This window comes from Microcebus murinus, chromosome 15, assembly GCF_040939455.1.
Source record: "Microcebus murinus isolate Inina chromosome 15, M.murinus_Inina_mat1.0, whole genome shotgun sequence".
NCBI classification, from domain to species: domain Eukaryota; kingdom Metazoa; phylum Chordata; class Mammalia; order Primates; family Cheirogaleidae; genus Microcebus; species Microcebus murinus.
This window is the reverse complement of record NC_134118.1, coordinates 22,757,940-23,046,297: the sequence shown is the minus strand read 5'-3', so window position 1 is coordinate 23,046,297 and position 288,358 is coordinate 22,757,940. Positions and strand designations below refer to the sequence as shown.

At 41.8% G+C, this 288,358-nt stretch overlaps 7 protein-coding genes, 1 non-coding gene and 1 pseudogene across 14 annotated transcripts in view; 5 read left to right on the top strand and 4 right to left on the bottom strand.

The window, feature by feature from the left end:
• C15H6orf62 (chromosome 15 C6orf62 homolog) overlaps positions 1 to 14,891 on the top strand; it is a 17,442-nt gene extending 2,551 nt beyond the window's left edge. For both annotated transcript variants that reach the window (XM_012741356.3, XM_012741355.3), the window contains exons 2-5: positions 2,065 to 2,241; positions 3,438 to 3,560; positions 7,188 to 7,322; positions 13,509 to 14,891. In XM_012741356.3, coding sequence (XP_012596810.1) covers positions 2,065 to 2,241; positions 3,438 to 3,560; positions 7,188 to 7,322; positions 13,509 to 13,634 — 561 coding nt within the window. In that variant the 3' untranslated portion in view covers positions 13,635 to 14,891. The remainder of the gene's footprint in view (positions 1 to 2,064; positions 2,242 to 3,437; positions 3,561 to 7,187; positions 7,323 to 13,508) is intronic.
• Positions 14,892 to 18,500: 3,609 nt separating this feature from the next.
• Positions 18,501 to 37,345, bottom strand: ACOT13 (acyl-CoA thioesterase 13). Of its 2 annotated transcripts, XM_012741353.3 has the most exons (4): positions 37,038 to 37,145; positions 36,727 to 36,795; positions 22,685 to 22,869; positions 18,501 to 18,753 (listed from the first exon to the last, which is right to left on the bottom strand). In XM_012741353.3, exons 1-4 carry the CDS (start codon positions 37,116 to 37,118, stop codon positions 18,597 to 18,599), a joined length of 492 nt encoding a protein of 163 aa, XP_012596807.1. In that variant the 5' UTR covers positions 37,119 to 37,145; the 3' UTR covers positions 18,501 to 18,596. The 2 variants fall into 2 exon arrangements, with proteins under 2 accessions (XP_012596807.1, XP_020135717.1); XM_020280128.2 differs by lacking the exon at positions 36,727 to 36,795 and having other exon boundaries at positions 37,038 to 37,345.
• Positions 37,346 to 58,048, top strand: TDP2 (tyrosyl-DNA phosphodiesterase 2). Of its 3 annotated transcripts, none has more exons than XM_012741351.2 (7): positions 37,346 to 37,599; positions 37,686 to 37,771; positions 45,855 to 46,028; positions 47,024 to 47,064; positions 51,443 to 51,561; positions 53,384 to 53,554; positions 57,016 to 58,048. In XM_012741351.2, the coding sequence occupies exons 1-7, from the start codon at positions 37,432 to 37,434 to the stop codon at positions 57,295 to 57,297; spliced, it is 1,041 nt and encodes a 346-aa protein (XP_012596805.1). In that variant the 5' UTR covers positions 37,346 to 37,431; the 3' UTR covers positions 57,298 to 58,048. The 3 variants fall into 3 exon arrangements, with proteins under 3 accessions (XP_012596805.1, XP_012596806.1, XP_012596804.1); XM_012741350.2 differs by having other exon boundaries at positions 37,355 to 37,599; positions 46,973 to 47,064; XM_012741352.2 differs by lacking the exon at positions 53,384 to 53,554 and having other exon boundaries at positions 46,973 to 47,064.
• A 3,033-nt stretch (positions 58,049 to 61,081) lies between these two features.
• Positions 61,082 to 145,944, top strand: KIAA0319 (KIAA0319 ortholog). Its single transcript, XM_076010498.1, has 21 exons — positions 61,082 to 61,235; positions 103,575 to 103,734; positions 107,624 to 108,363; positions 111,501 to 111,693; positions 114,810 to 114,908; positions 116,067 to 116,164; positions 117,928 to 118,015; positions 118,378 to 118,470; positions 119,911 to 120,043; positions 122,297 to 122,525; positions 122,963 to 123,086; positions 123,469 to 123,601; positions 124,585 to 124,733; positions 126,975 to 127,126; positions 128,911 to 129,049; positions 129,735 to 129,894; positions 133,731 to 133,873; positions 135,212 to 135,334; positions 136,781 to 136,871; positions 140,483 to 140,574; positions 143,637 to 145,944. The coding sequence occupies exons 2-21, from the start codon at positions 103,680 to 103,682 to the stop codon at positions 143,813 to 143,815; spliced, it is 3,213 nt and encodes a 1,070-aa protein (XP_075866613.1). The 5' UTR covers positions 61,082 to 61,235; positions 103,575 to 103,679; the 3' UTR covers positions 143,816 to 145,944.
• Positions 104,612 to 104,750, top strand: LOC142876816 (small nucleolar RNA SNORA76). The gene has a single exon (XR_012923633.1). It is a non-coding gene; the product is annotated as a small nucleolar RNA SNORA76 (small nucleolar RNA).
• Positions 145,945 to 151,975: 6,031 nt separating the features above from the next.
• ALDH5A1 (aldehyde dehydrogenase 5 family member A1) lies at positions 151,976 to 191,391 on the bottom strand. The gene is made up of 10 exons (XM_012753645.3): positions 191,050 to 191,391; positions 185,002 to 185,085; positions 184,157 to 184,327; positions 182,613 to 182,729; positions 175,407 to 175,550; positions 171,937 to 172,080; positions 169,097 to 169,255; positions 160,315 to 160,484; positions 156,683 to 156,741; positions 151,976 to 155,050 (listed from the first exon to the last, which is right to left on the bottom strand). Exons 1-10 carry the CDS (start codon positions 191,389 to 191,391, stop codon positions 154,845 to 154,847), a joined length of 1,596 nt encoding a protein of 531 aa, XP_012609099.2. The 3' UTR covers positions 151,976 to 154,844.
• Positions 188,136 to 188,247, bottom strand: LOC142876733 (uncharacterized; annotated as a pseudogene).
• On the top strand, positions 191,316 to 248,634 carry GPLD1 (glycosylphosphatidylinositol specific phospholipase D1). Of its 3 annotated transcripts, none has more exons than XM_020280126.2 (26): positions 191,316 to 191,423; positions 197,347 to 197,558; positions 201,554 to 201,609; positions 206,630 to 206,708; positions 209,628 to 209,725; positions 210,157 to 210,267; positions 211,033 to 211,081; positions 211,702 to 211,756; positions 216,953 to 217,060; positions 217,352 to 217,379; positions 217,477 to 217,616; positions 221,607 to 221,672; positions 227,089 to 227,212; positions 228,641 to 228,780; positions 231,005 to 231,191; positions 234,078 to 234,188; positions 235,545 to 235,619; positions 235,720 to 235,876; positions 236,765 to 236,906; positions 237,654 to 237,759; positions 237,847 to 237,940; positions 239,646 to 239,822; positions 240,567 to 240,727; positions 242,672 to 242,698; positions 242,821 to 242,871; positions 245,238 to 248,634. In XM_020280126.2, exons 2-26 carry the CDS (start codon positions 197,462 to 197,464, stop codon positions 245,322 to 245,324), a joined length of 2,526 nt encoding a protein of 841 aa, XP_020135715.1. In that variant the 5' UTR covers positions 191,316 to 191,423; positions 197,347 to 197,461; the 3' UTR covers positions 245,325 to 248,634. The 3 variants fall into 3 exon arrangements, with proteins under 3 accessions (XP_020135715.1, XP_075866614.1, XP_020135714.1); XM_076010499.1 differs by lacking the exon at positions 191,316 to 191,423 and adding an exon at positions 196,813 to 197,035 and having other exon boundaries at positions 227,092 to 227,212; XM_020280125.2 differs by lacking the exon at positions 191,316 to 191,423 and adding an exon at positions 196,814 to 197,035.
• Positions 246,896 to 269,267, bottom strand: MRS2 (magnesium transporter MRS2). Its single transcript, XM_012753674.3, has 11 exons — positions 268,609 to 269,267; positions 265,949 to 266,022; positions 263,245 to 263,281; positions 261,913 to 262,025; positions 260,094 to 260,267; positions 257,806 to 257,936; positions 256,696 to 256,812; positions 255,375 to 255,527; positions 255,011 to 255,128; positions 249,564 to 249,677; positions 246,896 to 249,024 (listed from the first exon to the last, which is right to left on the bottom strand). Exons 1-11 carry the CDS (start codon positions 268,796 to 268,798, stop codon positions 248,914 to 248,916), a joined length of 1,332 nt encoding a protein of 443 aa, XP_012609128.1. The 5' UTR covers positions 268,799 to 269,267; the 3' UTR covers positions 246,896 to 248,913.
• Positions 269,268 to 288,358: the final 19,091 nt, after the last annotated feature.

The following is a 288,358-nucleotide window of genomic DNA, read 5'->3' as shown; positions in this document are numbered from 1 at the left end:
CGGGCATGGTGGTGCATGCCTGTAGTCCCAGCTACTTGGGAGGCTGAGGCAGCAGGATTGCTTGAGCCCAGGAGTTTGAGGTTCCTGTGAGCTAGGCTGATGCCACGGCACTCACTCTAGCCTGGGCAACAAAGTGAGACTCTGTCTCCAAAAAAAAAGAGTAGTTGGGGGAAAAAGTCTGCCCTATACGCTTCGTTTTTCATCCTTTGGGTGGTTCTATGAATTGAGCATTTGCAGTGTAGTTATGAATGGAAGGCCCTTGAGTATTTTTTTGGTTTGGAAAGATTGTCAAAACCTTAGTAGATTCCAAATTTAGTTGACATGGGGTGAGCAACATTGTAGAACTTTATGCGGAATTACATAGGGAACTTTATAACTGAATGCAAAGATTAATGTAAACATAAATAGAATGTTTGAAAGTGTTAAATTAGAATCCAAGTGTTTGTATGGTAATATCAGCCTATTTTCTTCAACTCCATGATGTAGGTACCTTTTCTCATGGTACATTTAATTAAATAGAATATACGTTTATAGGAACAATTAAGTACTGACATGGTTAATTTGTGTTTAGAAGTGCAATGTTTAAAGATCCAAAATGACCTAAAGGATATTTTTTCTTACTCAGAATTAGTTCTGCAGTTAATTAGCAGCGAGTTTTGAGTAATCAAGGACATGATAAAAGCAGTATTTATTTACAACTTAAAATGGATAGTTTCTTAAATTATCAACAAGGCTATGTGACATGAGATTAAGTTATGAATATGAGGAAGTACTATTTGCACTTAGAATGTGGGTTAATTTCAAATCAGAAATATAATCTTAGTGTGGTATCAGTATTTGCAAGTTTTCCAGGTTGTTACCCCACTCTTAATGGTTATTTCTATTTAAGAACACTTTAGCTGCTTTGTAAAATAGTTTCAAAGTAATTTGTTTGAAATGATTGTCCCAAGATTGGGTTGTATCAAAGATTTATGTTCCCATTTTCTTTTTGTTTTTTTGAGACAGTCTTACTCCGGGCAAGAGTGACATGGCATCAGCATAGCTCACAGCAGTCTCAAACTCCTGGGCTCAAGCAATCCTTCTGCTTCAGCCTCCGAAGTAGTTGGGACTACAGGCATGCGCCACCATGCCTGGCTAATTATTTCTGTATATTTTTAGTTGTCAAATTAATTTCTTTCTATTTTTAGTAGAGACAGGGTCTCGCTCTTGCTCAGGCTGGTCTCCAACTCCTGAGCTCTGCCTCGACCTCCCAGAGTGCTAGTATTACAGGTGTGAGCCACTGTGCCCAGCGTCCATTTTCTTTTTCTTACTTTTTTTTGACAAGTTAACTCAAAATTGATTAGATTAGATTTAGTTGAAGGTATTATAATGTAGGCTTGCTAGATCCAAGATTGAAGTGTTGAGACTAGATCTTTGTATTTAATCTATAAATCACTCCTAATTGTACCATCTAGTTCTTTAAAACCTGTGAAAATCTGATTTTATTCTTTGAATGGACAGTGTTTGTGCAACTGTCCTGAGTAGTTCATGTTTTATACTTCATAATATTGGATTTTTAAAGCTAGGTTCATGGTGAGCATTTGCTCTTAACTAATTTTGAAACAATTTGGTGTACCTTTTAAAAAATACTTTCGAATGTTAACATTTGTGATTATATAATATCCAGGAAGAGTGATAGGAATTGATTCATTTAAGAAATAGTTAATTTTTCTGAATAGCTCTGTTGTTTTTAAAGTGGTGAAATTATTATTTAGCTGTATGTAGAACCAGTTAAATGAAGTTATATCAAGACTACATCACTGCTTTTTCCTTTCCCTTAAACTTTAGGGTATCTGGTGTTTGTTTCTTATAGTATTTAAGAAATACTATTATCTAAAATAAGTATGTTTAGGGGTAAGAACAGAAGGATCCACCTATCTGAAAATCTATGTTTTCAGTATAAAAATTACTTCAGTTAAGAATTTTGCAGAATTAGAATATAGGTACTTGACATTGTAATATGAATTGGGTGTTAAAAGACAGTGTGCTCCCAGTGAATTAATATACCATTTTGTTTTCTTTTAGAAGAAAAAGTCGGCACTTTTTGAAGTGTCTGAGGTTATACCAGTCATGACAAATAATTATGAAGACAATATCCTGAAAGGTGTGCGAGACTCCAGCTATTCCTTGGAAAGTTCCATAGAGCTTTTACAAAAGGATGTGGTACAGCTCCATGCTCCTAGATACCAGTCTATGAGAAGGGTAAGTTTGTTTTTTAAGTCTGAACTTGGCAAGTTGGCAAGTTTTTGTGGTTTAAGTTTGCATCCCCCCCCCCCCCCCCGTAGTTACTATGGTAATGAATCTCTGGAGATAAATTTGTCTTGTGCCATATTAATAACTGGGATCTTGCTTTAGAAACTTTAAACATGTACTATTAATAGGGTTGGGAAAATGTAGTTTTGCCCCATTCTTTATAGATAAAGTATATAGAGGGATTTCATCATTCAATGTTAGCTACTTGTGATAGCCAACTAGTTTTAATAACTTAAGTGCTGTGCATAGAATTGTTTTAAATTCCTAAAGTAGGTTTGTTTTTCAAAAATTGACTTCAAATAAAACTAGGATAGTTTTGCTTATGTGGAATTATGCTGATGGTGGTGTACATTATTATTGTGAATGCTTTATATTACTGTTCATTGAATTTTCCTTTTGGGGGAGAACTAAAATCATGCCCCTTTATAAATGAGAAACTTAAGAAGGTATTGCTGCCACCCTTCCAAACTGCAACACCCTTTCAAACTGCAAACAGTTAGTCTGGGCATACTTGAACAAGAGGAACCCCCCATCCCAATTATTTGGGGGTGGAGAGAGGCTGGAGATAACCTTGTACTGGTCTGGAAGAGCTTTTTTGGCCTTGGAAAATTAATATGCTGGCCACGATAATGAAGAAGAGGTCAAGAATGGAGAAAAGTAGTTTTCTGTCAACACATAAAAATAACATTTCATCTGTGATAAAAAGATACTGATTCAATTAGAAGTTCCAAGACACCTTTGTTCAATAGGTTCTGATTTTGAAGGGTGGAATAAGGTACAAGGTCAAACAACAGCAACAATCAGAGTTTTAGTTGGAGTTTTCACCATGCATCAATGAATCTAAGTCTTGGTGTAAGGAACATTGCACTGAGTGACTATATGTGACTCTGTATGATAAAAATTAAAATTAGGTCATGAGCTGTTCAGATTGTAGGCATTCCTATTACTGTTAGCTTTTAAAAATGATATTATAGTGGTCCTTTTATACTTGTAAAATGTTCCTATAGTCAAATCCTGTAATTTGTGACACTGCTTGTTATAGCTTTGTTTTACCTTTTTTTTTTTAATTTACATGCTTCCCAAATACAATGGTGATGTTTTTTTTTTTTAAGTATTTTTTTTTTCTTTTTGTCATCATTTTCTAGGATGTAATTGGCTGTACTCAGGAGATGGATTTCATTCTTTGGCCTCGGAATGATATTGAAAAAATTGTCTGTCTCCTGTTTTCTAGGTGGAAGGAATCTGATGAGCCCTTTAGGCCTGTTCAGGTATTCTAAAAATAAGTGTGATGACTACTTCAATAAGTAAAAACTCCTGGAATAGGGCCTAACTTGAACAATTCTTTGGCAATATGCTTTTTAATAGTTTTATTTCATGAGACCCACTTTTTCTTTTGAGTATTGTGATACAAGAGAATAAAATATTTGGATTATGGAATCACTTGACAGGAGATGGTTTTAACTGCCCAGTGTCTTTGAAATTACAACTAGATAAAATCTTTTAGGCTAGGCACGGTGGCTCACGCCTGTAATCCTAGCACTCTGGGAGGCTGAGGCGGGTGAATTGCTCGAGGTCAGGAGTTCGAAACCAGCCTCAGCAAGAGCGAGACCCCGTCTTTACCATAAATAGAAAGAAATTAATTGGCCAACTAATATATATAGAAAAAATTAGCCAGGCATGGTGGCGCATGCCTGTAGTCCCAGCTACTCGGGAGGCTGAGGCAGCAGGATCACTTGAGCCCAGGAGTTTGAGGTTGCTGTGAGCTAGGCTGACGCCAAGGCACTCACTCTAGCCTGGGCAACAAAGCAAGATTCTATCTCAAAAAAAAAAAAAATCTTCTAAAGCAGTCATTTTTTTTTGAGATAGGGTCTCACTCTGTTGCCTGGCTTGAGTGCAGTGGCATCATCATAGCTCACTGCAACTTCAAACTCCTGGGCTAAAGCAATCTTCCTGCCTCAGACTCCCATGAATAGTTGCTGGGCTACAGGCACATGCCACCACACCCGGCTAATTTTTTGTACTTTTTGTAGAGAGAAGGTCTTGCTCTTGCTCAGTCTTGTCTCAAACTCCTGGACTCAAGCAGTCCTCCCGCCTTGGCTTCCCAGAGTGCTAGGATTACAGGCGTGATCCACCACACCCGCCTACTTTTCCTTTTTTATCATATATATTTCCTTTTTCATTTATTGTAGATATCCTTAATTTTCTTACAGTGAATGTGCTGTTATTTACAATTAGAAAAAAATCACATTTAAGGATTCATTTTAAGTATACTAAACCAAATATTAGAAGGCTTATTTTAAGCTAGCTGTGCAGAACTATGAAAAGTATTTTTCATGTAAAAAATTTAGCATCTGTTCATTACTGTGGAATATCTTTGTGACATTTTGTATGTGATAAACTGTATAAGTTGGTATACTTCCCTGCCTCCATGGTCATGTGGCTATACATCAGCTCAAATAAATTGTCATTCCTTTTTCTAAGATCTGTTTGACAGTAATAAGTTCTAAAGATAATTCATAAGCTAAATGCAGGTAAAAGTAATAGACTTCCCTGATTTACAGTGGTTCAACTTAAGATTTTTTGACCTTACCATGATGTGAAAATGATAAGCATTCAATATTCTTGATTTATGATGAGACTACCTCTAGATAAACCCACTGTAATTGAAAATATCTTGAAGTTGAAAGTGCCTTTCAACTTACGGTGGGTTTATCTGGATATAACCACCAATATATCAATTGAATATAAAAGGAATGAAAACAGGAATAGAAAAGATGTGTTTGAAGTTCTCAGAGGAGGGCTTATGCTTTAACACTTACTGCTCTCCCAGAAGCATTGTTAGGATGTTTTTGGTGGTTTTTTACTTTAGAATTTCTCATTGTAATATGTAGGTCTACTTATCATGGTATGTTTTCAGATTTCTAATAACCTTTCTATCTGAGATCTTATTTGGAATAGTTGAGCTAAAATAGTCTTGTCTCAAGTACTATTCTTTGAAATCATGGCTAATGTTTATTGAGAGTTGATTGTGCTAGGCTTTCTCTGAAGTACTTTATATACGTTTAATATTAGTCCTTAAAATAACTAGGTAGATATGAGCCTCCTTTTATAGAGAAAGAAACTGAGCCAGTTAGAAAGTAGGTAAATAACAGGCCCAAGGTCATGGAGTTAAGTTCATGGCCAAGAAAAAAGCTTAAGGTTATGCTCTTAACTCTCTACCTTATACTATGAAAAGTTCTGTATATTAATTATAAAACCTTAAATTTTGGATGGAATATAAGTAGTAGGATATAGGTAATAACTTGTAATTTTATAATTTAATTGCAGTAAATAATATTTATTTCTCTGCAGTAATCTAAATTATATGAATATCCTGAAGGAGAGGCTTTAAATGTAAATGACTTAGTTTTTTCTTTCTCAAGGTAAATGAAAAAAGGAATGGTAAATTTTAACTTGCATACTTTTTTTAATGCTTGTATTTTATTTTTTATTTTTATTTCTTTTTTAGAGACAGAGTCTTGCTCTGTTGCCCAGATTGGAGTGGAGTGGCCTGATTATAGCTCACTGTAACCTTGAATTCATGGGCTCAAGTGATCTTCTGCCTTAGCCTCCCAAAGTGTGGGAATTACAGGCGTCAGCCACTATGCCCAGCCTTTTTTTTGTTTTGTTTTTTTGTTTTTTCCATCTTGCTATTTCCTACTATTTTTGACATAATAGTAATAAAAATTGTTTGAACCAAATGGAGTAACAATCATTTTTATAATTCACTATTATCTAAACATCAGATTAAGTCTAGGTTTCTTGGATCCACCATTAAGCCTTACCTTTTCACCTAGCATTTGGCCTCTCCCAATGCCCACAGACAATTTTGTGAGAGAATAGAGTTGATTTTCCTCATATTAAAAGATTGAAGGAATGTTCTGACTTGATAACAATTTTTGATAACTTTAAGAATTTTTTTAAAACAGCCTTGAGGCTAGCTGTGGAAAAATGCACATTAAAATACTTTTTAAAAAATTTCAGGCCGGGCTTGGTGGCTCACACCTGAAATCCTAGCACTCTGAGAGGCCGAGGCAGGTGGATTGTTGGAGGTCAGGAATTCAAAACCACTGAGCAAGAGCGAGACCCCGTCTCTACTATAAATACAAAGAAAATTAATTGGCCAACTAATACATATAGAAAAAATTAGCTGGGCATGGTGGCGCATGCCTGTAGTCCCAGCTACTTGGGAGGCTGAGGCAGGAGGATCGCTTGAGCCCAGGAGTTTGAGGTTACTGTGAGCTAGGCTGACGCCAGGGCACTCAATCTAGCCTGGGCAACAAAGTGAGACTTTGTCTCAAAAAAAAAAAAAAAATTTCAAAGAGGTTTATAGTTTATATGTCCTCAAAAGCTCATCTCTATGAGGAGTGGGACTCTATATTTCAATTGTGGAGCATTTACATTTCATGAAATTCTCTTAACTGTCCTATGAAATGGGTTAGAGCCTCATAGATGAAGAAGCTGAAGTTTAAAAAATTTGGATTATTTGCTTAAGGTTACATAACTAGTGAAATGTACAGTTAGGATTGGCATAAACAGATTTCTTTACAAGAGCCATAACAGTGTGCTTTAGAGTACTATCCAACTTTCTGCAATGAAGGAAATGTTCTATATCTCAAGAGATTGTTGAAAATGGTGGCCAGTAGGCCACATGTGACTACTGAGTATTTGAAATGTGGCTGGAGTTACTGAAGAACTGAATCTTAAATTGCATATAATTTTAATTAAATTTAAGTAGCTATTTGTGGCTGTTGACTACCATATTAGACAGCATACACGTATGCATATGTTTGCAGATGTTTCAGGTAGCGTAACATGTTTGTGGTTAAATATAAATGTTTATATTTTATGATTAGGCCAAATTTGAGTTTCATCACGGTGACTATGAAAAACAGTTTCTGCACGTACTGAGCCGCAAGGACAAGACTGGAATTGTTGTCAACAATCCTAACCAGTCAGTGTTTCTCTTCATTGACAGACAGCACTTGCAGGTAAGCATTATTTTGAAAACCATTTAAGGACTCATTTGAGATCTTATTGGTTAGTAAACTTTTTAAGAGACAGGACTGGGTCCTGTGGCTCATACCTGTAATCCCAGCACTTTGGGAGACCAAGGTGGGAGGATTGCTTGAGGCCAGGAGTTTCAGACAGCCTGGGCAACATAACAAAACCCTGTCTCTAAAAAAATAATAATAGAGGGGAGGTGGGAATGGGTATATACACACTTAATGGGTATGGTGCACACTGTCTCAGGGATGGACATGCTTGAAGCTCTGACTTGGGTGGGGCAAAGGCAATATATGTAACCTAAACATTTGTACCCCTGTAATATGCTGAAATAAAAGAAATTTAAAAATATAATAATGAGAAAAATTAGCTGGGTGTGGTGGCCTGAGCCTGTAGTACTAGCTACTTGGGAGGCTGAGACAGGAGGATTGCTTGTGTCCAGGAGTTCAAGTTCACAGCAGTGAGCTATGATCCCACCGCTGCACTCTGTCTAGGGTGACAGAGCAACACCCTGTTTCTACTAAAAAAACATAAATAAAAGTAAAAGAGATCGAGTCTCACTCTGTTGCCCAGGCTAGATGTGAACTCCTAGGTGTAAGCGATCCTCCTTCCTCAGCCTCCCAAGTAGATTGGACTACAGGCATGCCACCCCACACCTGGCAGGAAACTGTTTCTTATACAAGTTACTTAATTCTGTTATGCCCCCCACAACACTGTACAATTTTTGAAGTTGTTAAAGAAACAGATATGCTAGGCCTCACACTAGTACTGGGGTCCTCAGTCCATAGGCCACAAAAATTGTCTTCCTTGAAACTTAGGAAGGGGGTGGGGGCAGTGGTGGTGCACGGCAGGTGGAAGCTTCATCTGTATTTATAGCTGTTCCCCATTGCATCACTCCCATAGCCCCCACCCCTGGGAAAACTGTCTTCCAAGAGATCAGTCCCTGGTGCCAGAAAGGCTGAGGACTGCTGCTCTAGAACAATGGTTCCCAGCTTTCACATTGAAACTACCTGGTACCTGGGAGATTTTAAGTCATTCTGGTGAACAATGGTGAGAACTGCTCTAGAGAAACCTGTCTTGTAGTCAACAGATAAACAATGCCTGGGAACTTGTTAAAAATGTAGATGCTCAGGCCCTATTCCTGTCCTGTGTAATCAAAACCTGCATTTTAAACAAATTCCTCAGGTGATTTGTAATACATTAGAATTTGAGAAGCACTGGCCTAGACCTTTTAAATCAAAATCTAAAGGGATGAGGCACTTCTGTATTTAAAAGATCCAGATATACTTCAAGTAAGCATTTCTAAAGTAAGCAGCAGTCCAGGTATTCCAATTTAGTTTTCATTCTATAAGACATGCTTTATTTTCAGCACTGAATGTCATCACTTAGAATTTATAATAGCTTCTTAATTATAAGTTTATTAATCTCTAAAAATAACATCATCCTAATTTATTTACCATTTACTTAACAAATGAATGCCTGTATATTGCAAAGCACTTTACAGCAATGAACAAAATAGATAAAAATTTCTGCCTTCTTGAATTCACATTCCATCATGGGAGATCCAGCAGTAAAAATGTCTTTATAAATGATAAGTACTAGGCTGGGTGTGGTGGCTCACGCCTGTAATCCTAGCACTCTAGGAGGCCGAGGCAGGTGGATTGCTCGAGGTCTGGAGTTCAAAACCAGCCTGTGCAAGACCCCGTCTCTACTAACAAGAGAAAGAAATTAATTGACCAACAAAAAATATATATACAAAAAATTAGCCAGGGATGGTGGCACATGCCTGTAGTCCCAGCTACTCGGGAGGCTGAGGCAGTAGGATCACTTGAGCCCAGGAGATTGATTGAGGTTGCTGTGAGCTAGGCTGATGCCAGGGCATTCACTCTAGCTGGGGCAACAAAGTGAGACTCTGTTTCCAAAAAATGGTAAGTACTAAGAGAAAAAGAAACTTCGGTAGAGAGATAAAGACTATTAGATATTTAAATTCTTTTTTTTTTTTTTTTTTTTTTTTTTGAGACAGACTCTCACTCTGTTGCCCGGGCTAGAGTGCCGTGGCGTCAGCCTAGCTCACAGCAACCTCAAACTCCTGGGCTCACTCAAGCAATCCTTCTGCCTCAGCCTCCTGAGTAGCTGGGACTACAGGCATGTGCCACCATGCCTGGCTAATTTTATTTATTTATTTTTGAGACAGAGTCTCACTTTGTTGCCCACGCTACAGCGATGACGTGGCTGTCAGCCTAGCTCACAGCAACCTCAAAATTCCTGGGCTCAAGCAATCCTCCTGCCTCAGCCTTCGGAGTAGCTGGGACTACAGGCATGTGCCACCATGCCTCGCTAATTTTTTCTATATATATTAGTTGGCCAATTAATTTCTTTCTATTTATAGTAGAGACAGGGGTCTCGCTCTTGCTCAGGCTGGTTTCGAACTCCTGACCTTGAGCAATGTGCCCACCTCAGCCTCCTAGAGTGCTAGGATTATAGGCATGAGCCACTACGCCTGGCCAGGTGTTTGAATTCTTAAATGGTATCAACCGAACAGGCCTCATTGAGAAAGTGATTTAAGTAAAGACCTAAAGAATTTATTATGATAATAGTTACCATTCATTATAGACCATATGTTTAGTTAAGAAAGAAAATGCAAGATATTAAGAAAATGTAAAGACAAATCACACTAGAACTACTGCCTTATAGAAAGTTAAGTAATTATGGTATAGGCCAGGTGTGGATGGCTCACACCTGTAATCCTATCACTCTGGGAGGCCAGGCAGGCGGATCACTGAAGGTCAGGAGTTTGAAACCAGCCTGAGCAAGAGTGAGACCCAGTCTCTACTAAAAATAGAAAGAAATTAATTGGCCACCTAAACATATATAGAAAAAAATTAGCTGGGCATGGTGGTGCATGCCTGTAGTCCCAGCTGCTCGGGAGGCTGAGGCAGAAGGATTGCTTGAGCCCAAGGAGTTTGAGGTTGCTGTGAGCTAGGCTCATGCCACGGCACTCTAGCCGGGGCAACAGCGTGAGACTCTGTCTTAAAAAAAAAAAAAAAAGTAATTATGGTATAGGTACAAATAAAAGAACTGTGGGAATTACAGGAGAAAATTAATTTGGTGGAGGAATTTAATAAAACTAAATAGAAAACTATAACTTAGGTGGGATTTGGGGAGTGTGGGGTTTTTTGCAGTTTTTTCTTTAGCTCTTTTCTGGTAGATGTTTTTAAGTTAACTCTTATTTTTCTCTTATTTTTCTTTTTAATTCCCTGTAGTGTACTTCCATTTGAAGTATTTGTTGAGAAAATACTATATAGCAGGCACTTGTCCTTTTTTATCCAGTGTTAAAGGTTATTGACATATGGAATCCACAATACACATTTTTAGTCACAGAAGCTTTAATATGATGACTAGTATACTAGCATAGAGAAATTAGACTTCATTTTTTTGTGAATATACTATGAGATCATTAATACTATATGGAAATGACTAGTGACTGTGCTATATAAATAGTAAATCATGTCCTGTTTTGCATCAAGGACAGATCTTTTCTATGAGTTAAAAACAAACAGCTTGAATCCTTTTAATGAAAAGAAAATGTTAAGTTCATAAGCTAAATTAAGCTAAATTTGGGTTGTAGGTAGGGTGACCAGCACACACAGCTAATTTTTCTTTTTTTTTTTTTGCTGAGACAGGGTCTCACTCTTCTTGCTCAGGCAGGTCTGGAACTCCCGAGCTCAAGTGATCCTTCTGCTTTGGCCTCCCAGAGTGCTAGGATTACAGGCATGAGCCACTGTGCTTGGCCTCTCCAGTGCTTTTAGTCCTTCCTCCATTCAGGTTTTGCTGGAGATGCGTCACCATATTTGCATTGTAAAGAAGAATCAGGGCAGGCGAGGTGGGTCAATCCTGTATAGCACTCTGGAAGGCCGAGGGTAAGGATTGATTGAGGTCAGGAGTTCCAAACCAGCCTCAGCAACAGCGAGACCCTGTCTCTACTCAAAAAATAGAAAGAAATTAGCTGGACAACTAAAAATAGAAAAAAATTAGCCAGGTGTGTTGGCGCATGCCTGTAGTCCCAGCTACTCAAGAGGCTGAGGCAGGAGGATCGCTTGAGCCCAGGAGTTTGAAGTTGCTGTGAGCTAGGCTGACACCACGGCACTCTAGCCCAGGCAACAGAGTGAGACTCTTTTTCAAAAAAAAAAAAAAGACTCAACTGCCACTAGTTTATGGGGGAATTGATATGATAGTAGCTAACACATATAGTGTGTTATGTATCAGGCTCTATACTAAGAGCTTTACATGTATGAACTTGTTTAATTCTTGGGGGAATTGATACAATAGTGGCTAACGTGTAGTATGTTCGTGATTCAGGCTTTATACTAAGCTTTACATGTTATGAACTTGTTTATCTTCATAACAGTCCTATGAGGTGTAGGTATTTACTGTTCCCACTTTATAGCTAAGGAAATAAATTAACTAACTTGATCAAAATCACCTAATAGAGTTTTTGTGCTTTTGTCATAATATAAGATTTATATGATAATGATAATTTTAGATGGGCAGGTGTTTTAGAAAGACAAACTTGGAGTTGGTGGGTTCTAATATATATAGATGCAGCACTTGCTGGCTCTTATTTGGGCACATAACTTCTATGAGCATATTCTTTCTGTTAAATTGAGCAAATGAGAGTCATAAGGTGTTTGTGACATTTAATATGAAGTAATACATGTACATATGTGTGGGTACATATGTCGTGGCATTTTAAATAAACTAATGTGTGTGTATATATATATATAGACTACTTCAGACATCAACAAAGTCAAAGTCTTTTGCCTTTTAGAGGTGCTGTAGTGAAAAGGTCTGGTCTGGTTCAGATTCCATCTCACATTCACTAGCAGTAGTTTTAGTTTGTGAAAGCATCTAGCACATGCTATTCATAGGTTAGCTGTTCAAATGGTAACTACTAATAAATGATACTTAGTGTTTAATTTACCTGGTAATACTTTGGCTTTCTAATCTCTTACGCCAGGAAATGCTTAATCTTTACCTATTTTTAATCCTTCCCATAGCTTCTCTCACCAAATAAGCTTTCTGTCTTATGTATATAAATAGGTCTTCAAACCTCTACTCAAGTTTGTCCCATTAAATGCCTTTACCTCTAATTTCTTTTTTTTTTTTTTTTTTTTTTGAGACAGAGTCTCACTTTGTTGCCTAGGCTAGAGTGAGTGCCGTGGCGTCAGCCTAGCTCACAGCAACCTCAGACTCCTGGGCTCAAGCGATCCTTCTGTCTCAGCCTCCCAAGTAGCTGGGACTACAGGCATGCGCCACCATGCCCGGCTAATTTTTTTTTTTTTTCTATATATATTAGTTGGCCAATTAATTTCTTTCTATTTATAGTAGAGACGGGGTCTCGCTCTTGCTCAGGCTGGTTTTGAACTCCCGACCTCGAGCAATCCGCCCGCCTCGGCCTCCCAGAGAGCTAGGATTACAGGCGTGAGCCACCGCGCCCGGCCTACCTCTAATTTCTTTTAGCAAGTAAATCTCTGTTTAGCTCCCTTAATTTCTTATCTTTTTTTTTTTTTTTTTTTTTTGGAGACAGAGTCTCACTTTGTTGCTCAAGCTAGAGTGAGTGCTGTGGCGTCAGCCTGGCTCACAGCAACCTCAAACTCCTGGGCTCAAGCGATCCTGCTGCCTCAGCCTCCTGAGTAGCTGGGACTACAGGCATGTGCCACCATGCCCGGCTAATTTTTTGTGTATATATATTAGTTGGCCAATTAATTTCTTTCTATTTATAGTAGAGACGGGGTCTTACTTTTGCTTGCTCAGGCTGGTTTCAAACTCCTGACCTCAAGCAATCTGCCTGCCTCAGCCTCCCAGAGTGCTAGGATTACAGGCATGAGCCACTGCGCCCGGCCTTAATTTCTTATCTTTTAATTCTGTAGAAATTCTCTAAACATTTATTTAATTTACAGTCATTTTTTACTCTATTTTTTTTGTTTTTTGTATAGTAAGGTTCTGTCTTTCTAACTAGACTATGGGTAGGAACCATACTTTATCCTTTACTCTGTTTGTTTGTTACTGTGCCCATAGGTGCTTAATAAATTGTGGGAGAGATTGACTTTATGTGACAGTTATGTTATGTTGAAGTCTTATTAAGAATATTAAAATTTTTTCTCTTCTAGACTCCAAAAAACAAAGCTACAATCTTCAAGTTATGCAGCATCTGCCTCTACCTGCCACAGGAACAGCTCACCCACTGGGCAGTTGGCACCATAGAGGATCACCTCCGTCCTTATATGCCAGAATAGAGTGCTGACCAGCAAAATGGAGAAGATCAGAGAATGCAGCAGCGATTTTTTTCTTATTTTTTCTTACCACTTTATTCTTTCAGAGTTTAAAGAAAATGGACTCATGCACAGAACACTATGCATTTTGAAACTTGTTCATCCTGGATTTTTTTTTTAATCATTTGTATCTCAGAACTTAAAAAAAAAATTAGATGTCTTCTGCACGGACTGTGTGAAAGAAGATGCTTTGCATATTTGCTGCACTGCATCAGCATCTTACTAAAAATGTGAAATGAAAGGACTATTGTACACTGAAATGCTTAAATGTATTTGAAAGCACAAGGTGATACTCATTTTTGATGGTCTTCCCATTTGTGCTGGTTTTTTGCCTCTTTGACATCTGTCATCAGTATTTAGAGGGTGAGAAGTGAATGTAACAGGTATAAATAACATTTTCAAAAACTTAATAGCTTTGCTATAATCACCGTTGTTCCAGAGCACTGTCAGATTCATTCTGATAACCAGAAGTGGTTGTTTAAAAAAGAAATTACAACCATGGGAAAGAAATCTTAAATGAAAAAAGCATCTCATTGTAGGCATTCTTGCCTCATGTTTTACTGGGCCATGTTTGTTTCCTGGTACTCATAAATACATGTATTTTCTTTCCAGATCTCTTTCCCCAAGTTGCTGTTGTAAGAGTATTCTGCTGAGTGTGGATGCAGTTATACACATTAAAGCAGATCTGGAGTCTGAAGTAGCTAAAGCAGCTATAAAACTGAGAAATACATTCATAGCTGCAGAAACCATGATAGATAGAGGACTTTCCTTTTTGGTTTTTGTTTTGCTTTTGGGTTTTAAAAAGAGATTTTTATTACAAAGAAAAAAAATCCAGTGAATTGTGCAGAAATACTGGTTTCTACACTTCCTAAAGAAAAACTTAGAGGGTTTTTTGGAGTAGAAAAAAGTTATAAAAGTTGGAATATTAAATTGTAAAAATAACCATTGAGTGTCAAAGTTCTAAAAGCAGAACACATTTTGTGCAATGAACATAAGGAAAGACTACTGTATAGTTTTGGTTTTTTTTTCTTTTAAATGAAGAAAAGCTTTGCTTAAGGGTTGCATACTTTTATTGGAGTAAATCTGAATGATCCTACTCCTTTGGAGTAAAACTAGTGCTTACTGGTTTCCAATTGTATTTAGCTTCTGGTTGGAATTTGAAAAATGAAAACCTAAATAAAATAGGTGAAAGTTCCCTGACTTTTCAGGTGAATACACAAAGCTTGAAGTGGTAACTTTTTTCCCCAAGTCGTTGGTAGATATTACTGGTCACCTTAGGGGATTATTTTATAATCCATGGCTAAAGAGTACATTCAGAAGGAAAAAAGCTGGCAGTTGAGTTTGTAACTTCAGCAATATGAATCACAGACATTTTGTCAGCTTTCAACAACAGCGTAGCTTTATGCCCTGCTTCATGAAAAATAAGAAATACCATTCTTAATTTCAAAATGCTTTCACATGTTCTCTGATGTGCTAAAAATTAGAATCCATTTTAAATAACACTTTGAATGTTTATTATGGCCAGGTACTCTCCTAAGCTTCTAACTTGATCTAACAACCTTGAGTGGAAATAGATAACAGAGGTTAAAGTAACTTGCCCGAATCATAAGTAGTGGAGGATTTAAAACCAGGCTGTCTGGCTCTGGAGCCCAAGCTCTTAACTATTTTATTAATATTGAGTTATGTTCATTAAATTAGGTATTTCAGCAGCCAATGGTTTTAAGTTTTATTTTGGAATAATTTAGAAAAATTGCCAAAGTTTCTGTTATAAACTTTACCTCTACATTTAGTTTATCATTTTGCCACATTTTTCTTTTATGTATATTTATACATATTTTCTGAACCATTTGAGAGTTGCATATGTGATTCCTTACCCCTTACAACTTCTGTATATATGTTCCAAGCACAAGAATATTTTATGTAACTAAAGTTATCAAACACTGGGAATGTAACATTAATATACATATCTTCCTTATTCCAGTTTTGTCAACTGTCTCAATATTCTTGGTAGTGTTTTTTTAAATCCCCCTATAGTATAGGATCACTGTATTTAGTAGTCATGTCCCTAGTCTCATTGATTGATTGACAGAGTCTCAGTTGCCTAGGCTAGAGTATAGTGGCATCAGCAAAGCTCACTGCAACCTCAAACTCCTGGGCTCAAATGATCCTTCTCCTTTAGCCTCCCAAGTAGCTGTGACCACAGGTGTGTGCTAAGATGCCTGGCTATTTTTTTATTTTTAGTAGAGACGAGGTCCTGCTCCTGCTCAGGCTGTTCTGGAACTCCTGAGCTCAAGCAGTCTTCCCACCTTGGCCTCCCAGAGTGCTAGGATTACAGACATGAGCCACCTCACCTAGCCCCTAGTCTTCTTTAATCTGAAATAGTTCCTTAGCCTGTTTCATGGCCTCCACGTTTTGAGGTACAGGGTAGTTTTTCATGTAAACTCATTTTGCATTTGAATTGTATTTGTTCATAATTAGATTAACATTATGCCCTTAATATCCAGATGCATACTCCATCTGCTCTTTGTAGATGTTAATTTTTGATAGCCTGGTCAAAGTGTTATCCTGTTTTCTGCACTGTGTAAAGGACTTATTAGCAGTCTGTGGGGAATAGTATGCCAATATCCTTTATCAAGAGTTCCATTGCTGATTCTTTCCACACCCATCTTTTAACTATAAGGGTTGTATAATAGTGATTTTCCAAATCTGTGCCTCCCTCCACATCTTACAGTGTTCATTCTAAGGAAGAGTCTGTTTGTCTGCTATGTTACCTAAACACTATGGACTGAAAGATTTTTTTTTCTCTCCCTAGTGCATGTTGTATGTCTTCAACAATTTTGGGGGGCATTTTGTAACTTTTCTCTCCCAGCTTTCAGCCCTGGAATCAGCTATTTATCCAAGGAATTCATTTTAGTGGGAAATACTAGAAATCAAGGTCTTGTGTCTCCTGTATGCTCACTGCTACTAGAGTGTCTGCTTCTGTCCTTTCAGTTGATAGATCAGCATGCATTCTAATACAGGCGAAGGATAACCAACCTTTAACTGTTGTATTTATAAATTTATTTAGAGCTGCTTTGTTTCTTTTCAGTCTTTAGTAATGCAGTGTTCACTAAGACTCCCTGACGTAAAAGTCAAATGTTAAAGAGTGCCATGGTTGGCCAGTCAGTGTGGCTCACACCTGTAATCCTAGCACTCTGGGAGGCCAAGGTGGGAGAAGCGCTCAAGGTCAGGAGTTCGAAACCAGCCTGAGCAAGAGTGAGACCCCCGTCTCTACTAAAAATAGAAAGAAATTAATTGGCCAACTAAAAATATATAGAAAAAAATTAGCTGGGCATGGTGGCATATGCCGGTAGTTCCAGTTACTCCGGAGCCTGAGGCAGAAGGATTGCTTGAGCCCAGGAGTTTGAGGTTGCTGTGAGCTGGGCTGATGCCATGGCACTCTAGCCCAGGCAAGAGAGTGAGACTCTCTTGCCTTGGGGGGGGGGGGGAGGTGCTATAGTCAACAGAAGTTTGAGACCTTTGAGAAATGGGCTAAATCATTTGTGAACTTGGTCTTTTCAATACCATGGACAGAAATATTCAAGATCTGCATGGTTCTATTGTAGGTACTAGAAAAGGGGATAATAGTATGCTTTTTCCCCCTTTATTTTTTTATTTTATTTTTATTTTTTGGAGACAGAGTCTTACTCTTGTCCAGGCTAGAGTGGCGTCAGCCTAGCTCACAGCAACCTCAAACTCCTGGGCTCAAGCAATCCTACTGCCTCAGTGGGACTACAGGCATGCCCCACCATGCCCGGCTAATTTTTTCTATATATTTTTAGTTGGCCAATTAATTTCTTACTTTTTTTTTAGTAGAGACAGGGTCTTGCTCTTGCTCAGGCTGGTCTCCAACTCCTGAGTTCAAAGGATCCGCCCACTTCGGTCTCCCAGAGTGCTAGAATTACAGGCGTGAGCTACCACACCCAGTCCTTTTGCCCCCTTTAAAAGATACTAGTTCTATAAGTTATCAGAGAGAAGCATTTGGGCCATTTTGTGTATCATTATGTGATTTGCATCAAACTTTCTTGACTATTTTAGACTTATGTGGTTCAATATATTTTATTTCCCACTGTGGGCCATGGTTCATCTATTTTGAAGTTCCATAATCTTAAAAAAGGAAATGGAAGTGTGACATGGCATTTCCCATTAGATCTGAGAAGGACCTAAAATTCATCAAGCATTGGCCATTTTTATAGTCTGAATACTTGTGTGCCCCTCATTCATATGTTGAAATCCTAACCCCCCAGAGTGACTATATTAGTAGGGTGGGTGGGTCGGTCTTTGGGAGGTGATTAGATCATGATGGCAGTCATGAGTGGGATTTGAGCCCTTTTCAAAGAGAATATAAAGAACTGTCTTACCCCTTTCATCATGTGAGGACACAGCAAGAAGTCATCATCTATGAACCAGGAAGTGGGCCCTCACCAGACAGGATCTGCTGGAGCCTTGACCTAAGTCAGAGAAGTTCCAGCCTCCAGAATCATGAGAAGTTTCTGTTTATAAGCTACCCAGTCTTAGTATTTTGCTATAGGAACCCCAATGAAGACAACCATTAATTCATATTTCTCTTTTAGCTCAATATTGGATTGAGTTTTAAGGTAATCTTACCTCAGAATGGCTCTGCTAGCTTCTTTGCTTCACCTGAGTTTTCAAAACACTTTGAGCTAAGAATTTTACATCCAATTATATATATGATTAAAAAATAAAACTGAAGACACTTAAATAACATAGACATCCCCACCTTCCTCTACTTGGTCTCTGGGTCCTTTTCTCCAAAGAAAATATTTCTACTTCTGGTTTTACTAATTTATTTTGAAAGTTACATTTGTTCAAGTCAAATTTACACTTGATATTCATTGCTGGTTTCTTTAGGTCATCCTGCTGGTCTCAGTTTCCCAGGTGTTTTGTGTGTCTGCCTTGTGCTACTAGCTTTCCCGTGGCCTTGTTAGTCAGATCCACAGAGGCAAATGCAAGTGTTCTTCCTTGCTTCAGAATATGTGCTGTAATCACTACATCTTCTCCTATTTTTGCAGGTGACATGTACCTTGAAAGGAAACAAATGTAAATATGGTCAACAGCAAATAATTTTTAAAAAGGAAAGTAGTATGCATTTCACAACAGCCTTCCTGTGTAACTTTACTCCTAAAAATAGTTTAAAAATAATATTAGTAAGCTTTCTGTACTACCAAATGTGAATGGCTGTTCCTTACCAGGTTCTAGCTTACCTATTCTTTATCCACATGTTTCTTTTCCTATAAGTACGGGAAGGAGTTTTCTTGTCCCTCCATTTTTTCCCTTTAAGCTTCCCACTTCATATATATTTGGGGCTGGTGAAAGATTTCCTCTGGCTTTCATTTAATCTATTTCCTAGGTGACGTATCACTTGGTGTCTCTATCTTGTATCAATATTTAGAATTTGCTCAACTCTAAAATGACTTCATAGAAGAATAGAAGGAATTAATGAAGATTCTTAATCCTCAATCCTGGTAATGAATTGTATATACATATTTTTGAAGACATACTTCTTACCCATTTGTAATCATAAATTGTCTTTGATTCAGCTGACTCTAATTTTTTTTTTTTTTTGAGACAGAGTCTGGCTTTGTTGCCCAGGCTAGAGTGAGTGCCGTGGCGTCAGCCCAGCTCACAGCAACCTCAAACTCCTGGGCTCAAGCTATCCTCCTGCCTCAGCCTCCCAAGTAGCTGGGACTACAGGCATGTGCCACCATGCCTGGCTAATTTTTTGTATATATATATTAGTTGGCCAATTAATTTCTTTCTATTTATAGTAGAGACAGGGCTCTCACTCAGGCTGGTTTCGAACTCCTGACCTCGAGCAATCTGCCCTCCTCGGCCTCCCAGAGTGCTAGGATTAAAGGCGTAAGCCACCGCGCCCAGCCCAGCTAACTCTAAAGCAATTTGGGGCCAGGCGCATAACCACCTGACCTCTGCCCTTTGTCAGATCAGTGGTGGCATTAGATTTTCAAAGGAGTGCAAATCTTACTCTATACTGCCCATGCGAGGGATCTAGGTTGCTCACTCCCTGTAAGAATCTAATAATCTAATGCCTGATGATTTGAGGTGAAGCTGAGGTGGTGATGCTATAGTGCTGGGGAGCAGCTGCAAATGTAATTAATGTAATGTCCTTGAGTCATCCCGAAAACATCCACCCCGGCCCCCATCTGTGCAAAAATTGTCTTCCATGAAACCAGACCCTGGTGCCAAAAAGGTTGGGGAGTGCTGTTTTAAAGGGAAATAATTTCCTTACAGTTTATTTTTATGTTCCTGCTTTTTACAAAGCAAGCAGCCTTTAAGATTCCTTGAAAAAGGGCATGTATTTTTGACAAATTCAAAATAAGATTTCAGGCTGGGAGTGGTAGCTCACGCCTATAATCCCAGCACTTTGGGAGACTGAGGCAGGAGGATTACTTGAGTCCAGGAGTTCAAGACTGCAGTGAGCTATGACCATGCCACTGAACTCCAGCCTGGATGACAGTGAGATCCTGTCTCTCAAAAAAAAAAAAAAAAAAAATTTTAGTGTGTATGGCTGGGAGGTGTGAAAATTAGACTTTACTGCTGGAAAGAACAGAGGCTGGTCTTGAATTCATGTACCTCAATTTAAAAATATAAGACTGGCATGTTCAGTAGTAATTTGCCTAGTTTTCATTATTTCTCCAAACTTTCTCCTATAAATCAAGATATTATGGCTAACAGCCATTAACTTAAATGAAACTAGGGAAAGATAAGCAATCCCTTGTGCTATACATGAGCAAACATGAAGTGTGGAGAATTGGGAAGCGGGCATATTGTCAATAGTATTCTTACCCTAGAACTTCCCATTTTGTTGTTTTGGAACCCAGATTTTTTTTTTTTTTTTTTAACCTAAGTCATGGTCTAACAGGCATGCATGGTCTGCATATTATAGAATTAATGCACAGGGGGTAAATTTGGTACCATGTCAAGTGGTAGTACAAAGAGTGAATCATAAGGTGTTCATTGACTGAAACGTCATTCATTTACTTTTGAAATATAATCTTGGAGACTATGTCCTACTTTCTGTTCAAGTGAATCAATTTTTGAAGCTCAGGCAGCTCTGGATAGTGGCTAACACTTTTGGCAACACATACTTTGAAAGGCCAAAACTATATTTGACTTACTAAAAATTCCTTAGGATTGTGAAAGCAGCAGTATGTAGAAAATCATGAAATGCAGTGCTAGGTTTGAAGATGTCTCTGTGTTCTTAATAGAAGCTCTTAAGGAAAAGGCAAGTTGTCAACTGGTCTTACCTCTCATCACACAGAATAAGACAAGGACTGCTGAAAACGCTCAGCCATAATATAAGCACAGCTTTTCTTTTCTGAACATCTTATTTTCGAGAGCATTTGTCTAATTTTGTCCTATGATTTGCTTAGTGCACCCTCAATTTAAGTTATGCCCATAGTAGAGGGAGTGAATGTGTCTTAAGTCAACCTACTAAAAGATTTAGATTGCTTAAAAACCCAATTACCTATGTTCCACTACCCTCATGCCTGGAAACTATGGATCGCCTTCTCTAACCCCTGCCCATCCTCTCAACAAATTCATTTTTTTCTGTTTCTTAGGTAGAAAAAGCAATTGCCTTGAAACTAAATTCCTGGGCCCTGCTCTTTATTGAATGGGACTGACAACAATACTAGTTTATGTCGCAATTGATTTTTTTACATTTTGGAAAAGTTTGGCCCCTGTAGGCATTTTCACAGCAGTGAGTGACACCTGACATCTGTGGCACTTCTTCCTGATCATGTGTTTTAAACTCATAGAGCATGTCTGTGTAGTTGAAGGGAGAGATCCAGGACTGCTTCCTGTTCTTAAAACCTGACACTTGGCTCACGCCTGTAATCCTAGCACTCTGGGAGGCTGAGGTGGGAGGATTGCTCAAGGTCAGGAGTTTGAACCAGCCTGAGCAAGAGCGAGACCCCGTCTCTACTGTAAATAGAAACAAATTAATTGGACAACTAATATATAGAGAAAAACTTAGCTGCCTACATGCCTGTAGTCCCAGCTACTCAGGAGGCTGAGGCAGAAGGATTGCTTGAGCCCAGGAGTTTGAGGTTGCTGTGAGCTAGGCTGACGCCACGGCACTCACTCTAGCCTGGGCAACAAAGCCAGACTCTGTCTCAAACAAAACAAAACAAAACAAAACAAAACAAAACAAAACAAAACAAAACAAACCTGACACTTGTGTTCAGCTTTCAGTCAGAATAAAATTACAATGTATATATGAACTCCAACTGTGTTTTGAATTTTATTCACACTTTTCTTTATATGTGCTCTATATGACACTCATAAAACATTTGTGCAACTGATACTTTTTTTTGAGACAGAGTCTCACTTTGTTGCCCAGGCTAGAGTGAGTGCCGTGGTGTCAGCCCAGCTCACAGCAACCTCAAACTCTTGGGCGCAAGCGATCCTTCTGCCTCAGCCTCCTGAGTAGCTGGGACTATAGGCGTGCGCCACCATGCCCAGCTAAGTTTTTCTATATATATATTAGTTGGCCAATTAATTTGTTTCTATTTTTAGTAGATGGGGGTCTCGCTCTTGCTCAGGTTGGTTTCGAACTCCTGAACTCAAACAATCCGCCTGCCTGGGCCGTAACTGGTACTTTTAAGGACTATATGAAACAATTATGAGCAACAGTTTGTGATTTTCCCCTCCCCACAAGTGTGTGTGTGTGTGTGTATGTGCATGTGTGTGTATATAAAAAAGCAGCTGAATGCCTACTTTTTTGAATGTTTGAGAATATTCCCCCTTTACTATTTATACATACAATTCTTAGAAATTAACACTTTAGTTCTAGAAATCTATAGCTGCACCTAAGGAGATATGCAGCTAATCAAAATCCATGCTTCATTAATATCACAAATGTTTTTAGTCTCAGTTGTTTGATAAATTATTACATTAAAAAAAGTTATTTGGGGTATAGTCTGGATACATACGTTATGTTCATATCGACACTGACTCCAGGTAAGCCCCTTTCCGTGCATAGGAGAGCCACCGTTGATATGTCGTCTACTAACGTGGCTGTCAAACCGCCATGGAGAGTGCCCATTCTATTAGTATGCTCTTCTTCTACTTTCATTTCACAAACCACTTTCCCAGGGACAGCAGAGACAACAGTCACCTAAACATAAAACAAAGATTTTTGTAATTTAATTCTGTAGTAACAGAAAAGCCAATGAAAAATAATCACTGGATTAAAAACTGAATCTTCCCCCCAAAAATTGATTCAGAAATTCAAGTAAGTTGCCAATATCTCTATGATAGAAATTAAAAATTTCTTATGAAAATTATTTTGAAAGGAAAAGGAGTGTTTAGGGAAAAAAGTAACAGTTTTTGGTGATCTCCAGTCTTCCACAGCAATCAAACGTTCGGTCTGAGCCTTTCAGCCATGTGTACACAACACCTCTCAATGTTTCCTTAGAGGCCAGGCACAGTGGCTCATGCCTGTAATCCTAGCACTCTGGGAGGCTGAGGCTGGCAGATTGCTCGAGGTCAGGAGTTCGAGACTAGCCTGAGCAAGAGCAAGACCCCATCTCTACTATAAATAGAAAGAAATTAATTGGCCAACTAATATATATAGAAAAAATTAGCCGGGCATGGTGGCGCATGCCTGTAGTCCCAGCTACTCAGGAGGCTGAGGCAGCAGGATTGCTTGAGCCCAGGAGTTTGAGGTTGCTGTGAGCTAGGCTGACGCCACGGCACTCACTCTAGCCTGGGCAACAAAGCCAGACTCTGTCTCAAAAAAAAAAAAAAGTCTCCTTGGACATTTTGCACCAACAGAGCACCTGGTTCCTATGATCTGCTGACTCATTAAAGGTTTTAATTTGTATGTTCCTTAGTTTTCACACAAGCAGATTAATTTTTTAAATTACTTAGTAGTGAACAGTTCAAAACAACTTAAACAAGAGACAAGAAGAAATACAGTAATTAATGAGTTACTAGAATTAATGAACTTATACCATAAAGCCATTTTAATATAAAATATAAGCTTGACAATAAAATCCAGTAAAGTTAAATTGCTTTTAAGGTCTTACCCCATTTATAGTTAAGGATCATAATGAAAAACTATTACATGAAAGATAAATATGTAGAACAATGAATTTACAATTTGATGATTTTATATTAAACATTTTTTTTTTTTTTTTGAGACAGAGTCTCGCTTTGTTTCCCAGGCTAGAGTGAGTGCCGTGGCGTCAGCCTAGCTCACAGCAACCTCAAACTCCTGGGCTCAAGCAATCCTCCTGCCTCAGGCTCCTGAGTAGCTGGGACTACAGGCATGCGCCACCATGCCTGGCTAAGTTTTTCTATATATATTAGTTGGCCAATTAATTTCTTTCTGTTTATAGTAGAGATGGGGTCTCACTCTTGCTCAGGCTGGTTTCAAACTCCTGACCTCCAGCAATCCGCCCGCCTCAGCCTCCCAGAGTGCTAGGATTACAGGCGTGAGCCACCGCGACCGGCTTATATTAAACATTTTTAAAAAGGAAACCTATAGAAAAATAATAGAGATGTAAGTTTCTTATACTTTCAGGTATTAGGAAAAATCATCATAGAATATTTAGAAGTTAGAGCGAATGGAATGTGCCATAACTAGCAAGTTAATTAGCAAGTTCACTATCTTTAGAGGTATTCAGGTAGAATATGGATGAATATTTGGTGTGTCTTGTATTTTGGGGTGGGGGAATGTCTCAGGCATTAGATGGTTAGTTAGATTCTAGATAACTATCAGTAACCACCTAGAGTACTTTAATATGCCAGGCACTGTGTGCCATGCACTTTATATATACTGTACATTAAGGAAGGGATAATTTCCGTTTTGCAGAGAACTTTACTTCAGAGTGCCTTATTTTCAAGGTCACCCAAGATTTGATAGAAGTGAAATTTAGATCTAGGTCTGCCTTCATGTTTCCCTAATAACTAACTATAAAATCTAGATATATAATGGCCTTTATGACTCCCACCAGGAAGACGTTTCAGAGTTTCACAAACCATCACTTTAGTGGTTTTGTTGTTGTTTATCCATAAAAGGCCCTAAAGGAAAACAAACAGAATCACACAATATAAACCATTCCAAGCAATATTATGTCATGTTTTGCACAACAGGTAAATCAATGCAAAAAATAAATGTTAGAATAGTATCTTCCTTTGTCGCAATAAATGATCTAGCCACAAGATGTCCTCATATACACAGAGGACCTCCGGAATATTTAAAAAAAAAAAAAAGATGTCCTCATAAACTATTATAATAATAATACCACACTAAACAGAAACAAGGTGTAAACTCACTACATTTACTGGTTTTTGTATCAGGCATTGGCAATGTAAAAATGAATGAGATTTAATCTCTGCTCTTAGAGGGGTCAATCTAAAGGAAGAGCCAAGTACATAAACTACACTGGAAGAAATTATTGCAGAAAGAATAAAGATAGGTTTCTTGAAGTAAAGATATCTCATTTTTAAGTGTTATGTTTTCAGAAGAGGCTTTAGGAAAGGCTTCCTGGGGAATGACATCTGAGTCTTAAAGAACAGGCGGGAGTTGGCCAGGTGAAAATGGTGCAGTTCAAGAAATAGAATCAAATATGACAGCCTCATAGAAACCACAGGTAGTTCAGTGTGTTTTAAGGCACTGTGTGTTTAGTAGAGCTTAGTTCTTATAAAGTTCCATTTGAATTGTCTAGCTTTGGCTGTGCTGATGAAAGGTAAGACAAATGTCAGTGTTAGATTTTCTAGCACATTATACTGTTATTTGTATTTATCTATTAGACATTCTTGTAGTCTTGCTGTTGCCCAGAGTGCAGTGGTGTCTTCATAACTTACAGCAACTTCAAACTCTTGGGCTCAAGTGATCCTCCTGCCTCAGCCTCCTGAGTAGCTGGGACTACGAGGCAAGCGCCACTATGCCCGGCTAATTTTTCCAATTTTTGTGAAGATGGGGAAATCTTACTCTTGCTGAGGCTGGTCTCGAACTTCCGGCCTCAAGCAATCCTCCCACCTTGGCCTCCCAGAGTGCTAGGATTATATGAATGAGCCACTGACCCTGGCCCAGAATACTGTTTTTAAACAGTATCCTGTTTGTTATTTTTTCCCTTTTTCCCAACTTGACAGGCCAAAGAAACACTAATAAATAAAATTGTTTTAAAATTTACATTGGAATAAATATCATTTTATTTTAGTCAGCCTGCTCTGGCAAGAGAAATGCTTTTATATGCTACCAATTCATCTCCTTAAATAAAACAATTACACCAATGAAAGATAACGATGAAGGAATGTCCTATTCATCCTCTCAGAGGTATTATGGAGCCTTGTGGGGGAAGCGGCTGATGCAGGGCTAACTTCTCTCCCATGAAGAATGGAGGTGGGGAGAAAACACTGTAAAAAACAGATCTCAGCCTTAGTTAAGACTAAGCTATAAGGGCTATGAGGCTCACACAAACTTGTTTATTCAGTTATTAACATAGCTAACTGTGTTAGAGACCATGCAGAGCAATTTTTACATACATTGTTTAAATCCTGCAAATCTTTGAAGTGAATACTATTTATCATTTCCATTTTACAGATGAGAAAAGAGTTTGACTCAGAGGCTTCAGGTTTAACCATATGCAAAACAGCCTCCCCTTACCTCTCACCTGGACTACTGCAGACAACTGGGGCCTGACTCATTAGATGTCTTGTGAAAAGATGGGTATGGAGCCTTTTATGGTGTCATGGGGCTGGAAATTTACCCATCATGGCCTAACAAGATAGAGAATTGCCTAGATAGGTTTTATTCCCAGGAACAAGATAGAGAATTGCCTAGATAGGTTTTATTCCCAGGTTCAACAAGTGCAGCAGGTTGGCAAGAACTTTTATAGCTCAGCACCATCTGACACAACGGGCTCCTCAGTTTCTTACACATGCACACACATATACAATCTCCTGTCCCTTTCCTATATGGCCTTCAATGTGCTCTCTTTCCTGCACCTCATGCATTCACATGAGCTTATGACCCATGTCACCACATGACAGCTTGTTGCTCCCCACCCCCACCAACATCTGGGCTCAAATTCCATACAAATAGACATACTCCAGGTGACAGTCTCCCCTTTCCTCACTTTTTCAGTAAAGACAGTGAGAAGGGCTGCCCAATAACTGCAATGAAAATGTTATTTATCAATGAATTAGTTCCTTATGTGAAGTTCTGTCCTGAACCAAGAATTCTCCCTAGGCCTTGACATCTCAGATCATTCTGGTCTTTAAAAAGAGTCATCACCATCACCATGATAGCTGCAGCTCACCACTGCTCCTGCTAAAAAAAGAAATGTCTCTGGCTCAGTAAGGGTGTCTGTAATGGTCCTAAAAGGACAAGAATGTGGCATATGGCATGAGAAAATCTGTGTGTATATAAAAATGTGAGCCATCCAAAAAAGATGACTATATGAACAGAAGCACAAAGAACAGACAATATTAGTGGATGAGAATTTTGTATGCATTTATTGTGAAACAGGCTGTTTTCAAGCAATTTGCCTTGATGATGGACATTGCTGATTCTGTGTGTGACGCTGCAAATGCCAGGAGGTGTGTCTGAGGACAATGTATGAAAGCACCTTCATATAAGCAGAAAGAGAGGTAAAAAGAAGTCAGGATGTGGCTGCAATAAACATAAATGACAGTTAAAGGGGCTCTAAAAGGGTATATGCTATAAAAATATTATGCTTTAACCATGTTGCTATTATCAGTTCAGAATTTCTCCTTTATAATAAACATATGTCTTAGTAGTGTATAATTACAGAGGTGGCTACAGCTTAATGGTTAAGAGCACTGGCTTTTGAGTAAAGTGAAGATAATAGTATTGTCCTTATAGGCTTTGTAAAAATTAAGATAAAATTCAAATTAAGTAGTGAGGACAAGGCATAGTGTATCTTAATCAAATATTTTAATTTGCATCCTTATGAAAACTATTTCTACAGAGGGCCCAGACCCAAGAGGATTCTTGCCTTGGAAAGCCTCACTAGGTATTCGGCCTATGGCCACAGGGCGGGGCCTGAATCCCTTGAAATTTGGTAGCAGGTTAACCCAAAAATAAACATCTTATCCTGAGGAGGCCCTGGGATTTCCTCAGGTCTGCCTAAGTATTAGATACTCTAATCAATGCTAACATAATTTGTTTTTTTGAAAGAAATAGTTTTGTCATGTTACATCCTTTTAAAGAAAATGTGGGCCCCTTGCTAGCTTCCTATTCTCTATCATGCTAGTCTCCTTGGGACCACCCCCTCAAACACTGCAAAGCACCATGTTGTAAAATCGCAGGGCCTTTACATATGCTGTTCCCCTTTCTAGAACACTCTTCCCTCACTATCCATGACTTGCTCAGCCCTTTATTGAAAAGTCACCACTTCAGTGACATCTTTCCAGATGAAATTTAAAATTGAACTCAGAAAGAACTGGAGAACAGGAGTGGGAGTAGGAGGGACTCCATGACAGGCTGAACCTCCTGGAGTAGGCCTAAGTTTCCGTTTCCCCAACAAGGGTCCTCCCCCTTCCCTGAAATGACGCTGAGAGTCCCGGGCTTGGAGCCGACCAATCAGGAGCCAACACGACCTTGGAGCCAACCAATTAGGAGCCAACACGATCAGCCACTTTTAAAGGAGCGAATGAACTAAGGGGGGGAGAAGGGATGGTGTGTCCTGAGTATGTAACCCACAGAAAAGTATAAAACCTCAACCTTTACCCCAGGGTGGGGTCCTGGTCTGGAGGGAGGCCACTGCGTTGGTGCTCTGGGACTTGGACCCTAGCTCAAGCTAGCCATGCTATTTGCAGCCTTGGTGACTCTACCTCTCTGTTCCTGGGGCTGAGGGAAACTGGCTTTAACAGAACTCCTTAGAAATATACGTTTTAGGCCCCGCGCGGTGGCTCACACCTGTAATCCTAGCACTCTGGGAGACTGAGGCAGGCGGATTGCTCGAGGTCAGGAGTTCGAAACCAACCTGAGCAAGAGCGAGACCCTGTCTCTACTGCAAATAGAAAGAAATTAATTGGCCAACTAATATATATAGAAAAAATTAGCCGGGCATAGTGGTGCATGCCTGTAGTCCCAGCCACTTGGGAGGCTGAGGCAGCAGGACTGCTTGAGCCCAGGAGTTTGAGTTTCCTGTGAGCTACGCTGACGCATGGCACTCACTCTAGCCTGGGCAACAAAGCAGGACTGTCTCAAAAAAACCCAGAAATATACATTTTAGGGGGGAAAATATTTAAGTTCTCCACCAATATCCTCTATCTTCTATCTCTTTTTTTCTTTTATAGCAATTATCACTGTTTAACATATTATATATTTTATTTACTTATTTTATGTAGTGTTTAATTTGCTTCACTAAAATATAATATCCATGAGTGCAAGGATTTTTATCAGTTTTGTTCACTGGTATATCTTTAGTGCCTAGAATGGTGCCTAGCACATAGTAGGCATTCAAATATTTGTTGAATAGATTCACACATGAAGGTCTACCAGGAGCATTCTGTAACAATATGCCTGATATTTAGGGTCTTCAGTTGCAACTCACTGAACAAATCATAGGATAGTCTTCTATGGAAAAAGTGTTCTACTGGGCACCTTCCACTAGGCACTGCAGTTCCCTTTGACAGACGCTTATTAAGCATCTACTATGGAACTTGCTCCCAAAGAGTTCTCACTGTGGAGAGGGAAGACAGACAAATCAAGAGATATTTTCAGTAATACACAGTAAATCCCATAACAAAAGTTAGTCAAGGTGTAGAAGTGGACCAGAGGAAGACATTTGGGGCTGCCAGGGAAGACTTCTCAAGGATAGTAGATAGCACCTGAAAAGGACTTCAAAGGATAACAGAGAAGGCCTAAAATAATAGTTAGCAAATAAATGGCATGGAAGGCAAAACAAAGCCCTAGGGAAGAGCAAAGAGGGATTTAACTAAACATTCCCTGAAGATCCAAGGAGCTAAAGTAATACTCTACTCTTGTTAATTTGAATATGCATGGTGGTGGTGAGGAATGTGCTATGAAGAAATAAAAACAATCACTGTATTTTTTCCCAAAGGCTGATAAGGGGCAGATTTTTCTGAATCATTCTGGAATGCCTGTAAATGCGGGGCTCTGAATGTCTCTATCACATTAATTACATTGGTAAGATTTCTCTCATACGCAGGTTCTCTTCTGCCTTGAACCTGCAAAAGAGGAGCTGACAGGAAAGGCGCCTTCCTATGCTTTTTTTCTACAGACTGAAGATGTGGGCAATACCTATTCACACTTCCAGTTCTCTCAAAGGGTAAAGCACAACACTGTGTAGAATTTTTGCAACTGAGCTACAGTTTGGAATCTAGTACCTGAATGAAGAGTAGTTACCAGGAAGGGATGATGCCCTAAAGGAATGCAAATATGGTAAAGCAAGGCCAGAGGAATAGCCCAGTTATAATATAATAGAGCCATAAACCAAAGAACAACAATGGAAATAATATGTGTTCAATGAAGAATAATATTCCAGAAATTCCTGGAACTCCAAGGGTGGTTGAGCAAAACTTATACTATTTTTGTTTAGTGTTTTGATTCTAATTCAGCATTATTTCAGAGGATCTGCATAGAGAGAACTAAACCATGACTATCTTCTGTGGCAGAGGAAATGTAAATTCATCATTTCTCTTGAAATGGATCATCCATCTACCATGACTAAAACTGTAAATTAATTTGACAAAATATTTATATTTGCTATGAGTCGATTCTATACCTTTTCCCTACAATATTAATAACTCTTGACTAGAGTTCATTATTTCACTAATTATATTAATTCTTTAAATCCTATCTCTGAGCTATCTAAATCAGTTTCTTCTCCTTATTAGATTTTTAATTATAAAAACATTCATTTTATATAAATAAACAGTATAGAGATACAATCTCCTACCCAATACTCCTTCAGTGCTATATATCATTCCATACCATTTTCTAGGTTTACTCAAAGATAAACACATGAATGGGGTGTTTTTCTTGACTTTTATAGATAATACTTTGCAGCTTTCATTTTCTCTTCCCAATATATCACAGTCATTTCTTCAGTGCAGTTTATATAGATCTCTTTCAATAGCTAGTTCATCCCTAGCATCAACATATTAAAATTTATCAAACTTGATATACATGTTATTTCCATATATTTTATCATCACAAAGGTGCTTTTATTGGTATAGGATAGACTGACAAAATTAGATAGCTGGGTAAAAGTTTTTAATTTTAATAGATCTGTCAGATTATAGTGCTTTGCAACAGCAATTTCTTATTCCTTCATTGCTCACTGGTAATGCATTTTATTACCCTTAATTTTCATAACCCAACAGGAAAAGTATGGTATCTCATGGTTTTAATTTGCATTATCCAGACTAATGGCACTATTGAAGGAGCTCAGGAAATTTCACCCTAGAATATAATTCCTTGGTATAAAATGTACTTTGAATTAAAGGCCCATAGAGATCAATAGGCCTTGTAAGGGACTTTCTCTCTTTCTTAGTAAAAAACCAGAGCCATTAAAAGAATAATTGAGTTCCCTTGCCCTCTCTGCTATCTCAATATATTATAGGAAAGATTAAGAATGCAACCAGATCTGGCCCCAATCATTTAAAATATAATACTTATCTTCTTAGATTAATTTAATTTGCAAAGAAAATCATTTACAAGTCAATCTATATTCCCCCATCCACTTATTCTCTCTAGAAACCATTTATTGTCTGCCCTTAAACAGAATTACCTATATTCCTCATCTCCCTCACCCCTCTACAATGAGGGTATATAGACTCCTGGATCCCACTGAGATATCAGGTAATCACTCTGTGATTCTCCCTGTGTGCACCATAAATAAACCATTCTCTTATTAGTATGCCTCATTGTGAATTGATCCTTCAGTAAACCTTCTGAGGCAAAGGGGAAATTTTCCCTCACCCCCGTAATATGAAGCATTCTTTCACATTTATTTGTTGTCTGCATTTCTTTTTCTGTGAATAGCCTACTGCACTGTCTTTACAGCTGTTTTTAGCTATCGAATTTTTTTTTTTTTTTTTACTCCTCTCCTCCAGCTATCAAATTTTAACACCAACTACTGGGGTGAAATTCCCTTCCAGACTGTTAGTTTGACTTTTACTATATCTTTTGTCCTAAAAAGATGAGTTCATACTAGCAAAGTGGGCAAAATAGTGCCTGACACATGGTAAGTGCTATGTAAATGTTTTTAAAATAAATTATGATAAACAAAAATTTTTAATTATAAAGTTACACACATTTACAAATTATATTACAAATTTAGTGACATGCTTCTCTGTTAGTAAATCACTTTTTTTTTTTGAGACAGAGTCTCGCTTGTTGCCCAGGCTAGAGTGAGTGCCGTGGCGTCAGCCTAGCTCACAGCAACCTCAAACTCCTGGGCTCATGCAATTCTCCTGCCTCAGCCTCCCGAGTAGCTGGGACTACAGGCATGTGCCACCATGCCCGGCTAATTTTATATATATATTAGTTGGCCAATTAATTTCTTTCTATTTATAGTAGAGACGGGGTCTTGCTCTTGCTCAGGCTGGTTTCCAACTCCTGACCTCGAGCAATCCAGCCTCCCAGAGTGCTAGGATTACAGGCGTGAGCCACCGCGCCTGGCTGTAAATCACTTTTAAAAGATATAACTTTCAGTGACACTGGGCTCCTTCACATGGAACTACTATGATTTCTTTTACCGGTTTGCCTATGGTTTGTACATTTAGGTTATTTCCCATTTTTCATATCATAAAAATGCTGCAATGAATATTTTTGTACATAAATTTTTGAGAAAAATCTTGCCTTATTATTTTATTGTACATTTCTTATACTTAGACTATTTTTTTTTTTTTGAGACAGAGTGTCGCTTAATTGCCCAGGCTAGAGTGAGTGCCGTGGCGTCAGTCTCACTCACAGCAACCTCAAACTCCTGGGCTCAAGCAATCCTCCTGCCTCAGCCTCCCCAGTAGCTGGGACTACAGGCATGTGCCACCATGCCCGGCTAATTTTTTCTATATATATTAGTTGGCCAATTAATTTCTTTCTATTTATGGTAGAGACGGGGGTCTCACTCTTGCTCAGGGTGGTTTTGAACTCCTGACCTTGAGCAATCCGCCCGCCTCGGCCTCCCAGAGTGCTAGGATTACAGGCGTGAGCCACTGCGCCCGGCCTAACATAGACGATTTTAATGACCAATAATGAATTTAAAAATACTTGTCAGCATACCATATTGATAAATTTTAAATAATATCACAGCCCATTTTGTGGTCAATCCAAAGTCTCAAAGTCCTTCTAGTAAGTATAAGATCTATTCTTACCTTTCTGTGTTCTCCACAGGCTTTCTCTCAATCCTGTATGTCCTCAAGGTTTAGTCCTAAATCTATCTCTTCTCTCTCGAAACATCTTATTCACTTAGATCTTCATCTCTAATTTCCATAAGAATGAGACTACACAATTTTACTTTGCTTCTGAACTCTACTCCCTTATTTCTGTGTGTTGGATTTCACATGATATTTCCAGATCCTAGCACAGTGCCTGTCACTTGAGATTCCGAATGTATGTTCATCCACAAGTGTTATTGTGGGGGAAAAGTTCCACTGGCAAACAACTTAAATATGATAACAGTTAAACATGTTTATTTATTGCAGAACTACTCAAAAGTTTTAATATGTAAAATGAACACAACATCTCCACTCACAGGAGGTATCTAGAGTAGTCAGTTCACCGAGTAGTAGTAGAATGTTGGTTGTGAGCGCTGGGGGGAAAGGGGAACTTGAGAGTTACTGTTTAATGAGCAAAGAGTTCCAGTTTGGCAAGATGAAAAGAGTTCTGGAGATGGATAGTAGTGATGGTTGCGCTAAAATATGAATGTAATTAAGAACCGTACACTTAAAAATGGTTAAGATAGTAAATTTTATGTGTATTTTACAAAAAAAAAACAACCCTCTTTTTAAATTCTATTTCTTAATTTCAAGTAGAATCCCATCTCCAGACAAAATTTTTTTTTTTTTTTTTTTGAGACCGAGTCTCACTTTGTTGCCCAGGCTAGAGTGAGTGCTGTGGCGTCAGCCTAGCTCACAGCAACCTCAATTTCCTGGACTCAAGTAATCCTTCTGCCTCAGCCTCCCGAGTACCTAGGACTACAGGCATGCGCCACCATGCCCACCTAATTTTTTCTACATATAATAGTTGGCCAATTCATTTCTTTCTATTTATAGTAGAGACAGGGTCTCGCTCTTGCTCAGGCTGGTTTCGAACTCCTGACCTCTAGCAATCCGCCCGCCTCGGCCTCCCAGAGTGCTAGGATTACAGGCGTGAGCTACCACGCTTGGCCTAGACAAAAATTTTTTTAAAGGATACAAAATCAATGTTTCCTGAACTTATTTCTCATGGTGCATCCGATGGGACTCTTCCTTGGAATATACTTTTGTGTCACAGGTTATATTCCTAGAGGGCAAGAACTGTGGTTGGTATTTTTTTTTTATAATCCCACAGTACTTAGTTTGTTCTCTAGTTTCAAAGTGATCTTTACAGCAAAAGCAGGAATTTTATTTTGACTGTTAACCTTTGGTTTAAGTCAAGGTTTTTGCAACCTCAGTACCATGGACATTTGGACTCGATAATTCTTTGTCATGGGGGAATGGGGAATAGATCTGTGCACTGTAGTATATTTAGCAGTGTCCCTAGCCTCTACCCAGTAGATGCCAGTAGCACCCCTCCCACTCTTTCAAAGTTGTGATCATCAACAATGTCTCCAGGCTGGACATGGTGGCTCACGCCTGCAATCCTAGCACTTTCGGAGGCTGAGCCAGGAGGATCACTTGACACCAGGAGTTTGAGACCAGCCTGAGCAAAAGCAAGATCCCATCTCTACAAAAAAATAGAAAAAGTAGCTGGGTGTAGAGGCACTGTGCCTGCAGTCTCAGCTAGTCAGGAGGCTGAGGCAGGAGGATCACTTTAGCCCAGGAGTTTGAGGTTACAGTGAGCTATGAGGACACTGCTGCACTCTAGCTTGGGTGACAGTGTAAGACATTGCCTAAAGAAAAAAAAAAAGTCTCCAGACATTACCAATATCCTTCAGGGAATAAAATCACCCCCAATAGAGAGCCACTTGTCTAGGTCATGTTACTTTAAATTGGTACCCACATAAAACATAACCACAAAACCTCTTTTAGTTCAAATTAGTAAACACAGAGCATCAACCTGTGCAGTTCAACAGCCACAAGCCATATATCAGTAGTCTGAATTGATTCTTTTTTTTTTCTGAGACACAGTTTCACTCTGTTGCCTGGGCTAGAGTGCTGTGGCGTCAGCCTAGCTCACAGCAACCTCAATCTCCTGGGCTCAAGCAATCCTCCTGCCTCAGCCTCCCAAGTAGGTGGGACTACAGGCATGCGCCACCATGCCGGGCTAATTTTTTTCTATATATTTTTAGTTGTCCAGATAATTTCTTTCTATTTTTAGTAGAGATGGGGTCTCACTCTTGCTCAGGCTGGTCTCGAACTGCTGACCTCAAGCAATCCTCTCTCCTCGGCTTCCCAGAGTGCTAGGGTTACAGGCATGAGCCACCACGCACTGACCAGTAGTCTGAATTGAAAAGTGTTCTGAGTATAAAATTCAGGCTGGATTTCAATAACTAAGTATAAAAAAATATAATACTTCTTGATAATGATTACATGTTAAAATATCTTCAATATACTGACTTACTTATGTTACTAAAATTAATTTCACATTTCCTTTTATTTTTAAAATGTGGCTATTATAAATATACTTGTGGCTCACATTTCTAGCTTGCATTGTATTTCTACTGGACAGCGCTAGTCTAGACACAATGTATACCACTATTCAACCTGACGCAACTTCTGAGAAACTCTATACATTTGGTTCACCAGGTATATCAGTCTTCTTGGAAGGCAAGCTACCACCGCCAACTCAGGCAAGGATGTAGGTTATTACTGTTCCAGTGTGTGTCCGTTCAAAGTATGAGGATTTTAAGCAGATGCCCAAAGGCAATCCAACCCTGGCACGGGAAGACACACACTCATACCCTTGCCGAAAGCTTAACAAGGAAAATGGCTTCAGATTTTTTAAGGAATTCAAATTTCCCAATACATCCTTTTCTGGATAATTTATCTTTCAAAAAGTTACTGTCTAATAATAATGTCCTTAAGATTTTATAGCATTTGCTATTTGGAAACATTAAATATATTTGTCTATGTATATTTTCTCTGTTTTTCATAAAAATTCTGACACAGAGAGAGACAGTTATTATTTGCATTGCTAAAATACAGCCTCCTAAGAGTTGTGTTCCAGGAGGGAGGCCTACAAAAGACTGCAGTTGATCTGTGTTTAAACTCCACTTCCAAATTTCCCAGCATTCTATCTTAATCAGAAAGACAGACACGCATGCATTAAAACATTTAGAAAAAGCCCAGAAGTTCTTAGGTTAAGTGTCTGACAATAACAAGGGCTTTTGTCATGCTTATTTACAAACACTTCCTGTGGAACACGATGTTCTTTACAAAGACACTCAACACTAGGAGTCTGGGCTAGTTTGTTCAAGTGAAAGGGAATAGGGACTAGCTCTGCCTAACTCTGTGGTACTTCCCTTCTCCCCTAAATGAATCTCTTAAAACACCCCTGGGCCTTGCAAGTGGTCTCTGAAATGCATACCATCTTCCTCCACAGACTACACTGATTCAGGAGTTAAATGCCTTTGTGAAATCTCCCAAAACACTTACGGTGGAACAACTTCTCCCTTCGTTCACCGGGAACCTCCAGATTCCCAAGTGTGGGCCCCTCGACCGAAAACAAACGTCACAGAACAAACCCTTTATTAAAAGGATTTGTTGTGCAAAATTTGGATTCAGTCAAAAGGCCGCACTCTGGGATCCAGAAGGCCATATGTGGCCCCAAGGTCGCAGGTTCCCCACCCCTGCGTGTGCCTTAACTATAGAGGCCGCCTCTTACTTTTTGTTCCTCCAAAGCACTGCAGGCGCTTGTTTGCCGAAGGATCGAAGTCCGAAATCCTTTCCAGCTCTAGAACCGAAGAATTGTCCCCATAAGTCATAACCATATCTACCTATGATTAGATGAGAGAATTTATGCCTCCGATCTAGCACGTAATAGGCGCTCCATTAAAGCAGTAATCATTTTACTAAGGTGAATTTACAGGAGCACTCGAACAGAATCTAACAAGAGATATTTATTCAGCTCTCACCGTGCACCAAGCACGATGCTTTCTTTCCCTTCATTACCAGCCTCAGCTTTGCCTCCAATACCTTTTCCAAAATTCTATCAAAACCGCGAGTATTGGCGAGGACCTTCACCACTTCCTGCACAGTCTTTATCATGCAGCTCATCACGACTTGCCGGCTTTGGGGCTCTGCGCAAGAATGAACTTTGGAGGAGTCCGGGAGCCCAGACACTCGCAAAAGAACAAGGGCGCAGAGGTCGAAGAGCCTGAAGAGCGCCCTGTCCCACGTCGCGCGCGCCCGCCGCCACCGTCCCCGGCAGCTCGCGCACTGTAGTTCCGCGCCCTCTGATGACTGAGCGCGCACGCGCGTTTCACACCACCCGCGGCGCGCGTTTCCCAGTGGGGCAGTTAGCGCCTGCGCAGAGCCGGCCGTCGGCCGCCTGTCCCGCGTCTAGGGGCGGTGAGGAGGCAGCGAGCGGATGGAGGAGGGGAACGGGCTCGGGGGCGGGACGGAGGCGGCGGCGGGCGAGGAGGACGAACCGGAGGTGAAGAAGCGGCGGCTTCTGTGTGTGGAGTTTGCCTCGGTCGCGAGCTGCGACGCCGCCGTGGCCCAGTGCTACCTCGCCGAAAACGACTGGGAGATGGAAGTACGCTTTTGCTGTCCCTCATTTCCGGCTCCTTTACCTAGGTGGGTGGGGCGCACTGGCCTCATCCCTGTACCTTTGCTTTCCAGAGAGCGCTGAACTCCTACTTCGAGCCGCCGGTGGATGAGAGCGCCTTGGAAAGCCGCCCCGAGACCACCTTGGAGCCTGAGACCTAGTAAGCGAGGCGGGGGTTGGGGGTGGGGCGCCTTAATTCTGGGTGGCGTCGGGCGGTCGACCGGAGGCGAAAGCGAAAGGCTTGTGTTGGTGCTGCTGAGTGGAGATGCGCCCCAGCAACGGGGATAACGTCTCTTTGAAGGTGGAGTCCAGGGAGGAAAAATCTGAAATATAATTTTTGGCTCGAATAATCGGAAATACGTAAGCGAGAGGTTTGAAACAAATGAATGAGGCACACTCCCCTGTTGAATGACGGCGACTTGGAAATCTCCTTGCTTCCTGTATTGTTTGTTTACTTTAGGCTGGCCAACCGGAATAATAGTTGTTGTTTTTTTTTTTTTTTTGAGTTTTTTTTTGGTTTTTTTTTGGTTTTTTTTTTTTTTTTTGGAGACAGAGTCTCGTTTTGTTGCCCAGGCTAGAGTGAGTGCTGTGGCGTTAGCCTAGCTCACAGCAACCTCAAACTCCTGGGCTCAAGCAATCCTTCTGCCTCAGCCTCCCAAGTAGCTGGGACTACAGGCATGCACCACCATGCCCAGCTAATTTTTTCTATATATATTAGTTGGCCAATTAGTTTCTTTCTATTTATAGTAGAGACGGGGTCTCGCTCTTGCTCAGGCTGGTTTCAAACTCCTGACCTCGAGCAATCCGCCTGCCTCGGCCTCCCAGAGTGCTAGGATTACAGGCGTGAGCCACCGCGCCCGGCCAGTTGTTTTTTTTTTTTTTTTTTTTTTTTAAGTGCACTTCCGCCCCGGTTATTTAAATGTCCCTCCCCAATTCCTGCACTACTGCTCTTAAAGTCCATAATGTGTCATGGGATTAGTTTTAAAAGTAATAATAAGAAAAATAAAGTCCAGATGCCCTACAAGTCCATCTACAGTTTGACCACTGCCTATCTTTCCAGGTTGGTCTCCTGCCACCCTGCTCTTCCTAGCCCACCAAAAGTTCCAAGCATATCTAACTAACTTTATTTAGTGGGCCATTTTCTCTTGTTTTTCAACTTTTGTAACGATTTTTATTACCTCTACTTGAAACCTTTCCTTTGTCCTTTCTTGTAACTAATATTTATCTTAAAGGCCCTAATAAGTAGACTTTACTTATTTCCAGCAAGCTTTTCCTGATGTCCCAAGTCTGGGTAAGATTCTGCTTTTAGATACTTTCATACATCTTGCATTACCCCTGTTATAATAACTTAGTCCACAGTATAATTGCTGGTAAAGGCAGTATCTGTTTTATATATTGCTGATTTCCCAAAGTCTAACACAATATTTGGCACATAATAAGCTCTCAATAAATATGTACTGAATGTGTAAAGTGCCTTTAGCTATATGGGCAACCTGTACAGTTGACTGTTCATAGTGGAGACTCTTTTTCTTCCTTTAAATTCTTCAGCTGCACAGGTTTGCAGATATTATAAGATCATTTCATTAGGTTCCCTTCTCTACCTAGCCTCTTCTTGGGGAATTGTCCACCCACCCAGTGATTTGTCTGAGGCTCCCATGTTGTAATAGCCAGAGCCAGCTGGGCTAAGAGGTGCTCACCTAGCTGAAACTGACCAGTCAGATCCTCTCTCCTGGGTTTCAGGATTAAGACTAAGAGAGTCAAGTCTGAATCTTCCTGTGGAGCTAGAATTGTTAACATGTTAACCTAGCACCTGTGGGGATCCATACCCAGTTTTTGTGCACAGGGAAGCTGAAAACAGTGTTCTGCAGAGAGAGAATGAAGCAAAGGAAAGTTGATTTGTAGGATTGAGAGAAAGCCCCAGATTTCCTTTAAGCATGGCTGCATTCCTGCCCTTGGCTCTGTGACATGTTTGTTTCTATTTCCTTATAAATGCTCCTGTTTTGTTCACATCAACCTGAGTTAGTGTCTGTTAGTTGCAACAGACTAAATTATAATCAATAAATTGGAACAAAGTAAGTGGATTCCTTGAAACTGGTCTCAAAAAAAATGTGGCTCAAGTTGATTAATGGTGGCATGGGGTACTATTAGGAATCCCCTACTTTAGAATGGTAAATTGGCAAAAACAATCGAAGTGGTTGGTTAGCTGGTTGTCTCTTAGAACTCAGATCAAGTACCAACAAGAGTGAGGTTTTTAAAGTTTAGTTCACTGAGAGAAAAAAGGAGGAGGGACAAGGTGTTTCTAAGGCCTGTTTTCATGGAGCATGTCCCGATTAAGTTTTTTATGTTGGCATTAGCACTAGTGGAAGTAAAGGGAAAAAAGAAACTGATAGGAAGATTTTATGACCAGAAAAACTCAAGCATGCTGAGCAGGGGCTTTGGTTGTCTTAAAGCAGTTGGGTGGGATTCTCAGTTTTTCAGTAAATTCCCAGGATATTGGCAAACGCTGAATTTGAACACTAAAGTGAGTTAGCCCACTTCATTGGAATCTATCTTTAGTGTCTCTGAAGAAAGACAAGAGAAATCCTCTTAAAACAGTTGTGCTGGCTGGGCGGGGTGGCTCACACCTGTAATCCTAGCACTCTGGGAGGCTGAGGCAGGTGGATCACTCAGGAGTTCAAAACCAGCCAGAGCGAGACCCCGTCTCTACTAAAAATAGAAAGAAACTAATTGACCAACTAAAAATATACATACAAAAAATTAGCCAGGCATAGTGGCACATGCCTGTAGTCCCATCTACTCAGGAGGCAGAGGTAGTAGGATCGCTTGAGCCCAGGAGATTGAGGTTGCTGTGGGCTAGGCTGACGCCACAGCACTCACTCAAGCCTGAGCAACAAAGTGAGAGAGACTCTGTCTCTAAAAACAAAAAAACAGTTGTGCTGAACTTTAGCTGCATATTAGAATTACCTGGGGAATTTTTTTTTTTTTTTTTTTTTTTTTTGAGACAGAGTCTCGCTTTGTTGTCCAGGCTAGAGTGAGTGCCGTGGCGTCAGCCTAGCTCACAGCAACCTCAAACTCCTGGGCTCGAGCGATCCTTCTGCCTCAGCCTCCCGAGTAGCTGGGACTACAGGCATGAGCCACCATGCCCGGCTAATTTTTTTTTTTTTTTTTAATATATATCAGTTGGCCAATTAATTTCTTTCTATTTATAGTAGAGACGGGGTCTCGCTCTTGCTCAGGCTGGTTTTGAACTCCTGACCTTGAGCAATCCACCCGCCTCGGCCTCCCAAGAGCTAGGATTACAGGCGTGAGCCACCGCGCCCGGCTACCTGGGGAATTTTTAAAAAAAAAACTTTTCCTGGGTCTCCACTCCCCAGAGATTCTAATTTAATTAGTCTGGAGTGGGGCCCGTTTATCCCTCATAGGCTTTTTCTTTTTTTAAAAAGCTCCCCAGGTGATTGTAATGTGGAGCTGGCATTGAGAGCCTATGTCCCAGAGCTTGTTACTTAAGAGTGTGGACCCTGGACCAGCAGCATAACACTACTTGGGTGTTTGTTAGATGTGCAGAATCTTAGGCCCTATCCCAGATCTGCTGAATCAGAATCTACATTTTGGCAGGGTTCCCAGTTTGTTTAAAGTTGAGCACTGGCCTACAACGTAGGAGAACCTAAGGCTCCAGATACACTGACTAAAGCACTTACTCCTCTGCTTAGGACAGAAGTCAACAAATCATGCCCCTAAGATGAGGTAGGCCCTTTCAGTTCCTTAATAGTTCTGTACAGCACCATTTTGGAGTTTATTTCCCTTCCATTTTTCTGACTGGGAGTTTTTGTTACAGTTGTCCAGTTTTTCTTCCTGCATTAAATATTGTGGATGTTGCATAAATAGATAAGACATGAAATTGGGGGAGAAAAGGGCATAGAGCCTTTGGACTCTATGCAGACTCCATGGACTCTGGAACCAAATGCAGAAGTTCTAAGTCCATCTGTGCCACTTAGTAACTGTGTAACCTCTCTCTGCCTGTATTCTTTATCTGCACAGTGGGGATAGTACTAGTACCAACCTTATGGGGTTGTTTTTAAGGATTAAATGAGCTAAGAGATGTAAAACACTTGGAATAGTGCCTGACACATGGTAAGAGCTAAGTAAATGTTAGCTATGATTAGTGACACCATTATGCTCTCCCCACATCACCCTATAACAGTTGTCTTCTATTGAGGAGAGTAGGGAGGGGGTTTACAGTTTTGTGTGAGGTAGATTGAGTTATAGGTGGGCACTTTTAAACTTTGGAAAGGTGTGTGTGCTAGACAGGTAAGGGGCCTAATGTGGTAAACGCCTTTGTCTTTGATAATATATATGTGTTTCGCCCGGCGTGGTGGCTCACGCCTGTAATCCTAGCACTATGGGAGGCCGAGGCGGGTGGATCGCTCAAGGTCAGGAGTTCAAAACCAGCCTGACCAAGAGCGAGACCCCGTCTCTACTATAAAAATAGAAAGAAATTAATTGGCCAACTAATATATATATATAAAAAATTACCTGGGCATGGTGGTACATGCCTGTAGTCCCAGCTACTTGGGAGGCTGAGGCAGCAGGATTGCTTGAGCCCAGGAGTTTGAGGGTGCTGTGAGTTAGGCTAACGCCATGGCACTCTAGACTGGGCAACAAAGTGAGACTCTGTCTGAAAAAAAAATAATAATAATATATATGTGTTTAAAGTGCAATTTGTGAAAGAACAAATTTAACAGAATAAAGAGCTAATAATCCTTTCTGCTTTTAATGCTTTCAATAAAAAGGAAAGAAATAACATCTTTGATCAGGCTCTGTAATCATTTGGCTTTTTCTTTGTTTTTTTTTAAGACAGAGTCTCACTCTGTTGCTCGGGCTAGAGTGCCATGGCATCAGCCTAGCTCACAGCAACCTCAAACTCCTGGGCTTAAGCGATCCTTCTGCTTCAGCCTCCCGAGTAGCTGGGACCACAGGCATACACCACCATGCCTGGCTAATCTTTTCTGTATGTTTTTTTTAGTTGGCCAATTAATTTCTTTCTGTTTTTAGTAGAGATGGGTCTCGCTCTTTCTCAGGCTTGTTTCAAACTCCTGACCTTGAGCGATCCTCCCACCTTGGCCTCCCAGAATGTTAGGATTATAGGCATGAGCCACCACACCTCGCCGGCATGTTTTCTTTGATGGTAAGACCTTGAAAAAAAGATGTATGATATTAACTGATTGTTGAATGAGAAAGAATTTTGGGGGAGGATAAAATTCACAAAGGAAAGTCTTACACTTAAACATAAGTTTTTTGATGCTCTTGAAGTTTTTTTTTTTTAAATGGAAAAAGGTGACTCAAAAGATTTATTTTTTGCTTCAAAATTGGCATTAATTTCATCTACCACCTAGATCATGACTTCTAAATACCATTCTTTACTAAAAGGAACAAGGGCTTCCTTAGAAATGATTGACTCTAGAGCAGTGGCAAGTAACGTTTAAGATGAGCCTGGAATATCTGTGGTGCCAGAAAGTAAGGAGGTACCCAGAAAATGTTGGGGATATGCCAGAAGGACTCAAGAACCAGCTTAAAAGCTACCTACCCTCATCTCTCATCAAATCTCATATAATTCAAGCAACAGGATAATTGATAGGAGCAGGTTATAATCTATAGAATAAAATAAGAATCCATATTAATATAAATACTGTTCTTCAGGAGAGAAAGGAATGTTTTTCTTTACAGTAGAATTCCAGCTACTAAATGCAGAAGGTATGAGGAATTAGAAAATTAACATTTTGGAATTGCTATAGTAATAATTATTATCAGGCAATAATTATTTTAATGGATACTAAAACTATTGGCAGTTCAATGAGAAGCATCATATTTTACATAATCACAAAGCACCTACCCACAAAATATCCATGGGGAAAATCTTAACTTTGCAGTGGTGAAACCTGGTTGATAACACTTTAACCAAGTGATCAAAGTAAATATCACCAGTATTGGGACAGATCCATATCAATTGCCTCCTTATATGATGCGCTAAGAAGAACATACTTTTCTTCTGTGCTATTCCTGCCAAAAAATGCATAACTTGAATCATAAGAAAACATCAGACAAACCCAAACTGAAGGACATCCTATAAAGTAAATCTTCAAAAATGTCAAGGCCATGAGAGACAAAGACTGAAGAACTGTTCCAAATTAAAGGAGATTAAAAGAGACCTGCCTTCTAAATGCAACATGTGATCCTGGATTAGGGTACTAGTGGCATAATCGGCAAAATTTGACTAGGTCTTTAAATTAGGTAATATTATGATCTCTTTACTTTTCATAATCCTACTAGGGTATACAGTCATGTACTGCAGAATAGCATTTTGGTCAATGATGAACTGACTCTACAGTGGTGGCTCCATGATATGAATACCGTATTTTTACTACACCTTTTCTATGTTTAGATATGTTTAAATACACAAATAATTAACCATTGTGTTTCAGTTGCCTACAGCGTTCAGTACAGTAACATACCGTACAGCTTTGTAGCCTACGAGCAATAGGCTATACTATATATTTTTTATATATTTATTTTTTGAGACGGAGTCTCCCTTTGTTGCCCAGGCTAGAGTGCCGTGGCATCAGCCTAGCTCACAGCAACCTCAAATTCCTGGGCTCACACAATCCTACTGCCTCCGCCTCCTGAGTAGCTGGGACTACAGGCATGTGCCATCATGCCTGGCTAATTTTTTCTATATATATTAGTTGGCCAATTAATTTCTTTTCTATTTATAGTAGAGATGGGGTCTTGCTCTTGCTCAGGATGATTTCGAACTCCCGACCTCGAGCAATCCACCCGCCTCGGCCTCCCAGAGTACTAGGATTACAGGTGTGAGTCACCGCACCTGGCCTATACCATATATCTTAAGTGTGTAGTAGGCTGTACCATCTAGGTTTGTATAAATTCTGTAATGTTCACACAGTGACAAAATTGCCTAACAATGCCTTTCTGGGAACATAAGTGACACATGACTATGTGTAAGCATGTCCTCATTTTAAGCAAATGTTTCAGAATAAAAAGAACAAAGCAAGTAAATATTAAGTAAAATGTTAACATTTGGAGATTCTGGTGTATAGAAATTACTGTCTTTGTAGTTCTGAAAGTCTGAAAATATTTCAAAATAAAAAGTAAAATATTGGCATTTGAATTTATTAAAGTTATAAACACAAAAACTTATTTTTAAAATTTATAGTTTATAAATGTTTGGCTGTCAACTTTCAGTAATGTTTATTCCTCCACTCACATGCCTGGGGCCAGATCAGGTAGTTCTGTGGACTGGAGCACATACATGCCACTTCAGCATGGCAGTGTCGGGGTAGTTAGGCTTCTTTTTTATTTATTTATTTTATTTTATTTTATTTTTGAGACAGAGTCTCATTCTGTTGCCTAGGCTAGAGTGCCGTGGCGTCAACCTAGCTCACAGCAACCTCAGACTCCAGGGCTCAAACAATCCTTCTGCCTCAGCCTCCCGAGTATCTGGGACTACAGGCATGCGCCACCATGCCCAGATAATTTTTTCTATATATTTTTAGTTGTCCAATTAATTTCTTTCTATTTTTAGTAGAGATGGGGTCTCACTCTTGCTCAGGCTGGTCTCGAACTCCTGACCTTGAGCCATCCACTCACCTGGGCCTCCCAGAGAGCTAGGATTACAGGCATGAACCACCACACTCGGCTGGTAGTTGGGCTTCTTATATGGCAGTTCCTGGAGAGAATGTTCTAAAAAGCCTGAATGGAATCTGCAAGTTTTCTTATGACGAAGCCTCAGAAGTCCCAAAATATCCCTTCCACTATTTTAATCGAGTTACTAAGGCCCAGTTTCAGAGGTAGGGGTATTAGGCTTCACCACGCAAAGAGGGGAGTAGCAAAGAATTTGCAGCCATTGTTTGTCTGCCACAATGAGATCTTATGTCAAATATGATTTATACATTTGCAAATCTTATGTTTCTCAGTCTAATTTGGGGTCATAGTTGTAAAATTATTTTAGTGATACATGTTGTTGAAGGATATTGCATTGGCTATATCTGTGTAAGCAAACATTTAGATAGCACAGTAAAAATCTGTTTTTCCTCAGTCATATAACTTTTGCTCTTATAGGGAGATACTTAAAAAGATTATTGGTAAAATGAAGGCTGTAAGTACAAAATAATCATTCAGTATTAATTTATAGATATTTGCAAGGTTGTATTTTATTTTGATTTTGCCAGTGTTGACCTAACCAATGAAGAAACAACTGATTCCACTAGTTCTAAAGTCAACTCATCTGAAAATGCTGAGCAAGAAGATGGCAGCATGTTCTCTTTTATTACTTGGAATATTGATGGATTGGATCTAAACAATCTGCAAGAGAGGGCTCGAGGGGTGTGTTCCTACTTAACTTTGTAAGTATCATCACTTCTGGGTTTTTTTGAGACAGAGTCTCACTTTGTTGCCCAGGCTAGAGTGAGAGCCGTGGCTCTCCCGAGTAGCTGGGACTACAGGCATGCGCCACCATGCCCGGCTAATTTTTTCTATATATATTAGTTGGCCAATTAATTTTTCTATTTATAGTAGAGACGGGTCTCACTCTTGCTCAGGCTGGTTTTGAACTCCTGACCTTGAGCAATCCTCTTGCCTCAGCCTCCCAGAGTGCTAGGATTACAGGCGTGAGCCACTACGCTGGCCACTTCTGTTTAATAGTATCATAGAAATGTGTCTTATGTATCTACAAAGTATCAGTTCAAGGTTATGGGCTTTAGAATTAGACCTGAGTTGAAAGTCCAGCTCTGAGAAGAAGCATCTGAAAGAAGAAATGAGATAATTGCCTCTGAGAGCAGGATTTCTGGCTGGGGTGGAGACGGAATACTCAATTTTTGTTAGAAGGCTTCTACTACTGTTTTCTTATTAAACTTTGTATATAATTACTACTGTGAAATTTAAATTACTAAAAAAATTTGTTGGTCTCTGTGACCTTGGGCAAACCACTTAAGTTCTCTGGAGCTCAGTATTCTTTATTGTGAATAATAATTGCCTCAAGAGGAGGATCAAAAGAGATAACATTGAAAGCATCTGTTAAGAGTGTAGGACCTTTGTAGCCTCTCAATATAGTGGTTCCTTTTGTCAGTCATTCCAGTTTTTAAAAATATGATTGTTACAGTGCTATGTGTTAAATTGCACAGATCTTTGTCATTTTATAGTTATCAAAGATCAGTGTAAACATTGAATATTAGGTGCTTGAGAAGGTAATAGCTTTGTGTTTTTTTATGTCATGGGACTTCCTTCATCTAGGTAGCTGAAAATGAAATGGTATACATGGTGTTTATCATAAATTGATGTTTTTAATTAGGTACAGCCCCGATGTGATATTTCTACAGGAAGTTATTCCCCCATATTACAGGTACCTAAAGAAGAGAGCAAGTAATTATGAGATTATTACAGGTAACAATTTTACTGTTATTTAACTTGTCTTTTTCTTTGAAAAACAGATCAGTGAAAGAGATAAATCAAAGTTAGTCTGTTAGAACATAGTGGAAAAAAAGCACAAATAAATAAGTTTTGAGAAAAATAAGACATAGGATACTAAAAGAATTATAGGAGAATATTTTATATAGCTTAATGTTAATAAGTTTGAAAATGTTTGAAATGGATGATTTTTTTTAGAAATTTTACTAAAATTTGAGACACTAACTTTTTGGTGAAATTCAGTTGTTAAAAGTTTTAAGTGTGATAATCACATTGTGGTTATGTTTTTTTCAAAAAACATTCCTTTTTATTTTATATTCATTCCTTTTTAATTTATTTTGTTGTTCTTTTTCTAGGTTTTTGCCCTGGGTAAATTAATTTTTTGGTTTTCCATCTATTTTGTTTTTGCTAAGTACATTTAAAGTACTGCTTTGGCTATGTCTCATGATTTGCATATACAGTTGTTCCTCTATAGCTATGGGGGATTGGTTCCATAAGCACCTCCCGCCCCCCACCACCACACTGATACCCAAATCCACACTTACTCAAGTCCCTCAGTTAGCCCTGCAGAAACTGTGTATAGGAAAAGTAGGCCCTCCATGTCTTTGGGTTTCACATCCTGCAAAGGTAGTATTTTCCATCCCCATTTGGTGGCTACAGAGGGCCAACTACTTAAGGGGACCCATGCATTTCAAACTCCTATTATTCAAAGGCCAACTATATAGTGTTTTTATTTGTCTTTCACTTTCATATAATGTGTGATTTTAATTTTGATACACTCTTTTTTTTTTTTTTTTTTTGAGACAGAGTCTCACTTGTTGCCCAGGCTAGAGTGAGTGCCATGGCGTCAGCCTGGCTCACAGCAACCTCAATCTCCTGGGCTCAGCGATCCTACTGCCTCAGCCTCCCGAGTAGCTGGGACTACAGGCATGCGCCACCATGCCCGGCTAATTTTTTTTTTTTTTTTGTATATATTTTTTCAGTTGGTCAATTAGTTTCTTTCTACTTTTTTGGTAGAGACAGGGTCTCGCTCAGGCTGGTTTTGAACTCCTGACCTTGAGCGATCCGCCCGCCTCGGCCTCCCAAAGTGCTAGGATTACAGGCGTGAGCCACCGCGCCCGGCCAATTTTGATACACTCTTTAATCCAGAATTGCCAAAGAGAGGGTTCTCTCTCAGTCTCTTTGTAGGACTACTTTTCTGCATTCTCTTTGGGGAGTCTTTTTGGCTTTCTTATGTTCTGAATCCCATGCTTTCCTCCTCCTTTGTTTACTTCCTCACTTTCTTGGAGCACATTCTCTGATTACTTTCTGAGAAGAAATTTGTAGGTAGTGACGTTTTTGAATCCTGGCATACTTGAGAATACCTGTATTTTAGCCTCATAGATGATAGTTTGGGCATAGATTTATAGATAGGTATTACGTCATTTTTCCTCAGAATTTTGAAGGTATTGCTTCAGTGTCTTCTAGTTTCCATTATTGATGATAACAAGGCTGATGCCGTTCTAATTCCTGTTCTTTTTCCCTACTCTCTAGAAGCATTGCAGGTCTTTTTAACCCTTGTGTTCTTTGGGTCTTTTGAAAAATTTATTGTGCTGAATGCTTGGTCGAGGTCTTTTAATCTGAATATTTGGAAAACCTTGGTTCTGAAAAATCCTTTTCTCTCCCTCCCTCTCCTTCCTCACTGCTTTCCTCTCTCTACACCCTTCCATTCCCTTCTCACTCTTCCCCTCCCTTTTTTCATTCTTTTCTCTTCCTTTGCCCTTCTTCACTTCTCTTTCCCCCTCTCTCCTTCCTCTATCCCTCCCTTCATTATAATTTCTTTACTCTTCTCCTTTTTCTGAAATCCTTCTGTTAAATGGTGTACCTCCTGGGTTGATCCTTTAATTTTTCATATCTTGTTTAGGCGTGGTGGCGCATGCCTATAATCCTAGCACTCTGGGAGGCTGAGATGGGAGGATCGATTGAGCTCAGGAGTTGGAGACCAGCTTGAATAAGAGCGAGACCTCATCTTTACTGAAAATAGAAAAAATTAGCCAGGCATGGTATGCACCTGTTTTCCCAGGAGGGGACTACTTGGGAGGCTGAGGCAGGAGGATCAATTGAGCCCAGGGGTTTGAGGTTGCTAGGCTGGCGCCAGGCAACAGGGTGAGACTCTGTCTCAAGAAAAAAAATTTTTTTTCATATCTTTCTCTTATTTCCCCATCACTTTGAGTATCTGTTCCACTTTTTTGACAACTGTTTTGACTTGTAGATATTATTTTAATTTCCGGGGCTTCCTGTCCATCGAATGTCTTTTTTTTTTTTTTTTTTTTTTTGAGACAGAGTCTTGCTTTGTTGCCTAGGCTAGAGTGAGTGCCGTGGCGTAAGCCTAGCTCACAGCAACCTCAAACTCCTGGGCTCAAGCGATCCTTCTGTCTCAGCCTCCCAAGTAGCTGGGACTACAGGCATGTGCCACCATGCCCGGCTAATTTTTTCTATATATATTAGTTGGCCAATTAGTTTCTTTCTATTTATAGTAGAGACGGGGTCTCGCTCTTGCTCAGGCTGGTTTCGAACTCCTGACCTCGAGCAATCCGCCCGCCTCGGCCTCCCAGAGAGCTAGGATTACAGGCGTGAGCCACCGCGCCCGGCCCGAATGTCTTTTTTATGGCATACTTTTCATGGTTTTGGATATAGTATTTTTTTGTTTTTGTTTTAGGTTTTAATCTCTTTCTCTGCATTGTTTTCATTTTCTTCTTTTTGTTTCTTCTGGTTATGTTATGTCATATTAGTGACTGTCATGTCATTTTAGACCTGTTTTTTAAATGTGTAGGGATTCTTGGCTCTTGACATTTAAACACCAGGCTAAAAAGTTGCTTATAGCTTAGTATTTCTGAGCAAGGCTAGTAGTGTGCCTTATCAGAGCTGGATGAGGGAGGGATTGTGGAGCAAACTGCTTGTTCACCAGGGGAGACCTCCAATTATCAGTGTGTCAGAATATAGATGCCTTTAATCTGAGGCCATTGAGTTTCTCTCAAAATAATTCTTTAGCTTTCTGTCTTCTGGGTGTTGGGTTTGGAGATGGTGTGCTTGTTTTGACTACCTGCTGGAAGCTGGAAGGGAGCTGAGTTAGGTATGCTTTCACTTAATCCCTATTTTCGATCCTATACCTCAACCCATTCCCCTATCAGCCCTCCCCTAACACACACTCCTCCCAGAGGCTGATGACTATATAGAGCCTCCAAAATTCAGTTTCTGTATAAACTTCTAATCTCTATTAATAGTGGGGTGATCAGTTGGCTGTGAGGAGTGGGGAAGGCACCTGGGACATGTTTAACCGCATATCTAGACCTTGAAGTGACCCTCTTGTTCCTAGCTCAGCACCTTACCTTTGGTGGTACTTTTGTGTTCTAGTACTAAGAGTTTCCAGGCTTAGGTAGAACAAATCTGCATCCTGTCTGGTTCTCTGCTACAGTCACTCACATGGTTTCCCTCTGGTCTGATAAACCAGTTGCCACTTCTCCATCTGCTTTCTATTTTCTGAAAAACTGGGAAACTTTCATCTGCCCCTGTGTTCCCATCCTCTTCTTGCAGGTTTATATCTTTCAATTTTTATTCATTTACTATAATTTTTCTTGTACTTTATTTTTTGGGGTTTTTTGTTTGTATTTTTGTTTTGTTTTTGAGATAGGGTCTCACTTTGTTGCCCAGGCTACAGTGAGTGCTGTGCTGTCAGCCTAGCTCACAGCAACCTCATACTCCTGGGCACAAGCAATCCTACTGCCTCAGCCTCCCCAGTAGCTGGGACTACAGGCATGTGCCACCATGCCCGGCTAATTTTTTCTATATATATTAGTTGGTCAATTAATTTCTTTCTATTTATAGTAGAGACGGGGTCTCAATCTTGCTCAGGGTGGTTTCGAACTCCTGACCTCGAGCAATCCGCCTGCCTGGGCCTCCCAGAGTGCTAGGATTACAGGTGTGAGCCACCGCGCCCTGCCATTTTTCTTGCACTTTAGTATAAGAAGTAAATGGATAGCAGTTTGCTTCATTTTAAGTCTCATCTACTCTGTGTCTTTTAGAAGTTTCTCAGATTATCTCATTTGATATTGGCAGTGTTAATTATTTGGGGCATGTATGTGCATTTATTTTTATTTTTATATTTCTTCCATGCTTCCAGTTAAAATTTAGGAGGCAGCAGGTACATATGTGGACTTGGCCATCATGAGCTATTTAGAAATAATAATTTAAAGATTTAGATCCGTTAAATATCTGTTACCTGTTTGTTATAAAAATCTTCAGGACAGGAATTTGTGGTAAATTGAAAATACCCTTGAGCTTCTCAGCCTAAATTCTTTTCCACAAACATTTGAAGGTCATGAAGAAGGCTATTTCACAGCTATAATGTTGAAGAAATCCAGAGTGAAATTAAAAAACCAAGAGATTATTCCTTTTCCAAGTACCAAGATGATGAGAAACCTTTTATGTGTGAATGTAAGTAATTTTTGAAAGTTGACTTTTTTTAAAAAAAGAATAGACTATTTAAATAGTTCTTCGTGTTGTCCTGTTTTTAAATCATTGATTTCAGGGGGGAGGGGGGAAAGGGCATTTATTGAAACCTTGAAATCTGTACCCCCATAATATGCCGAAATAAAAAAAAAAATTTTTTTAAAGTCAATAAATACAATAGCAAATAAAAAAAATTGATTTCAGGGAAAACTTTGCTCCTTACTTATATAGTCTTTTAAATAGTCTTAAAGAACCTTATAAGTTAAGTTTTTACATACATTTTAAATAGGGACAGACTTGTAAAAATAGAATTCTTTTTTTTTTTTTTTTTTTTTTTTTTGAGACAGAGTCTCACTTTGTTGCCCAGGCTAGAGTGAGTGCCATGGCGTCAGCCTCGCTCACAGCAACCTCAATCTCCTGGGCTCAAGCAATCCTGCTGCCTCAGCCTCCCAAGTAGCTGGGACTACAGGCATGTGCCACCATGCCTGGCTAATTTTTTTTCTATATATTAGTTGGCCAATTAATTTCTTTCTATTTATAGTAGTGGCGGGGTCTCGCTCTTGCTCAGGCTGATTTCAAACTCCTGACCTCGAGCTATCCACCCGCCTAGGCCTCCCAGAGTGCTAGGATTACAGGCGTGAGCCACCGCGTCCGGCCAAAATAGAATTCTTAATCTATGAGATATTTTCCTAAGGATGTTTGAGAGTTTCCTAACATTCCACATTTACTTTCTGAAGTAATATTTTTGCTTTCTGCTCTACACATGGTGTACTGTGTTGTACTGTATGAGACTTACAAAAATGAATCAAATAGATCTTGCTCTCGTACAGTTTATAGATTAGTAAGGGAGAGTGTATACATAGTAACTAAAATGCGGGAAAGGCATAAGTACCAATGGAGAGGTGTAAGTGATGTTCCATGGAAGTTTAGAGAAAAGAGAGATAGATGCTTTTTAACAAGATTGTTTAGTGAGGGTTTCATGAAGGAAGTGGTATTTGAATTGGGCCCTGAAAAGTACCTAAGATGTAGACATTAAGAGGAGTCTAGGTGGAGAAATCACCATGAGAAAACTTTTTTGCAAATTGCAAGAGTTGTATATGTACTAGTATGAATGAACATTCTATTCAGTTGAGTGCAGAGGACATTAAGAAGGTAGTTCAACAGGAGGTTGAGAAGTAGGTAGGATCCAGATTATAGAAGAGCATGAATGCTGAGTATGAATGAATTGGATTTGATTCTGCAGGCACATATATAATGAATGACAGATAATATATTTTTGGTGTCTTAACTGCAGATGGTAAATGATTCTCATTCATTCTATTAACTGACATTTTTTTGAATACTTATGTGCCAGACCCTTAGTAATATAGCAGTAAGAATCATATTTACTTACAAATGACTTATAACTTTGTAGGAGGGAAATAACTGTGCTTTTAATTTAGTCTAGGGGGCTTTAAAGCAGTCTGTCCAGCATGCTATTGGAGTATAGAGGAGGGAGCCACTGATGGCCTGGGGGCATTGGGGAAGGGCTCACAGTGGAGGTGACATCTGGGGTACGTTTTGCTTGCTAAGCAGTTTTCTTTGGGGCAGGGTTTTCACTTTATACGTCTTTTGACCCAGAGGGATGGGAATAATGTTGACTATACAATTTCAGTTTAGTTAATAATATACCAGTTGATGGAACAGTCTGATTTTGTTAGCAAAGTTCAAGTCAGTAGTCAATTTTAATGACTCTTTTTTTTTCCTATTTTTTTTTTTTCTCTTACCATATACGACCTGAAGATTTAGTGACTTTATCTTGTTGCAGGTGAGTGTGTCAGGAAATGAACTTTGCCTTATGACTTCCCATTTGGAGAGCACCAGAGGGCATGCTAAGGAACGAATGAATCAGTTGAAAATTGTCTTAAAGAAAATACAAGAGGCTCCGGAGTCAGCTACAGTTATATTTGCTGGAGATACAAATTTAAGAGATCAAGAAGTGAGTGACAAAGTCAGTTCAATGTTTGTGGGCAGCTGGGCAGTGTAATCCGTTAACACTGGGAGGCTGAGGTGGGAAGGGTCGCTTAAATCCAAGGCTCTTGCTCAGGCTGGTCTTGCCTTAAGGGATCTTCCTGCCTTGGCCTCCCAGAGTGCTAGGATTATAGGATTATAGGCATGAGCCACTGCACTGGCCCCCTAACATTCTTCTTTCTGAGGTTTTCTTTTCTTTCTTTCCCTTTCTCTCTCTCCTTTCCTCCCTTCCCCTCCCCTACCCTTTGGTATGTGCCAAAACTATCAACACAGTTTTGCCATCTTAATTGTAGCTTGTTTATGCCAGCAGCAGAGAAACCTGGAGAGTGAGTGGCAATGAAATAGCAAAAGGCATTTTCCACAGCTTGTTGAGAATTGAATATTTTTCCTTGTAAGAAGTGGTGAAAAGGCCGGGCGCGGTGGCTCACGCCTGTAATCCTAGCACTATGGGAGGCCGAGGTGGGCAGATTGCCCGAGGTCAGGAGTTCAAAACCAGCCTGAGCAAGAGCGAGACCCCATCTCTACTATAAATAGAAAGAAAATTAATTGGCCAGCTAATATATATAGAAAAAATTAGCCGGGCATGGTGGCGCATGCCTGTAGTCCCAGCTACTCGGGAGGCTGAGGCAGAAGGATTGCTTGAGCCCAGGAGTTTGAGGTTGCTGTGAGCTAGGCTGACGCCACGGCACTCACTCTAGCCTGGACAACAAAGCGAGACTCTGTCTCAAAAAAAAAAAAAAGAAGTAGTGAAAAGCCTGGAAGAGACATGGTGGTCAGTTAGCACAAGGTCTGATGAATATAGTGGATGACAGATAGCTTCCAAGTCCAGCCTCTGTAGTTTGAGTAGCATTATTTGTGTGACATGTGGTCAAGCATTGTCTTGGAAGAGGATTGGCCTGTCTCCGTTGACCAAACTCGGCTGCTTAATTATAAGCATCCTCCTCATTTCATCCTGTTGGTTGAGTAGATAATCAGTTGACCAGGTTTCATGAAGTTGTAGTGTATAATACCTGTGCTGGACCACCAAACAGATACCATTAGCGTTTTTTCATGAATATTCAGTTTTGGACTGTGTTTCGGTGCTTCATCTTTTTTTTTTTTTTTTTTTTTTTTTTTTTTTGAGACAGTCTTGCTTTGTTGCTCAGGCTAGAGTGAGTGCCTTGGCATCAGCCTAGCTCACGGCAACCTCAAACTCCTGGGCTCAAGCAATCCTCCTGCCTCAGCCTCCCGAGTAGCTGGGACTACAGGCATGCGCCACCATGCCTGGCTAATTTTTTGTATATATTTTTAGTTGGCCAATTAATTTCTTTCTATTTATAGTAGAGACGGGGTCTCGCTCTTGCTCAGGCTGGTTTCGAACTCCTGACCTCGAGCAATCCACCTGCCTCTGCCTCCCAGAGTGCTAGGGTTACAGGCGTGAGCCACCTTGAACGGCCTCAGTGCTTCATCTCTATCCAACTATTGTGCTAAACACTTGCGATGGTCAAAGAATCCATTTTTCATTACACATAATAATATGGAGTAGAAATGGTTAGCCTTTATGTTGTGACAGGAAAGAAAGGGCAGCTTCAAGACAGTTTATCTTTTGGCACTCATTTAATTCATGCAGAACCCATCTATCCAGCTTCTTTACCTTTGTGATTTGTTTCAAGTGTTCCAATATTATTGGAATAGTAATGTCAAATCTTGCTGCTAATTCACGTGTAGGTTGAGATGGATTCACTTCTACGACAGCTTTCAATTCATCATCATCCACCTTGGTCTTAGGTTGCCCATGAGGCTCATTTTTAAGATTAAAACCACCAGAGGGGAACTTCTTAAACCATCAATGTACTACTATACATTCAAAAGCCACATCCTTCCCAAATACTTTGTTGATATATTAACATTGGTTCTGTGCTGCATTGGTTCCATGATGGAATTCATATTTGAAAATAACATGCATTTTTGACTTCTCCATGGTTTCACAAAAATTGCTGTAAAAAGAATTTGAGGCTGGGCGCAGTGGCTCACACCTATAATCCTAGCACTTTGGGAGGCCAAGGCAGGTGGATTGCTCAAGGTCAGGAGTTTGAAACCAGCCTGAGGGAGACCCCTTCTCTACCAAAAATAGAAAGAAATTAATTGACCAACTAAAAATATATGTACAAAAAATTAGCCGGGCATGGTGGCGCATGCCTGTAGTCCCAGCTACTCGGGAGGCTGAGGCAGTAGGATCGCTGAGCCCCAGAGATTGAGGTTGCTGTGAGCCAGGCTGACGCCATGGCACTCACTCTAGCCTGGGCAACAAAGTGAGACTCTGTCTCAAAAAAAAAAAATTGAAAGATAATCACAAGCCAAACTGAAAGAATGAAGATGTACCTTCACAATAAACATAAAACAAGAAGTATCAAAGTGAAATGTCAAGAGATTATCAACTGTCTAACTTAGCACTTAAGGGAATCAGGCATTTCATACTTAATTACCTAATACTTGTATACCCATGGGTGTTCACAGCAGTATTATTCACAGTAGCCAAAAGGTGGAAGCAACCCAAGTGTCATTGACAGCTGAATAGACAAAGTGTGGTATGTACATACAGTGGAATATTATTTAGTCTTAAAAAGGAAGGGACTTTTGACAAGTTACAACATGGATGATCTTATACATGTGCTAAGTGAATGAAGCCATTCAGAAAAGGAGAATATATGATTCCTCTTATGTGAATTTCCTAACTTAGTCTGATTCATAGAGGCAAAGTAGAATGGTGGTTGCCAGGGACTGGGGTATAAGGGGATGGTTAAATTAGTGCTTAGTGGACACAGTTTCAATTGGGGAAGATGAAAAGTCTCTGGAGGTGGATGGTGGTGATGGTTGCACAACAGTGTGAATGTACTTAATGCCACAGCACTATACACTTAAAAATTGGGTAAAATGATAAATTTTATGTTATATATATTTCATCACACACACAATTTCTTTTAATCCTGGAGTGTGAATGGAGAAGTATGAATTAATATTGTTAGTAAATTTCAAATAAAACCGTGAGGGTAATTGACATTACTGGATCTTATAAATGCTACACTTCTAAATTTGTAGACTAGTTTTGCCGCCTTTTTCACTTGAATTCATTTTTTTACAAACTAGTAAGAACAGTAACAGGCCATGGATATTGAGCTTTCTGAGTTTTATCTGACACCCAAAGGTAGGAAACCATGGCAGAAGAGAAGGGACAAATACTAAGCCTCCCTGGCTGTCTTATTATATTATCTACTTATTACCGTGCAGCATAATTCTTATAATGTATCTAGTTATTTTGAATTTGTACATTAATAACTTCTCATTCTGACTGGAAGTGTTGCACTTAGACATGGTAATAGCAAAGACACCTTTTCAAATTAGAGGGGAAAATGGGATGTAAATCTTATAGAGCATTCTTTTTCTTTTCAGGTTACTAAATGTGGTGGTTTACCCAACAACATTTTGGATGTCTGGGAGTTTTTGGGTAATCCCAAGCATTGCCAGTATACATGGGATACACAAATGAACTCTAATCTTGGAATAGCTGCTACTTGTAAGTTTCGTTTTGATCGGATATTTTTCAGAGCAGCAGCAGAAGAGGGACACATTATTCCCCGAAGTTTGGACCTTCTTGGGTTAGAAAAACTGGACTGTGGTAGATTTCCTAGTGATCACTGGGGTCTCCTATGCAACTTAGATGTAATATTGTGAAATGCTTTCAAACATGAGTGTTAAAAGTAGTTTTATTTTGGGTTTTTGCAAATACTTTCTGGAAAGGTAGGTTTAATATGGAGGAATTAATATACTGGATCATAGTAACAGAAAAAAAACAACTATGATTTTATTTTGTGATTGTGTCCTCAGAATTCAAGATTAAAGATTAATGTTTATTTAAACTAAAGCATACCTGTGTTCAGAATGTGAAGTCTTATAATGAAAAAGGCACAAAGTCTGTCAGTGCTCTTAACGGTATTTATACTTGCTGGCTGAATTATAAGCACGGGTCACTTTGTCTTTGGGCTAAATAAGTCTTCAGAAGAAAAAAGATTACTGAGTCTTTGGGACTGGATCTTTTAATTATATTTCATAAATTCAGATAATCTTAAATGAAAAAGGCATGATCATCTGTAGCTACATAGATGACAACTATCCCATGTCAGACTTTATTTTTGTCAGCTAACAGTATATAATTGGTAAGACAAAAATTATATGATTCATTTTTGCAGTTATGTCACCAACAGAGACAAAGTTAGGCCTGATAATGATTAAAATCAGTTTTATAGCACCATGGGATTTTTTTGCTAAGAGGAAAATGTGTAAAGAGAAATAGCCTTCTAGTTTTGTTACTTGTGAAATGGAAATATAGGAAGTGAATAAAGAATACTTTTAAATGTGCTTTAAAGAAAAAGAATTTTTCCCTCAAGAGAACTATACTTTAAATAAAGAATTTTACTTGTTCATAGTTTTAGTGTGTTTTTGTGTGCATGATGGGATTAAAGTTTTTACCTGTTTCCGGCTCCTATTTCTTCTTCATGTGTGAGGAAACAGCTTTCCATGTTCCTTCGTACTGCTCCAAGAATTACCAAGAATACTTTTGCTTCCTTAGTATATAAAAAAAGAAAGCCAGTGGGAATAATTAGAAGTAAAAGTAACAGAACCTTATTTTCATCAGGAGTGCCAAAATTAAAGCATCTAATAAAAGACAATTTGAATTTATATGTAATATTCCCTTTTTAGTGACCATGCAAAGTTTTATATATTAATCATAATTTTAATCATTAAAAAGTGAGAATTGGTGTTAATATTTTAGCATACATTATGGAGGTAATACAGTAGTTCATTTCTGTGGGAGAAGGATTATTCTAGCACAGATTGCTTATTTGGAAAAATTGTTAGAAGAACCTCACATTAAAGAAAAGTGAGAATCTATTAATGTAAAAAATAAAATATTCAGTGTGGTGAATTAGATTAAATAAAGGATTATCAAATTGTTTTCAAACCATGAAAGTATCATTTCCTTTATATAACTTATAACAGCCACATGAAAAGCCTTCCTGTATATTGCTTATAATGACAAAAATCTAAAAAACAAGTTATAAGTGAAGTGCATAAGAACAACCAAACCATTTTTAGTCTGTTTTCATGAGCAATAGTTCTCAAACAATGAAAGAATTAAGAGCCTACGAATCTGAGTATTTTTACTTTCAATCTTTTGAAGTTTTTCCATTGTAGTACCTTCACTTACCTCCCTTGAGTAAATTGCAACTTAGAATCTCATATTACAATGAGGCAAGAACACTTTCAAAATGCTAAGCACCATTTTAGCCACTGATGTGGAATGTACTTTAACCTTGCTAAACATTCCGTTTTTCCCACCTTCAAAATAAGATAGTTCTTTTGTCTTTTATTGTGTGAATGTCCCAACCAATAGCATAAGCAAAAGCAAAGTCAAAAATTGTACTAAAGGCCAGACGCGGTGTCTCACACCTGTAATCTTAGCACTCTGGGAGGCCGATGCAGGTGGATTGCTCGAGATCAGAAGTTCCTAATGAGCCTGAGCAAGGGCAAGACCCGTCTCTACTACAAATAGTTGTAGAGACGGGTTGGCCAACTGACATATATAGAAAAAATTAGCTGGGCATGGTGGCGCATGCCTGTAGTCCCAGCTACTCGGGAGGCTGAGGCAGTAGGATTGCTTGAGCCCAGGAGTTTGAGGTTGCTGTGAGCTAGGTTGACGCCATGGCACTCACTCTAGCCTGGGCAACAAAGCGAGACTCTGTCTCAAAAAATATATACATATTGTGCTAAGGATATATAATTTTGTCCTTAATACCTTTTGTAGTGTCTGGTATGTAGCAGGAGCTCAGTGAATGTCCATTGAATGCTGAAGAGAAGTGAAAGGTAGTGGCCTCACATCTGTGTGCTAAGGAGGCAAACTGACATTTTCAGATAGTACCAACATAGATTTACGTACATTATAAATGAAAATAGATACTCATTTTCATGCCTCTAAGTTAAAAGGATGTTAATAGTTTAACATTCCAGGCTAAGTATATCTATCTACATAGATGTATATAGATATGCTAGAAATATGTTTGTTTAAAGGCTAGTTAGCCGAAGACCACTGGGGACAAAATCGGATTTATCGACTTGATGCATTGAGAGCAGGCACTCCATAGGTACTAGAGTATAAGAAGAGAAGGGAAGTGTCTTGTAAGGTTTTGGTTCTTGTTAAAGGATTCTGAGGAGAGTCTTGGAGTCAGGGTTTGGCTCCAATGGATGCTGTTTCAAAGGCAGATTGGGAGAAGCTGTGATTAACTAGGGATTGGTTGTTATCATAAGGTAAAGGGAGTTTAGCAATTGGATATCCCCAGTTATGGAAGGAAATAACAAAGTGAAGGGGGCATCAGTGGTAAGAAAGCAGTAGTCATCCAAAGAGGGAGTTAAGTCATTTTGCAGCTGCTGCATGACTTTAGAAGAAATATTTCCTGTTAACTTTCCTTTTGGCTTTCTCTTTCTTTGTCCTCTCAGCCTGATCATTAGCGAGACTACCTTTTTCTTTTTAGTCCAAGCTGATTTTCAGTTTCAGTCCTGGACAGGTTTTTGCTCTTTCGATGTGCATTGTCTCATTTAATTCCCACATTCATCCTATGTCAGTGCTAATATCTCCATTTTATAATTGAAATTGAGGATTATCAGGATTATGTAATTTAAGTCTCCTCCATAGCTAGAGAGTCTCCTAGTAGAGACTTATTCATCAGGTCTGCGTGAGTCAGTCCTAAGCACTCTATTTTATTTGGGGTTGGGGAACCTGTGGCCTTGGGGCCACATGTGGCCTCTGGGATCCTTGAGTGCAGCCTTTTCACTGAATCCAAATTAATGAAGGGATTTGTTCTGTGAAGTTTGGATTTGGTGTGGAGGCCCCACTTGGGGATCTGGAGGGCCACATGTGGCCTTGAGTCTTCCACGCGAGTTTTCTGTGGTTGAGATTATCACCTTCCCCAAGACACCTGGCACGCTGTCATCCTGCGAAGCCCGGAGTTGATCTGCGCACCTCAATCAGAAGGCAGCACGTGCTGAAAATGAAAAGATAGTTACAGAGTGGGGCCCAAAGAGAGTCCCGCTGGAGGAATGGTACTTGTGTAGCTATGGTGACTTTGCTTCCAGGGACACATTCACGAAGAGTCGTTGACTCAGAGAGTGCGCTCAGGGCTCCCCGGAGCCACCCTGGCCGGGGCACTGAATCGGAAGGAGCGTTCATTACCCAGGCCGGTTAGGGCCACGGTGGCAGGGAAGCGGTAGGTAAAGGAAAGGAGGTGGGAGACGATGGCCGCTCTGCTTCCGGAAGCCCTCCTGCCTGGTCCTCTGCTGGGCGGGAGCCCGTCGCCCGGGTGCTGGTCTACAGAGCGCAAGCGGAGCCGTGCAGGGGCGCCAGCCGGCTCCCGCCCCTCCCTGGGGGCGCGTGTGCGCGTGCGCGCGCGTCGCCGTGGTAACCGCGGCGGCGGAAAGGCGCTGAATCACTGGCGCGCGCTTTCCCAGCGCCTGCAAAAGCTGCGGCGGGCGGCGGGCGGGGATCCCCGGGGTGCAGCCTTGCCGAACTGGTGCTTTCCCCCGAGGGCCTGCCTGGCCTGTCGCCGTCAGTGCTGGAGGTAAGGGCGCAGTAGGATCCTTGACCTGCCTTGGGTTTGGTCCAGACTCGCTCCTCCCGGGCTGTGTGCAGGGAAGGAGCTGCGAAGGGTTTGCTCTGGCGGGCGGTACCTCTGACAGCAGTTGCGCGCGCGAGGGTGTGAGGGTGTGAGTGTGTGTGTGTGTGTAAGGCTGGCGATGACGACGAAGCGGAGCAAGTGGGACGGCGAGTGATGCCCGGGGCCAGAAGCACCGACTGGGGCGAGCTTCAGTGTCACCAGCTGTGACCCCAGGTATCTACTTCCCAGCCCGACCGCAGAGATAGGAAGGGAGGGCTGCAGGTAGGCAGGTTATGCCAAAGGAAAATAGAATCAAGGCACCCTGAGTTCAGGAGGGGGATTTCTTAAGATTCTTCTAAACACCTAGGAAAGGGCATTTATTTCCCTATTCCTGCACTGATTGTTTCTCAGTAGGTTGGAGTCGGAAAAATTTGGGTGTGTTTTCCCAACGTCACGAATTGCATTTCATAGACCTGAACAATCGTTTGCTATAAACTTCATTTAGTACTATTTATGTGATCTTTGCTATCATTTGCCAAATGCATTTTGTCTCTGTTCCTTACGGTAATCTGGAGCTTAAAACCTTTAAAAGGCTTTCTCTTCTTCCCTTTGAATTCCCTCCAAGGAATGTCACAAATTAATCAGGAGCATAATAAACCTGAAATCATGGGAGTCATCATTCTTAAGATGATTTGTTCTCATAATTATATAAAGAGAGGAAAAATGTGATATACATACTCATGTACATTTTTATTGTTGTTTTGTTCATCAAAACATTTTTGTTTGTGGGTTAAATGTTGGTATTTTTTTTCCCAGTGCTTGAAAAGTTGAATGATGTTTTTGATAATAATAGAAAAAATAAATTGTAGACAACTCTCCCCCCAAAACACAAGAATTTCTGAAGTGAATTTAGTGTTTATTTCTTTATTCCTGAAATACATGTTCACTGTCCAAATGCTTCAGTTTGTTTATATTATAAGACCACAATCATAGAGACTGCTGAAGTTATGCTAAATGTAGAATTGTTTTTCATGCTTATTATTTTATGATTTTAATACAGATGAAGAAAACCGGAGACATCAATTCAGTTCTAGACTTAAGAGTCATAGAGAAAGCTGAATTACTTTGTGATTTGAGAAAGAGAAATGGAAACATATTATATGAGGACTTTTAGAACCACAGGTGATAGAAAGACTTACCACACCTTTGTCATGTAAAATACCAAGGCAGGAACTTAATTTCCTTTCAGATTAATAAAAATAATTCAGCCAAAATCTTCATAAATTAAAAATAGTACCTTCCTAGGAGTGATAAAGAAAGAAAGAAAAATAGTCATAAGAGAGCTTCCATAATTTATTAACATAAAAGAATAGATTTACTGTTAAAGTTTCTTGACTTATTTTTTTCCCCAAACAGACAACAAGCATTCTTTCAATAAATCTGGCAAATCCTCACTTAATATTGTCCATAGGTTGCTGGAAACTGTGACTTTAAGTAAAATGACACATAATGAAACCAATTTTATGCACTCACACACCCACACTCACTCACACCTTGACCATGTAAACAACAGCAGTGAACCTAAAGGGCCCAGCTTTGGAATGTGGGAGGAAACCGGAGTACCTGGAGAAAACCTATGCAGAACTTGCAAACTCCACACAGACAGTGGCTCTTGCTAGGAATCCAGTCTTTTCTCACCAACTGTAATGAAATGACATTATTTGAGGACCTGCTGCATGTAGAATGAGGCATGCCCGTTTCTGGGGCAGTGCTGTAAGTTGCCAGGTCAGATAGCCTGGGTTTGGTGGTGACTCTGCCACTTAGTAGCTGGGCCATATTTAGCAAATTCCCTAATCCTTTTAGCCTCAGTTTCCTCATCTGTGAAATAAAGATAATAATAGGACATACTCAATAGAATTCCTGTAAGAATTAAAATAATAAATATAAAAGCTCTTTGCTCATTGCCTGGCATGCAGTAACATCTCAATAAAAGTTATTATTTTTGAGATAAGTTTTCAGGAAATATTTTCCATACCTTCAAAATAATTTGGCATTCAAAATATTGAATTATTTCGCTGGGACCATAGCTTGTTCTGATTTGTGATGTCAAATCATTATAAAATGAATTATTCCTGGCTAGGTATGGTGGCTCACGCCTGTAATCCTACCACTTTGGGAGACCAAGGTGGGAGGATTGCTTAAGGCTGGGAGTTCAAGATCAGCCTGAACAAGAGCATGTCTCTACAAAAAATAGGAAAAATTATTAACAGCTGGGCATGGTGGCATGCACCTGCAGTCCCAGGTACTCAGGAGGCTGAGGCAGGAGGATTGCTTAAGCCCAGGGGTTTGAGATTGTATTGAACTACAATGATGCCACTGCACTCTAGCCCAGGCTACAGAGAGATACCCTGTCTCAAAATTAAATTGTACCCGCAAATATATGCAATCATTATATATTAATTAAAAAAGGGAATAGCCTTTCCCTCCCCCAGAAATCTAAAGTTAATAAACTTTTCCATTTTCTTCAAAACTATATGTGACCTTAGAATACTTTTAATTTCAATTTCCTCCTCTGTCAGCTTTCACTTTATTATTATTTAGCATTTTAGTTTGAATAATTTTTTTTATAGTTTGCCAATGTGTTAGCCAATTTCTAGCTTACGAATGCTTCTCCATCCTTCTCTGTTCAGCTTTCCTTCAGTAATGCTTTTAGTGAGAATCTATGAGTAGTAAACTCAGTGTTTATCTTAAAAACCCTTATTTCACTGTTACTATTTTTGTTTTGTTTTTTGTGTTTTTGAGACAAGGTCTCACTCTGTCACCCAGGTTGAGCGTGATCATAGCTCACTGCAGTCTCAAATTCCTGGGCTCAAGTGATCACCTCAGCCTCCCACATAGCTAGGACTATAGGCACACACAACCATGCCTACCTAATTTTTTTATTTTTTGTGAAGACGGGGTCTTGCTATGCTTCCCAGACTAGTCTCAAACTGCTGGTCTCAAGCAATCTTCCCACCTCAGCCTCCCACAATGCTGGGATTACAGGCATGAGCCACCATGCCCCGCCTTATTGTTACCCTTGCATGATAGTTTAGTGGAGTATAAAGTTCTAAGGTTGGCAGTTTTTGTCCTTTAGTACTTTGGAGATTTTATTTCATTTGATTTCAATTTAGATTCTACACTTGCACACCAAGCAGACCTAGGGTTCTGATTTCCCTTGGGTGATTTTTTTTTTTCCCCAAGGATTTGCAAGTATCCCTCCTTTCGCAGCTGACAGGCAGGATTCTTCTCTGGGACAGTTCCTCAGGGCTCATACCTTTATTAATAAAGCTTGACCCAACTCTGCCCCTGTGGCATAAGGCCATATATCCTGTTACGAAGTGGCCACTGAAGGCCTAGCCCTTTCTCCTAAGGCCTATATTCAGGTCCCAAACTCCTGTGGGCAACCCACAATGTCAGCTCCTGATTTCTGCTTTGGTCTTGTTTTTTCTTATATTTCTGACACATAGAGATTCCCTTTCTTTTGTAGCTATGTATTGGTAAAAATGTTTTTTGCTTACATATACATATATCCCACTTAGCCTGGAAATGGAAGCTTCTCCTGAAAAATAGTATTCTACTGGGTTGTTAAAGTAGAGTCCCCATAAAGAGGCATGTCTTGGCAATCCTTCTTCCCCTTGCTTTCAATCTTACATTGACATGCCTCTGGTTTCTTTTAGCCCCTATTCATGTGATTCATTAGTCTTTCTAGGCCACAGTAGTATTTGTGAGTCTCTTCATAGTATTTCATAATGTCAATAGATGTCTACCCACTTGATTATTGCATTAGTTTGCTATTACTGTGGAACAAATTCCATAAACTTAGTGGCTTAAAACAACACCTATTTAATAGTATTTATTAGGGTCTCATTAGGCCCAAATCAAGTAAGTTGTCATTTGAGGCTCTGGGGAAGAATCTGCATCTAAGCTTATTCTGGTTGTTGGCAGAATCCAGTTCCTTGAGGTTGTAGGACTGATGTCTGTATTTCTTCTTGGCTGGCAGCTGGGGGTCGCTCTCAGCAACTGTAAGCTACTCTCAGGTCCTTTCCACATGGCCCCCTCCATCTTCAAAGCTAGCAGTGGAGGATTTCTCTCATATTGAATATTTTCTCTCTGACTTCCCTTTCTCTTACCAGCTGGAGAAAATGCTCTGCTTTTATTTTTATTTTATTTTATTTTATTTTATTTTATTTTATTTTATTTTATTTTATTTTATTTGAGTCAGAGTCTCACTCTCTTGCCTGGGCTAGAGTGCCGGGGCATCAGCCTAGCTCACAGCAACCTCAAACTCCTGGGCTCAAGTGATCCTACTGTCTCAGCCTCCCGCGTAGCTGGGACTACAGGCATGCGCCACCATGCCCAGCTGATTTTTTCTATATATTTTTAGCTGTCCAATTAATTTCTTTCTATTTTCGTTAGAGACGGGGTCTCATTCTTGCTTAGATTGGTTTCAAACTCCTGACCCTGAGCAATCCGCCTGCCTCGGCCTCCCAGAGTGCTAGGATTGCAGGCGTGAGCCACCACGCCCGGCTGAAAATGCTCTGCTTTCAAAGGGTTTATATTATAGGTTAGGACTATTTGGACAATCTCCTAGTTATATCTGCAAAATCCCTTTTGCCATGTACTATAATATAATCATGGGAGTAACCACGGGGGTGAACATTATGGGGCCATCTTAGAATTCTACATATCACACCTGCTGATATTTACTGTTTCTTTCCTTGAGCAATTTCCCATGAGTGCACCTGGAGCTGCAGTAAAACTTACATTTTAATATTCATTGCAATGCTCTTTCTTTGGTTTTGAGAGGTTTGGCAATGTTACAGTACTTGTATATCTTTTGTCATCCTTTATGAGTCAAACCGTTTTCTGGTACATAGAATATACCACAGAAAAAGTGACAAGACACATTGTAGCACTCACATGACTCAGGGTAGTGTGTGTTACAAGGTATGTGTATATTTTATCCTGCATGGCCATGTGTTTTCTTGGAAAGGGGGACCACGTGTTAGTCTGCCAGGCTGGTAGAAGTCCCCATCAGACATGTTTTATTCATCTTTGTATTCCTAACATATAGCTCCGAACATATGGTTAATTCATAATAGGTGTTAGATAAATGCTTTTTAGAGAACACTGTGGAACTTGAATATTTTTGTGTTCCTCCACCTTGTCTTCGATAATACATAATTTCTTAAATGATCCAAATTAATTTTGTTGCTGCATTTGTTTTTTTTTTTTTTTTTTTTTGAGACAGAGTCTCGCTTTGTTGTCCAGGCTAGAGTGAGTGCCGTGGCGTCAGCCTAGCTCACAGCAACCTCAAACTCCTGGGCTCGAGTGATCCTTCTGCCTCAGCCTCCCAAGTAGCTGGGACTACAGGCATGTGCCACCATGCCCGGCTAATTTTTTATATATATATATCAGTTGGCCAATTGATTTCTTTCTATTTATAGTAGAGACAGGGTCTCGCTCTTGCTCAGGCTGGTTTTGAACTCCTGACCTTGAGCAATCCGCCCGCCTCGGCCTCCCAAGAGCTAGGATTACAGGCGTGAGCCACAGCGCCCGGCCTTGTTGCTGCATTTGAAACTAACAATGTATTTCCGTTCTTCTCTTTCTTCTTCTTTTTTTTTTAACTATTCGTATTAATCATTTTGCTTGTCTTTTGAACATTCAAGTAAATTGTCTTTCTATTTGGTAATAGACGGTTGTCATGACAGCATTTATTAAGCAGTAATTCTCATCCTATTGTTTTTGTTACTTCTAGTTTGTTACAGAGCAAGCCTTAATAAAAAGTCATTTTGGTTTTTACATTTTAGAAGATTTTTTTTTGTTTTATAATGAGTATTAGACTCTATTGTCGCCTTTTCTTCTCATTTCCCAAATATCCTTCCATATTTTTGCCCGTTTATATTTTAAAATTAATTTTATTAAGTATTTTAAAGCATTTTGAGTTTTAATTCACTCTTTTTCTGTTAACTCAACATATTATCTTTTTAATGTTTTTACTGTTATTTTCATTTATTTTATGTTGCATCTATTCCCGTGCCGTAAGTTTTTGTTTCTTCAGTTTCTTCTGGGATATCTTTTTCTTCTGTGCAGCCTCCTCTTCTGGTTTTGGAACAATCTGTTCCTTTTCAGTGAGGATCATTTCGATGTGGCAGGGGGACCTCATGTTTGGATTAATACCAACCATGAGTTCTGTAAGTTCGGCGACACATTTTGGGTGCCTTGTTCACCTGGATATGCTCAATGACCAGAGAATCTACATCCAAACCTTTAAGTTCAGCATTACTCCCTGCATTTTTAAGCATGTGCAGCAAAAATTCAGCACTCGTTTTGGGCCACCGACCCTGTGCCCAGCCCCACTGTTTGACCTGGGCACACCTAGCAACTTCAGCATTGTAATGTCAGAAGGGTACACATTGTTTCTTTCTTTCTTTCTTTTTTTTTTTTTTTGAGACACAGTCTCGCTTTGTTGCCCAGGCTAGAATGAGTGTCCTGGCGTCAGCCTAGCTCACAGCAACCTCAAACTCCTGGGCTCAAGCAATCCTACTGCCTCAGCCTCCTGAGTAGCTGGGACTACAGGCATGTGCCACCATGCCCGGCTAATTTTTTGTATATATATTTTTAGTTGGTCAATTAGTTTCTTTCTATTTTTAGTAGAGACAGGGTCTCGCTCTTGCTCAGGCTGGTTTCGAACTCCTGACCTCGAGCAATCCGCCCGCCTCTGCCTCCCAGAGTGCTAGGATTACAGGCATGAGCCACCAAGCCCGGCCCTTGATGGCTTTTTGTATATGCATACCCTTGATGGCCTGGGCAGTTTCACGAGGGTTCTTGAAGTGAACACGAAGATTTGAACCTCGTGACTTGCATGATTTTGTGGGGTTTTCTGGGTCAAGTGAATAGCAAACCATTTTCACAAATCACCTCAGGCCGCTTGAGGGGAAGAAGAAGAGCAGTCAACATATTATCTTTAATATTTATTGTCCCTCCATGCCAGGCGCGGTGGCTCTCGATTGTAATCCTAGCACTCTGGGAGGCCGAGGCAGGAGGATCACTTGAGCTCAGGAGTTCGAGACCAGCCTGAGCAAGAGCAAGACCCCGTCTCTACTAAAAACAGAAAAAATTAGCCAGATGCGGTGGCGCATGACTGTAGTCCCAGCTACTCAAGAGGGTGAGGCAGGAGGATCACTTGAGCCCAAGAATTTGAGGTTGCTGTGAACTAGGCTGATGCCACGGCACTCTAGCCCAGACAACAGAGTGAGACTCTGTCTCAAAAAAAAAAAATTTTTTTTTTGTCTCTCCAGGTTAAACAAGGTTTCATTCTCCAGTTATTCATATCTTCCATTATCTCTCCCAGTACAGTTTTATGATCGTATTTAAAAAGAAATTCTCTGTCATACTATAAGTTATCTTGCATATTGGGAATGCTTTTGGTCATGCCTAGGAATGGGATCTCTCTGATTAGCATAATTTCTACCTGTCTATTTGTCTCTGTATACAGAGATGCTGTTGCTTCTGAGAACGTTGCTAATTCCCACCAGCCTGGTTATATTAACCACAATGCTGATATTTCTTTTATCAGCGTGGTGGTTTTCAGGATAAGGAAATACCTTGTGTTACCACTCTTTCCACCATCTCTCCAATTATCTGATTCTTAGAAAGTTGAATAAGGAGGATTTGGAACTTTTTCTCTGCCTGTGTTTTCTCCTAATAGGTCTCTGGCCCTGCCTTTGGAGTCTCACAGAATCTGCTAACTCCCCCTTCCACACAAATGCCCTTCCTGTGTGTAAAACCAGTGCTGGATTATGTTTCCCTTAATTCTGCTTGATCTCCTAATAGGCAATCATTTTATACTGTAATTGTAAAGCATTATCACTGTTGCCAGTAAATTCCTCAGTAATCCTGTGTTCATTGGCTCAAGTTTGCTAGAACTTATTGTGCTTTATCAACTTTCAGTGGAGAAAGTTAGAGCATAGAATAACAGTACTGAAAATTGCCAAGTTCTTACAGCCTTGGCTTGGCATCCAGCTGTATGTGTTGTCTAGGTTCTTTCACCTTCTCTCCTTCATTTGTTGATGGGGATTCTGCAGCTTAGAGCCTTTGTTGGTGCGGGACAATCTGGTCTAAGTCTCCTCTACAGGTACCTTCTGAACTGCCTTCTTTCCAATATGACTCCCCAGGCTCAGGCAGGTAAGGAGTGAAGGAGCATGACTCATAAATAATTTATCAACCGCTTTCACAAGGGAAAGTGCTGAAGGTGAGAAAGACTAAGAAAAACCAACCCTGACCTATTTCATCTTTTGTATTCTGTACCCATTGAAATGTAGAAGATTATTTTGGAGAAACTGGAAACTTGTGATTGGTGAGCCACAGAGCTTCAACCGATTCAACCAGAATATTCTGCATTTGTGTTGAATATAACAATGTCTGTCTTACCTGTCTCAGAGTGTTACTGGGATGCTCAAATAATATGATGTATATGAAATTGCCTTGTGAATACAAAGCACTATTATAGATGGCTATTATATTGATACTGGTGATAATGAATATCACAAGCCATTTATTTCCTTGTTATTAATAGGATGGATTATTGACAATGTTCTATTTTTTTCCATTTTGCTCTTTCCTTCTGAAGGAAAAAGTGAACAGTTATTTACCTAATACCAGAAAGTTCAATCCTAAAGGAAAACTTTTTGACTAGCTGATCATAGGTCTGCTGATAAATAGAATTGAAAGATTGAACAGTCTAGGAATAGTTCGCCTGATTTCGAAGCTGCCTTCAGAATTTGGCACAAAGCAGATTCACCTTAATTAACACACAAAACATGTAGCCTCTACACCCAGTTAGGGCAGAACCTGGCTGGGCTGCACTTGTTGGCTCTGATGTCTGTACTCTTGCTGGCCTTCCCTTGGGCATGTTTTCTAAGGGCGATAATTCAGTTATTATAGCCCAGGGCAAAGCACCTACTTGATAGCAGTAGTGACCCCATTAGATAAGAATTGAATTTAGAAAGAAATGAAAGTGCTGAGCCAATGGAAAGCTAAGCTGTTCCCATAATTAGGAGAGACAATTTAAAGCCCCATGACGTGCACTCAAGCTTTCACCTTCTACAGTGTTCCCTCTGAATGCAGGAACAGTGTCTCTAGGAGCAGAAGACTGGTGTTATTTTGTGATAGAAAGGCTGTGAGACAGTGCCTTAATCTGAGACAGTTTGGAAAGATGGTAAAATATTTACTATGGCAACTGGTGCTTATTTGTCTGTTACTGTTTCTTCCTCCCAACGTACACCCCATGAATGCATGTTGTCTATTTGCTTTTGAATTGTTCTCCTATCCACTTTATCAGGTGGACCTCCCTCCCCACAATTGAGTGAGAAATTACCACCTTCCTTTCTATTAATAGCACTGTTTCTCTGACACCTGGAGTCTGAGCCGCTCAGGCGGTACACTCAACAGCTGCATTCACCGCTGAGGTGGAAGGCTGCCTTGGCAAAGATAGTTTTTGTCAAAGTAGTGGCTGATAAAGCAAGGCAAGAGGATAATGAAAAGAAGAGAAGATCCCTGGTTGTCCCAGGGGCTGAAATAGGAATACTGCTCTGTCTTATTTGAGTTTACAGAAAAGCAGGGGTTTGCCAACATTTTTCCTCACTCAGCAAACCACAAATGGGACAAACTATAAATACAGCCTGTTCTTCATTTTTTATTTTATTTTTAGTAGAGATGGGGTCTCACTCTTGCTCAGGCTGGTTTTGAACTCCTGACCTTGAGCCTCAGCCTCCCAGAGAGCTGGGATTACAAGCATGAGCCACTGTACCCCACCCTGTTCTCAATAGTCTATGGGACAATGCTATGGTGATGATCCATTTGGATCTCTGAAATAAGCCCCCTGTGGGCTGATCTCACTTCCACAGATAGGGAAGCTGCAACTTGCTCTTGTCTGAGCCTGCAGAAACACCCTCATTGTCTAGCAATAAGAAGTAGTGCAGTAAACTGTAGTAATCACCTTAATGGACTGTTGCAAAAATAACAAAAAAAATTATGAAGGATATAACAATGAAGGATAATATTTGTGATAAAAACATTAAATGAAAATAAGAATGTTACTCTAAGATGATAGCTTTGCTAAAGTATCTGTATACATATTGAATAAACCAAAGGAGAACCTAAAAGAAGAAAATAGTCATTTGTTAGTATGATTTGATTATAATTTTTTAGTGTAGGTTTTTGTCTTGCTAGTTAAAGATGGATTTATTTTATTCACTCAGCCTCTAGGCAGTGAGCTAGAGCCCAGGGAGACAGATGCATCCAATAAAAGATGTTTCTTCTGGGATGTACCTCTCCAGGGTTTTGTAATATATAATTTTAAAAATCATACTTATCCCCTTGATTAGCAATTTTTAGCTCAGATATAATGTAGTAGCCAAAGGGACAGCAATGTTTCAGTCAGGAGATTTGTTTCATAGCTCATTTTGTTTTTTATTTCAAAAACCAGTAGCAACCATGATAAAGCCTCACCATTCAACATCTGTAACTTCTGACTACAAAGCACCATATTCTGGAATGGATGTTTCACATGTTTTGAGTCCTTTGTCATTGGTTCCATCATTGGCCAGCTTCCTTTGGGCAGAGATGAAAGAAAAGCCCCAGGATCTAAAGGCCTGAGTTATTCTTTCTTCTCAATATAAGGTAGATAGCTTTTTTCATCCTAAACTTAGAAAATGCTCTCTGTTCTAGGTACTCCACAGAGTCAGTAATGGACAAATTTGGAAAGTCTTTTTTTTGTTGTTGAGACAGAGTCTTACTCTGTCCCTCTGGGTAGAGTGAGTGATGTCATTACAGCTCACTGCAACCTCAGACTCCTGGGTTCAAGCGATCCTCCTGCTCCAACCTCCCAAGTAGCTGTGCCTGCCTAATTTTTTCTATTTTTGGTAGAAGCTAATTTTTTGTGTGTGTTTGGTAGAGACGGGGTCTCACTCTTGCTCAGGCTGATCTCAAACTCCTGACCTCAAGCGATCCTCCCACCTCAGCCTCCCAGAGTGCTAGAATTACAGGCTGAGCCACCACACCTGGCCAGAAAGTCCTTCTTTTAAGAAGTACAAACAATGTTATTATGGGTTGCACATTATGTTCCCTAAAAGATATGTTCAAGTCCTCACCCCTGGTGCCTGTGAATGTGACCTTATTTGAAAATTGGGTCTTTGCATTGGTATCAGGCTAAGATAGGGTTGTTAGAGGGCCCTTTATCCAACATGACTGGTGTCCTTATAAGAAGAGGGAAATTTGGACCCCAAGGCACACAAGGAAAATGCCATGTGACAACAGGGGGAGAGATTGGAATGTTGCAGCTTCAAGTCAGGGAGTGCCAAGGACTGCTGGCCACCACCTGAAGCTAGAGAGGGGCATAGAGGGAGTCAACCCAGAGTCTCAAAGGGACACACCTACCGATGCCTTGATTTTCAACTTCCAGCCTCCAGAACTGTGAGAGAATAATTTTCTGTTGTTCTAAGTCACTCAGCTTGTTGTACTTTGTTATGGCAGCCCTAGGAAACTAATAAGGATGGTATAACATTGTCTGATATTTTCTTTCCCTTTGTACGTGTGTATGTGTGGGCGCGCGCATGCTAGGCAAATTCTCTCAACTCTGTATTTCAAGATCTTTAATTTTCCCTCAGCCACGTGGAACAGGTATTCTGGAGCCAGATTGCCTGGCTTTGAATTCTGACTCAGGTAATTTTTATCTGTTTGAGTAAGAGCCTTAATTACTTTGACTCGGTTTCTGTAAGGGTGGAAAACTCCCTAGGGGTTTATGGCACGGGTAGAGAAAAATTTCTCACACAGAGATTAGGATATAAAAGAATAAAGTTTAATTTATCTTCTTAGAAGGAGAGAGAGAAATGGGAACTAAAGAGAGAGTAGTTGTGTGGCAAGGTGCCCAAAAGAGAAGGGAGATGCCGGCACTGAGGCCAAGTGGCTTGCTGATTTTATGGAGACAAAGAGAAAGGAAACAAAAAATATTGATTGTTGTCAGTTGATAACAGAAGGGGCTGTGGAGTAATTAGTAAGAGGAGGCAGCTGCAATGTTACAGCAAGTGTTACAGCAGGTGGTGCTGAGGGCAAACGGAGCTGCACACAGAGAGTCAAGAGTTATTCGCTGGCAGGCTCAAAGGGGTCTCGCCACCAAATTCTGAGCATCATCTACCCAATTTTTCCCACTTTTATTTAGTTAGGGTGGTCTGAGTTAGGGTGAGTTACCAGGTGTAGGTTAGTTGATGTGTCACACAATAGGTTAATATTATGTTGATGCACCAGGCAATAGATTTAGTGTTATGCTGATGCCAGGCAATAGACTAGCTGCTGGGCCAGTAATCAGGTTAGTATTATGCTGATGTGGGTCTTCGGTGAGAAGTGGGGGTCTCCAGTGTTGCGGCTGGGAGTTTCCCTTATCAGCAGGACATCAGGTTGGTCTTTCTTGTTTTCTCTTCCCCTGGAGACTTGGTTATCTCTGAGATGCAGTCAGGCTTATTGCTGGGGATGCGATCTCGCTCCTGAGATATGGTTTTGGGCAGGAAACTGAGGCCTGGAGTCTGCATCCTTGCTCTATACTCAGGCATGCCTCAGGGCTGTAAAAAGCAGATTCTCAAAAGCAATTTTAAAAGAGAAAGATTTACATTTCCTTTCTATCTGCTTGGCTCTTTTTCAGATGTTGTGAAAAACAACTGAAAAACAGAACTCCCCAGGAAGTGCCTGTTATCGAGAGAGGGGAAAGTCGTAGGATTAGATATTTTCCTGTTACTTTTGCAAGTCTGCCCTTTTGCATATTTTTGCTTGTCTGAATATCTGAGTTCAAGAAACTTGGCTCCACTACTCCCTACTAACATTGGCAAAATATATTAAAAATAAATTGCCAACTTTTTTTTACAATGGCATATTATTGACCAAGGAAATATAGAACAGGATTTTAAGCCAATTAATCTGGCAGTGTTAAAATTAACAGCCATTAGTCGGTACTTTTTAGTCAGGCCAGAGCTATATTTGGTTTGCTCTGGCTGAAGCAGCCAGGGAATTGCTACCGTGTGATTTGCACCCCTGCTGCCAGCAAAATGTGGCACTCAAGATCAGAAGGCATAATTTTATTTTAAGTTTTTCTCCCTTGCACGTTAAGGCCTCTCTGCAGATCCATCTGACTAGGTGAGAAATGTTCATGGAATATTTTGAAGATAGGCCAGTCCCACCTCTCACGCACTTCCTGTCCATTCTACTCAAGTTCGTCCTTCAAGCAGCTCTCCCCTCTCTTCTTGTTCCTTTTCCATTTTCACTTACTCTCTTGGTGTTCACCAGTCTTGTGGCTTTGAATACCAATATACCACGATGCCTCCCGGTTTATATCTCAACACCTCTCTCCCCAAACTCTAGATGTGTTTATCCTGTGGCCTCCTCAGCAGCTTCACTTAGATGTCTCTTGCATTGTGCTCCATTTTGGATAATGGCAGCCCCATTCTTCAGTTGCTCAGGCTCATCTCTTGTCTCACAGCATACATCTTTATCCATCAGCACATCCTGTAGGCTCTACCTTAAAATAAATCAAGAATCTCCCTCAGTGCTACCGTGCGGTGCAAAATGCCATCCTCCATCCTCTCACCTGGATTATTGCATAAGCTGCTAACTTGTTTCTCTACTCTGCCCTTTACCCCCCCCCCCCACTCTGTTTTCAACACAAAAGCTCGAGGGAGCTAATCTTGCAATACTTCTGTCAACGGAAAAAAGCCAAACTGTGTAAAATAATTGTAAAGAGATTTATTCCGAGCCAAATTTGAGGACCATGACCCGGAGCCACTGCCAAGAGGCCTTGAGCAAGTGGGTTCGCTGTGGCTGGGTTACAGTTTAGTTTTATACATTTTCAGAGAGACAGGGGTTACAGGAAAATACATGAGAGGTATATACATTGGTTTGGCCCCAAAAGGTGGGACATCTCCAAGCGAGGAGCTTATAGGTTATAGGTGGGTTTAAAGATTCTTTGGCTGGCAATTGGCTGAGAGAGTTAGACTTTATCTAGAAGACCAGAAAGGATATGCTTATTTTAAGATAAGGGTGTGAGCACTCTGGGAGGTCCAGACAGGAGGACATTTTAAATTTACAATTGGCACCTGCTAGGATGCTTGAGTTACAATTGGGGCTTCTTATCTTTTAGGTGATGTTAATGCCATACCAGAATCAGGTTGGCAGCTTAGTGGGAATTTACCATTTGTCAGCCTGACCCAGCTGTCCTCCTTAGGAAGGAGTTTTTAGCAAAAGAAAAAGATCAGAGTTCAGTCCTCACTTCCCATCTCACAGTGAAAGCCAAAGATCCCTTAGACTACTATTCTATGGCCTGGTCTCCTATTGCCTGCCTAACCTTACCTTCTAGTGCTTTCCCTTTTCCAGCCATGCTGACCTTGCTGTTCCTGGCATACATGGGCATATTCCTTCCTCAAGCCCTTGCACTTCTTATTCCCTCTGCCTGGAACTTTTTTCTCAATTGTCCACATAATTCACTTCCTCATCTCTTCTAAGTCTTTTCTCAAATGTGACCTTCTAAGTTCACCAATTCTTTCTTCAGCAGTGTCCAATATACTGTTTAACCCATCCATTGTGCTATTAATATTAATAGCAAAAGTTTTATCTTTTTATTTTTAGAAGTTTTGCTTGGTTGGCCAGGATTTTTTATAAAAATCTTGTGCTTCACTAATTTTCTTATTGCTTTAACATTCAAGCATCTCATTTTATATTTGTATGCCAGAATTCCATCATCTGAAATCTTTTTTTTTTCTTTTTTCTTTAATCTTCTTTGCTTTGCATCCATCAGATCAAACATCATCTGAAATTGTTGGGACCTAATACTTCTGTCTTTCCTTTCTGTTGCCTTTCTTCATGGTGTCTATGTGTCTTGTAATTTTTTTTTTTGAGACAGAGTCTCGCTTTGTTGCCCAGGCTAGAGTGAGTGCCCTGGCGTCAGCCTAGCTCACAGCAACCTCAACCTCCTGGGCTCAAGCAATCCTGCTGCCTCAGGCTCCTGAGTAGCTGGGACTACAGGCATGTATCACCATGCCCGGCTAATTTTTTCTATATGTATTAGTTGGCCAATTAATTTCTATTTATAGTAGAGACAGGGGTCTTGCTCTTGCTCAGGCTGGTTTTGAACTCCTGACCTCAAGCAATCTGCCCGCCTCGGCCTCGCAGAGTGCTAGGATTACAGGTGTGAGCCACTGCGCCCGGCCTGTGTCTTGTAATTTTCAATTGTGAGTTCAGGTTTGTCTGGGTTTTCTCTGGAATTGGGGAGAATTCTTCCAGAAAGGATTTATATTTGTCTCTGCTAGGTCCTGTGGCACTAACAACTCAGGACAACTTTAGGTTAATTTCTTCCCCTGGGGATAATTGGAACAAAATAGTAGTGAAAAGTTGAGCCCAGACGTGTGTGAAGCAAACCTGTTTGCCAATTCTCAAGGGAGAAATTTTTCTTCAGACATAGCCCCGTGACTAGATATATTTTTTTCCTACTCCATCCTTTTATGTATGAGGTTCTATCTCTTAAAGGTTCCTGGCTTTATGAGGCACTGTAGTTCCAATGCCTCACCTTGAATGGACCCAAGGCTCTGACTTCTGTCTTCTATGTATCCATTAAATGCACATCTCTAGTTTGTACAAGTCAGCAGTATCTCTGGCTGCCGCAGTTTCACAGTCAGCTTTCCATCCTGTTTTTCAGTTCCCTCTTTGTGTTTGGCCATTGGGGATATGCCTTTTTCTCTTATGAGTACAGTTATATATTTGAAAGCACGTTTATTCTGTTTTCTCCAGCAGGCTCAAGATTTTGCCATGTTACCATTTTGCTAGATACAGAAATCCACACTTTTCCCACTCATGGATAATACTGTACTTTCTGTTTATAATCTGTACTTATCATGTAATACTGTATCATGGACATTGTCTCATATCTTTTAAATGCTCTGCTATTAGATTATTTAAATGACTTCATGGTAATACATTGTAGGAATATACATTAATATTTAATCATACCCTAATACTGGACATTTGGGGTTCCATTTTATTATTTATATATGTTTTAGCTGTAACCTTCTACATTATTAAAAATATAAATAAATTTATTATCCTTATTATGAGACTATATCCTTTCTATTTTTATGGTATTAAAATATCAAGTTTTTAGTTAAATGATGGTAACATCAGTTTTTAAATTTGCTTAAATATCTTTACTTAAACATTCCTTTAATGGTTCTCAATTTTAAGGTCCTTTTTTTTTTTTTTCTTTGAGACAGAGTCTCGCTTTGTTGCCCAGGCTAGAGTGAGTGCCGTGGCATCAGCCTAGCTCACAGCAACCTCAAACTCCTGGGCTCAAGCAATCCTGCTGCCTCAGCCTCCCGAGTAGCTGGGACTACAGGCATGTGCCACCATGCCTGGCTAATTTTTTCTATATATATTAGTTGGCCAATTAATTTCTTTCTATTTATAGTAGAGACAGGGGTCTCGCTCTTGCTCAGGCTGGTTTCGAACTCCTGACCTCGAGCAATCCGCCTGCCTCGGCCTCCCAGAGTGCTAGGATTATAGGCATGAGCCACCACGCCCGGCCTTTTGTTATTATTTATAATGCCAAAGTGTACATCTGTCATTTCACATACATGCAAATAAAAATAAGTAAAAAAAAAAAAAAAGTAAAAAAAGATGTATAATGTTAAACTAATTGTTAAAAAATTCAAAATATACATTCATTTAATCCCAATAGAAAAAAAAATTCAAAATATTTAACTCTAAATATTATATATCACAGTTCATTTTTAATTATTTAGGGGAACATTTATCATTCATTTATTCATTTATACATTTACTCAATAAATTTGTGTTCTTACTATGTACCAACTCCTCTTATAGTTCCTGGGGGTTTAGCTGCAACCAGACAAAGCCCCTGCCCTGTGGCTTATGATGTGATGCAGGAGAACCAGGCTTTGAGATGCTGAGGGACAATGACATTTGTGGGGTCACTTGGCAGAGAGTAAGAATGACAGGGAGGGGCTGGCTGGTAAAATAATATCATTCACTCTGTATACCTAATTGCTTTGATTTTGTATAATAAACATTTATTGCTTTTATGAATGAGAAGAAAACCCAATTAACTTTTTTTTTAATGGAGAGAGACACATACACATAAGGCAGCACAACATAGTGGAAAGAACATATTTTCTGGTGTCACCCATACCCGGATTGGGCCCAATTCTTGGACTCTTTAGCCTTTCTGAGCCTCAGTTTCATCATCTATAAAATGGGGATAATAATATGTAATTGTTTTTTTCTCTAAGAGGAATAAAACCGATGCTTGTAGGCCGGACATGGTGGCTCACGCCTGTAATCCTAGTACTCTGGGAGGCCGAGGCGGGTGGATTGCTCGAGGTCAGGAGTTGGAAACCATCCTGAGCAAGATCGAGACCCCGTCTCTACTATAAATAGAAATTAATTGGCCAACTAATACATATAGAAAAAATTAGCTGGGCACGGTGGCGCATTCCTGTAGTCCCAGCTACTCAGGAGGCTGAGGCAGAAGGATTGCTTGAGCCCAGGAGTTTGAGGTTGCTGTGAGCTAGGCTGATGCCAGGGCACTCACTCTAGCCTGGGTAACAAAGTGAGACTCTGTCTCAAAAAAAAAACCAAAAACCAAAAAACTAATGCATGTAAAGTGCCAGGGACATTATGAAATAAGTGATAGTTTTTACAAGTGTCATTATAATTTGAATACAAACTTATATATACTTGTGATAATCTAGCTTTGGGGCATGTCCCAAGGAGGGAGCAATGACTTCAGCTTGGAAGCTAGGTTTGGGAAGCTGAGGAAGGCTTTGTGAAAGAATTGGCTTTTGAGCTGGATATTTGCAGGATACAAGAGAGTGCACTGGGAAATTGGGGGGTGATAAAGAAGACTGGGAAGAGAGGGGCATGGAGAGATGGTTTGAAGCATTTACCTCCTCTCCTGAGGCATCTGTCCTAGCCATATGTCAGGACTGGCTAATGCTGGCTCCTTCCATCATTTGAATCAATATGTACAACAGGCACACAATCCATCATAGTCCTAGGAGACCTGCCATAGGGCACCTTGGGGTCATTCTTACTTAATTGATTTGCATTTATTGGTCACAGCCACAGTGACTTTTTCTAATACCAAAAGTGAACTCAACTGCAGTGAAATGGAAAGAGAAATCTGTGAGTAATACATATCCTCCTGTTCTCTGCAGGATAGTTCTGGGCAAACCTTACCAAAAAACAGGGCAGTAAAGAAGTAAATATCAGATTCTGGCTATGTTGGATCTGGCTGTCATATACAGGATTTTTTTTCTTCATACACTCAGCCCCAGCTGAGATGAAAGCTGTTAGCTGGCTCTGAAAAATAATTTGTTTCAGAGGAGCGTGGTAATTCCATCTCTTTGAAGTAAAGGTTAGTGAATTCAAAAAATTGAAAATTAAAATAAAAATACATTACTTTTGTTCGATGGCTTGTTTTCTAGTTCTTTCCCTCACTTTGGGTCTTTCTTTCACTGAAATAATGGTACCTCCTTGTGTTCTTTCTCTTGTTAGCCTGTTGTTCACATTAAATGATTTCATAAATCTGTAGGGATTCAGGATATTGACTGAAATCTGGGTTGAACTATTACTCCCATGAGTGAAGTATAAATGTCAGCTCTTTCTCTAGATAGTGTTGTATGTGTAGACTTTCTTTTGGGCAGAGACATACACAAGCTGTGGTTCTAAATGAGCTGCCCAAAGCACATAGGCATTTTCTCATAGCTTAGGTTGCCAGACAAAATAGTATAAGAATGGCCCAAATATTGCCAAAAAAAAAATGTTATTTGTCTGAAATTCATATTTAACTGGGAATCCTGTACCGTATTTTCATTTGCTAACTCTGGTCACCCTACTCATACTCCATGCCTCTCTGTTATGTGCAGAGGGATTCCCTTCCTGCACATACCCCTCACCCCTTCTTGCGGCTCTCTGGTGTTATTCACTGGAGTAGATCTAAGCCTCCAGAGACCAAAAGTAAAGGCAAGAATATTAAATTAATTTGTTTTTAAAAGATTAAAGATATTCTTATAATTCACTAAATACAAAAGACTATTTGTTTTAAAAAAAATTCTGTCTCTGAGCCCTCTCTCCTAGTCAGCACAAATATTAAGTTTCTTGTATATTCTTCAGAGATGATTTGATGCATTTCCAAGCAAATTCCTATTTATATTTTTTCCCACCTCATCCCATCTCCCACAAGTGGTGGGTGCCATATACAGGATTCTGCACTTTGCTCTCTTCATTTAACAAAAGGTCTTGGTATACACAAGCACATGAAGATATTCCTCTTTCTTCTTCACAAATGCAGGGAATTTTCATTATATGAGCAGACTATGATATATTTAACCAGTCCCCTGCTGATGAATGTTTGGTTTATTCTGTTTGGTAATACCAGTATTGCTCTGGGAATAACTTATTGTGTGCAGGATTTCATAAATGTTTAAGTGTATCTGGAGACTAAATTCCTAGCAGTGGAATTGCTGGGTTTTTGTGTAGTGTCACATTGCCCTCCACACAGATTATACCGATTCACGCTCCCACCAGGAAGGGTTGAGAATGTCTGTCTACCCTTACTCTCACCAAAGCAGGGAAGTATGAAACTTTTTACATAATGTGACAATCTCTTAGGTGAAAATGATATCTTATTATTTTAATTTGTGTTTCTCTTTTTTAAGTTTGAGCATCTTTTGATGCATTTAAGATGCCCTTTTTCTTGCCTATTTTCTTTTCTGTGTCCTGGCTGTTGATGGACTATTTCTATTGGATTGTTATTGACTTGAGGTACCTTTTATGTATTAGGGAAATTATCCTTTGTGATGCGATTTGCAAATATTTTCCTGCTTTGTTGTTGATATTTTTACTTCACTCACGGTGATGTTTTCATAAAGATTTTTTATTTTTCCATATACTTTATTAATGGATACAATTTATTCATATTTTTCTAGTATGATTTCTGAGTTCCTACCATACCCAGGCCTTCCCTGGGTAACCTCTCCTAGTTTCGTAATTTTGTTTCTTTTTTTTTTTTTTTTTTTTTTAGAGGTAGCGTCTTGCTCTGTTGGCCAGGCCGGAGTGCAGTGGCATAATCATAGCTCACTGCAACCCCAAACTCCTGGGCTCAAGCAATCCTTCTGCCTCAGCTTCCCAAGTAGCTGGAAGTACTACAGGTACTCACCACGCTGAGCTAATTTTTCTTATTTTTTTGTGGAAACAAGGTCTTGCTATGTTGTCCAGGCTGGCCTTCAACTCCTGTCCTCAAGCAATCCTCCTTCCTCGGCCACTCAAAATGCTGGGATTACAAGCGTGAGCCATCACACCCAGTTCCCTCTTCTCTTTCTTTCTTTTTTTCTTAAATAGCTTTACTGAGATATAATTCACATATCATGCAATTCACCCATTTAAATTATATAATTCAATAGCTAGTATATTCACACAGTTGTGTAACCATCACCACCATCTATTTTAGAATTTTTTCATTACTTCAAAATGAAACTCTGTACACCTTAGAATTTATTCCTTGTTTTATTCCAATCTCCCAACACCCAATAACCACTAATCTACTTTTTGCCTATCTGGATTTGTCTATTAAGCATACTTAATATAAATGGAATCATATAGTGTGTGGTTCTTTCTGACTGGCTTCTTTCACTTTGAATAATATTTTTCTTTTTAAACAGTATATGTAGTTATAAATGTGAGGTTTTATGCAAAAAAAAAAAAACAGTATAGTGTTTTCAAAGTTCATCCATGTTGTAGCATGTATCAGTACTTTGTTTCTTTTTATTCCCTAATAATACTCCCTTTTATGGCTATACCACATTATGTTTATCCATTTTTCAGTTGATGAACATTTATGTTGTTTTTGCTTTTTGGCTATAGCGAGTAATGCTGCTATGAACATTCATATGCACATTTTTTTGTGGACATGTTTTTTCTCTTGGGTATTTAAATAAGTGTAGAATTGCTGGGTTATATAGTTAGTTCTATGTTTAACCATTTGAAGGACTGCCAAATTGTTTTCTAAAGTGGCTGAACCATTTATATTCCCACCAGCAGTGTATGAGGATTCCAATTTCTCCACAAGCTTGACAATCTTTTTTATTATTTGTCTTTTTGATCATAGCCATGCTATTGGACATGAAGTGGTATTTCATCATCTTTTTGATTTGCATTTCCCTGATAGCAAATGATATTGAACATATTTTTATGTGTTTATTAGCCATTTGTGTATCTTGTTTGGAGAACTATCTATTCAGATCTTTGCTCATATTTAAAGTTATTTATCTTTTTATGATTGAGTTATAAGATTTATTTGTATTATCTAGACATAATTCCATTATAAGATATATGATTTGCAAAAAATTTATCCCATTCTATGGGTTGTCCTTGATGGTGTCCTTTGAAGCACAGAACTTTTTCATTTTGATGATGTCTATTTTATTTTTTCTTTTGCTGTTTGATCTTTTGGTGTCATATCTAAGAAACCATTGCTTAAGCCAAGGTTTTGAGGATCTACATCTGTTTTTTCCTAATAGTTTTATAGTTTTAACTCTTATGTTTGGGTCTTTGATCTATTTTAAGTTAATTTTTGTATATGGTATGTGGTAGGGGGTCAAATTTCATTTTATTTACATGTTGATAGCTGGTTGTTGCACCATCATTTGTTGAAAAGAATATTTTTCCCCATTGAATTGTTCTGGAACCCTTGTCAAAAATCAATTCCATAATTTCTTATAGTGCTTTTATGGCCTTATATTTTACATTAGGAATTTTCTTGGTGTAAGGTGTGAGGCAGGGATACAACTTAGCATTTTTTCAAATGGGTACCAATTTTTCCAATACCATTTATTTAATAATCTATCTATATTCCATGATTTGAGATGCCATTTTTAATCATGTCCCATAGTCTTGTATTTGGATTCATTTCTTGAATATCTGTATTATTCAGTTATCTATTTTTATACCTGTACCATCCTCTTTTAATGATTATTGTATTATAATATGTTTCACTATATGGTAGGACCAATTTTCCCTCTAATTATCTTCTTTTTAAAAAAATTTTGGCCTTTTTTTCTTGTTTATTTTCCCATGTGAACTTTAAAATAATTTTTGTCTAGTTTCCCATTCTCCCAAATATAAATTTGGCCAGCCTCATTTTTATTGGAAATGTAGGAATTTATATGTTAATTTAGGAAAAAATATAAATTATATTTATAATATTGAGCCTGTTTGTCCAAATACATTTATTCATATTTTTCTTCATTTATTGAAGTTTCTTTGTGCCCCTCTACTGAAATACTACTGCATTTTAAAGTTGCCTTAAAATACATATGTATATATCTTGTTAAATTCACTCAGGTCTTCTATTTTTTGCCTCTTGCTGTTGTTATAGTCTTCTATTATGTCATCTATATTCTTTATTTATTGCTGTCTTCTTTTATTGCATCTTCCAATTGATGTTGATGGTTTTATGAGAAACTGGATACAATACAATTTAATCTTCTATTTATTTTTTAATTTTCTCCTTGAGGTTTAAAAATAGACATTTAAGTCTGTCTTTCTTTTTTCCTTTTTTCTTTTCTCTCTTTCTCTTTCTTTCTTTTCTGTTACAAAATCTCTTTAACGGTTTAAGAATATGTCAACCAAAAAGAACCCAAATTCTGTGAAATAATTTAAAGAGGTTTATTCTGAGCCAAATATGGGAGACTGTGGCCTGGAGAGCCATGCCCAAGAAGAAGTGGTTGAGTTACAGTTTAGTTTTATACATTTTAGGGGGTTGGAATTATACATAAAGTCATAAATCAATACATGGAAAGGATATATTGATTCGATCCCAAAAGGCAGGGCACCTGAAAGCAGGGATTACAGGTTATAGGTGGGTTTAAAGATTTTTGAGGCTGGGCGCGGTGGCTCACGCCTGTAATCCTAGCACTCTGGGAGGCCGAGGCGGGCAGATTGCTCGAGGTCAGGAGTTTGAAACCAGCCTGAGCAAGAGCGAAACCCGTCTCTACTATAAATAGAAAGAAATTAATTGGCCAACTAATATATATAGAAAAAATCAGCCGGGCATGGTGGTGCATGCCTGTAGTCCCAGCTACTCGGGAGGCTGAGGCAGGAGGATTGCTTGAGCCCAGGAGTTTGAGGTTGCTGTGAGCTAGGCTGACGCCATGGCACTCACTGTAGCCTGACCAACAAAGCGAGACTCTGTCTCAAAAAAATAAATAAATAAATAAATAAATAAATAAATGGTACAAATCAGGACCAACCAAATAAAGAGAAAGAGTGTGTATCTCTACCTTAAAACAAAATCTCTAAAAAAAAATAAAATAAAATAAAAAAAAGATTTTTGATTTACAATTGGTTAAAGAAATGAAGGTTTGTCTAAAGTCTTGGAATGTTTTAAATTAAGGAAGTGGTTTTGTTTGGTTTTTTTTTTTGAGACAGAGTCTCACTCTGTTGCCTGGGCTAGAGTGCCATGGCATCAGCCTAGCTCACAGCAACCTCAAATTCCTGGGCTCAAGCAACCCTTCTGCTTCAGCCTCCTGAGTAGCTGAGGCTACAGGCATGCGCCACCATACCTGGCTAATTTTTCTATGTATATTTTTAGTTGGCCAATTAATTTCTTTCTATTTATAGTAGAGATGAGGTCTCACTCTTGCTCAGGCTGGTTTCAAACTCTTGACATTGAGCAATCCGCCTGCCTCGGCCTCCCAGAGTGCTAGGATTACAAGTATGAGCCACCACGCCGGGGCCAAGGAAGTGTGTTAATCAGAGACAAGCCACAGGATATATACTGGACATATACCAAGACTCAAGTGATCTGTTAACAAATTGTTGACCTGCAGGTATGGTGTTTTTGTTTGTTTGTTTGTTTTTTTTTTTTTTTTTTTTTTTTTTGAGACAGAGTCTCGCTTGTTGCCCAGGCTAGAGTGAGTGCCGTGGCGTCAGCCTAGCTCACAGCAACCTCAAACTCCTGGCTCAAGCAATCCTGCTGCCTCAGCCTCCCAAGTAGCTGGGACTACAGGCATGCGCCACCATGCCCGGCTAATTTTATATATATATTAGTTGGCCAATTAATTTCTTTCTATTTATAGTAGAGACGGGGTCTCGCTCTTGCTCAGGCTGGTTTCGAACTCCTGACCTCGAGCAATCCGCCCGCCTCAGCCTCCCAGAGTGCTAGGATTACAGGCGTGAGCCACCGCGCCCGGCTTATGTTTGTTTGTTTTTGAGACAGCCTCACTTTGTTGCCCAGGCTAGAGTGAGTGCCATGGCGTCAGCCTAGCTCACAACAACCTCAAACTCCTAGGCTCAAGCAATCCTTCTGCCTCAGCCTCCTGAGTAGCTGGGACTACAGGCATTCGCCACCATGCCTGGCTAATTTTTTCTCTATATATTAGTTGGCCAATTAATTTCTTTCTATTTATAGTAGAGACGAGGTCTTGCTCTTGCTCAGGCTGGTTTCGAACTCCTGACCTCGAGCAATCTGCCTGCGTCGGCCTCCCAGAGTGCTAGGATTACAGGCATGAGCCACCGCGCCTGGCCTGCAGGTATGGTTTAATCTTTGCTTTACATGGTCTTGGGCCTTTTAATGATTTTGTATCTTTTTGTTATAAAGAATAATTCCAGAAAAGACAGGGCATAACTAGGCATGTCTGACTTTCCTTCTCCTAATGGCTGGTGTTTGTTTTTTTTTTAGGAGGAGGGTCCCCTTGGCCAAGAGGGAGACTCTCAGTTGGGAGACTTAGGGTTTTATTTTTTGTTCTCACCTCTTTTAGGCAATAGGAAGAAGAAAAGAGGAGGAGGACAAAAGAGCTTTCCTGAGGAGTTTTATCCAATAGTTCTTTTTATATCTCATTGACTAGAACTTAATAACACGACCACACTAAGCTGCAAGACTTTTGGAATGATTGGGGAATGGAGTCTTTTAGCTGGATATCCTGGTGCCCCAAGTAATTGCTTGAGTTTAATTGCTGAGGAATAAGGGGAGAGTGTTCCCTGAACCAGCAGTCTTGGCCATAGTCATCCTCACCTCTTTCTGGAGCCTCATCCCTCCCTTGTCCACATCCTGGCACAAGAAGTGCTCCACCAGTACTTGTTGAATACATTTTGGTGCTTTGCCCTTTTCTCTGGGCTCTGGGCTCACCCCATTCCCACATCTCATTCATTTTCTGATTCTATCCCCAAGCCTTACCCCATCTCTGAATCAGTGGTGTCATCACCATCACCCAAAGAAAGGGAAAGAATTCAGTTGGGGTTAGACTTCTCTGATGGTCGAGGAGTCATGCATGACAGGAAACTCAGAGGAGTGAGGTTTAGGGACAGGTCAGGCCAGAAATGTCAGGGGTCAGAAATATACATCCTCTACAGCTCTTAGTAATTTGCTTTAAAAAGCTATGTTAGGCCAGGTGCGGTGGCTCACGCCTGTAATCCTAGCACTCTGAGAGGCCGAGGCGGGCAGATTGCTCGAGGTCAGGAGTTCAAAACCAGCCTGAGCAAGAGCGAGACCCCATCTCTACTATAAATAGAAAGAAATTAATTGGCCAACTAATATATATAGAAAAAATTAGCCAGGCATGATGGCACATGCCTGTAGTCCCAGCTACTCAGGAGGCTGAGGCAGCAGGATTGCTTGAGCCCAGCAGTTTGAGGTTGCTGTGAGCTAGGCTGATGCCAGGGCACTCACTCTAGCCTGAGCAACAAAGCGAGACTCTGTCTCAAAAAAAAAAAAAAAAAAAGCTATGTCAGAATGACCAGGTCAGAATATCTAAGCCTTCTTTAAAAATGAAAATTATAATTGTATTTTGTTAATACAAGGGAAAGGTGTATTCAGCTTAGGGGAAAAAAATGGAAAATACAGATAAGAAAGGAAGAAAAAGAAAGAAGAAAAGCATGCATTATTCTCACCAGTTTTCATCTTGGGGGGCATTTCCTTTCAGATCTTTACATGTACAAAGTTGATCCATGAGAGTTTATGTAAGGATATATAGATTTGTACTATTTATAACATTTTGAACTTGTTAAGCCTTATTGTAAAAGTCTTATTTTACCCCTCAGATTGAACTTTGGCTTTGGTATGAAGCTGGAAAGGCTTTCTATGTGAATTCTTTAAAACTTGTCTTCTTCTTTATCGAAGACAGAAAACAACAGGGGTGTGGGCAGAAGGCAACAGCAGGAGAGGGCGTGAGCCTGTCAAGAGAACTGGGCCATGCAGGACTGCATGATAAGGCAGGAAGGTCTGAAGTGACCCAGAGTGGAAGGTACTTACTTTGCAGAACCATCAAGGGGGTTGGGGGCGCTACAAGGATAGCTTGAGATTTACAGTCTAAAGACTGTCTCTGAAACTCAGTGTCCTTTCCTGCAAAAGGAAAAATAAGCACATCTACTTCAGAGACAGTTGTTATAAATAGACCAAATAAGATAATATATGTGGAAGCATTATTTAATCCATAATATGTATTTAAAAAGCAACACCTATAAACTAGTAGAGCTGAAGAGACGTTTGATGACATCCAGGCCATATACCTTCTAATGTTCAGGAAATGGAAACACATTGTTTGCTTATGTTAATGTACTAAATAAAAAACCCTTAAGTATAGTAGTAAGAACAGGAAATGCTTTTATGCCTGGGGGTGGTAGGTTTGCATGAAGGTAGTCACAATGAATGGCTTTCCAGGTACAATGTGGTTGTGAAGGTTGTATGTTGTACAAAGGCATTCCTCAAAGGGGTGTGGGATTGGGAATTTGGCCTACAGGCCCTTTGCCAAGCTGTGTGCCTTCAGAGCTGTGTCTGCAATGAGAAGTGCCTTTTCTTAATTTTCCAGAAGGGGCCATATGGTATGGTTGAGGCCCAGTCTTCATCATGGGATTCTTGACAACTACCCCTGGCCGATAACAGTATTGCTATTCTGGGCCCCAGCAGCTTGGGCAGCTGAATGAATGCCATTTCTGGGCGCCTACCTGCTCTTCTGTCACTTTTTGGTTAGGATGTGGTGAGTGGTCAATGGCTACAGATGGCAGATGGCCAGTATTCCCGTCTGTCTACTTCCCATCTTAAGCCACACTTTCCTCACTGGAAGGAAAGGAAGTTATTGGTGGCAAACTGTTTACACCACCATGAGTTCTTCCTCTAGGGCTTTAGGCATGAATCTTATAGAATTCTTAATGTTTTCATTCTCCGTTTTACCTTATTGAATTTAGTGTTTGTTTTTTTTTAATTTAACAATTAAAAAATAGATTTTACTTCAAACCACTGGTTCTTATATCCAGGAATATATATCAGAATTACCTATGGAGGTTTTTAAAAAACATTTAAGTCCTGGCTGGGCATGGTGGCTCACGCCTATAATCCTAACACTTTGGGAGGCTGAGACAGGAGGATCGCTTGAGGTCAGGAGTTCAAGACCAGCTTGAGCAAGAGTGAGACCCCATCTTTACTAAAAATAGAAAAATTATCTGGGCATGATGGTGTGCACCTGTAGTCCAGCTACTTGGGAGGCTGAGGCAGGAGGATCGCTTGAGGTTGCTGTGAACTAGGCTGATGCCACGGCACTGTAACCTGGGCAACAGAGTCAGACTAAAAATTCCAGGCCTCACTCTTCGAAAAGTTCTGCTATGGGCGTCAGGACCTAGGTATTTCTAAAAAGCTCTCAGGCAGCTTTGATGTTACCTTCTGGTTGAATCATTGACTTCAGGTCGACTGAGGGACTTTGGGGGTTTTTTGGCAATTGTTTGGGGTTGTGGGGAGACTATCTTACAGGTTTAGTAGAAGTAGCAAAGACCTTGGCCTCTTGCTTTTTTGGAATCTGTCTTGGGTCATCTTTTTCTAGGAAAGGGTTTCTTTCTTTCTCCACCTCTTCTCTGATTTTTGGCTGCTTCTTTTTTTTTTTTTTTTGAGACAGAGTCTCAATTTGTTTCCCAGGCTAGAGTGAGTGTCGTGGCGTCAGCCTAGCTCACAGCAACCTCGAACTGCTGGGCTCACGCAATCCTGCTGCCTCAGCCTCCCGAGTGGCTGGGACTACAGGCATATGCCACCATGCCCAGCTAATTTTTTTCTATATATATTAGTTGGCCAATTAATTTCTTTCTATTTATAGTAGAGACGGAGTCTTGCTCTTGCTCAGGCTGGTTTTGAACTCCTGACCTCGAGCAATCCGCCCGCCTCGGCCTCCCAGAGTGCTAGGATTATAGATAGGCATGAGCCACCACGACTGGCCTGATTTTTGGCTTCTTTCCCAGCCCTTTACTGGGGTCTCAGGATCTGCAGCTTTTGGGGTTTCTGAAGCTGGCAAGGCCTTTTCTTCTTCCCACACACTATGTTGGGACCAGGACTCTTTTTTAGAGATTTCTTTCCTGTGGTGTGTTTTTGAATCTCTACGTTTTCTTTAGCTGGAGCTGTTCCTGTTGGTACCAGCTGTGAAATTTCATCTTTGGATTTGTTTGTCACTTTAAGTTGGGGTTTTACTCTTGCATGTGTTTTCTTCCCACACTATGGGGTCTTTTCCTTCTGGGATCCAGGTTTCTTCACTGGCACACTGCTAATTTCAGGTGCCACATCATCTTTTGTTAGGACTGATGCAGCCTGTTGCCTTACCTTTCTTTTTCCCTTCTTCCACTTTTGTTTTTCAGGAAGTCTTTCTCTTCATTTTTTCTTTGTTGCTTTTTTCTTCTTGCTAAGAACACACTGTTTGGCGGTTTCATCCTAACTGGTGACAAATGAGGGGGAGGGCAACCGATTTCTCAGTTTTCGCAAACATGAGTTTCACACTCCTCTGCTTCTGGCAATTTTTCTGAAAGCCCTTTTGTGACTGTGGGGGCGCCTCGATGGCCCTTCGGCAGCGTCTCAGTGGCACAACAAGAAAAGAGTTTTCCGCCCCCCTTCGTGTGAAGCAGGGTGAGGCAATTAGCGAACAGCACACATCTGTTTATACTCATACCTCCGGTTATCTCTTGGCTTGTGAAGAAAGGCAAAAGGGAGGTGGGATGCACAGGGATAGCGCAGAATTCAAAGAAAATTAATCACTTCAAAGGTCAGCTCATGGCCAGCGCATAATTAGTTTGTGCCTTGCTAGGGCCCTTTGGGGGGGGGATAAAAGGCACCCCGCAATTCAGGTCGGGGTCCTTGCCTAAGGAGAGCGACCACTGCGTTGGGGCTCGAAGGCTCGGACCCTGGCTAGCCAGAAAATAAACCTCCTCTTTTGTGATTGCATCCTCAATGTCTCTGCTTCTCTGTCCGGTGGGGCTGTGGAAGGTCGGTCCCTAACATTTGGGGGCTCGTCCGGGATCTGCCTTCCCCACAGACTATCGGATAGAATTCAGGGCTGAGGGAGGAGTGTGAAAATCCACCCCGGACTAGCCGGGTGTGGTGTTGGGCAAGGGACGCGGAATCCCCTTGCAGGACCCCGGATCAGGACGCCGGCACAGGACCTAGGCGGACGCGCTGGTGGGTCGCCGGTCGGAGCCAGGCGGAGACGTCCTCTGGCCCCGTTGGGACTCCGGAGCTGACCTTGTAGCCTAGGGCTCGGTCAGGAGGAGCTGGAGCTGACCTTGTAGCCAAGGGCTCGGTCAGGAGGATACCGGGGAGCAGGTCCGGACCAGGTTAGGTTTATTGTTAATTCGTTTTCCGTATGTTATCTGTCGTCTGTCTCGTTTGTCGCCGGCTTTTGTGTTCTGTCTGAATGAATGGGTTTTGTGAGTGAGGTTGTTGATTCCACAGGCCCACGCTAAGACCCGTGAGGAGACATCGGAGTGCCGAGGACTGGAATTGACTAGATCAAAACCGGAGCCGGTACTTCCTTATAGTTGCTTGTCTTACGCCACCATGGGACAAGCCATGACAACGCCCCTTTCCCTTGTACTGGGCCACTTTAGAGATGTAAAGGACAGGGCCCATAATCTGTCCTTAGAGATTAAGAAGGGTAAATTGGTCACCTTATGCGAAGCCGAATGGCCCATGTTCAATGTCGGGTGGCCTAAGGAAGGGTCCTTTGACAGGACCGTGGTTGAGAAGGTAAAAGAGAAAATCTTTGGGCATCCTGGGCACCCCGATCAGATCCCATATATCGTAGTCTGGCAGGACCTGGTCAGAAACCCCCCGCCTTGGATGCGAGCTTTCGTGCCCCCCCTTAGGGGACGTACAGAGATCCTCACAGTACAAGAGGCTGGGAAGAAGGGGAAGCCAGGTTCGTCACCCGCCAAGGTTCTCCCAGACTCTAACCTCTACCCTGACCTGACCGGGCTTGAATGGAATGCCCCTCCCCCTTATAATCCCAGAGCAGCACTCGCGGCCCCAGCAGCCCCCGAGGTGCCTGCGCCCCAGCGGGATGCCACTGGAGGGGAGGGAGGACCGGCCTATGGCACTAGGCAACGCACAGGTCGGACTCCAGACCCGGAGCCCGTGAAGGCATTTCCCCTACGGGCAGTAGGGCCCCGGGGAGACGATGGGATGCAGACTTATCAATATTGGCCTTTCTCCACCAGTGACCTGTACAACTGGAAATCTCAAAACTCAAACTTTTCTGATAACCCCAGGGACCTTATTAACCTTTTAGACTCTGTTCTTTTTACACACCAGCCTACCTGGGATGACTGCCAGCAGCTGCTCCAGGTGCTTTTCACCACAGAGGAAAGGGAAAGAATTCAGGGGGAAGCAAGGAAACTGGTTCCGGGAGAAGACGGCAGGCCTACTACAAACCCGAGAGCCATTGATCGAACCTTCCCCCTCGAACGACCACTGTGGGACTACGATGAGGCTGAAGGTAGGGAGCGTCTCCGAGTCTACCGCCAGACTCTGATGGCCGGTCTCCGCATGGCGGCGCGAAAGCCGACCAATTTGGCTAAGGTAGGAGATGTGCGTCAGGGGCCCCAAGAGAGCCCGGCAGCATATTTAGAAAGGATTATGGAGGCTTTTCGACAGTACACCCCCATAGATCCCACATTAGAAGAGAATAAGGCTGCAGTTATGATGGCGTTCGTCAATCAGGCGGCCCCTGACATTAGACGTAAGGTACAGAAGATTGATAGATTAGGGGAAAAGACGTTGCAGGACCTTTTAGAGGTGGCAGAGAAGGTATACAATAATAGGGAGACACCAGAAGAAAGGGTAGAGAGGATGAGAAGGGAGGATAGAAAGTTCCAGGCCGAGGAGGCGAGGAAGGCAAATAAAGAAATGGCAAAAATTTTGCTAGCTGCAGCTGGCGGAGGGCGACAAGTGAGACCAGGAAACAGGGACAGACCTCGGCGAGAAAGGCTTGACAGGAACCAGTGTGCCAACTGCAAGGAGCATGGGCACTGGGCACGGGAATGTCCCCAGAGGAAAGGGGGACGAGAGTTGGGAGGGTCCGAAAGGATCCTGATGGCAGGCCAAGCAGATGAGTAGGGGGGACGGGGTTCGGCTCCCCTCCCCGAACCCAGGGTAACCTTGCGAGTGGAGGGGAATCCAGTTAATTTCCTCATAGACACAGGGGCAGAACATTCCGTGCTAACCCAGGACAGGGGAAAACTTTCTAATAAAACCAGCTGGGTACAGGGGGCAACTGGAGCTAAACCATATCGATGGACTACACGACGAAAACTAGACTTGGGCTCAGGTCAAGTGAGTCATGCCTTTATGGTTATTCCTGAGTGTCCCACTCCGCTGTTAGGCAGAGACATCCTTACCAAGCTCAAGGCCCGAATCCATTTTGAGGAAGAAGGGGTGACAATAACTGATAGTGAAGGTAACCTCCTCTCCTGCCCCCGGGTTACCCAGGTTCTGACACTAGCTCAGGCAGACGAATACAGACTATACCAGCTCACTGAACATGGAGGAGAAGCGATGGATCAATGGCTTCGCGAGTTTCCCATGGCCTGGGCCGAGACAGGGGGAACGGGGTGGGCCAAGCACAGGCCGCCTCTTTACATTGAATTAAAGCCGGGAGCCGAGCCGGCCAGAGTCAAGCAATATCCCATGTCCCAGGAGGCCAAAATGGGAATAACGCCCCACATTCGGAGACTTCTGGACAGTGGGGTTCTCCGAAAATGCCAGTCGGCATGGAATACACCCCTATTGCCGGTAAAGAAACCGGGGGGAAAGGACTATAGGCCCGTGCAGGATCTTAGGGAGGTCAATGTGAGGACCTTGGACATCCACCCTACTGTTCCAAACCCCTACACCCTGTTGAGCTCTCTCTCCCCTACTTTGTCGTGGTACACTGTCCTAGACTTGAAAGATGCCTTCTTCAGTCTGGCGATAGTGACACGCTGCCAGGAGATCTTCGCCTTTGAATGGCAGGATGAAGAGAGAGGGATCCACGGACAGTTGACATGGACGAGACTGCCCCAGGGATTCAAGAACTCGCCTACTCTGTTCAACGAGGCCCTCCAAGATGACCTGAGTGAGTACCGAGCCAACCATCCAAGGGTAACTCTGCTACAATATGTGGATGACTTGTTGTTAGCCGCCCCCGATCCCCGGACTTGCCTGGAAAGCACCAAGGACTTGCTTAGGGTACTAGGCAAACTGGGGTACCGGGCCAGTGCAAAGAAGGCCCAGATTTGTAAAGATGAAGTCACCTATTTGGGCTATAAGATCAAAGGGGGCCAAAGGTGGCTAACTGAGGCGATGAAGCAAACCGTGTTAAGAATACCTACCCCAACCTCTAGCCGGGAGCTAAGAGAATTCCTGGGGTCGGTAGGCTACTGCCGCCTCTGGATTCCGGGATTCGCAGAGAAGGCCCGACCTTTGTATGAAGGGAGTAAAGCGGGGCTGACATGGAAATGGACTGAGCAGATGGCGGATGCTTTTCAGGCCCTGAAGGCAGCCATGCTAGAGGCCCCTGCCTTAACGCTCCCAGATCCTACCAAAGAATTCCACCTTTATATAGATGAAAGATCGGGGATAGCTAAGGGGGTGCTTATGCAAACCCTAGGGCCTTGGAAAAGGCCTGTGGCATACTTATCAAAGAAACTGGATCCAGTGGCGGCAGGGTGGCCAGCATGCTTGCGAATGATCGCAGCCACAGCTCTGATAGTCAAAGACGCTGATAAGCTTACTTTAGGGCAACGGCTGCTTATCACTACCCCGCACGCTATAGAAGGGGTTTTAAAGCAGCCTCCGGGACGATGGATTACAAATGCGAGGCTGACTCACTACCAAGGACTCCTGCTGGATGCTCCCCGAATTGAGTTCCGAGCCCCCACCGCCTTGAATCCAGCCACGCTCCTGCCCATCCCCAACTCGGCTGCACCTGAGCACGACTGCCTTGAAATCCTGGCCGAAACCCAGATGGCCCGAAAAGACTTAAAAGACCGCCCCCTTCCAAGCAGCGACTTGATCTGGTTCACGGATGGGAGCAGTTTCGTCCGGGACGGACACAGGTACGCAGGGGCGGCCATAGTCGATGACCAGGGCAAACTAGTCTGGGCGGCATGCCTCCCACAGGGGACATCTGCTCAAAAGGCAGAGTTGATAGCGCTGGCAGAGGCTCTTTGCCGGGGCCAAGGAAAGAGACTGACAGTATACACTGACAGCCATTATGCTTTGGGGACTGTGCACATACACGGAGCTCTCTACAGGGAGAGGGGGTTCATCACAGCAGAAGGGAAGGAGATCAAGCATAAGCCCGAAATCCTCCGCTTGCTAGAGGCTGTCCTGCTGCCAAAGGCAGTAGCGGTAGTCCACACCCCAGGACACCAGGGTGGAGACTCAGTGGAGGCTAGGGGCAACCGACGGGCAGACGCAGAGGCTAAGAGAGCAGCGGCGAGTGCTACGCCACCAAATGTCCTACACATCGGCCTTCCGCCCCCGGGCATGGGACAGATACCTCCTCTGCCAGACTACTCCAGTGCAGATGAAGCCTGGGCTGCAAAACGACTAACTGCGCAAAAAGGTGAAGATGGCTGGCTGCGAGACGAAGAACGCCGCCTGATAGTGCCAGAGACTCTGGGACGTCACCTGTTGACGCACCTACACCAGACCACACATTTAGGAAAGAAAAAAATGTTACAACTGTTAAACACCGCCCAGCTCAGGTTCATGTCGCAGGGACGAGTGGCAGACGACATCGTCCGGGACTGCCGAGCCTGCCGAGTCATGCAGCCGGGGAGGGTCAAAGGGACCCATGCAGGTACGAGGGAAAGAGGGAGGCAGCCGGGACTGTTCTGGGAAATAGATTTTACGGAAGTCAAACCTGGAAAATATGGGTACCGATATTTGCTAGTTATGGTGGATACGTTCTCCGGGTGGGTAGAGGCTTTCCCCACTAAGAAAGAAACTGCTCTGACGGTAGCCAAGAAAATATTGGAGGAAATAGTCCCTAGATATGGATTGCCAGAGGGAATAGGATCAGACAATGGACCTGCTTTTGTCAGCCAAGTCAGTCAGGGACTGGCCCAGGCTCTGGGGACCAATTGGAAGCTACATTGTGCCTATAACCCCCAGAGTTCAGGGCAGGTAGAGAGAATGAACAGAACAATAAAGGAGACCCTGACTAAATTGGCCCTGGAGACTGGCGGGGACTGGGTGACCCTCCTTCCCTTCGCCCTGTTCCGAGCCCGGAACACCCCCTATCATTTAGGTTTAACCCCCTTTGAAATCATGTATGGCACTCCTCCACCCGTAGTCCCCAGGGTAAGCCCTGAGGCCCTCCCAAGACACCCCAAAGACGTGTTGCAAGCCGTACGAGCTCTGCAGCGCGTTCACAGCCAAGTATGGCCTGCCCTTCAGGCCCTATACCGCGCTGCAGGGCCCGAGGAGAAGAGTGCCGAACATTCACATCATCCTCACCAACCAGGAGACTGGGTGTGGGTGAAGAGGCATAACAGTAAAACCCTAGAGCCTAGGTGGAAGGGGCCCTTTCAAATTATTCTTGTGACCCCCACTGCCCTTAAGGTCGATGGAATAGCAACCTGGATACATCACTCTCATGCGAGGCCTGCTGTCGAGGACGCCCAGGAGCCGTGCCAAGATCAGTGGAAGGCGACAATAGACCCGGAAAACCCCTTAAAGACCAGACTGACTCGAGTAACCCCGACATAAATGAACTCGTGGACCCCAGTTCTCCTAGGGATACTCGCCGTGGTGCTCGGAGTTGGACTTGGGATTGTAGCACCTAGAGGCTGGACTCCATTGCAAAAATGTATACTGGGTTTGTTTTATGTCTCCTATGTGGGAATGTTGGGGGCCCTCTGTTTGTGGGCGGGGGTATGGCAGTCATAGTAAATAATGACAACCCACATCAGCCCCACAATCTCACCTGGGAAATCACCAACCTAGAGACCCATGAGATATATAACACGACCTCGGGGACGGCTCCGCTCAATACTTGGTGGCCAGACTTATACTTCAATCTGGAAAGGGTCAGTCCCTTAGAAGAAATGGAGGGAGGTAAATGGCGGCAAAACCAGAGGCGGGTATCCATGAGCCGAAACGGGTTCTATGCATGCCCAGGGTTTAGAACAGGAGCTATGAGGCGGCAATGTGGGGGAGTAGAAGCCCTCTACTGCGCCGCATGGACATGTGTAACTGCCAATGATGGGGAATGGAAATGGCCAGTAAAACCCCTGCTCGTTGAAATGTCCTATGCCCGGCCTTGTACACGAACCAGATATGCTGCTGATTGTAACCTTATACGTGTGAGGTTCACGGCCGAGGGAAAGACAGATAGACGATGGATCTCAGGACTCTCATGGGGAATTTATCTTCATCAAAAACCTTTGTATGATACCATAATAACTGTAAAGGTAAAGGCTTCCCCACTCCCAGTAGCAGTAGGACCTAACCAAGTGTTGTACCCACGAGTGGCCACCGCCCGTCCCACACCGGAATTATCAACACCAAGGGACTTTCCCTACATCGGGGGCGCAAAAAGCTCTCCAGTCCCTGGTGAGTCTGAGGGCAGAGAGTCCCAAGCAGACAGAGGAGACCCTCTGTGGAAAATGTTGACAGCTGCATATGAAGCCCTAAATCGTTCCAACCCAAATGCTACCGAAGCATGCTGGTTATGCTATGACATAAGACCACCCTTTTTCGAGGCTGTGGGAATGGCTGCTAACTTCAATCTGTCCGCTGAAGCCTCCCCTGAGACATGCCAGTGGGGCCGGAGAGGGCCTGGCCTCACTCTCCAGTCAATCCTTGGCAAAGGTACCTGCTTAGGAGCAGTACCGCCCAGCCACACACATCTTTGTGTGAGAGGTGACCGCACTATAAACCGGGCTGGGGCCAGGTGGGTCATTCCTGGTCCGAGTGGCTGGTGGATTTGCTCCAAGACGGGCTTAACTCCTTGCCTAAGTATGGCGCTCTTCAACGAGTCAGAAGAATATTGTATAATGGTTTTTGTGTTTCCTAAAATAATATACCACACCGAAGAAGCTATGTATACCAGCAAAGTAGGCCAAGGCGTCAGCAGTCTAATTTTCCGTAGAAAAAGAGAGCCCATTACTGCTATCACTCTAGCTACCCTATTTGGTCTAGGGGCAATAGGGGCGGGAACTGGCATCTCCTCCCTAGCCATGCAGCAAAGGGGATTTAACTCCCTCAGGGCGGCTATCGATGAGGATATCGCCAGGATTGAAGAGTCCATCTCCCACTTAGAAAAGTCTTTAACCTCCCTCTCGGAAGTAGTTTTGCAGAACCGGAGAGGGTTAGACTTGGTGTTCCTGCAACAGGGAGGGCTATGTGCGGCCCTCCGGGAGGAATGCTGTTTCTATGCCGACCACACAGGAGTGGTAAGAGAGTCCATGGCCAAAGTAAGAGAAGGACTTGCTCGTCGCAAACGAGAATACGAGGAACAAACAGGTTGGTTTGAGTCCTGGTTCAATAGTTCCCCCTGGCTGACTACCCTGATTTCCACGCTTGTAGGACCACTAGTGATCTTGCTCTTAGCCCTGACATTTGGGCCCTGCATATTAAACAAACTTATAAGATTTGTAAAAGACAGGGTCAGTGCCGTTCAGCTTCTGGTGCTACAACAGCAATATCAAAGAATCGGGACAAATAATGCAGACCCAGAACTTGTAAATTACCCAGAAGACGAGCAAGAGTGCTCGTAGGCGATGTAAAGGAAAGGGGGAAATGTGGGGGCGCCTCGATGGCCCTTCGGCAGCGTCTCAGTGGCACAACAAGAAAAGAGTTTTCCGCCCCCCTTCGTGTGAAGCAGGGTGAGGCAATTAGCGAACAGCACACATCTGTTTATACTCATACCTCCGGTTATCTCTTGGCTTGTGAAGAAAGGCAAAAGGGAGGTGGGATGCACAGGGATAGCGCAGAATTCAAAGAAAATTAATCACTTCAAAGGTCAGCTCATGGCCAGCGCATAATTAGTTTGTGCCTTGCTAGGGCCCTTTGGGGGGGGGATAAAAGGCACCCCGCAATTCAGGTCGGGGTCCTTGCCTAAGGAGAGCGACCACTGCGTTGGGGCTCGAAGGCTCGGACCCTGGCTAGCCAGAAAATAAACCTCCTCTTTTGTGATTGCATCCTCAATGTCTCTGCTTCTCTGTCCGGTGGGGCTGTGGAAGGTCGGTCCCTAACAGTGACAACAACAACGTTTTCAGTGATGTGCTCGGTCTGCACGGCAGTGCGACTGATGCGTACAGTGCTGCGAGAACCACTCTCAGAGATGTTTAAGACCGTTCCGTCTGTAAGAGTCACTGATCTCTGTTGATAAATTCCTGGTCAGAAGGTTTACAGATACTGGAACTTTCTTTGATGAAAACGTCTCCCAATGTGTGAGGGTAAAAGCCACCTATTTCTGGCATCAGTTAGGAAGAAGGCATCGCTTCACTTCATAGGCTTTATGTTCCTTCTTTAAAGTTTGGAGGAGGATAATCTGAGATATGGCTTTAATGCCATGATTGTTCAAAAGCTTTCTGTAGAAACATTCTGTCTGTTCAGGAGGTTTTTGGGGTTCATCCTTGGTAAATAAATATTTCTTCTAAATCTGATCGAATACCCTGAGGTAAGGACAATCCGACCCTCAGTTCCTTACTTAGAATTTTCCATAATACCACCATTAAAAATAAATTTTCATTCTTTTTTTTTTTTTTTTTTTTTTTTTTTTTTTTTTTTTTTGAGACAGAGTCTCGCTTTGTTGTCCAGGCTAGAGTGAGTGCCGTGGCGTCAGCCTAGCTCACAGCAACCTCAAACTCCTGGGCTCGAGCGATCCTTCTGCCTCAGCCTCCCGAGTAGCTGGGACTACAGGCATGCGCCACCATGCCCGGCTAATTTTTTATATATATATCAGTTGGCCAATTAATTTCTTTCTATTTATAGTAGAGACGGGGTCTCGCTCTTGCTCAGGCTGGTTTTGAACTCCTGACCTTGAGCAATCCGCCCGCCTCGGCCTCCCAAGAGCTAGGATTACAGGCGTGAGCCACAGCGCCCGGCCTAAATTTTCATTCTTATTCGAAAGAAATCTGTTATTGTTTTTTCTGGACTTGGAATATGCCAAGAGAGCATCCCCTGCCTTTCTAATTATGTGCCAGGCCCCTGGTCAAAGCGCTTTACATGCATCACCTCTTCTGAACCTGCCCTTTGACCAGCTGCTTCTCTGCGGTCAAGGCCTCTGGAATCGAGGTAGAGCCTGCAGTCGCTATTCACTTGGCCCAAGTAGAGGCTGAGTCCTCCATTTCTCTTTCACCTTGTGGGGATCCGTGTGTGGAACCCCCAAAGCTGGTGTTTTCATGGTCTCTGTGTCAGTCACCCTGACACCTCCTGATGTTACCTTAGTTCTCCTTTACTCTAGTCCCCTGGTCTAACTCAGATCAACAGCTCTGGAGCCTTGGAGCTCCCTTTCACCTCCCCCAGAGCATTGGCCCTGGGTGGTTGTAGGTTGGGCAGCAGCTTTGTTCCACGTGCAGGACAGAACCCTCAGTGCAGTCCAACAGAAGACACTCTCATGATTTGAGTTGTTTCTTGATGAAAACTCTAAAGCAAGGTCTAGAAGTTCCACTGTCTCTAGAGAATGCTGTGGGTTTGATTTTGTTTGCAGGTCCTGTTGCAGCAATGTGCTCAGCTAGCGATACAGCTCTTGTTACAGCTCTTATTCGTTTGACCGGGGAAAGAACCAACCGGCACACAAACAGTTGGAGAACAGCCTTTATTCTTCTACAGCAGGCTCAGCAAACCTAGCGTGACAGCTCCCTTTGCATCTTCCAATCTTCTGCCCCTTCTGCTCCTGCTTTTATACCCTTGGTAGGGCTCAAAAAACGTCCAATCAACTACAAGCTTTTACATCCAGTCAGTAGCAAGCTTTAACATCCAATCAACAACAAGCTTTAACATCCAATCAAAAACAGTGGGATTCAAAAATTACCCAATCAGGATCACGCAAGCAGCGTGGCCAGAAACAGGCAGCGGGCACATGGGCCTGGGGGCATTCCAGCATGCCGGGTTGGGGGCGGTGGGCGGCCCTCTGCCGCAGGGCCCAACCCCAACCCCAGCCCCAGCAGCGTGCCCTCCAACTGGCCAGGCACAGCGCTGGCCCTCGGAGATTCGGAACTACGGGGAGGCGGCAAGCTGCCGCGTCCCGCTGCCAGACATTTTCCGAATCAGTCCCTTGACCTTTCCAGTTTCCTCCCACCTTCCCTAGTTACCACATAATTCTTGAATGGCTAACTGGGAGACCTATGTCGGGGTGTTTCTCATTCTTTTTCGTGCCTAGTATGTTATAAATTTCTAAAGGTACGGCAGTGCTCCTGGACAGGGGTGAAGAAGGGTCTTATTCTCATAAAAGGCTGTATGTGTGCATGGATATGTAAGGGAGAATTTTTCAGCTCCCTTCCTAATAGTAGCATAACTGTAAACTAGCAACTAAAAGAGTGACTTTTGACTAGATTTCTGTCTTGTGCATAACTGCAAGCTAGCAACTAAAAGAGTGACCTTTGATTAGATTTCTGTCTTGTGCATAATTGCAAACTAGCAACTAAAAGAGTAACCATTGATTAGATTTCTGTCTTGTGCATAACTGCAAAATAGCACGACTGAGTAACAGTCTCGTGACTAGACCACAGTCTTGTGCAGACTTTGTAACCATTTGCTTCTGTAACATATAAAAGCCACCAGGCTTAGACCCCATTTTGCTCAGAATTTGGAGGCAAGACCCTTCTGAGCCTGTCGGCGTACTAAAAGCCTGCTTTGCAAGTGCTCTCATGTGGCTATCGGGTTTGCTTCCCGGTCCAGTTTGCTGTAACAGATAGAGAAGGAATGAAGGGGTTTGTGGGGAAAGACTGATATGAACTGGAGCTAAAATCTAGTTTACCACAACATACTAACTTGCAACTCACTGTGGGATTCTGACACACTCATTAGGAAACTCATTAGTCCAGTCTCCAAATCCAGACCTCCTAGCACTGGCTCTTCAGTCTTGGGCAAATCAGCTAAATTTTTTGAGCCTCAATTTTAACATCTTTAAGACAGAGATAATATTTTCTGGGTTGTTGTGAAGATCACACTGAGGAAGTATTAGGCAAAAATAAAGTGCTGATATTACTATATTTCATTGACTCTAAGATGCTAATGATTGTGAGATGCACCATTATTTTAAATACCACTAAGAAAGAAAAAATACTGCCAATTAAACAAAGACACATTGCTTTATTATCACTTAGAATGTATATATGTATATATATATATATATATATATTTTTTTTTTTTTTTTTTTGAGATAGAGTCTCGCTTTGTTTCCCAGGCTAGAGTGAATGCCATGGCGTCAGCCTAGCTCACAGCAACCTCAAACTCCTGGACTCAAGGGATCCTCCTGCCTCAGCCTCCTGAGTAGCTGGGACTACAGGCATGTACCACCATGCCCTGCTAATTTTTTCTATATATATTAGTTGGCCAATTAATTTCTTTCTATTTATAGTAGAGACTAAGTCTCGCTGTTGCTCAGGCTGGTTTCGAACTCCTGACCTAGAGCGATCCTCCCGCCTCAGCCTACCAGAGTGCTAGGATTACAGGCGTGAGCCACCGCGCCCTGCCCTAGAATATTTATATATATATTGAAAGAGATTTTTGGGTGGCTTGTTTAGATGTTGATGACTTTTACCATAAATCATTGTGTATACACAAAAAGGAAGACACAGAAATTAAGGTATTCTGAATTTTCTTACTGCTAAATAACTTGTCAATGCATTTTATTATTGTCTGTGGTTTTTCCACACTATGTTACCTATGTGTCATGGAGGATGCAGCATTTCTTAAAAGAGTTGTTCATCTTGTCTTTGGGATGTTCTTCCAATCCTCTAACACCAGTTCGGCATGGCTGATGTGTGTGAACAAACAATGACATCTATCTCCTGCCTGGCACTTGGCCAACTGCAACTGTAAGACATCTTGATATCAGAGAGGCAAAATGTGGAAATATCTATGTGTTTGAACTGATGAAATATAGTAGTATGATTTATTCCATCATTATTTCACAGGTTCGGACTTTGAGAGACGGAATATAAAAACAGACAATGGCCAGATCATATTAATATATAAAAAGAGAATTTTGACTGACCACAACATGCAACAATCTGCCCAGGAAACCAGCCCCTTCTCAACAATAAACAGCCTGCTATAAGTTAGACTTGCAGGAAGCCAGGTTGCATTCTCTAATAACAATCCTGGAAGCTAAACATTAACTTCCATAACAATTAGCTGCAAATGATCAGGACTTGATTAATAGCTGATAGCTTCCCTAATTTTTGTCCCCTTTCTCCAACTAGAGAAAGCCAAGCATGCTGCCCTGACCAATCACATAGGATGCCCCACTCCTAGTTAGCCCCTACAGCTTCCCCACACCAATAGCCTCCAATCAGGGCATACCTGAAGCCTTCACTTTTCCCCCACTATAAAGCTTTCCCATTCCTCTGCCTGCCTGTGAATCTCTGCAAAAACACAAGTGATGGTGACTATCTGCTATGACAAACTCTGAATAAATAGCCTTTGCTTTTCTCATCTGGTTGGTCTTCATTTATTTTCACAGCTTGTAAGAAAAACAGTAATGAAACCCTTTGCCTCTTCTTAGGAACTGTACTTGCTGTGTGAACAAACTCCTCTGGGTGGATGGTTGTCTGGGATGTGGCCCTGTGATGTGGACAGGGCAGGCTTCCCACTGACATGAATGAATGAGCGAAATAATTTTGGAAGTTTCCACATTTACCTATTCTTTTCTTCCTTCCTGTCTCTTTTCTGTTTTTCCTTTGAAGTTCTTGAGGCCAAATCTGGCTCCTAAAAAACATCAAAGGAAGCTTGCACCAAACACCCTTGAGGGCTGCCTCTGAAGCCTGCCATCACCTGCTGTGTGACGCAGAATGGCGCCCCCTGCTTGTGTGCTCTCCTCACTGCTGCTGCTGGTGACCATTGCAGGTAGGGAACCACTGCCCCGAGATGCCAGTGCCAGACTTGAGTGTCTCAAGCAGGTCTGATCAACCTGAGGTGAAAGGGCTGTGTGTTTGCTTTTCAATAGTTATTTTACATATAAAAGGTATGGAAGGCAGACCTCAAGCATGAGTGGTTTTTTTGGAAACAGGAATTTTGAATTTAAATTTAAATTTTTTGTTATCATGATCATTTGGTGGAAAAATAAAATCACATTTCATATATACTAAGAAAATTTTATATTTCTATATTTAAAGGAATTGCATAGTAGATATTTCTGGAAAGATCAGGCTCTCTTTAACCATAAATCTTTATTTTCATTATATTCAGTTTCCTTACAGTGTACACACCCATGGCATAAAATCATTGGTGAACATCACTGGTGATCCATGACAAGGCTGGGCTGGCCTGGCCCATGTGAGTGTGTCAGGTCAGGGATTGAGGGTAGAGAGATGACTGGAGAAACTGTCTTTTTTAGAGACAGAGTCTTGCTTTTTCTCCCAGGCTAGAGTGCAGTGGCATGATCATAGCTCACTGCAACTTCAAACTCCTGAGCTCAAGTGATCCTCCCACTTCAGCCTCTGAGTAGCTGGGACTACAGTGCCTACCATCATGCCCAGCTAATTTTCTATTTTTTTGTAGAGAGGGAGTCTTGCTTGCTGTTTTGTGCAGGCTGGTCTCTAATTCCTGGCCTCAAGTGGTCCTCCTGCTTCAGCCTCCCAGAGTGTTGGGATTTACAGGCCTGAGCCACTGCACATAGCCCCCTTTTTGCCCTTTTCTTATGAGGTGTTCTCCATAATTCATTAATGCCTGCTAGGTATGGACCCTGTCTCTCTAAAAAAGATTAAAAATTAACCAGGCGAATGCGCTGCCTTTGAGCCCATGTCTTGCCTCCATATGGCGCCTGGGGTCAGGCTGTAGGGCAGATGCCAGAGGACCAGCTTGCGCATAATTGGGGCCACCCCTTCCCCTCCCAGTGGCCCTTCTAACTGCCAGTGACACTGGTGAAGAAAAAAAAAATTAACCAGGTGTGGGGCTGGGCGCCTGTAGTCCCAGCTACTTGAGTAGCTGAGGCAGGAAGATCACTTGAGCCCAGGAGTTCTAACTTGCAGTAAACTATGATTGTGTCACTGTACTTGAGCCTGGGCAATAGAGTGAGACCCTGTCTTAAAAAAAAAATCAATTCCTGAGTTACTGAGTCCCAATAATGTTATTTGCAGTTTGCTTGTCTTCCTTCTCTATTTTCTTTACCTTTGTTAAATGTTAACCAATGATTTTATTGATTTGTGAACAATGATCAAGTGCCTACTATGTTCACAGGCTGGGCTATGTATTAATAGAACATGCAAATATGGGTGACAGGTTCCCTGGTCTCTAGGAGTTTAGTAGTTCTTCAAGAGCTTTCTAGAATGTGTCTAATAGATTCTGAAGTAATTATGGCAACTTGGCCCAAAGTAAGAATGATTTAGTTGTTGGGAGCCCTACCTTATCATGTTTCTTTATTCAGCATTAGGATCTTTACTTAAGGTATGTATATCTAAACAGCCCCTATTCAGGCAATTTTCTTACAGAACAAAGGGACGATGCCTCCCAGAAGTGTGCCAAGATCTCTACCTACGGCCAGACTGAAAACTGTGCTAAGCTTGGAGTCAAAGCCTTCTGCCATAGAAGGGTCTCATTACCTCCTCGTAACAATTTACTTGCTCTAGGATCACAGACTTTTCCCTGTATAATGGTTCCTATGACACAGTTTCAAAAGTTGGCTCTTGAACTTTCTGGTGACCAAAGCCAGATATGAAATATGATATTTTTCTGAATCACATTGTCCAAAAGGAGATGAGCCAAACGTTTCTCAAGGAAACTAAAGTGTATCCTAGAATTTAGGTTTGAAAGAAATTTCTAGCTTGGGTCCTCATGTAAACGTTACTCAGAGATGTAGTGCTATCTCTAAAAACGAGCACAGTGTTTTTGAGAGTAGTTAGGAGTTTGAGATTACCTTTCTCTCTATTCTACATTCTTCATCATGATAAAAGATATTATTTTGTTATGTTCAGCTGAAGTGTATTATTATTTTCTCTGTATTTGAGATTAAGCTTTTCCTTTGAAAAAGATAAGCTTTTCTCTAGAAGAAAAAGCTAAAACCATTCAGGTGGTTTTTTAAAAAATGGATTTGCATTGGAGAAAATGCCATTTCAGTTTAGTTAAAGTAGTTTGTTGCTAGCTTATTCACTGGGAAAGATGCATGTCTATTATATCTAATTCCTATTAAATTGGACTAACGAGATTTTCCTATAGAGGCATTATCTGGCATTGAGTGATCTATAGCAATGATAGTGTATATAGGTAAACATAAAGATGATTCCTATACTGTGTATAGCCATTTTCATTTATTTCTAGTTAAAAGAAATCTCTGACAATCCCTTATATTAAGAAATAGCAATTATTTTAAAAATTATCAGTAATGAGTTCTCACTAGGAAAGAAATCTCTTTACATTCTGAGTTCTGCAGCAGAACTTTTTTTTTTTTTTTTTTTGAGACAGAGTCTTGCTTTGTTACCCAGGCTAGAGTGAGTGCGTGGCGTCAGACTAGCTCACAGCAACCTCAATCTCCTGGGCTCAAGCAATCCTTCTGCCTCAGCCTCCTGAGTAGCTGGGACTACAGGCATGTGCCACCATGCCCGGCTAATTTTTTCTATATATATTAGTTGGCCAATTAATTTATTTCTATTTATAGTAGAGATGGGGGTCTCGCTCTTGCTCAGGCTGGTTTCAAACTCCTGACCTCGAGCAATCCGCCCGCCTCGGCCTCCCAGAGTGCTAGGATTATAGGCGTGAGCCACTGCGCCTGGCCTGTAGCAGAACTTTAATACAGTGCTTCTCAAACTACATGTGGTGAAGGACCAGCTTTTTTTGGTGTCCATTCCATCACAGACTGATTCTTTTGTAGAATACCAAAAAAAAAAAAAAAAAAAACCCCACAAAGAAAACCTAAGAATACAAAAAAAGTAATTTTGCACCTGGATTTTAAGTAATTAAAAATTGCTATAGAAGTTCTAAAAGCATCTGTTTCTGTGATTTCTCTATGGTAACAGAGTTCATGGACCTGCAGTATAGCCAACCACACTTTGCACTGCACCACCACCTCCTACAGTAACTGATTGGCAACCCTTATAGCTCATTCTTTAGAATCTGATTAAAATTACTTGGTTATAGGTATGTATTGAGGACAAGTTTTTCTCTCCTTTGATATTTCCCTTTCAATGGATCTATTATCAAAGAAAACTCTTGAAAATTTTTTTAAAGAATCAGCTAACAACAATAACAATAAAACAAATGCATGATGTTTTGTAAAGTAAACCTGTATAACTGAATTTTATGTGAGGAACAAAGTATTATAAATTATATAAAAACAGTACACACATAGAGAAGACTGTTTCTGTTAACTAAACAGAGTGAAATTATATAAAGAGAGAGAATGGATGGATGGAAGGGTATATGGATAGGTGGGAGAATCTATGGGTAGATTGTGGGTGGATGGATGGGTGGAAGGATAGAGGGATAGATGGATGTGTGGATGGATGGATACGTGGGTGAATGAAAGGATGGATGGATGGACCAGGGGAAAGGAGGATGGATGGATGGGTGGGTGAAATATGGATGAGTGGGTAGAAGGGTAGAAGGATAAATGTATAGATGGGTGGTTTGATGGATTGACTATAAGATAATATAGTCATCTTTCTATAGGAAGTGCTGATTGTTTATTTGCTTGCCAGACAGGCCAGAGATTGACAGGGCTCTGATTTTTCTGGTTTCTTTAGCTAGAGTTGCTTCCCTGTGGTATGCCTCTCTCCCTCATTAGAGACTGCCTTGTTTATAGGTTGTGCCTGTAAGCAGTGCAGCGAGGGGAGGACGCATTCCAACGCAGTCATTTTACCTAACTTGGAAACGACCAGAATCATGCGGGTGCCTCACACCTTCTCCATGGCCGACTGCACCGCCGCCTGCTGTGACCTGGCCAGCTGTGACCTGGCCTGGTGGTTTGAGGGCCGCTGCTACCTGGTGAGCTGCCCACACAAAGAGAACTGTGAGCCCAAGAAGATGGGCCCCATCAGGTCTTCCCTCACGTTTGTGCTCAGGCCTGTCCAGAGGCCTGCACAGCTGCTGGACTATGGGGAGATGATGCTGAACAGGGGCTCCCCCTCAGGGGCCTGGGGCGACCCACCCGAGGATATCAGAAAGGACCTGCCCTTTCTAGGCAGAGACCGGGGCCTAGAGGAGACATCTGAGTACTCGGATGACTACAGGGAGCCGGAGCAGGACCTCTTCCGTCCCAGGAGCAAGCAGGAGCCCAGAGGGAGCGCTGAGTACACCGACTGGGGCCTGCTGCCTGGCAGCGAGGGAGGCTTCAACTCCTCGGCTGCAGACGCGCCAGCGGATCCGCAGCAGGGCCCGGAACTCCGTAAAATGAACCAGTCGGCTTGGACGCCTGCCCCAGAACGCTCTCCTGAGAGAAGCTTGTTGCTTCCCTTGGTGACTACTCCATCTTCAGGAGAGGTACTGGGGAAAGAAGAGGCTTTTGAGCTCCAGGAACAATCCAGCAACACCTCTGGAAAAGAGGTGGGTGTGTTCAGGATGTGCGTGGGGGTGGAAGGGCGTAAGGAGCCAGCTCTCGCTCTGGCTGTGTGAGCATAAGGAGGTTCCTGTCTCGGGTGGCAGCAAGACAGGTGACTGTCTCTCAGATTTCCAGTAAGCAAAACATCTCACACCTCTGCTGTGCCTTCATGACCAGGCTGTTAGAAAGAACAAATAGGGCTGGGCACGGTGGCTCACACCAGTAATACTAGCACTCTGGGTGGCCGAGGACTTTAAGCCCAGGAGGTTGAGGTTGCAGTGAGCTATGATTACACTGTACTTTACCCAGGGCAACAGAGCGAGACTCTTGTCTCAGAACAAAACAAAAAACAGAAAAGAAAGAACAAAGTTCTGCCTTCACAAGTTGGCCAACTCATGATGATTTAGCAATTTTTCCTAAAGATGCCTCTACCAATATTTAAAGTGAATGAAGATTTTATAGAAGTCCCTGGAGCCAGCACATATACCCAGAGGCTTTGAAAATCTACCATAGTAGGTTTCTTCAGGGCCCAGCAGATACTTAAGTTGCTAGAAACTCAACTGTGACATGATGAATCAGTTAGATAGAAGGAGAGATATATCAAGGAGAGAACATAAGCTTTATTAAAAACTCAGGTGAAAAAAGAATGGGAATCATTGGGAGAGTAGAGATACCAAAAGCAGGGAGAAGGTCTAAGTATTAATAGCAGAAGATCAGGGAGATAAAGAGTGAGAAAACTGCAATGAGAAGAGAGTAGTTGGAGAGCTTAGAGCTACTTGTTTGGGAAATGGTTAGGGCTTGATGGGAATGTGTTGAACATGTTGATCAGAGAGGAAGCTGACTACAGTTGGAAATGAAGTGACAAAAAGACATGGGAGTCCTTTAAGAATTTTTTAAAGGAAAATAGTATTTAAGTATTTTGTGCTTAGGTTAGAATAAATGAAGAACACTGATTGAACTGACTATACATTATAATCTCAACCAGGAAAAACTGCAAAAAAAAAGTCTATAAGTCATTTTTATTTAAAAATTATTTCAATTAATTTTTTATTTTTAATTATTATACACAATAGTATATATTTATAGGGTACATGTAATTTTTTTTTTTTTTTGAGACAGAGTCTCACTTTGTTGCCTAGGCTAGAGTGAGTGCCGTGGCGTCAGCCTAGCTCACAGCAACCTCAAACTCCTGGGCTCAAGCGATCCTTCTGTCTCAGCCTCCCAAGTAGCTGGGACTACAGGCATGAGCCACCATGCCCAGCTAATTTTTCTATATATATTAGTTGGCCAATTAGTTTCTTTCTATTTATAGTAGAGACGGGTCTCACTCTTGCTCAGGCTGGTTTCGAACTCCTGACCTCGAGCAATCCGCCCGCCTCGGCCTCCCAGAGAGCTAGGATTACAGGCGTGAGCCACCGCGCCCGGCCACATGTAATGTTTTGATGTAGGCATATGATGTGTAATAATCAAATCAGGGTCATGGGGTATCCATCACCTCAAGCATTGATCATTTCTTTGTGTTAGGAACATTCCAATTCTACTCTTTTAGTTGTTTTAAAATATACCATAATTTATTATTGACTATAGTTACTTTGTTGTAATATCAAATATTATTTATTCTATCTCACTATATTTTTGCACCCATTAATTGTTCCCATTTTCTCCCCCTCACCCCCGCTACTCTTCCCAGAGACTTTAATAACCATCATTATACTCTCTGTCTCCATGAGATCAATTGTTTTAATATGTAGCTCCCACATATGAGTGAGAACATGGAAAGTTTGTCTTTCTGTGCTTGGCTTAACATAATTTTCTCTAGTTCCATCCATGTTGTTGCAAGTGACATTATTTTATTCTTTTTATGGCTGGATAATATTCCATTATGTATAGATACCACATTTACTCTATCCATCCATCCACTGATAGATACTTAGGTTAATTCCATAACTTGACTGTTACAAATAGTGCCGAAATAAACATGGGAGTGAAGATATCTTTTTGATATTCCAATTTCCCTTCTTTTGGATATATACCTAGCAGTGGGATTGCTGAGTCATATGGTAGTTCTATTTTTAGTTTTTTGAAAAACCTCTACACTATGATCCATAGTGGTTGTACTAATTTACATTCCCATCAACAGTGTATGATGGTTTCCCTTTCTCCATATCCTTGTCAGCATTTATTATTACCTGTCTTTTTTATATAAGCCACTTTCGGATGAGAGAATATCTCATTGCAGTTTTGATTTGCATTTCTCTGATGAGTAATGATGTTGAGCATTTTTCACATAACTGTTGGCCATCTGTATGTCTTCTCTTTTTTTTTTTTGAGACTGAGTCTCGCTTTGTCACTCAGGCTAGAGTGAGTTCTGTGGTGTCAGCCTAGCTCACAGCAACCTCAAACTCCTGGGCTCAAGCAATCCTGCTGCCTCAGCCTCCTGAGTAGCTGGGACTACAGGCATGCACCACCATGCCCGGCTAATTTTTTCTATATGTATTAGTTGGCCAATTAATTTCTTTCTATTTATAGTAGAGACGGGGTCTCGCTCTTGCTCAGGCTGGGTTCGAACTCCTGACCTCGAGCAATCCGTCTGCCTCGGCCTCCCAGAGTGCTAGGATTACAGGTGTGAGCCACTGAGCCCAGCCTGTATGTCTTCTTTTGAGAAATATCTTTTCAAATCCTTTGCCCATTTTTAATTGGATTATTTTTAGTTGGATTATTTGATTTTCTCTTATTGAGTTGTTTGAGCTCCTTATGTATTCTAGTTATTAATGCCTTGTTAGATGAGTAGTTTGCAAATATTTCCTCTCATTTTGTGGGTTGTCTCTTTACTTTGTTGGTTCTTTCCTTTGCTGTGCAGAGCTTTTTATCTTAACATAAGCTGTTGTGTGTGTGTGTGTGTGTGTGTGTGTGTTCGTTCATCTATACTAATTGTCCAACCCACAGTTGCCTTACATTTTTAATAGATAGCAGAGAGACTATTTGAAAGAGATGATCTACTAGAGTTCCAGAGTTTTACAATATTCATAGTTTTTCAAACATTACTGAATCTAACTTATAAAAAATGTCAGTGACATTGTATTGCTTGAAGAGTTCAACTGTTTTCTTTCTTAATAATTTATCCTTGTAATTGATCTCATAGGTTCTAATGCCTTCCCATAATCCTCCTCCAGCCAGCCTGGAGTTCAGCCCAGCCACCGTGGAGGAAAGCCAAGTGCTCACAGTCAGCCCGGGGAGCACAGAGCACAGCATCCCAACGCTTCCCGCTAGCACTGTCCCCTCTGGGTCCACCCTATCTGAGCGACCCATATCTCTTACTACTGCTTCCAGGACAGGTAACTTTTAAAAAATACAATTGGGAGAAATGTGCTGAAGACAGGCTGTGGATTTGGTAGTGACAACTTTTAAAGTTTACTCATTCCCTCCAGGCACATTTTTGAGCATCTATCATGTGCCAGAAACAGTGCTGCTTACTGGAAATAAAAAGATGATTAAGACATTGTCTTTCCCTCAGGGACTCGGTAGTCCAGGAGAGGAGACTGACAGGTAAAGAGATGGTTCTGATGCAATATGGTAAGTGCTGTGAGAGGCTGCTATGGGAGCGGAGAGGGGCACCCTGAGTCACGGGGAGAGGCCAGGGAAGCCTTTCCAGGGGAAATGGTGCTAGGGGAGAGTGAGCTGGCAAAACTGAGGTTGGCCTGTCATTCAGGTCGAGGGAGCAATATGTGTAGTGACAGTAGCGATAATCGTATTTACTGAGCACTTCTGGAGCGCCAGGCACCATGCTCGGTGCTTCCGTCTGTCATCTCATTCATTACTGTGCAAGAGAAGAGAAGTACAAGAGCTTATTGAAATTGTGGAAGAACTGTAAGAAGTTCATTGTGGCTGGAACTAGAGTGGGAAACAGGGCAAGAATTTGAAACGTCATGTATTTTTTGCTAAGGAATCTGTGCTTTATTGGATGGATATAGAGAATCAGTCACTGAATGGTTTTAAGTAGGAAAGCAAAACGAGCAGATTTGTATTAAGAAAATAGTTTGGACTTGATTGGAGGCAAGAAGACCCATTAGAAGGCTATAGCGAGTGGTTGCAGGGATGGAGAGAAGGAAGTAGATTCAAGATATAATAAAGGATCAGAATCATTGGGATTTGGTGAGTGATTGAATGTCAGGATGAAGGAAAAGGACTCTGAGATATATGAACATATAGAACTGAAATTAGACGAGTGGTTGGGTAGAAGATAAAGGATTGGGAGTCATAGGTATAGAGGTGATAATTGAAGACATGGGGGCAATATGAGATTATCCAGGCAGAGGAATACTTTGGGGATGTCATCATATAAGGAGCTGGAAGAGCAGAGGGAGCCTGCAGAGCTGACTGGGTGATTATGCCAAAGGGGTAGGAGATAAAGAGGAAAGCATGGAATGAGGGAAGAAAGGGAGGAGAGAATTCTGTAGAAGAGAAAAAAACAATTTTCCCTCTACCCTTCTAAGTTATCTGGAGCCCCTGTAACAAAAAACAAACGGGCGTTTATTAACATGTATGTTTCATATATACATGGGAGCTATCCAGGGAGATAGTTAAATCTCAAAGAGATAGGCTAGAGCACCAGTTTATATAGCATTTTCAACTGAAACAAAGAAAGGTGTGGGGAAGGCAAGTGTTGGAAGGTGCCCAGAACAAGCAAGGTAAGCAAGAGGAAGGCTTGTTATGCAGAGTTAAGTCCCTGCTTTCTCTGTTGATATGAGTCTCTTGGGATTTAGTCATTTTTCTGCTTCTGGTACAAAAGGGAGATACCCTTACAAATAGGAAATGACATTTCCTTTCTGGATGTAAATTCTCCTCACAAAAGGATAACTTCTACTCTGTATTCACAGCTTCTCCTTGTCTGCTGTTTCTCAAAAGAATCATCTTGGAATAATCCTTATACTAAAGAGGCATATTTGCAGTGGCATATTCTAGTCTCCTACAGTCATATTTTGGGTTGGCATATTCTGGTCTCCTGTAGTTCCAAAAAGGAAGAAATAATTGAAGTGCCATGTGTTGCAGAGGCCACAATGAGGATTGAAAAGCTTCCCTTAGATTTTTCTAATAAGGAAGTTATTAGAATATGCAAGACCTAAGGGTCACCTTTCCTGAGCTTCTCTATGGGTCATGTATTTTGGAGATTACCTTCTCTAACTCTTCTATTACTATGATCCTGAGCTTCAGTACCCAGAAGGGTAATGGTGGAAGAGAAGCTGTGTAGTACCTGGAAAGGGAAACTGGCCTGGGAAGGAGGATCTTTGGGTTCCAATAGAACCTACTATATAGGGTTATTATGAGGATTAAATGAATCGATCGTTTTAAAGCCCTTGGAATGGTGCCTGGAATGGTTTAATCTGTTATGTCAGCATTTGTTGAAATAATACATTTAAATTCATTAAGTATCAGTGAACCTATTGTTAGTTATCCATATAGACTTGGACAACTTGCTTTGCCTTTCTGGGGTTCAGTTTCCCCCTCCAATGTCTCTTCTAGGTCTACAATTGCTGACTTTCAGGGCAGAGAGTTAGAGAGAGTGTCAGGAGAGAGGAGCCAGAGAAGCCACTGAGAGCCTCTGCAGATGGTCTAAGGAGCAATTGAGGGACTGAGGACTGAGAGAAGAACAGAGTAAACAAGCACCCTGTCTCTCTGACATCTCCAAGCAATTGATCCCTCTGGAGTGCACTCAGCTTTTTTTTTAATCTTTACTTGTTTCTGTGTGATATTTGACATATTACAATGTATTTTACAAGTGAAACTAATGTTCAGTCGAGTCAAGCTGATAGAACCATAGTATGAGTATATTGATGTAATTCTGGTTATAGAGAAAGTAAATGAGTATTGTTCTGAATGCTTATTTAGTGGATAAGTGCTTTCGATGAGGGTTAACGTTCCTGCTGCTTGAGTTAAAACAGGTGTTTCATATTGAGGTCGACTGGATTTTTTTTCTTGGAAAATTTCCAAGAGCAAAGCTATTAGCAGTAATTCATGAGGTTACTATCAGAACTGAGTGTTGTGTGACTAATGACACAGAAACACTTGTGATTATACTCAATCTTTTTAAAACTAAAAATAGCTCACACTAGGGAGTCAAAAGCTGGCAGCAAGAGGGAAAATAGGCCCAATCCACAGTACCCCACCTATTTCACACAGCTCTTGTCACCCGACACATTGCTCAGTCCATTTAAAACATTATTTTCTTCACAGAGCCCATTCATATTGATGGTGCTAAGCCCAGCAGCATCATGTAGGGCACAGTTCAGTTCCTAGACAGAGGAAAAAATTGTCTCGGATAAAATCGTATGAAGAACTATTACAAAAACATATGCTGTTTTATTTTATGGATAAAAGAGAGATCTGTTGTAGGGTAGCAACATGCCATCATTATGTTATATAATGGCGTGTACTGTTTCTAATTAACTTGCAGTGAAAGAACTTACGGTGTCTGCTGGAGATAACCTAATAGTAACGTTACCCAACAATGACGTTGAACTGCAGGCCTTCGTTGTGCCACCGCCACCTGCAGGTGAGAGCTTGACTTCCCTCTGTGGCCACCAGAGTGGTGAAGGCCTGCCTTAACAGGCCTTTACAGGTTGTGTACGGCATGGAATCATTTTCACACATCGCACAACACAAACGAGGGTGGAGCACAAGGCTTTGATTATCCTAAGCATCAAAATGTATTGAAATAATTTAAAATGGGGGGGGAGTAAGAATGTAGGAAATTAAGTACAGAACATATCCTGTAATTAGCCAGGATGGAAAGTCATACATTTCTGACGATGCAAAGCAGAGTGGTGTATTAGAGCAGGAGAGGCTGCCGCATGCAAGATGTTGGCCTGTGATAACCCACAGAGGCTGGGAAGATGCCACTGGGAGGGGTGGGAGGTGGCACGCACCCAAAGGTTTGCTTGCAGATACTGCAGAGTTGGCAACATGGCTCTGAGGTTCTCAGGCTACTTTGCACCAGCTGCTCAAAACATGTTGCTGAAAAAGCTCTTTCTTCTACTTGTCCGTGCTCTACTGTTCAGTGAACATTTGGCTGGCCCCCTGGCCTGTCAAATGCATTCTTTATTAAAATAGACTCATTCTTAAGGTGTTCTATTCATTTTTTCCCCCCATCACATATGGGTCAAAATTTTATAAACAGAGATGATAATATTTGGCTTTTGCATTTGAATCCTTTGAGATGACCTACCTCACAGTTTACTAATATCTGAAGGTGGGAGACAGCTTCATCTTAACATAGAGATGTTTACTCTATTTTTGTGTCCCTAAATAAACCCCTATAGCAGATCAAATGAACGGAAATCTACTTGCCTTTTATTAAAAGGAGAAAAGTACCATGGATAATACTGTGTTAAAACTTACGTGTAGAGTCACATGTAGCACCCTGGAAAGAAATCATCAAATACTAGCAGTGAGATTAGGGAGTTGGCTTTCTTTTTAACTTTATTCATTTTCTAAATTTTCTGTAAGTTGTATGTGTTTACAATAAAAAATAAATTTTACATTAAAACGATATAAAAATGTTATTCCTTACTTGGATGATAGTTGAAAGTCAAGTTCAGTATATCTAAGGTAATCATTACTGGGTTTAAGGCTATTATCTCTTTCCCTCTGCACAGGTTATATAGTGACCTCTTAGAATTTATAATTACTCATATTTCTTTTTTGCTCTCAGAAACAACCTACAACTATGAATGGAGTTTAATAAGCCACCCTGTAGACTACCAAGGTGAAATAAAACAAGGACACATGCAAACTCTTAACCTCTCTCAAGTAAGTAACTGGAGATCAGATGCGTTTGACAGCACTCCATTGAATTCAGCTAATGCCTTTCAGCTAATGCCTTCTTAGCTGTTAAACCCAAAAGTCTTAGGATTAAGGTCAAAAGAAGGATATAAATGAATAAAAGATATAAATGAATAAGGCTAAGCATGGTGGCTCATGCCTGTAATCCCAACACTTTAGGAGGCTAAGGTGAGAGGATTGCTTGAGGCCAGGAGTTCGAGGCTGCAGTGAGCCGTGATCACTGCACTCCAGCCTGGGCAACAGAGCAAGACTATTAAATAGATAAATAAAATAATTAATTAATTATAAAAAACCATGTACACAGGCAGGCAGATGGTCAAATAGGCTTCAGATAGCTTTTCTTTATTTGAGTTATTGGGCATATCATCTTAGGGGAAAGGGTCTGGTTTCCCAGAAATCTGTTTTGAAATTAAAAACCTGTTCTAACTCTTGTTCTCCTTGCAGTGTTAGAGACATTTTAATTCTTTCTGGTTCTTTTTTTTTTTTAATTATTATTATATTTTTTTGAGACAGAGTCTCGCTTTGTTGCCCAGCCTAGCTCACAGCAACCTCAAACTCCTAGGCTCAAACAATCCTACTGCCTCAGACTCCCCAGTAGCTGGGACTACAGCCATATGCCACCATGCCTGGCTAATTTTTTTTCTATATATATATATTAGTTGGCCAATTGATTTCTTTCTATTTATAGTAGAGACAGGGATCTACGCTCTTGCTCAGGCTGGTTTTGAACTCATGACCTCGAGCAGTCCTCCCGCCTCGGCCTCAGAGTGCTGGGATTACCGGCGTGAGCTACCGCATCTAGCCTTCTTTCTGGTTCTTAATCGGGCACATTTCTAGAGTTACGAATAATTTCATTCCAGTTTACAAATTGCTTTTACTATCAAATATTACGCTAAGATATAAGCACCTCATAAGAAACGCGTTCTTTTCCTGGCCCCCAAGGATATATAAATGAACTTAGCTGCCAGAGGTCTGGTTTCCTACCAGATGATTATGTTAGCTTCATCTCCTGTGACTACCCAGCTAGTGGTGTAATGTGAACGGGCATCACCCACATGTTATTGAGTTCTGTTTCTCAAAGTGTGGTACCCAGACCACCAGCGGCCAACTCACCAGCTCTACAAGTTAAAAATGCACGCTTCCCAGACTAATACTTTTGTGATTGCAAAATATCTGTAACTAAGCTAAAGGCCTGTCTAGGTGACCTTTTTTTTTTGAGACAATCTCGCTTTGTTGCCCAGGTTAGGGTGAGTGCCGTGGCATCAGCCTAGCTCACAGCAACCTCAAACCCCTGGGCTCAAGCAATCCTGCTGCCTCAGCCTCCCGAGTAGCTGGGACTATAGGCATGTGCCACCATGCCTGGCTAATTTTTTCCATATATATTAGTTGGCCAATTAATTTCTTTCTATTTTATAGTAGAGATGGGGTCTCACTCTTGCTCAGGCTGGTTTTGAACTCCTGACCTCGAGCAATCCGCCTGCCTTGGCCTCCCAGAGTGCTAGGATTACAGGCGTGAGCCACCACGCCCGGCCTAGGTGACCTTTACTGCTCCAGAGTGCAGGCTTCAAACATGCAGCAGACTCTTGACAGATCCAAATGAGATTTTCTCCTGAGCCCGTTCTCTGTGTTGATTTAGGAGTATGACTTCTAGGATATTTTAGCCTTTTCTAGGTAGTAAACCCATTATGTCTTTTGCATGTATATTTGTATAACTATTCTTTATGTTGCAGTTGTCAGTAGGACTTTATACCTTCAAAGTAGCTGTTTCTAGTGAAAACGCCTTTGGAGAAGCATTCATCAATGTCACTGTTAAGCCAGGTAAGCCTGTGTAAGAGAATGGCCTTCTGTTGTACGAGTTTATCTCAATTTTGGGAGCTATAATCCATTGCTCCTGTTCTGCAACTTCTGCTCACGTTCTGTGACTAGCCCCTTGGTTATCAACACACATCTTCACTGAGCCTGAGCTTACATACAAAAATGTAAATGTACACACAGGCTCCTAAAATTTATAGGAAGACTCCAGATTTTAAAAAGTGCTCTCCGTAGTTGAGCCTGTAGGATAAACACTTTCTTGGCAGGATGTTTATAATCAATTTTTGGAAAGTAGATGATTTTATTTTGGGCAACAGCATATGCATACACAACGTGGATTCAGTCACTGTCCTTTTTTCCTGTCACAGCCAGAAGAGTCAACCTGCCACCCATAGCAGTCGTTTATCCTGAAACACAAGAGCTCACTTTGCCTTTGACATCAGCCCTCATCGATGGCAGCCGTGTGTATCTTGCGATACTTCTGGGATTTTTTTTCCCTCTACATATAAGATTTAAAGGGTGCTCTGCATCAAGTCTGGGTGGACCTATGGGCTAATACACTGATAAATGATTGCCTCCTTCTTTAATTTTGTATCTTCTTTAGTTCCTTCAGCACTTCTCTGTGTTGTGTTTACTTTTCCTCAGCATTTGTCTATCCTATGAGAAAGTTCTTTAGGGCCAAACTATTTGATTGGGAATTAAAGCAATTATTAAAGAATCTCCTTCCAGTGTGGTATATATGGTTAATAATTGGAAAATCACTTTTAACAACTCTTAGAAGGAGTGCCTGCAGTGAGAGTGGTTTGGGTTTTATTTGTTAATTTGGTTTAGGCTTTGTTCCTTCTAGTAGAGTATATGTGGAAGGGGGGGGGGTCCCAACATAACCACAGGTGTCCATGCAGATGAGAATAGATTGAAAACACATCCCATGTTTGACATGGTTCAATAATATCGGTGTACCTGGTAATTGCATTTTATGTGCATTTAATCACAAAGCTAATACCAAACCTTGTAGAGAGTGAAGAACAGTTGCCTTAGTCATTGGGAGAATACTTGCTAGACATTAAGGAAAGTCTAATGTCTGCTCCATTTTATAAGCCTGCAAATGTACAGAGGCATATTGGCATGACCATTTGCATCTATTCAAATATGGATGTCCACATTTCCTCCTGAGCAATGTGAAAATAAAGCATATTTTAAATGGAAATATTTACAGGAGAAAATGCATTCACTCTTTCGTTCCTCGAATTTGGTGAGGCTTAATTATAGGAAACTGTTCAGGATTATTAACCTGTCACATGAACTTGTTCTTTCATTAAATGAATTAGATAAAGCTGGCTTCCTTTCAGGATTAAATTTCTCTGATTCTACAGGGCACATTTAGTTTACTCCCTTTTAAAGTAGTAATGGAAAGTTTCTATGTAGGATATGACCTCTCTGGTTTATACCTTGAAAATTAAGGTAGTAAAAGGTGCTTTATAAATTATAGATAAGTATCTCTTAAGTCTTTATGAATCTGTCGGTTCGGATACCTATTTAAAATTATCAGTAGGATCTCATATGTTGTAGTTGAAGTGAACAGAGGTAGCATTTCAATGTGCTGCACTGTGTAGATGCCTGTTTTTAAAAAAGCAATAGTGCTTGTCACTGTGCTTCTTAAATATTCAACTGAGTGGGAATAGTTTCACTCAAATCTGGTGGAAATCTAGGAGAAAAATAGTGATGATGATTTAGGGAGTAGAAAAAAGCCTCCTTCTAATATATAATATATATCCACTGGGATCTCTGCAAGTATATACTTTTATATAAAAACAGATTTAAATATGCAATAATAGAAATTACAAAACTTATATTTTACTATTCTTGCATTTCATTCTAGTTTTTATTTTTTACTCTTTTAGAAAGTACAGATGATACTAAAATAGTGAGTTATCACTGGGAAGAAATTACCGGGCCCTTCATAGATGAGAAGACCTCAGCTGACTCCCCTGTCCTGCACTTGTCTAACCTTAGCTCTGGCAACTATACGTTCAGGCAAGTGGGTCCCTACCATTATTGTGCTTTCTGCTACTTATATTTTGACCGTTTCTTTAAATTAAGGCCTATAAAACACCGCTTCTCTTCATTTTGGTCAAGAGGCAAGGCAGATTTGGTTTTCTTGTGGGTTTTGATTGGCTGGCACTATAGACTCTGATATCCTCATCAAATAATATGACCTATAAGTGTTTGTTTATTGGAAACATTTGGTTTGGATTGTTAGGAATAGTATGGGGTGGTAACATTTTGCTCATTGGATTATGTGAAAGAAAGTTTGTAGCTTTAAAGTGAGGCAGAATTGTATAATTATCTGTTAATTGTATGATTATTTATCTTTTTTTTTGAGATGGGGTCTTGCTGTATTGCCCAGGCTGATCTCAAACTCCTGGGCTCAGGTGATCTTCTTCAGCCTCCCAAGTAACTGGGAGGTGTGCAGAACTGCACCAGGCCTGATTATTTATCTTAATTTTTTTCTTTTACAACTTTTTTTTTTTTTTGAGACTGAGTCTTGTTTTGTCACCCTGGGTAGAATGCAGTGGCATAATCATAGCTCACAGCAACTCAAATTTCTGGGCTCAAGTGATCCACTTGCCTCAGCCTCCTGAGTAGCTGGGGCCACAGGTGCCCCACGATGCCTGGCTAATTTTTCTATTTTTGTTAGCATGGATCTTGTCCTTACCAAGGCTGGTCTGAACTCCTGAACTCAAGCAATCTTCCCATCTTGGCCTCCCAGAGGGGTAGGATTACAGGCATGAGCCACTGTGCCTGGCCTTGTCAGTTTTCTAATTCATTAATTTTTTCTTTTTATTCTTTCTTCACTTCTATTTACTTTTTTTTTGAGACAGAGTCTCACTCTATTGCCCGGGCTAGAGTGCTGTGGTGTCAGCCTAGCTCACAGCAACCTCAAACTCGTGGGCTCAAGCAGTCCTCCTGCCTCAGCCTCCCAAGTAGCTGGGACTACAGGCAGATATATATATATATATATATATATATATATATATATATATATATATATATATATATATATATGTAGTTTTATATATTTTTAGTTGGCCAATTAATTTCTTTCTATTTTTTTAGTAGAGATGGGGTCTCACTCTTGCGCAGGCTGGTCTGGCTGGGCACGGTGGCTCATGCCTGTAATCCTAGCACTCTGGGAGGCTGAGGTGGGAGGATTGTTTGAGCTCAGAAGTTTAAGACCAGCCTGAGCAAGAACAAGACTTATATATATATATAAATAAATAATCCGGGCAAGGTGGCACATGCCTGTAGTCCCAGCTCTGGAGGCTGAAGCAGAAGGATCGATTGAGCCCTGGAGTTTGAGGTTGCTGTGAGCTAGGCTGACGCCACAGCACTCTAGCCTGGGCAACAAAGTGAGACTGTTTCAACAACAAAAAAACAAAAAACGATCCACCCACCTCGGCCTCCCGCAGTTCTAGGATTACAGGCGTGAGCCACCACGCCCGGCCACTTCTGTTTACTTTGGATTTAGTTTGTGTTTTTTTCTTCTTGGAGTAGAACTTTAGGTCATTATACACACACACACTCATCTTCCTTCTTTTATTAAAAGGCATTAAAAGCTGTAATTTTCCTTTAAGTGCTGCTGAGCTGCACTGTATCCCATACGTGATATATCCTTAATCTCAGTTACCAGAGAGTGGCTTCTGTGTTGGCTGAGGATGGTTCCTTCACCCAGCATCTCAAAGACTAATCAGAAACCCATAAAAGTTAAACTCTAACATGTGAATGAATTATAAGCTGAAAAAAATCATCAACAGCAACAAAGGTATCCTAAAGTCTACAGTCTACGTGTTTTTTTTTTTTTTTTAGACAGATTCTTGATCTGTCACCCTGGGTAGAGTGCAGTGGCATCAGCCTAGCTCACAGCAACCTCAAACTCCTGGGCTCAAGCAATCCTTCTGCCTCAGCCTCCCAAGTAGCTGGAACTGGTGTACCTCACGACACCTGGCTAATTTTCTATTTTGTTTGTTTTTTAGTAGAGATGGGTCTCGTTCTTGCTAAGTCTGGTCTCGAACTCCTGAGCTCAAGCAGTCTTCCTGTTTCGGCCTCCTAAAGTTGCTAGGGTTACAGGCGTGAGCCACCGTGCCTGGCCTGTGTGCTTTTTTTAGCTTCATCCTCAAATTTCTATTTATACCTGTTCTGAAACCTATGCCATGAGCCGACTAAATGGACCATTTACTTTAAAATTTAACAAATTCTTACAACTATGGCTTCTTCTCCTTTTTATAGGTTGACCATTACAGACTCAGATGGAGCCACTAACTCCACAACTGCAGCCATAGTGGTCAACAATGCTGTGGATGACCCCCCAGTTGCCAATGCAGGACCAAATCAGACCATAACTTTGCCCCAGAACTCCATCACGTTGAATGGAAATCAGAGCAGTGATGATCACCAGATTGTCCTCTATGAATGGTCCCTGGCCCCTGGGAGTGAGGGCAAAGAGGTGGCCATGCAGGCAAGTTCTTTATCCTGCCTTCAGACTTTCATCTGTCTGTCTAGTATTGGTTTGGGGGGTGAATCAACAGAGATATTTTGTTATTACAGACCATGCTTTAGTCAGCATCCACGTGTGAGTTTACTTGTACACTTCTCTAGTGTAGATACTAAGAAGTGGAATTGTTGGGTTGAATACTGTGCTCATTTAACATCTTAATAGATGTTGCCACATTGCCCTCCAGAAAAGCTGTATTAATTCATACTCCTTCAACAGTATATGAGGATACACAATGGACTTTAGGTTGCATTTTCCTGGGGACACATAAATTTCTTTTCCCAGCCAGATCTCTGTATTAAGTAGAATCATTAGTTTTTCATTATGTCATGCTATTTACTGGTGCTTCTTTAATATTAGTTTTTGTTTTTGTTTTGATTTTTGTGTTCACTATTACTTAGGGAGTACAGACACCCTATCTTCACTTATCTGCAATGCAGGAAGGAGAGTATACGTTTCAGCTGATGGTGACAGATTCTTCAAGGCAACAATCTACTGCTGTGGCCATGGTGACTGTCCAGCCTGGTAGGTGGATGGAAAAGAGATTTGGCCTAGAGATGAAAGCTGAACTGATAACTGGGCTTCCGGGCTTCAGATGTATCCAATTTGGTGGTAACATCTCTAAACTTTAAGCTGGTGGGAAATCAGGGCTGTGGGAGCTGAAGCTCCATATAAAACCAATTTTCTTTTGAGTTTCTGAATCTTGTCTTGACTGGGTCTCTGAACCATGGTACGAAGGACAAAATGAGAGCTGTCCTCAGCGCCATGTGCGGGCTCGGTTTGCCACATGCACACTGCCACACGGGCTCCGCGCTGCCGCTGAATATGAATAATTTGCTTAAATCAAGAAATCAGGGGATTTCAGACTTAAGGCAAAGAGATAATACTTTTCCATGCTTAATTCCAGAAAACAACAGGCCTCCTGTGGCAGTGGCTGGCCCTGATGAGGAGCTGGTCTTCCCAGTGGCGAGTGCTACCCTGGATGGGAGCAGGAGCAGCGACGACCACGGCATCGTCTTCTACCACTGGGAGCACGTCAGGTAGCGCATCTCGCCACCGAGCTGCCAGGTTCACACCGTGCTGCATGCTTGCAGTACCCCTTCTCTGGAGGATCTGTAGTAAACTAACAACTTAACTTGTTGAGGAGTCAGGATTTAAGCACGTTTCTAGAAGCAGCTGGGCATTATTGGCTGAAGACTGTCTCAAGTGTGCATGGATATTCATTGGCAGTGGAGGCAGGTGGAGCCCAGCGCAGGTGTGCAGGGCAGTCTGGGGGTGAGGTGAGCTTGATGCAGGAGAGGTGTAAGGAGACCTGTGTGTGGTCCTGTCTACTCTCAACCTGTCCTGCAGTGACTGTCGACAACAGGAGTGCAGAGTGTATGTAAGGGGAGACCTGTGTTATCTAACATTTTCTGACCTTTACATGTTTAATCTCATAGACTCTGATGTCAGTTCTTAAGAGGCAAATACTAACTTTAGTCCCACTTTGAAGTCGAAGAAACTGAGGCTTGCGGAGACTAATGATATCACACGGCCTAAGATTACCCAGATAGTAAGAGAAGAGCTGGACTCACACCTAGGGTGACCACCAACCCCACAGTCTTACCGACTGCACCATAATTTGTCTCTTAGGAGATTGATCATCTGGCTCATTCCCTCCTCCCCCACAGTCTCCTTAAACATAGATGAGGATTTAACCTCATTTTATTCAAAGAAGAAATGGGAGTAGTTTCTAAGGCTGCATTTTCCAAGGATAGATCATTTCACTGGCAGCTCAATTAAAAAAAAAAAAACAAGAAAATTTTTTGCAGTAATCTAGCAGTCTCTGTCTGAAATAGGCATTAGTTTATGACTCTTACACTGAACTAGAGAATGCAAATGATGAAGTTGTCTTAGAATTCTCTAAATGGCATATATTCTAGCTGGGAAAAAAAGCATTTATAGGGACACAAAGCACACGTCTGCCATATTCAGAATCCTGTGCCCCCCCTCCCCGCTTTGTTAACCACATTCCTGTTTATAGGGGCCCCAGTGCAGTGGAGATGGAAAATATTGACAAAGCAATAGCCACGGTCACTGGTCTTCAGGTGGGAACATATCACTTCCGTTTGACAGTGAAAGACCAGCAGGGACTGAGCAGCACGTCCACCCTCACCGTGGCCGTGAAGAAGGGTGAGTGGGTCTGAGGGTGGTAGGGCTGGGCCTGCTCTGCTTTCCAGTCCTACGGGACCCTAAGCCAGGCCACAGTTGTTCAGAGGCATTGGTATGTGCTTATGTATTCATAGCGGATGCCAAAGTCCACCTGGCCAAGGAAAGCCAACCTTCTTCTATCCACATTAGCTATTTTCCAATTGCCTTCTGCAAGGAGACAGCATTTCCTTTTGCTCGTGGAGTATATTTTCTAGTGGCTTCACTTTCCTTCTGTGACTACTGGCAATGAAAGACCCATGTCCAAGTGACACCATTATGCCTTGCTTTCTCTCTTCCTTAGAAATACAAGTTCTGTGTTATTTCTTAGTGTGAACTTTGTGGCCTAGACTAGTGCAGTGCTGCTTTAGGGACTTGCCTCCTTGTCTGTTTTCCTATTTGACTGTGAGATGCCTGAGTGCCTTTGCTTCAGATGTTCCTCTGTGCTCTGTATAGCAGAGTGATAGACTGTGGCAAACCATAAATGCTGAATGACTTAGTGGATGGGTGATTACTATGTGTTAAAGTGCAGAGGCATAAACAGCATGGCTGTATAAAAAGGTTTGAGTTTGTGCAACAGCAAGAGTGTGGGGTACATAAAAGTAGAGAGAATAGGCTTAACAGACCATTGTATACCCATCATTCAGCTTCAACAGCTGTCAACATTTTGCCAATCTTGTTTTGTTTATCAATTCATGTTTTCTTTTATTTTTTGGAACATTTTAAAGCAAATCGTACATCATGTCATCTTAGCTGGAAGGTATGGATTTTTTGAAAAGATACCAGACTGGTAAGAAGAGAGGCTGAAAGTAGAGAGAATAATTAGAAGGCAGGTGTAATTGCCTGGAGGAGAGATGACATGAGCCTCATTTGAGGCCAAACAAAGAGAGAATAAGAGGACAAAGGATAGATTGGGAAGATATTTCAGAGTCTTAAATTCTCAAGACTTGGGAAATGAAGAGATCTGGAGAGTAAGAAAGATTGTGCCTAAGATGCTAAGATGACACCAAGAGTTTTGTCTTCAGCATATGGGTGGGTGATGGCATGATTATCTGAAATAGGGCTCACAGAAGAGCAGCAGTGGGTATTTGAGGATGGAAAAATGCAATTCAGATTTCGATACATTGAATTTGTGGCAATGGAGTGCCTAGGTGAAGCGCTCAGGGGAGCATCATGACTGGAGTTCAAGAGTACATAATCATAAAAGGAGAATGGCTATCCTAAGTTCTGGTTGTGAACCTGGATGGAGTCTAGACATTGTGTTTGACAGAGTGACTTCTGGGTTAGCTTAATTTGTTGCCAATCTGTTTTTTCTAGCCTTCTCGTATATCTACAATGGAATTAAGTCTCCTTAACACCAGACTCTCCCCTATCTCCAAATCCCCCCTAAAATGGAGTGTGATGAATGAAACAGAAAAGCTAGTAACGGCACCAGTTGTCTCTGCTCCAATCGCTGGCATAGTTTCTCAGGGTGAAAATGGCTGGTGACCCGTGGATGTTAATCACTCCCTTGGATCAGCACTTGGTGGTCCTCACCCTCATTTTTTGTTGCTTGACTTATTTCTAAGGGGAAGTTGAGAGGAGTCAAATTGTGTTCCAGAACCCCATCTGAACAAGCAGCATTTGCCTCTGTTAGCCTCATCTCCAAATTGGGGTTCATTCAATCCTCCTAGGCCCCTCTTTCCTGAGGCTATTACATCAGAGGTGGCTCTTACATTGCCTCATTTATATGTAACACCTCATCAGAGAAGTGAGGGTCTAATTATTTTTCTCTCAAATTCTTTATCTTGTTTAGACATTCAAGATTCGGCAGTACCAAAAATCAAAATATTTCTGTGGCCATATAGTGTAGAGCAATACAAAATGATCCAGAATATATTGTAAACCAAATTATTTTCACTTTTAGCACCCTAAATGTAAGTAAGACCATTATTTTCCAAGGAAAGAAAAACCATAATGATATTAGAAAAATTCTCAGTGTATTGCCTGCCACATGTTTTACTTTTTTTATCCCAAAGTATAACTAGCTAAGCACAAACAGAGCTTTGAGGAAGTCTATAAATTATCTTACAGGCATTTGGGGCAGAAAATAATACTTTTTTGGATATTTTAAATCTACTTACTATATCTGCGAAGTGGAAGAGTTAAGGATGTTTTATGATATACTTCTATCACTGGTGTTTTAAATCAATCTCTCTGCTTTCATTTTTGCTATATTTGACTTAGAAAATAATAGTCCTCCCAGAGCCCAGGCTGGTGGCAGACATGTTCTTGTGCTTCCCAATAATTCCATTACTTTGGATGGTTCAAGGTCTACTGATGACCAAGGAATTGTGTCCTATCTGTGGATCCGGGACGGCCAGAGTCCAGCGGCTGGAGTGAGTACTTAAAGAGAATTACTCCTAAACCACTTATCATTACGTCTGTGTTAGTCAGCTTGGGAAGCCACAACAAAATACCACAGGCTGGGAAGCTAAAGCAATAGAAATTTATTTTCTCACTGTTCTGGAGGCTGGGAAGGCGAGATCAAGGTGCTGGTCAGTGCAGTTTCTGGTGAGGTCTCTCTTCCTGGTTTACAGACAGCTGCCTTCACGTTGTGTCCTCACATGGCAGGCGTGGGGAGAGAGAGAGCAAGAGTGCTTTGGTGTCTCTTCTTATAAGGACACTAATCCTGTTGGATTGGGGCCCTAACCTTATGACCTCATTTAACCTTAGTTACCTCCTTATAGGTCCTGTTTCTAGGTACAATCACATTGGGGTTAGGGCTTCAACATTCACATTTGGGAGGGACACAGTACAGACCATAGCGATGTCTTCATTATGGCCTCATCTCTCCTGAGGAACATTCCCATGCTCCCTGAAAGGTGCTTACGCTTCTACATTTGACTGACCTGAGGACTGGAGGCAGTAGGCTGCTGTTAGGTTTAAACAAATGCTGAAGTCCTTTCTGACTTTTCCCTGACCAGACTTTGGATGGGGTAGGAAACCATAGCCTGGAAGTACTTTGAAGCAAACTCTTCTGGTGGGAAGGAATCATTCTCCCAAGTGTGCCTGTCATTCCTGTTTTGGTCCAAGTGGATTCTTTCCTCTTCCTCATATTGTACAAGATATGTCAGTAGGTCAGGGATTGATATTCACATTTCATAGGTGCACAAAGTGACATGCAGAGATGAAGAGTGTCTTGGCCAAGGTCAATTAACTCATTCCTGATAAAACCAGACTAACTCAGGTTTTTAGCTCCTGGAAGGCATTTTTTTCCCATTAGATCACTCTGCCTCTTAAACTATAAATTCAGGTATATCATTAGCCCTGTTGCTAAGGACTGGAGAGATGTGCATATACTCTTGGAGATGTATCCAAGGAGTAGTCACAGGGAAGAAACTGAAATTGCTTTATACTTTCTAAAGCATTTCTAGGATTAATGTTATCAGCTAGGTAGTGGCTTAGCTTCTAAATGTAATTGTAATGGGTCTCTGTTCAGAGCACTTATTTTTTGGTACCATCTTCTGTTAGCAAGTTACCATCCCTTCTGTTAGAGGGGTCTGAGAGTTTCTTCTCTAATTCTTTGGAACCTTGAGGAATACAAAACAGATCTGTTTACCAAGGCTTTTGGGTCATTTGAGAAGATGAACATGATATACCATAAGGGAACCCAAGACGAGAGTATTGTAAAACTGTGTTTGAAAATAAGATCCAGAAAACCTGTCCTTGCCCTAATTCAAATGGTCTTTCCCTCTGTTAGATAAAATTAATCATTTGGTAATTCCTAAATAGTGCTTAGCAAACTCAGCACAGAAAATATCATCTGAGGAATTTGTGCCCCCTGGTGCTTTATGGAGAAGAGGTGCTGAGAATTACTCCTATCTTCAGCTGACCTGCCAGCTCTTCCAGCGGGAAGGAATCCTTCTCCTCCCTAGTGTGCCTGTCATTCCTGTTTTGGTCCAAATGGATTCTTTCCTCTTCCTCCTGTTGTACCAGATATGTCAGTAGGTCGGGGATTGACCAACAATCAAGAGGAACACTAAATAGGGTTCCTCTTCAGCCTCCCTTTTAAAATCATGCATATGTTAAAGCGAAGGGACACTGTGGTTCGGGGTCAACAGAAGCCCAGAAATTGGGAACTGCGATTGACAACTGCCCTGTGAACGGTGTTGTTTTGTAGGATGTCATCGATGGCTCTGACCGCGGTGCAGCCCTGCAGCTTACAAATCTGGTGGAGGGAGTGTACACTTTCCGCTTGCGAGTCACTGACAGTCAGGGGGCCTCGGACACAGACACCGCCACTGTGGAAGTGCAGCCAGGTGCGTTCCCTGGCCCTGACGCTGGACGTGCATGGTCTGGCTCATCAGTCTTTGGGGGCTTTGCAGTTAACAGGTGTGACCCACTGTGGCTGGCTCCTGTGGCTGCCTCCAGCTCGTGGCTGGACCTACTTTGAGGATGTCTGTATACTTGTTGTGTGTCCCCAAACAGATCCAGTTTCATAACTCATTAAGGAGAATTGTATTTGGCAATAAGATTTTCTTTTAATGTTTCATTTGTCTTCCTGCCAGAGGGCAAAGCCCTAATGAGAAGTGAACACAGGGCTTCCATACGGGAACACTGAGGGAAGGGAGCTTCCATGAGGTGGCCATAAGGGCCCACAGCATAAACTGGACTGGGCAGTGCCCATGTGCTTGGAGACATAGTTCTCTTTCTGGTCCTGGGCAAGAGTGTGAGGGGCTGAAATTTCAAGTTAGCCTAGAGTCTAATTAGGTACACCTGATTATCTTTTGAAAAAAAAATTAATACACAACAAATTGGGATAAAACAAGGGAATAATATGCTCAGATAGTGGCCTCTGAGGTGGTTAGATGAATTTTTCCGAGTCCTAAATCCCAAATGTGGAAATTGCCTATGATTAATTTTAAACTCTTATACAGGCCTCACTCCTTATATTGTCAAGCCTATGATCGCCAAGTGGAAATGCCAAAACTTCTCTTTTCCTAGACCCCAGGAAGAGTGGCCTGGTGGAGCTGATCCTGCAGGTTGGCGTGGGGCAGCTGACAGAGCAGCAGAAGGACACCCTGGTGAGGCAGCTGGCGGTGCTGCTCAATGTGCTGGACTCGGACATTAAGGTGCAGAAGATCCAGGCCCACTCGGACCTCAGGTACGCGCCGCACACCAGTTCCAGCTCTTCCCGCATCCCAGTCCAGCAGAAAGTGGTTCGTCCGTTGGCTTGTTCTATATTCTTGTGCACTGTCTTATCCCACTCATATATGTTTTCTCTCAAAGGGCAGGAGCAGAGACAACATCGTTCTAGGTCCTTCCCACAAGTCTCAGTTAACGTTTGTTGACTGAGAATGTTCTGAATGAAGAATGGGGAACATCAGAGGGAGTTGGTTGTTAGCTCTGGTGACTTGGAGGGCCTGTCTGTGGGGCGCGGTGGCAACGCCATTCCAAGATGGCGCCCGCTTCCTGGTCAAACCCTGCTGTTAGTCTGACAAACAAGTGCTCAGCGCATGTGCAGAGTTTGTCTCCTCCCTTCCAAGTGCCTTATCCAATCAGACAATGCCCAGTGTACTTACTGCCTTTATAAGCAGCCGCCGAGAACGCCTCGGCGTCTTCCGCATCATGTAAGTCTAAAGGGAACCCCATTAAAGCACGGTCAGAAGAACTCCAGTTGCCGCGTCTTCCTTGCTGGCGAGGCAGGCGCGACACCTGTCCATGGTCTGGGGCATGTGAAGAGGGTGTCTCACAGCCACACCTCACCCCTGCCCCACGCCCAAGGGGACTGAGGCTTCCCACAACATGATCACTGATTATCATTTGCTCTCTCTTGGGAGTCTATAAGGCTGAAACTCTGGCCTCTGTTTTTTATGAGATGTTTATATTTAATTGAGTTTTTATATTTAAACTCTTATCCAACCTAGGGTGAGAGGGAGGAGGGAGAGAGAAAGAATATGGAAATGAAAACCTGCCATTCACAGTAACTCAATTTGCCAGCTATTCTCAGCTCTTCCACTTAGGCTAGTTTTCCAGAGAACTAATGTTTACTTAGAAAAATGATGAATTAATACATATTCTAATTATTTTTATGGAACTCTTTCTAAAATGGGTTATATATTTCCCTTATGAACTATCAAAGACTGAATCAGACATGTCAGAAAATCAAAAGTTGTTCCTTAGATCAATAAAATTGATAAAACTTTAGCTAGATTGACCAGGAAAAAGTAGAGAAGACTCAAATTACTAAAATCAGGAAGGGAAGAAGGGACATTACTACTATCAACTTTATAGAAATAAAAAGAATTATAAATGAATAATGAATACTTGTATGTCAACACATTAGATAACTGAGAAGAAATGGACAAATTCCTAGAAAGACATAAATTAAAAAAACTCACTTGAGAAGAAATTAAAAATCTGAATAGACCTATAACAAATAAAGAAATTGAATTAGTAATCAAAAACTTCCCACAAAACCAAGGACCAGTTGGCTCTACTGAATTCTGCAAAACAGTAAAGAGTTAATATAGTCCTTCACAAACTTTTCCAGAAAACAGAAGAGGAGAGAATATTTCTCAACTCATTCTGTGAGGCCAGTTTTACCCTGACACCAAAACCAGACAAAGACATTGCAAGAAAACTATAGACGAATATCCTTTGTGAATATAGAGGCAAAAATCCACAGCGATATACTATGAAACTGAATCCAGCTTCATATTAAAAGGATTATGCACTGTGACCAAGGGGGATTTATCTTAGGAATGCAAGTGCGGTTCAACATATGAACAGCAATATATGTAATAAACCACATTAATAGAATAAAGGACAAAACCACATGATCATCTCAAATGGAACAGAAAAAAGATTTAACAAAATCCAACACTCTTTTATGATGAAAATACTTGTCATGGGTTGGATTGTGTTCCCCAAAAGACATATTAAAGTCCCAACCCCTGGGACCTGTGAATATGAACTTATTTGGAAATAGAGTCATAGCAGATATTATTAATTAAGATGAAGATATCTCTAATTAAGACTATAGTAGGGTGAGGCTCTTAATCCAGTATGGCTGGTGTCCTTATAAGAAGAGGGCAAGAGACACAGAAATACACTGGGATAACACCATGTAATGACAGAGGCAGAGACTGGAGTGATGCATCTACAAGCCAAGGAGTACCAAGGATTGCTGGCAGCACCAGGGACTAACAGAAAAGCATGAAACAGACTATTCCCTAGAGCCCTAGAGAAAGCACAGTCATGCTGACACTTTGACTTTGGACGTCTACCCTCCAGAAAGGAAAGAGGGTAGAAAGAGATTTCTATTGTTTTAAGCCACCAGTTTATGGTACTTTTTTTTACAGCAGCCTTAGGAAATTAATACAGATTTGAATAGATGTTTCTACAAAGAAGATATGCAAACAGCCAATAAGCACATGAAAAGATGCTCATTACCATTAGCCATTAGGGAAATACAAATCAAAGCCACATTGAGATACCGCTCCACACCCACTAGGCTGGTCATAATCTAAATACAGACCATAGCAAGTGTTGCAGAGTATGTGGACAAATCAGAACACCTGTACATTGCTGGTGGGAATGTAAAATGATACAGCCACTGTGGAAAACAGTTTGGTAGTTCCTCAAAATGCTAAATATAGTCACCATATGACCCATTAATTCTACTTCTGAGAAAATGAAGAATGAAAAATGAAGAATGAAACCCAAGAAAAATGAAAAACTTATGTCCACACAGAAACTTTTTTTTTAATTATTTTTTTTTCCTTTTTCTTTTTTCTTGGCCATTGAGCCAATTCCAGGGTATTGAACACACAAAAACTTATATATGAATGTTCATAGCACATATTCAAAATAGCCAAATTGTAGAAATGCGCCAAATGTTGATAAACTGCAAAATGGATTAAAAATGTGATATAGTCATACAATAGAATATTACTTGGCAATAAGAAGGAATGAAGTACTGTCACATGCCACGACATGGATGAACTTTGAAAACATGCTGAATGAAAGAAGCCAAATACAGAAAGTCACATATCATATGATTCCATTTCTATGAAGTGTCCAGACTAGACTAGTCAAATCCATAGAGTCAAAAAGCAGATTAGTGGTTTCAGGGACTGTAGGAGAAGTTGGGAGGAATGGCTCTTAATGGGTATGGGTTGTCCTTTTGGGGTGATGAAAATGTACTGGAATTAGAAAGTGGTGATGGTTGGGCAACTTTGTGAATATACTAAAAGTCATTGAATTTTATACTTGAGAAGGGTGAATTTTGGCCAGGCATGGTGGCTCATGTCTGTAATCTCAGCACTTTTTGAGGCCAAGGTGAGAGGATCACTTGAGCCTAGGAGTTCAAGGCTGCAGTGAGCTATGATTGCACCACTGCACTCCAGCCTGGGTGATAGAGCAGGACCCTGTCTCTAAAATAAATAAATAAATAAAATAAAAATAAATTTAAAAATTTTAAAAATAGAGGGGTAAATTTTATGGTATATAAGTTATATCTCAACAAGATGAAAGACAGCTAAAAGTTATTTTGTGTATAGTTGGGTCTGTCTGTACTAATATATACATTGCTCCTTTTTTTTTTTTTTTTTTTTTTTACAGAGCACAGGAGCTTCTGTCCTGTGGAGTTTGGGGTGTCCCACCCTCCCAGCTCATAGATGCGTTCTTGTTCACCAGGGTGACAGCTCTCCAGAGCCCTTTGGTTAGGGATTTTTTTTATAATTGAAACATAATTTACACATTGCTCCTTTTATCTGAAGGTCTTTGATCAGCTGTACTTTGAGACAGAAGAGCCTTTATTTTGTAAGTAGAAACAGATCAATTTCTTGGCCCACAGATATGCCCTCATGTCCTGGGCAGGCCACAGAGCTCTAACAGTCTACTCCCCGACTTCACAGGTTAGATGGCTACAGTGGACATGCCATGTCGGTCACCATCTGACTGTGTGGCTGTCCTCTCTCGTTGTCTCCTCTGCAGCACCGTGATTGTGTTTTATGTACAGAGTGGGCCGCCTTTCAAGGTTCTCAAAGCTGCTGAAGTGGCCCGAAATCTGCACACGCGGCTCTTAAAGGAGAAAGATGACTTCTTGCTTTTCAAGGTCTTGAGGATTGACACAGCAGGTATGTCTCTGACGGGAATAGTCTAAAAGAGTCAGACTGGGCCATCATAGTTAAGTTTTACAGGCAAGAAAGAGGAGTGACATGAACATTTTCACTTGAGCACCCAGGGACTTGCTTTGCATTTATTTCTCCGGTAGGTTTGCCAAATACTCTCTGTCTCGGAAAAAAACTGGAGATCGATACTAGTCATGGGTCAAAATTTAAGATTGTATTCACAGATAATGGCCATTTTCAGACACTTCATATTTAAACTGTCAGAACAGTGTTAAAGACAAGTGTTACTGGCTGGAAAAGCCATGTGTATATAATTTATTTTCCTTGGATGTCATGCCTTAGGTTGTGACGATGGTGTCATATACCTTCTTGGAAATGTGAGATAGCTTATAAATGCCTTCTCCACTTGTACCTTTTTTCTTAGCACCTTGCTTGCCACCCCTTCCAGGACACAAACTGATTCATGGTTCCACAGTCCCCATCTTTGCCTCATGAGTAACATGAATCTCTTACTATGTCAAAGTGGCCATTTTAGTAGACTCTGGGGAACATGAGGGTTACAAGGGACATGATAATGTTTGGGCAAGAAAATTTAATTTGTTTCAGATATATGACTTTCTTAATCATAATATATAGTAAATTAATTTTTTAACAACTCTTTTTTTCCTAGCTATGTAATTTTTATTTATTGTAGGAAATTTAGAATATCCAGAAAGGTACAAAGAAGAAAATAATAGTCTAGATTCTAGAGTCTAGAATTCCCGCCATCCAAAGACAACTTTTGTTAACTGATGTATTGCCTTCCAGTTCCCCTATCTCTAGGAACACTTAATATAGTCAGAATGATTTGATATATGTGTCTTCTTAATCTGACTTTTAACTTCAAGTCATATTTTGATCATGTTCTCAAATCCTTTAAAATTTCTGTACAGTGGGATGTTATGGCCACATAGTACTCTACCCTGAGTATGTTCCATAATTATGCAACCAGTCTTTTCTTCATGGACTTGAAGGTTGATTTTAAATAATACTACAATGTAGATAAATTTTTGTGCAAATCCTCAATTATTTCACTGGATAGATTCTTAGAATTATTTTCTTAGGCCAGAAGGTGCTACATTTTTAAGGCTTTTGCTATGTGGTAAGGATTGGCCTTTTTCTGCAGTTTGCTTCCTGAGGAGATTGTCAATGATGAGAGTTTCTCAGAGTCCCTGTCCATACTGCAAGGGGCTCTTAATTCAACAAGATGCATTTCTGAGGGGCCTACTCTGTTGAAGGTACAAAAGCAGAAGCAGAGATTTCCCTTTTCTCCATGGTGACTCAGCTCTGCACACCTCTTTGCAGGTTGCCTTCTGAAGTGTTCTGGCCACGGTCACTGCGACCCTATCACAAAGCGCTGCATTTGCTCTCAGTTGTGGATGGAGAACCTCATACAGCGCTATATGCAGGACGGGGAGAGCAACTGTGGTGAGTCCTGGTGGGGAGGTGACTTTGGGCCAGGAGCTTTCCGGCAACTCATTCTCGAGTATCAGAAAGACCTGCATAGCTTTGCGGCTGGCAACATTCAACCTTTTCTCACCTGAAGCCCAGAGAACCAGTTCACTTGGTAATGAGTTAAGATCCTCCCCGCCATTCACTTTGGGAGTGTGTTTACCAGGGGTCCTCAAACTTTTTAAACAGGGGGCCAGTTCACTGTCCCTCAGACCATTGGAGGGCCGTTGGAGAGTGCGGCGCACATTCCACACATGCGCACTGTGGGACCGGGACAAGTCAGCTGCTAAGCAGGACAGGCAGCGGCGGCAAAAACACCCGGTGGGCTGGATAAATGTCCTCGGTGGGCCACAGTTGGAGAACGCCTGGTTTAGGCTTTTGGCAGATCAGATTTGGCTAATTATCGCCAGCATTTCTAAGGAAGAGTTGCTTTGGGCCATGGGCTGCATTTCCAGATTACACCTGCCTTGGCTTAGGCAGGTGTGACTTTTTGGTGAAGTGGCCCCTGGTGTGGACCTGGTGGAATTGGATAAAGAAGAGAATTTGACCTACTCTTCGGGACTGTCCACCCAAAGAGGCACCAGAAATTGGAGCCACAGCCTTAGTAGGCAAACCTGCTTAGGTGCCGTTAGGTCTCCTCTAGGGAGAAAACAATAGTTTAATGCCAGTCTACTTCTAAGAGTAAATTTGTTTGGGAGAACCAGATGGACATAACTGGCAGAAAAAATTGTTAAGAGTTGACTGCCAAATTATGTTCCCACCTAATACTACATAAAAATTAGAAAACATCCAGCTCTTGAATCATTATTCCAAGGAGGTTATATAACATTTAATAGAGTTAAGCCTTGTGTTTTTCCTTTCTGGGCTTCTCAGTTCCTGAAATTGTGGTTGCAAAGCTTTTTACATTGGATTTCTGCAAGTTTGTGGGAGGAATGAAGATCAGGTAGTTTCCAAATTATTCTCTGGCTCTGAAAAATGGCTTCATGCTATGGACAGCCATACAGCTACTTGATTTGCTTTATTAAAAACAAGCCAGATTTTTTGGGGGGAAAGGGTTGTGATGCTTGGGATTCTAGAAGGAATATTTTGATGTGCCGTGCATGCGTGGGTGTTTGTATAAGAGGCATTACTATGTAATTGACTAGTTATAGTTATTTCAGATTATTCTCTTTTCGAGTCAGCATGAAATGTGTGCTCCATGAGGTCCCTGAACCAAATGGCAAAAACAGGGCAGTTTTAGGTTGCTCTTGACTTATTTTCGTTTTGTCTTGCTGTTCTCTGCTACCAGCCCGATGAGGTGTTAGCAACAGCACAGATGGACTCTGCTTGTAGGGACTCAGAAATGCTCATTATGAATTGTCAAAATAAAGTTTCTTTGCAAATAGGATACAACTGTGCCCACTTGGTTCTCTTGTTTTTCAGAGTGGAGTGTATTCTACGTGGCAGTGTTGGCTTTCACTCTCACTGTGCTGACAGGAGGTCTCACTTGGCTTTGCATCTGCTGCTGCAGGAGGTACCCGGTGCTTATTTATGTGAAAGAGAGACATCCCATTAAGTGTGATGTGATGGCTCAAGGATTGTTTGCTTGGGTTTTTTAAACTGCTAAACTGTTTAACAGTCACTTTTTTCATGAAGACGAACTCTAAAAGCATTTGTAATGCAGTCTTCATCGCAAGGCAGAAGTGCCTAAGTAAGTGGAAAAGTGGAGGCAGCTTTTTCTCATTGTAGCTCTCACGTTTTCTAAGAAGTTCAATGATTCTGTGCTCAATCTAATGTTACTCTGTATCAGTCTCCTATTATATTCACGAGGGCAGTACTGCGAGTGGTAAAACTCAAACCCAAATTGTTTATTCTGTCACTCAACAATCAACACAGGAGACTTCCGTGACCACACGTGTGGGGGTTTCTCCCCACTCACCAAGCAAACAATCAACTCTAAAGTGAACACCAGCTGAGCATCCTCTAACTCACTTCTGACACTATCTACCTGGAGATCCCTCAGATTGAGGGCTCAGTCCCCAAGAGTGCCCCTCAAATTCACACGCCAATTGCAAGGCCGGGGTGGTTTTACCCGTGCTTCTGATTGGATCCCACGACCTCCTTGTTGGGTTTCATTAATTTGTTATGGTGGCTCACAGACCTCAGGGAAACATGTTTACTGATTTACCAAGAAGCATATTACAGAGGAAACAGATGAAGAGCTGTGTGGGGCGAGGTATGGGGGAAGGGGCGTGGAGCCTTCCTGCCCTCCCGGGGCACATCACCCTCCAGGAACCTCCATGTGTTTGGCCATCCAGAAGCTTTCTGTGCCCCATCTTCTTGGGCCTTCCAGGGAGACTTCATTGGATAGGCACGACTGACAACTGTGTAGAAATGTGATTAGACCAAAAGGGTTGGATCTAACCCTAATAGACTGAGAAGGGAAACCCAGCAAGGCCTGTCTGTTCCGATTCATCTTGACCTCTCTGTGCAGCATCCTGCTTCCAGGCTGTGGGGCAGGACCCCTCCTGGATTGGGGGTCTTATGATCTATAATCAGATAAGGCAGGCCAGAGAATTTATGGCCAGCTCCAAGACAGAAAGGCCGGGGGGGCGGGGGAGGGGGGGATTCCTGCTTTGTGGAGAAAAAGGAGCAGGGCGGGAGAAAGAGTGAGAGTTTCTGTTTTCTGAGGCTTCTTCTGGGGCCTAAAGTACCCAACATTATCCCGAGGGATATGGGAGCTATAAGCCAGGAGCTGTGGAGGAAAACCAATATATGTATCATAAGATCAAAAAGACCTAACTGGCCTTACAGGTCTCTGTAGAGGAAGGAGTTCTAGAAATATACTGGTAAAATTGTAGATTTTGATTATTTTCATTATGTGAAGAAATAATCCAATCAATCTGAATTCATTTTAATAAATTTAAAACTTTGAGGCAATAACACAACCAAAGAGAACTTTTGCTTTAGGTTTTTCCATTTTCCTTTATCCATGGAGCTGATCTCTAAGAATCCCCTGAGCTGCCTCATTGTCTGAATCCTCCAGAATCCATGCTCAACTCTCTGCAAGGAGACTTGTAGGGAAAGAGATTACTCAAGTCCATAGGAGACAGCTTTGGGTCTCCTTTTTATATAAAACACTATGAATAGGCCGGGCGCGGTGGCTCACGCCTGTAATCCTAGCTCTCTGGGAGGCCGAGGCGGGCGGATTGCTCGAGGTCAGGAGTTCGAAACCAGCCTGAGCAAGAGCGAGACCCCGTCTCTACTATAAAATAGAAAGAAATTAATTGGCCAACTAATATATATACAAAAAATTAGCCGGGCATGGTGGCGAATGCCTGTAGTCCCAGCTACTCGGGAGGCTGAGGCAGGAGGATTGCTTGAGCCAGGAGTTTGAGGTTGCTATGAGCTAGGCTGACTCCATGGCACTCACTCTAGCCTGAGCAACAAAGCGAGACTCTGTCTCAAAAAAAAAAATTAAAAAAAAAAAAAAACAAAAAAAAACCACTATGAATGCTCTCCAAAGTAGATGTGATTTAAAAAATAGGTATATCGGGCCGGGCGTGGTGGCTCACGCCTGTACTCTGGGAGGCCGAGGCGGGCGGATTGCTCGAGGTCAGGAGTTTGAAACCAGCCTGAGCAAGAGTGAGACCCCATCTCTACTATAAATAGAAAGAAATTAATTGGCCAACTAATGTATATAGAAAAAAGCCAGGCATGGTGGTGCATGCCTGTAGTCCTAGCTACTCGGGAGGCTGAGGCAGGAGGATCGCTTGAGCACAGGAATTTGAAGTTGCTGTGAGCTAGGCTGACGCCATGGCACTCACTCTAGCCTGGGCAACAAAGTGAGACTCTGTCTCAAAAAAAAAAAAAAAAATAGGTATATCATAATCATCATTTTTCAGAAATCACTTACAGATTATTTTAGTTTTATGATTACATTCCCAAAGGTTAAGATCGGTGAAAGACAGCCAGGCACAGGCACTTAGAGGCCTAAATCCCATTAAATTTTTCTAGAGCCATATGGGATGGTAGTCACCCTACTGGGCATGGCTTTAAACATTCTGGATGCACATCTCTCACACTCCCTACCCTACTTCCCCTGCCCATCACTGCTTTTTTTTTTTTTTTTTTTTTGAGACAGAGTCTCACTTTGTTGCCCAGGCTAGAGTGAGTGCTGTGGTGTCAGCCTAGCTCACAGCAACTTCAAACTCCTGGGCTCAAGCAATCCTCCTGCCTCAGCCTCCCGAGTAGCTGGGACTACAGGCATGCGCCACCATGCCCGGCTAATTTTTTCTATATATATTAGTTGGCCAATTAATTTATTTCTATTTATAGTAGAGACGGGGTCTCGCTCTTGCTCAGGCTGGTTTCAAACTCCTGACCTCGAGCAATCCGCCTGCCTCGGCCTCCCAGAGTGCTAGGATTACAGGCGTGAGCCACTGCGCCTGGCCAGACCCACGCTCTTAATCATCACACTACCAGAAAATGGCCTTTGTGCTGTGAAATTACTGTTTTGTTCTCTACATATCTTAGCATGCTTTGGATATGTATTTTCAAATAATCCTCTGTAGCATAGGGTGGAGGCACATAGGAACAGCCCAGTTTTCATATTGTGGGGGGAAAAAATGAAAGATTGGGCTGTTGCTAATTAATTCTGGTAATTTGTTACAATCTCTGCTGTTTTTTCTTTTTCTGATTGCTAGTTCATGACATCTTTTCATTCCTGCAACATTGGGCATTCCAGGGTAGTACAGGCCCAGGGGGAAATGTCCTCATTTGGGTTTTTCTGAGTAAGGAATTACTCATGGAGAAAAAAAGCTCCTGGGTCAATACACAGGTGTTGAGGATTGCTCTCAGGGTCCCTCACACCAGAGCCCGAGGCTTAGCTGAGACCTGTAGCTGGGTGGGTGACAGCGGCTGACAGGTGGCTGTCAGGCCCCTAAATGTGTTTTTCAAGATGCGTAATGTACTTAAGCCCCACTGAAATCTGACCTGTCCTTACATATGTTTCTTTAATAAAAGATATCAACTATTACATACCAAAGGCAAGACATTTCTTTTACTGTCTTCCCTGTGTTTTAAAGCCTGGACCCCAGTTACCTTCCTGAGAATCTGAGTTGAGCTTTTCATTGTTCCTTTCAGACGAAAAAGGACTAAAATAAGGAAAAAAACAAAGTACACCATCCTGGATAACATGGATGAACAAGAAAGAATGGAACTGAGGCCCAAATATGGTAAGACGGTCTCCAGGATGATTTCCTGCTACCTCTATTTAATCCAGGCACTTGCCTGCGAGTTAACCTGGGGCACAGCGAGAACAAAGACCTGGAGCTGCACTTTCGCGGGAAGGAAGAGTGAGGCAGGGATGACTCCGTGATGAAAACAACCTGAGTCAGGCCTGAGACTATGCTAACTTGGGGGGGGGATTTATTAGAAATTTAATGACATTTTGGCAAAAATACTTTGAGGAATTAATGGATGAGGGATACGAAATGCTTATTATGAATTGAACACCTACCAAACGACCACAGGGCAAACACTGCTTTTGACACAGAAGGGTCCCCAGCACCTGACGTTTTCTGCCACTGGTTGGAGGGAGGGGGACGTGCGATGATGTTTCCCCATAGCTCGTCTCTGAACGCTGCTCCCTTTAGGTCTGCAAGACCCGAAATGCAGCGAGAGTACAACTGGACTTTAAATCATGCATTTTCCCGCAGCTGCATTAGCTGATTAGCCATGACTAGGGGGGGACACAAGGGCTCCTACAGAAATTGACTTTCTTCACAAAGTACAGTGATCCCTGTGCTCAGAAACACCTTTTGCCCCACCTCAGTTAACTTTTTTTCTGCTTTTGTTTTTTTATTTTAGCATCTTATGGGGGTACACATTTTAAGGTTTCAAATAATGCCCTTTCTCCCCCTGCCCCCACAAATCTGAGCTTCCAGCGTGACCATTCCCCAGACAGTGCACATCTCACTCACTATGTATGTATGTCCCCGCCCCCTCCCCCTCCCCCTCCCACCTGCCCAATACCCAATTACTGTGGTTCCTATGTGTCCACTGCTCAGTTAATACCAGTTTGCTGGTGGGTATATGTGGTGCCTCAGTTAACTTTTGATTCTTGTTTATTAACTGTTGCATACTTAATGAAACTCTTTTGACTCTCTAGGGCTGCTTAACATCGATTCTATGGATTTTCTCTAGTTCTGAGTATATAACTAAATTAATTTTTTCAGAGAGCCATAATCACTTTCAAAGTCGTGAGACGCCAAATGTGGTCCGCAGCAAGTGTTAGTGCCTAGCTGTGCGCAGACCCTGGGTTAGGGGAGGTGGGGAGAGGAATGAAGCATAGAGCCTGCCTCTGCAGGGCTCACGGCCTGGGGGAGGATGATTCTGAGGAGTGAAGCAGCACTACAGAAACATGGACGATGCCCGGTGGGAACACAGGGCTTTAAATAATGCATTGTGTGTGGAGAATGTAGCTAAAGGGCTTTGGCAGGAAGAGCTTTACAGGAAATACAAATGGTAGCATGCACTGATTGAGTGCTTGCCATTTGTATTACATAATTTAATATCAGCTCAAAGTGCATTAGGTTGCATTATCTCATCCACCTTTGTCTTAAAATTCACTCATCCTTCTGATATTGTTTCATTCATAGAACCCCCATTGTTGTTACCCCCACTCCCATCTTGCCTAGTCTCTTGCCCTCTTTCCTCATCATTATCCTCACCACCTAGTTCAGATCCTCACAATCTCACCTCTGAACTAATAGTAATAACAATACTAGTCAACAGATGTTTAATATGTACTAGGTACTTTCAAAGTACTTTATCCATTTAATTCTAATCCTACCAACGGCTCTTAGAGGTATGTACTGTGATTATCCTCATTTTACAGAAGAGGAAACTGAGGAAAAGGAAAGCAGCTTGCCCAATTAGCGGAGCTGGTGAGTGCCAGAGGTGGACTGGAGCCAGCCACCTGCTCCAGAGCCTGGGCTCGCCTGTACCCTGCACTGCCTTTGGCTTGGTTCATTTGGGCTGCTGTAACAAAACACCATGGACTGGGTGGCTTATAAACAACAGACATTTATTTCTCACAGTTCTGGAAGCCGGGATCTAAGTCTAAGATCAAGGGGCTGGCAGATTCAGTGTCTGGTGAGGGCCCATTCCTCACAGATGGCCCCTTCTCACTGCGTACTCACATGGTGGAAGGAGCAAGAACCTCTTTTATAAGGACACTCATTCCATTCGATCACCTCCCAAACGCCCTACCTCTTAGGCCCATCTCTTTCAGGGCTAGGTTTCAACACACGAATGTAGGGCACAAACATTGAGACCACAGCAGCCTCTGTGTATGCAGTCTTCTCTCTGGTGGGCTGTCTTTTGTCCTTTGATCCTGCACACTGTGGTTGTATTAATATCTTAAAACATTTTAATCTTGTCATTCCTGTGCTTATCAGATAAAATGCAAAACTTCATGGTTTACCTTGTATTCACGTGCTTTTCTGTGAGAGCTTCTCTCTCTCTGGCCTCTCATTTGTTATTTCCTACACGAAATCATTTGCTCCAATCATTTGCTCCAAGACTGGTTTTCTCTACATATTTCTGCGTGCATCATGTCCCTCCTCTGTCCTCCTGTCCAAATTCTCCTTTTTCTTCAAATTCCATCCTATGCGAAACAGCACTGAGACAGTCCCAGCCACAGGTTTGCACGCTTATCTTGATTCATATAAGATTTATTTTTTTAATTTCTTACCTGTTAGGAGCCGTCTTCTCAGGAGTTTGTCTTGAACCCTTGGCTAGACACTATGAATTCTTTGAGAACAGGGATCATATCTTATACTTGTTCTCTCTTATTTTGACCCCCAGCAATCAAATATTCTACCAAAAATATTTGAACCAAATGGTAAAATCACAAAAGCTTTCGTGTATTGGGTGTTCACTAAATGCTGGGCCAAGAGCTTTCTATGCACTATTTCACTTAATCCTCACCATAAACCCCTGGGATTAGATGCTTGTTATTCCCCAACTTAATAGAGGAGATTGAAAGCCCAGAGAGGTTAGGTATCTTGCCCAGGGTCACACAGCTGGTGAGTGTCAAGGCTGGGGCTCAAACCCAAGTGTGACACCAAAGCCCTGTCATTACTCATTAGGAAACCCAAAGCACCTGCCGTGTTGTGGGTGAAGGTGCAGCAAGCACAACTCTGTGCTCCTCGCGTGACCCACAGCCAGCAAGACAGGCAGCTGGCAGGGAGTGACGGCGTCGTGCCTCTGAGGCCTGTCTGCTTCTCCCTAGGTATCAAGCACCGAAGCACAGAGCACAACTCCAGCCTGATGGTGTCCGAGTCGGAGTTCGACAGTGACCAGGACACAATCTTCAGCCGAGAAAGGATGGAGAGGGGAAATCCAAAGGTTTCCATGAATGGGTCCGTCAGAAATGGAGATTCCTTCAGTTATTGCTCCAAGGACAGATAATGGAGCAGTCCGTTGTAAAACACAAGGATCCCACGAGAATCCTTAATCCAGGACCAGTCAGTGGGGTTAAAACACAAAACTGACTCTGTTAGAATAGCTCATTTATGTCCTTCCACAGTGGCTGGGTGTGTGTCCCTACATATCAAAAGACCTGTTTTCTTGGGATTTTCAAGGCACAAAACAAAAAAAAATACTGCTCTTTTAACTGGGATGCTTGTTAATAAGAATAAAGGCTGGGTAAAACGCTTAGGTATATACTTAAAGGGTTTTGTGTTTTTGTAGCTGTCACAATATTATATTGCCCCTGTTAAAGATGAACACCTGTTTCTACCTGTAGACCCTCAGGGAAGGTGAGTTAAGTAAAGATTTAAAGATGGCAGATCTCTCTCTTGGTAGCTGTGATTGCCTTTAAGGACAACTTTCTAAACATGATTTCTCAAGTAGGACCTGCAGAGTCGCGTGGCTGTGTGTATTAACATAGCTTCCCTAAGAGGCGTGGTTGCCTTCTGTGCGGCAAGCTTTCTGTACTGACACTGAAACTCAGAGCAGAGCCCTCCTGTTTTCACTCCTAGGCTATGGCCAACCACTACTCCTGTGCTCTCTCTAGAGAGCAGCTCTTGGCAGTTCAAGAGCTAAGAACTGTATTCTAAGAACTGAGGCAATGGAAAGGGAGGAGGCATTTCATGCCTTGTAGGTCAAAAGTCGAAGGTAGCATTTTTACCATTCTTTGTCTTTTCTTTTTCTAAGAAAAGCTACACTGAGGCCTTGCTTAACCCCTATTCACGTTAAACACAGAAGTGATGGTTCATTCATTAAACATTTATTCAGTAGCTACTGTAAGCCATGCACTTGGACTGCCTTTTATAGAGATAAGGACTCAGCAACCATGTATATGTTTCCAGACTCTGAAACACAGTCTTAACTAGGATAGTATGGTCGTGAGACTCTGGGCCCTTACATATAGTTTCCATAATAATAACTGGACATAGACATATTCACTTCATATGTTTTAAAAAATATATTTATTAAACAATTTTTCTACCAAGTAAATCTTATTTCAGACATATGAAATGAAACCATCCCCATCCATGAAACAGGACTCCAAAGCAATTAACTGGTCTCTCCTGCCAGATCACATCTGGGGCCCCCTCCCTCCAGGTGTGCAGTGTGCTGCCACTCGCCCTTTTCTGTCCTTGGCCATCTCAGCCTGGGCACTCTGATCCTTCCACCGCAGAAGGATCTCGAATCTATGGGGAATCAACCATCACTGTAGTGATCAGAAAGTAGGTCATCTCTTATCATCCCACTTTCCATCAGAGGACCAGAGCACGAGGTGGAGTGACCAGGCAGCATCCTTCATCGTGTGCTCCTTATCATTGAGGGTTTTGGGGAGATAAAGCACCCTAAGAGCTTTGGACAGATGGAGAAAAACAGGCCCAAGAATATGGGAGGGGTATTTATAGGGCTCACAGGTTAACAAGCATTCTTAGTTGCTGGTTTAGATTCAGTGAAGGAGTTGCCAAACCCACAGCATTAAGAGGCTAAGCATGTTTATAGCTAAGAATGTCTTTGGCTGGTTGCACTGACTCATGCCTGTAATCCAAGCACTTTGGGAGGCCAAGGTGGGAGGACTGCTCAAGGCCAAGAGTCGGAGACCAGCCTGGGCAACATAGTAAGACCCCTCATGTCCATAAAATTTTTTTTAAAAAAATTAACAGGGCATTGTGTCTGGAGCCTGTAGTCCCAGCTACTTGGGAAGCTGAGGCGGGAGGATTGCTTGAGCCCAGGAGTTCAGGGTTGCTGTGAGTTATGATCATGCCATTGCACTCTAGCCCAGGCGACAGAGAAAGACCCTGTCCCTTCCCCACCCCAAACATCCCTCAAGCAAAAAAGAACCTCCTGAAAAACATGCAATGAGGTAAGAAAATTTACCACTCAACCTGCCAATGATGCCACCCTTGTGGGTGGGGAGGAGGGGACTACTGTTCTTGTGTGTGACCAATTTATCATGGACTCTGTTTTAAGTTTTGGTTTTCTTTCTTAAAATATACTGTTTTTCCCTATATGTTGGCAAGGTATCATTTCTAATGTGACACTTAAATATATGTACTAATCTAAATAAAGGTGTCTGTATTTTGTGTAGTGCATAGTTATTCCGGGGAACGGGGGGTGGGGGTGGTAGTATGTTTTCTTTATGCTTCTGTGCAGAGAGATTTCCCTTGAGTATGGGCCAGCAAACTGTTGCCCTCAGCTTATTTATGTATTATTATCTGTGGCTGCTCTTGTGTTACAACAAAGTTGAGTACTTTTGAAAGGCACTTTCTGCAAAGCCTAAAATATTTACTAACTGGCCCTTTACACACGCAGAAAACGTGCAGAAGCCTAGACTAACTCCCCCGTTGCCTCATTCCCGTGGGAACGGCGGCGTGCGGGAGGAACTGAGCATGCTCAGTCTGGCCCGCAGCTCTCTGCTTAGGTCGCTCCTTGCCATGAACGGACAGTCTGCCCCCTGCTGGACAGGGCCTGCAGTGTGGTAGTGGTGGTGGTGGTGGTGATGGTGTGATTAGATTCAGGTGAGTGTTTTATACCACATTCCCTAATCTAGCTTTTATCGGTAAGAAGCCATTTGATTTCTATTTATTTTTCTTTCATTTAGCAATCCCTTTCTGACCAAATGAAAGCCATTTTTAAAAATAGCATATTGAAATCACAATAGAGTGCACATATTCAAATAATATAATTTGATAAGTTTTGATGTGTGCACACCTGTGAAGCCATGCCCACAGTCAAGCTAACAAACATATATATCACCCCAAAAAGTTTCCTCGTGATACTATGTAATCCCTCCCTCCTCTGGCAATTGTTATACATTAGCTTGAATTTTCTAGAGTTTCGTGTAAACTGAGTCCATAGGCCCGGTGCGGTGGCTCACGCCTGTAATCCTAGCACTCTGGGAGGCCAAGGCGAGCGGATTGCTTGAGGTCAGGAGTTTGATACCAGCCTGAGCAAGAGTGACCCTGACTCTATTATAAATAGAAATAAATTAATTGGCCAACTAATATATATGTAGAAAAAATTAGCCGGGCATGGTGGCGCATGCCTGTAGTCCCAGCTACTCGGGAGGCTGAGGCAGGAGGACTACTTGAGCCCATGAGTTTGAGGTTGCTGTGAGCTAGGCTGACGCCACAGCACTCACTCTAGCCTGGGCAACAAAGCGAGACTCTGTCTCAAAAAAAAAAAAGAAAAAGAAAAAACGATGATGAACCCAGAGTTGCAGGAATGGGACATTACAATAACAGGAAGACAGTACATAGGCCAAACAGGCAAGTGCCATATAATGACATTTCAGTCAACGATGGACTACATACATGACATATGGTCCCATGAGATTATAATGGAGCTGAAGAATTCCTGTCATCTAGTGACATCGTAGCCACTGTAATGTTGCAGTGCATTGCATGACTCACATGTTTGTGGTGATACTAGTGTAAACAGTCCTACAGAGCCGCCAGTCATATAGAAGTGCAGCACATACAATTATGTACAGTTCATACTTGATAATAAACAACTATATTACTAGTTTGTGTATATACTATACTATAATTTTGTTATTCTAGAGTGTACTGATTCTACTTACAAAAAAGTTCACTATAGAGCAGTTTGCCATTTACAGTGGCAGCAGCCTCATAAATCTCATTTACAGAGTCTCTTGATTGCATTATCTTCTCTTGTGCTTGATTTAATCTCATATTGTTCTGTTCGTCATGGCCCCTAAGCATACAAAATCCATGGTTAATGTTGCCAGTAAGAGACTCAATCACATTGAGTGATTGACCTGGAAACAAAATTAAAAGGGATTAAGGACTGACGGTGGGAAATCAGTGATGGTTATTGCTTATCAGTCAGGCATGTCCCATCCCACCATAGCTATGATCTTAAGAACAAATGATGGAAGCTGTTAAAGGATCTGCCTCATCAAAGGCAATGATACTAACAAACACTTGAGAAGATTTTGCTTCTTGTTGATAATGCTCCTGCACATCCCTCTTTTATTGGTGATCTTCATCCCAATATCACAGTGGTGTTTCTCCCTCCAAACACCTCCTCTTTGATCCAACCAATGGATCAAGGAGCTTTTAAGCAGCTTTTAAGGCCTACCTACTACCTGAGGATGACCTCTGCCCAGGCGACTGCTGCAAATGGGGAAGATCCTGAAAAGACATCGATGGGATTCTGGAAGGACCACAACATCGATGACTACATCAAGAACCTTGCTTGGGCTTGGGACGATGTCACCAAGGAGTACATGAATGACATCTGGAAGAATACCCTCAAAGAAAACTGCAGGAGAAGGAAAAGAATCCCCAAGAAAATTCACAGTGAAGGGTTTAGCAGCAGCTTTTGCAGACCTCAACAAGCTCCTTAAGAAGTGTGAAAACATGGACCCCAACACTGAAAGGTTTTCATTAATAGAGAGGAATGTTCATGGTGCATCATCTGCTTAGAAGCAAATCTAAGATGAAAAAAAAGAAACAAAACAAGAAAACCATCATAGACATATTGCTGATGAGTGATACCTCCTAAGAAGAGCCTCAGGCAGGTCCTACCTTCAGGTAGGTATTCAGGAAGGCATTGTTGTCATAGGAGATGGCAGCTCCGTGTGTGTTATCGCCCCTGAAAACCCTCCAGTGGGACAAGATGTGGAGGTGTCAGACAGTGATGTTGGTGATCCTGATGCTGTATAGGCTTAGGCCGATGTGCGTGTTTTGTCTTATGAAAAAGTTTAAAAAGTTAAAAATTTATAAAGTAAAAAAGCTACAGTAACCTAAGGTTGTTACTGAAGAAACTATTTTTTATAAATTTAGTGTAGCCTAAGTATGCAATATTTATAAAGTCTACGGTAGTGTAATGTCCTAGGCCTTCACATTCATTCACCACTTACTGATTCACTCAAAGCAACTTCCAGTCTTGCAAGCTTCATTCATGGTAAGTGCCCTACACAAGTGTACCATTTTTATCTTTTATACTATATTTTTACTGTACTTTTTCTATGTTTAGCTTGCCTACAGTATTCAGTACAGTCATGTGCTGTACAGGTTTGTAGACTAGGAGCAATATGCTCTAACATAGAGCCCAGGTGTGTAGTAGGCTCTACCATCTAGGTTTGTGGAAATATACTCTCTAATGTTTGCACAACGGTGAAATCACCTAACAAAGCATTTCTCAGAATATATTCCCATTGTAAGGTGATATGTGACAGTATCATGTGAGACAACATTTGCAAAAACAACTGTGTCCACTAAACACTGGGCATGGGTGTTGTCTGTCTTCTAGATTATGGCTAGTCCTTCCTAGTTAGTTGATAAAATGGATGGATTATGGGTAAATCTGCAGACCATAGATTTCCAAACCCATTTCCATTCATTTATAAATACTACATGCGGGCCGGGTGTGGTGGCTCATGCCTGTAATCCTAGCACTCTGGGAGGCCGAGGCGGGAGGATCGCTCAAGGTCAGGAGTTCGAAACCAGCCTGAGCAGCAAGACCCCATCTCTACTAAAAATAGAAAGAAATTAATTGGCCAACTAAAAATATATAGAAAATATTAGCCGGGCATGGTGGTGCATGCCTGTAGTTCCAGCTACTCGGGAGGCTGTGCCAGGAGGATCGCTTGAGCCCAGGAGTTTGAGGTTGCTGTGAGCTAGGCTGATGCCATGGCACTCTAGCCAAGGCAACAGAGTGAGACTCTGTCTCCAAAATAAAAAAAAAATAAAAAAAAAAATACTACATGTAAAGAGAATATACTTGTGGCCTTTCTACACTCTCAGACTTGAGCAAAGATAAACGGGATTTTTTTCTTTTTCCAGACAGGTTTCCCAGATTTGACTAACGAAAACCACACTAATTTATTTTTTAATTTGTTTTAAACTGAACCAGAGAGAAAGCAGCTGTAACAGGTGAAAATGTACCGATAAGACAGTGAAAAAAATTGTTGAAAGATGACAAATTTCCTTCTAAGAAGAGGCCTGGGACAAGCATGTAGATTGAGAGGTAAGTGGACAGTTTTTTCTGGTAACAAAGCAATTTTAAAAATCAAAAGCAGGTTAAAAGAAATGCATGAATAAGTGGAATGATGGGGGGGAGATATACATCTATATGTATCTGGTTACACTGTTCTTTCTTCCAGTGAAAGCCTGACCTTTGCTAAAGGCTTACTGATACATTACAGTTCCGGGTTCAATGAGCCCACATGAAATTTCTTAAAATAGAAATGAACACTTGATAAAAATATAAGATATACTGTTAAATAATGAACAGTGATTATATCTGGACAACAATGTTTCATACTTTTCTGTATTAAAAAAAAAGACTTTGAGGCCGGGCGCTGTGGCTCACGCCTGTAATCCTAGCTCTTGGGAGGCCGAGGCGGGCGGATTGCTCAAGGTCAGGAGTTCAAAACCAGCCTGAGCAAGAGCGAGACCCCGTCTCTACTATAAATACAAAGAAATTAATTGGCCAACTGATATATATATATAAAAAAAAAATTAGCCGGGCATGGTGGCGCATGCCTGTAGTCCCAGCTACCCGGGAGGCTGAGGCAGAAGGATCACTCGAGCCCAGGAGTTTGAGGTTGCTGTGAGCTAGGCTGACGCCACGGCACTCACTCTAGCCTGGACAACAAAGTGAGACTCTGTCTCAAAAAAAAAAAAAAAAAAAAAAAAGACTTTGAAAAAAGTGTTATGACGGATAATGGTGGAGCATGTAAGATGGGCCACTTTGCAAGAGCTGGGTGTACCCCCTTGTGTGGCAGCCACCCTGCAATCAGATAAATTCTCTGTTCAGCTCAGCAAACATGTAGTGAGCAAGAACTATGGACAGGCCATCTTCTGGGTCCTGGGGTACTTACTTTCACACGCTGGCTTCGGGACAGGGGCAGGCACTGACTGCTGCTCTCTAGGGAGGAAACACTATTTACACACATCCGAACTGGTCTAATACCATCCAATGAAAACTCAAATCATGACCTGGCAAGAAAAAAACCCACAACTAGACATCTGAACACAGGCAAAGGAAATTTTGTTAATACAACATTTATTAATCACACACACACACGGCTCTATCTGCTGACTAGAAACCGAAACACACAATTGTCAAAAACTAGAAAAATGAGTTATGTCCACGTTTAAAAAGCAAAATGTTTATACATTTCTCACTACGCTTATTCTCAAGTTTTATCCCACAAAGTACAGCATGAAACAATCACAGCATAAATATTATTCAAGTAAAAAGCTATTTAAAATAGCTGCACACGGGTAATTAAACACTGGGATCCAGTCTTCAGAGAAAAAAAAAATCATGTGGCACAATTTCAAGTTCATAATTGAAGTTAACAATAACATAGATTTGTTTGCATTTGCTTCTGATCTTTATTTTCACTGAGTCTCTCCGTAAGAACAAAGGCAGACATGGGAAGAAGAGATATCACTTGACATTAAATCCTATTTAAAAGCCACTCATACAGATGACGATAACAGATATAGATCAGCTTTTTAAATGAGAATCCCTATGTAGCTGGAGGAAGTAAATGGAGAAGTGTTTTTTCAAGGCCAGTAGACTCTCGTTATCTGGGTAATTTCACTTGAGTTGTATTTGCTGCCATGTTCCTGCTGAGAGCTCATGGTGTCAATGCCTAGCAAAGTACTTTATTCACAGGGGTTGTTAAATAAAGCGAAATAATGCCTGACAAACATGGGAAGATCAATATCTCCCCTTTGGTCTAGATCAGGGGCTGGCAAACTTTTTCCTTAAGGAGCCAAACCATAAATATTTTGGGATTTGCAGGCTACACTATGTCCCAACTATTCCACTCTGCCAAGAAAGCAGTCACAGACCATAAATGAGTGGGTGTGGCTATGTTGCAATAAAATTTCATTTATGGTCACCGAAATCTGAATTTCATATAATATTCACATGTTGTTCAATATTATTCCTCTCTTGATTTTTTTCCCCAACCATTAAAAAATATGAAAACCATTCTTAGCTCATGGATTCTACAAAAATAGGTGACAGGCCAGATTTGCCAAATCCTGGTCTAATGTTCCTTTTCTATTTCCTGTTGTAAAATATACTTTTTTAAAAAAGCTCATCTATCACATATGATTATCTTTTTTTTTTTTTTTTTTTTTTTTTTTGAGACAGAGTCTCCCTTTGTTGCCCAGGCTAGAGTGAGTGCCGTGGCGTCAGCCTAGCTCACAGCAACCTCAAACTCCTGGGCTCGAGCAATCCTTCTGCCTCAGCCTCCCAAGTAGCTGGGACTACAGGCATGCGCCACCATGCCCGGCTAATTTTTTATATATATATCAGTTGGCCAATTAATTTCTTTGTATTTATAGTAGAGACGGGGTCTCGCTCTTGCTCAGGCTGGTTTTGAACTCCTGACCTTGAGCAATCCGCCCGCCTCAGCCTCCCAAGAGCTAGGATTACAGGCGTGAGCCACCGCACCCGGCTCACATATGATTATCTTATTAAAAGATAACAAAAAATGTTCATTTAAAAACACTTGTCTTTCTTCCTGCAACCCAGATCCATTTTACTAAACAATAATCTATTTACTTTTTAAATAATTTTAATTGTAAAATTAATCAAGATTATTATAATGAGTCTCTGGCCCTCAATTTATGTACCTAGTGAGCCAACTATGTAAGAAAACTCAAAATTTGCCAGCCAGCCAAGGAATTCATTGGCTTATGAAGTTAAAAACGTATTTGAAAGTATTCCTCCACACATCTCAGCATCAGTAATTCGGGGTTCTAAAAAATAATGTGGGAGCATTTGTATTCTTTTTTTTTTTTTTTTTTTTTTTTTTTGAGACAGAGTCTCACTTTATTGCCCAGGCTAGAGTGAGTGCCGTGGCATCAGCCTAGCTCACAGCAACCTCAAACTCCTGGGCTCAAGCAATCCTTCTGCCTCAGCCTCCCAAGTAGCTGGGACTACAGGCATGCGCCACCATGCCCGGCTAATTTTTTCTATATATATTAGTTGGCCAATTAATTTCTTTCTATTTATAGTAGAGACAGGGTGTCGCTCTTGCTCAGGCTGGTTTCGAACTCCTGAACTCGAGCAATCCGCCTGCCTCGGCCTCCCAGAGTGCTAGGATTACAGGCGTGAGCCACCGCGCCCGGCATTTGTATTCTTAATAGAAAAAAAGATGTATATACCTAAACCTTAAGTAATTCGAATGTTGTATAAACCACCTAAAAACTATACAAATAAAGAGCAGAAATTAACTGTCAAAATGCTCAGTATGTGATTCTTGACAGGGCCTGGGCACTGTCACTACGAGGCAGATTTCAGCTCTGTCTTCTCTTGGTGGGCTCGGGGTCCAGCTGGTCTGATCCAGTCCAGAAGCAAGGAAGCTCCAGGACTGGAGGCCACCCTTGTGCACACATGGACCTTCTAGGCCGTTAGTTACTCCCCACAGCTCCCCAGTGGCTGGGGGGGGGATGCTAAGTCCTGGGTTGGTTCCGGAGTAATTGCACCCGGCACTAATTGCACCATTCACATTTTCCTTCCACTGCCAGGAGTACCCACAGAATGTGAGCAGAGTCTACACACAGAGAGGCAGGGAAAGGAAGGTGCTTCATTTCCCCCTATTTGGCCTGGGACAGCCTTTATTGCTATGTGGATGGGAGGCATGTCTGGAAGAGCCTAGAATTTTCTTAATTGGAGTTTTTCTTTCAAAGTGAGAGGTAATACCAGTCAGAGGAGTTTTTGTTTTTTGTGTTATTTGAATGACAATCTGTAAAAATTTATTAGATAAATTCAAGGTCTCAAGTCTCTTCTATAAAATGAATTGGCAATTATGGAAATCTTTTTCCCTTTTGAGAGGACTCTGTGAAAGTGCTTCTGCTCTATTAGAGGGGAGGGAGCGGCACTACAGCAGGACAGAGAGCTCAGGCTGCACATGGCGGCCACTCCCTCAGGCTCAGGATGGTGGGCAGACGGGCAGGGCCTCCCCTCATTTTGGCAAAATGGCTGCCAGTGCACCAGGTAAGGCTGAGTGGGGCCACTCTTAACAACGGCTCCTGTGCTTACTCCAAACTGTCATTTCTTTGCAAAGTAGTTTCACTTTCTCTCAGGCTCATGGTATCCCACCAAGCTAAGTAAGGCCTGCATAGAACCTCCCCTCTGCACGTGGGACGGGAGATGCTAAATGCATGTCCACACATGGCATGGCACAAGGTCACCCACTGAAGAGCCAGGCCGAGCGAGGCGAGCCTTCCATCCTACCGAGCTCCCTCTGCTATGCTTTGCTTTACGCCTCAGCTCATCTCCTAAAGGAAACAAAATGAAGTGGTGAATAGCATAGAAATGAAAATCTTCAAGTGGTAAATTTAGGACAGTGAGGACCTCACTTAAAAAAAAAAAAGGTCCCAAACCAGGAAAAGGTGCACCTCCATTCCTCACAGAAGCACAGGCAATTCTGTGCTATTTCAGAAGTCTTTGGGCAAAAGTCATTCATTCAACCTCTGAATACACAGTGTCTTCAGTCCTGAGCTGGCAGATGCCAGGGAAGGGGGTGCTGTGACCCCCGACCTGCCTGTCAGTCACAGTCAGGGGTCGCCTTTGAAGTGCTCTGTGCCCACATTCCAAACCACGTGGGAGATGGTTGTGCCACTGCCCAGGCAGTGACTGAGACTTTGTGACAGTACAAAGGGGCCGGCCGGCCTCAGTGGACTTTGCTCTGAGGCAGCCAGGGTTGTGTGCTCCAAGGGCTTCATTCTATAAACCCAGGGCTGGCTCTCCTGGAACCTGCAGCCACAGGTATGTAGTATATTTTGGTCCCTACTTAGGTGTCCCTAGTTAGGGGAGGGATAGGATTTGCATCTGCTTAAGATTACAAGGACTGGATGAGTTTTGAAAAATTCGTAATTCCAATAACCTATTAGTTTATTTAAAATGACGAATGGCACGTCCTCGTATATGTCGGTAAGCCTCCTGTTTCATTTCTTTAAAGAACTGGAGAATCCTATAAGCCTCCGAAACACACATACTTGAGTTCCAGATACTCATCGATGCCATACTTGGACCCCTCTCGCCCAAGGCCAGACTGCTTCACCCCACCGAAAGGGCACTCCACCGAGGAAATCAATCCTTCATTTACGCCAACCATGCCAACTTCCAGCTGCTCAGCCACTCTCCAGATCTGGGCTGGGTCTTGAGAGTAAAAATAACCTGTCACAGGGATACAAGAACATGTAAGGTACACAGAATATTCATTAAAGACATCATGTCTAAAGCTGAGGACACCACTGGTGACAATTTGTCTAGTCGCTCTGGCCTGAAATCCTCCCTGCTCCCAGATAAAGCCTCAAGTTAGTCATGTCTACTTCTTCAACTCAAAACCTTTGGAAATCATCTTTTTCTCCCATTCTACTCTTGCTAGGGCTCTCACTTCTCCAATCCGGACCCAGGTGCTGTTTTCTGCTATTCAATCCATCCTGCACACCTCTATGAGATTTCCACATGACATTTTTACCCAAACCTTTCGGTGACTCCTGGTTATCTATAAAATAAGGCTAAACTTGGCTGGGCGCGGTGGCTCACGCCTGTAATCCTAGCACTCTGGGAGGTCGAGGCGGGCGGATTGCTCGAGGTCAGGAGTTCGAAACCAGCCTGAGCAAGAGCGACACCCTGTCTCTACTATATAAATAGAAGGAAATTAATTGGTCAACTAATATATATAGAAAAAATTAGCCAGGCATGGTGGTGCACGCCTGTAGTCCCAGCTACTCGGGAGGCTGAGGCAGGAGGATTGCTTGAGCCCAGGAGTTTGAGGTTGCTGTGAGCTAGGCTGATGCCACGGCACTCACTCTAGCCTGGGCAACAAAGCGAGACTCTGTCTCAAAAAAAAAAAAAAAAAAAAAAAAAAAGGCTAAACTCCTTAGTGAGAATTCAAACCCTCTCTAATGCAGTTTCAATCAACATTTCCAGCTTTACCTTCTACCACTCCAATCGCCATCTTCTCGAAGCATATCGACCAAATCCTCCTTGCTCTTTCTTACTTTGCCTCCGAACTCCCTTGGTCCCCTCTGCCCACAATCTCCCTCCTCCAATCTCTGCAAAGCCAGAATCCTGCCCATTGATTATGAACTAGTTCAGGCGACGGCTTCCTCCACCATCATCTCTTTGAGAAAAGAAGACACAAATGCTCAACTTAAGTGTTACAGGAGTCCTTGTGCACACATCTTATCCCAGAGGCTCTGAGCTACAGCTGTATCTTATGTGTCTCTGTATCTTCCCTCAGTGGTTCATTCACTGAGGATGCTAATACTAATTTTCTCAGGGTTATAGGGTACATACTGTGGCCACCTTGCCCATCTCCAAACTGAAAGAACGACAGCCACTCAGTGAGGCATCCGCTTCACACACTCCTCACACCTTTAGCTGGCCCTGGCACTCTCTGCTGATGCCCAGGGCTGCATTTTTACCTTCAGGCTTTCGGGAGCCAGGCAGAGGGGAAGAAAAAGCACTTGGAATTTCTGGGCATTAGTTGCTAACAACATGGGACTTTGAGATGTGTGCAGTTCTCCACCTAGAATACTCTGCACTGTCTCTTCTCCCCATGGCTGCCCCTGCCCTCCAGCCCCCAGCTCTAACAAGAGAGATCCCAAAGGTGTCTCATGGGGGACAAGGCAAAAGAACACGCACTTGCACAAATACGCCCCTGCCACCTGGAAATCAACAAAACACATACCCTATTGAAGTTTCTTTCTCAAAGCCTAGGGCAATGTTTAAAAGGCAAAAAGTGTGGTATTAGCTTGACAAAATGGTCACAATGGCTATTGAACGAGGACAAACACCTACCTGCTAAGCCCACGTCAGTTGCATTAGCGATCGCCACAGCCTCCTCCTCTGTATCGAACCTGCCAAAGTTAAGTCATAAGCAAAATCTGTAAGGGAGAGAGCAAAGAAAACCAGCTTTCTTTTTTCCTAATCTGCTTCCCAAATAGTGGCAGGGGATAAATAAGAGTTTTGCAAAAGAGATCTGAGGGCAGTGTACGGAAGAAAACAGCACCATTCCAAGATAACTCAGTGTGCAGGACTGGCACACTCAAAGCAACACTGGCTTCATCTCTTCTAAAAAGGCAAACCAACATGCAGGAAACTGGCATATCTAGAATACCAAATAACATCCCTTTAAAAAAGGATTACTGCTCTTGGCACCCACTGAGACTATATAACAATCCTAACAAGTACTTCAGAAGCCAGCATAATGAAGCAGAAAGAAAACTGTTCGGGGGAGGTCAGGCTGGTTTCTAATGTTGCTTCTACCACTTACTACTGCTTAACAGTGCCTTGGTGCTTGGACTTCGCTCCCCTCTGAGATGAAGGAGTGCACCAAAGCCCCATGCGGTCTCTTCCAGCTTTATAATTGTACTTTAAGAACAAGATGTGGGTGGTGTTCTTTTTTTTTTTTTATTGTTTCTGAATTGTAACTGGGCCAAAATGTTCTAAGCACTCCAATTTCTAAATTCAGAGGTGGCAGTGGCAGCTGTCTCTCTGCAGGGCTTGCAGAGGGAGACGTGGTGGCGCTGGCTCAGAAAATTTCACCTGTCCCAGGGTACACAGGTATGAGGAAGCAAAGCCTGCCTGAATCCACACCAAAGTCAGCTCAAGCCTGCGTTCCCAACCGCTGTGTCTTTTCAGTTTCCTCTGGGAATGTCTAGTTAGCATTTTAGGTATAAAGTTTTTATTAAAACTAAGAAGATGAAAGTTCTTCAAGTGGTCCATTTCCCCAATGGTGGAACAAAACTAAACTTCCTTAACAAGATGGTAACAAGGCCAGTAGAGCACATGACACGAAAAATTTCTGGTTCCAGACAAGATGGCACAGTCAGCACCAGCTGCCGTGCTCTTTGTGAACCCAACACTAGAGATGCCAAGGAGAGACAAAGAAAATTGTGGTTCAAAAAACCTCAATTAGCAACTACCGTGTTTCCCCGAAAATAAGACAGGTCTTATATTTACTTTTCTTCAAGAAGACACCTTAGGGCTTATTTTCAGAGGATGTGTTATTTTTTTTTAACTACAGTATAACAATCTACATTTATTCAAATATAGTTAAGTTTTGTTCTGGAACATCATCATAACTCTCCAAACCCTGAATTCCATCCTGAATTTCTTGCAACTCTATTTCCTTTAGAACCATTGGCCCCAATCTATCATGTCGAGCAATAGAGCTCTCGTGGGGCAGATAAGGGCTGCTCCTTGTCTTTACCGCTCCGCGAGGAAATGCACGGGTTGTGCAGATATGCTGTGTAGCCACGCCCATCACTAGGTCTTATTTATATTGCGAAAATGCTTAGAAATCCTGCTAGGGCTGATTTTATGGGTAGGTCTTATTTTTAGGGAAACATGGTAATACCAAAAAAGCAGGATACCTCTGGAGGACAAGAAGGTAGTTGGTGACCAAGATAACTTTACATAAAAAGAAAAAAAAAGAAGGAGGTTGCATCCTGGGGTGCAAGGATGGCCTCAAGTGGGAGAGAGCTCGGGCCACCCATGGAGGGGTGGGCAGAGCAACAATAGATCTGTGGGGCCTTGGAGGAAGGGCTGTACCTGTCCCATCAAACCTGTGAGCTCTAGGTGACCAGCCTCTAAATCTGTATCCCCGGATCAATGCTAGCTTGCTATGGGGCAGAAAATCAGCAGGGCCAGCCTGGGGCAGCAGGGGGTACACTGGCCATCCTGAACAAGTGTAGGCAGCAGCAGGACCAGGGCCTCTTCTTCTCAACCTGTTACAATACAGGGCACCACAAAATACCCCAGCTGCAAAGGATAACTGGGGCGGGGGAGTGGCATTGAGACTAGATTTTAATACTAGATGCTTTCATCTAGTATTAAAAGTTGAGGGGGAGGCTCAACCCTTTGTGAGGCTCGACCTCACGCCCTCCAAACACATGAGAAGGAGCACAAACTAAAGTCTATGCTTTTTACCGCAATCCCATGGTAGATGTTACAATCCAAGACTGCCAACAGTTCAAAGGGCTTAAAGATGAGCCCACAGTGACAATAACAAGACATCGGAGGAGCTCTAAGAGAAAACAGCACAACCTATCTCAGAGGAGGCAGAAACAGTGGACCAGACTAAAAATGTACAGAAAGAATAAATAGCTACAGCAAAATAAGGGAGAATAATGAAGCAGGAAGAATCAGTTATGGGGAAAAACCAACTGGAGATATTAACTGGATGGAAAAAATACTTGCTGAGATAAAGAAGGAGGGGGTGCACTGGCTAGCAGAGTGGGTGCACGTGGAGATTGCCTTGATACGCTGGCAGATGAGGAGAAGGGCTCTCGGGTACTGGGAGTGGATGAAGAGAGAGAATGAACAAACAAGAGCTAACAGAAGCGGGGGGTGGAAGTAGAAGTATCACAGTAATAGACTTCTTAGAAGGCTGGAAAAGGATAAATGGAGGGAAGTATTAATAGAATATTTGGAGAAATAATGACCAAGAATTTCCCAGGACTAAACAAACCTGTTAGATACTGAAGAAAGACACTAGGACCACAAATTGAAAAAGACCACAGTGTGCCACACCAGAGCCATTACTCTGTAAAATTTATTTACTCAGTAAAATTTAAGAACATCAAAGAACAAAAGATGGCCGGGCGTGGTGGCTCACGCCTGTAATCCTAGCACTCTGGGAGGCCGAGGCGGGCGGATTGCTCAAGGTCAGGAGTTCAAAACCAGCCTGAGCAAGAGCGAGACCCCGTCTCTACTATAAATAGAAAGAAATTAATTGGCCAACTGATATATATATAAAAAATTAGCCGGGCATGGTGGCGCATGCCTGTAGTCCCAGCTACTTGGGAGGCTGAGGCAGCAGGATTGCTTGAGCCCAGGAGTTTGAGGTTGCTGTGACCTAGGCTGACGCCACAGCACTCACTCTAGCCTAGGCAAGAAAGCGAGACTCTGTCTCAAAAAAAAAAAAAAAAAAAAAAAAAGAACAAAAGAAATTCTAGAAGTTTCCAAGGAGAAAAAGTCAATCCCTTTCAAAGGAGCCAGAGCTAGACATCAGATTTCTCAGCAACCACCCTGGATATCAGCAGATAAAGGAGTGATATTTTCAAAGTGTTAAACCCAGAATTTTATCCAAGTGAATTGTTATCTCCTTGTGAATGTGAAACAAAAGATCACAAAAGGTCACAGTTAATTTCCTACAGTCTCCCACGAAAGAACCCTTTGAGGATGTACTCCATTAAGCAGAAAAATGAGTTCAGCAGAAAGCAAGAAGAAATTAAAGCATTTGATAGGTTTTGTGGTCTAAATAAGTGATGATTAAAAAACTCATAAATTGAACCCTGCTCTTCAATTGACTCAACACAGTGCTCTGCCTCCCCAGCCAGACCTCAAAACAGCACAGGACTCTCTCTCTTGGTTTCCTTTTCCTCTCTGTTCTTTCTCCTGCTCTCCTACTGGCCGGATGAGCTTACTTGATCACTGGTGCCAGAGGCCCAAAAGTCTCTTCATGGGAGCAAAGCATGTCCTGGGTGACATTGCTGAGCAGGGTGGGCTCAAAGAAATTTTTTCCAAGTTGGTGTCGCTTTCCGCCTGTCACAACGGTGGCCCCTTTGGAAACTGCGTCACTCACGTGTTTCTCCACCTGCATGATTTGAAATAGAAGAGCTTTCCAAGGATACAATCTCTTACGACATTTAAACTGTAGAAAACTGTAATTGGTTTTCTTTTATCTTTATATTTAAGATAAAAACAAAGCACGCTGGTTCCTGCTAGGCAGAAGGAAGCGTATCTGCAGAGATACAGAGGCCCTAAGAGGGCATGTGCAGTGCTGCCTTCGTTCCTGCTCTTTGATTTCCAGCCGTTTGATCCTATGACTGATATTTATTGAATGGTCTAATAGACACAGGCTTGCTGCTCAGTTGTTTCCCTGGGATTTGCTTTCATCTCACTCTGAGGTTATTTCCAACTTCTTAAATCTCATGCTGTCCTCTTTCCTGGACTACACTTTCATTTCGTTCCTCAAGTAGCTGTTTTGAAAAAGGTGTGCTGATGGTGCCTCACTTTGATTTTGCTTACACTGAATAACTGATTTTTTTTTTTTTTTTTTGTGAGACAGGGTCTCAGTCTGTCACCCTGGCTAGAGTGCAGTGGCGTCATCACAGCTCATGCAACCTCAAACTATCCTCTTGCCTCAGCCTCCCGAGTAGCTGGGACTACAGGTGTGCACCACTGTGCCCGGCTAATTTTTTTTTTTCTTTTTTATAGTAGAGACGGGGTCTTGCTTTTGCTCAGTCTTGTCTCGAACTCCTGAGCTTAATTGATCCTTCCACCTCGGCCTCCCAGAGTGCTAGGATTACAGGCGTGAGCCACTGTGCCCGGCCCCAGCATCTCTCTTGAAGCCATAGCCTTCCTAGACAGTGACTGGTTCTTCAGAAGTACTGTCCTGCCCAGAACAAATGCCTCTGCTGTCTTGTGTGTCTTAGTGGTGGCAGCCATGGGGAGGGATAATGGGAATGACCCAGAAAACTATCCAAAAGTATAATCAACCAGCTCTAACTCTCCCATCCTCCTATTTCTATGCTCTACACCAACTAATTCTAAACAAATGACACCAATTCCCTCTGCAGGCTTCCCCTGGGCACACTCATCTGCTCTGATTTTTCTGTTAATACAATCCCTTCTGTTTTCCAGAAGTTCATCAGAATCTTTGGCCTACTGGAATCCTCTTCCCTTCCATTTTTGTAGGGTTTTTATAGGGCTTCAGAAGAGAGATAAATATAGGCTTGGGAGCATTCTGCCATCCACACTCAGCCTTTTAAAATTCATGCTCCTTGCAATGCTCTCAAAGCCCATCATCCACAACAAATCCCCATTAGTCGGATGGCTTACTTTCCATAATTTATATTTTTAAAGCAATTCTATTTAACTTATTTAACAGGGGCCTACTTCTTTGCCCCCAAATAGAATCTGCTCTGCCTTTTTCTTGTCATAGTAATGTGATATGCAGTGCTTCTTTCCTGGAACCCACTCTATGACAGTGTGTACATTATAGCCCCCAAAATGGGTTGCTTTTAAACAAAGTGGTTTCTGCCAGACTTCTCTCAACCAAAAAAGAAGTCCCGCAATTGCGCCTGTTTGAAACCCGAGCATACACCGCCGTCTAGAGCACAACGTCCGCATTTTCACTTAAGGGTAAAAAGACTTCGTGCTTTCCCAGCCTGGCTACAAATGAGCATAATCTGGGGCACTGAAAATATGCAAAGCCTCGGCCTGTGCAGTCGTTAAAGGTACAGCGTCGGTTGACAACAACAGTTGGCAACTTGAACCACACGGCTGGTACAGACCCAAATTGTCTTCACTGGATGAATGAACACTCCCAGTTTGTACCCAGGGTTCAAAGTCATCACTAAAATGCAAGCGGAACCAATATAAACTTTAACACATTAACTGCCATGTGAGTTGTATTTAACTCATGATAAGTTTTGAGCAGGGGCCTCATGAAGCATATGTAACTCATGCGTCTCTTTACTACCTTGGGAGCTGCGTGGTGTGCAGGCAACTCACGCTGCCATGCTGTAACATGCATATTACGTGATGGGTGGCCCCCTAGGCCAAACCCTGCAGTTAGTTCATGAAATCTTACTTATTGATGTTCTTATTGTTACAATTAACATTGACAATTTCATTGCATATAACTCACACACAGAAAACAATTAAAAAAAACCCCACATTTCTCATTAAATTAGAAAGGATCATTTTGTTTTCAAAGTTTTTATTCTATTTTTGTAATAAAACAAGGAAAAATTTTTTTCTAGTGTGGCAGTCAAGGTATTAATGTATTTTCTCTATCTAGAGTAATCCCAAGTTAATAACTAGAAATTTATCAGACCTCTGTCAAACCTCAGGCTTTCCTGGGTTTCCCGAGGCAACCACTGTGGGGTCAGCTGAATTGACTGCCCACTGGGTGGGGGGCAGGCAGCCAAGGAACAGAGAAGGCTGGTTGTGCTTCCCACGCTGAGTACTGACTTGGCTCCAACTTGACTTTGGTTCCTCAGCTTTGCCCAGGGGCTGGCTGTGTCTCCTCTCTGCCTCCTATCCTCCCTGTCCCACAAACAATCCCAGCTTCCATTGTCTGCCTGATTTTAAATATTCTTTTTAAAAAAAAAAATCCATTCTATCAGTAGAGACTTATCCAGGGAACATACTAGATGTTTAGTATTACAAGGAAGTTCTTTGTAAGTGACTCTACAAAAAAGTACTTTTTTTTTTTTTTAAACAGTAGAACAAGAGTGAAATCTCACCTAGCTAGCAGTCTAGATTATGAAATTTTTTTCAACAAACAAATCCTTTCGAAAAGTAACTTCCTTTTACTACCTCTAAATCCTGAACGTGGCACCTGTGATTCTACACACCCCCTGCTGGGAGGCTTCCATCAAGGAGTCTTCTGGAAGGGCATTTTGTCCTCAGCAGAGGAAACAACAGGCCAATGCCAGGATTACAGCGGGAACATAAACCATCTCATAAACAAAGTCAGTCTTCCTTTCCTTTTAGGTGTTCCAAAATAATGAAAGAACTTTGTGTTTCAAGATCTAAATTCCTGAGGCAGTGAGGGATACAAAACTATAACAGGAAATGTAGGGAGGGCAGCAGAAGACCTACAGTGACACATGGCATGGGGACTTGGTGCAATGACAGGGCTGAACCAGATGACGCTCTCCCCACTCCACTCCCTATTCATGTAAAATTGGTAGAAATTCACTTTTTTCTTTTCTTCTTCTTCTTTTTAAACAAAAATGCCCAGAGAAAAAGAAATTGACTCTTCACAGATTTCTCTATTTCTTCCCAAAATAGCCTTGCTGAACACTTTAACAAAGTGGCTTTTTAGAAAAATTTCAAAACATTAAGGGGGTACAAATATTTTTGTTACATGGATACCTTATATAATGCTTAAATCAGGGCTGTTAGTGTGTTCATCACCAGAATAGTGTTCATTGTAGCAATAAGTAAGTTTTTACCCCTCACTCCCTCCCCCCTACTTCTTGGTTTCCAGTGTCTTTTACATCTCTTTGTGCCTATGTGTGCCCACCGTTTAGTTCCCAATTATTAGAGAGCTCATGTCGTGTTTATTTTTCTATTCCTGAAATAACTTTACTTAGGATAATGGTTTCCAGTTCCACACAAATTGCTGCAAAATACATTATTTAATTCTTCTTTATGGCTGAGTAGTACTTCATGGTGTGTGTGTGTGTGTGTGTATTTTATAAATCCACTCATGAACTGATTGGCACTTAGGTTGATTCCACATCTTTGCAATTGTGAATTGTGTTATAATAAACATTTGAGTGCAGGTATCTTTTTGATAAAATGACTTCTTTTCCTTTGGGTAGATACCAGTAGTGGAATTGCTGGATCAAATGGTAAGTCTATATTTATTTCTCAGAGGAATCCCCATACTGTTTTCCATAAAGGTTGTACTAATTTGCAGTCCCACGGTCAGTGTATACGTGTTCCTTAATTTCTGTACCCATGCCAGCATCTATTCTTTTTTGATTTGTTAATAATGGCCATTCAGGCCGGGCGCAGTGGCTCACGCCTGTAATCCTAGCACTCTGGGAGGCCGAGGTGGGCAGATTGCTTGAGGTCAGGAGTTCAAAACCAGCCTGGGCAAGAGCGAGACCCTGTCTCTACTATAAATAGAAAGAAATTAACTGGCCAACTAATATATATATAGGAAAAAATTAGCCGGGCATGGTGCATGCCTGTAGTCCCAGCTACTCGGGAGGCTGAGGCAGGAGGATCGCTTGAGCCCAGGAGATTGAGGTTATTGTGAGCTAGGCTGATGCCACGGCACTCACTCTAGCCTGGGCAACAAAGTGAGACTCTGTCTTAAAAATAAAAAATAAAAAAAAAAATAAAAAATAATGGCCATTCTGACAGGCATAAAGTGGTTTTAGTTTGTATTTCCCTGACAATTAGTGATGTTGAGCATGTTTTCATATGTTTATAGGTCATTTATCTTCTTTTGAAATATTTCTGTTCATGTTTTGAGGCCATTTTTTGATGGGACTGTTTGTTTTTTCCTTGTTGATTTGATCTTTTTTTTTAAGCCTGATCTGGTGGATGTTTGAGTTCTTTGTAGATTCTGGATATTAGACCTGTGTCAGATGTGTAGCTTGGTAATATTTTCTCCTATTCTGTAAGCTATTTACTCTGTTGATTATTTCCCTTGCTGGGCAGAAGCTTTTTAATTTAATTAAATCCCATTTGTTTATTTTTGTTGTTGCTGTATTTGCCTTTGGAGTCTTAGTCATAAATTCCTTGCCTAGGCCAATATCTGTTAAGAGTTTTTCCTATTTTTCTTGTATAATTTTTAGGATTCCATGTCCTACATTTACATGTGTTATCCATCCTGAATTAACTTTTGTATATGGTGAGAGATAGGGGTCCTGTTTCATTGTTTTGCATGTGGCTATCAAGTTTTCCCAGCACCATTTATTGAATGGGGCTTCCCTTTCCCAGTGCATGTTGCTGTCTGCTTTGTTGAAGATCAGTTGGTTGCAGGTAGATGGTTTTATTTCAGGGTTCTCTATTCTGTTCCATTGGTCTATGTTTCTTTTATACCAGTACCATGCTATTTGGGTTACTATAGCCTTATAGTATAATTTGAATCAGGAAATGTGATGCCTCCATGCTTGTTCTTCTTTTTACTTAAGACTGCTTTGACTATTTGGCTCTTTTTTGGTTCCAAATGAAGCACAGGATTTTTTCTAGATCTTTGAAATATGACATTGGTATTTTGTTGGGGATTGAGTTGAATCTGTAAGCCATTTGGACAATATGGACATTTTAACAATGTTGATTCTACTAATCCATGAGCAAGGGATGTTTTTCCATTTGTTTGTGTCATCTGTGATTTCTTTCATCAGTGTTTTGTAGTTCTCCTTGTAGAGATTTTTGAGTCTTTAGTTAAGAATATTTCTAGGTGTTTTATTTTCTTTGTAGCTATTATAAATGGTACTATGTCCTTGATCTGACTCTCAGTTTGACTGTTATTAGTATTAAAATATATAAAAATGCTACTGATTTGTGTACATTGATTTTGTAACCTGAGACTTTGCTGAATTTATCAATTCTAGGAATCTTTAGGGTTTTTAGATATAAGATCATGTTGTTAGTAAGCAGAGATAGTTTGACCTCCTCCTTCCTGATTTCTTTCTCTTTGCTGATTCCTCTGGCTAGGACTTCTAATACTATGTTGAATACAAATAGTGACAGTGGGCACACTTATCTTATTCCAGTTCTTAGGGGAAATCCTTTCAACTTTTCCCCATTTGGTATGATACTGGCTGTGGGTTTGTCATAAATGGCTTTTATAATTTTGAGGTATGGTCCTTCTGTGCCTAGTTTGTTGAGGGTTTTTATCATGAAAGTGTGCTGGATTTTATTGACTATTTTATTGCAGCTATTGAGATGATCATATGATCTTTGTTTTTGCTGGTGAATCACGTTTATTGATTTGCATATGTTAAGCCATCCCTGCATCACTAGGATGAAACCCACTTAATCATGGTGAATTATCTTTTTGATGTGTTGTTGAATTTGGTTTGCTAGTACTAATATTTTATTGAGGGTTTTTGTATCTATGGTCATAAGGGAATCTGGGATACATGTTTTCTTTTTTTGTCGTGTCTTTTCCTGGCTTTGGTATCAAGGTGATACTGGCTTTGTAGAATGAGTTTGGGAGGAGTCCCTCTTTCTCGGTGCTGCTGCTGAAGATGTCTGTTGTACTCTGAAATTCCCCAAATGACTTTCATTTCTTTAAGTTCTGTTATATCCTTTCTTATGTTGTCCAGCTCTTTAGTAACTTTTTCATCGATGTCCTGAAATATTTTTTTTTTTGGCTTCTTTGTGTTGGTTTTCACTTTTTCTTTAATCCCATTCATCTTATTTGCCATCCATATTCTAAATTCCATTTCTGACATTTTGACACTTTTCTTTTGGCTGGGGTCCATTGCTATAGATCCATTGTGTTCCTTTGGGGGTGTCTAACCAGCTTGTTTTTTCATGTTGCCAGAGTTCTTTTGCTAGTTTCTTCTCATCTGAAACCCCTTCTCTCAGCTCAGGGCAGATAAGTTTGCAGCACACCTGTTCTCCTTTGCTGGGAACTCACCTACTTAGTGAGAAGAAGAAGTCCCTTAATAGTGCTTTTGTGATCTACTCTGGAAGACTGACCTGGCAGGAGAGGGGCAGATGCACTGAGAGCCTACACTGCAGCTGATTTGTGTTGTTTCATTCCCTGTGATTGTCACAGTTCAAGCCTGTGCTGAATGGTCTTTGTGCAGAGTAGTGGCCTGTTCCCCAGGCCACTGGTGCAAGCTTGGGTCAGGGCTGGGTGAGTCCCTCCCCATGGAGGCTGGCACTGTGGAAGATTGCTCTGCCTGGGTCTCTGTATAGTGGTGACAGTGGTAGCTAGGCAAGGCTATCTAGGCAGTAGTCATAGTTGTTAGGACTGGGGGCATTTACTCCAACCAGGTCTGATGGCATCTTAAGGCTAGTGGGTCACTGGTAGAGTCTTGGACTATGGGGGCAGTGCCTGCCAGGCAGCTGGGGGCAGCCATGGGGGTGGAGCCAAAGGGCCTGGCAGCACCACTGGAGCCTCAGGGTGGAACTGTGGGCCTGACAGCAGCAAGGCAGCCTCTGAACTAGGGCCACAGGGCCCAGCAGTGGCACTGCAGCTTTAGTGTGGGGCTGTGGAGCCCAACAGCAGCAGAGGGGCTTTGGGACCTGGGCCGCAAGGCCTGGTGGTGGTGCTGGGTCCTTGGGAATAAGGCACAGGCCCAGTAGCAGTAGGGAGCCTCAGTGCTGGGGCTGTGGAGCCTACTGGTGGCACTGGAGCCTTGAGGGCAGAGCCACAGCACCCAACAGCAGCAGGGAAGGCCTGGGAGCTGGGGCTATGGGCCCAGCGGCAGTGCTGGAACCTCATGGGTAGAGCTGCTGGGCCCAATGATGGCAATGGAGCCCTGGAGGCTGGACTGGGCAATGGTGCAGGAATTACAGGTGCAGAATCATGGGGCCAGGTGGCAGCTTGGGGATTGCCGAGACAAAGCTGTGTGGCTCAGCTGCTGGGCTGCTGGGGCTCTCCTCCTGCCCAGATCTTGCAGAGGCAGCTGCTGAAGGGCTTCTCAGGTGGTGTCTGTGGGGTCCGATCTGTTCAGACTCCCATGGGGAGAAGGGTGCTTGCTCCCTGCCATGGGGTATGCGAGATCATCCACTCTCCCTGCTCCCTCCCCAGCCAGCCAAGGCAATGACGAGGCAGCTGCAGCAAAGCCAGTCTGGGTGTAGACCTGGTGCTCTGGACCTGAGACCTTGGAATGATGTCAGTTGCAGTAACCTGGAATGAGCGCCCCCAGGTCCATGTTGTGGCCACTCTCCAGTGCAATGTTGCCGCATAGACTCCAAGCAGCTCCCTGATCAGTTTGTGGGTCTGTGGTGGTGATGGGGCCCCTCACAGCTTGGGTCTCAGTGCCCACAGGGGACTGTGGAGCCCCCAAGTTCTCTCCTGCTGTCCTTACCCACATGTGGGTACCTCCCCCAGGTACCTTCTGATCTTGTTGAATGGATCACCTGTTACCTCCTCCTTCACTCTGGATGCCTCCCATTGCTTCTTGGATGGTTCGCAATGCTCTTTCCAGGAAGGCCATCCATAGGTGGGCATCACTGCAACTTCAGTCCTCTCCTTGAGAGCAGTGTACAGGGACCGCTTCTAGTCTGCCATCTCATTGACTCCCCAAAGTGGCTTTTTTATTTGCTTTCACTTTTTATTTTTACCTTTCAATGTCATTTATTATTTATTTTGCTTTTTGTTATAAATTTTAATTTAATCATAATTATACACACTTATGGGTATAGTGTGATATTTTGATATATGTATATAATATGTCATGATCAAATCAGGATAATCTGCATATCCATCACCTCAAACATTTGTCATTTCTTTGTGTTGGAAACATTCAAAATCCTCTCTTCTATTCTGTATATTTTGAAAATATACAATGAATTATTAACTATAGTCACCCAATAGTGCTATGAAACACTAGAACATAATCCTCCTATCTAGGTATAACTTTGTATCCATTAAAGAACCTTTCCCTATCCCCTCGCCCCCCACCCTTCCAGCCAAAATGTTTTTCACTGGTTAAGCTTTTGACATTGAAACCATGACATTTAATTTACCGGATAATAAAATGAACTTACCTTTTCTACTGCCTTTTCATTAATTAATGGGCCTTGAGTAGTTCCCTCCTCAAATCCATTACCTACACGTAGACTCTTCTTCATTGCTGCAGCAAATTCTTTTACAAAGGAATCATGGATACCCCTTTGCACCAAGAATCGGTTTGTGCAAACACATGTCTAGAAAGAAGACAAAAACAAACTCATGCCAACAGTTTGTCAGAAGCTATTGACCCAACCAATAGATGTGCGATTGTTACCAATCGCTCTGTGAACACACTTCCCCATGGGGTTATCATTATGTGTCCAACTTGCTGTTTTCCTCCCCACGTGGGCGTGGCCCCAAAGATAAAAGCACCGAGTCAGTGCATGTTCCTCTCCGCCTCCCTCCACAGCTGCCGCACATCTGTGGTCAAACAAGTAAGCAAGTGTAAGCACTTGTGTGCACATACACACACACACAAAAGCCACCCCATGTTTTTTCGAATGGCTTCACTAAGCCACTGGAAAACAAATAGCAAAAACAAAACAAAACAAAACAAAAAAAACCCCAAAAACAGAAACTGCAACCCTCCTGAGGGACAGTGATATGGCAGTGACAGTGAGCAGAGGCTGGGAGGAACCTGGTCAAACACTGATGTATATCCTTCAGCTTAAAACTTGTGAGCATTTGACTGAATCTGACATTTCAAAAATGGACACAAGACCATTCTTCCACATCAGCCTAAATTATTCAAAAGATCTTGCTTATTTTTTCTATTATAATTAGACCTAGTATTTTTAAATTATAAAATATAACCATATTATAAGAAATGTAGTTATCATTAATAAATTTGCTTCTTATCTTTTTTTCTTAATCTTGTATTTTCCTACTAGAAACAAGGGTATGCCCAGGAGTCTGAGGTTGCTGTGAGCTAGGCTGACACCATGGCACTCTAGCCGGGGCAACAGAGTGAGACTCTGTCTCAAAAAACAACAACAACAACAACAACAAAAAACCCAATAGAATCAAGGGTATATATAATTTCATCCTATGCATTTTTATTGGCTTACAGCAACATACTCCAAAGTTATAGCTTTATAGTGAAACTATAAAGTGTAATATTTATAGTGTAACTATAAAGTATAGTGTAATATTAGCATTTTGCCTTTGTAAAAGAAAACATACCTATTTCTGAAAAAAAAAACAAGCTAAAATTTCACTTACCAAAGGCCAAAGCAATGATGGAAATTATTTAATAGAGAATATCACAAAACGTTTCATTATTTTTTCACAATATAACTTTTCAGGAGTATTTGCTCTGTTTCTGGAAGGCACTTAAAATTGCATATTGATGGTAATTTTAAGACAAAGCACTTAAGACTAAGGATCCTGCCAGCAGCTTGGATAGAAACTGGGAGAAAGGGCCATTGGTTCAGAGTCCCAGCGCCTCAGCAGTCGGTACTGTGGCCCAGGGATGTCTGACCTCAGCCACTTAGTCTTTCTAGACTTTCATTTCCTCATCTGCAAAACGCGAGGTTTGTATCAGATAACTTTGAAGGTCTCCGCCAGAGTATCTAATATTATGGGATTTCTTACGAATGTGTGAACTCAGGCCTCTGTTCTCCCAGGACAGCGTGGACACTCCTTGGGCACATGCTGTATGGGCCTGCTCTGTGTTGTGGCCCCTCTGATGCCCCCTCCATCTCGGGGAGCCAGGCCCCGGTAGGTCTTAGGAAGTGGCAGAGTTTTGAGTTTTTCCAGACACTCTCCTCAACATTTTCCTACCTTCTTTCCCTTAAGACTGTGGGCCTCAGAGACCCTACCTGTTCATAGCTGTTTTCCTTCTGGAAATTCTATCAGTTGAGAATATCCCAGTGAGGGAAAACTATGAAAATAATCAGATTCAAAAGGGTAGGGGAAAGAAGAGATGAGAGAACTATCTGAATGAAACACATATTGCTGTTTAGGAAAAACTCTTTAAAGAAAGCCAGGGGCTATATGTTACTTCTTTGTGGACCCTCCTTGCCTTATATAGCTTGGCAAAAAATAAAGCACTCCTTAAATATTTGCTAAAAGAGTCAATGAATAAAGAGTGAAAAATGGAAGGAACCCCCTTGAGGTTTCCTTCCAGGAGATGAAGAAGCAGTGGAGGTGGTAGGATCTTTTAACTAACTAACTAACTAACTAACTAACTAACTAACTAACTAACTAACTAACTCACTCACTCACTCACTCACTCACTCACTCACTCACTCACTCACTCACTCACACACACACCCGACAAACTCTACAGCTGTGGTCCCCAACTTCCAGGCCGTAGACTGGTACAGTTCCTGGCCTGTTAGGAACCGGGCCGCACAGCAGGTGATTGGCTGGCGAGCCAGTGACACTTCATCTGTATTTACAGCCGCTGCCCATCACTCGCATCACTGCCTGAGCTCCGCCTCCTGTCCAATCAGCAGCGGCATTAGATTCTCACAGGATCACAAACCCTACTGTAAACTGTGCATGCGAGGGATCTGTTGTACTCTCCTCATGAGATTCTAATGCCTGAGGATCTGAGGTGGAGCTGAGGTGGTGATGCCAGCGCTGGGGAGCGGCCGGAAATACAGACTATCATTAGCAGAGAGGTTTGACTGCACAGAGACCATAATAAATCAATTTCTTGCAGACTCATATCAAAACCCTAACAGTGAGTGGCAAGGGGCAATGTAATAATAATAGAAATACAGTGCACAATAAATGCATTGTGCTTGAATCATCCTGAAACCATGCTCCCCTACCCCCCCACCCCCCCACCATCCATAGAAAAATGGTCTCCCATGAAACCAGTTCCTGGTGCCAAAAAGGTTGGGGACTGCTGCTCTATAGGACTCACCTGCCCAGAGTTCCTAAATTTAGACGCCAGGGCCCCTGCTACAGCCTGGTCCACGTTGGCACTGTCAAACACTATGAATGGAGCGTGACCGCCCAGCTCCAGGGAGACCTTTTTCACAGAGTTTGCTGCATAGTGCAACAGGATCTGAAAGCAGAGGAGAGAGTGCTATGAGCACCGAAATCAACTACCAGGACTATTAAGCCTTTGTTTTAAAAAATTATCCAATAGTGAAAGAAGCAAGGTACACAGTAGTAGTGTGTATGTATCCATGGGATGATTCTTTGCCTAAGAAAAGGGAGAAACAAGAATGTTTATTTATTTATTTCAGAATATTATGGAGGTACAAATGTTTTGATTACATGGATTGCTTTTGTCATGCTTGAGTCCCATCACCCAAATAGTGTTCATAGTACCTACTAGGTAGGTTTTATCCCCTTCCCTCCTCCCTCCTGGTTAATTTTCCCTGAGTTTTACTCCCTTCTGTGCGAATGTGTGCTCATCAGTTAGTTCTAATTTAACAGTGAGTACATGTGGTGTTTGTTTTTCCATTCTTGAGATACTATTTAAACGCTATTGCAGGATAGTAGGTCTTTGTCCAGTTATAGCTACAGGAAAGATGGAACCATTTGAGACAGTTCAAATGAAACAGGCAGTGTTCACAAGCCCAAGGTGGCTGTACAAATGCTTCCCTAAGTGATGTACACCCCGAGGTTGTGGGTTTTGTGATAGGACCCTTGGTCAAAATCTCGAATGGCTGGAAAGCTGGGCCTGTGCCAGTACTTCTCTAAGTGCCTAGATGTTCATATTCTAACAATCAAAATGGTGGCAACAATTTTCTCACTGAAATGTCACCCCTCAAAAAAACAGTCCAAGTTTTAAGATTAAACATATTTCTTTCTTGGACTCAACATAGCGATTTTATTTTTGAATTTTAAAGAAATGCCATCTGCCAGGCCACTGACTTTTCCTGAATTTGCTCCAGTATAAAAAAGATTCTCACTGTTGGGTCACTCCATTTCACTTCCACCCGGCCTTGTCCCTGGTGTCTGTCTCTCCACGTGCACTAGCCTGTGTCCTCTGACAGGGTCTTCTCCCCACTCAGGCTCCGCTTCCCTGTGATGGCCTGCCATGGCTCCCGGAGTGCTGTGTGAACTCCTGGCACCTCTTCATGAATATTTTCAGCTTCACCTCTCACTGCTGACCTCCTCAGGCCCACAGCCTCCAAAGACAGAATGTGATTAACCCAGCGCACCTTTCCATGCCAGGCCACTTGTGCTAGGTCACCAGCCAGCTTACAAACTGTTTCCCTCAAGTCAAGGACCACCCATGGTTCAGTTCTCTGTGCAGAAAGAGCCAAGGTGTCAGCCAGGTGTGGTGGCTCACGCCTGTAATCCTAGCACTCTGGGAGGCTGAGGTGGGAAGATTGCTCGAGGTCAGGAGTTCGAGACCAGCCTGAGCAAGAGTGAGACCCCATCTCTACTAAAAATAGAAAGAAATTATCTGGACAACTAAAAATACATAGAAAAAATTAGCTGGGCATGGTGGCGCATGCCTGTAGTCTCAGCTACTCGGGAAGCTGAGGCAGTAGGATCGCTTGAGCCCAGGAGTTTGAGGTTGCTGTGATCTAAGCTGATGCCATGGCACTTAAGCCTGGGGGGTGGGAGGGCAACAGAGCAAGACGCTGTCTCCAAAAAAAAAAAAAAAGAAAGAAAAGAAAAGAAAGAGCCAAGGTGTCATGTGTTATAAACACGCTGCTGTCTCCACAGCAGGGCCCTAGAAAGGGGGGAGGGCAGGGCAGGCATCTCTAGAAGAGGCTCAAGGTGTGGGCCGCAGTTTTTTTTTTTTTTTTTTTGAGACAGAGTCTCGCTTTGTTGCCCAAGCTAGAGTAAGTGCTGTGGCATCAGCCTAGCTCACAGCAACCTCAAACTCCTGGGCTCAAGCAATCCTGCTGCCTCAGCCTCCCGAGTAGCTGGGACTACAGGCATGTGCCACCATGCCTGGCTAATTTTTTCTATCTATATATTAGTTGGTCAAGTAATTTCTTTCTATTTATAGTAGAGACGGGGACTCACTCTGGCTCAGGCTGGTTTTGAACTCCTGACCTCCAGCATTCCGCCTGCCTGGGCCTCCCAGAGTGCTAGAATTACAGGTGTGAGCCACGGCTCCCAGCCTTGGGCCGCAGTTTTGAGGCAAGATTCTGTGCCCCTGGAGCAGGAGTTCAGGCACCAATCTCTGTGAAGACTAGCTCAGAAGAGGCCCCTGCAATATGGATTAGTAATTCTTTTAGCTATACTTGTCACTCTTCCCTTGAAGCCACTGTGGTCAATCACTGTCCAGAGTAAAGAGGAGCAAAACTAGATTTGGCAGGAACATGGTAGACATTTTCCTGGAAGCCTGTCATATGATGACAATTTGCTGGGAAAACCAAGGAAAAGCAATGAATGCTGCCATTTGCCCAGTATCCTGGGAATTTCTCTGGCTTGCAAATGTTCTACAACCGTTTCTCCCAGGCCACTCTCTTTTTCTCTGCTTCAGAGTAACATCTGTATCCCTCTTACATTTGCATGGTAAGATCCATTAATCAGGAGCGTAGCAGTTCATGGATTAACAGATTCCTATTTCTGATGTGAGTGAATGGCAGGATTCCAAAGTGCTACTCCCTGAGTGTGAGTTTATGGCACGACAAAAGTAATTATGGTTGGGAGGTATTGAAACTGCTTTCTTCCTTCCTCTTCCCATAGTTTCCAAAAGTGACCACAGGTTCGCAGAACCTTTCAAATTAGATTATTTTTGTCTGCTGTGTGTTTATGTACGTGTCCAGCATGAGTATAGATACATATATGTATATATTAATATAAACTAGCAGGAAGACATATATTACCTGGAAAGAGACACCATGAACAAAAACTTTTGTTCTATTGTGACGTTTTTCTCTTTTGGACATTTAAAAGGATAAATAAAAATCTACTCACAGGTATACATATGAAGTTTTGAGGAAAGACCTTTTGAACATTCAAGGAAAAAAAAAAGACAAGATACCTTTCCATTTCTGTAAATACCTTTATACTAAATGCAATTTTTGTGCAATTCTAAGGCATCCATTTCAACATCAATTGTGTGTTTCTGGAATCTCTAATTCTAGATTATGAAAAAATATGAATTCAAGAATTGAAGAAATAAAATGGATAGCTTTTAACTACTTCACATACAACAAATAATGGGAAAATAATGAGAACCATGCTGCCTTAATTCATTTGGTACTGTCAAATGGGAATGTACGTCATGTTACATAAGAAACATTCAAAAATATCTCCAGAAAATGATTAGACATTACTTTATTTGACAAAGCTTTTAACACTCTGCTGCAATCTTTCTAAAAATGGTGACTAGGATGAAATAGTCTTTTTATACTCTATAAAGAGAAAGTATTAGAATGGAATTTTTTTTCCTTTGAGACTTAAGTCACATACCTTTCCTGTAGCTGTTGAGCCAGTAAAGGAAATTTTGGGCACCAGAGGATCAGTACAAAGTGCTTCTCCTACTTCCTTGGTCTTCTTTCGAGAGCAGGGAATAACATTGTATACACCTGGAGGAATTCCGGCCTGGTTTGCAAGCTATAAAGAGAAATAGCAAATTATCAAACTGAAAAAACCCCATAAATAAATAAATGTTCAACAGCAAAAGTAATGGAAAAAAAGTTAAGCTGACCTTGGGTACCGAATAAGAATATATATGGAACTGAAATAAGATTCTTTTTTTTTTTTTTCGAGACATAGTCTCACTTTGTTGCCCAGGCTAGAGTGCCATGGTGTCAGCCTAACTCACAGCAACCTCAATCTCTTGGGCTCAAGTGATCCTTCTGCCTCAGCCTCCTGAGTAGCTGGGACTACAGGCATGCGCCACCATGCCTGGCTAATTTTTTCTATATATTTTTAGTTGGCCAATTAATTTCTTCCTATTTTTAGTAGAGACGAGGTCTCACTCTTGCTCAGAGCTGGTTTCAAACTCCTTGAGCCATCCTCCTGCCTCAGCCTCCCAGAGTGCTAGGATTACAGGCGTAAGCCACCATGCCCGGCCTGAAACAAGATTCTTATTAGTACTAAAGTGACGTTAATATTAATGTATTGTTAAACATCATTAAAATTTCTTAGAGTATGAGTTACAATGCCACCTTCTGTTCAAACAAACAACTTTCTTTCCCAAGAAAAATCAGATATTCCAAAAAAACAGTTGTCTGATTCACCTGTAGGACCAAGGATGGCAGCACAGAAAGGGGCATTTAGTGAGCACCTACTAGGTGCAGCACAGTGGGGCAAAGCTTTTCCATAGGTTATTTCCCACAGCAGTGATGAGGAGCAGGACGACCAGGAGGGAAGGGTCTAGCCAAGGCCACACGCTAGGGAGTTACAGAACCGTATGCTCGCCCTCAGCTGCCCGACCTGGAAACCCGTGCTCTTTCTGTGGCGATTCTGTTTGGATAAGATGTATCTCTAAATTATTTTAATTTCTGTGTTCCATTAATAATAAGCTTATTACATACATCAGGCTGGATATTCTGGGACAATGGTGGTAGCGGCAGAGTTTTGGAATCTCTCTAAATCTCCTCCTAAAACCAGCAATTAGATAGCACAACCAAAACATCTGAGACATTTACAAGGCTAGATGACAAGGTATCTCCACAAACCACAGATTACAAGACGTGGGCGTCATATCAGCACCTGTGTGAGAGGAGGCAGAGGCAGCAGCAGGCTGCATGATGCACCTGATAACATGGAGGTCCGGGCGGCCCACAGGTGTTCAGCTGAGAGCAGCGACCTCGAGTGGGAGGGCCTTGCCCGGCCCAGTGGGAGGTGAGCACGAGGGACACTGCGACAAGGACTGAAGGGCGTGGAGGGTCCACCCCTGGGAACAGTGTGATGCAAGAGGAGAAGGCCCAGATAAAAGTGGGGAAGGGAACGAAGCCAGGGAATCTCGGGAAGCAAGTTGCCTTATCTTTGAACACAACACAGGAGAGAACAAAAGGTACTCCGTGAAGGTAGAGAAGCTATTTCCAACCAGGCCTTCTTCTAAAAGTTCAGGGAAACTAATTTCACATAAAAAATAAACAAAACTCTCAGAAAAGCACTGAGGTCAAATCCCAGACAAAGTTGTTAAAAGAAAAAAAAGAGAGAGAATAAGGAGTAGAATAACATTCTCATAGACAACAAAAGCATACTAGAAAGACATGCCCACAAAACAGACCCAAACTGTAACTTAACTATTTCAGAACAAGGTAAAAGATGATGAGAAAAGTACACCGATACAAAAGAACAACATGAATCAGAGCTAAAAAAACTTTGGACAAAAGGAAAAAATCATTTCAGAAATGAAGAACAAACTAGAAGGAACACACACAAGAATGAATAAACACAACACATAAAATCTTAACAAAAATAGAAGGTGAAAAGGAAAATAATTTTAAACATTAGGGAAAAGGATATAAGAGAATGTGACAAAAAATATTCAACTTATGGATAACAGGAACTTCTGAAGAAGTAAACCAAATCAAGGATGAAAAACAAATCCTGAAAACTTAATAGAGATCCAAAAAGTTCTGAAATTACATATTGAAAGAGCACGCTGTATAATTAGAGCATGGACCTAGAACAATCATAAGGGACACATTGTAGTGATATTACTGGTCTTTAAAGATAAAGGGGGAAAAATCCCACCCACTTTTGTGTATCTAGGCAAAAAAAATCTCCAACCCTCCCCCCAAACAAAACCCTTGACTTAGAAAGGCAAGAAACTTACATTATCATCAGACTTTTCAACACTTTATATCATTGGAAAATGGAGAATATATTTAAGATAATCAAGTAAAGAAAATGTGAGCAGGCCAGGTGTGGTGGCTCACGCCTGTAATCCTAGCACTCTGGGAGGCCGAGGCAGGCTGATTGCTCAAGGTCAGGAGTTCGAAACCAGACTGAGTGAGACCCCGTCTCTACTAAAAGTAGAAAGAAATTAATTGACCAACTAAAATTATATATACAAAAAATGAGCCGGGCATGGTGGCGCATGCCTGTAGTCCCAGCTACTCGGGAGGCTGAGGCAGTAGAATCGCTTGAGCCCAGGAGTTTGAGGTTGCTGTGAGCTAGGCTGACTCCATGGCACTCACTCTAGCTTGGGCAACAAAATGAGACAAGGGAAGGGAAGGGAAGGGAAGGGAAGGGAAGGGAAGGGAAGGGAAGGGAAGGGAAGGGAAGGGAAGGGAAGGGAAGGGAAGGGAAGGGAAGGGAAGGGAAGGGAAGGGAAGGGAAGGGAAGGGAAGGGAAGGGAAGGGAAGGGAAGGGAAGGGAAGGGAAGGGAAGGGAAGGGAAGGGAAGGGAAGGGAAGGGAAGGGAAGGGAAGGGAAGGGAAGGGAAGGGAAGGGAAGGGAAGGGAAGGGAAGGGAAGGGAAGGGAAGGGAAGGGAAGGGAAGGGAAGGGAAGGGAAGGGAAGGGAAGGGAAGGGAAGGGAAGGGAAGGGAAGGGAAGGGAAGGGAAGGGAAGGGAAGGGAAGGGAAGGGAAGGGAAGGGAAGGGAAGGGAAGGGAAGGGAAGGGAAGGGAAGGGAAGGGAAGGGAAGGGAAGGGAAGGGAAGGGAAGGGAAGGGAAGGGAAGGGAAGGGAAGGGAAGGGAAGGGAAGGGAAGGGAAGGGAAGGGAAGGGAAGGGAAGGGAAGGGAAGGGAAGGGAAGGGAAGGGAAGGGAAGGGAAGGGAAGGGAAGGGAAGGGAAGGGAAGGGAAGGGAAGGGAAGGGAAGGGAAGGGAAGGGAAGGGAAGGGAAGGGAAGGGAAGGGAAGGGAAGGGAAGGGAAGGGAAGGGAAGGGAAGGGAAGGGAAGGGAAGGGAAGGGAAGGGAAGGGAAGGGAAGGGAAGGGAAGGGAAGGGAAGGGAAGGGAAGGGAAGGGAAGGGAAGGGAAGGGAAGGGAAGGGAAGGGAAGGGAAGGGAAGGGAAGGGAAGGGAAGGGAAGGGAAGGGAAGGGAAGGGAAGGGAAGGGAAGGGAAGGGAAGGGAAGGGAAGGGAAGGGAAGGGAAGGGAAGGGAAGGGAAGGGAAGGGAAGGGAAGGGAAGGGAAGGGAAGGGAAGGGAAGGGAAGGGAAGGGAAGGGAAGGGAAGGGAAGGGAAGGGAAGGGAAGGGAAGGGAAGGGAAGGGAAGGGAAGGGAAGGGAAGGGAAGGGAAGGGAAGGGAAGGGAAGGGAAGGGAAGGGAAGGGAAGGGAAGGGAAGGGAAGGGAAGGGAAGGGAAGGGAAGGGAAGGGAAGGGAAGGGAAGGGAAGGGAAGGGAAGGGAAGGGAAGGGAAGGGAAGGGAAGGGAAGGGAAGGGAAGGGAAGGGAAGGGAAGGGAAGGGAAGGGAAGGGAAGGGAAGGGAAGGGAAGGGAAGGGAAGGGAAGGGAAGGGAAGGGAAGGGAAGGGAAGGGAAGGGAAGGGAAGGGAAGGGAAGGGAAGGGAAGGGAAGGGAAGGGAAGGGAAGGGAAGGGAAGGGAAGGGAAGGGAAGGGAAGGGAAGGGAAGGGAAGGGAAGGGAAGGGAAGGGAAGGGAAGGGAAGGGAAGGGAAGGGAAGGGAAGGGAAGGGAAGGGAAGGGAAGGGAAGGGAAGGGAAGGGAAGGGAAGGGAAGGGAAGGGAAGGGAAGGGAAGGGAAGGGAAGGGAAGGGAAGGGAAGGGAAGGGAAGGGAAGGGAAGGGAAGGGAAGGGAAGGGAAGGGAAGGGAAGGGAAGGGAAGGGAAGGGAAGGGAAGGGAAGGGAAGGGAAGGGAAGGGAAGGGAAGGGAAGGGAAGGGAAGGGAAGGGAAGGGAAGGGAAGGGAAGGGAAGGGAAGGGAAGGGAAGGGAAGGGAAGGGAAGGGAAGGGAAGGGAAGGGAAGGGAAGGGAAGGGAAGGGAAGGGAAGGGAAGGGAAGGGAAGGGAAGGGAAGGGAAGGGAAGGGAAGGGAAGGGAAGGGAAGGGAAGGGAAGGGAAGGGAAGGGAAGGGAAGGGAAGGGAAGGGAAGGGAAGGGAAGGGAAGGGAAGGGAAGGGAAGGGAAGGGAAGGGAAGGGAAGGGAAGGGAAGGGAAGGGAAGGGAAGGGAAGGGAAGGGAAGGGAAGGGAAGGGAAGGGAAGGGAAGGGAAGGGAAGGGAAGGGAAGGGAAGGGAAGGGAAGGGAAGGGAAGGGAAGGGAAGGGAAGGGAAGGGAAGGGAAGGGAAGGGAAGGGAAGGGAAGGGAAGGGAAGGGAAGGGAAGGGAAGGGAAGGGAAGGGAAGGGAAGGGAAGGGAAGGGAAGGGAAGGGAAGGGAAGGGAAGGGAAGGGAAGGGAAGGGAAGGGAAGGGAAGGGAAGGGAAGGGAAGGGAAGGGAAGGGAAGGGAAGGGAAGGGAAGGGAAGGGAAGGGAAGGGAAGGGAAGGGAAGGGAAGGGAAGGGAAGGGAAGGGAAGGGAAGGGAAGGGAAGGGAAGGGAAGGGAAGGGAAGGGAAGGGAAGGGAAGGGAAGGGAAGGGAAGGGAAGGGAAGGGAAGGGAAGGGAAGGGAAGGGAAGGGAAGGGAAGGGAAGGGAAGGGAAGGGAAGGGAAGGGAAGGGAAGGGAAGGGAAGGGAAGGGAAGGGAAGGGAAGGGAAGGGAAGGGAAGGGAAGGGAAGGGAAGGGAAGGGAAGGGAAGGGAAGGGAAGGGAAGGGAAGGGAAGGGAAGGGAAGGGAAGGGAAGGGAAGGGAAGGGAAGGGAAGGGAAGGGAAGGGAAGGGAAGGGAAGGGAAGGGAAGGGAAGGGAAGGGAAGGGAAGGGAAGGGAAGGGAAGGGAAGGAGAGCTAAGGATTTTATAACCAGCAATATTAATTTATGGTGCAGTGGGTCATGCCTATAATCCTAGAACTTTGGGAAATCAAGGTGGGAGGATAATTTGAGGCCAAGAGTTCAAGACCAGCCTGGGTAGCATAGTGAGACTCTGCCTCTGCAAAAAATAAAAAATAAAAATTAGCTGAGTGAGGTGGTGTGGGCCTGTAGTCCCAGCTACTCTGGAGGCTAAGGCAGGAGGATGGCTTGAGCCCAGGAGTTCAAAGCTGTAGTGGACTATGTCATATCACTGCACACCAGCCTGGGCTACAGGGGGAGACCCTGTCTCAAAGAAAAAAAAAGAAAAAGTTTTTTAAAAACCCTGATTTATAAGCATAATGGGCGCAAACTATCATCAACATTTAAGAACCAGAAGTATCTTCCCGCCTCAGCCTCCCAGGATTATAGGCGTGAGCCTCCGCACCCACCCTATTTTAAAATATGGGGAAACTGTCACAGCCAAGAGAGCCTTAAGGAGACAAGACAACTAAATTTAATGTAGTATCCTGGATGGGATCCTGAAACATAAAAAGGACATTAGGTAAAAACTAATAAAATCCCAAGAATGAATTTTTTAAAGTATGGACTTAGTAATTATATATCAATATTGGTTCATTAATTGTAACAAATGTACCCTATACTAATGTAAGATGCAAATAATAGGAGACATTGAGTGTGGTGTATGTGGGAAACCCCTGTACTGATTTCTGTAATTTTTCTGTAAATGTAAAACTATTCTAAAATAAAAAGTTTATTAGTAAAAATAAGAGAATGGAGAGAGAAAATACAGAAAAGTTAAACCATTTTTAGTAGACATATTGGTGATGATATTAAAATTAATATTCAGGAGCTGTGGTGTGTGTAATGAGTAACTATGGGATATTAATAATTCAGTCATTCCCTGAATGCTTGGAAACCAGGAAGAAAGGAGATGCGGGTATAATAGAAAGAGGTTAAGTAAAAACCCTGTAAGACTAAATTTGAATCCCAAGTGTCTATAGGAATTTATGCAGTATTTTACTGTGTGTGTGTGTGTGTGTGCATACTGTACATGCCCTAGCCCTGCCCACCGAAAAGGCCTAGAAACACTGGTAGGGTAGGGTAGGTGGGGTTAAGTGCTCTGGGAGAAACACAAAGCAGAGAGGGGGATCAGGAGCATTCGAGAGAGAGAGGCTGTGATTTTTAAATAAGGTGGCCGTGGAAGGCCTATCCGAGAAGGTGGCATTTGAGAGAAGACATGAACAAGCAAGTCATGGGAGTGTTTGGGGGAAGACAGAGGGAAAAGAATAAGCCCCAAGTCAAGGGTGAGGCTGGTGGGGCCCAGGAGCAGCATGGGGCCGGAGTGATGAGCGAAGAGGCTCTGGAGGGACGGGCCAGTCAGAGGGGCACTGGCGTTGGGGGTGACATCTCACAGGGCCTTGAGGGCCACTGCAGGGAGTCTGGCCTTTACTCTAAGTGATGTGAGAAGCCATCTGGGAGTTCCACACGGAAGAATGACAAGAGCTGATGGAATGCACATTGGACTGGGGTTGGGAGTGGTAAATAAGAGGTTTCCTACGTGTGAGAAACGCCCACATTCTAGTGCCTATGTGATGACAGTGCCTATTTGATGGATAGACACCATTTTTATGGTGGGCTAAAAAAATACATGGCCTACAAATATCAGAAAATCCCCTATCCATGTTTTTTTTCTGAAAAGAGCAACATCTGACTTAAAATAACATCTGATTAAAACACAACACCATGCAGCAGCAGACAGAGGCAAAGAAGGGGGCTCCAAAGCTGCTTCTTCCTGTCCCGGATAAAAACATCCATTTTTGGACTTTGTTGGCTCTGTACAAACGCAGGGAGAGACACTCACCTCGGCCAGGGCCAGCGCAGATAAGGGCGTGTCTTCCGCGGGTTTCACGACCACAGTGCAGCCAGCTGCCAGGGCGGCCCCCACCTTCCGGGTGATCATGGCGCTGGGGAAGTTCCACTGAGGGCAGAAGAGCGGAGGAAGCTTGTCAGAGGAAAGACTGCCTCAGTAGTCCAAAGGAAGGCAGGTTAGGAAGTCAGTCAACAAATTCCATTGCACCACTGACTGACAAACCTGTTCTCTGGCTGCACAGGTGCATTCTCCAAACACCTGACCCCAGCCAATTTGAGGGACGTGGGAGATAAAGGCTCATAAAGACAGGAAATATTTTCAGGATTTAACATTGTGTAAAATTATCTAGATTGGAGTCAGCCAACTTTTCTTGTGTGTGTGAAGAGCCATACAGTACATCTTTTAGGCTTTGGACGATATACGGCTCCTGTCGCTACTCAACTCTGTAGTTGTCTCGTGAAAACAGCCGCAGCCGGTATGTATGTGAATGGGCGTGGCTGTGTCCCAATAAAACTTTATTCATAAACACAGACAGTAGGCTGGATTTGGCTTGAGGCCCTTGGGAGAAAATATTAGCAATGGTGATTCTGAAAATGGCAGATAATTTGTTATGTCCCTCTATATATATATTTATGGATATCTATAGACATCTACACATGTAAAAAACAATATTTTATTTTGATAAACACATATGTAGTGCTTATTCTGGTATTGTTCCAAGCACTTTAAAATTATAATTAGTTAAATTCTTATCACAACCCAGTAATGTTGGTATTATCCTCATGAGCAGGTCTGGGAAAACTGAGGCAACACAGTTATGCCACTTGCCCAAGGTCACACAACTAGTATATGGTAAGCTTCAAGCCAAACCTAGTAAGTCCAGGCAGTAAGGGGGATTCTATCTATAATTATAGTGAGCAGGGAAAGAACAGAAGTCTTGAGATCAGCTGGCAGACGCTGGAGAGAAGTCAATATGGGACCTCATAGAAGGTAGGTTCTAGAAAGACTGGTCACCCACAGAGGAAGCTGGGCACCCACAGATGTGTTGCAGTCACATCCAGACAGATGCAATATCTCATTTCTTATCCTTTTAGCCTGCAGGATCTGGCCTAGAGCCCGCAGGTAGATACACACATGCTTTGTTGTTGATAACCATAAATGAAGCATTTTTTTCTAAACTATGGCACATTAAAAAATATGTCATATTTTAGGTCCTTTTAAAAATGATAAATGCCAAAAGATCTTTTCAGAGGTGCAATGTCAGGGAGAAGCCTTCATGCCAAGTCAGAAAAGCTGCCTGAGTCCTCCTGTGGGTCATCCCACTTTCCCAGGCATTAGCAAATATTCCTCCCACTTGCTGCCACCACACGTACCATATCACAGAGGACCAGGAAACACAGCTCTGAATCCAGCAGAGGAATCAGGAAACGGAGAACAGGTAATAAAGCTAGCAGGATGAGCACGCCGGCTCCCAGGGGAAGCATGAATCGTTTCCCAATCTCCTACCCTAGGATCTTGCTGATCCTGGCACGTACCGGGGTGATGATTGCAGCCACACCTATAGGCTGCTTGAGGACCAGGGCCCGCTTGTCCTTTGCCGAGGTATAGATAATGTCTCCATAAATGCGGCGCGCTTCCTCTGAAAACCACTCTAGGAAAAGGGCGGAATAGACAATTTCTGACTGTGCTTCCTTCAGAGGCTTTCCCTAAATTAAATCAGAAAAGAACCCATTTATTACCTTCTAATAATAAAAGAAGGACTCTGTGCTTCTAAATTCTTCAAGGCTACAAAAAGATTAGAAAAATCTCCCATTACAAAACCCACAGAGTTATTGGGAAATTTCTAACTTGGGTGTGATTTTCAGAAAGCAGAACTACTAACAATGATGGACATAAGCCTGGTTCTATCACCCTAAACCACAACAATCATTTGCATTCTCCATATGTTTAGGAGACACCTAGAACTGTATCTTCTAATTTTTTCCTCCTTCCAATAATATCTAAATATGGTAACCATGGTGTAAAATCATTTATCATACTTAGGGAGGAACTATTGGTGCCTTTTAAAATATATAAACATAAAAAATGAACCATAATAGTCACATAGAAAAAAATTGGAATGGTGAAATAGCAGTATTCACAAAGTTCCAAACAAAATCTAACTTTAGATATTAATAAGAATAAACCAGAACACGCACATTTTATTTTACCAAATGTGAGTGCCCTAGCACAATAATGATTTGGTATCTAATCGTTAAATGAGAAATCACATATTCTTTAGGTACAGACGGCACGGATGGGGAGTCAGAGGCCTTTCCGAGTTTAGTCTAAGAATTCCCAGACAAGTTCTCAGGGTAATGAGCCAGGACCCTGAACTTACATTTTCAGCTGTGATTATCTTGGCAAGGTCATCCTTATTTTGTATCATTAACTCATACCATTTCCGCAGTAATGAACTTCTTTCCTGAAAAAGAAGTAACGAGACAGAGAAGTAATGAAATGCCAAGTATAAGACAGACTGCTAAATAATCTTCAATTTCCTATGATAGCTATGTGGATTCATTGTTGGTGTGACGGTTAATTTTAGGTGTCAACTTGATTGGGCTAAGGGATGCCCAGATAGCAGGTAAAACATCATTGTGCACATCTGTGAGGGTGTTTCTAGAAGAGATGAGCATTAGAATCAGTAGACTGAATAAAGAAGATTTGCCCTCACCAATACAAGTGGGCATCATCCAGTATATTGAGGAGCTCGATAGAACAAAAAGACCAAGGAAGGGAGAACTGGCTCTCTGTGTGAGCGGAGACATCCATTTTCTCCTGTTCTCAGACATCAGACACCAGCACTCCTGGTTCTCAGGCCTTCAGAACCAACTGCAACTACAGCACTAGCTTTCTGGGCCTCTAGCTTGCACACTGCAGATTGCGGGACTTCTCAGCACCCACAGTCATGTGAGCCAGTCGCTTATAATGAGTCTCTTCCTACGTATCTATATATATCCTATTGGTTCTCTTCCTCTGGAGAACCCTGAGTAATGTGCTTGGGAAGACAAACGTCGATCCTTCTTTGACAGGTAGTAACAGAGATCCAACGTCAAGTTGCATCTAAAGGAGTGTATGAGTCATAAACATAAAAGAAAAAAGTTCTGTGCTATCACTTCAGCTATTATTGCTTATAGTAAATGAGAATAACTTTAATTTTACCATACAAAGGTATAGTTCCCTACAGGTTTTTTTACTGATTGATATTGATTGAGACAGAGTCTCACTCTGTTGCCTGGGCTAGAGTGCTGTGGCACAGGCCAGCTCACAGCAACCTCAAACTCCTGGGTTCAAGCGATCTTCCTGCCTCAGCCTCCTGAGTAGCTGGGACTACAGGCAGGTACTACCATGCCTGGCTAATTTTTTATATATATATTTTTTTAGTTGTCCAGCTAATTTCTTTCTATTTTTAGTAGAGACAGGGTCTCGCTCTTGCTCAGGCTGGTCTTGAACTCCTGGGCTCAAATAATCCACCTGCCTCGGCCTCCAAGAGTGCTAGGATCAAAGGTATGAGCCACCGTGCCCGGCCCCTATAGGTTTTATATTATTATTTTTAATTGTGATAAAAATACATATAACATTTATCATCTTAACCACTTTTAAGTGTGCTGTTCAGTGGCGTTAAATACATTCCCAGTGTTGTACAACCATCCCCACTGTCCACCCCCAGAATTTTTCCATCTTCTCAACCTGAAGCTCTGTACTAGGTAAATAACTCCCCACTGGCCCCTCCCCTCAGGCCCTGGCAACCACCATTCTTCTTTCTGTCTCTATGAATTTGATAACTCTAGGTACCTTGTATAAGTGAAATCATGCAGGATTTGCCCCTTTGTGACTGGCTCATTTCATTCAACGTAATGTCCTCAAGTATCATTCTCTATTTTATCAACTTGCTGGCAAGTTGGACTTGTCCCACCGATTGGGGTGGGAATTGAGGAGTATGTGAGGCCTAAGAAATAAATGGTTTTATACACTTAAGAAGAGGGCCCAGGTACAATAACGTGATTATACTTAATGGCACTGAACTGTATACTTACCAATGGTTAAAATGGTAAGTTTTATGTATATTTCCCCACAATTTAAAAAATTCCCAATGAGCAAAGAAGAGATAAAGGGATAAATTAGATTATTAAGCTTATGGAAGAAATGGTTTCTAAAAGTAAAAAAACTTTTAAAAAATGCATTTATACAAAACTGGATGAAAAAAAGAGAAGGTGGCTGAGAGAATCAGGCCAACTGGGCTGCACAGAGAGAGATGTGCCCAGGGCTTCAGCCTCCTGCATGTGAACAGATGTATCCAAAGCCACGAGGAATCTTTGGTTTATTCCTCCCTGCCTGAAGGACTGTCCACTGCAGTGAGTACACCTGGTTTGTCATTTGGATGTGCTAATCCATTCAGCAGGTCTACGATTTTAATTCTTTCCTTATAACACTCATGAGCGGAGAGCCTGAATGTGTGTAAGTATCGCTAGCTGTTTTTTTCTGGGCTATTTCCCTTCTCTATTCTGGACAGGCTAACAAGTTGCATTTTCTTGCCTCTCAAGGGTGTTGTTGAGGCCTCTAAATCTCAAACCCTGGAGAAGAGGCATCAACATCTCTTAAAACAATATTAATACAGTCATTACATTTTGTTTACCCTCACGCCCTGCAATATCAGTTAAGAATCTGGTGACTCCAGGCCTGTGGATTATTCTGGCAAATGATGACATACTAAAATCTAGGAGATCTGGCTCAGAGAAGTAAATTAAATACCTGTCAAAATGTCCTGCTGTGAATAATGCACCATGCTTAGTCTGAGAAAGAATGAGAGAAGGACATGAAACAGCAAGAGAACTACAAGAACAAAAAGTAGCTTCTGCTTGGTGGCAGAAAACACAATGTTCAGGCTGAACACATAAACCAGCAGAATCCATAAAATACCCTCAGTATGAAAAGCCCTCGGTACACAGAGTATGGGTGGAAACGTGTCAACCTAAAAATGGTATGTTGCGAGTCCTGATGCCCAGGACCTCAGACTGTGACCTTGTTTGGAGAAAGGGTCATTACAGAAGTAATCAAGTTAAAATGAGGTCGTTAGGGTGGGCGCAAATCCAATATGACTGTGTCATTATAAAAAGGAGAAAGCTGGACACAGGCACAGAAACCCGCATGGAAGAAAGACAATGTGAAGAAACACAAGGAGAAAGAGGCCACTTACAAGCCAAGGGGAGAGGACTAGAGCAGATCCTTCCCTCACGGCCCCCAGAAGGAACCAGCTCTGCCGACACTTTGATTTCAGACTTTTAACCTCCAGGCCTGAGACATAAACTTCTTTTGTTGAAGCCACTATCCTGTTCCAGCAGCTGGAGGAAACTAATACAGTCTGTGTAAGGGGCTGCGTGGAAGTGCCAGACTCAGACAGGGTTCCTGAGAGGCGGGACAGAGGACAGAGTCGCGTGGTGCTCAGATCTCAGGGCCTCCCTGTGACCAGCAGTGAAGTGGGGGATGGTGACCTGTGATCTCTCAGGCGGCAGTTTAACATGCATTGTTAAACTGATAAGAACAGATACTACACTTGATCTTAGCCAAAAGGCCAAGAGGCAATACACCAATCAAATGTCTACTTCACGGGGACACTGAAAGGACGACGTTAAACACATGTGAGGCACCAAGAGCAACTCTTAGCTGTGGTGGGTACAATAATAGCCCCCCAAATATGTCCACCTCCTAAGCCCCCGAACCTGTTAGTTACATGACATGTTAGTTACATGATAAAAGGGACGCTGCAGATGTGATTAAGTTAAGGATCTTGAGGTAGGGAGGCTATTCTGGATTATTTGGGTGGGCCCAATGCATTCATAAGGGGGATTATAAGAGAGGGGCAGAAGGCGAGGTTGAGAGCGAGAGAAGGCGAGGTTGGAATGATATGGGGCCACGGGCCAGGGAATGTGGGCAGCTGTAGAAGCTGGAAATGGCAAGGAAACAGACCGTCCCTACAGCCTCCAGAAGGAACCTAACCATGCCAACCGATTTTGGACTGCTGACCTCCAGAACTGAAAGAGAAGAAATTTGTATTGTTTTAAGTTGCTAGGTTAATGGTAATACGTCACAATGGCCATAGGAAACAAATGCATTCACGTATGAGGCAGTCAACAAATATTAGTTCCCTTCCTCCCATGTGCTCTAGGAGTTTACAAGGTAGGAAAAAGGAGGTCATAAAACACATGAAAAGGAAGATATGAGGCAATGCAGAAAATGACGAGGTGCATGGAACAGGCCTGGGGGCTTGGAAGCGGGAGAATAATAGAAGGGTGTGGTTAGACAGGCTCAAAGGCAGATGTTACACAAGAGGTAAACCTTCAAGAATGGGTGGGACTTGAAGGGGCCTAGAAAAGGGAGGGGAAATCAGACCAGGGGAAAATGACAGCAAAGGCCTGGAGGCAGGAGGGGGATGAATCGCAGAGCTGCCTTGCAAACTGTCACTGCATTTGCGCCCCACCATCTCCTAGCTGCAGTGGCAGGCCCTCAGGGAAGCTGATGCTACCACTCCCTTAGTATAATAAGATGTTCCAGGACCCAAGAACCCCTCCTTTCAATAACAAAGTTTCCCTTAAAGACTGGAGCCCTTGTGAGATGGAAGCTGACATCACTGTAACATTCAAGGGACACAGACATTAGCACCGTGGTGTGAGCAGAACAGAGGGTGACACTGCCAGCATCAGCAAAAGGCCCCAAATCAGCCCTGCGGTCGCCAAACCACCACTGACCCCTGCACTGTAACACCATTGTAAGGCAGCCTTGATCCTGTGGGTCCTAGAGGAACCAGGGATCAGGCCTTGAACATGCCAGGTCATTCCATGGCTGTAAGCATACCTGCGGTACACATGGCTTTTTTGTCCTTACACAAAAGATGAGGACACAGACACACAGAGGGAGGACCATGTGAAGACACAGGGAGAAGACGGTCATCTGCAAGCCAACCCTGACAACATCTTGACCTTGGACTTCCAGCCTGCAGAACTGTGGGATGATAAATTTCTGTTGTCTAAGCCTTCCAGTCTGTGTACTCGTAAAGGCAGCCCAAGCACATGACTACACGTGACCACACACTGTACGCTGCATCGTGCCCCTTCCCTCTGGCCCGATTCTATTCTCCTGCTTCTTCTACCTTTTCGTGCTCATGGTACTCACCACCTCTAACATATTTATTTGCGTAGGTATTGTGTTCATTGTCTATAGTTTAGATCTCCCCTCTGCCTCATATGAGCTCCATAAAGGCAGAATATTTCTTTTGTCCACTGATGTATCCCATACACCTTCACCAGTGCATGGCATACAGCAGGTGCTCGGTAAACAGCTGATGGATGGGAGAATGTTAAGAATCTCTGGTACTTGTACAGATCATTGGATGCATATCTTCAGAGGGAGGGCTGAAGAGGGGGTCTACGGAGTAGGTACAGACAAATGAGCACCAGAGCGGGGAAGGTGACTGCGGTCAGCAGGTGCATTTCCCAGGGAGCCCTCCCCAACCCCAGCCCCAACCTTCCCCGGGAGAAGGTCGCGCGTAGGGAACGGAGCCGCTCAGGCGAGGTGCAGAAAGTATCTTCAAGGGTAGTGTAGACGATGACTTCACTGGGTTGGCTCCAGGTGTAATATAATAAATGAAGGAGGAAGCACATTTCTTAGTTTTCTTCTTACTCTAGTCTCCCTATTTAATGATCCCCACCCCTTACCTCCAATTCTCTAGTGTTCTTTATGTCAGTAAATAGCATTATTTATCCATTCAGGCTAAAAACCTGCAGAATAGTCCTGGATTTCTCTCTTCCCCTGCATAAGTTCTGAATCTTTCTACACTTCTCCGTTCCTGATCTCATGGCTAGATCAGGGCACTCACTACCCGCCTTCTTACAGACCACTGCAGTAGCGCCTCCTAGCTGGGCTCCGTGCAGCAGGGAAGGTATTTCACATACTCTGAAGGGCCACACGAGCTCTCTCACTGCCCTGACGTCCCACCCTCTACCCTACACACACACACACACACACACACACACACACACACACACACACACACACACACACAGAGCCAGGCTTGTTACCAATAACACTGAGCTCACTTGCATTACGTGCTTGTGTTCTGCCTCCCCTACTGGGCAGCACACTTCTTGAGGGCAGGGGACAGGGGCCGTGTCCGAGCCCTGGCGCCTGGCTCAGTGGTTGGCCAAAGCCTATGTTCCAAACTTATCTGTTGATCGGCTCCTTTCTTGTTGCTCCGACTTTCCGTTCTGTGTATCCCGGGGAATTGAGGAGAGGAAGGAGACGGCGGCTGGTTTCACTTATGGGCCAATACCCCTCTGCTCCCTGCGGGCCCCGGGTCAGCTCTCGACCCCTGCACGCCGCGCGCTCTCACCTTGGCCGGGACCGCCCTCCAGGTGCAGAAAGCCTCGTACGCGGCGCGCACGGCAGCGCGGGCCTCGGGCACCCCGCAGTCGGCCACCATGCCCAGCGCGGCGCCGCTGGCCGGGTCGTGCACCGGGAAGGTGGCGGCGGCCGGGAGCCAGCGGCCTCCCACGAAGCTGTCTGTGCGCAGCAGCGCCGCGGAGAGGCCCGCCGGGCCCCCGGCGTAGCAGCGGGGCTGAGCCGGGCTGGGCGCGGGCCCCGAGGCGCCGGCGCGGGGGCAGAGGAGGCGGCCAGGAGGAGGCGGCCGGAGGCGCGGGGCCCCGCAGCTCCGCAGCCTGAAGCAGATCGCCATGGCCCCGGCAGCGGCTGGAAGCAGGCAAGCGGGTGCGCGCGCGCGGGGGCGCGGGGGCGCGGGGAGCGGGAGGAGCGAGGAGGAAGCGGGGACGCGCGGGGCGGCGGACGGGCAGGCTGAAGGTTGCCGAGTCGCGGAGCTGCGCTCCCTCCCGCGCCCTGCGCGCGGTGCCGCCGCGCCGCTCTCCGCACCTCGCCCGAGCCCGCGTGGCCTCGTTCCCTGCGCGACCTTCTCCCGGGGAAGGTTGGGGCTGGGGTTGGGGAAGGCTCGCCGGGAAATGCACCTGCCGCCGCCTCACCTTCCTCCCGCTCTGGTGCTCATTTGTCTGTACCTACTCCGTAGACCCCCACAGCTGCGTCGGAACCGCTGCCTCCCCGATCACCCCCCCAAATCCCGCACCCCCTGCCACAGGCACTTGTGCTCCGTGCGCAGATGCACTGGCGCCTGCCCCAGATGCCGAGGCCGTGATCGTGTCCCTCGTCTCTGCAGCTTCTGCGCACATGGGATTTGGGGGATGCGGGGACGAGGCGCCGCTCCGCGTTCTGCTACCTGGGCGCTTTTCTGTGTGTGCCTAGGGGCGTCCTCGGCGTGCTCCTGATAAGTATCAGCGCTTTTGAACATAAACAGACTTGGATCCAAATTCAGAATCTGTTGCCTACAAGCTGTGTGACCTTCGACAAATTAGCCTCAGTCCTTTTACTTGTAAAATGCAACAATACCTATGCCACAGGCTTGTTGTGAGATAACGTGTAATGCTTACTACAGTTGCTGCCTTAAATTCAGTATATTGTTCAAAGTCATACTAGCTGCCCCAGTCAAGCCACTAGTAAGATTAAAGTTGCGCTGCCAACTAGTAAACGGAACAATTTGTCAAAATGAATTGATTGAATTAATGAAGGTAAAAAGATTGAGCATACTGTGGTCACCTTTAAACAGCACTCTTCGTCCATTCCAAAATTAGACTTGGGCTTAAAACTCCGGAAGCAGCAAGGAAGCTTAAACCTTAATGAGGATAAAAATAAAAATAGCATGCCTATAGTCGGAATTTTGGGGTTCAAATGAAGCCCAACCCTGTGCATTGATTTTAGATCACTGGTCTCGACATATCTCCCATTCTCAATTCCTACAGAGTTGAGTGTGTCTTGCTGGCTTTCGCGGAGCTTGTGAGCTCTGCACCTTTTTTCTGGGACGTTGGATTTTTTTGGACATTTGCAAAATGCTGAGGTAGTACTTTGAATTTTGACTTTGTCTTTTGCTGAGTCAGATCCACTCAGTTTTGAGCCCTTCACATGCGGCAGAAGTGGTGACAGCCGAGTTTAATCTTTTATGTGTGTGGATTCACTACTTCTGTATTTTACTGAAGGAACTGGGGAGTCCAAGGGAGTGCTGATGGGGAGGTGGGACGATGGGTATCCCGAGGAGGCTGGGGAGTAGGCGTGTTTACATCTGCTGCCTGCAGGGGGAGCTCTGCTGATGGCCTGGAGTGCAGTGGTATCAGCCTAGCTCACAGCAACCTTCAACTCCTGGGCTCAGGCGATTCTCCTGCCTCAGCCTCCCAGATAGCTGGGACAATCAGCTAATTTTTTAAAATTATTTTTTGTAGAGACAGGGTCTCGTTGTTACTCAGGCTGGTCTGGAATTCCTGGCCTCAAGCAATCCTTCCGCCTTGGCCTCCCAAAATGCTAGGATTACAGGCATAAGCCACCGTGCCTGGCCTGGTTATCTTTTTATTTATTTATTTATTTATTTATTTATTTATTTTTTTTAATCACCGCTGATGAGAAATCTTTTTAAAGTTCTATTTCAAACAGTGTCCTCTCCCCTGCCTAGCTGACTTACCCGTTAGGCCTAGCAACTACGAAGCCTGGAGCCCATACTACTTTCAGGAGCACACAAAAATGTTTCATTTCTTCTAAAATCAGAAAAAAGAAAATGAACTTTTAAAGGTAGAATATTAATATATTGATTTTATACCAATGCAGATGTAAAATGTGATTTTAATTAATTAATTTATGTATTTTTTTTGAAAGGGAGGGCTTGACAAAGGCAAAAGTGCATAGAGCCTAGGAAATTCACTGTGGCCTCCTCCTTCCCCCTCACTATTTTGTGCGCTATGCAAACCCTGGTTCAGAGCGGGAACAATTCTCTCCTGGCTTGCCTTACTTCTAGGCTGCCCTGGTGCCCCCCAGAGCCCAGCTGGGTGTGCTCACCAGGGCCTGCAAGGGCAAGACTACCAGGTGACAGGGAACTTTTCCCTCCTTTCTCCTTAGCCTGCTCTTGTCCTGGGCACCTCTACCCCCCAATTGCCACCTTTATCCATCCTCTCCCCTATTTGCTCTAATGGCGCTATGATGACAACAACTTACTAGACTGGTGTAGAAGTCAGTTGGACTTGTCTGCTGTATTTCAAAAGTTTCTGGGCATTAAAATCTGCATCTCATTTATCTGCACAGGGAGACCCACCTTCAATTCAAAATTCTCACCCAGTTTAGCTTTATACAGAAATATAAATCGTTATAAAAGATATAATGCTTAAAAAAAGATATAAGGCTGAGTACCATTGTGTAAAACATTTTTTTCTTGATTTTTGAAAAAATCCATAAGGAAGATAGTTATTTAATAGAAATCTATGGTGAATCTTTGGAAGAAGGAAAATTTCTTTTGAATGCTTTAAACACTTACTGTATACCAGGCTCTAGTCTAGGCACTTAGCTGATCGTCATAATGACCCCTGTAAGGTGGGCACTATTATCTGCATTTTATATACATGGAAACTGAGGCATAGAAATTTTTAATAATTTGTGTAAGGTCACCCAGATATAGAAGGTAGCAGTCTGGAGGAGAAAAAATTTAATAAAAAAATTTAAAAAAAATTCAAATTAAAAAAAAAAGGTACCAGAACAGGGACTAAAATGAAGCTTGAGACCCTTTGGCTCTCAAGCCCATATTTCCCTACCCATTCCTTACTGGAACTGCATGTCTACCTTTCGGCTTGTGTCTGTATTTCCACAAGAGCTCTAAATGACAGAATGATTTTGTCTTGCTTATAACAAAGCCACCTGTATTAGGAAAGGGGGTGTGGCTTAGAAAGAAAAAGATTTCCATATACTTATTATTTGTCAGACAGTTTTCTTAATACTGCAACCTGTATTTTAACTTTGTTTTGAAGTTTTGAAGTCATACCTTTGATGTTTTCATGGTTACAAAAGTAATACAAACTTCATAAAAATGTAAGCAACATTGTCACATTGTCACATAAAGACCATATTCATAACCATCACAACCTAACCATAACCAACCTAAGCAAACAATTCCCTTCTATTTTATTAAATACATGTGTTTATGTCATTCTGAACCTTAAATATAGGAGATACATAATGAGAAATTTGGGATAAGTGTTACTTAGTAACTGAACCCATTTCTTTCTCTGGTGCTTTTTGGATGGGTTTGCTTTATTTTTTTTTTATTTTTTTTTTTTTTGAGACAGAGTCTCACTTTTGTTTCCCAGGCTAGAGTGAGTGCCGTGGCGTCAGCCTAGCTCACAGCAACCTCAAACTCCTCCTGTTTGCTCAAGTGATCCTCCTGCCTCAGCCTCCCGAGTAGCTGGGACTACAGGCATGCGCCACCATGCCTGGCTAATTTTTTTTTTTTTGTATATATACTTTTAGTTGGTCAATTAATTTCTTTCTATTTTTAGTAGAGACGGGGTCTCGCTCAGGCTGGTTTCGAACTCCTGACCTCGAGCAATCCGCCTGCCTCGGCCTCCCAGAGTGCTAGGATTACAGGCGTGAGCCACCGCGCCCGGCCGGGTTTGCTTTATTATATCAGGTTAGATGTTGTTTCCAGGTAGCCTTATTTTTTCCCCTAGTGACCCTTTGCAACTCTCTTAACTGTTTCCCTTGATTGACTACTCCTGAATGCTCTGAGTTTATCAAAGCCCCAATTTATAATTGCCACCACCTCACCCACAGGCTTTAGAAGGCCCTGAGTGAGAGGGAGGCAAACTGAAAGGCCTTTGGTGGCCAGAGGGGTATGGAGACTTGCACACATTGTGTGGATGGTGGGCACAGGAGGCCACCCAGGAGGGCACCGCTCTAGCAAAGTGGGGCAGCTGGCTCCTCAGCTCCAGATTGTCACATCACAGGGGGATGTCAGTTCCTGCAGCCAATTATTTTGTGTTTGTTTTTAAGAGAGCCAGAAATCTAGATTTCTATGTGAATTTTCTCATTTAAAACAAAACATTGGCCTGAGTTTATACAGTACCCTGTTTGCCAAACAAAACACATCAGCATACAGCTTCTAGCCTAAAAGTAATCAGAAGCAGCTGGGCCTAATGCCTTCAGGGTTGGGGGAGAGCAGCAGGATTCATCTCCTTCGAGCTTTGCAGGTGGCTGAGTTAAGGTTACAGAGGAAACTGTTGGCGCACACTGTCTCAGATCGTCCCACTTTCTTTTCTTTTCTTTTTCTTTACAATAGAGGAAGAGTTTATTCTGAATATTGCTAAGCTGGGAGATGGGAGAAATTTCTCAAATCCACCTCCTCGAGAATTTGGAAAGTCTGGAGAATTTGGAACTGTCTTTTTAAAAGACAGTTTGGCGTAGGCAATTGAGTCTGCTAATTGGCTCGGTTTGGGGCGAAACCATAGGGTTGTAGAAATTCTTCTTTGGTGACCAGGTTCTTGGGTGGGGGCCACATGACCAGGTTCTTGGGTAGGGGTCACATGACCAGTTAAGTCAGTTCTTTGATGTGGATGGCTGGTCTGAGTGGGTCAGCCTTTCTGGACTGCAGAACCTTGAAGATAACTTGGAAACTTCAAAAGGTGATGTTATTTATGGAGAAAGCTGAGAATCTTTATGACCACCAGCTATGTGGTTCCAGGGTGGCAACTATAGGATGGGAATAGGGTGACAGTGGCTAATTACTACCATTTTTAGTTAGGCCTGTGCCTTATTTTTAGGTAGGCCCTTACCACAGTTCTTGCCTTGCACCCCTTCATCGATTTGTAAAGGTGGTTTCACAAAGTGAAAGAAGGAAGCTACTTCAAGTGAAAATGCATTCCAGAGAGAGGAACAGGTCAGTCTCCACAGGTGGAGAAAGACCCCCCACTTTCTATTCATGCTTCCATTTGGCTAACTTGAGAATGAATACCATTTCCTCCCACTCTTCTAGGAGCTTCTCTCTTGCTTTTAATGTATAACATGCATAATTTGTACTTTAAGATTCCCATCATTTTCATAAAGAGTTTAATTGTTTTCAAGGTTAAGTATAATTGATTGGCTACCTCATGACTGGTATATTCTGAGGGTAGCATTTTCCAGACCCTTGTTTCTTCACCCTAAATCTTGCCCTTCCCTCCACCTCCCAAGATGGAATCAGCATCTTTGCTGGGGCTGCTAGAATCTGACCTTGCCACAGGCTCTGGATGAGCCCGTTTAGAACAGCCAGAGATAGAAGAGAGACCAGGAGTGGTTGCTCTTGTGTAATCCCATTCAAGTGTCGGTATCTGTTGCCAAATACTGAAAGAGAAGCCAGTTCCAGCTGATCACCATAAAAGCTTTCCCAGCACTTGTGGCTTGGGAGGCTGCGGAAGCAGGGCAGACTGAGAAATGTGTGGGAAGGATGCGTGAGAGACCACCCCTGTAAGGTGAGGCAGTCCAATATATTGACTAGCAGTCTGCACAGGTGAGTGGTTTTTTTTTTTAGAAAGCAAAATATATTTGGAGACAACTCTGCTTGTATCTCCATACAAATTTCATGTACAAGTAAAATCCAGAGGAAAACCTCGGTCAGAAGAAGCAATGCATCCACTAGGAGGCTTTTGGATTTCAGTGTGTCACCCCCTCTCCTCTCCAGGAGGACAGAGTTTGTTTGCTGTTCTGGTGAAGCTAAACAGTAGTTGAACAGCTGACTTCATTGGAAAATGATATTATTTTGAAATGAAGCTTGGTTTTCCAGGTCGTTAACCTGCTTAGAGAAAAGCAGTGGATCTGCGACTGGATTTCGGAGTCCCAGCACTGGCACACCTCTGAGAATTCCCACGTGCCCCGAGGAGCCGGTGAGGATCGAGAGCATGTCTGCTTTCAGGTTGTGGTCTGGCTTGCTCATCCTGCTGGGTTCTGTCTGTCCTAGAGGTTCATCATGTGGCATTTCAACACACATTGAAATAGGTGAGTACTGGTGCCTTGTCTTGCTATTGGGAGGACAATAAATCTGTCAGAAGACATTAAGGAAGAGGTTGAAAATCTGTCCTATGTGTTAATGCATTTCCCCTCCCCCATGCTCCCTCCCCCTGCACTGGGCGGCCTGACAGTGAGGAAGAGGAGGCCGTGATTGCAGTCATCCAGGCTGGGTTCAGTGGAGGGCAAGTAAGCAAGAGAGCCACTGCCCCTTGGTCACAGGGTTGCTGGGTATTTCTCTGGGAAATAGTGAGGAGCTCGATCAACTAGAGGTTGCAATGAAGCAGAAGAACTGATAGTAATAGAAGGGAAGAGGAGAAAGATGGGTGGAATATGATGGGAGTGAGGAATTTATTTTTGTTATTTGACATTTCCAAGTATATGTAAAGAACCATGTGTGGCTATGGGAGTGGATCCCCTGAGTCAAATTGGCTTTAAAGGTGTTCGGCTTCTGGAATGTCAAGGAAGCAAGGGAGTTTGGATGGTCATTGGCATTAGAGAATGCCAACTCCGGGAAGATGGCCGGAGTTGGGGAGGAGAGGGCTACAGCAAGCCGGTGCCACTGAGCTCAAGGGCAAAGGGAGAGTTATCTGGATATAGGTAGATGGTAGCACAAAGAATTGTTTCTTAATTTATTTATTTCAGCTATATTGAGGTATAATTGACAAATACAAATTGTATAAGTTTAAGGTGTACAATGTGATGTTTAGATATATGTGCACATTGTGAAATGATCACCACATTCAAGCTAATTAATATATTTATCACCACATAGTTACATGTGTGGTGAGAACATGTTACCTACTCTCTTAGCAAAGAGGTTTGGTTCTTTTTTTTTGAGACAGAGTCTCACTCTGTTGCCTAGGTAGAGTGCCATGGTGTCCTCATAGCTCATAGCAACCTCCAACTCCTGGGCTCAAGCGATCCTCCTGCCTCAGCCTCCTGAGTAGCTGGGATTACCAGTGCACACCACCATACCCGGCTAATTTTTTCTACTTTTAGTAGAGACGGGGTCTCATTCTTGCTCAGGCTGGTCTTGAACTCCTGAGCTCAAGGGACCCTCCTGCCTTGTCCACCCAAAGTGCTGGGATTACAGGCATGAGCCACCTCACCTGGCCAAGGGTTTGGTTCTTATATGAAATATATGTGTAATATTTTTAGCACATGGAAAATGTAACATAATTAGCTATAATTACATTCTACAGCAGTTTTCGCATTAGTTTCAGATATACCTGATGTTTTCTGGGTTTTCTTTAGATAAAAACAATAACAACATTTTATAGTTATGCCATCTCTAGAAGTTACAAAGAATAACAAGACTATAGATAAAATATGGAAATTTATCAGTACAAAATAGACCTAGATATTGAGCTATGGCAAACCTATCCATGATCACAGAATTTTTCAATCTGAAAGGACACTAGAGGTCACTGAGTCCAGTTCTTTTATTTTACAGATGAAGAAACTGATACTAGACAGTTTTACAGCTAACTTGTTAGTGGCTTGGCCTAGAATTACATGTCTGACAGCTAGTCTGGTGTTCTTTCTATTAAACATTTATTGCTTAGCCATCTGTAGTCCCAACTACTCAGGAGCCTGAAGCAAGAGATCGCTTGAGCCCGGGAGTTCTAGGTTGCAGTGAACTATGACTCTGCCACTGCACTCCAGCCTGGGCCACAGAGCAAGATCCTGTCACTTAAAAACAACATTTATTGGCTGAGCGGTGGCTCACGCTGGGAGGCACCGGTGGGAGGATCACTTAAGGTCAGGAATTCAAAACCAGCCTGAGCAAGAGCAAGACCCCGTCTCTACTATAAATAGAAAGAAATTAATTGGCCAACTAATATATATACAAAAAATTAGCCGGGCATGGTGGCGCATGCCTGTAGTCCCAGCTACTCGGGAGGCTGAGGCAGGAGGATTGCTTGAGCCCAGGAGTTTGAGGTTGCTGTGAGCTAGGCTGACGCCATGGCACTCACTCTAGCCTGGGCAACAGAGTGAGACTCTGTCTCTAAAATAAAATAAAATTAAAAACAATATTTATTGCTCAAAGGGAGTCAGGAAATAATGGGAAAGAGAATCAGACGTAGGTTCTAACACCAGCTCTGCTGTAAGGGAGATAGATGTGTGTCTGAGCTATTGACTTTACCAACCTCTCAGTTCCTCTGCTATAAAATGAGGGAGTTGAACTCCTTAATTCTGAAGTGTCTTCCAACTCTAAGTTCTGTGAAGTTGAAATTGCCAGAACTATAGAGTGAACTGCAGAGGGGAAAATATAAATGAAAATATTCAATTTTTTAATCCTTAGAGTTTAAAAATTTATAAGACAGATGACATATGAAATTTTAATAAAATCAGATCATTGCTTGCCTTTCTTCATCAACTGCCAAAGATCCTAATGGATATTTAATGAGTAATGTAGGCTGGGTATAGTGGCTCACACCTGTAATCCTAGCACTCTGGGAGGCTGAGGGGGAGGTTTGCTTGAGCCCAGGAGTTTGAGGTTGCAGTGAGCTAAGATGGCACCACTACACTCTACTTGGGCCAGAGAGTGAGACTCTGTCTCCAAAAAAGAGAAAAAAACAAAACACACACACACATATATATATATATATATATATATATATATATATATACGCGAGTTGAAGGCAGTTCCTGAAATAGAGTCAGCACAGATTCTGAGAATTTTCTATATAAAAGGAGAATGAAGGCCGGGCGCAGAGGCTCACGCCTGTAATCCTAGCACTCTGGGAGGCCGAGGCGGGTGGATTGCTCGAGCTCAGGAGTTCGAACCCAGCCTGAGCAAGAGCGAGACCCCGTCTCTACTATAAATAGAAAGAAATTAATTGGCCAACTAAAGTATATAGAAAAAATTAGCCGGGCATGGTGGCGCATGCCTGTAGTCCCAGCTACTCAGAAGGCTGAGGCAGGAGGATTGCTTGAGTCCAGGAGATTGAGGCTGCTGTGAGCTAGGCTGACACTATGGCACTCACTCTAGCCTGGGCAACAGAGTGAGACTCTGTCTCAAAAAAAAAAAAAGAATGAAAAACTCCATCATTTATTTACTAATAACTTAGATGATTTTATAAATATTTTGGTTCACTTTTTCATTTCTTATAAAAGGGCCTGAGTGGAAAGTTGGTATTATGTGAGTTAGCTCATTAGAATTGGCCTCTTTCAGCATAAATCACTGGAATCCTATATATAGGTTATTTGTGTGGGCTGTGACTTATCTCTTATGGTACCAATGCTTATAATGTAGTAGTGGCAATATTTTTTTGTTGTATGAATGAAGAAATTCTATGTGATTCACAATAGAAATAAGATATCGCCTTTGAGTGTCTCTTCACAAGGAATGCTGGTCTTCCTGTTGATTGAGTTTCTGGAGGAGCAGGCTGAGGGTGTGTGTGTCTGAATATGGGTGGGTGTGGGGCGGACTAGGTGGCCTTCTGAGACTATGTTGTCCTTCCAAAGTGGCCCAGTGAGGAAAAACCATTTGGGGATCATTGGTTCAGCCCAGGGATTAGGCTTTATATCATATTTTCTACTTAGGCTTACTTATCTACCTCAGTTCTGACACAAAATATGATGACAATTTTTTTTCTTGCCCTCATACTGCTGTGCTTGCCACTTGGTGTTTATTTTCTGTGATTCTCTCAGCCAATCTAGAAGGTGGTTAACTCCATTTTCCATAGGGGGGAATTGAGGCCTAGAAAGGTTAAATAACTTACCCAAGGTCATAGAACTCGTTAAGCGGAAACTTCAAACCACCATGTAAATTTGATTGGTATTATAAAAATAGGAATATTGTACAAATCTAATTATGCCTAATAAAAATTGCAAGAGAATACAAATGTAATTTTGATTTCCTGTTTCCTTGACAGTTACAACCACAAAATTATAGATTTTCCCCTAAAATGACCTCTAGTAAGTTTTAGTTTTAGTTATACTTGAACTTGATTGATTTATGTGTTCATTTCTCTCAGGACACAGAGCCCTGGAGTTTCTCCATCTTCAAGATGGGCGTGTTAACTACAAAGAGGTATAAAGCTTGATCTGTCTTTTATTCCTTGTGCATTAACTTTATTCTGTAGATGTCAAACAAAAGTCCATAACAGATATTTAAACAGTAATTTTAAGATTCATTTTTCTTTATAAAATATTAATATTATGGTTAAAAGGTATATGTCCCCTCCAAGTGTTAGTTGAACTTTATGTGTGTGTGTATATATATGCATATATATCACATTTTAAAGATTTTAATGATGTGAATCATAATTTGAAAAAATATTTGAGACGGAATTTTTTTAAGTGGTATATATTTTTTGTTTTTATAAAGAAAGGACATACTTAAGAGAAATCATTTATTTTCCACTTCTTGTCACTGTGTGTTGTACACAAATTGTATCAGAGGAGAAGGAATTATTTATTAACAAATATGCATTGAGATGCTCCTTTGACTTTTCCTCCTCCTTTATGTGCTATTGTATCCTGATAGGACTGTCTGATGACTCACCTTTACCAATCCTCAAATGAACACATTCTGACCCTAGATACTATTTCTAATTCTGTGGCTAAATAATACTTTGTGACAAAGATGATTCTTTCATACCTACATCTTTTTTATTATTATTTTCTTATTTATTTATTTTAACTAAAATTATCAGACATACATACATCTGATAAGGGTGGGTGGTTAGCATTCTGTCATGATAGCAGAATTGGATAAAATTATTACCAAAAAATCTTAATAATCCATCATGGAAAGCAGGATGGTAAGATAACAGAAATTTATTGTATCCACAAACCATTTTAAGTCATAGGAGTCAACTTCCTTACTTGCCAATTTAACAGGCCCTGTAGAAAAAACAGCATTTATGTCTGATTGTCATTTTCATTGACCTGGATGGAAAGTAGTCAAGAAAGAGCAGGAGAAGCAAGAATCTGCCTAATTTGTCACATGAACAATCCATGCTGAGTGTGTGCAGAGTGATTTTCTAGTAGGGGTATTCAAGTTTGTATTATTAACTTAATTTTAGGCTGGGTGTGGTTCACACCTGTCATCCCAGCACTTTGAGAGGCTGAGGTGGGAGGATCACTTGAGGCCAGGAGTTCGAGACCAGCCTGGGTAACATAGTGAGACTTCGTTTCTCTGCAAAAAATTAAAACAGCCCGGTGTGGTGGCACATACCTATACAGTCCCAGCTACTCGGGAGGCTGAGGCAGGAGGATCACTTAAGGAGCCCAGGAGTTCAGAGGCAAAGCCCTGGCATGGCCTGCCAAATCCTGTTGGCCCAGAAACAAATGACATGACAGACATATAGAGAAGACATACTATATATGACAGAGGAAGGGTAAATAGCCTTAATTGCTCATGTATTTCATTGAAATTTCTTGAGTATCTTCAGATTTAGAAATGGTTTTGCTTTTAGGGCTTAATTTTTATTTCTTTTCACCTTTGCCAATTTGGTAGGTGAAAACTGATTTTGTTTTGAGTTAAATTGGCATTTTATTAACTTACTAATGAGGCTAAATACACTTTCAAGTGTTTATTAACCATTTCTGTCACCTCTTCTGTGAATTGCCTGCGTCTTTTGCTCATTTTTCTATTATGATATTTATCTTGATGTGTAAGCATGGCTTATTAGAGATATTAGCCCTTAATCTATTAAATGATTCTCATGGTTAGTTTTCTTTTAGGTGTGTTTTTAGTGCTTTTTGCCATGCAAAACTCTTACATTTTTGTGTAACTAAATGCGCAAATCATTTGTTATGGTTTCTACTTGTTATGTTATGCTTAGAAAAATCATTCCCATTTCACAGTTATACAATTATTCACTTAAATTTTGTCCTGTTAATTTTATGGCTCCATTTTTGACATTTGATTTTTTACTTCATCTTGTCTTTATTTTGGCATAAAGCTTTATTGGGATCCAGTGACGTGTTATTGGTAATGTTAATTTCAAAAACATAAATTTGCCCGTGCAAAGATGGTATACTCATTGCTGTGGGGTATGACAACACAGTTTGCTGATTACTCCATCCTTTATTCACTTATCTTACATTCAGTTATATGTGTGCTTAAATCTGTTTCTGTACTCTTCTATTTCATTGATCTGTTCCTTTTGGTTCTGGATACTATTTTTGTTTCTGTAGCTTAAAAACACATTTTTTAATATCTGAAGAAAACATCCTTCCTTAGAACTCTTCTTTTTTCCCTATCAGTTTCTTGACTATTTTGCACATTTTTCAAAATGTACTTCGGAATCATTTTGTCACATTCAATAACAAATCTACCTCACTGGGAGATACGATTCAACAAGTCTTAATACTTATCAAGAGCTTAGAACAGTGGCTGGCAAAGTAAACAGTCAATAAAGTTAATTATTATTTTTAAGTGACAAAAGTCCAACTCAAGCTGTCTTTTGAGAAAAAGGGGACTTTATTGGTTCACGTAACTGACAGTCAGAGTAGATCTGGGCCCAGAAGTCTTGATGGTCTTGTATCTCCTTCCACATGAAGCCACTGACAGCCCCGAATGCAGCCTCAAAACTTAGCAACCCCTGGGCTGGCACAGTGGCTCACGCCTATAATCCTAGCACCCTGAGAGGCCTAGGCGGGAGGATTGCTCAAGGTCAGGAGTTCGAAACCAGCCTGAGCAAGAGCGAGACCCCATCTCTACTATAAATAGAAATAAATTAATTGGCCAACTAACATATATAGAAAAAATAAGCTGGCCATAGTGGCGAATGCCTGTAGTCCCAGCTACTTGGGAGGCTGAGGCAGTTGGATTGCTTGAGCCCAGGAGATTGAGGTTGCTGTGAGCAAGGCTGACACCACGGCACTCACTCTAGCCTGGGCAGCAGAGTGAGACTCTGTCTCAAAAAAAAAAAAAAAGCTTAGCAACCCCAAAGGGAAGAGGGTGTCTTCCCATAGCTCTCGCTGAGCAGTCTTGGGGAAGGTGCTGACTGCTCTAGCTTTGACCAAGTGTCCATCTCTGAGCCAAACACTGTGGTGGGAGTGGATGCACTGGCCACTTGTCCCTGTGCTCAGCCCCACCTGAGCACCATGGGATGGGCTCTTCTCAGGAGACGATGAACTGTCTCTAGAAGGAGGAGAGTGGGATACTGGTTGGGAAAATAAAACCAAGAAACAGGTGATACTGTCTTTCCTTGTGTTTTAAATTTCTGAGGGACTTCTTTGTTGCCTCCATGTAGGGTCCGCATTATTAGTGAGTCCTTACTGAAAAAGAAAAGAGTTGTGTTGCTAAACTTTTACTTTGCCCAATGTGTCAATCAGAGTTCATTGCAGATCATGGAAACCCATCTGACTAGCTTAGGCAGGGAAGGGCTTAATACTGAGAACTAGGGAATTCACTGCTTACAAATCGCAAGAACTGGAGGAGCAGGCTCTAGGCCAAGTGTCCAGAAAGGACTCTTAGGACTGGCCTTGCCAAGGAGCTGCTACTACTAGTACCCTTGTCAGATGGTCACTGCCCTCTTTTCTGGTTCCAGATTCAACTGTTCCATATACATTTTATTTATTTAGTTATTTATTGAGATAGTCTCACTCTCTTGCCTGGGCTAGAGTGCAGTGGCATCAGCCTAGCTCACAGCAACCTCAAACTCCTGGGCTCAAGCAGTCCTCCTGCCTCAGCCTCCCAAGTAGCTGGGACTACAGGCATGTGCCACCATGCCCGGCTAATTTTTTCTATATATTTTTAGTTGGCCAATTAATGTCTTTCTATTTATAGTAGAGATGGGGTCTCACTCTTGCTCAGGCTGGTCTGGAACTCCTGAGCTCAAATGATCCGCTCGCCTTGGCCTCCCAGAGTGCTAGGATTATAGGCGTGAGCCACCGCGCCTGGCTCTCATAAACATTTTAGAAAATAAGAAACCACCTTGATTCTTCTGGGACCTCATCACCCCAGCCACACTCCTCACTTATAAAATGGATGTCCTGTACTTCCATGGATGTGTGGGAAGCTAGAGCTGCAACACTGGGCCCTCTGCTTTCTCTGCTGGAGAAACACCAAGGGCTTCCATGTTAGCCAAAGAAGCAAGTGTGCACCATGATGGAGTCTGGGCCATATTAGACTGTGAGCTTCGGACAGCCTGGGAAATGTAGTCTTTGCCTTGTATTCTCTAGCATGCATCTAGGTACACTAGAATGGACTGAGCTAGCCAACCAAGGATGACCATTTAAAAGAAATCCCCTACCATCTACTTTCACATCATTTTAAATGGGAAAGGATATTTTTAAATTTTAAAACATTTTTTATTAATCTTTTTTTACTTGTCACTGACTTGAAGCTCAAAGATATTTTTTTTAACCCTCCAAAAGCACAAAGGACATAATCTTACATAAAGCACAGGTATACAAACTGTTAAATACATGTATGTATATATGTCTCTCTCTGTCTCTGACACACACACACACACACATACATAAGAGGAGACTTCAAAGGGTTCATAACTTTCCCCAGACACTCTTATAATAAGCAGATGTTATCTTTCTTTGGCCCTCCAGAAAGTCAACAAGCAAAATTCCTTAAACATCCTAAAATGTTGTCATGACCTTTGCTCTTGACTGGTCTACTTTTGTTTTGACTGGACCACTTCCAATTCTTTTTTTTTTTTTTTTTTTTTTTTTTTGAGACAGAGTCTCACTCTCTTGCCCCTGCAAGAGTACAGTGGCATCAGCCTAGCTCACAGCAACCTCACACTCCTGGGATCAAGCGATCCTACTGCCTCAGCCTCCCAAGTAGCTGGGACTACAGGCATGTGCCACCATGCCCGGCTAATTTTTTCTATATATTTTTAGTTGGCCAATTAATTTCTTTCTATTTTTAGTAGAGACGGGGTCTCACTCTTGCTCAGGCTGGTTTCAAACTCCTGAATTTGAGTGATCCTCCTGCCTCAGCCTCCTAAAGTGCTAGGATTACATGCATGAGCCACCACGCCTGGCCCACTTCCAATTCTTGGTAGCCAATGGGGTCGGGGGGGCTGCATTTCCCAGGCTGCTGACTCTTTCCCCCTAATCTTTGTTTTCATGTTCCCCAGCTGTTACTAGAACACCAGGATGCGTATCAGGCTGGAGCCGTGTTTCCTGATTGTTTTTACCCTAGTATCTGCAAAGGAGGTAAGATGAAGGTTTGCAGAACAAACAGTATCACTTTTACTTGGTTAATAGGAAAAGGTATGACTTAAAAATGTATATAAATATAATAGTACAATATATTTTCCATTGTTGTTGGTCAGTGACTTAGTATTTACCTGCTTCTTACTGCGTTGTTGGTGGCATTAGTGCGTAATATATTGTCAAGTGTTATGCACTTCTAAGATAGTGCTATTCATAAGTTGGGCTCCTGGGTTATATCAGGCATGGCCCTAAGAGGACACAGAAGTCACAGTCAAACTGAGTAATTGGAGGGGACTTTAATAAAGCCACTATTTTCAAAGGTGTAAGAGGAAGGTCAGGAATTGTAAGGGATAGTACAGGGGAAGGAGCGATTACTGGAACTGCGGACACCTGCGTGAGGAGGGACACTTGAGAAAAGCTGGACCTTTAGCCGAGGGACACAGCCAGCCCATTGTGATCCCCACAGAAATGGAGCTAGGAGAATAAATGCCCCCAGCCTTTCTGTCTTCCTTTTCTCTGACCTCCTGTCTGTTCTCTCTGTGGGCCAAACCCAACCCAACCAAAGCCAGAGGGCAAAGAAGCCACCTGAATCAGGTGACTTCAGAGTTGCTCTGCAGGGTGGAGTAGGATGGAGAGTGGATCTGGGGGAACAAACGGAAGCCATCCAGCACACTGAGTGGTCGTGCAAACTAATCATCCCTTTAATACAGTGATGCCTTTAGGGTCAGTGAAATGTTTACGGCTACCTGCTCCTGTGGTTAGAATCCCAGACAGCTAAGCTTTTGTATTTCTCATATTTATAAGTAGTTTTCTTCTGTTTCCCTCTTAGTCTGTTAACTGTCGTTTCTCAATGCTATTATTTTGCCTGCAAGTCATAGTTCTCCTGCTTTCTAACCCATTATTTCTAATTTAGCATTTCCCAAACCATAGTCCTGGGACCTTTACTGTCCTTTGATGTTTTAACAGTCCCTTTATATCTTATACAAAAAAGAAAGAAAAAAGGATTTTTAATCCATTAAATTTGAGAAATATTGCTTAATATATGCTATTTTTAGAGATAGACAAAACACACAATAATAAGGGTTCTGAGAAGAGTGGAAAAGGAATTCAAACTATCTAACATTTTATGTATTTTTTAAATAAAGCAGTAATCTTTTATGTGATATAAAGACCCATGTATGACTGATAAATCAAAAGATCAATTAGAAAGAATTATAAGATATATAATGATTATAAGGAATCACTATATAGCAGCTCCAAAAACAGATTTCTCTTAGACTTTTTAATGAATTTTCCTAGATCTTACCTTGTTTCATGCATATCTATTGAAATAATAGTTTTCTTTTTCTTCTTTGGTGATTCACTTTTTTTTTTTTTTTTGAGACAGAGTCTCACTTTGCTGCCCAGGCTAGAGCGAGTGCTGTGGCGTCAGCCTAGCTCACAGCAACCTCAAACTCCTGGGCTCAAGCAATCCTGCTGCCTCAGCCTCCCTAGTGGCTGGGACTACAGGCATGTGCCACCATGCCCGGCTAATTTTTTCTATATATATTAGTTGGCCAATTAATTTCTTTCTATTTATAGTAGAGACAGGGTCTCGCTCTTGCTCAGGCTTGTTTCGAACTCCTGACCTTGAGCAATCTGCCTGCCTAGGCCTCCCAGAGTGCTAGGATTACAGGCGTGAGCCAGCGCACCCGGCCTGGTGATTCACTTTTATTGCATCTTTGGGAAGTACTTAAGTACTTAGATACTTAGTTGCCATACAAAAAGCTCTTTGCTTTAATATTCATATTTCACCTAATCTTGAATTAACTTTCATAATTTCAACAACAAGGACAACTGTTTTAAACAGGATTAGAAACAGATCTGATTGACCCTCAGTGAGCTGTGGTATGATGGTGTGGACAGATGAGCCCAGCCCTCTGGACAGTGGCTTGCTGCCTGTCAGCATCCGGCATGCCCCGGGGTGACTTTCTTTATCTTCCAGTTTGTATGACTTACAGAAGGACCAGAGAGCTTTGGTTCACCTGGAAGTTTGGTTAAGTGGAGGTTGGTCGAAAGAACTACTGCTATACTTAATTCTGGATGTTTAACTGTATTTTGGAGAACGGGAATTATTTAAAGTTTTACCTCTAGGAAAACTGTTGGAGCAAATCAAATTTCTTAGTTCCAACTTCTATAAAAATCATTTTCAGAAGGACAATGATTTAAAACTGGTTATGTAACTTTTACTTTAGCAATAGCATAAAAGTTTGGAACTGAGGGATCTGAACTTGGAGTTTTGCTCTCAGTTGCCCCCGTAACACTTGGAACCCCATGAAGAATTTGTGGCACTTAGACATTTAGAATAGATGCCAGTTCCTGTCTTTCCTACCCTTCTGTGTGAAGAAAGAGCTACACGGGGCACACGCTGGCCCACTCAAATAATGCTGTTGAAAATATTCACAGTGGCCTGTGCCATTTTAAAAACAATTATTATAGATTCAGATGCTTGAAAGTCTTTGGAGTTTATGTTTTCTGTTTTTTGTACTCCTGAGGAGCTTGAAAGTAATGGACAAAGAGGATAGTTTTTAAAACCCAAACAAACAGACAACTTGTCTCCTTAGCTTTATAAGGCACAAAAATGGAAATACTTCTAGCCTCTGTTCTAACCAGGTGATACGATATTCGGTGAGCCAACTCAGGCTCCTTTCCCCTTACTGTAGGGCTCTACTGGTCCCGCAGACAGTGCTATGCCTGTCCCAAAATTTCAGCTGACTCCTCTGTTTAGGAGGCTTCCTTTGAATGTCAGCAGAGGAAACTAAGGGGCTGGGAGGGAAAGCGGAGAAGGGACATGCCAACTTGTGGGGGTGGAGTGGAAAGTTTGATTGAGATGCTCCAACTTTTAAGAAAGAATCCAGAGCCCTGCTTTTGTTTTGTCAGGAAAATTCCATGAAGTGTCCGAGAGCACTCACTGGACTCCGTTTCTTAATGCAAGCGTTCATTACATCCGAGAGAACTATCCTCTTCCCTGGGACAAGGTAGGCACAGCCCTCTGATCCTAAAAACAATTCAGCTCCGAACCTGCCAAGGACTGCTTTTCCACCCTCCCCCCAGACCCTGTAAGGGCTATTCACCATCCTGCCTTCAATGCCAGGCACAGTACTTGCAACATAACAGATGGCTGGTTACTACTTGAATGAGCTATTAAAAAAAAAAAAAAAAGTTTGGAGTATGTCACTTGGTCATTTTGCTATAATAGTAATTAACCTGAAAGCACTTCCCAGGCTCTACAAAACATTTCAAAAAGTCCTAATGTGACTGTTGATAACTAGAAACTATAATGTAGCTGCCTCTAAGTTTTTGTTAAGTCTCAATAATGGAAATGAATTCATGTTTATTAAAACTTTTAATAGGATTGTTGTTATAAAGTCACTCAAACACATGTGAGTCTAATTTGCTTATTTGGCAGGACACAGAGAAATTGGTAGCTTTCTTGTTTGGAATTACCTCTCACATGGTGGCTGATATCAGCTGGCATAGCCTGGGCATTGAGCAAGGATTCCTTACGACGATGGGAGCTGTGAGTACATCTCTTTATGCTTAATGACTTTACAGGAGTGATACGTCATACACAAGATCAAAAATTAACCCTTTGAAAGGAAAGGAAAATGTTAGGTTAGTCAGATGTCATGTAACAAGACTTCTTGCCCAAAGCAGTGTTTGGTTAGAGTTCTGTCTTTTCTAATTTGTTCCTTTTATTCTTTTTTGCCACCTGGGTAGACTCATCCACAAGAGCAGAGTGACGAATGTGCACTGAAAACAGTGAGAGATGTGTAATGTTCTATTCTAGTCACAAAAAAATATTTGAGAAATTTTATGTTTCATTCAAGCTCTGTGTCTTAATAAGGACGTCGGCCACATGGTTGTGTTTAGAAGTAATAGTTCCAGTTTTTTTGCTTTTGCTTTTTCAGTTTTCTATATGAAAATGCCACATATCATACTGAAAATCGTGATTTTTACCTGGCGACTTAGCTTCTCATTAGTTGATATTCATTTCATTCTTTTAGAATTTTAAACTTGGACTTTGGTTTTTATACATACCCTATAAGGCATAATTCTCTTGCAATAGCTTTATTACCAGACATTGCATATATAGCTCAGCTGCCAATATAATTATTTTACTATTAATAATAAAATGTTAGTGTGAAAATTGAGTGCATCTATTATGTATCCTCAGCAATTCATTGGGTTAGGCTGTCATCTCCCCAATATTCACTTGAGTTGGGGGGTAAGAGTTTGGGCTATAATTTGTGATACACACCAGATGCTTTTTTTTCTTTTTCAGATTGATTTTCATGGCTCTTATTCTGAGGCTCATTCGACTGGTGATTTTGGTACTGTTTACATTTGCCAAATTTTCTCCTGTGGTAGTTATAGTTCACTTATAATGCAATCCCTAATGTACTTTACTTTTTTTTTTATATTTTGCCAGTGCATAGATACATATATACATCCTATCTTCTTTTTTTTTTTGAGACAGTTTTTGCTCATTGATCTGGGTAGAGTGCAGTGGCATCATCATAGCTCACTGCAATCTCAAATTCTTGGGCTCAAGTGATCCCCCTGCCTCAGTCTCCTGAGTAGCTGGGACTACAGGCATGCACCACCATGTCTGGCTAGTTTTTCTATTTTTAGGAGAGGTGGGGTTTTGCTCTTGCTCTGGCTGGTCTCAAACTTCTGACCTCAAGCAATCCTCCCACCTTAGCCTCCCAGAGTGCTAGGATTATAGGCATGCGCCACCATACCTGGCCAATTCTTTCTTAATTCATATCCTTCACTAGCTGAGATTTTAAAAATATTGCTTCTTAAAAAAAGACACGCCTGTACTTAAACTATTAACAAAAATGTTTAACAATGTGAAGAACTAATAATCTGGATTGTGAGAACTCATGTTGAAATAAGCGTGCTGTGATTGTCACTAATCCACCATGTGTAAATTTTTCTCATACTGTAGGAGGAGATGTGTTGAGCCAATTTGAATTTAATTTTAATTACCTCTCACGGCGCTGGTAAGAGCAATGTACATTTAAATATGTTATACCTTAATGGCATTTTGGACCTTGACTCTTTTTCTTAGAAAAGATAACTAACAGTATAATTAGGAGTCTTCTGCATTTCTAAATTTTGAAAAGCAAAACTGCAGATTAGAACAGTCTAGGTAGATTTTCAAAAATAATTGTGAATTGTACCAAGCACATAAAATAACATATATTTATAAATAAGAGAATAAGATAACGCACAACTATGTAGCTATTGCCTGCCTTGAGAAATAGAGCCTTACTGATATCTTAGAAGCTCCTTGTCTTCCCTTTACAATCACTTTATCTTCTCCCCTACCTGGGGTAATCATTATTCTAAGTTTCCTATTAACCATTTTGTTGCTTTTCTCTATAGTTTTACTATGTATGTATGTATGTATATGCAAATTACTATATGGTTTTTCACATTAGATAAATGGAATTATAAAGTATATATTCTTCTACAAATTTCTTATAATTATGTTTTTGAGATTTAATCATACTGATATATTTAGCTCTGTAGTTCATTCATTTTCACCCCTATGTGGTCCTCCACTCTATGGATATACCAAAATGGATTACTGCATTCTAAGGTTGATGCACACAAAAATATTTTTAAGTGTTTTTGCTTTATACAGGGTGTTGTATATGAACATTTTTCATATATATATTCATGCCCTAGAAGGGAATTTCTCTCAAGTAAACATCACCAGAAGTGGAATTGCTGGATCATAGGGTTTAACTTTACTTTTTCAAAATGGTCTTCCCAATTTATCCTCCCATTAGCTTTGTATAATTAGTTCTACTTCTTCTGCATTCTCCAGTACTTGGTGTATCGTCCAATGCTTAAATTTTTTCAACTCATTTGGTTTCTAATGGTATCTCATTAAGGTTTTAATTTGAATTTCCCAGATTAGTCATGAGGTTGAACTTTTTTTGTGTGTTTTATTGATCATTTGTGTTTGACATTAAGTGAAAATCGTTTTTGGCTTTTAGTCTGTTTTTCTACTGGATTGTTTTTCCTTTTTATTGGCATGTGTGTATTCTGACTTCTAATCTTTTGTCAACTTGTCACTTGTTATATCTTTTTACAGTTTGTGGTATGTCTTTTTACTTATTTTATGGTATATCTTGGCAAATAGAATTTGTTAATTCTCTTACAGGAGGTTATTCTCTTCCTTAGTCTTGTAAAGCTTTTATAGTTTTATTTTTTAACTTTATGTCTTTAATTTGCCTGGAATTAATTTTTTATATATTCTGAAATGTAAATCTAATTTCACTTTTTCCTAGAGAGATAATTAGATTGTTCCAGAGTGATTTATCTATTCTCTCCTCTCTGATCTACAATATACTCTCTGTTATAAATTAGAATTCTATGTGTATATGGGTCAGTTTTGGGGCTTTCTGTTATATTCTATTGGTCTAATTGACTATCCTGAATAATATTGATTGTTTTAATTACTGTAGTTTTGTAATAAGTCTTGACCTCTGTCATCTTATAGGGCAGATCTTTCAACTAGTCCTTTTTCTTCAAAAGCACCTTACCTATTCTTTGCCTTTGCTCTTTCAAATAAAATTTAGAATCAGGTTGTTATGTTCCAAGAAAAACTTTACTGGAATTTTGACTGGAAGTATATTGAATTTAGAGATGAATAGGAGGAGAATTAAGAATTTTGCAATATTCAGTCTTTTTATCAATAAATGTTTTATATTCCATTTATTTAAATCTTCTTTAATGACTTGTAAATTTTACAAGTTGATAAATTTTTCCACCAAGGTCTTATGCATTTTATTAGATTTAATCCCAGAGACTTTATATTTTTATTTGCTAACATAAATGATAACTTTTAATAGCTGTGTTTTCTAATTGATTGTTGGTGTATAGAAATACAAGTGACTTTCTAAGTTTGATTTTATATCTAGCAACATTTCTAAGGTATCTTATTTTTTTTTTTTTTTTTTTGAGACAGAGTCTCACTTTGTTGCCCAGGCTAGAGTGAGTGCCGTGGCGTCAGCCTAGCTCACAGCAACCTCAAACTCCTGGGCTCGAGTGATCCTTCTGCCTCAGCCTCCCAGGTAGCTGGGACTACAGGCATGCGCCACCATGCCCGGCTAATTTTTTTTTTTTTTATATATATATCAGTTGGCCAATTAATTTCTTTCTATTTATAGTAGAGACGGGGTCTCGCTCTTGCTCAGGCTGGTTTTGAACTCCTGACCTTGAGCAATCCGCCCGCCTCGGCCTCCCAAGAGCTAGGATTACAGGCGTGAGCCACAGCGCCCGGCCTAAGGTATCTTATTAATCTAATAATTTATCTTGAGATTTTGCATTTACTATAGACTCACAATTTATCATCTACAAATTGTGACAGTTTTGCTCTTTCTTTTCAATGTCTATACCTTTAATTCATTCTTCCAGCTGTTTCACCCTGGCTAATATCTCTAGTGCAATGCTGTATGGAAGTGGTGATATTGAGCATACATACTTATTTGGTCCTGACTGTAAAGAAAATGCTTTCAAAATTTCATCAAGTGTAATGTTTGCCTTAGGTTTTTGTGGTTACCCTTTATCAAATTAAGGCAGTTTCTTTTACTTCTAGTTTGCTAGTAGTTTTTATTCATAAATTAATTTCAGATTGTATTAAAAACTCTTATTCTATATCTGTTGAGATAGTTATTTTTTACTCTGTTAATATAGCTAATTATACTAATCTATATGCTAATATTAAAACTTTCTGAGTCAAAAATCAATTTTGTCATGATATATCATCTTTTTTTATATTCTTTGAATTGATTCTATTTAGAGTTTTTGCATATATGTTTAGAGTGAGCTTGTACTGTAGTTCTCATTTCTTTTTCCTTGTTTGATTTTGGTATGCTGGCTTCATGAAATTAGCTGGGGATTGTTCCTTCTTTTTGTATTCTCTGGAAGTTTTGTAATATTAGAATATTGATTACTTGAATACTTCGTAGAACCTGCCTGTAAAGCTATCTAGGACTGTTGATTTCTTTGTAGGGACTTTAACAAAACTTCTTTAATAGTTATAGGACTAATATACTTTTAAACTTCTTTGTAAGGAATTTTTTATTTTTCTGGGACTTTTCTATGTCATCTAAGTCTTTAAACATTTTGGCATAAGTTTGCTCATAATCTGCTCTTATTATACTTTTTTCTCGTATTTTATTTGTACTTATGTTCCTTTTGTTACCATGATGTTGTTTATCCTGTCTTCTCTTATATTTTTAAACAATCTTGTTTAGTATTTTATTATTTTTAAGAATGAATATTTGCCTTTATTGATCTTCCCTATTATATGTTCATTTTCTATTACTTTCTATTCATATTTATTTTCTTCCTTCTACATTTTCTGGATTCCTGTGAAATTCATTGAGTCTTGATTTATAGCCTAGATAGGATCAATTTTTATAAATATTCCATACATGCTTAAAAAGAATATTAATTCCCCAATTTTTGGTTTGATGACTTATATATGCTTATTAGCTCTAACTTATTAAATTTACCATTCAAGTCAAAAGATTTATAAACTATAAGTAAGAAAACATTACTTTTTTTTTTTTTTTTTGCTTTTTATCAGGTCAATCTAATTGAAGGAGAAATTAGTTTTAAAAATCTCCCCCTGTGATGGTGGGTTTTTAAATTTCTTATTGTAATTCTGTCCAAGTTTGCTATATATGTTTTCAGTATGTACTGTTAGGTACATTCAATTTTGAAATTGTATCTTTCTGGCAAATTGAGCCTTTTGCCATGATATAGTGACCCTCTTGATCTCTAATAATGCTTGCTGCCTTAAAGTCTACTTTATCAGATATGACTAGTTATATTGGTTATCTTTTGGTTATATTCTGTGGTATCCGAATTAATTGGGGCTCTAGTTAGAGTTGCATTTCTCCGGAGAGTGTTCGTCTTGGCTTCTGCAGGTTGCCTTGAGGCACTGTTACCCTGGGACCCCTTTAAGTTACATTCAACCCTTGAAGTTTTCTGACTACACAGGTGACACAAATGCAGGACAAAACGTTGGTGGGACTGGCTAGTGGTTACGCATTCTGGAAACAGATTTTTTTTCTCTCTCCCTCTCTCTCCAATGCCAAGATGAAAACAATCAGGCTTTTTGCTGTCCTGTTTGTATGTTGGTTTATTTCTAGCTCATACTTATGCAAAAGATGAAGCCTTTTGTGTTCTAGATTAAATGCAGGGATCTCCTCTGAAATGGCCACTGTGAGTGGTTCCTATGTTCTGTCTCCTGTCCTCTGCATACTACACAGCCATCTAAACCCCTTCAGGCTCTCAGGGAGTGGCAGATGTCCTCAGGGTGAAAAGTGGCTTTCCCAGTCACTCAACTCCCAAGGTTTTCAGTTTCTATTAGTTTGGGGCCTTTGGAAAATTTTCACTTCCTTGCTAGCTTAGTGATTCATTAAAAAAAATATTGTTATTTTGTCTAGCCTCTTAAGCTATTTTTATTGGGAAGGCCATTCCGGTGCTCTTTATAGAATAAAAAAGTGCACATCTCAATCACTTCTTTCTTGTAAACACAGTAAAACCAGATTTTATTGGTTGAGATTTTTGTCTTGTGTAATCTGAGGATGTTAAAATTAAGATAAAAGATGATCCATATGAATCTAATTTTTAAATGATGTTCTTCTCCCAACTGAAATACACAATATATGTGAACCAAAAGCCTGACTTAGAATTCTTTTCACTACTTTATACTGTCTACTCTGAAACTAAGATGTTGGAGTGAGGAGCCATTTTTGGTGTTTTTAAAATGATTCTTGAGAAAAATTCAACTCAAAAGAATGAAAATACTTTAAATTGCTGCTTAAACTCTCAATTCACAAAATTAAACACTCCTTTTATACTTTATTAATAGTTTCCAATCTCTGAGTGTATCTTCATCAATATTTGATTAAGGTACCAGTTGTTTACTCTGCATCATTAGACCAATTATTTAACTTTTCTGTGCCTCAGTTTCCTCTTATATAAAATGGGAATATAATAATGCTAAGCACTTTGGGTCACTGGTAGGATTAAATAACTAGTGCATGTAAAGACTTTGCATGGTGCCTGGTATATAATAAGCATGGAATAACTGGCAGTTGCTGCTGCTACTGTCTTCATTGTTATCTTCAACTTCAGAATCAAAACAACTCTTATTCTACATTTTTCAGGTATGTGCCTGTCAAAGATCTATTGGGAATTTATGATAAACTTTATGGTCGAAAAGTCATCACCAAAAATGTAATTGTTGATTGTTCACACCTTCAGTTCTTGGAAATGTAAGTGTAACCCAGGGGAGAGTTTGGCACTGATTTTATTGTGACTTCCTTAGCACAGGTTCTTGAGAATGGATTTGGGGTTTATGGATTTTGCGTATTTAAAGGCAGTGCATGGCTATGGGTGGGTGGTTGGAACTTTTTTGTCATGATTTGTTTCATTTTTCTGTTAGAAACTGCAACATAACAGTCAAAATTATTTAGTTTGAATATCACAAGAAAAAAAAAGAAAAAAGAAAAACAGAAAAAAATTTTAATAAAAAAAACCAGTCAAAATTATTGTTTATATTGCAGGTATGGTGAAATGTTGGCTGTTTCCAAGGTAAAGGCCTCATTCTTCCAAATCTTAGTTTAAAGGATTATAAAAATACCAGCAAGAGCTCCTTATTGATTTATTTTTTTCTTTCTGTCTGCTGTAGCTTTATTCTACTTACTCTACTAAGTCCCCGTTTTTGGTAGAACAATTCCAAGAGTATTTCCTTGGAGGACTTGATGATATGGCGTTTTGGTCCACTAATATCTACCGTCTAACAAGCTTCATGTTAGAGAATGGGACCAGGTGAGTTATCACTCCATTTCGTATACCTGTCACTCCCTGCCTTTCTACCTTGTTCCGCAACAATAACTCTCAGTTTTTTCAACTGATCAAATACAAACAAAACCAAAGAAGTTTCATGAAGTGCTTTCCTAACCTATTCAAGCAGAGAAAGAATAGAAACTCAGTCATCTCAAAGACCTGACTAGTTCCCATCCAGTTGGCTTGGTTGATACCTCTGATGTTTTAGGATTAGGGAGACAGGTACCACAGAACTTGTGGTCTGTGAGAAATGGCTCAGGCAGGAAGGAATCAGCCTCTACAGGTGGTGTTCCATCTGTTTCTTTGGGAGAACCCCTGCTGGGAGCTCGCATGCCAGCTCTCCCCAGGCCCCAGGGGGGAGTGGCTCAGCTGCTGTGTTCTAGCTGTAGCAATGGGTGTGGTGACTTGCCTCTCCACCCCAACTCACCTCTCAGGGTTTGAGGGGTTCAAAGGGTACTTCACCTACTACTAAAAACACCCAGATGCAAACACAACCCCAGGTACATGCCCCCCAACACACACACTCCAAAATAAAATCTTAAATAAATACATTTTTAAAGCACAGTTTTCTGTGGAAATTTGACCTCTAACCTAGATGGGACAGTTGCTCAGTCTCCAATTCCTTTCCTTCTCCTCCTCAGCATGCTCAGGACAAGTGTGCATCAGAGACTCAGACCAAATATAGGTCAGGGTAGACTGGGATTGTCCCCGTTCCCATTAGGTTCTCACAGAATCGACCCCTAGATCTGGGGAGCCAAGGTTCTCATTTCTAACACACCAGGGGGTATGCAGTCTCCCCACTGCTGAGCTGAGCAGGGCGGGGATACAGGTTTGAAGTGGAAAGCAATGGGACATCGGGACAGCACCAAAAGCTTAGGCTGTGCCACTAGCAGTAGGAAAGAGGGTTTTCTGGGCAGGAACTGTGCCTGGGAAACTGTTCCAGGTCCAGATTATAGGAGGGTTGGGTGTTTATATGTTGGAGTGGCCCACGGAAGCATAGCTCCAGTGTGTTATACTGCATGATGTTCCTTTGCCCTTATAAACACATTTGCTAGCATTGAAGTAATGTTAACCATAATTACATATTGTGTTGACACTAAATTCCTTTTGATGATAAATTTAACCTTAGCTTTGTACATAGTAAAGTTATTTTTCAGACTCAGTGAGTAACCATTTGGCGGGGATAAAAACATCTAATATGAATGCCATTTTTATTTTTATTTTTTATTTTTTATTTATTTATTTATTTTGAGACAGAGTCTCACTTTGTTGCCCAGGCTAGAGTGAGTGCCGTGGCGTCAGCCTGGCTCACAGCAACTTCAATCTCCGGGGCTCAGCGATCCTACTGCCTCAGCCTCCCGAGTAGCTGGGACTACAGGCATGCGCCACCATGCCCAGCTAATTTTTTTTATATATATTTTTAGTTGGTCAATTAATTTATTTCTATTTTTGGTAGGGACGGGGTCTTGCTCAGGCTGGTTTCGAACTCCTGACCTTGAGCAATCCACCCGCCTCGGCCTCCCAAAGTGCTAGGATTACAGGCGTGAGCCACCACACCCGGCCTGAATGCCATTTTTTTTTTTTTTTTTTTTTTTTTTTTTTTGAGACAGAGTCTCACTTTGTTGCCCAGGCTAGAGTGAGTGCCGTGGCGTCAGCCTAGCTCACAGCAACCTCAAACTCCTGGGCTCGAGTGATCCTTCTGCCTCAGCCTCCCGGGTAGCTGGGACTACAGGCATGCGCCACCATGCCCGGCTAATTTTTTATATATATATCAGTTGGCCAATTAATTTCTTTCTATTTATAGTAGAGACGGGGTCTCACTCTTGCTCAGGCTGGTTTCGAACTCCTGACCTTGAGCAATCCGCCCGCCTCGGCCTCCCAAGAGCTAGGATTACAGGCGTGAGCCACAGCGCCCGGCCCCTGAATGCCATTTTTAATAGTGAAATACACCTCAAGTAAAATCTCCAAGCCCTCCTTATGTGATTGTGGGATTTTAGGTGCAGCTAGCATGGGTGTAGAGGGGATGGGCTTTGGAATTTAAGAGTCCTGCCACTCAATACTGAGTTATCTGGAGCAAGTTGGTTGCTAACCCAACCCCCCCCCCCCAAGCCTTAGTTTCCTCATCTGCAAAATGAGGACAGTAAGATTATTTTTATCATGTGGTTATCATGTGGTTGTTGTGAGAAGTAAATGAGATCACTCATGTAAAGGGCTTAACATGCAGTAAATACTTAATAAATGCTGGCTACTAATATTATAATTATTATTAGAAGGAAGTTAAGTTTATATTGGAAGGATTCATAAAACATGGCCACATTGGGGAGAGAGTGACCTGATTTACTTGTTTTTTATAATCCATGTGTAACAAACCTCAAACTGGAAATTTGTGGTATTTGTTTTTGGTTTGGTTATCCCAACAGCTCAGGAAAGATATGTAGCTGGGCCTTATTCTTTAATTAGGAAGAAATAATTGAGAAGGAACACATTTCTTGTCTCTTGATTCCCTGTCCCAATTTACCAAGGCATAACATTCCATGAATTGATCGCTTTTTTACACACACAAAGAAAGCTTTGTCAGAATTTACAGGAATTTTTGAAAAATTTAGAGAAGGCTCCAAAGAGAGACAACACAAATTTATGACAAAAAGAAAAAAATATAAATATTTTCATAAGCACGCATTTCCCAACTTAAGAGTAATAGCTTATCTTACAATGCTCATGTATGTTCTTTGGAGCTCATGGTATGTTTTTCTAAAGAAACAGTGATAATTACATTCCCAGATTGCTACTTACCTCAAAATGTATTTGTAAATACAATGCTAATGTTGTAAAGACTCTGCTTTCTGAATCCTGGGGTGGAGAAAAGAGGCTTCAAAGAGAACTTTTACTTTATCCCAAAGCGGGATAGCCTGAAGAAAGATTTTAGCAGGAAAAGTTTGCCTTCAGCTTCTTCCTACCTCCTTTTCTAAATTCATTTTCTGCAACTAGTTTTTCTCACCCCATACGCTCTCTACTACCTTCAGACTACCTTTAGCGTCCCGCATGACCTCCATACAATTCTTCTTTTCCTTAAAAATAGTCTTCATTCCAGAATTCTCTTCTAATGTTAATGCCCACTCCCTTGATGCTTCTGTTCAGACTTGGGGGGAAGCCCCTCACGAAGAGAGTTCATCCCTTATGTTTTCAGAAGTCTTCACTTGTAAAAGGGGATACTGCATTACCTATTTAATTATCGAATTTATAGAATTTTTAAATTTAATTTAATTTTATTTTTTGGGGACAGAGTCTCACTCTGTTGCCCAGCTAGAGTGCCGTGGCGTCAGCCTAGCTCACAGCAACCTCAAATTCCTGGGCTCAAGCGATCCTCCTGCCTCAGCCTCCCTAGTAGCTGGGACTACAGGCATGTGCCACCATGCCCGGCTAATTTTTTCTATATATTTTTTAGTTAGCCAATTTCTATTTTTAGTAGAGACGGGGTCTCGCTCTTGCTCAGGTTGGTTTCGAACTCCTGAGCTCCAACAATCCTCCCACCTCAAGTGCTAGGATTACAGGCGTGAGCCACTGTGCCCGGCCATGAATTTATAGAAATTTTTTAAAGAAATGAAATTGAGAAAAAAGAAATGAAAGAAATGAAATTCATACATATTTGGGCACGAATGGGCAGAATTGGGCAGAAAAGTAATGGAGTTGGGAACCAGTTTCTACTGCAGTATCCGATTCAGATGTTTCATGTCTGGTCAGCCTGGAGCAGCTCAGCAGGAGGGAGGAGGGAGGCTGTGAGCCTGGGGGGGCTGCCTGTATTACCATAAAACCTCGCGTGTCTAGGACTCAGCTGTTAGTTGGTCCTATATGGTTAGGTCATGAGCACTTTAAGCCTTTTGGAAGTGGTTGAAGTATATCACTGACTCTCAGTGAAATTCATGCTTGAAAAGAAGGTAGAAAAATGCCTAATTCACTTGACTATTTCCCCAGTGACTGCAGCCTACCTGAGAACCCTCTGTTCATTGCATGCGGTGGCCAGCGAAACAATACCCAGGGGTAAGTAGATTCCAAAAATTGTTCATAGAAAAATAACATTTCACCTGGAGGGGGTTTACTGTAGAGGTTGAGAGCATGGGATCTGTGGACAGACATATATAGGTTCTAGCTCTGCCATTTATACTTGTGTGATTTTTAAGTAAGTTGCTTCATTTTTTTTTTTTTTTTTTGAGCCATAGCTTCTTCCTTTTGCAAAATGGAAAAAACAACAACACACATCCACATTCCCATGGCATGGGTCACATGCAATAGTGGATGTAAAGCACTTAACACATAGTAAGTTGTTCACTGACTGATAGTGTTATTATTACTACCATTATTTTTGTTGTTGTTACTTATAACTGTTATCCAAATTTCACCCTGAAAAAGTATAAATAAGACAGGGTTGGGAGAAGCCCTCTCTGGTAATTTCTTAGGAAGAGGCCCGGAAGGCTTGATTTGTATTATAAGAGGTGATATCTCCTGAGGGAGCCAGGTACCAACCACCATTTGTTCATTCAATAATGTAATAAAGGCCGGGCACGGTGGCTCACGCCTATAATCCTAGTACTCTGGGAGGCCGAGGCGGGAGGATTGCTTGAGGTCAGGAGTTCAAAACCAGCCTGAGTAAGACCATGTCTCTACAAAAAATAGAAAGAAATTAATTGACCAACTAAAAATATATATACAAAAAATTAGCCGGGCATGGTGGCGCATGCCTGTGGTCCCAGCTACTTGGGAGGCTGAAGTAGGAGGATCGCCTGAGCCCAGGAGATTGAGGTTGCTGTGAGCTAGGCTGATGCCACAGCACTCACTCTAGCTTGGGCAACAAAGTGAGACTCTGTCTCAATAATAATAATAATAAAGTAACAAATAGTATAAAGAAATATACAAGCATACCCTCTTTTATTGTGCTTTACAAATGCTACACTTTTTACAAACTGCAGGTTTGTGGCAACCCCCTGTCAAGCAAGGCTATCAATGCCATTTTTTCAACAGCATGTGCTCACTTCACGTCTCTCTCACATTTTGGTAATTCTCACAGTATTTCAACTTTCATTATTATTATATCTGTTATGGTGATCTATGATCAGGGTCTTTGATATTGTAATTATTTTGGGGTGCCATGAATCACACCCATATGAGATGGTGAACTTAATTGATAAATATTATGTGTCCTGACTGTTCCATGAACCAGCTGTTCATCCACCTCTCTCCCTCTTCTTGGGCCTTCTCATTCCCTGACACACAACTATGTTGAAATTAGACCAATTACTAACCCTACAATGGCCTCTAACTATTAAAGTGAAAGAAAGAGTCACATGTCTCTCACTTAAATCAAAAGCCAGAAATGAATAAGCTTAGTAAGGAAGGCATGTCAAAAGCCAAAGGAAAGCTAGGTTTCTTGTGCCAAACATCCAAGTTGTGAATACAAAAGTTCTTGAAGGTAATTAAAGTGCTACTCCAGTAAATATACAAATGATAGAAAGTGAAACATCCTAATTGCTTAATATGGAGAAAGCTTTAGTGGCCTGGATAGAAGATCAAACCAGCCACAATATTCCCTTAAGCCAAAGTCTAATCTAGAGCAAAGCCTGGACTCACTTCAGCAGCATGAAGGCCCACAGAAGTAAGGAGCTGCAGAAGAAAAGTTTGAAGCTAGCAGAGATTGTTTATGAGGTTTAAGGAAAGAAGCCATCTCTTTAACATAAAAGTACAAGGTGAAGCAGCAAGTGCTAGTGGAGAAGCTGCAGAAAAAGATCTTGAAGATTAGCTACGATCATTAAGGAAGTTGGCCACACTAAACAACAGATTTTCAATGTGGATGAAACAGCCTTCAATTGGAAGAAGATGCCATTTAGGACTTTCAAAGCTAGAGAGAAGTCAATACCTGGCTTCAAAATACAGGCTTACTCTCTAGTTACTCTCTTGTAATGCAGTTGGTGACTTGAAGTTGAAGCTAATGCTCATTTACCATTCCAACAATCCTAGGGCTCTTAAGAATTATGCTAAATCTATTTTGCCCGTGCTCTATAAATAGAACAAAGCTTGGATGATAGCACATCTGTTTACAGCATGGTTTACCGAATATTTTAAGCCCACTGTTGAGACCTACTGTTTAGAAAAAAAGACATCTTTTTCTAGCTGTTGGTAGAGACTAGGAAAAAAAAGACATCTTTCAAAATATTATTGCTCATTGTTAATACACTGAATCACCCAAGAGCTCTGATGGAGATGTACAAGGAGATGAATGTTTTCATGCCTGCTAATATAATAATCATTCTGTAGCCTGTGGATCAAGGAGTAATTTGGACTTTCAAGCCTTATTGTTTAAGACATACACTTCATAAATTCATAACTGCCATTGATATGTTTTCTCTGGATCTGGGCAAAGTAAATTAAACATCTTCTGGAAAGGATTCACGTTCTAGATGCTGTTAAGAATGTTCATGATTTGAGAGTAAGTCACAATTATCAACCCTCACAGGAATTTGGAAGAAGCTGTTTCCAAACCCTCATGGATGACTTTGAGGGGTTCAAGACTCCAGTGGAGGAAGTAACTGCAAATGATGGAAAAAGCAAAAGCACTAGAATTAAAAATGGATCCTGAAAGATGTGACTAAATTCCTGCAATCTCACAATAAAACTTTAACAGATGAGGCCAGGCACAGTGCTTCATGCCTGTAATCTCAGCACTTTGGGAGGCTGAGGCAGGAAGATTGCTTAAAACCAGGAGTTTGAGTCTAGCCTGGCAATGTAGCGAGAGCCCATCTCTACAAAATATTTTTTAAAAAATTAGCTGGGCATGGTGGTGGGTGCCTATACAGCTAGCTACTTGGGAGGTTGAGGTGGGAGGATCGCCTAAACCTAGGAGTTTGAGATTACAGTGAGCTATGATTGTACCACTGCACTCTGGTCTGGGCAACAGAGACCCCGTCTGTAAAAACAAAAAAACTTTAACAGAGAGAAGTTGCTTCTTAAGGATGGGCAAAAAAAGTAGTTTCTTGGGATGGAATCTACTCCTGGTGAAGATGCTGTGAACATTGTTGAAATGGCAACAAAAGATTTAAAACAGTGAATAAACTTTTAAACTTAGCAAATAAAGTAGCGCAGGATTTGAGAGGATTGTAAGGCTGGTGGCAGGGGCCCCCTCCCCTCCCTAGATGGAAAAAGAAAACGCTTAGTGACCTGACCCACCAAGGACAAACTGCCAGGCCCCACTGAGAGGAACCACACCCAGATGTCCACCTGGATTCGCTCCTGGATTCCACAAATTCCTCCAGTCCCTCCTATTTCTCAACGACCATCCACGGTCACAATAGAGAATCCCCAGCTCTTCCCGCCACAAGTCCCTAGCCCTGCCCAAAGGGTATAAAAGTCCTCAGCCCCTTCAAACTGCAGCGACTTCTGGGGTCCCCCTCTCTTGGGGCCCCAGAACCTCGTCCACGAGAGTATAATAAAGCCATGTGGTTTGCCCCTCACTCTTTCTCTGTGTCTGTCTTTTCGCCGCCACTGAAAAACCTTACAAGGATTGACTCCAATTTTGAAAGAAGTCCTACTGTGGGTAAAATGCTATCAAACAGCATAGTATGCTATAGAGAAATCTTTCACGAAAGGAAGAGTCAATTGATGTGACAAACTTCATTGTTATCTTATTGTAAGAAATTGCTTCCACACATGTAAAAATGAAAAAAATATAAAATTATTTTTTTAAAATGAAAAGTTTTGTAAATTAAAAAAATAAGGAAAAAAGAAGAAATTGCCACAGCCACCCCAGCCTGCAGCACCCTGCACCCCATCAGTCAGCAGCCGTCCACCTTGAGGCAAAACCCTCCACCAGCGAAAAGATGACTGCTTGCTGAAGGCTCAGATAATTATTAGCAGTTTTTGGCAATCAAGTATTTTTAAATTAAGATATATATATATATATTTTAGACATAATGCTGTTACACACTTAATGGACTACACTATAGCGTAAACATAACTTTTGTATGCACTGAGGAGCAAAATGCGTGTGACTCGCTCTATTGTGGCAATCTGGAACAAAACCTGCAGTATTTGCAAAGTATATTTATTAATTATAAAATATAACAACAAAATAGTGTAAATAATGTAAAATATTATTTATTAATCATTAGGTGCCAGTGACTGGCTCAGGCACTAGAGAGAGCATTGTGAGCAAGAGAGAAACAGTCCCACTCTCAGGGCCTGTGGCCTGGCAGGGAGATGGGCACTGAACAAGCAATTGTAGCCATGGCTAAGTATTAGGAAGGAAGGAAAAGTGCAGGGCGCCCTGGGATGGTGCAACAGTGTCCTAACCCCGGCACAGGAGAGGTCTCCTTGAAGACGTAATGGCTCACCTGAGAGATTTAAGGGTGAGCAAGAGTTAGATACTCAAAAGGAGGGTCCTGCATTGAAAAGTCCTAAGAAGAATGATCTTAGCACTTTGGAAGAATTGAGAATATGCAGAAAAGGGTTCAGTTAAGCCCTCATTGTTTAATTTATTTGAATTAGGTGAATTTTGTGGTGGTGGTTTTTCAATTGCGCTGAACACCTTTAGATTGGCTTGCCAGAACCCTTACACTCCCGGCGTCTTGTCTGGAAACCCCTCTACTCATGGCTGCTGCCTGCCTTCCATGTAGTCACTTCCGAGGCCTGTCTGCCCCCTCTAGGCACCTACTTTATGAGCTTGTTAAAACCTCTGAATTTGAAAATGTATTTTTATTGTATATTAATTCTAGCATATCTTTAAAGATAAACCAGGACTAGGCATGGTGGCTCACGCCTCTAATCCTAGCACTTTGGGAGGGCAAGGCAGGAGGATTACTCGAGGCCAGGAGTTTGAGACCAGCCTGGGCAACATAGCGAGACCTCATCTCTACAAAAAATAAAAAAATTAGCCGGATATGGTGGCATGCATCTGTAATCCCAGCTATTCGGGAGACTGAGGCAGGAGGATCACTTGAACTCAGGAGTTTGGGATTACAGTGAGCTATGACTGAGCCTTTGCACTCCAGCCTGGGTGACAAAACAAGACCCTGTCTCAACAACAACAACAAAAGATAAATCAGCATGCCTGTTTACCAGTTTCCCTGCCAGCTATATACCTTTTTCTTGACCTTTTATGTGAAATATTGATATAGCTTTAATTTTTTTAAAAATCTGGAATAAATTCAAGCCTTTTATATTTATTGTAGAACTTTGAGGCTATAGGAAATAATCATTTTTTTGTTGTTGTAAGGACAGGTTTTCAACTCTTAGAAATGTATTACCTAAAAGATTTTGTGGAATTAAGTTTTTCTGCAATTTTATTTTTGTGTTCCTTCTACCTTCACATGTTTAACCTGTGATTAACTTGTCTGCGTGCCTCAACTCAGTTATTCAGAAGGTTGGTTGTTTTCTCAGTCTTTACTGGTTTATTCCTCTTCCTCTTCAGCAGCTCAAAAGTACAGAAGAATGATTTTCACAGAAATGTGACTGCATCCCTAACTAAAGATATTGAAAGAAGCATACACTATACTGAAAGAGGAGTGTTCTTCAGTGTGGATTCCTGGACCCCGGTGAGAATTTTCTGCTTTAAATTGAGAAAGAGGAACATGCTGCTGCTTGAAATATCTCATTTTCATTATCCATGGAAAGTCACCTGGGCAGCATGTGCCAGGCCAGCAAATACCCTTGGCCTCCAAATGTGATTTGTTCCAGGGACGCCCTAGGACCTGGGAACCTCTATCAAAGCACATATTTTGTCTTGCCATATGTCTCCTTTGTAAAAAAATGAGTTGCATAAGAAGGGAGTTTATATTCCCAGTATCTTTCCTAGTGCCTGGCATACAATAGGAGCTATTAAATGCTTCCTGGATGAATGAGCAGCTCAGAGCTGGGCATTAGGATGAGCAGTCTGTGTGCAGCCTGCTAGTGGGGTTAGAGTGGGCAAAGCAGAAGTCATGGTCCCACCTGCAGGAGTGCTGTACCCTGTGCTTCTCCACAGCTGGGCTGTCTGGGCTGCCTCGTGGCTCTGGGACAATTCCGCTCTGTTCTGGAACAGGCCTGGGAAGTAGTGTTCGGTTTCATGTCCCCCACCCATGGGAGAATTTAGAATTGTATCCCCTTAACTTGGATGAATCTAGTGCCTGGCCAGCTTGCTCAGGGCCACTCTGGTCTGCATTTATGTCTCCGCAGTAACCGCATTAGGAAAAATTCAGCGTCCCAGGCTGAGGATCTTGTTGTCTCCCAGGTTCTCTAGCGCAGGGGTCCTCAAACTTTTTAAACAGGGGGCCAGTTCACTGTCCCTCAGACCACTGGAGGGCCGGACTATAGTTTAAAAAAAACTATGGACAAATCCCTATGCACACTGCACATATCTTACTTTGAAGTAAAAAAACAAATAGGCAAAAACACCTGCATATGGCCCGCGGGCCGTAGTTTGAGGACGCCTGCTCTAGCGTATAGCTCTCAGCACTCTGCATGTGACCTGTCATGCCTGCCTGGCAGCAAACACAGTAGCATCTTAATGTGGGTGTGGTTTTGAGGGTGTCTTTGGCATTCTGGTGGTGTTCCAGTTTATTTGTTTGGGGGGAAAAAGATCTATACACAAATAAAATTATAATTGTAGATTAAATGGATTTGTCTTTTAAAAAATTTTAGTCCATAAACGTTACTGTGTTCCATTAGATTCTACAGATTAGTGTAGACCATCCTGACTTAGTTGGTTTTGGATAAGCCCTAGCTAACCCTTTCTCTTCATGCCAGCCCCAGCCTCTCAGGCTAGGACTCTGCCATCTTCCAGTGAAAGTTGGGGGTACAATTTCACTGTACAGTTGCCTGTCCTAAGGGGTCTTATTTACTGATAAGAATCGATGTTTTATTTTTTTTTAGCACTTGTAAAAACTCTTTTCTGCCACACAAGTCCAATACTTTTGACAGGAAACAGTAGTTTTGTTGATTATACTATGTGTCTTTCTCTGTCTATAATAAGCTTTTTATTTCAGGATTCCATATCCTTTATGTACGAGGCTTTGGAAAAGAACTTAAGGACAATGTTTACAGGTGGCTCTCAGGATTCACGGAAGCATGTCTCCAATCCCTCAGCGTCTTACTTCTTGTCATTTCCCTATGCACGGCTTGGGTGGTACGTATAAGTTTATCTGACTTGTGGATGTTTTCATCAGTATTTATTTTATTCAGTCATTCAGCAACTTTTAAAAATCATATTTATTAGCACCTTATTTTCAAATCAGTTCATCATCAACAAAAGCATTGATTTAGTGGTTAAATTATTGTAAAGATGAAAAGATCATCTTAAAGTTGGTCAAATATATTTAAATACAAAGAGCTTTCACTTTACTAAATAATCACAATAAAGTTGTGATTATTTATAGACTAAATATTCAGAATATTTTTTTTTTTTTTTTTTTTTTTGAGACAGAGTCTCACTTTGTTGTCCAGGCTAGAGTGAGTGCCGTGGCGTCAGCCTAGCTCACAGCAACCTCAAACTCCTGGGCTTGAGTGATCCTTCTGCCTCAGCCTCCCGAGTAGCTGGGACTACAGGCATGCGCCACCATGCCCGGCTAATTTTTTATATATATATCAGTTGGCCAATTAAATTCTTTCTATTTATAGTAGAGACGGGGTCTCGCTCTTGCTCAGGCTGGTTTTGAACTCCTGACCTTGAGCAATCCGCCCGCCTCGGCCTCCCAAGAGCTAGGATTACAGGCGTGAGCCACAGCGCCCGGCCTATTCAGAATATTTTTAAAGCTCTGATATTCTTGGAGTTATTACATTTTTATTTTTGCAATCTAATGACATTAGAAAGATATAAGCAGATAGCTGTTATAGTGATTAGAGTACTGTAACTTCATATAGTAAAAGCCTGGTGCACCATGCTAATTTTATAAAGATAATGTTCGGAATTCCTCTGATTTTAAAATTCAACCAAAACTGGGCCCAACTGACTTTTCTGGCCCAACTGACTTTTTTGGCGAAAGCTTTTTTTTTTTTTTCTTTCTTTTTTTTTTTTTTTTAAAACCACACTCTTTAAGTCCAAGTGGCATTGCACTTGCTCTGAACAATTTCTCGACAGCTCTTCCTTTGGGGGCCACTGCTGTGTTCGTTAGCACAGGAGATTGGGAGATGAATGCTGGCTTTACTGGCCATTCATTTGTGAATAATGACTCTTCTGGACCACCTTCCTGCAGGATCCAAAAGACAGCTTCCTGCAGGCTTGGTGGCCACACACAGCCAGCGTCCACAGGGCCTTCCCTGGGGGCCGTAACTGGCCAGCATCAGCCTGGGGAGTGCAGAGAACAGCAGCAGCTCCACTGGGCTCACAGCCTTGAGAAACTCCTCTTGCTGTTTTCCTCTGTTCTGCCATTTGTTCTTTACCTGGCAGTAAGAGGTCTTTCCAAGGCCGGGCGTGGTGGCTCACACCTGTAATCCTAGCACTCTGGGAGGCCGAGGCGGGTGGATTGCTCGACCTCAGGAGTTCGAAACCAGCCTGAGCAAGAGCGAGACCCCGTCTCTACCACAAATAGAGAAAGAAATTAATTGGCCAACTGATATATATACAAAAAATTAGCCGGGCATGGTGGTGTATGCCTGTAGTCCCAGCTACTCAGGAGGCTGAGGCAGTAGGATTGCTTGAGCTCAGGAGTTTGAGGTTGCTGTGAGCTGGGCTGATGCCACGGCATTCACTCTAGCCTGGGCAACAAAGCGAGACTCTGTCTCAAAAAAAAAAAAAAAAATAGGTCTTTCTAGCCCCAGTAGTGACATTTGAACCTTTGACTCAGCTCGGCCAGCACTATAACTGGTAGGTCATGGAATTGCATTTAGGCACATCCACTAAATGTGCTGGACACTTCTGTTGGCCCAGTGGCAGGCACCTCTGTAGCTGAGGTCGAAATAGTCTATTTAACACAAGCTAGTCTTTGATCAGGTAACAGGTCGAAATGGGTTGAGCAGATCTGAAAGCGGCCTGTGCCATTGGCTGGGGCGGCTTGGCTGGATGTGAACTTCCTCTCTGTTCTCAGGGCGAGCCCTGGATTGTGCTCCAGCTACCCTGGGTGTCGCATCTGAGACATGGTGCTTTGTGTGCATACTTTTCATCTGCTCAGGTTATATGATCCAGAAATGCTCAGAGGCTTTGATTTGTTCATTTTTGTTTTGTTTTTCCTCTTGGAGAGGAGACTGAATCACAAACAGTACAACCTCAGACATGCATATTCACAACAGTCGTGACAGATGGAAAAATCAGTGAGAGAAAGTTAAAGCACTGGATTCTAGAAAGGAAAGAAACAGGAGACAGTCTTAACCCTAGTGTTCAGTGGCATTGCGATGGGTCTCTTCTCTTCACTAAGGTCAATGGCCTCGGCTGACCTCAACCAGGATGGGCATGGTGACCTTGTGGTGGGCGCACCAGGCTACAGCCGCCCGGGCCACGTCCAGGTTGGGCGTGTGTACCTCATCTACGGCAATGACCTGGGCCTGCCCCCCGTCGACTTGGACCTAGACAAGGAGGCCCACAGGATCCTCGAGGGCTTCCAGGTGAGACACCATGTCATGTTTTCTCTTTCGGTGGTTAGTAAGCCACTGCTTGCATTTTGTGGCAAATTCTCCAGGATGAATAATCAATAACAAGAATATTCATCATGACAAACAGCTGGTGGCCTATATGCATGTAGCACTTTTTATTCTTCAAATTCTGTTCACGTCATTTATCTCATTAACTTTGAGTGTGTAGCCTAATGCCTTCCAAAAACATGCATGCTATTTAGAACTGCTTCGAGAGGCCAAATGGAGTATGATTTCTTGATAATACAAACCTCTTTATATTTATAAAACTTTCTAAAAATTTTAGAGTCACAGAGAAGTTGTAAAGACAGTGCGAAGAGTTCCCATATGCCTTTAACCCATTTTTCCTATGTTAACATCCTACATATTTATGGTACACTTGTCAGAAATAAAAAACCAACATTAGTACATTGCTAGTGACTAAAGGCTAGACTTTGTTCAGATTTCATTCTTTGGCTTTATGTGGGTACTTGTCACCAGAAAAAAATCCACAGTGACTGTACAAATGTTCCTCATAAAGTCTGAGCATTAATTCCTCTTGGAAGTACTGGGTCCCAAAGGGTTTCCAAACATCATAGACATTAGTCCTTACAGCAGCAATAAGGAGGGGCAGACAGAGCCCTGCTATTAGTCACAGATGAGTGCAGGGACTTTTGGGGACACTGGTCTGGTGTTGCATGCTGTGAGTATCAAGCACCAGGGGAAGGAAATCTAGACATTGGGTCAGATTGTGGTTCTTGTCTTGGGCAAGCCACTCAACCTTTCGCTGTGAAGTTAATGCCGTGAAGAGGGCCGGGCACGGTGGCTCACCTGTAATCCTAGCACTCTAGGAGGCTGAGGTGGGAGGATTGCTTGAGGTCAGGACTTCGAGACCAGCCTGAGCAAGAGCGAGACCCCATCTCTACTAAAAGTAGATAAAATTAGCTGAGCAACTAAAAATAGAAAAAATTAGCCAAGCGTGGTGGCTCACACCTGTAATCCTAGCACTCTGGAAGGCCTAGGCAGGAGGATCACTTCAAGTTAGGAGTTCAAGACCAAGAGTTTGAGACCAGCCTGAGCTAGAGTGAGACCCCCAGCTCTACTAAAAATAGAAAAAATTAGCCTGGCATGGTGGCGCATGCCTGTAGTCCCAGCTACCTGGGAGGCTGAGGCAGGAGGATCGCTTGAGCCCAGGAGTTGCTGTGAGCTAGGCTGATGCCACTGGGCAACAGAGCGAGACTCTGCCTCAAAAAAAAAAAAAAAATGCTGTGAAAAGAAAAGAATATGGCACACCTGAACATACATTAAAAAAAATACATAAAAATAAAAAGTACAATGATTTATGATTTAGTGTTGGCTCTGCTGAAAGGAGCCCTGAATCCAACACGTACAAATACGTTGACTGGTGTGTGTGTAAAGTCACACAGTCCCAGAGGGACAGCATTTTCTGGAGCCTCCTGACATTCCACAAGAAATTTCCAAAATAAACCAATCTGGTTGCTTCTTACCTCTCTACAAAGCCATTCCCGTCAGACCGTTGTGTAAGTAAAGTATAACCCTTTGGGCTCATACGGGCAGGGAACAAGGGAGGCAGCTGCTTCCTGTGGATGACGAACTCTCTCAAAGAGCACTTGGGCAAGGAAGGAGGTGGTTCCATGCCCTCCTTCCCCAGTGACCTTCGATAATTTGGAAGATGGCAGGAAGATTGCAGCAGGATTTGGGCATGGGCTGGCAGTGGGAATCCTGCCCTCTGCCCAGGCTGCAGTGTGACTCTCCGTGTCCTCGTGTATGCCATGGAGCATCAGGGTCCGTGTCTCAAGGACTCGTCTGCTTTAAGCTGCTGTGCTCCCTGGAAATGACCGGCCGACCTGCAGAGGGCCAGACGGTGCAGCTGGTGGTGAAACAAACTGGTCCTCAGCGGTTATTGGTCCCCGCCCTGCCCCAGCGTGCTTTGTGTCCCCAAGCAATCTCCTCTGGTTTATCAAGTTTCTGCCTGCAGAAAGGGGCAGTGCTCACAGATGCCATTGCACACAGGCATGGAGAGGTTAGCCAATATATAATGGCTAATGGGTGTGGGCGCTGGGGCACGCGTGTCCTGTAGCAAGCTCCACCATGTGAAAAGCTATCCATTGTTACGTGAGTTGTGAAAGAACTGAAGAACCTAATTATTGCTTTTAGGTCTAGGCTGATTCTAGACAATAGGAGAAGAAAGATCTCGAAAATCCACCTTGGAAGAAAATTGTACCTGAAGAGAGTTCTCCATCTGTAAACTGAAAAGTAGGGATAATAAGAGTGCCTACCTTAATCCATGAAAAGTGCTTAGAACTGTGTCTACACTGCACCCTCTAGTGGGACTTCCTGCAATGATACGAATGTTTTATAGCTGGGCTGTCCAGTGTGGGAGCCACTGAGCACAGGCTTTGGAGTATTTGAAATGTAGCTATCGTAACTGAGTTTTAGATTTTATTTAATGTTAATTATTTGGCTAGTGGCAACCACCTTGAACAACGTGACTCTAGAACATCCTGACTACTCAATAAATGTTAGCTGCTGTTGTGTGATTGTTATTTCAGATGCTTTCAAAGGTAAGTTTGATGCTTAAGGTGGCGTGAAGTATATACGAGGTTATTTTTTACAAACCTAGGACTCGTAAGAATCTACCCTCTTCTTTCTGGCATCTCCGCTTCCCCTCAAGGCAGACAGACATGCCAAAAATATCCTTAGGGCAGAGCTACCCAACTGATGTGTTACAGGTTGCCGTGGTTTTATGCCCTGGACTTTGGGTGACAGAGGTCCCCAGGCCTCTCTGTCCCCGGGAGTGAGGAGTGCTCTTCTGCAGGCTGTGGTGTAGCCCAGGGGAAGTGACCTGTGCCTCTTCAGCCCTCAGGTCGGTTTGGCTCGGCCTTGGCCGTGTTGGACTTTAACAAGGACGGCGTTCCTGACCTGGCCGTGGGAGCGCCCTCGGTGGACTCCGAGCGTCTCACGTACAAGGTAAGGCTGCTGGTGGGGGAAATGGGGAGGAGACGGGCCCTGAGGGAGGCCAGCACTGGGGGAGCCCCTGGAGCACGGCAGACGGCCAGCGTGCCAGACAGAGTGTTTGTGGGTCCTTGCCGTGACCTTGGGTTCCCTCGTGGCACCTGTTCCTGCCTCCCTGGCCTATTTTGGCCTCACAGTTTCCCAGTTCCACCAGGTACTTTGCTTTTTTTTCCCTTCTCCATGACGCTGAATGCCAGTGGCAGGAGACAGAAACCCCGGCTAATATGTAGCTTCTGGTCATCACGGCAGGAGGTGACTTCCCGGGGTCCTTTCCTCTCATGCTCGGAACCGCCTGTTGCCTGCTGTCTTACTGCGGCAGAGGTCCCGGGCCCTGGCCCACGGGGCTCCCTTCCCACGTGTACTTCATACCGCAGCAGGGCCCAAGTATGCAGGCGCCCTGTGTGACCGTGAGGTCAAAGGCCATGCATCGCCCGCACACCCCTCTGCAGGCCCCTCCTGCCCCTTCCTCCTCATCCTTCATTCCTAGACCTGCCACCGATTTGTCACTCCCTGAACCCCTCAGGCTGTCTCACTTTAGGACCTTTGCTCCTACGGCTTCCTCCTCCTGAAAAGCCTATTCTTTTCTGTTTTTCTTTACGAGTGACATGTCACTTCTTGCAGGAAGTGCCATGTAACCCCTGGATGAGGCCACTGCTACATTGTCCTCATGTAGCATCCTGTGCCTGCACCTATTGTGGCCCCTTCCACACTGCCCTGTTGTAATTACCTGCCTGCCAGCTTTGCGGGAGGACGGAGATTGGTCTTTTTTTGTCACTGTGTACCTAGTACATGGCTCAGGATGGAAAATAATTGCTTATAGCACGAAAGGGGATGGAGACAGGCAAGTTGTAAGAGGAAGTGATTCATAGCACAGCATAATAGTGCCACGTGTGTCCCCAGGTGAATGAATGGCACGTGGAGTGTTAGTGTTCAGGGGAACAATGGGCTGGGGCAGGGAAGGCCCCATGGAAGAGCCAGAAACTGCACTGGTCTTGAAGTGGGGAGGAGTTCAGTAAGTCATTCTGCAAACTCACCGCACCATTATGTGTGGCAGATGCTGAGCAAGACCCTGGGGAGGCAAGGATGAAAATGACACGGTTTCTGCTTTGGGTGCTCTCATAGTCTGATAGAAGTGACAGGCTTAAAAAAAAAATTCCTTTCAGCCCAGCAGCAAAGCACAGGATGGGTTTCTGTCTGTCATTAACCTCCCAGCCATCGGGAATGATGGTGATTTATTTCATTGCCTTGCTATTATTTAAGGTTCTTGGGTCACCACCCAAACCTCATAGTCTATCTGCTGTTTTTGTCTAGGGTGCAGTGTACGTCTACTTTGGTTCCAAACGAGGAAGAATGTCGTCTTCCCCTAACGTCACCATCTCTTGCCAGGTATGTTTACCATCTTAGCCAAGTGCAGGAATCTAGAACTTGCTGCGTCCTGATTGCCTCCAAGGCTGGGTTAAACCTGCTTTCCTGGTTTCCTCTTAAGGCCGTCTACTGTAACTTGGGCTGGACGCTCTTGGCTGCAGATATGAATGGAGACAGCGAGCCGGATCTGGTGATCGGCTCCCCTTTTGCGCCGGGTGGAGGGAAGCAGAAGGGAATGGTGGCTGCGTTTTACTCTGACCCCGGCCGGAGCAACAAAGGTAGCACCCAATGGGGGATGGGCAGAGACCCTCTGTGCCCTGAGATGACTTCTCCTGCCTATGGGTTTATTTGCTTTTTTCTCATTCCGTATCATTTCGCCAAAATTTTCTAACAGTCTCTTACTGTTAGAGCTGTGGCACGTGGCATGCATAGATTCACTGAATATACAAACAGTGACCCAGCTTCTAGATCCAGATCCAAAGAAGACCAACAGTCGATCCCCATAGTGTCTCCACATAAAATGGAAATACAGAGGCAGCTTAGAACCAAAAACGACCTGGTGATGCTCTCGACGGTCCCAAGAAGGGCCTTTTAAAATAGCATCCTCCACTCCACAGAAGCAAACTCCGGAAATGCATTAATACTTCTTCTCGGCCAGGCATGGTGGCTCACGCCTGTAATCCTAGCACTCTGGGAGGCCAAGGCAGGAAGATCACTCAAGGTCAGGAGTTCAAGACCAGCCTGAGTAAGAGGGAGACCCCGTCTTTACTAAAAATAGAAAGAAATTATCTGGACATCTAAAAATATATATATATAAAATTAGCCAGGCCTGGTGTCACATTGCCTGTAGTCCCAGCTACTTGGGAGGCTGAGGCAGGAGGATCGCTTAAGCCCAGGAGTTTGAGGTTGCTGTGAGCTAGGCTGACGCCACAGCACTCTAGCCCAGGGAACAGAGTGAGACTCTGTCTCAAAAAAAAAAAAAAAGAAAACTTCTGTGTGAGGACCAGTTCTGACGTCAGGGTGCTGGATCAGCACAGGGACATGTAAGAGTTCTGGAAGAAACTCAGCAGAACAAACCCATTTCTCATTAGCCTACACAAAGGGCTCATTCTTTCCATCCCAGTCGTCCTGCCACTTGCAGTAAAAGGGACTGGTCCCTTCTTTAGAGAAGCTGAGCGTGGAGGCAGCCGACTGGACGGTGAGCGGTGAGGAGGACTTCGCCTGGTTTGGGTACTCCCTCCACAGCGTCGGTGTGGACAACAGAACCTTGCTGCTGGTTGGGAGCCCGACCTGGAGGAACGCCAGCAGGTGAGGCTGGTGCTGGGGCCGGGAGCAGCGAGCGCAGGCCGGAGCCTGCTGCCGTGGGAGCCCACCCAGCGCGGGGCTCGGGGAATGGGGCTGAGGAATTCTCGCCCTTCAGAGGAAACGCCGAGATTCTGGGGCAAGGCTCTCCTTGGAAGTTTAAAAAACACAATAGACCAGTATGTTGGTTTTCTCGGGCTGCCATACCAAAGTACTACAGACTGAGGGGCTTAATTAAACAACAGAAATTTATCTTCTCACAGTTCTGGAAGCTGGAAGTCCGAGACCAAGGTGTGGGCAGGGTTAGTTTCTTCCGAGGCCTCTCTCCTTGGCTTGTAGACGACCGACCCTCCCTGTGTCCTCATTGTGTGTGTCTGCGTCCTCATCTCTTTTCACAAGGACGCCAGTCATATTGGATTAGGGCCCACCACAATGGGCCACCTCTTTAAAGACCCTATCTCTAAATGCAGTCCCTGGGACACTACAGGAATTTGGGGGAGCACGGTGTTCAGCCACAACAGCGGCCCTCCCTGGGTTTGCCCGCAGTCGGAGGCAGAACGGTGGGCCTGGCATCTGGAGAGCCTGGATGTTGGGGTAACTCCGATGGCCCCCGCACCTCCAGACCTAGGATCACGGGGACAGAGAGCATGCGGGGAGGCCTGGCTGTGGGGTCAGGTGTGTTTCCTTTCCTAGGACCTGAACACCTGGCCAGCTCTTAGTCCAGCGCCCTGGCATCCGTGTGCTTCATTCTAGGCTGGGCCACGTGTTCCGCAGCCGCGACGAGAATAAGAGCCTTGGCAGGGTGTACGGCTACTTCCCCCCAAGCTGCCAGAGCTGGTTTACCATTTCTGGAGACAAGGTATGGCAGCCCCTTCGTCCCCAGCAGAGTGGACTCTACCGAGGAAGCCTTCTCGGCTCCACAGTGTTGATCTGTTGCATTTCACAGGCCATGGGGAAGCTGGGCGCTTCCCTGTCCAGTGGCCGCGTGATGGTGAACGGGAGGCTGGCGCAGGTGCTGCTGGTCGGGGCCCCGACTCACGGTAGGTCACGCACACTGATACGATCCACCAACCATGTTTGCCTTTTCCCATTTCTAGGTGTATTTCACTTGTATTTTGTCCCCCAATTTGTGGGGCCCAGTCTCAAAATGTGGTGCCCCTTGTTAAACGATTGTTAAGAATTTCAAGTCAGTGACAGGACAGCATGAAGCCAAGCATTGGGCCTTTTTTTTTTTTTTGAGACAGAGTCTCACTCTGTTGCCCAGGCTGGAATGCCGTGGCGTCAGCCTAGCTCACAGCAACCTCAAACTCCTGCGCTCAGGTGATCCTCCTACCTCAGTCTCCCAAGTAGCTGGAACTATAGGCATGCGCCACCATGCCCAGCTAATTTTTTCTTTATGTTTTTTAGTTGGCTAGTTAATTTCTTTCTATTTTTAGTAGAGGCATAGTCTCGCTCTTGCTCAGGCTGGTTTCGAACTCCTGACCTTGAACAATCTGCCCACCTCGGCCTCCCAGAGTGCTAGGATTACAGGCGTGAGCCACCACGCCCGGCCAGCATCGGGCCTTTCTAAACACAGTGCCTCGGTGACTAGGTAGGGCACACACCCAGAGGACCACCAGTCCCACCAACCCACAGATGCCATTATGTCTTTTGGAGAAGGTACTCACTTCTGAAATCAAAGCTGTGTTCCAGATGATTACATTTAGAAGCAAAAATCTAACAAGCTTTGTTTTGAATTTGTTCAAAGTCCATCATTTCAAAAACCATGTATAGAGTGCTTGGGCAGAATCAAGCTGCACGCTAGGTACAGTGGATAGAAAGACAAAGACCATGGGCCTGTCACACAGTTGACAGCCTGATGCAGGAGACCCAGATGTGAACAGAAAATGCTGCTGCCCTGCGACAGGTGCTAGGAAGGCACTGGACGTGATGTGGGAGCACGAGATAGTGGCACCTGCTCTAGACCAGGGAGGCTGGGAAAGGCTTCTCAGAGGAGGGGACACCTGAGCCAAATGCCAAAGGACGGGCAGGAGTAGCGACAGGGGCGTGAACAGAGGGAGCAAGGGCTGTGGGTGAGGGGTGTCTATTCCAGGAGAAGAACACATCATGTCCAAAGTTCCAGATTTCAGAAGTATAATGGGCTGTGGTTTAAGTTGATTATGGACAAAGTGTGAGTGAAAAGGGGAAAGTGGCCTGAAATATCACTGGACCCCTAAGTAGGAGTTAGATGGCCTGGGGCCTTGTGAAGTGTTTTGACTCCATCTGAAGTCCACTGACATTTAGACGCATAAGTCGGGAGTGACACAGGCAGTTTGTGAAGTAAGAAAAAAGATGGCATGGTGCCTCATGCCTGTAATCCTAGCACTCTGGGAGGACAAGGTGGGAGGATCACTTGAGGCCAGGAGTTTGAGACCAGGCTAAGCAAGAGCGAGATCTGTCTCTACAAAAAAAATAGAAAAAAATAGCCAAAAAAGCGGTGGTTGTGTGGAGGATGTATTAGAAGGGGGTAAGACTGGAAGAAGGAACACCTATTTGTTGGGAAATCATTGAGCTCCTGCAGTGTTTGGTTTTAGTACCCAAGCTAGTTGTGCCTTCCTAACTGTCAGGGCTGACCAGCACCGAAACCTGTACGATTCTGAGTGATCTACATCGCTTGAGGTACACAAGCACAAAGCAAGAATAGGATTCTATCAATGTTCTGTATCTTCATTGGTGTGATCCAGCAGGCACTGTGGTTCATTTCAGATGACGTGTCTAAAATGGCTTTCCTGACCGTGACCTTGCATCAAGGTGGAAGGACTCGGATGTATGCGCTCACACCAGACACACAGCCCCAGCTGCTCAGCACCTTCAGTGGAGACCGCCGCTTCTCGCGATTTGGTGGAGTTCTGCACTTGAGTGACCTCGATAATGATGGCTTAGGTAAGAAAGGAACAGGGCCTTTTGCCAAGAACAGAATCCCTTTGCCCCAGTGGATTAGGCCCCTAATTGGATAAGCTAGAGTATCTGCCCTTATAATTGACAGCCCAATGGCCCAAGGACCTTTAGATAGATTATGAATCAGGTAAGACCAGAGCTGGATGTACAAGTGAGTTGCACTTTTTTTTTTTTTTTTTTGAGACAGAGTCTTGCTTTGTTGCACAGGCTAGAATGAGTGCTGTGGCGTCAGCCTAGCTCACAGCAACCTCAAACTCCTGGGCTCAAGCATTCCTTCTGCCTCAGCCTCCCGAGTAGCTGGGACTACAGGCATGCGCCACCACACCCGGCTAATTTTATATATATATATTAGTTGGCCAATTAATTTCTTTCTATTTATAGTAGAGACGAGGTCTTGCTCAGGCTGGTTTCGAACTCCTGACCTCGAGCAATCCGCCCGCCTCGGCCTCCCAGAGTGCTAGGATTACAGGCTTGAGCCACCGCGCCCGCCCGGCAGTGAGTTGCACTTCTTGAAGATGGTAACTTTAGAGTCACCCATGATAATTGTTGCTGATGAATGATGAAAGAGGAAACAAAAGCCTTTGACTTTGCGAGGATGCAATCAGGGCACATTATCCAAAGGAGACACTGATATTTGCAGGAGCTTGGGTTAGGATCCAGTAGTGGAACAAGCAAAGGGTGACAGTGAGGAGTCTGATACTTCCTTCTGCTGGTTTTTATTGTTTACAGATGAAATCATCATGGCAGCCCCACTGAGGATTTCAGATATAACCTCTGGACTGATTGGGGGAGAAGATGGCCGAGTTTATGTGTATAATGGCACACAGACCACCATTGGTGACATAACAGGCAAATGCAAATCATGGATAACTCCATGTCCAGAAGAAAAGGTAAAGTGTTCTGCAAAATTCTGCACCACACGGGGAAGGATCTCTAATTGCTGATTCCTCGTTAACTCACCCACTGTGAAACTATTGGAATTTTTACTTGATCTCAGAGGTCCTGGGTCAGGACACAATCATTTGTCCATATTTTGTAAGCCCCAGCAGTTCTTGTAGTTCTGCAGTGTTTGCCCCTAGAGCTCAAGTCCCACGGGACTTGGTGTTATGTTGGTCCCTGGTCACAGCCTGCCACTGCTTTGTTAGGCGCCCACAGCAGAAGAAAGAAGACAGACCACAGCCATTGGAGTTTCACTGAAACTTCCACTTTTTTTTTTTTTTTTCACCATGCTTTCCTCATTTGGTAAAAATTTCCATTCTTTTGCTTCTTGTTTCATTGCTTTATTCCTTTGCTCAGGAATAAAAGTGAGTTTCCTCAAGTCACATTTCCTAGACCTAAAACATTTGGCCATTATTTGTTTAATTTAAAGATTATTTTTTTCCGGATGAACCCATTGTAGGATATCAAAAAAATTATTTTTTGGCTGGTTACAGTGGTTCACCCCTGAGCCCTAGCACTTTGGGAGGCCAAGGCTGATGGAGGATCCCTTGAGGCCAATTTGAGACCAACCTGGGCAACATGGTGAGATTTCCCGTCTCTATAAAAAAATAAGAAAAATTAGCTGACCATGAATGGTGTGTGCCTGTAGTCCTAGCTACTCTTGAGGCTGAGGTGGGAGGATTGCTTGAGCCAAGGAGTTTTAGGCTGCAGTGGCTATGTAGCTATGGCTACAGCACTGCACTCCAGCCTGGGCAACAGAGTGAGACCCTCTTTAAAAAAAATTATTTTTTGTAAAATTAATGAAAGTTTACTGTGAAAATTTTAGAGAATACAAAAAAAGTACAAAGATGAAATTTAAAGATTGTCTACCCAGAATTCTGCTCTGCAGAGCTAATGCCTATTAATCTTTAGAGTGGATCCTTCTAGTATTTTTTCTATGAATCTTATCACTACCATTTATCGTGCATTTACTATGCACATGCTAAGCAATATGTATACAATTTAATCCACATCAAAGCTATGAAGTTGGTATTATACCCATTTACAGATAAAGTCAGAAAGTTTATTCAAGGTCACACTGCTAGGAAGTGGCAGAACAGGGACTTGAACAAAGATCTGATTCTAAAGCCTACTTTATTTATTCCTTCACTCATTCATTTATTTATTTATACTTTATTTATTCACTCATTCATTTTAAAGACAGGATCTAGCTCTGTCACCCAAGCTAGAGGACAGTCATGATAGCTCACTGCAACCTTGAACACCTGGACTCAAGTGGGCCTTTCAGCCTCAGCCTCCCAAAGCTCTGGGATTACAGGTGCAAGCCACTGCTCACTTCCAGCCTAAAGCCCATTTTCTTTTTTTTTTTTTTTTTTTTTGAGACAGAGTGAGTAGCTGGGACTACAAGTGTACACCACCATGCCTGGCTAACTTTTCTATTTTTTATAGAGATGGGGTCTTGCTCTTGTTCAGAGATCAGGCTAGTCTCGAACTCCTGAAATCAAGAGATTCTCCCACCTTAGCCTCCCAGAGTGCTAGGAATACAGGTGTGAGCCACTGCGCCCAGCCAGCCTACTCTTAACTATCACACTATGTGTGTATATTTTTATTAATAACTGTGATCATATTCATGATTTTGTACACAATATTGTAACCTGATTTTTTTAATCTGATATATCAGTGTTATAATTAATGATGTGGTAAATAGTCACAGAAACATTTGTATACATCTGATTGTTTCTGAGCTATATTCCTATAAGAATTTCTGGGGTCAAAGGGCATGCACCTTTGTAAGGTTAATCAAGAAATGTAGAAATATGAATGTAAAGGTGTAGTTAAAATTCGTTTACAAAAACCACATAACATGGTCTCCTTTTCTCCTCTATTTTTTTTAGGCTGAATATGTATTGATTTCTCCAGAAGTAAGTATCTCCTGAAAGACCAAAGAAAGAAAAACTACCAAAAATGCCATTTCCCCTTATTTTAAACTGGTAAAATATCATGGTATGCTCTCAAAAGCTCATTAACAGAGTCTGTCTTACAGGCAAGCTCAAGGTTTGGGAGCTCTCTGGTCACCGTGAGGTCTAAGGAAAAGGTGAGTAAAAGGACCGTACTTCTTTAATGTCTGTTTGTTCTAAAGCTGGGATTTGGTGACCTCACATTTTTATTTTAAATTTTATTTTTATTTGAAAAAGAACACACAAGTAACATTCACACATAATTACATCACTTTTTTAGGGGGTGGAAACTTCCCCTGCTTACTTCTGATTTATTTATTGTCTATACCAGGGACTGGCAAACTACAGTCCACAGGCCAGCTCCAGTCTGACACCTATTTTTGTATGGTCATGAGCTAAAAATGGTCATTACATATTTAAATGGTTGGAAAAGAAAATCAGAATATTTTGTGACATATGAAATTTATACAACATTTAAATTTCAGGCCAGGCGTGGTGGCTCGGTACTCTGGGAGGCCGGGAGGGGCGGATTGCTCAAGGTCAGGAGTTCAAAACCAGCCTGAGCAAGAGCGAGACCCTGTCTCTACTATAAAGAGAAATTAATTAATTGGCCAACTAATATATATAGAAAAAAATTATCCGGGCATGGTGGCACATGCCTGTAGTCCCAGCCACTCGGGAGGCTGAGACCGTAGGATTGCTTGAGCCCAGGAGTTTGAGGTTGCTGTGGGCTAGGCTGATGCCACGGCACTCACTCTAGCCTGGGCAACAAAGTGAGACTGTTTCTAAAAATAAATAAATTTCAGTGTCCAGTAAGTTTTATGAAACAGCCACATTGATTTGTTTATGTGCTATCATGCTATAACGGCAGAATCGATTGGTTGCTTCAGAGACAGATATCCCACAAAACCTGCAGTTTTTTTTCTGGCCTGTCACAGAAAATGTTTGCCAACCCTTGCCTGATAGGATAACCATTTTTACTACTTTGTTGTGTTTTCTTTAAGACTTTCAGAGTTTTTATATGACACACATACATTATTTCTGGTCATTGTTTCATTTTTATGTACTATATTTTGCCTTCTCCCACACAAGTACATATAGAGTTACCCAATTCTTTTTAATGGCTGCATAGTATTTTATCACCTGGATGCCTCATATTTTATTTCTTCAGTTCACATTCTCATAGACATTTAGGTTATTCTGCCCCCCTCCTTTATTTTTTACTATTACAGACAATGCTGTAGTGTGCATTCTTGAACCTATATCATTATGTGACTGTGCAAATATCCCTGTGAGAATCTTAGTAGTGGGACTGCTAGATCAGAGTGTACACATTTTAAATTTTATTAGATACAGATTAAAGAGTTCACCTTAAAATATACCTCTAAACCACTGATTCCATTTATTCCTTCATTTTAGGACATGATATTGTACAGAACTGTCCTAGGCTTTCAGAGAGATAAACAAAGAGAAGGCAAAGTCCTTTTTTTCTTGAGAAATAAGATTTATACATGTGGGAAGTTAAATAAAAGGAAATCAGTACAGAACTGAATGCTAAATAGTGTGAACAATAAGTATAAACTGTGGGATGAAGGGCTGGGGAAGCCTTCATAGATTTTAGAGTGTATACCCTAAAATCAGCATTTACTTATGTAGTGCTGTCACTGTGTCCATGTCTGAAACCTCTCATGGGACTGCCTTCTGTCACTTGTGAGCCTCAGCAGAGCAATAACTAATGACTGTGTCATAAGCAGAGTGATACTGAGCACCAGAGAGTTAGACAAGGAAACCTGAGACATGATCCTGGCCCCTAGGTGCATATTGTCTAGGTGGGAAAATAAAACCCGTCCACAAGACCATCCAGGTCAACATATGATGACCAAGAGCCAAAGGCAGGCAGGCAGCAACTGCAGTGGAAGTCTATGCTGGAGGATCAGGGAAGGCTGTGCAGCGCTCAGGGCTCCACGCTGCATCTGGAGAGATGATTACACTCTCACGAGGCAGCGAGAGGGCAAGAAACAAGGGAAGATTTGATTTTAGAAATGGGCATAATTTGACCAGGAAATGGAGAGGAGACTTAGTCATAGCCAAAGCGCAGGCACATTTAGTAAATGAGTGATTCCATAAATAGGAGAGGGAGAAGAAATTACTATTTGGTTCAGTTTTCTTAAGTTTTTAGAATTTCCCTTTTAATTGACATGGGGACATTAAGAGAGAATACTAGCAAAGGGTTAAGCATGCTATCTAACAATGGTAAAAGCGCAATACATTGTAGCCATCATTATTATTTCTGGATATCATCAGTTTTCAAAATAAAATCAGTGAGAAACTGTCATACCTGCTCTGACCAAAACACCCTCAGGCAGTTTGACCGGGTGGTCAAACTGGTCACACCTCACTTGCTAACCTTGCTGGTTCACAGTATGTCTGGACTACAGTATGTAGGAACTTAACAGATGTTGCAAGCGAATTGTGAATTCTGTCTGTCCTGTGTCCCCTGCAGAACCAAGTTGTTGTTGCTGCTGGAAGGAGTTCTTTGGGAGCTCGACTGTCTGGGGCACTTCACGTCTACAGCCTCGGCTCAGATTAAAGATTTCACTCCATTTTCCCACGCCCTTCCGTGTGCTGGGTCATCTCGAAGATGAGCATTCTGGTGGACAAGGTGGCACATCCAGTGGAGCTGTGGTACCTCCTGAAAAGAGGTGGGGTTCTTGGGAGCAGAGACATGCACTAACAGTAATAGTGAGAAAACAGTAGAGGAAAAAAGTAGGGGAGTGAGGGATAACATCACACTTCCAAATCACTTCTGATTTAGTCTTTTCAATGTTTTATATAGTGAAGGACAAATATAAAAACTAAAACTTTATCACCTGTGTCCTCAAATGCTTTTGTAGAGACAGTAGCTCTAACAGTTGATGTACCCAATGGCATAGCAAAAAGACACAGCAACACTAGTTTCACTTGGGTAATAATTATTGGCAGCTCAACTTATATGAAGAATTATTTTTAATTAAAAGGAAGGTTATTTTTAGGTGACCAGGAATTACTTGGCTGTATTCAGTTATGAGCTGAGAAGTTTAAGTGTAGAACAAATGCTGATGATATGTGACACTGCATTTTAGTAAAGGTATGTTTTTCTCAGTACTGGATTTTTTCATTAGATGGACGCATACTTTCATATTGCCATTACCATAAAGTCCATGTTTTAGTGCTTTAAAATGATAGGGCCTGTGTTTAAACATGATCATTATTTACCTCAGGATTTATGTTTTTCTCAATGCCTGAACATCCCAGATAGCAAGAACCAGGGAGAGAAGGTTAAACTTAAAACCTATAAAGCCAAAGGCTAATTTTTAAGTTTACTGGATATTTAGCAATACTAACCCCATTGTCAAAAGCAACGCAAATCACACACCTGTTAAAGGTCAACTTATAAAAGCAAATATGTAAAAACCTGGCATACAGGGAAAAAAATTAATATTTGATAATCTAATGTATTATCCCAATAGGTGGACTAAATTTTTATTCTTCTAAGTATTAAATATATAGTTCTAGGCATGGATTCTGAAATGCTTAATAACTAAAAATGGAAATACCTTGTGTAGGCTTTTAATTTCTTATTAACACAAATCTGAGCATAACTTTAACTCAAATTTATCTTTATTTCAAGATTATCAGAAGACATTTACATACTTGCATTTTCTGTCTATCTGTATATGTAACAAGGTTTCAAAATCTCAATTGTTTTATGCCTTTGTATCACAGACCTAAGAGAGACTAGAATGACTTTAAGAGAACCTGAGAACAAAACTCAGATCTCTGGAGTTCCCTATTCCATGCACCATCCATTAGATCACTTCTGTATTACTACAGTAATGAAAGTGAATCCTAAATTCAAAGTATAAATTTAATATTTCAATTCCAAAAAATAAAGCTGTGTACAACTCTTAGAATAACTCACTAAAATAAATAGTTTTTTAATATAAAATTTGCTAGTAGCTATTTATCACAGTCTGTGTTTATGAAGAATAAACCTTTTGCCAACTAAAAATATATACCAAAAAATTAGCTGGGCATGGTGGCACATGCCTGTAGTCCCAGCTATCCGGGAGGCTGAAGCAGGAGGATTGCTTGAGCCCAGGAGTTCGAGGTTGCTGTGAGCTAGGCTGACGCCATGGCACTCTAGCCCGGGCAAAAGAGCGAGAGACTGTCTCAAAAAAAAAAAAAAAAAAAGAATAAAGCTTAGTGTTAACAGCATCCTAAAATGACATTTGTTCTGCCCACATTTCTTACAGGCCTTCCAAAGACAAAGATAGTCTGTTATACCTGACATCCTCAACAGGGGATATATCTGTTGACTTACATAACCCACTGTTTAGTCTTTTCTCACCTTACTGTCAAATGGTAGTTAATGTGCTCAGTCTATTATTTTAGTTCAAAATTTAAAAACAATGAACTTCATGTTTTTTTTGGAATAGGTTGTTTTTTTACAATAATTTTACAAAGTTATTTACAATAACTTTAATGTCAGAAGCATCCTGCAATCATAAAAGCAGAGCTAGCTGACATTTTTAAATCATACTTGATCTAAGAATTTTAGAAACCACTAGTTAATCCCCATTATCAGACTTATGAGGTAGTTATATCGTTTTCCCTTTAATAGACATTCAGTCAAAAAAATGATTTTATCCATGTTCATAAACTAAGTAATACTATAAGAAAAAATGACCCAAGTTCTATCCTATGCCTGATCTTAGTTATCAAATTTTGCTTTCTGGGATTCCAATTCTTCATATGTCACAGTTAAGGAGTATTTATTACCTTGATAATCTTGAAAACCACCAGAGGCATAATGTTCAACAGTGCTGTACATTTACATTCCAACAACCAAATCACAGGGCCCGCTCTGTGTTCCAAGTCTAGCCCAGTTTCATGCCATTCTGTTCTCCAGCTTCCCTCCAGTGGCTTTTCATAACCACACCGTGAGTGGAGAAAACTTTACTTGTAACTTCATGTGGTTTCTTTCAGATTAGCTACTGGAATAACATTATTATTCCTATCATCAAACCAGCTGGAAAATGAATACCTAAACTTCCTCAACATCAGGGTAGGCATATTTATCCTTTACCCCACTACACTTGTAGTGCAAGAGCTGCTCTGGACACTCTAGAATTTTCCATGCATGCTAGTTTAGGTGGCAAGTTTAACTGTAACATCCTAGTGCATAACTGTACTGAACCTCCAGAAAATATTAAAAAGGTAGGTAAGATATTAAGTGAGCAGCATCACACTTATAATTACACAAATCTCTGATTGTGAAAACAAAAAGGTATCAAAACTCTATCTACCCTTTTGTTTTAGGAAGCCCATCTGTCAACTTTTGAAGTATAAGCATATAGATTAGCTAAGCAATATACATTTTCCTTTTTTGGAGGGCTTGGTCTCAAATCTGCACTAAAAATCAGTAAATGAACAAAGTAGCTATAAAACAGTAATCAAATGGAAGTACTTCCATTTGGTTACTTCCAAAGGCTCTAATTATAGCCAAGCAAAGAAAAATAGTTTTAGGAGTTAAGTGAAATCTTGATGAACTGGAATCCATATAATGCTGATGTTAAATTATCATTTCTTTTGATTCACCTAATATATAAAAGGGGGCAAATACAAAAATATACAGTCATGTCAAGGATTGATTTTTAAAGCACAAACTTCCAGAGTTTGTTTTAAGGTTAATACATATAGTGCTAGCTTTTCAGTTACCTGAGATCAGGAAATTCACATGGACATGATTCCCTGTACTAACGAAGAACTATAGATACCTATGTATCAAGTTCCTAGGCTTCACTCAGCATAAAACTGCACTTTTCTTGATATGTATAAATAAAATCTATACAACAGTCCATTCTTGTGTTAATCTCTCCGTGCCTTAGATCATGTCTATAAAAACAGCAATTAAAGTCTGGAAATAGAATTTTGGCCTTTTACAAAACAAGCACTTTGCTGCTTTAACTCAGAATTCTAGAAATGCAATCAAGCTCTAATATTGTGACTGCCAGAATATTTTTGTCATCAGACATTATCAGTGATTTTTTTCAAGTATCTTAAAAGAAAATAATGAAATAGTATCAGAAGTTTCCTGTGACTACCATAAAAAGTATTCAGTATCTACTGGGTCGTTGCTAACGGTTTGTTAGGATACTCCTGCTTGATCCAAGTCCATCTGGTCTAAGGCTGTTTTTCAATTCCATGCTTCTGCCTCCCAGAAGGGTCTTTTTGGGTAAAGAGGCCATCTAAATAAAGCAGGAAAATTAATTTTAGTTTGTGTCTTTCTTAAAAGCTAGAGTAAAATGATATGTAACTACTTAATGGAGGACTATAAGCAGTATCAATGTCTTAAATACTTATTCCAGGGGTGTCTTCTTTAAGAATGAAGAACAAGGAGGTAAACTTATATCTTTTCTCATTAGAGCACTATATAAATCTTTCTTACATTTTAATTTGGTTATGATAAAACCTTACACCAGAATTACTAACGTCTATTTAATTGTATAATGTTTGTCAGTGTTCTACACAAAATATATTTTTATCTTATTTTTAGAAGTATATTAACTTACTAGTAACTGAGCTAATAAGAGCGTTACACGTATTTCTCATTTAAACCTATGAAGCCAGTAGTACTGACTTAATTGACAGATGAGGGAAGTTTAGAGAAATTAACCAACTTGTGAAAGGTCAAAGAATCTGTGACAACTTGAGCCCAGGCTGTCTGACTTTAGAGCCCATGATTATGACCCTTCTGCAATGCTGCTCTGAGCCACATCCTTCTTACCACGGGAGGCCATGGAGCTTCTAGCTGTCGTCCAAGGAATGAAAGCAAGCGTCTCCAGATGAGTCCACTTCCCATGAACATAATTCCTGTAATCAGCCAAAACACTCTATGGTCCTAAAAGAGAAAGCAGAGTTAATTACAATCACAAAAGGCTAGGCTCCTTGGAGATAAAATTCCCTGAATTGTTACTGCCCCAGAGTTTAAACGAAGCCTTATATTATGTGCACTCCACGTTCCTATAAGGGAACTAGGAACAAGTGCCTCAACAACACCTAGAGGCCGGGCAGGTGGCTCACGCCTGTAATCCTAGCACTCTGGGAGGCTGAGGTGGGTGGATCACTCAAGGTCAGGAGTTCGAAACCAGCCCGAGGAAGAGCGAGACCCCCGTCTCTACTAAAAAAAAAATAAATTAATTGGCCAACTAAAAATATATACAAAAAAATTAGCTAGGCATGGTGGCGCATGCCTGTAGTCCCAGCTACTTGGGAGTCTGAGGCAGGATCACCTGAGCACAGGAGTTTGAGGTTGCTGTGAGCTAGGCTGATGCCACGGCACTCACTCTAGCCTGGGCAACAGAGTGAGACTGTCTCAAAAAATAAACATTTAAAAAAATTTATAAAAAAAAAATCAGCACCTGGAGACCAAGAGTCAGAGAATAAATCAGAAGGGAAACATGATTTTTAAAGTTTTAAATATTTTTAATCATCTATAAGGCAAACATAACTGCTTTTGTGTTTCTTTCCAATCTTTGGATACAAATTTTAATAGTCAGAATCATAGAGGACACACAATTTAAGGTCTTTGCTTATAGCCACAGCTCCTAGAGGGTGAACTGAGGTGTCTTGGGCGCCACAACACCCCCAAATATTTCAAATTTCAAGGGAAATAAAAGAATCTGTAACATAATAAAAGAAACTTTTGGCCTAGGGATACTGTGAAAAAATTACCAAGACATTACCAAGGAATCATGAATCAAGGAAGTTTGGGAACCTCAGACTTATGGTAAACGTTTTCTTCACTATTGTCTTCAGAATGGTAATCTTTTGCAATGCAGTCTTTCTATTTAATGCATTATTATACAGAATTATAGAATTTAAATTTAATATCTCACAGAAAAGGAATCTGACCTACAGCTATGCCATTAGTTGGTTATCATACATGGACTGGTTAGCTCCAGTGATTGAGAGCTTACTTCCCCCAAGATAGCCTGTTACACAATTGATCAGCTATCACTGATGGAAATTCATGTCATTTATTATTGTGTAGAAATTTGCCTCCTTTTAAAAATAAAGTTAGATGTTAGACATAAGAAATTAGGAAGTGTTAACATGAGTTATTTTTAGATGGTGAACACATTCCAGGTATCCAAACTGAGGACCCTAATTAAGTAAAAATTTTATTTAAATAAGATGCTAGCTACCTAAGGAGCTATTAAAAAAAAATGAAAAGATATTTTTTAAAATACAATTTGGCATACAAGGTTACTGTTGCTCTTCACTGTAGATAGGTTATGTAGCTCCCTACAAACCAAAAGTCTGGGAATGTCAAATGTGATAAAATTGAGTATCTCAAAGCTAAGTCAGAGGCAAACCAAGCTTAAAATACCATGTGCAATTAAACACACAGCACACAGTGTGAGACCGCTAGGACAGCGGTCCCTGACCTTTTTAGTTCCAGGGACTGGTTTCATGGAAGACAATTTTTCCATGGACTGGGATGGGGTAGGGTAGGCTGTTGTGGGGGAGGGGTCCAGGAGGGTGATGTGGAGCTCAGGCAGTGATGGGCAGCCGTTTATTCACAGGCCATGGACTGGTACCAAGCCATGGCCCGGGGGTTGGGGACCACAGCTGTAAGAAATCCAGGAAAGGGACAAGCTTCTGAGAGTCAGACATTTAATGCTCCCTCTGCTATGAACATGCCCTGCAGTACTGAGGGTATGTGCCTTGTCTAGTGTTTCACTTCTTTCACTCTTGGGACCCTGTATCTCCCCCACTGTTTATATCACCTAGAAATAGTTTGTCTAGCCTAGAACATCTGGATGGGCCAAAGGCTACAAAAGCACTAAAATCTGATGGGGACATATGAAAAGTACCCAGAAGCCAGTGTGAAAGTGATGATTTGAGCATCAAAATAGTAGTAGAAGCAATAGATTATAACTCATTGACTAAAACAAGACTCCGTGAATCCATACTGATATAAATGAATAAGTAAGTAGGAGAGAAGGGAACACTCTACAATACAATGTCAACTAATAAAGGTAGATGTGATGGAATTAGAAAATCATTTGGTAACCATCATAGTAATATTTGATGCAAGCAGGAGTTAATTTTGGATTACTTAGTGGATACTAAAACTAGAGGGTACAAATTTGATGAAGAACAGAATTTTTACATAGTCTCAAAGTATCTCCTTATACGATACTCAATTCCAAAGAGAAAAAGAATAACTTTACAGGAGAGAAAATTGGAAGACAAAACATTAGCCAAATGTAACCAAGTATTGCCAGTAATGGGACAAATGGACACCATGTGTCTCCTAATGGGATTCATTATAAAGAACATGCTGACAAAATGCATACCTAGAATCTAACAGTGAACATTACTGAGAGTCAAATAACTGACTTGTATTCTTTGTGCATGTCAAGGCCTTGAAAGACAAAGATTGAAGAACTGCCCTAGATGAAAGGAGACTAAGGAGACATGACAACTATGTGCAACACGTGATCTAAGATTTTTTTTGTGATAAACAGCACTAGACAAGTGGCAAAATCTGAATAGAGTCTATAGATTGGAAAATAGGGTTTCAATTTGAAAACTGCACTATAGTTACATAAGAGAATGCCCATGTTTTTAGGAAATACATACTAAAACATGTCAGGGTAAAGGGGCATGACATTTGCTCTTATTCAAATAGTTTAGAAAATAAAGTATATCTACATAGATGATAAAGCAAATGTGACAAAATGTTGATGAAGAATCTGGTTAAAGGCTATGTGGGAATTCTTTGACTATTTCTGGAACCTTTCTACAAGTCTGAAGTTATCTTAAAATAACAAATTTAAAATTTTTCCTATCTTAGACTTACCATTATAATCATTAATAACTACATAAGAATAAAGACATTTGACATCCATGGATTTAATGAAAGTTTTAATTATTCTTCAGGACACCTGAAGATGTGTCATTTGTAATTCTGATGAGGCACTGATCTGAATCTTATTCACTCAGCTACTAAGCAAGCCTAGCTCATTACCAACCACTCGTACTTCGTTACAAATGGGTTGCTCTGTGCCTAGGATTACATATATTGAAACTACCAGAAAGGAATTAAAAAAAACTCTCTCTCCTTTTTGGAAAAAATAGGCAATTGAGAGAAAAATGCTTAAGTATAAAATGGGGTTAGCTTGTAGATTGTACATAAAAAGGATTCTTAAAAATGATTTGGAAGACAGGAACTTGTACAAAAGTCCTGTAGTAACATTTGGGTAATTTGTACAGGTCTTTGGATTTATCTTTTGAGAATGCCAAGGGTTGGACTATGTTGCACAAGATATTCTGGTTACTTCTGAACTTTCCAATGGTCTAAATTCAGACTCAAACCTCCAGTGGATTCCTATCACACTTAAAGTAAATCCAAACCCTTACCATGCTCTACACAATTGATACCATTTCATACTTGTCAGTCTTTGTAACCTCTTTTTCTGCCATTCCACTTGACCCATTCTCTTCTAACCATTCTGGCCTTCTTGCTGTTCCATGAACAAGCTCATATTATTCCTGCTCAGTCTCTATATCTGTGGTTCCCTGCACTAGGAACACCTTCCCCTAGATCTCCCTACCTTCTCTTTTCATTCAAGTTTCTCTACCCAGATGTCACCTCCTTAGAACCACCTTCCTTGACTGCCCAATGCCTAAAAGGCTGCCTGTCACACCACCTAAAATTCCCTATCTTCTTACCTGGCTTTATTTTTCTTTGTGGCACTTATCACTTAACATACTGTATATGTTTATTATCTCTCTCCTCCACTATAATGTAACCTCCACAAGGGCAGGGACTAAAGCAGTGCTTGATATGTAACAGGCACTAAAAACATTTGGGAGATGAATAACAAATGTATTGCATTTTTCATTTACATTTTACCATAAAGAGCATTAAAAATGACTATTATTATCTTTGCCTCATGGACCTTATGATCTTTTGCAGACTTTGAACAAGTAATTAAAATTTGAGGAATGTGGCAGAGGGGAAGTATAGAATGATTTGGGGACATATAATACAAAGAAGGGAGTAATTTTACTTGGCCAAGTTGGGGGTCTAAGTAGTGAAGGGACCCCTAAGTTAAAGAGGAGTTAACTAGGCAAGAAAATGTGTATGGGGGGAGGAGCAGAGGAGGCAGCGCATCTGAAAAGGAACACCGAGGGAGCAATTGACAAAAGCGCATGGACCAGATGGACATGCAGGGGCAGTAGGCCAGGAAAAGCTGCACAGGCCAAGGAGTTTGGATTCTTAAGGCTAATTAAAAGCCACTGAATAGTTGTATGCAGAAGAGTGACATAATAAGCAGGTTTACATTATTTTAAAGACCATTTTTTAAAAGCTTATAGTGGTCCTGATGAGAGATGATGTGGGTGACAATCAGAAAGTAGACCTATTAACATAATTAGGACACAGAATCCATGCCAAATGCACGCTCAGTTTCCTTTCTAGAAATCTTACAGTAAGATATTCTCTGAAAATACAATCAGTCAGCCCTCCGTATCAGTGGATTCTGCATCTGCGAATACAGAGGGCTAACTGTATTACACCATTTTATATCACAGACTTCAGCATACACACGGATTGTGGTATCTGCAGGGATCCTGGAATCAATCCAGTCCCCTGTGGATACTGAGAGACACCTGTACCACAAGTCTACAGTGATATGAAAAACTCTGGGAGCTCAGTGTTATATTAATATGGAAAGGCAGTAGAGCAAAGTGAAAGTACAAATCTTTGGGTTCATGTCCTGTTACTTTCTAGCTTTGTGCATGAGGGCAAGTTACTTAAATTTTCTGCACTTCGGTTTCCTCATTGACAAAGTAGGGACAATATATTTATTTTCACAGAATTGCAATGATTGAGCCAAATAAAGTATGGAAACTGCCAGGTACATTGCTAGACAAGAATAAAAAAAAACACGCCTCATTAACACTGCCTCACAGTGTGACACTTTTATCAAACCTTTTCCATTTGTAGTTATGTTTTGGGAAACAAAGTAACCTAGGCTATATTTATATCTATGTTATAACATGGTTATAATATAACAATACTGTCTGAATTGTGAGCTACATATCTTATTTCGTTGTGAGAGTATACAGGTTATTAGACTTTATTTTTTAAAACCATTAAAAATTAATCTTCAAAACATTAAAAAAATAACCTGAGTTAGTGAAGTAATACATTCTCACCTCTTCAAGAGAAGATTCCAAATTCATTCCAAAAGCAACTCCCATTAGTCCAAAGAGTGAAAGAGAAAAAGTTCCCATGGTCAGCTGTAGGTTCAACCTCATCATCACATTACGGTGGCTGAAAAGAACACATACTCGGATCAAAAGGGCCCACTATACCATATACAGCCAATTCCTAAATCATCTATTAAAGACCACATGGATTACACAATATACACCTTCCTCTTCCAAAAACAGAAAAACCCACATACTTTCATGTCATAGTTATAGATGATGATATTTAATTCCTTCCTAAATGTCATTCCTTAAAAGCGTCATTATTTTATAAAGAAAATACTTATTATTTTTTATAATGCTTTCTTACCTGTCCAGATTGATGAAAATAATACTTTGTGAATCATCAATCAGTACCCTCAGTTCCCGAGCTGCATTGGAAAGATCTTCAGCCAATCGGTAGTAGTTTTCCAACAGCAACTCCATCTCTTCCGCATGGTCAATCCCAGTACTGCTCTTTTCACTTCAATTGAAAGAGTTAACATAATTACCATGCCCCCAATGTGTGCATCATATATTCAGTACCAAAAACTTCCTAAATTAGTATATAATATTCATCCACCAGGGGAAAAGCTAGCCCTTGTCTTTTCTATTGTTGTGACTGAGGCCAATCTACAAGTAGCAATGTCAACTGATCCTGAACACATCACACAGATAAGTAGAGGATAGAAACTAGTTAGCTTCACTGTATCCCATGGCCCCAATGCAAGAGACTCTCATGCAAATATCTGCTACCAGTTATAGGAAAATCCAGATGTGTGAATGCTGATGATTAGTGCAAATCCCAAACCACCATCAGGTAAAGCAAAACCAAAAGTTGAAAATTGACATAAAGAGCATTTCCTTTCCAAGGTGTATGTATGACATTTCCATGTAAAAATAAAAACGTTTTTGAATGATGTCTATAGTTATTTTGTTCCCCTTTCTTTATACTCCCCACCCTACCAGGGAGGAAGAGATGGGGGAATGAAGTACCATGTAAAAGGTACTTATTTCATAAAGTGTATTAGAGACAGATTGGCTAAAGCAAAGTGAACAAGAATTTCTGCTACTGTATCTGTTATCTACCAAACATTACATAGTCCTTTTTATCTAAATATTTCCTTTAGAATATAAAGAACCAATTTTCCAAAGTGCTTTAAAAAAATCTGTGGACTGTGGAAGCTAAACTTGTTACAAAGAAGTCTGTATTAACTTCTAAAACTGCTCTATAAAGAAAAATAAAATATTTCCATATGTATTCACTCCATCTTTCCCATCCTCCATGTGAATTTCTCTCCCTCTCCCACACTCTACTCCTTAGGTACGTTATTTCCGTAGAGTGTATGCCAATTTGGTTATCTTATTCTTTAAGATAAAGAATAGTAATTGTTTATCTTTATATTCATCACATTCCAGCATGGTGTTGGGTATGCAGCATGAACACAATATATGCTCATTAAATTGAATTAGATGCAATACTATTAAATTGAATTAGATGCAATACTGCACAGGGAAAAAGTGAAACATCTGAGGATGAAAAATGCCCACATTCTCTATTCCAGAAAAATGTTCTCCATGAAAAATCATCCTGAGGAAGACAGAAGATTCACCCTAAGGAAATAAATGACAAAGCATGACTGTACACTTACAAGACTTGTGGGTCACTCCATTTTGACAGACAGAGTTCTTCTAGCAACTCTTCTTCATCCAAGATCTCCAAAATTGACTCTTTGAAAATTTTAATATCTGTTTCTAACTCTGATAAACTGTAAGAACAGTTACACAGAAATGATCAATAGCATAAACTTATAAAAACATTTCACTATAATAATAGTGTCTTTTTAGGGTATCTTATCATACAAATTAAGATATTTTTCTTAAATTCTGGAATGCATTATGATTTTAAAGAAAAAGAACAACATGAACTTTGGAAGGACAGAAAAATGGATTTGAATTTTGATCTGCCATTTACTAGCTATATAAGTTTAGGCAAGTTACTTAAACCACAGTTTTCTCACCTTCAAAATGAGTACCATATCAATTACTGAACTGGGTTGCTGAAAGGATGGGATAAGATCACATATGTAAAAAAGCCTTACATAGCATTTCATGCAAAATATCTTTTCAATAAACATTAGATTGTGTGCCCTTTTTAGATCACCTTCTCAGGTAGGCTACTTTTCTACTTTAAAAATTATAAAACACAACAATAATTAAAATCAAATATGGCAATGAAGGCACTTAGTGTAATCATAGAGTCGAAAATGTCATTAGCATTATCAAGATTAGTATTTTTAAAACTGGTAATAATCACACTAATTTTATGTTTGAATTTATGCTAAACATTTCACGGTTAAGACTAAAGAGAGGCTGGGTGTGGTGGCTCATGCCTATAATCCTAGCACTCTGCCAGGCAGATTGTTTGAGCTCAGGAGTTCAAGACCAGCGAGACCCCATCTCCACTAAAAATAGAAAGAAATTAGCTGGACAACTAAAAATATATAGGAGAAATTAGCTGGGCATGATGGTGCGTGCCTATAGTCCCAGCTACTCGGGAGGCTGAGGCAGGAGGATCTTTAAGCCCAGGAATTTGAGGTTGCTGTGAGGTAGGTTAATGCCATGGCACTCTAGCCTGGGCAACAGAGTGAGACCCTGTCTCACTCAGACAAACAAACAAACAACAAAAAAAAAAAGAGAGAGAGAATTTGAAGATATTTGTCTCTAACTCCCAACTTGGTACCTCATCCATATTTATTTACCTTTTGCCATTTTGTAGTAAGATGTGCAGTTTGCTTCTGTCTACAGAAGAGTGTTTGGGATCCACTAAAGCTTCCAGAGTCTCAAGGATCAGTGGCTGCAAAATGCTAAGTTTTCCCTGAAGGGTGCTGATCTAGATAACAACATGACCTTTCATAAGAATCAAAACAATCTTTTTAGCATACTTAGAATCAGTGAACCCTCTGATTAAATACAGAAATCTGTAATAGCTAGACATGCTGGTAACATTTCAGAATATGATCAATACTGGAATGCCTACACTCCATGCTCAAAAACTGTATCTCCTGGGTTCAAAGAACCATGCATAATGTCATCACTAGGCTCAGATTTGGTTGATAAGGAATTAACCCTCATAAAAGTCTTCCCCCTACAGACATTTATTATGAGAGGAATGGGTGGATTGATTGATTAAAATAAATCTACCATTCCATGGTTAAACACAAACTTTACACTTGGTTAAGTAATACCCTCTATGTTCTCTGTAAACAGAATATAGTTCAAAATTCCTATTAATACAAAGCTCTTTTGAAAACTAAAACATAACTTGGAATAAAAAATAAAACAAATCAGTCTAAAGCCAAAAGTATACTTACTATTCTGAGTAACAAAAGCATGATTTGATATTTATATAACTATTTATAGCTATATCAGTGCAGGTATGCACTGATATAGCTATAAATAGTTAAATAGTGAAACACTTGCACAACTATTGGCAAACAGCTTAATACTAACTGAATTAAGCAGTAAAATTAATGATATAAATTCCAGCAAATACTATTTATCTCAGAGGCACAATAACTTTGAGGATAAGATTTTTTAAATTTGGGAACTGCAAGTCCAGAGTCACAGTGTCTCTGTAGACATCATGTGAGATACCAAACCCTCTGCCTAGCAAGGTATGGACTCAGGTAGTAGATGGGGCAGCTGCTCAGGGTCACAGGTTGTTTGTGAGGCATATCTACTCATGGTAAATCATGGTCCCTCAAGTGGGTTTGGGAAGCTTTGATTTGAAAACTTCTCTCTTCCCTTTTGGGGGGTGGCTGGCCTTGCTTATGTACAGTGTTCTTTTAGAAGGAAATCTTCCCGGGCCCTCATTTAATGGCAAGAAGAACATCTATCCCAGCCAGCAGACAACCTCGGCTCCCTCTGTATTCATCCCCTGGCCAATCTCTCAGGAGACCATGCTAGGCCAGCCCTTCTGCTTCCCTTCCTGCTCCCTAATTGAGAGCCTTGGCTTTCCCATAATAGCATGAGCTCCTGGTCCTGAAAGCTTACCCAGCTTATGCAGCCCATCACTGACCACTGTTTACATCTTTTCTTTCCCTCGTTTGCTTTTTCCCTGCTTAGCAACTGGGCTCCCACTACTCACCATTTCATTGACTGGTACTAGCTGGTGCTATTACCTCATTAACTTGAGCAGAGAAAGTAGCCATCTACTCCAATAGAGCAAGGCAGACAAAAGAGAAGCTTACCAGGATCACCCAACCCCCACCCACCTCATCTCTACTCCACCCTCCTCTCCTCCTTCCACTCTGGTTGGTATGCTCCTAGCACCAACTCTTGCATGCAGCCAGTTCCTGAACAGTGCTTTCCTGACTAATAATGGGAAGAAAAGATAATGAAAGATTTGTGGGGTCCAGGAAAGCAGTTAACCACCCTTGTTCAGGGCCTGACAGGATCCCCTGACATCTAATCATTATCAATTTAATGTAGGAGTCATTAGAAGGATTGTATGTAGTTCCTATGTCAATCTAGGCCTAAAACAAAGACCTCATTTACTTGCTTCATAGGATTGAAATGAATTGTTTCTACAAATGAAAGAATGATTTGATGAATGATTTAATACATTATCACATACAAAGCACTTTTATAATGTATATAGTTTAGAGAATAAAATGGATTGCATTCATAATTTTTTGGTTTATATATTAATTTATATATTTAGGATGTTCAGTCTTTTGAATTATCACTTCTCAATACAGTTATAAAACTGTGTAAAGTGTAGCCAACTTGCCATGTGCTTCACTGACTGCCATAACGTGACCCTTAAGAGACTCTGTGTATACCTAGAGTCTCTAGTTCTATTTGATTGGGTCATATAAATTAAGTACTTTCTCCATATAGCGTCCTTAAAGATATTTTCATTGAGGGGAAAGGATGTGGTCAGGGAAAGTGCCATTGATACAATACCAACTTGTACCAACTTTTCCTACTCAATAGCATTTCAAAACCAGAATAAACTGAAGAAGCTAAATAAAAACAGACTTACCCAATATTGCAGGAGTGCTTCTATAGCTCTAAACTCAAAAGGTAAAGGGTATGTGACAAGTTGACCCTCTCCAGACAACTGTGAAGGGAGTTCCCGGAACAGCCATTGCTCTAACTTTAAATTACGATAATCTAATATCAAAAGACACTCTGGAGTTATCACAGCTTTCAAATACTGTAAAAAAGACCCAAAAACCCCCCAAATATATAAATAGATATGTATACACACACACGCAAACTGTAGAGCTGCTGGAAAAAACAACATTCATAAAATAGGACTTAACACTTTATTAACTTTGAATTAAGACTAACTGAAATCACCGTTCATTTGGTTTAAAAAAAAAAAAAAATCAAGGCATTTTTTTCCAAAAGAAAGGAGACTTATAAGTCTTGATGCTGCTCAGTTTCAATAGAATTGGATTTATTCACACAAATTACATATTTATTAAGAATTCCAGGGTAATCATTAAAAAAACCAGAAAGACGACAAGATCTTCTTAAAAGTCAGGTATTAAGTAGACTTTTACAAAAGATTTAATCATAATTAGTTTGGATCAAATGAGAAAGCTTCCTTTTTAAAACAACATCAAAACATACTAAGCTAATCTGAAATTAAAAAGATGAACTATAGTCTTAACTGCTCTAATTTAGGAGAGTATAGAATTAGAAATTTTTCTAAAGAGAAAAGACAGGCATCTTTTATGTTAAAAGTATATGAACTAGCCACTCTATTAATGATATAGAAATTGGAGATGATTTTCTATTTTTAAATTTTCCAACAATATAAAAATTTTTATACAGAAAAGATGAAAGATTGCACAGTGAATACCATATACCCAACATTTAGATTATATAATTAACACTGCTAAATTTGCTTTATCCGTACCTGTCTGTCAAAAAGATACTATCTTGAAAGATACTAGCTACTGATAACAAGAATAAATGTTTTCTGGAGAAAATCACTTGGAGAAGATTCTGTCCATTTTTGATGAAATATTTTTACTATCTATTTTTTTTTTTTTTAGAGATGGGGGTCTCACTATGTTGCTCAGGCCAGTGGCTAACCTCTGCTCTTAACAGCTATCCTTCCACCTCAGCCTCCTGAATAGCTAGGACTATAAAGGCACATGCCACAGTGCCTGGCTCATTTTTATTTTTATTAACCCTAGGTAAATGGACAAAACTTTTTGAAGAGGGCAAGTCCCATGCCCCCTGTAGGTCCAATATCACTGAGACGTATGTCTCCTTATGTATTTCTGAACCCTAAACTTTAGCCCACCAAAATAACTGATATCTGTATTAACTCTGAATTACTAAGGAAAATCAAATTATATTTCATGTGCTCTGAATAGGCATGGGAAAATATATTTTAGAAAGCTTTCTGTAAAAATAAAAATTAAGGTTATAAAATTTAATGGGTATTCCTGAGCTATTTGGAAAACCAGAATATGTTCTAGATACCTCAGGTTTTATGATACAAATAACTGCACACAATTGGAAATAGATCTATTATAAATTCAGATTCTTTCTCTTATAATTACTGAAACTAGAGATTAAGTTCAAATTGAGAGAATGAAGACCACAGTCAAAACTTTCCCAACATAAAACAGAGCAGTGTTATGTCTGCTAAACATATGTATATGATCCACATAAGATGAGTTCTACTCATAACATTAAGTTATTAAGTTATGAAATATATCCTTTGTTTCATGTAGGTATTTGTATTCCAAAATTACTTTTAACCTGGATACTGATGGAGATAGGAAGTAACTTTTATAAGATGGTAGTAGAGAAACATAGATGAAAATTAAATCCTTTACCTCCATTCTCATGATAATCCTATTGTTTCTGGTCGTGATACTCATTACATGCTGAAATCTTAAATCTCTGGCTTGAAGACCTAACTCTTGGTATAACTCAGTTTTCTTCTTTTCTATAAAAGAAATAAAAACAGTTGTCTAAACTAGTAAATTAGAGTTTAGATTTTTATATCTGAGCACTCTCCACACTACCATCAAGATAATTTTCTATTACTACCAGAAACAAAAGCTAAAATGAGTCTTTTTTAATACTCATTTTTACCTCAAAAACATACTTAGGCTAAATCTGGTCAAACTAATTATTTTCTTCTCTTATGTATACTTCATAAATTTCTCAGTATTTATAAGTCCTTTCAGCCTAATATAAAAACCACAACTATGCATCATTAGAACCTATAATATCTAATTCTAGCTCTAGAGATAGGTCATCTTTCTTGAATATGAATCACACACAATTGCATTTTCTATTTTTTCTCACTACAACATCAGCTCCAGTATTTCAAATCTATGAAAAGATAAATTTGGTTTACTTTGCTTTTTAACTAATACAAAATGACAAAGTCAGTTATCACATCAGATTTTTCTACCTGAAAACTAAATTTATTACCTGAGAATTACAACAAATGAGAAAAAAGTCAAGAGATTATACTGACTATAATATCTGTAATTGCATACACCTGTGACAGAGCTCTATGTAGAACGATCTTTTGAAAGAGGTATCAAACAAAAAATATCCAAAATATTCCACTAGGATTTTAGCAATAGCAGGAACAGGATCATGTGGCTGGAAGTGGAAATCTGAAACTCACATCTGAAGTCACACAGTAAAACAATACCTAGTTTCACTTTAAAATGTAGCTATCCACAGAGAGCAACCAGTAGCAGAGTTCCACGTGATTGCCACCAGTGACCTGTCCCTCCCCGTCGTTCATCACCAATTGCAACATCAGTGCTATTATGTGATTCTGCCTCAAACATGCTTCAGAAGAATATGAGGAGGGCAGTGAAAAGGAGAAACTAACAAGAGAAACAAAAGGGAAAAGAGTGTGTGTGTGTGTCTCTGTGCTCTAGCTTTACACCAGCATCTGCTCTCCAAAATATTCCTTTAATATTCTGTTAGAGTGAAGTGTCTCCTGCCAGAAGAAAGCAATTCTGGGAGAATACACACAGTCTGAGTATTGCCAGTTCCAATTAGGACTGACAGACAAATGCAGAAGAAAGATCTCCTTCAACACACCTATATATACAAAGAATATTCTATTCAAAACACAATTTCCTGATTTCCATCAGATTCACTGTTTAAAAAGAATGATTTGGAATAAAGATACTCACCAAAAGAAGTAACCTTTCCCTTTTTGTCAAACTTTGTCTGAAGATAGAGAATAAAAAGAAATTATTATTTGCTCTCAAATTAGTATGCTCTTTATGATATTATGAGTAATATCCCCCAAATACTGAAATGCAAATACAAGCCATAACTGATTTTCTTTAGGTTAAATCTAGTTATAAATTAAGGGTTTTAGAAAAAAATCCCCTTTCCTTTGCTAAGACAAATCTGACCTTGTTTTAACTTTCTATCTTGGCTCCCCTAGAAATTTGGTAAAAGAGTATCAGTAGTGTTACAGTGGAAACATTGCTTATGGTAAAAATGACCACTGACTGGTAGACTGCATTGGACTAGGAAGAATGTGAATGAATTACAGATACCAGGTGGAAAGCAATAACTCTGCCCTTTCCTGAGAGTGGTGGCTCTTCTAGTTGGCCATGTTCATCATGGAGGCCCTGGAAACTGTCTCTGACATGGTTACAAAGGATACTGGCACTGTGGAGCATGGGGATTCTAAGCCAAGGTGGATCTCACACCCACTTAAGAATCTGTTTTGCACCTGAGTTGCCACTTGGGGCCAGAGAAGCCCCTGGATGGCTGCAAGGGCTTGTTTTGAAGAGGAAACACCTGACACTGCCCTGCTGATTCTTCTGTCCTTTATCCTTCTGAGTGACTAGAATCAAGTGTGGCCTGTCTCATGAATCTAAATATCTACATGAAGCTAAGAGGTCTCTCTGGGAGGCCTTGCAGAAACAATAAAGATTTATAGAACCTCTTCTGATAGTTTGAAGAGAGGATACAATACAGAAAATGCACTTATTTCCTGGAGAGTAGAGGAATAATTTTCTGTAATACTTATATACAGTCAAATCTGAAGTTCTCAAATATTTAATAAATCACTATGTGCTGAGCTATACTAATTACTATGAAATACACATTTGCAGAAAGACACACTAAGATACAGATTAGGTTTTATCCTTAAATTTATTTCACATATACATAAATACAATGCAGAAAATGTGAATAAAGATATGCAAAACTAGCTGGATGCAGTGGCTCATGCCGCCGTAATCTTAGCATTCTGGGAGGCCGAGGCGGGCAGATTGCTCAAGGTCAGGAATTCAAAACCAGCCTGAGCAAGAGCAAGACCACGTCTCTACTAAAAATAGAAAGAAACTGGCCAACTAAAATTATACAGAAAAAATTAGCCAGGCATGGTGGCGCATGCCTGTAGTCCCAGCTACTTGGGAGGCTGAGGCAGGAGGATCGCTTGAGCCCAAGAGTTTGAGGTTGCTGTAAGCTAGGCTGACGCCACAGCACTCTAGCCCAGGCAACACAGTGAGACTCTGTCTCAAAAAACAACAACAACAACAACAACAAAAAACCAGGCTGAGCAAGAGCAAGATCTCGTCTCTACTATATAGAAAAAATTGGCCGGGCATGGTGACACATGACTGTAGTCTCAGCTACTTGGGAGGCTGAGGCAGGACTGCTTGAACCCAGGAGTTTGAGGCTGCTGTGAGCTAAGCTGACACCACAGCACTCTAGCCCAGGCAACCGAGTGAGACTCTGTCTCATAAAAAAAAAGATATGCAAAACTTTTTAATCACCAGAAATGACAAATTTTAGAGAAAAGCATGTTAATATTTCATTGAATGTCCTTCCAGACTTTCCTATAAAATATGCTGCACACATTTGCTTTGCAGTCTCTTCCTCATTTCCAACTTAGCAACATATGCTGAGTATTTTTGCATCTCAATATTTATCGGTACCATTTTCTCTTTAATGGATCTTTAAAATTTTTTTTAAAAGATGACACAAACTATAATTTTTAAAATGATTACTTTGTAACCAGCTTACTTTCTAAACTCATTATATCAAATAGCATCAACTGAATTTCTTCAGTGTTCTTGGTAGATAATTATTTCATCTGCAAAGAACTTTCACCTTTGTTAACATTTTCCCCCAATGGCCTTATTTCTCTCTCTTTTAAAAATGTGTGTGTAGTATGTGTTATTTTATTCCTTTTCTCAACCATTTCTGAGAAAGTTGCAGAGAGCATGATACTTCAAGGGATGCACTTTTTTTTTTTTAATAAAGCTCTTTTTTTAAAAAAAGCCTGTCACCCAGGCTGGAGTGTAGTGGTGCGTTTACAGCTCACTGCAGCCCTCAACTCATGGGTTCAAGCAATCCTCCCCCAGCCTCCTGAGTAGCAAGGACGACAGGCAGGCATCACCATGCCAGGCAAATTTTTGTGTGTGTGTGTGTGTGTTTTGTAGAGTTGGGGTCTTGCTATGTTGCTCAGGCTATTTCGGCCTCCCAAAGTGCTGAGATTATAGGCATCAGCTACCATCTCCTGCCAACAAGCCCTCTTAAATACTACTCTGTGCTACCTTCAAGATGCTTCTGCATATTATCTTTATGGCCAATAGCCTTCAAATATACTCATGGGGGAAATTTTGAGTGTTCCAGGAGGAATCACTAAACTGGTCTGAATGACCTGTTCTAGTATTAAAAGGAGAACTCCACAGTTGTTAAGCAAAGTTTCAAGAGCACAGTTAAGCAAATCTAGCAGGCACTGAGGTCATTGGCTAGGCACACACAGACAACATAACTATAATGATCCATTATAAAACTAAGTAATATCTTGGTCAATAGCCCAATGCAATTAAGTATGGGAAGCACTTTTTGTTAAGTTATCATACTTACCACAGTAAATACTGGGGCTACACTGGCCAAAGTGGCTTGAGAGACATCAGAAGTTCTAAACCGGTGTATTTTACCTGAAGAATGAATTAAGAGAAGAGAATTCCTTATAATCATACAATTGGTTTTCACACAGAGCTAAGATACAACTCCCATAGTACATGGAGGACTTCAGAGTATTTTACTACTTTTTGAGCTTTTTGCCTATAGGAAAAAGAAGAAATACTCTTGTTAATTTCAATATTTGTATATGATTATCATAGGCTTGGCAGGGAATGATTTTTAAAATGGCTTAGGCAAAGAATTAATTTATGGATCCTAATCACCCTTTTCCCTAATTAGTATTGAGAGCTCAGAGATGCACGAACAAATGTATGACACAGTGCTCTAGATTTAAAAAAAATGTCTGGTCTTCCTTTTTGCATGATTTAAATGGTTCTTCATGCACATTATATTGGTAGATATACTTCAGAAAACATAGGTCCCAAGTACCACCTGATCTTTCAGCATTCCAATATCATAATTATTAGACTTACAAATTATGTAACCTACACATTTTACTTCTTTTCTACATATATACTTCATAGTTAATACTTATGAAATACCCCACTGAACTGGAATGTGGACACCAGCAAACTGGAAGTTAAATCTTTATTTGAAAATTAGTCTATTTAAAACATGTGATTAGACTGAGTTCAGGTGGGCTCTTAAGTATAATCAAGTAAATTTAGTGACTTAGTGACAAATGTTACTATTTTATGTTTGCGAAGTAATCACGCTGATTAGAGATTGTGTAAATTCTCATTTCTGATCATATTCTTTACTGTTATATACATGCAATGATTCACATAATTTGTTAATATCTGAAGTTTTTCTTTCCCTTTTATAAAATACACACAGTACTGCTATAAGAGTAATACAGATAAAGGTAAAAAGCATTTAGTAATCAGTCACAAGCTAGAGTTTAACTAGGATTGAGATTCTGAATTTCAATGCTTGTCCTAAAAGGTTCCCCCAGCTTGCTGAAACTGGGTTCCGAAGCATTACCAAAGGAGGGAACACAGGATGTAACCCAATTTGGAAAGGTTCTCTGAATTGGTAAAGTGTGGGGAAGAAGATGGTCATGGGGAGTGACTTTGGGAGGCTTTTTGAGAGCACAACTGAGAAAATGTACTTGAAAGCTAATGCTATCTTTCAGATAAAGTCATGTATTTTTGTTTCTGAGAAATATTTGGACTCACATTTGTTAAAATCTTATCAACATGCTTCAACATTTGGTGAATAAATAACAGCAACTCAGATTCCTTTTTTCCCACCACTCTGATCCCTCTAGCTATTTACTTGTACGGTACTGTATTTGAAAATAAAGTTAGCTCATTCTCAAAGGCAGCTCTCACCATGTGGTCTCAAAGTCTTCAGTCTCACTTCTAGGTGTGTCCCCACCCTCTGTGTGTAAATGTGTCCGTGAAGAAACAGAACACAGAGAAGAAAAATTAATACTAATAAAAACATCCCAGGCTGGGTGCGGTGACTCACGCCTGTAATCCTAGCAATCTGGGAGGCCAAGGTGGGCGGATTGCTCGAGGTCTGGAGTTTGAAACCAGCCTAAGCAAGTGCGACCCCGTCTCTACTATAAAAAGAAAGAAATATATTTTTAGCCAACTAAAAATATATAGAAAAAAAAATGAGCTGAGCATGGTACTACATGCCTGTAGTACCAGCTACTTAGGAGGCTGAGGCAGCAGGATTGCTTGAGCCCAGGAGTTTGAGGTTGCTGTGAGCTAGGCTGATGCCACAGCACTCACTCTAGCCTGGGCAACAAAGCGAGACTCTGTCTCAAACAAACAAACAAACATCCCAATCTTGACTTGTAATTACCGTGTTTCCCCGAAAATAAGAACTACCCATAAAATAAGCCCTAGCAAGATTTCTAAGCATTTGCACAATATAAGCCCTACCCCCAAAACAAGACCTAGTGATGGGCGTGGCTGCACAACCCATGCATTTCCTCGCGGGGCTGTAAAGACGACAACGAGCAGCCCTTCTCATCTGCCCCGTCATGACAGCTACTACCCCAGAGGTGACCGGAAAGGTGCGGGCAGCCCCACCAACAAGGTGGGCTCCCCTTGTCAGGTGTTGGCCATCCTGTGCGTGCTGCAAGCCGAGGCTTTGAGAGAGAGGAAAACAAACACATCGCCTGAAAATAAGCCCTACGGTGTCTTCTTGAGGAAAAATAAATATAGGACCCTGTCTTATTTTCGGGGAAACACGGTATTATGATGAATAGGGATGAAACTCTTAAAAAAAAAAATCTCACAAGAGCACCTAGGTGGGTGTTAATTAACGCACCTCGTGAACACCATAAACGGTTCCTGTTATCGTTACAAAATCTGCAGCAAGGGCTGTGGAGGGGAAGACACAGGGCCGGGCGGCTCGGACGCCGGCAGGGCACAGCGCACTGTCACGTTCCGAGCCGGTGGGACGCAGCCCGGCCCGCGGACCTGTGCAAGTCGACCAGACGCCCGGGCGCCCCAGGACCGACGCGGAGGCCGAGATCTGTGGAGGACGCGGGCAAGCACAGCCGCGCCGGCCGGCGGTTGGGGCGGGGCCCTAAGGTCACCACTGCAAGACGGGCGTCCTGGGGCTGCGGGGAGGGGCAGTACCTGCCACACGGAGCCGGCGGGGCCCGCACGGCGGCACTGCCAGGCTCCTTCCGAGTAGGTCGGCTGCGCGGCCGCAGGCAGCAACGGGACGAGCCGCAGCAGTCAGGTCCAAGGCCAGAACACTCACGGTCCGCCGGGGAAGTCTCATAGAGTGGGGAAGGACACAGGGCAAGCTCCGAAGGCATTCCATGGCGCTGGAGCGAGGAGTAAGCAGCAGCTAGACGCCAGCCCTTCATGCCAGGCAGTGGCTGCTCTGCCGCCTCCACTAGAGCAGCGATGCCGCCCGACCTGAGGCCGCTGTGCACTGAGCATGCGCGGAGCGCGCCGCGCCTGCGTGCTATTTCCCACGCATGCTCGAAAGGTGACCTTGGGTGCACTCTTGGAATGCGTTGGCTGCTGGTAGTTTGAGTCCTATACCTGTACCCGTAAAGTGGGGGCGGGCCTGGGAATGGGTGGGGCTTGTTCTCTGCACTAAGCCAGCTGTCTGATGTAGGTTCTTAGGTCCTTTAAGTGTCATAGCTTTGCAGTTCCTCAAGCACTTTCATACATGTAAAATACGCAATTTGAAACTGAGGAAGTCAATATCATTCCCAAATCACTTAATTTACATTTAAGTTTAGTGTGGTGTAGGGGCCAAGAGAGAAAACTTCCCTTTCCCCCAAGGAAATTTGCTGGAATGAACTAACAATAGATTAGTAGGAGAAAATGGCATACAAAATTTACTTAACATACCTAGGGGAAAATCACAGGAGAGTGATTACCCAATAACCCAATAAGGTCCAGATGTTTATATACCCTTCCTTGTTGGGTAGAGGGAGATGAGGGTATGAATGGGCCCCAAAACCACACGGTGGTTTGTAAATGATTTTCTTTGGGTGCTGAATGAGACCAAAGGACAAACAATACTTGTGGACAACCTATGAAACTTCACTGTGAGCAAAGATTGTCTTATTATGCAGATAAGATCGGAAGAATGGGCTCCACATGTACTCACCATCAAATTGGTACTGACTGATTAACACTATGGTGCTCAAATGGTGGTGGTGTTCACCAGGGATTCTGGGGTTGGCGGGGTAGACCTACATCTGAGGGATGTGGTGAGCATTGTGGAGGGGAAGGGCATACCTCTAATCCTAACTAGGGAGAGGCAAAAATATAAAATGCAACCAAAAAAAGAGAGAATAATATCTTCATAAATTTAGAGAATTTTGGACATAACCCACCTCCTCTTTTTTACATAAACTTAGAATGGGCATTTTGCACAAATACTTAATCCATTTTAGAAATTGGCATTGCAAAATTAGATTTGCATATTTATAACTACTTCTTGGGAGATCAACTGATAATGGCATTAGTATTTAATGCTAGCAAAACTTGAAATGTTGTCATTTACATTACTTCAAAGAAAACATTGTGTATGGATAACAAAGATGATAATTGATACCCAGATAATGTGAACTGTAATACAATTTTTTAAGAATAAAAACAAACACAATCTCCCAGGTAATTTCTTGGAGCTGCTCCTGGAAGTAGAGATGAAAAGTCTATCTGGGCATGGTGATTGCTTTTAGTCTGTTCTCTTCTCTGGTGGCTAATTTTTTCTGGTTACTTGATGTAATTCCTAGAAAAGGAATTTAAGACAATTGCATTTCTTTGGGAAATAAGTTTCTTCAATCAGATAAGGAAATCCCAGGCCAGGCGCAGTGGCTCACACCTGTAATCCTAGCTCTCTGGTAGGCTAAGGTGGGAGGATCCCTCAAGGTCAGGAGTTCAAAACACCAGCCTTAGCAAGAGTGAGACCCCATCTCTACTAAAAATAGAAACAAATTAACTGGCCAACCAAAACTATATAGAAAAAATTAGCCGGGCATGGTGGCGCATGCCTGTAGTCCCACCTACTCGGGAGGCTGAGGCAGGAGGATCGCTTGAGCCCAGGAGTTTGAGGTTGCTGTGAGCTAGGATGACTCCATGGCACTCTAGTCCCCACAACAGAGTGAGACTCTGTCTCAAAAAAATAAAAGGAAATTCCAGAGACAGCACCTCCTGGTGCTTGGGGAAGGTAAGAGGATCAAAGAGACAATGAATAGGGCAGGAGAAGGTCAGAGAGAGAGACCTTGGTTTTGAGGATTATTTCTGAGACCCTTTTAATTTCCTTTAATTCAAAGCTGTCAGCCTGCCAGAACACCATATTTTGAGGTATCATTGTTTGAATCCCAGCAGTGGCAAAAATAATTGTCATATGGAATGATGTTGTATCAAATGTTTGCTAGTGAAGAATGAGCAACATAGACACACAAGATTTATATTTTATATTTAATAAAATGTAAAATAACATCAATTTAAGGTACCATTATTTTATGTAGCACCAAGAAAGAAAAAAACACAGATTAACTATGCTTTCTATATATGTCAATTGTAAGACACATCTCAATTTCAGTCTTTAAAATATGAAAAAAGTGAGTCTTGGAATTGATTAAGTATGACAGTATGCATATCTTTAAAATGTGAGTTAATAGATTTATTGTCCCTTCCACAGTAGTATGCAAGGGCAGACACAAGTCCCACAGGTTTCCATTCAATCTGTACATATGAACTTGAAATTAAGGAGATACAGAAAGAACCATTTATTTTGCAGGTATTGGGACTAGGAGTGGAGTAGAAGGAAAGTAGGCAAAGAAAAGGCTTGACAGAAGAGAGGATATTTGACTTAGGCATTGAATGCAAAGGAAAACTTCAAGCATTACTTCCAGAGGGTTGAAGTCTGGGAAGTCTCTATTTTCAGAATGAATATAGAGAACATGGCTGGTAGATTTTTCATTTTACTAAAGTTTTAATGATGAGATAAATCTTTGAAAAGAAGGAAAACTCTGAAACCTGTTCAGACATATGGCCTTGTAATTCATGGCAAGGATTTGAAGTTTAATCTGAGAAGGGTGGGGGAGGACTTTGAGTACAGAGGTAATGAGCAGGGAGGTAATCATCTTATTATATTTAAATGGATCACTCTATAGGCTCTGGAGAGAGTATAGAAAGGCAAGTATGGAAGTAGAGAGATGGTGGTGATGGTTTGGGCTAAAGTGGAGATGATGAAGAAGGGAAGATAAGATGGGCTTGGTGCTATATATTGAAGGCTGAGTTGACAAGATTTGCAGATGGGATATAAGAAAAAGAGAGGCATAGATATTGACTCCAAAATGTTCAGCCTGAACAGCTGGGCAATAGGAGTGCTATTTACTGAGATAAATCTGGAGAGGAGCAGTTTGGAATTGAAAACAGACTATGGAATGGCATTTGTTTTGGGACATGTTAAATTTGAGAGGTTTACTAGACAAATATCTAAAATAGATGCCAAACAGTTTGGAGTTCAGGGGAGATGTTGGAGCTAAATATATACATTGGAGATAGTATATAATATTTAAAGCCATAAAATTGGATAAGATTTCCTAGGGGCCAGGTGTGGTGGCTCACACCTGTATTTCTAGCACTTTGGAGGTCAAGGCAAGAGGATCCCTTGAGGTTAGAGGTTCAAGACTGGCCTAAGCAACATAGTAAGATCCCATCTCTACAAAAAATAGAAAAATTAGCTGGGCATGGGGGCATGTGCCTATAATTCCAGCTTCTTGGGAGGCTGAGGCAGGTGGATCACTGGAGGCCAGGAGCTTGAGGTTGCAATGAGCTATGATGCTGCTGCTGCACTCGAGCCTGGACAACACAGCAAGACCCTGTTTCAAAAAACAAAACAAAATGAAAGAAAGCCTAAAAGATCTCTTAGGAAATAAGTCAAGCAACAAAGAGGAAAAGTCCTATGTTTGAACTTTAGATCCTTTAGCATTTGATTGTTAAAATGAGATGGATACAGCAGAAGAATATGAGAAGTGGCCAGGAAGGAGAAATAAAATCAGAGAGAGTAGGATCCTAGAAGCCAAGTGAAGAAAGTGTTTTGTTGGGGCTCAGAAACTGCTACCCCAAAATATGGCATTTTGACATGCTGAACTGAAGAAGAAGCGTCAAGATCTCTCTGACTTCCCTTCCCTCAATGACACTCCCAAAGATGAAACTGAAGTTCCTTTATTTGCCAGAGATCCAGATCCACCAAATAAACAATTGTTTCTTCTTTCCCTCCCTGTAAGACCAAAAATGTAACCACACCTCAACAAATCCTTTCACAGGATAATGTACAAATTAACCTCAGTTCCGGATCTATTCATTCTCCCTAGTAATCCTTTATTGCCCCTCAACAGAATTCCTCTTCTTCCCTCTCCCATAACCTGCTTTGCCAGGATGGTAGATAAGCTTCTGAACTGTGTTGGGCGGGGGTAATCACTCTGTGGTTTTTCCCCCCCCCCGTGTACACGTTAATAAAATTTGTATGTCTCTTTTCCAATTAATGTGCCTTTTGTGAGTTGATTTTTCAGGAAATCTTCAGAGAGCAAAGGGGAAACTTCTCTTGGCCCTTACAGTTTCAAGAATGAGGAAGTGGGGCCAAGCGCGGTGGCTTATGCCTGTAATCCTAGCACTCTGGGAGGCTGAGGTGGGAGGATTGCTCAAGGTCAGGAGTTCGAGACCAGCCTGAGCAAGAGCGAGACCTGTCTCTACTATAAATAGAAAGAAATAAGCCAGTCAATTAAAAATGAAACAAAAAATTAGCCAGGTGTGGTGGCTCGCACCTGTAGTCCCAGCTACCCGGGAGGCCGAGGCAGGAGGATTTCTTGAGCCCAGGAGTTTGACATTGGTGTGAGCTAGGCTGAAGCCATGGCTCTCAGTTTAGCCCAGGCAACAGCGAGACTGTCTCAAAAAAAAAAAAAGAGGAAATGATAAGTTATGTTAAATGTTACCAATTGGTGAGATGAGAGAGAAGAATTGCCCATATTGGACATGACACTGTAGAATTTACCAGTGATCTTCATAGGAGTAGCTTTGGCACTTGGATCACTGTCTTCCTTTTCATCTCAAGCCATGACAGGATCCCAGAAAATTTCTGCACCTATATAACAATTTAGCTTTAACATTCTTTTTTTTTTTTTTGAGACAGAGTCTCACTCTGTTTCCCAGGCTAGAGTGCCACAGGGTCAGCCTAGCTCACAGCAACCTCAACCTCTGGTCTCAAGCAATCCTTCTGCCTCAGCCTCCCAAGTAGCTAGGACTACAGGCATGTGCCACCACGCCCGGCTAAGTTTTTCTTAAAATATTTTTAGTTGGCCAATTAATTTCTTTCTATTTTTAGTAGAGACGGGTCTCGCTCTTGCTCAGGCTGGTCTCGAACTCCTGACCTCGAGAATCCGCCCGCCTTGGCCTCCCAGAGTGCTAGGATTACAGGCGTGAGCCACCATACCGGCGTGACATTCCTTAATCTCTTTCTTTCCTTACCTCTTTAGCACCATGGCCCATGGGTTACCTAATCTTAGCCTCACATTCTGGATTATGTTTTCATCAAAAACTGTTTCACATCAAAAATGTTATGATACCAATAACCCATTCTGACTGTAGGCTTAAAGTTTTATACTTACTATGATTATATTCTCCCATCAGTCCACTCCTGGCTGCTCTTCTATCCAACCAGGATTATATAACTGATCATCTGAGACCACTATGACTAGGACTTGGGACATGTAGGGCTCATGGGGTGTAATCATAGAAGCCACTTTATTTTTGTCCCTTGCAGTCCCTTTAATCCTGCTGAGTGGGTCTAGTCCTTGTCCTGCCCTTTGAAAACTTGAGCAGATTCCATGCCTTTTCTGGTCCCTTAGTCCTACATTCTACTCTAGTTTCAATTCAGTGATTTAAAACATCCAGTTCATATGCTAATTTCAATTCAGTAATTTATAATGTAAGATCCAATATATGAAGCCACACTGCGATCTTCATTTAAAGGAAAGATTTGGACCCTCTCTCCTTGTTGGACTTGGAGGCAAATGGGAATCTTTGGTGCAGGTTGAGATCCTGCCCAGGTCTCCCCATGCCTTCCTGCCACCTTGCTTACTCCATGGCAGCTGTTTCTGACTCTGCTGGGGTAGTGAGAAAACCAAGGAGAACCAATGTTTTTATTGGAAAATGTCATCATGCTCTCTGGGCAGTGCAGATTTTGAAGCTGACTCTGTCTTGTGGGCGAGTTCTATGGAGGACCCCCCTCGCCTGCCCCAGGCCCACCCGGTTGCCATCCCCTTGGTAAAGGCAGTGTTCCACCTCATCACTTTGAGCTCTGCCCTTTCGTGCCTTTAACTCTGCATGACAGGCTGCTGTTCTGGGCAGGATCCTTTCCAAGACAACCCCAGGCTGATATTCCTACTGTCACATCTGCACTAAGGACTAGAGGAATATGGTTACTTCCCCAGTGCAAAGCTGTTACTGCTTGCTCAAGCGTGAGTCTGAGAACTCTTCAAGCTCCTGGTAGGATCTTAAGAAGCTCCTCTCACTAGACTTCCAGTGAGTGGGCAAGCACTTCCCCCTACCCCTTCTGCTTGATGTTGACAGGAGTTTGGGGGAGGGGGGATTCAGACAACATAGTTTTTTCCACCTCTTCCACATAATATCTGTCCCAAGTTTTCAGTCTTTTAACCCTTTTATATTTTCCGTCTGGGTGAGAGGTCCAAGAGTTCTGTAATGTCTTCTCAGATGATTCCCCTTGGGATTTGCATCTGATACATTTGACAACTGACTTTGATGGCTGATGCCCTATTTCAGCACCTCAGTAGAAACACCTACATCCCTCAGCACCCTTGATTCTTTTGCACTTCTTTTTTTTCCACCTATAGCTGCAATATCTTTTGCAGTTCTTTTATTCATTTGTTAATGCAGTCATTTATTTCACAAATCTTCTTTGAAAATAAACTATGTGCCAAATGTTATTCTGAGCTCTAGGGATAGAAGAGTGAATGAAACAAATCTTTGTAGTGGATTGAACAGGGGTCCCTCAAATATATGTCCACCCAGAACCTCAGAATGCAACCTTATTTGAAAGTTGAGTCATTGCAGATTTAATTAGTTAAGGATCTCAAGATGAAATCATCCTGGATTTATAGTGGGATCTAAATCCAATGAGTAATGTCTTTATCAGAGAAAGGAAAGGGAAATTTGGACCCTTGGACACATGTACACCATGTAAAGACAAAGCCAGAGATTGGAGTCTTGCTGTTTCAAGCCAAAGAACACTAGAAGCCCCTGGAAGCTGAAAGAAGCAAGGAAGAATTCTCCCCTAGAGCCTTTGGAGGGAGTGTGGCCCAGCCAACAACTTGATTTTGGTCTTTTGAACTCCAGAACCATGAAAGAATAAAGTTCTGTTGTTTTAAACCACTCATTATGTGGTGCTTTTTTATGGCAGCCCTAGGAAAGTAAGACTCTTCTTTCATGTAGCTTAAATTCTAGTTGATCGGGGCCCCTACAGATTCATACCTCCAGTTCTGCCCTCAATACTGCCTGCCAATTATTTTCAACCTCCTCTCATTTTCCCATAATATCACCTTTAAATCTTTACTAGTATACTTAAACCCCTTTTTACAGCCAAGCTCCATTCTTTTTTTTTTTTTTTTAGCAGATAATATATTCTTTTGGCTACTTAAGATACAAAATAACTTTATAGTGTTAAGAAAGACAATGGTATAAATTAAAAGTAAATAAGAGACATTATAGGTTCGTGTTTCTTCCAGCTTAACTCATTCTAAATTCTGGATTTTTATGGTTCTTCAATATTTGGCTTCAGAATTCAAATCAAAGCTAACTTTCCCCAAATTTTGAGCTTTTAGGAGAGTAAATGCTCTTCCTTTGAGACCTCAGCTGTTTTTCTAGAAAGTAATCATGCATTCTGGTCATTGTCCATTCTTTGAACCAATGTATGCTAAGCACTGTATTTGGCTATAGGAATACAAAAAAGAAACAAATGATACTTAGCCTCAGGGAGCTTATATGTCAGAGATAGACATTAAAAACATGATTATTCAGATAATTGTTTAATTTCACGTGTGATGAGTGCTATGAAAGTACAGTTCAGGATTTGTAAGGATTTATAAGAGGTGAACCTAACATGGGAGGCCAGGGAAAGCCTCTAGTAGGAAGTGACGCTTAGGCTGAGACAAAAAGGATGAATGAACATTAGTTGGATGAAGAGGAGAGGCTAAGAAAAATTTCCAGCCAGGGGAGAAAATGTGTGGGAAGACTAGTGTTTCTGGTGCATTGGAAGAACTATCAGAGGTGGCTGTGCCTGGAGCAGGGTAGGTGAGGAGTTGAAGGTATTCTCAATGAAGCCAGAGAGGTAGGTCATGCTGGGCTTTGTCAGCCATGGTAAAGTTTTGATTTTATTCTTTGAGAAATACGGAACTCTTCAAGGGCTTTAAACCAGGGGAAAAGATCCTATTCTCACTTTTATTTTATTTCTACTTATTATTTATTCATTTATTTACTTATTTTGAGACAGAGTCTTACTCTGTTGCCCAGGCTAGGGTGCCATGGTGTCACCCTAGCTCCCAGCAACCTCAAACTCCTGGGCTTAAGCGATCTTTTTGTCTCAGCCTCCCAGGCTGCTGGGACTACAGGTATGTACCACCATGCCTGGCTAATTTTTTAAATATATAAATTTTTAGTTGTCCAGCTAATTTGGTCTCACTCTTGCTCAGGCTGGTCTCGAACTCCTGAGCTCAAACGATCTGCCTGACTCAGCCTCCCAGAGTGCTAGGATTACAAGCGTGAGCCACCACACCTGGCCTATTTCTTTCTTTTTGAGATGAGACAGAGTCTTACTCTGTTGCCCAGGCTAGGGTACCATGGCACCAGCCTAGCTCACAACAACCTCAAACTCCTGGGCTTAAGCAATCCTCCTGCTTCAGCCTCCCGAGTAGCTGGGACTACAGGCACTTGCCACAATGCCTGGTTCATTTTTTGTTTCTATTTTTAGTTGCCTGGCTAATTTTTTTGATTTTTTTTTTATTTCGGCATATTATGGGGGTACAGATTTTAAGGTTTCAATAAATGCCCATTTCCCCCCCTCCCCCCACAAGTCTGAGTCTCCATCATGACCATCCCCCAGATGGTGCACATCTCACTCATTATGTATGTATATACCCGCCCCCCTCCCCCCTCCCACCTGCCCAATACCCTATTACTGTAGTACCTATGTGACCACTTAGGTGCTGTTTAGTTAGTACCAATTTGCTGGTGAGTATATGTGGTGCTTGTTTTTCCATTCTTGGGAAACTTCACTTAATAGTATGGGTTCCAGCTCTAACCAGGAAAATATAAGATGTGCTATGTCACCATTGTTTCTTAGAGCTGAATAGTACTCCATAGTATACATATACCACATTTTATTAATCCATTCTTGGATTGATGGACACTTGGGCTGTTTCCACAGCCTTGCAATTATGAATTGTGCTGCTATAAACATTCGAGTGCAGGTGTCTTTTTTGTAGAGTGTCATTGGATCTTTTGGGTAGATGCCCAGCAATGGGATTGCTGGATCAAATGGTAGAATCACTTGTATCGCTTTAAGATATCTCCATATTGCTTTCCACAGAGGTTGAACTAGTTTGCAGTCCCACCAGCAGTGTAGGAGTGTTCCTCTCTCTCCGCAACCACGCCAGCATTTATTGTTTGGAGATTTTTTGATAGAGGCCATTCTCACTGGGGTTAAGTGATATCTCATTGTGGTTTTGATTTGCATTTCCCTGATGATTAGAGATGTTGAGCATTTTTTCATATGTTTGTTGGCCATTCTTCTGTCTTCTTTAGAAAAGTTTCTGTTCAAGTCCTTTGCCCACTTTTTAATGGGGTTATTTGATTTTTTCTTCCTGATTTTCGTGAGTTCTAAGTATATTCTAGTTATCAGTCCCTTATCGGATGCATAGGAGGCAAAAATTCTCTCCCATTCTGTAGGTTGTCTGTTTACTTTCATGACTATTTCTTTGGCTGTGCAGAAGCTTTGTAGTTTGATCATGTCCCATTTATTTATTTTTGTTGCTGCTGTGATTGCCTTTGGGGACTTCTTCATAAACTCTTTGCCCAGGCCGATGTCTAGGAGAGTGTTTCCAACTTTTTCCTCTAGAGTTCTAATAGTTTCATACCTTAGGTTTAAGTCTGTTATCCAGCGTGAGTTGGTTTTTGTGAGAGGTGAAAGGTGTGGGTCCTGTTTTAGCCTTCTACAGGTGGCTATCCAGTTTTCCCAGCACCATTTATTGAAAAGGGATTCTTTTCCCCAGCGTATATTTTTGTCTGCTTTGTCAAAGATGAGATGGCTATATGAGGATGGTTTTATATCAGGATTCTCACATCTGTTCCACTGGTCAATATTCCTATTTTTGTGCCAATACCATATTGATTTAATTACTACAGCTTTGTAGTATAGTTTGATATCTGGCATATTAATGCCTCCCATTTTGTTTTTGTTGCCTAGAACTGCTCTTGATATTCGGGGTCTTCTTTGGTTCCATACGAAGCGTAAAATTATTTTTTCTATATCTGTGAAGAATGCTGATGGGATTTTAATAGGTATTGCATTGAATCTGTAGATCAGTTTGGGTAGTATAGACATTTTGATGATATTGAGTCTGCCGATCCATGAGCATGGTATGGATTTCCATCTGTTTACATCCTCTGCTATTTCCTTCCTCAGTGTTTCATAGTTCTCCCTGTAGAGGTCTTTTACGTCCTTGGTTAAGTATATTCCTAGGTACTTTAATTTCTTTGTTGCTATTGTGAAGGGAATTGAGTCTTTGATTTGGTTCTCAATTAGATTGTTGTTGGCGTATATGAATGCCTCTGATTTCTGTGTATTGATTTTGTATCCTGAGACTTTACTAAATTCATTGATCAGTTCCAGGAGTTTCTTGGTTGAATCTTTGGGGTTTTCTAGATACAATATCATATCATCAGCAAACAGTGAAAGTTTGATCTCTTCTGCCCCTATTTGGATACCTTTGATTCCATTTTCCTGTCTGATTGCTGTAGCCAAGACTTCCAGCACTATGTTGAACAGAAGTGGAGTTAGTGGGCAGCCTTGTCTGGTTCCAGTTCTAAGTGGGAATGATTTCAATTTTTCCCCATTCAGTATGATGTTGGCTATGGGTCTGTCATATATGGCTTGTATCATTTTTAGGTATGTCCCTTCTATGCCTATTTTCTTAAGTGTTCGTATCATGAAAGGGTGTTGAATTTTGTCGAAAGCTTTTTCTGCATCTATTGAAAGAATCATGTGGTCTTTGTTTTTGCTTCTTTTTATGTGGTGAATTGCATTTATAGATTTACGTATGTTGAACCATCCCTGCATCCCTGGGATGAAGCCCACTTGGTCGTGGTGGATTATTTTTTTGATAAGTGTCTGGATTCGGTTAGCTAAGATTTTGTTGAAAAATTTTGCATCTATATTCATTAGGGATATTGGTCTGTAGTTTTCTTTTTTTGTTGCATCCTTTCCTGGTTTTGGTATCAGAGTAATATTCGCTTCATAAAAGGTGTTGGGGAGGTTTCCGTTCTTCTCGATGTTGTGGAATAGTTTCTGCAAGATAGGTACTAGTTCTTCTTTGTAAGTGTGGTAAAATTCAGGTGTGAAGCCATCTGGACCGGGACTTTTCTTTTTAGGGAGATTTTTAATTGCTGTTTCCATTTCAGCTGTTGAGATTGGTCTGTTCAGGGAATCTATTTCTTCCTGGTTGAGCCTAGGGAGGCTGTGTGTTTCTAGAAATTTGTCCATTTCCTCCACATTTTCCAGTTTGTGTGCATAAAGATTTTTGTAGTATTCATAAATTGTATCTTGTATCTCTTTGGGATCAGTTGTGATATCTCCTTTTTTATTCCTGATGGAGCTTATTAGAGATTTCTCTTTTCTGCTTTTCGTTAGCTTAGCCAATGGCGTGTCAATTTTGTTTATTTTTTCAAAGAACCAACTTTTTGTTTTATTAATCTCCTGAATAGCTTCCCTGTTTTCAATTTCGTTTAGTTCTGATTTGATCTTGTTGATTTCACTTTTTCTGCTGGGTTTTGGAGTTGGTCTGTTCCTCTTTTTCCAGCTCTTTGAGTCGTTTCATTAGATTGTCTATTTGTGATCTTCTTGTCTTTTGGTTATAGGCATTTATGGAGATAAACTTTCCTCTCAGAACTGCTTTAGCTGTGTCCCAGAGGAGTTGATAACTTGTCTCTCCATTGTTGTTTTCTTCATAGAATTTTTTAATTTCCGTCTTGATTTCTTCATTTATGAAGTAATCATTTAGTAGGAGGTTGTTTAATTTCCACGTTTTTGTGTAGAAATGTGAGTTTCTGTTAGGGTTGATTTCTACTTTTATTCCACTGTGATCTGAGAAGGTACATGGTATGATTTCTATTTTTTTAAATTTCTTGAGATTTACTTTGTGTCCTAGGATATGGTCAATCTTAGAGAATGTCCCATGAGCTGATGAGAAGAATGTATATTCAGTGGATTTTGGGTAGAATGTTCTGTAAATGTCAGTCAGACCCAATTGTTCTAGAGTTTTGTTTAAGTCCATTATTTCTTTATTAATTTTCTGTTTGGAGGATCTGTCTCGTGCCGTCAGTGGGGTGTTGAAATATCCGGCGATTATGGAGTTGCTATTAATCCATTTGCTTAGCTCCAGTAAGGTTTGCTTTATCAATCTGGGTGCACCTAAGTTGGGTGCATATATATTTAAAATTGTTATCTCTTCTTGTTGAACTGTGCCCTTCACCATTATATAATGACCCTCTTTGTCTTTCACTACTTTTGTTGGTTTAAAAACTAAATCGTCTGAAATTAGAACTGCCACACCAGCCTTCTTCTGGCTTCTATTTGCTTGGAATATTGATCTCCACCCTTTTATTTTTAGTCTATATGCATCCTTGCAGGTTAGATGTGTTTCCTGAAGACAGCATATACTTGGCCTGTATTTTCTTATCCATTCAGCCAGCCTATGTCTCTTGAGTGGACAGTTTAAGCCATTCACATTTATTGAGAAAACTGATAGGTAAGGTAGATTACTGATCATTCTGTTGGGTTGGATGTTGTTGCTATGATTTCTGTCTTGAGCCATTGTAATATCTGACCTTTAATATCTTTGGGTTTTGGTTGTTTTTATATTCGTGGGTTATTATTATGATGTTCCGTGCCTAACGCTGTTTTAAGTACTTCTTGTAGGGCTGGTCTTGTCTTGGTGAATTCTCTGAGCCTTTGCTTGTCTGAGAATGTTTTTATTTCTCCTTCATATATGAAGCTTAGTTTTGCAGGGAATAATATTCTAGGCTGGGCATTGTTTTGTTTCAAAAGAGTGAGAATGGGGCCCCAGTCTCTCCTTGCTTGTAAAGTCTCATTAGAGAAGTCTGATGTTATTTGAATTGGCTTTCCCTTGTATGTTACTTGCTTCTTTTGTCTTACAGCTCTTAGAAGGGCCTCTTTAGTTGATACTTTGGTCAGTTTGATGACTGCATGTCTTGACGTCTTCCTGTTTGCATTGAATCTCCCAGGGGTCCTCTGAGCTTCTTGAACTTGTATATCAAGATTTTGAGCAAGGCCTGGGAAATTTTCCTCTATTATATCTTCAAAGAGCTTGTCCAACCCTTGAGTGTTGTCTTCTTCCCCTTCTGGTAGCCCTATGACCCTCACATTAGGTTTCTTCACATAATCCCACAGCTCTTGTAGGCTTTGCTCTTTTCTCTTGTTTCTTTGCTCTATTTCTGTGACTGATTTATTTAATTGGAGGGTGTTATCTTCAAGCTCTGAGATTCTTTTTTCTGTTTGATCTACCCTGTTCTTGAGACTTTCCACTGTATTTTGTAGTTCCTTGAATTGATTCTTCATTTCCAGGAGTTCGGTTAAACTTTTCTTCATTGTGTCTATTTCTTTTTCCATATCCTGGAGGCTTTTTGTGGTTTCTTTGTGTTGGTTATTGAGTTGTTGTTGCAGCTGGGTGAGTGTTCTTATGATCCACATATGAAATTCCTCTTCTGTCATATTGGTTGCCTGATTTTGGTTGGTGTCCGTTTCTAGGGGGCTGGTGCTCCTCTTTGGGGGTGTGTTTTCCGTTTGGTTCTTCATATTTCCTGAGTTCTTTCACTGATTTCTTCCCATGTTGATCAGTTGTTGTTTCTTTCCTTTAGGTTATTGTTTGGGTATTCACACACCTTGTTTAGTTTCTGAGGCGTTAGGTGGTGTCTGTGGGTGAGATTGGACCACTGCCTGTATATTGAGTCAGTGGGTGCCGTGGAAAGGCTGTGCAGGATCCCGTCCCTGTCAGTAGGTGGCGTTTGCTTGGAGGAACAGGCTATGCTGTTGATTTTGTGTCCTGTTATCAGCTCTTGTTCTGGGCGGAGCTGGGTTGGGTAAACCTGCCCTCAGGCAGTTAGCAGGGGTCAAAGTTCTGTTCTCTGCCTCCAGGAAAAGCTGTCAGGGCGGGGCTGGAATGGTCCTGCTCAGCCAGAAAGTCTGGGTGTGGGGGTGGGGCTGTCTGAGACCCGCAGTCTGGAGTGGGCCTCGCTTCTTTCCACCCTCCCCAACTCTGCAGCTACTCCTGGGCCTCTGCCAGCAGGCCAGACCACAAACCACCAGGCCTCCCCAGACTGTGATGCCGGCGGGGAGGTTCCCTGCACAGGAATGCCACCTGGGCTGTGCGCACGGCCTCCTCCTGGGAGGAGGGTTGCCCTCTATGATGCTGATCCGTGCCTGGAGGCACACACACCTCAGTAGGCTGTTCTCGTATAACCCTTCTGTGCCCCGGGCAATGCTAGTCCTCGGTGCAGGTGCAGGGGATCTGGTCTGCAGGTCTGACCTCTGGGTCCCAGAGTTCAAGCTGTATCCCCACCAGGGAGAGGAGTTCCGGTCCCAATTCACCCACAGGGAGCCCAAGCTGGGTCTATGTCTCTCAGCCTCTGAGTCGGCACTGTTCTCCTGGGAACACTGTGCCAGCAGCACCTGGGAGGGTGGGCGGGTAGGGAGCTCACAGTCTGAGTTCCCCTGAGTCAGCTGTAGAGTCCCAAAAGGGAAGGTCCCATTCCCTGGAGGTGCCTCTGGCTGGTGGCTGTATTGTCTCTCTGGGCAGCCGCAGTTAGGGTCGGCGGAGGGGAGGAGGAGGCAATATGGTGCCTGCCGCGCAGCTCAGGTCTGTGCACACAGAGGTGCCCAGAGGAAGTTGGGAATCTGGTGCCACGTCTGCTACAGGCTCACCGCTGGCTGGCGGCGGGCATCTCTGGGCTGGTGTCCGCAGGTCTCTCCACCCGATGGGGAGCCCACCAGCAGTCCCAGATGCAGGGGAGGGTAAACGGCAAATCCACCTACCCTTGCTGCTGGTCTCTGGGCTGCTCCGGTGGTCTCAGCCTCCAGTTCTCCTCTGCAGCCTCCTCCCGTGGGGTCTCCCAGGGTCTCAGGTACCCCTCCTTTCGGCCCTCGTCCGCTGTATGCTCGTCTTCTTGCTTGCTTTTTCTAATTTCTGCTAGAATCTGTCTTTTCTGCAGAGACACTCTGTCTGGCAGTGTTTCTCGTCTGCCATCTTGCTCTACCCCTTCAATTTTTTTGATTTTTAGTAGAGATGGGGTCTTGCTCAGGCTGGTTTTGAACTCTTGCCCTCTAGTTATCCTCCCACCTCGGCCTCCCAGAGTGCTGGGATTATAGGTGTGAGCCACCACACCCGGCCCTGTTGTTATTATTTTTTGAGACAGGCTCTTAATAGGTTGCCTGGCTGGTCTCAGACTACTGAACTCAAGTGATCCTCCTGCCTCAGGCTCTCAAGTAACTGGAATCATAGGCTCATGCCACTGTGCCCAGCTATTCTCTTTATTTATTTATTTATTTATTTGTTTATTTATTTTTAAGCCAGTCAAATTTATCAGTGGGGGGTTGAATACCAACTTTAGTGACACTAATGTTAATATATTCTCATTTTTAAATGATCACTCTAGCCTGCTTTTGGAGACTGGATTGTAGAGGGGCAAGAGTGGAAGCAGAGCTGGGCGCGGTGGCTCACGCCTGTAATCCTAGCTCTCTGGGAGGCCGAGGCGGGTGGATTGCTCGAGGTCAGGAGTTCGAAACCAGCCTGAGCAAGAGCGAGACCCCGTCTCTACTATAAATAGAAAGAAATTAATTGGCCAACTAATATATATATAAAAAATTAGCTGGGCATGGTGGCGAATGCCTGTAGTCCCAGCTACTTGGGAGGCTGAGGCAGGAGGATCGCTTGAGCCAGGAGTTTGAGGTTGCTGTGAGCTAGGCTGACGTCATGGCACTCACTGTAGCCTGGGCAACAAAGCGAGACTCTGTCTCAAAAAAAAAAAAAAAAAAAAAAAAAAAAAAAAGAGTGGAAGCAGAAAGACCATTGGAAGGCTTTGGTAGCATCCATGAAAGATTTGACAGGGCCTGGACTCGATGGATATGGCAAGAATAGACTAAAGAGACATTTAGGAATTAGAGTGGGTAGGACTTGGTGATTAATGAGAAAGAGAAGGTATATTCATTTGCTAGGGCTGCTGTAATGTAATACCACAGACTGGGTGGCTTAAACAACGGAATTTATTTTCTCATAGCTCTGGAGGCTGGAAGTCCAAGGTCAAGGTGCCGACAGGTTTGGCTTCTTCTGAGGCCTCCCTCCTTGGCTTGCAGATGGCCACCTTCTTGCTGTGTCCACACTTCGTCTTTCCTGTACATGTATTTCTCGTGTTTCTCTGTGTCCTAATCTTTTCTTACTGACACCAGTCAGATTGGGTTAGCACCCATTTTAACAGCCATATTTTAGCTTAATCATCTCTTTGAAAGTCCTATCTCTGAATACAATCACATTCTGAGACACTGGAGGTTAGGGCTTCAGTTAGGGTTTTTTTTTTTTTTTTTTTTTGAGACAGAGTCTCGCTTTCTTGCCTAGGCTAGAGTGAGTGCCGTGGCATCAGCCTAGCTCACAGCAACCTCAGACTCCTGGGCTCAAGCGATCCTCCTGCCTCAGCCTCCCGAGTAGCTGGGACTACAGGCACGAGCCACCATGCCCGGCTGATTTTTTTTATATTATATATATTAGTTGGCCAATTAATTTCTTTCTATTTTTATGGTAGAGACGGGGTCTCGCTCAGGCTGGTTTTGAACTCCTGACCTTGAGCAATCCGCCCGCCTCGGCCTCCCAGAGTGCTAGGATTACAGGCGTGAGCCACCGCGCCCGGCCATCAGTTAGGGTTTTTTAGAGTGACAAAATTCAAACCCATGATTCTGGCAGGAGCAAGACAGTGAATTATGATGCTATGTGCTGAATTAGGGAATCTTGGAGTAAGAAATGGTTTAGAAGGAAGACTGGGAGTTCCATTTTGAGCATGTTGAGTTTGAGGTTGCCAAGTAAATATCCGACAGAATAAACAGTTCAATACATTGGCCTGCACCTGGGCAGAAAGTCTAGGCTAGATGTATAATGTGGGGGTTTTGGAATCTAGCTAATAAAGGGAGAGATTTGGGGCTTTCTAACTGCTATTATCACCATTCTGAATTTGGGGACGTTCTACTTGGTTTTAAAGTTCTGGCTTGGGCCAGAATATTTATTGAATTCATAATTATATGCCAAGCACTGTATGAAGAATGCAAGTAGAAAACTGGAGAAACAAAATTGGTCAATTTGTCTTACGGTTTTACTTTTCTACACTTATTTGTCTTAACTGCTAATTTTCCTCAGAGCAGTAGTTTTCAACTTTTTGTTTAAACATTAAGGACTCCTTGTATTATTTTTTTCCAAAGGATCTAGAAATTTCTACCGTGTTACATCAGATGACATGAACTTCTATGGAATAGTGTCTACACTGAATTTTTCATTTTAGTGAGCCTAAAATATTTTTTTTTTTTTTTGAGACAGAGTCTCGCTTTGTTGTCCAGGCTAGAGTGAGTGCCGAGGCGTCAGCCTCGCTCACAGCAACCTCAAACTCCTGGGCTCAAGCAATCCTGCTGCCTCAGCCTCCTGAGTAGCTGGGACTACAGGCATGCACCACCATGCCGGCTAATTTTTTCTATATATATTAGTTGGCCAATTAATTTCTTTGTATTTATAGTAGAGACGGGGTCTCGCTCCTGCTCAGGCTGGTTTTGAACTCCTGACCTTGAGCAATCTGCCCGCCTCGGCCTCCCAGAGTGCTAGCCTAAAATATTTTATTGTAGGTAACTGTTTCATTGTTATTAGATCATCTTTGAAATGTTGAAAATAGTTTTCAGAATCTTTTTATTTTCATAGAGCCTAAGGATTCAGGGAACCCAGGCTGGGGATCTTGGTCCTGAAAGAATTGCTCTTCCTCGGTTGCTGGAGGGATGACAAAGTTGAATTAATCTGTTCTCTCTTTACTCCTCCTGCTCTCAAAGGAACTTTTTGCTAGTAGGCATGTTTTCTAATGAAAATATTCAGACCCACCTGGAGTTAATTTAAACAATTTCCCTTTCCTCATATTTCTCTAAGGGACAAGAATATATATCTGAATTTATATCTCATAGTGGCTATCAACCAAAACACCCAAATATATTTTCTATTTTGAAAAAGAATGATTAACCATTGTCAGTGTATCATAAGACAAAATATATAACCTAAAAGAATGTAATCAGACATGAGACTCATTTCATAAGAATCATTCTTCCTAAATTTCTGATTTTATTGCTGGAATTTTAGTGAAAATGTATTTGGTTTTGCATTTAATAAATGCCATTTATAAAGTTTAAGGTTTATATATTGCATATAAAAAGTATTGCAGAATATTTTTTTTTTTGCAGCGTATTAGAATGTCAAAGAAAGAATATTCTTATATCAGGGTTTCTCAACCTCACCTCTATTGACATTTTGGCCCAGATGATTTTTAGGTGTTCTGCACATTGTAGAATGTTTCAAACGCCTGATCTTGAGTGATCCTCCCACCTTGGCCTACCAGAGTGCTAGGATTACAGGCGTGAGCCACCGCGCCCGGCCTGCACGTTGTAGAATGTTTAACAGTATCTCTGTCTGATTTTTACTCACTAGGTCGCAGTAGCAGCCCTCCCAGGAGTCGTGACAACCAGATCAGATATGTCTCCAGACATTGCCACTGTTGTCTGAGGAGCAAAATTACTTCTAACTGAGAACCATTGTGTTTTATGTAATAAAAAGGAGAAGGGTCTACAAAACCCTAAACCATTTTTTTTCCTGTTTAGAAAATATAGCCCTTTAAGTGTTCATAAACATCTTTTTCATATATGGTAGACATTAAAATTTGCAAAACTAATGTTACCAGACTCCTGCACTGACTTAAATTTTATTATTTTTTTGTTTTTATGACTTAAAAATACATTCTCATTTATTTGTGTCCATTATTTGTAGTTATCCCAAACTGAGAGTTTAGCTTTTTGAATTATTTTCCTGTTTAAACAAAGCATCTCCAGTGGTAAGTGGGCTTCTCTGGTGTCTCATGAGACCATCCATGAGTCATCCAAGGATTCCTAAAGGCAGCTTTCCCATCTTTGAAGATTTTTAAGGAGTTTGGACACAAGAGGGAGCACTATTCCTATGTTTGCTTATTTATGATTAACTTTTTTTTTTTTTTTGCAAAATATTAAGGGGATACAAATGTTTTAGGTTACATGGATCTCTTTTATAATGCTTGAGTCCCGGATATAAGTGTGCCTGTCACCCACAAAGTGTTCATAGTACCAATTAGGTAGGTTTTTTCACTCCCCCACTTCCCCCTTGATTTCCACTGAGTTTTACTTCCCTCTGTGTACATGTGTGCTCTTTGGTTAGTTCCAATTTAATGTTGAGTACATGTGATGTTTGTTTTTTCCATTCTCTAGAAACTTCACTTAGGAGAA

Coding starts and splice junctions, on each gene's coding strand:
- GPLD1 (XM_020280126.2), top strand. CDS start 197,462: ATGTCTGCTTTCAGGTTGTGGTCTGGCTTGCTCATCCTGCTGGGTTCT. Junction 227,213..228,640: donor GTGTGGATTCCTGGACCCCG/GTGAGAATTTTC, acceptor TTTTTATTTCAG/GATTCCATATCCTTTATGTA. Junction 236,907..237,653: donor ACCTGGAGGAACGCCAGCAG/GTGAGGCTGGTG, acceptor GCTTCATTCTAG/GCTGGGCCACGTGTTCCGCA.
- KIAA0319 (XM_076010498.1), top strand. CDS start 103,680: ATGGCGCCCCCTGCTTGTGTGCTCTCCTCACTGCTGCTGCTGGTGACC. Junction 133,874..135,211: donor CTTGAGGATTGACACAGCAG/GTATGTCTCTGA, acceptor ACCTCTTTGCAG/GTTGCCTTCTGAAGTGTTCT. Junction 140,575..143,636: donor GGAACTGAGGCCCAAATATG/GTAAGACGGTCT, acceptor GCTTCTCCCTAG/GTATCAAGCACCGAAGCACA.
- TDP2 (XM_012741350.2), top strand. CDS start 37,432: ATGGAGGAGGGGAACGGGCTCGGGGGCGGGACGGAGGCGGCGGCGGGC. Junction 46,029..46,972: donor GTGTGTTCCTACTTAACTTT/GTAAGTATCATC, acceptor GTTTTTAATTAG/GTACAGCCCCGATGTGATAT. Junction 47,065..51,442: donor TAATTATGAGATTATTACAG/GTAACAATTTTA, acceptor AAACATTTGAAG/GTCATGAAGAAGGCTATTTC.
- MRS2 (XM_012753674.3), bottom strand. CDS start 268,798: ATGGAATGCCTTCGGAGCTTGCCCTGTGTCCTTCCCCACTCTATGAGA. Junction 262,026..263,244: donor GGGAAAGGTTACTTCTTTTG/GTGAGTATCTTT, acceptor TTTCTTTTATAG/AAAAGAAGAAAACTGAGTTA. Junction 255,129..255,374: donor ATTTTCATCAATCTGGACAG/GTAAGAAAGCAT, acceptor TGTTCTTTTCAG/CCACCGTAATGTGATGATGA.
- ALDH5A1 (XM_012753645.3), bottom strand. CDS start 191,391: ATGGCGATCTGCTTCAGGCTGCGGAGCTGCGGGGCCCCGCGCCTCCGG. Junction 182,730..184,156: donor TGGCTGCAATCATCACCCCG/GTACGTGCCAGG, acceptor TTCTGCCCTCAG/TGGAACTTCCCCAGCGCCAT. Junction 156,742..160,314: donor CCTCTGGCACCAGTGATCAA/GTAAGCTCATCC, acceptor TAACTTTGGCAG/GTTCGATACAGAGGAGGAGG.
- ACOT13 (XM_012741353.3), bottom strand. CDS start 37,118: ATGAGCTGCATGATAAAGACTGTGCAGGAAGTGGTGAAGGTCCTCGCC. Junction 36,796..37,037: donor TTGATAGAATTTTGGAAAAG/GTATTGGAGGCA, acceptor CTTCGGTTCTAG/AGCTGGAAAGGATTTCGGAC. Junction 18,754..22,684: donor AGTGTCGATATGAACATAAC/GTATGTATCCAG, acceptor TTTCCTTTCAAG/GTACATGTCACCTGCAAAAA.